Source organism: Cetorhinus maximus, chromosome 2, assembly GCF_964194155.1.
Source record: "Cetorhinus maximus chromosome 2, sCetMax3.hap1.1, whole genome shotgun sequence".
NCBI classification, from domain to species: Eukaryota; Metazoa; Chordata; class Chondrichthyes; order Lamniformes; family Cetorhinidae; genus Cetorhinus; species Cetorhinus maximus.
In genome coordinates this window covers 77,654,172-77,942,529 of record NC_135880.1, presented here as the reverse complement: position 1 = coordinate 77,942,529, position 288,358 = coordinate 77,654,172, and the positions used below count along the sequence as shown (strand labels likewise).

Here is a 288,358-nt window from a genome sequence, read left to right as displayed (position 1 = left end):
CAGCTTCTTCAGTGTTGTGGGAGCTGCAATCATCCAGGCAAGTGGGGAGTATTTCATCACACTCCTGACTTGTGCTTTGTAAATGGTGGACAGGCTTTGGGAGTCAGGAGGTGAGTTACTCATCGCAGAATTCCCAGCCTCTGACCTGCTCTTGGAGCCACAGTATTTATATGACCAGTTCGGTTCAGTTTCTGGTCAATGGTAACCCCTAGGATGTTGATAGTGGGGATTCAGTGATGGGAATGCCATTGAACATCAAGGGTTGATGGTTGGGTTCTCTCTTGTTGGAGATGGTCATTGCCTGACACTTGTGTGGCGCGAATGTTACCTGCCACTGGATATTGTCCAGGTCTTGCTGCATTTGGACATGGACTGCTTCAGTATCTGAGGAGTCGCGAATGGTGCTGAACATTGTGCAATCATCAGCAAACATCCCCACTTCTGACCTTATGATGGACGGAAGGTCATTAATCAAGCAGCTGAAGATGGTTGGGCCAAGGACACTACCCTGAGGAACTCCTGCAGTGATGTCCTGGAGTTGAGATGACTGACCTCCAACAACTACAGCCATCTTCCTTTGTGCTAGGTATGACTCCAACCAGTGGAGAGCTTTCCACCTGATTCCCATTGACTCCACTGTGCCATAACAGATGCCTGCATGAGAGCAAGGTGGAAAATTAAAATGACAAGCAATCAGAAGCTCTAGGCCTTGCTTCTAGACTGACCAGAGGTGATCCACAAAGCAGTCACACAATCTGCATTTGGTCTCCCCAAAGTAGAGGAGACCGCGCCTCTATATTACACAGCAAATACTGTATACGAGATTGAAAGAAATACACGTAAACCACTGCTTCACCCAAAAGGAGTATCTGGGGCCTTGAACAGTGAGGGGAGAGGAGGTAAAAGGGCGGATGTTACATCTCCTGTGTTTGCAAGGGATGATGCCTTGGGAAGGGCACAAGGTGTTGTGGGTGATTGAAGAATGGACCGTGGTGTCGGAGAGGAAGTGGTCCCTTCAGAATGCTGACAGGAGAGGGGAAGATGTGCTTACTGGAAGCATCATGTTGGAGGTGGTGGAAATGGGAGAGGATGATCCGTTGGATGCAGAAGCTGGTGGGGCAGAAGGTAAGCCCAAGAGGAATCCTGTCGTGGTTCTGGGAGGGAAGAGAAATGGTACGAGCAGACATGTGGGAAATGGGTCAGACATGGTTGAGGGCCATAGGTAGCCATGGGAGTCAGGGAGCTCATAATGAATATTAGTTGATAGCCTATCACCAAAAATGACTACAGAGAAGTTGAGGAAAGGAAGGGCAAACTTGGAGATGGACAATGTGAATGTGAGGGAAAGGTGGAAAGTAGCTGAAATTTTTGAGTTCTGGGAAACTGGAAGTAGCTCTGGCCAATTAGGAAGCCACCTCCGGGAGACCCATTCAATGAGGAGGTGTGCAGACCAAGGAAGTGAGAGCCCACAGCAATGTCCAACAGAGAGCCCCACCAGGAGAGATTGGTGCTGCTGAGGCAGGTTGATGAGCAGAATAATGCATCAACATGTGTGCGCTCCCTGCTGCCATCTCCAAATGTTAGACTGAAGAGGCCCACAGCAGGCAGGGCCATTGGTGTGGAGGGAGAGCCCCCCAGAAGGCTGCTTCTGGAGAGCTGGTGGGCTCTGCACACGGTGGGGTGGAGGTTGAGGGGTGTACTCCAACTACAGAAAGATCCTGTCTCATCGGAAAATGGCCCCTAATTGGATCTTCATGTGTCGTAATTGGCTGCCAGCCTCACTGCAGCAAGCTGCCAATTTTCACACCCGTCCATCTCAGGGACATTCCCATGGAGGTGGGAATGTTTGGGGAAGCCATCCACACGCGGTTCCCATATTTTCTCAGCCCCCTGCTTCCAGCCCCATCTCCACAGGGCAGAGAAAATTCATCCTTTTTTTATTCATTTACGGGATGTGGACTTCGCTGGCTAGGCTATCATTTGTTGCTCATCCCTAATTGCCCTTGAGAAGCTGGTGGTGAGCTGTCTTCTTGAACCGCTGCAGTCCCCTTGTGTAGGTACACCCACAGTGCTGTCAGGGAGGGAGTTACAGGATTTTGACCCAGCGACAGTGAAGGAACGGTGATATATTTCCAAGTCAGGATGGTGAATGGCTTGAAGGGGAACTTCCAGGTGGTAGTGTTCCCATACACCTGCTGCCCTTGTTCTTCGAGATGGTCGCAGACATGGGTGGAAGGTGCTGCCTTAAGGAGCCTTGGTGAGTTTCTGCAGTGAATCTTGCTCATCCCTAACTGCCCTTGAGAAGCTGGTGGTGAGCTGTCTTCTTGAACCGCTGCAGTCCCCTTGTGTAGGTACACCCACAGTGCTGTCAGGGAGGGAGTTACAGGATTTTGACCCAGCGACAGTGAAGGAACGGTGATATATTTCCAAGTCAGGATGGTGAATGGCTTGAAGGGGAACTTCCAGGTGGTAGTGTTCCCATACACCTGCTGCCCTTGTTCTTCTAGATGTAGCAGACATGGGTGGAAGGTGCTGCCTTAAGGAGCCTTGGTGAGTTTCTGCAGTGAATCTTGTAGATGGTGCACACTGCTGCTACTGGTCATCGCTGATGGAGGGAGTGAATGTTTGTGGAAGGGGTGCCAATCAAGTGGACTGCTTTGTCCTGGATGGTGTCAAGCTTCTTGAGTGTTGTTGAAGCTGCACTCATCCAAGCAAGTGGAAAGCATTCCATCACACTCCTGGCTTGTGCCTTGTCGATGGTGGAAAGGCTTTGGGGAGTCAGGAGGTAAGTTACTCATCACACAATTCCTAGCCTTTGACCTGCTCTCATAGCCACAGTATTTATATGGCTAGTCCAGTTCAGTTTCTGATCAATGGTAACCGCTAGGATGTTGATAGTGGGGAATTTAGCGATGGTAATGCCATTGAACATCAAGGGTCGGTGGTTAGATTCTCTTTTGTTGGAGATGGTCATTGCCTGGCACCTGTGTGGTGTGAATGCTACTTGTCACTTGTCAGCCCAAGCCTTGATATTGTCCAGGTCTTGTTGCATTTGGATATGGATTTCTTCATTATCTGAGGATTTGCAAATGGTGCTGAACATTGTGCAATCATCATCGAACATCCCCACTTCTGACCTTATGATGGAAGGAAGGTCATTGCTGAAGCAGCTGAAGATGGTTGGGCCTAGGACACTGCCCTGGGGAACTCCTGCAGTGATGTCCTGGAACTGAGGTGATTGACCTCCACCCACCACAACCATCTTCCTTTGTGCTAGGTATGACTCCAACCAGCGGAGAGTTTTTCCCCTGATACCCATTGACTGCAGTTTTGCTAGGGCTCCTTGATGACACACTTGGTCAAATGCTGAAACAAAAACAGAAAATACTGAAAAAACTCAGCAGGTCTGACAGCATCAGTGGAGAGAGAAAAACAAATTTAACGTTTCGAGTCCGTATGACCCTTCTTCAGTCAAGTGCTGCTTTGATCCTGTTAACTCTGCTTCTCTCTTCAATGATGCTATGTGACCTGCTGTGTATTTCCAGCATTTTCTGTTTTTATTTTACAATTTCTCTTACATCTGTATTTCTTTCAAAAAATCCACGTTATTGATGAAAAATTTGTCTGCAGATCAAATAATAGTTTATATACTTATCTAATATATACACTTAACGCTATCACCTAACAGTAAAGAATGGGACCTAATTGTCCCACGTACAGATTGCAAACTTGATAAAAAATCAACCATAACAAGACTTGCTGTTCTGTTGCTGTATAATGCACATTCCAGTTCATCCACTATATGAAGTGAATTTGGTATACTGCAGTGTATTATATTACAATTGTAACTGTCTTTTAACAAATATCAGATTGGTATCTGCCAGCCAGACCTGACAAGCAAATCTGAGTACACATTGTAGTATAAAGTGTTAATATTATATATGTAAATATATAGTCAACATCATCAGTGATGTAAGATCACATGACAACAGAGCATGAAGAGAGATAGTTCTATGTAGAGCCTCGTGCTGAGGCTATATTGCATATTGTTAGTAACATGTTCAATAAAAGGTAGAGTTTACCAACAGTATTTCCTTGAGCACTATCTGTAAGTCCAAACCCATGACCACTGCATCTAAGACCCACCACAAAAATGACAGACACATCATTTCTAAAAGCTGTGACAACATTACATGAGTGATGACTTGCTCAGTGATACAATCATTTCCTATAATATCCAGGGAATATAGTTATGCCAAACATTACACTGAAATGGGTATTGTTTGGCATAACTATATTCCCTGGATATTATTGGACATGTTTGACCTATGAGCAAACCAAATGTGTGAGCCATCATGATACTTGCTGTGGACAAAAAACAATTCATGGTTGAATAATTTCAACAGTATATCTATTATATTAATGAAAATACATGTTGGTACCCTTTAGTCTCTAAGCATTCAATGTCACGTCCTCCTGTAATTTACAAGGCAAAATAACTAATCATCCTTCAAGTGCTTAGAGCAAAGCATGATATCCCACCAGGACCTACACCATGGTCTGATATTCTGCAAAGTCATGACCATAAGTGGCAGATGAGAATAACTATTTTTAATATTAAAGCAGTGTTCATCCAAGTATAGCACCAAAGAACACTAGCAAAACTGAGATCAATGGAGGACAAAAGAGAAAATAACCCAGCAGCAGGAGTTGTTGCAGCAACACATGAGTGTAATGGATCCCAGGAATTGAATCTCTGAGCCATTGTACACAGTGAGTTTGGCAATGGTTACTTGAACCATCACTTGCCACATCTGTGGGTACATATATTTCAGGGTACAAAACGGAAGGATGGTTGCACCTGCAGCGGTATCCAGTTTTGCATATAGATTATGCTGACCCTGCATCTGTGGGAATATAATCTGAACAGTGGCAAAGGCTCCTGTTGGTACCACTGTGATGTTCACCATGCTGAATGTCTACTCAATTCATGTGTCCATGGTTTGGTCATCTTCAACAGTTGACTGCATAGCTTGGCTAGACATTTCATGGATCTTGTCCTGACAGAGTTTGGTATGCACTCTTGATTGTTTAGAATGATGTACCTGTCTGGCCTCTAGTTGTGGCTTCTCATGATGTTGAACCATTTGTTTTGACCTTTGCTGTCTGCATTGATTGTTCCAATGTTCTCTGTTGCCACAGGTCTTGCATACAACGTTACAAGCTGGACAATTTCTGGGTGCACGCGTGAGGACGCACCACCCGCATTGCTTACTGGGCTTGTCTGCATTGCCAATGGTTGTCAAATTACACATAGCCTGTAGGCTCTGTCTACCCATTAGTATGGCTTTGTACTTGCATCTGCTTTGTAGTAGTGCTTCCATGGTGTAACCCTTGGGTTGGTCCAAGAGGTCTTTTTGGATAGTTTCTGTCAGGGTAGATGCTATCACAAGCTCAATTATCCAGTCAGTTAGCTCTGCTGCCACAAAGTCACAATTAGGCCCTTTATATCTGCATCTACTTATGGTCAATAGTCCCTGTCGACTGTTGCCTGAAAGACATAAATTCCAGATGATGTATTCAGGAGTTGCACTTCACTCATAACTAATCTTCAAATATTGGCCATATTTTATCTGGATTTTTAAGATGGTCATTGAACAGACCTGACATGTTCAGTCAGTGGAGGTCTTTGTTGCCTGTAGCAATTTTAATTTTTATGGCTTGTTTAACTGGTTCAGGAATATTGAGGTCCAGAAAGCATAAATCTGTGTGTTGTCGGAACAAACTAAATCCAGTTAGAAGGTCTGTTGCCTTCCAATTGAGTGTTGAAAACTTTATGGTCATCATTTAGATTTTTGCAGGATTTTTAATGCTATCTGGAACTGTAGACAGCAATTCAGGCTGTTTTGATAACTCTTTGAAAGCTTATTTAGCTCTGAGTTGTAATACCTTTAGTGCCCACTGCCTTAGATGGTCATAGGTTACTGCTTGACTGCAGTGCTGGTGCTGTTGAGCACTTCCTGATTTTTCCCGGGTTTACTGAAGCTCCCCCTACAAAACAGTGATTTTTGGCACAGATTTGTACTGCAGGCTTTTAGAAGTAAAATTAAACAAAGAGATAAGACTTTTACAGGCTTCTTTTAGCAGTAAGGAGCTGTTACTGGATGGACTTTTTCTTCCCAGCCTAGTCTGCAGTGTTTTAACTCCTCTGACCTCATGTAGGGACAGTAGGCAGGAATAATGCAGCAGGTAGGCTTATACTGATTAAGCTGTCCCAAATTTGGACACTCTGGCAGGGACCCAATGCCTGCTGGCTGGAGCAAGCTGTGGAAGAATTTGCTGTTGCCTGTCAGCCAGACAGCCCAGTCTGCTACCACCCATGATGTAGTGCAGCAATCTGAAGCTGGGCTTCTGAAGGCCAAAACTGCTCAAGGTTATCCTGCAAGACTGTCTGCAGTCTCCTCCAATGAAAGTCAGGAGCCTTCTACCAACCAGTCTGAAAGGAGCCTGACACAATGACATTCACCGCCACGGTCACCTTCACAGTCACTGATGCTACCAACCTTGCCCTTCTCTGAGGCTGATCTCAGCAGATTTCAGTAAGGACTCCCTTAATGAAGCACAGGATGTGATTGCACTGGAGAGGGTGCAGAGGAGATTTATCAGGATGAATGTCGCTCGAGCATTGGATGACATTGGGACGCTTGCCCAATGTCATCTCGCATGATTTTGCATCCAATTGGGTCACAAATGGCCCAGGATTTTGCCAGGCCAATGGGGGTCTTGCCCACTGGTTGGAGAACCAGCGGGGAACTCACAACAGCCCCTCCATCGGGCCTTCCCTGCGATTGAGGACCCCCGCGGTGGAAGTCCTATCCACCCAGAGCTGCTGGCCAGTCAGAGGCTAGCAACTCATCATTGCCACCAACATCAGTGGGGGCGGTGGCTGCTGGCGTCACTGCACTCACCCAAGGCCCAGAATCGTGGAGGGACCCGAGGCCAAGAGTAAGTGAAGGTGCGATGGGGAGGGGGTTCTCAGGGAGACGAGGGAAGAGGGGCTGGAGGCAAGGGCAGGGGATGTCTTTCAACAGCCAAATCCACTGCCTGATGTCATGTCCCTCGATCAGGCACAGCGTGTCTGTAGTGGGGGGCAGTCCCAGAAGGTTACTGGCAAGCCTGACAAGTTTTGCTGGGTGATCCAAGGGTGCAGAAGACCCGTGCAGCCTCCATTTAATCCCTGAGCCACTGCTAAATTGTGGTGGGCTCAGGGATAATGGGTGTCAACTGACTCATTAATTAGCCTAATTGACTTGCCACTGCCAGCAGCCAGGAATCTACTTCCACCCTTTGACTTAAGCGTATGAGATTTCCCTGCCACCGGGAGACTGACGCGGGGCTTCTCCCACAATTATATAGGGCCAGCCATGTTTCCTGCCATGCCAGGCTGCATAAAATCCAAACCCATTATTCTTCACTGTGGTTCAGGGAGACAAGTTGCTCCCTGGACACTTTGGGCAAATATGGCCTCCTGCTGAGAGCCCTTTTCCCTTTCCTCCTGTTCTGTGCTGCCTCTACTTATTCTCCCTGTTTTGCTGTAGCCCAAGGGAAATGCATAATACTGCACCTGTATCTGGGCACAAGTCGTTTGAGTAGAATCCTCAAAGTCAGGACAAAGTCCTTCAGGATATTCCATACTACTCCCTGTGGAATTTATAATGACAGCAACAATCAGTAGAAATGGCCAGCAAAGAATCTAAAAGTAGTTGATGACCTCTTTAAATAGCACAGGAGGGAGGGTTCCTTCCTGCTTTGGAATGCATGTGCAGTCATGGCAGATTAAGAGAGTCCATTAGTTGGAACACTGAGCTCCAAAATAGAAGCACTGGTGTCAAATCAGTACTATACGCTGGTTGATGTCATGATCTGCCTACTCTGTATATTTCAGGAGCTCACACTTGTACCCTCATCAAAATGACGTCTGACACAGCCCAGAAGTGCACATGTGTGCCTCAGATACCACTTTGAGAGAAAAACAGCACTGAAAGTGCTGAGAAACAGAATGCTGAGGAGAGAAATGTTGTAACCACTCTGTCTAATCCTACAGTTCTGTCCTGTCTCTGTATCCTTTACTGTTCCTCTACTTCAAGGGCAGAATTTTTAGATTGGCGTGAGGGTGCACGCCCAACCCAATTGGACGTGAAATCACGTGTGATGACATTGGGCGAGCGTCCCAACGTCATCCCACGCTCGTGCAACCTTCATCCTAGTAAATCTCCTCTGCACCTTCTCCAGTGCAATCACATCCTCCCTCTAATTTGGTGACCACAACTGCACACAGTACTCCAGTTGTGGCCTAACCAGTGTTTTACACAGTTCCAGCATAACCTCCCTGCACTTGTATTCTGTACCTCAGCTAAGAAAGGCAATATCCCACATGCCTTCTTAACCACCTTATCTACCTGCCCTGCTGCCTTCAGGGATCTGTGGGTATGCATGTCAAGGTCCCTCTGATCTTCAGTGCTTTCCAGGGTCCTACCATTCATAGTGTAATCACTTGCCTTGTTAGCTCTCCCCAAGTGCATTACCTCACACTTTTCTGGGTTGAATTCCATTTGCCACTGCTCTGCCCACCTGACCAGTCCATTGATATCCTCCTGCAGTTTACAGCTATCCTCCTTGATATTTATCACCCTACCAATTTTTGTGTCATCTGCGAACTTCTTGATCATAACCCCTACATTTAAGTCCAAATCACGTATGTGCACCACAAACAGCAAGGGCCCCAGCACCAAGCCCTGCGGAACCCCATTGGAAACAGGCTTCTAGTCACAGAAATATCCCTCTACCATCACCCTCTGCTTCCTCCCTCTCAGCCAATTTTGGAACCAACATGCCAATTTGCCTTGGATCCCATGGGCTCTTACTTTCTTGACCAGTCTGCCATAAGGGACCTTATCAAAAGCCTTGCTAAAGCCTTTCCATGTAGACCACATCAAATGCATCACCCTCATCAACACTCCTGGTTAGCTCCTCAAAAAATTCAATCAAATTTGTCAAACACAACCTCCCCTTAACAAATCCATGCTGACTATCCCTGATCAATCTGTGTCTCTCCAAGTACAGATATATTTTGTCCCTCAGAATTCTTTCTAGTAACTTCCCCACCACTGAGGTTAGACTGACTGGCCTGTAATTTCCTGGTCTATCCCTTCCTTCCTTTTTTAATAATGGGCCAACATTAGCAGTCCTCCAGTCCTCTGGCACCTCACCTGTGGCCAGAGAGGATTTAAAAATTACTGCCAGGGTCTCTGATACCTCTTCCCTTGCCTCCTTCAACAACCTGGGATACATCTCATCCTGTGGGGCTGGAGGATTTATCCACTTTTAAGGCCGCTAAACCCACTTAAACCCTCCTCTCTTTCTATGTAAGTTTCTTCTAATATTTCACAGTCCTCCACCCTGATGTCATCCTTTTCCATTGTGAAGATCAACACAAAGCATTCATTGAGGACTGTACCCACGTCTTCCGGGTCCACACACAGATTACCTCTATGGTCCCTAATTCTATTTCCCTAGTTATTCTCTTGCTCTTTATATATTTTTTTTAAAACCCCTTTGGGTTTTCCTTTATTCTTACCACCAATGCTTTCTCATTATTCCTCTAGGGACTCTGTCATAAGCTTCTCTTTTTTTCTTAATCCTAACCTTTATGTCCCTTGACACCCAGGGTTCTCCAGACTTGGTCCCCCCTCCACCCTTTGTCTTTATGGGAATCTAATTGCCCTGTACTCTCAGTATTACCTCCTTGAATGCCTCCCACTGCTCTGATACAGTTTTGTCTGCAAGTAGCGGCTCCCAGTCCACTTGGGCTAAATTGTATCTCATCTTAGTAAAGTTAGCCTTTCCCCAGTTTAGAACTTTTATACCTGGCCCAACCTTATCCTTTTCCATAACTATCCTAAATCTAACTGAGTTATGGTCACTAATATTTTATTTTGAGTGCACACAAGTACACTTGTCATGAATCTCATTTGTGTTTTCAAGTTGAAAATATGAATAACTAAATTATGTTGAGAATCAGCTAAAACATTGCTTACATTACAAGTAGTGACCATCAGCAGGCTAATGGCATTGAAACCTCCACTTCAACTTCAAAATTCAGATTTTGCGTAATCAGACTGTTTCCATGGTGATCTTGAAGGAAGATGATGTAATTGAGGACAGAAAGTTCCCTTTAACTGATTATCCAGTCCACATGTCCTCATGCAAACCTACATAATGTGTTCTATAACAGATAGGGTATTAAACTTTACTATAAATGTGAGATAGGTACAATGTGGTCTAGGGAGCTGGAGTGGCTCAGTTGTTATGATCTCAAGGGAGATCATTAATTTTTAAAAATAAATTTAAATGCCTAGTTTTTAAATAAAATAATCATGCCACAAGATTAAGACAAAACTTTTAGTGTACAAGGCAACAAAGCAAGTACCACTAACTTAAAGCGATATATTTTGTAAACACTTAAATTTTAAAGCTAAAAATCTCAAGAGACTGCATCCAGTTCTGTTTTTAATTCCTTCAAGAGTTTCCCTATACGGTACAGGATCTTGAGGATTCCCTCACTTCTCCTGGGATCAAACCAAGGTATGCCACAGATTTTAGACATTCACTTTGACTCTCTTCAGTTTCCCATTCTGACACTTAGACCAGAGCTCTCTCTCCCTCTGGAAGAATTCCACTGCTGATCTCTTCCACTAGCTTTACCAGGAAGATCTGACAATTTTAATTCCTCATAAATATGGGCTTTTCATTCCAAGCATGGGCCCCACTCGAAATTCCTGCTTAGTGATTCTAAACCAGGGACACCCCGGTTCCTAATGTCTTCTATGCTCCTGCCAGCAGATGCACAACTGCCTTCTCACTGTCTTCCAAGCTGAATGTTTCTGTGAGAAAAACACACAGATAAACCCAAAACAAAAGGAATTACTTCCTGTTACCTACCCCCATGGCAATATGGTACAGCTGGGATGTCCCAGATAGAGATTACAACTGATTAACTCCAATTCCTAAACATGTCCTTTGATCTGAAAAGTATATGGATATTTCAAAAATTTCTGTTGTTTATCAATTTCTTTCCAACATTTCTTTGACCTGGGGAATTACATGAATAATTTAAACCCCTTATGAAGACACCTCAACCAGCCTGACCCCAGCTCCATATTTGAGTTCAATGACAGCAGTGCCCCTGAGCAACTGAATGTAAACCAGGGAGAAATTGCCACATCACAGGTCCAAAGGGCCAGCAAGTGCCTGAAGAACAACAAGGCACTAAGGATTGACAAGGTACCAGCAAAGCTATTGAAACATGACAAGAGCACCTCCACAACAAAGCTCACGGACCTGTTCAACAAAACCTGGACTTTGGAGGACATCCCGGGTGTCTGAAGGTGAGGGGCAATTGTCAAGCTTCCAAAGAAAGGGAACCTCAGCCACTGCAACAACTGGGGGCATAACACTGGAAAGGTATTCATAATACCTGGAAAGGTATTCAGCATGGTGCTTCTCAACAGATTGAATGCAGAAGTAGATGATACCCTTTGCAAAGAACAGACAGATTTCCAGGGTGACAGATCATGCTGCAAGCAGATCTTTACACTCAGGGGCATCATAGGACAGAGCCTAGAGTATCAGAAGCCACTTGTTATCAACTTCATTGATTGCATCTTCATTGATTAGCATCCATTAGCAGTCACTCTAGTACATCACAAGATAGTACAGCATACCATATTAACATCTTCAAAGTCTTATACCGTGACTCCAGCTGCTGTGTCAAGACCAACACGGACACCACAGATTCCTTCAACATCATTACAGGAGTACGGCAAGGCTGCATACTCTCCCCATTCCTTTTCCTCTTGATTACTGATGTCATCATGAGGAAGGTGATGGTGGTGGTGCAGGCTTTAGCATCCCATGGCAACACTGCCAGTTGATGGACCTGAATTTCACAGATGACTTCACCTTTTCGCTGGCTGAAAAATTACACGTGGTCCTAGATATGACCACCAGTCTTGAGATTAGCGGTGCCAAGGTTGGTCTATGTATCAGCTGCGAGAAGACCGAGACAATAACAACTGGACAACAACAAGGCCCTCCCATCACCATCGGGCAACAGGTTATCAAGGTCATTAACCACTTCCCCTACCTAGGAAAAAATCTCTCCAGGGAGGGTGATGTAGAGATCGAAGTCCACTCAAGAATTGGCAAAGTAACTTCAGTCTTCCAGTGACCCCACAAGGTCTAGACATCCAACACCATCAACATGGTCATGAAGCTGTGTCTCTACATGTCCATGGTAGTACCAACTGCAATCTATGCCAGTGAGACATTGAAGAGAGCAGCAAAGGTGTCACATAGTTGATGCTTTTCACCAGCATTGCCTACATAATATCTTGGGCATCACATGGAGCAACAGCATCAAAAACAAATAAATTCTACAGAGGACTGGTCAGGGGCACCTGAGGGACATTGCAATGGAGAGATGACTGGGACTAGCAGGACCTGTATTTCGCCACCCAGACGTATGCTGCACCAGAGTGGCAGTAAAATGGGCATCACCAGATGGAAGAAGATGACGGAGCCAGCCAAAGAAGACCTGGTGAAGTACATTTAAGGATGACCTTCAAGAGTGGTACACCACCTGGGCTGTAGGGAAAGAGATTGCGATGGTCCGGGGCTGGTGACAGACTCTTGCTTCCCTTTGTCCTATATGGGACCAGAGGAACTCAGTCTAAATATGAAGACAACTGTCTCAAACAGGGGCCATCCATTGTTTAACCTTTTCCCACTTCTAACTCTGAACATATTGAATAAACACAGGCCACCCTTTGAATTGTAATTTCTTTAGGTCTGTTGACCAACCTCTCAAACTCAGGTTTTTCCAATTTATCTTACATTTAACACTTCAATTCCCAAAAGGAGAAGTTATATTCCTAAAACGTATGAATCATTAAATTACATAGTCATAACACAGTGGCTGCCTCTGAGCCAGAAGGGCCTGGGTTCAAGTTACACTCTAGGATTTGCATGCCATGGAAGAAGTCAGACACTGGTGCAAGCAAGCCAGTATTGGTGCCGTATCCCAGCCTGGGGAGGGTTAGTGACAGGAAGGGATCTGGCTGTAAAACCACTTGCCAAATCAAAAATAAAATTGATAGTTGATATGAAGGTCGATCAACCAGCATTGTGGCAACCTCATGTAATATGGAAAAAGCTGAAAGAGGAAGGAAGATACAACACTTTCTCTTATGGACTTCAGTGATGCATGTCACTTTTAACATGTCATAGGAGCAAATTAAAATGAATCATTGAGTTTTGAACTAAATAAAGCCAAAACAATAATGATCCGTAGACAGCTTTTCCCTAAAACCTGTGCAATGCAAGGCTGCAGCTCATGACAATACTATATGTGTGGGTGGATGAGAATCATCAGGAGGTTTCTGCTGTAGTTTGGGTTTTTGTGATTTATCCTTGAAGCTTGAATCCATTTTAAATATGAAACCTCTTTTTTCATCTTAATTCTAGTCACGTGGAATTTATTGAGTGTCTTGCCTCGAAATATGAATATCCTACTTTTCATTGCTGATTCAGATTTCCCTTGTCATTTCATCTCTTTTCCCTCTGCTACTGTGTGGGTGGTAAAATAAAAAAAGTAAAATCTTCTGCACTTTGAACCTTACAGTGAAGCTTTACCAGGAATAGCTGGAACTCAGAACCTGGTGCTTGAACCAAAATTGACGATCGTTAATTAAAAGCTGATTTGTCAGAAGTCTTACGTGGCGATAACATTTTAGTATTTGTTAAAGCTAACTCCAGAGAAGCTGGGGATCTTTGTGATAAATAAGAAAATTACTGTAATTAAGGTTTATTGGGAGTGAACATATGAACATACAAAATAGGAGCAGAAGTAGGCCATTTGGCCCCTCAAGTCTGTTCAACAAGATTCAATAAGATCATGGCTGATCTGTTTGTGTTTCGAGTTCTACATTTCCATCTACCCCCCAATAACCTTTGATTCCCTTGCCTAACAAGAATCTATTTACCTCTGCCTTAAAAATATTCAGCGACTCCGCTTCCACTGCCTTCTGAGGCAGAGTTCCAAAGCCACACAACCCTCTGAGAGAAAACATTTCTCCTCATCTCTATCCTATAAGGGTGACCCTTAATTTTAAAACAGTGCCCCATAGTTCTGGACTCACCCACAAGACTGTTCAAGGAGGTATTTTATGGAGCTATAAGCTTTGATATATAAGTGGAAAACACTGCGGAGGTGTTAGGAACTAGGCAAGCTGCCTAATGGGGCAGCCTCCAGGTGGCTTGGGGGCAGAATTCCAGGCAGGTTTTGAGGCCTCCTGTGTTAGGAAATAGAGATAATTTAAGTAAGTTATATTGGTATCTGTGGGTGCCAGGAATGAGTCTTAGCTTTAAAGTTTCAGTTTGATTTGTATTTCTGTATCTGTGTGTTAAGAAAATGTCAAGTTGACTTTTAGTTTCACTTTAAAAGGTGCCTGCATTTCTAATGAGAGTTTACGACTGTAAGAGAAGTTTAAGCAAACACAAGAGTAGAAAAACAGGGCTGTTGCTTAGCAACTGGGGTCCAGAGATGTGGGTCCCTCCCACAGACACACAGAAGAAATGAGAAACAGCAGTTTTTGAATTCAGTTTTAAAGGCAGCTGCCAGGCAGAAGCAGCCTAGAAGGCTCAGATAACCAGTTCCAGGCTAAAGTTGGTTGAAAGTAGCTGCCAGGGAGAGACTGGAGCAAAGGGGACAGATAGCCAGTCCCAAGCTAAAGAAGAAAGTCCCCAAGTCCAGCGGAGTGGAACCGGAGAACATCCCAACCAGAACTTCTAGTCAAAGGAAGGACAGGAACCTGGAAAAGGTTCTGTTACGTGAAGTTAAGAGTGAAGAGCAAAGAAAGGCTCTAAGCTTCAAGCTTAAAGAGATGAAAGCTGCCAGAAGTCGAGGCTCGTGAGAAGTCAAAAGGTCCAAAGAGACAACTGAAGGTCTGTAACTCTTTGCTATGGGCATGTGAAGCAGTGATGTACTGTTGACAGCTAAGCCAGTGAGAGAGAGTGTGTAGAGGAAAGCTTGAATGCATATGGTGAACCAGGGGAGAGGAACATCAGAAGGAGAGTTCAAAACCCTGGAGGTGAACCCTTGTGGAAGGTGTCTGAGAGAAAGCATTGTTTTTGGAGAAGATTCCAAGGCGAGTTCTTGGAAAGCAGAGATTGGAAAACCTCATGTGAAAGACGTATTTCAGTGAGACTGGTTGGCTCACAGTGTAACAAACATCTGGGGGGAGTTGAGGAGAGATCCATAGCATCTGTCTGGGGCGGCATCTGTCACTTGGTTTCGGAGTGTGGTGTGCCTGATCACACGTCACCTATTGGTTTATATGGACAATGTACTTACTGTGAATATTAGAGTATAAAATAGGTTTTGTAACTTGTGTTATCCTTACAAATCTGTATATATCTGTTAAGGTATAGTTGTGGGTGAAGAAGTACTGTAATATAGTTCATCTTTTCTTGTAGAATAAATGCTTTACTCTTTTGTTAAAAGTCCTTCTGTAACTGTTCAGTAGCCACTCTCCATGTATCTAAACAAACAAAATGAAAGTTAGGATCTGTCCAGCCGGGTTCCAACCTGGGATTGGGTTTGTCCAGTAGTAACACCAGCTGGGATCATAACAGCTGGGCCACAGCTGCAACTGGAAGCCTCCTGTGTAAAGTATGCTCCTTCACAATGGTGGCCCAGGTGCTGAGGGCATTTTTAGTTAACAGTTTAAAAAGTTAGAGAGAGAACTTTTTCAGCTTGAGGCACCCTTACCTGAAAAGTCAGCCTGTTTCTTGTTCCGAGCTGGAGGGCTTCCTATTGGTCCTCTAGCTTTGAGAGCCTGCTCGCCATCCTAATTGGATGGTGAGCCTGCCCTCTGATGGCTATTTGGCCAATTTGGGGATAATCACTGCCAGGCGTCTGTTCCCCACATGGTGCATGGTTCTGCATGGTTTAATCCCAATGTCAAAATCCCAGCCCAAGGGAAAAATCCTGCCATAAGCAACTGGAATGGTCTTCCCAATTGCCATTGAGTTACCCCAACAGAAAAGTCAGGATGCACTAATGACAGCTGTCTTCCCCCTCCATCAATGATGATCCTCTGCAATCTTACCTGTCAACATTAACACTTCAAAAAGTGTGGAACACAAAAAGAAAGCTCAAACCCTTTCCTTACAAAAATCACCGACAGCCTTCACTGAAATATAAACCCCAACCATACCATTTAAACTCATGGGAAAGTTCTGCCCAAGCTTCTCTTTGCTCCCCCCTCAAAAACATCAATTTCTTCCGAGTAATATGAATAGAAATACAGCAAGTATTCAGAAGGTATATCAGAAACCATGAAGAGAAAAGTTTGCTCTGTACCAAAAACAATGGCAGAATCTAATCCAGCCCACAGGAGTGGGTAGCGAGGCTGCAGTGCCGGGTGAGAAGTGTGGTGGGTACTGTAGAATCAAGAGGGAAAGACATGGATAGAGTGGCCATCACCATCCTGACTCCATTCAATTCAATCAAAGATCAGGTGGCCACTGACCGTGCTCACGAATACCAGACACTTTGCTGCTAACTCCCAAGCACACATACAAATATGAAAAGTCTCTCTCATATTTTCCTGCCATGCCTGGTGTTAATTGTTTCAGTTTGCTATTCACTGCAAGCACAAGAAACTAATCCCACAACCTTCTCTCCAGTTTCCTATTCATGTCACTCATCAGCTCATTCACCGAGAGGACTCTGAACTACTTGAGTTCTAAAGTTTCAAAACAATCCATGCATAGTTTCACAGCACTGCTGAGATAAAGAACGTAAAGTTCAGCCACATCACTGAAAACCCCTCATACCCAAAGCATCTCCATAATATTTTGGAGCACTCTTCCTCACCTAGACTCTGAAAGTAGTTTGTCGTAAGTTACCAATATTTCAACAATCTGTCAATAGGCAGCAATAGAGAAACCACCTGGTCACAATGTGCCATAATAATCACAATCTGCACTCCTCCATTTCAACAAAATCACAAAACTCCCTCAAGTGCACTGTTCTGCTCACAGAAATGCTAGAGTGAGCATATACCTTGAGAATGGTATTTTCTACACCATCATCAAGGTTTCCAGCAGCTTACCTTGTTGTGTTGTGCAAAATTTGAACCAAACAGTTGGCTACAACAATGTGCTTTGAGTGCCTTTCAGTTTTTGGTGAAACAGTTTTGTGTCATCATAATTAACACTTGCATTGTCAACTTTTTTTTGTCTTCGTTCATGGGATGTGGGTGTCGCTGGCTGGGCCAGCATTTATTGCCCATCAATAATTGCCCTTGAGAAGGTGGTGGTGAGCTGCCTTCTTGAACCGCTGTGGTCCACAGTGCTGCTAGGAAGGGAGTTCCAGGATTTTGACCCAGCGACAGTGAAGAAATAGCAAGATGGTGAATGGCTTGGAGGGGAACTTCCAGATGGTGGTGCTCCCATCTGTATAATGCCCTTGTCTTCTAGATGGTAGCAGTCATGGGTTTGGAAGGTGCCGTCTAAGGAGCCTTAGGATATCCTGCAGTGCATCTTATAGATTGTACACACTGCTGCCCATATGCATCGGTACTGGAGGGAGTGAATGCTTGTGGATGGTGTGCCAATCAAGTGTCCTGGATGGTATCAAGCTTCTTGAGTGTTGTCAGAGCTGCACTCATCCAGGCAATTGGAGAGTATTCCATCACACTCTTGACTTATGTCTTGCAGATGGTTGACAGGCTTTGGGGAGTCAGGAGGTTAGTTATCACCACAGGATTCCTAGCCTCTGACCTGCTCTTGTAGCCACAGTATTTATATGGCTAGTCCAGTTCAGTTTCAGGTCAATGGTAACCCCAGGATGTTGATAGTGGGGGATTCACGATGGTAATGCCATTGAATGTCAAGGAGCAATGGTTGGATTCTCTCTTACTGGAGATGGTCATTGCCTGGCACATGTGTGGCGTGAATGTTACTTGCCACTTGTCAGCCCAAACCTGTCCATATCTTGCTGCATTTGGACATGGACTGTTTCAGTATCTGAGGAGTCGCAAATGGTGCTGAACATTGTGCAATCATCAGCAAACATCTCCACTTCTGACCTTATGATGGAGGGAATGTCATTGGTGAAGTAGCTGAAGATGGTTGGGCTGAGGACACCACTCTGAGGAACTCCTGCAGTGATGTCCTGGAACTGAGATGATTGCCCTCCAACAACCACAACCATCTTCCCTTGTGCTTGGTATGAATGCATGGAAAGTTTCTCTCAGCTGAGGTCAAAGGCACAGAGTTGGGATAATATTTCTGTTGCGAATGTTTCTGAGGATTCCTGGCTATCACTATAGAAATCAAAAAGTGAAGAAGGATCACAAGGGTGCAGCAAAATGTTTCCCTTTAGTTTCGAGATATTTTAATTTTGAAAAGGGGATCCTTCGAGTAAGCTTATATTTCACCTCTCTTCTATTTTTACTTAGCTCTGTTGAAGAGTCATACGCACTCGAAACGTTAACTGTGTTCCTCTGTGCAGATGCTGCCAGACCTGCTGAGTTTTTCCAGGTATTGTTATTTTTGTTTTGGATTTCCAGCATCCGCAGTTTTTTGCTTTTATCCAAAACTCTACCTCACTGACCTCCATTTTTAAAAATTCATTCATGGGATGTGGCTAGGCTAGTGTTTATTGCCCATCCCTAATTGCCCTTGTTCAGAGGGCATTTAAGAGTCAACCACACTGCTGTGGGTCTGGAGTCACACATAGGCCAGACCAGCAGGTTTCCATCCCTAAAGGACATTAGCGAACCAGATGGGTTTTTACAACAATCAGCAATGCTTTCATGGTCATCATTAGACTTTTAACTCCAGATTTTTATTGGATTCAGATTTCACCATCTACCATGATGGGATTCAAACCTGGAACCCCAGAACATTACCCTGGGTCTCTGGAAAACTATTTCAGTGACAACACCACTATGCCACCGCCTCCCCCTTCCTATCCTCTAATGCATTCCATTTAAAATCGTCATCTTCATTTATAAATCCCTGCCCATGGATAAGTCTCCCCCTACTTCTGTAACCTACGTTCCATTGCATAGCCTTTGTGCCTATTGAACCCAGTGCCTTTGGTTTGTTGGAACTAAAGGATCCGGGTTGCATGCTTTATTTGGGGTGACCAAGTTGGTACAGAGACAGAGAACATCAGGAGGTCGTTGTTAGAATAAACACATGCTGTTTATTTACAAACTAACTCTACAACTACACTTGTGTGTTCACAACATAAAACTCTGTCTTCACTCCTCAGTGGCCAACTCAAGACTTTCTCATATAGAGGTATCCCACGCTATTCTGCTATTGGACAATAAGATCATGTGACCTTACATTAGCATACTTGTCTTAAAGGCATATTACATCTCAGATTACTACATCTAACCCCCTTTAATGAAAAATACATTTTACAATTTTTCAATACATCAAGTTATTTACACAGCTCACGTATTTACAAAGTCAGTCTCTCTGGGGGTTTCCTTATGCATGTAGAACATTTCAGCTCTACAGCTTCTGAAGTTTGCTTTGGAGTCTCCCTTATTGAAATCATCCAAGCGTCATTTTCTACACTAGGTACCTGTAAATTTGTTTCTTCGACTTTTTCAGGTACAGTCGACCCTTCAAATACACTTGTACTTGGTTGAGTTCTTTCAACAGGTAATGTTGATTCAGTCTCAAGCACTGGTGGAATCACTTCTGGATATATGGCTTCTCCAACTCCTATGTGATCCACATGTCTTCTTATTATTTGATCTTCAACTTTCACATGGTAGGAAAGAGATCCCGATACAGCACTTATTTCACCAAACAGCCATGCTGGTCCTTCTCTAAAACTTTTCACAAATACCTTCTCTCCTACGTTAAATGTTCTGTCCCGACTCTGACAATCATGTCCCATTTTCTGATTTTCCTGCCTTCTTTCTACCTTCCCCCCAAGTTTGGCAAAATTAGGCTCAGTCTAGATCGGAGGAGGCACTTCATCAACAGTTCAACAGGTGTGACACCTGTTGTTGAATGAGGGGTGGTTCTACAATGGAAAAGAAAACATGCTAATTTAGTCGCTAAAAAATCTCCAGACAATTTCTTTGTACCAGATTTGAATGTCTGAACTGCTCTCTCGGCCAGTCCATTGGAAGAAGGATGGATGAATGCTTTTGCGTGAACAATATCATTGAGGCTTGTAAATCGGTTAAATTCAGCACTTGTGAATACTATTCTATTATCTGATACTAGCACTTCAGGTAATCCATTTATAGCGAAGCTTTGTCGCAGCTTGTCCAATGTTGCTGAAGATGTGGGTGACAATACTTCATATATATCCATCCATTTTGAATGCACGTTTATGATAAGGAGAAACATTGTTCCCATAAAAGGTCCCATATAGTCAATGTGTACTCGTACCCATGGCCTTCCTGGCCACTCCCATGGGCGTAATGGTGCTGTTGCAGGTAATTTTTGTACTTGTTGATACTGCATACAACTTTTTTTATTCATTCATGGTGAAGAGGGTATTTCCTCCTATCCAGCAACTACCACATAGGCCAGTTGAAGAGGAGAAACTACAATCCCCGATCACACAGCGACCACAGAGACTCAGGCTTCCTTTCACCGGTTTATTCAAGCATATGCAAGGGAGCCACAATCATTCCTGAAAATGATCCGGCTCCCAGATTGATTACATTTCACTACTTTCGTACTTTTTCTTATCGCAATACATTTGAGTACATTTGAATACATTCAATCGGTAACCGACACACAGGTATCATGTTAAAATTATCCTATTGAGTACATAAACATGTGATTTTGCTAGCCAATTATTCTAAAGGGTGTATACATAATTATATTATCCAATCAAAATTAAAACATTACGCAAAGACCTTGATTCTCATAACTCAGGACTGTTCGTGTTTCATCAAAGCCCCCTCTTTGTCTTTGTATGTCCTCCCATATCTAAGCTAAACCATCTGCCCTGTCCCTATCTGAGAGAGGAGTATATCTAATCTAACTTTATGTTATGTTTTATCTCCAGTCCAGCTCTCAAGGCTTCAACACACCATTGCACCACTTGAATGGTTCTGCCTGTGACTGGACATTAGCTCATCTCTTGAAACTGTGTAAATCACACAAACTCAAGGCCCCTTTGTGCGCAATATACATCTGCTTACCCTCAGCTGTCAATAGGTTTAGCATCAATAGCTGTCTGGAGATTTTAAGTGTTCTTCAGTAAATACTTAGAGTGTTCTATTTTAGCATTTTTAATTTTCCCCTAACAATGGGAAGTGGGCTTCACTGCTGGGCCAGCATTTATTGCCCATCCCTAATTGCTCTTGAGAAGGTGGTGGTGAGCTGCCCTCTTGTACCACTGCGATGCATGTGGTGTAGGTACACCCACAGTATTGTTAGGAAGGGAGTTCCAGGAATTTGACTGAGTGACAGTGAAGGGATAGTGATATGTTTCCAAGTCAGGATGGTGAGTGACTTGGAGGGGAACTTCCAGGTGATGGTGTTCCCATCTAACTGCTACCCTTGTCCTTCTAGATGGTAGTGGTCATGGGTTTGGAAGGTGCTGTCGAAGGAGCCTTGGTGAATTCCTGCAGTGCACCTTGTAGATGGTACACACTGCTGTTACTGTGAGTCAGTGGCAGAGGGAGTGAAAGTTTGTGGATGTGGTGCCAATCAAGCAGGCTGCTTTGTCCTGGATGGTGTCAAGCTTCTTGAGTGTTATGGAAACTGCACAAATCCAGGCAAGTGGGGAGTATTCCATCACATTCCTGACTTGTGCCTTGTAGATGGTGGACAGGCTTTGGGGATTCAGGGAGGTGAGTTACTCGTCTCACGATTCCTAGCCTCTGACCTGCTCTTGTAGCCACAGTATTTATATGGCTAGTCCAGTTCAGTTTCTGGTCAATAGAAACCTCCAGGATGTTGATAGTGGGGGATTCAGTGATGGTAATGCCATTGAACATCAAGGGGTGATGGTTGGATTCTCTCTTGTTGGAGATGGTCATTGCCTGACACTTGTGTGGTGCGAATGTTATTTGCCACTTGTCAGCCCAAGCCTGGATATTGTCCAGGTCTTGCTGCATTTGGACATAGACTGCTTCAGTATCTGAGGAGTCATGAATGGTACTGAACATTGTGCAATCATCAACGAACATCCCCACTTCTAACTTTATGATGGAAGGAAAGTCATTGATGAAGCAGCTGAAGATGTTTTGGTCGAGAACACTACCCTGAGGAACTCCTGCTCCTGGTGCTGAAATAACTGACCTCCAACAACCACAACCATCTTCCTTTGTGCTAGGTATGACTCCAACCAGCAGAGAGTTTTCCCCTTGATTCCCATTGACTCCAGTTTTGCTAGGGCTCCTTGATGCCACACTTTGTCAAATTGATGTCAAGAGCAGTCACTCTGCCCTCACCTCAAGAGTTCAGCTCTTTTGTCCATGTTTGAACCAAGGCTGTAATGAGGTCAGGAGCTGAGTGGCCCTGGTGGAACCCAAACTGGGCGTCAGTGAGCAGGTTATTGCTAAGCAAGTGCCACTTGATAGCACTGTTGATGACCCCTTCCATTACTGTACTAATGATGAAGAGTAGACTAATGGGGCAGGAATTGGCTGGGTTGGATTTGTCCTGCTTTTTGTGTGCAGGACATACCTGGGCAATTTCCCACATATCCGGGTTGATGCCAGTGTTGTAGCTGTACTGGAACAGCTTGGCTAGGGGCACTAGGTTTTCTATTTCTCCATCCATTCCTGGCTACCACACATAGCTACATGCTATTGCCTTCATTTTGGAAATTCCAGGATGTGCACTGTGAAGTTCAGATAACAATGGCTTTCGTCCTTTTAGAGGAACAATTACACCAAGCTCCACACAATGATATATCTCCTTGGCTGGTTATCTCATATCTTGCCTGGAAATACGATCTCACTTCATCGGATTCTTGTGTTTTTGACCAATCAGAGAGAACTTGATTTTTCACTTTGGATAAGATTGGGTCTTGATTCGTCCAATCTTTAACTTGCTTAGCACATTTCAGTGATGAGTCCAAGAAGTTCAATAACAAAATGAATTCCTGAGGAATTGGAACATCCTCATCTTTTACTTGTTAGGTAAATGACTGAGTGTATCTGCATTTGCAATTTGACTTCCAGGTCTATGAATAAAAATGTACTCATACACTGCTAAAGCCAATGACCGTCTTTGTACTCTTGTTGAGGCTATAGTGGGTACAGCCTTGTCTTCACCGAATAATCCTATTAATGGCTTGTGATTCGTTATGATAGTAAAATGATGACCATGTACATATTGATGAAACTTCTTAACACCTAAAATGAATGCCAGGCTTTCTTTTTCAATTTGTGAGTACTTTTTCTCTGCAGTACTGAGTGTTCTCGACACACATCCTATAGGTTGTTCTGATCCATCATGCATTTGATGAGAAAGCACTGCTCCAACACCATAAGCTGATGCATCACACATTAATATCAACTCTTTCTTTGGATCAAAATGTACTAGAAGTGTAGATCACTGTAACAACTTTTTCACTTTTGTGAAAGCTTGTCCTTGCAGTGTTTGCCATGACCATCTCAGATTTTTCTTGAGCAAACAATATAATGGTGCCAGTTCTGTCGGTAAACTGGGCAAGAAGTGTCCATAGTAGTTAATCATCCTCAAAAATGATTTCAAACGAATGTATTCTTTGGTTCTGGGGCTTCTTTAATGGCTTTCACTTTTTCTTCAACTGGGTGTAGGCCTTGTGAATCTACTTCGTGACTTAGGTAAGTTACCTCTTCTGCCTGGAATGTGCATTTTTCCTTTCTCAATCTCACCCAAACTTGCGGAAAATGTTTCAGAACTTCTTCCAGGTTCATCAAATTTTCCTTTCCCGTGAGTTCGGTCACAAGAACATCATCCAAATAAACTACAACATGGGGCAATCCCTGTAACAAACTTTCCATGCATCTTTGGAATATGGCGCAAGCAGAAGATACGCCAAATGGTAAACAGGTGTATTGATACAAACCCTAATGGGTTTGCCCTCATCGGGCAGGCTGGGCGTAAGTGAGCGGGAGCGGTCGGGAAGCCGACTGCTGCCTGCGATTGGGCCGCAACTGTGATCTCACGCTGGTGGGACAATTGAGGCCTGCCCAGCGTGAAACGCACACTGCAGCGCTGCCTGTGTCGGGGGGGAGGAAGGCGAGGAGAGAACTTCGCACATGCGCGCAGGTGCACGCAGGAAAAGCCTCCTGAGGCACAGAACTGCCTCAGGGAGATGAAGAGCTTTGAAATTTAAAAATAAAGAATTTTAAAATGTTAAAAAACATGTCCCTGCTCATGTGACTCTGTCACATGTTATTAATGAAATGTCAAAATTTTTATTTTTATTTTAATTGCTGTCAGAAACTTCATACCAAATGTGGATGAGGTTTCCTAAAAAATGCAAAGGCCACTTTGGCCTTTTTGCCTGCCCACCAACCGTAAGGTTGGACAGGCAGCAAAGAATTTCATTTAATTGGTACTCTGATGGCCTTAATAGGCCTGTTAATTGTCGACGGTTGCACTGCCAACTCCCGCAGGCGCCCGCCAACCGAAATATCGCACGTGTGTGTGATGACATCAGAACACTCGCCCAACGTCATCGCGCATGATTTTATGTTCATTTGGGTCGGGCCCGTGCCCACCCAATGAGCGCAATATTCTGGTCTATGTGTATTTACGGTGACTAACTTTTGGGATGCCTGCTCTAATTCAAACTGCTGGTAGGCATGACTCAAATCTAACTTCACGGAAGCCTTTTCACCTGCCAATTTAGTGTATAAATCTTCTTTAGGCATGGGCTATCTATCCAATTTTGCCACTTAGCTAACTGTTAATTTGTAGTCCCCCACATGTTCTAATGCTTCGTTCAAGTTTGAGAAGTTACAATTGGTGCTGCCCACTCTGAAAATTGCAATAGTTGTATCACTCCCAGCTTTTCTAATCCGTCTAGTTCTGTGCCTACCTTATCCCACATTGCATAAGGTACTGGCCTTGCCTTCATGAAATTTGGTGTTTCCTTGGGATCTACATGAATATTTGCTTGTTGCCCTTCAATTTTTTCAAGTTCTTCTTTGAAAACTGAGGCATATTTCTGTAGTAGCTGTGAAAGTCCATTAGGTCTTAGTTGGAAGATTTCATTCCATTCCAATTTAATTTCTTTCAGCCGGTTTCGCCTTAGGAGACTAGATTTCCCACACGCTACTACCATCAAGGGTAATCTCACTGTTTGACCTTCATAGTTTACTGTGGCTTTACATATGCCCTTGACTTGTATGTTTTCTCCTGTGTAAGTCTTTAATTTTTCAAGTTTCTTCTAAATTCAGCTTACGTTCTCCATCATTCAAGTATTGAAAAGTATGCTCTCCGATCACCATAGTAGCTGCACCAGTATCCACCTCTAGTCCGACAAGCTTCTCATTCACTCTCATGGTTACATAGATATGTTCTGTTCTTCCTATCTTTAAATTATATAGTGAATAGATATCAGGATCTATTACTTCCGGCTTTTCAATGCTGTTTATCTCATTGGGTTTTTGCCTTTGTCTGAAAGTCTGCCTGATTCTAACTTCATGAGGTGTCCATATCAATGGCAGAAGCAATATTCAGTCTTTTTAAATTGTGTTCCATTACAGGGCTGTCTACTTCCATCTCTGTTATTATGATGCCATGCTTTTGCTGCTGAGTTTTCCTTTTTAACTTGTCTACTAGTGGTGGCTGCTTCCCGTTTCGGAACAAAGCCCTCTGCACTTTTGCGCTCCTTTTGGCTGAAGTTCCCCGCCCAACATGGAGGACGGCGCCATTTTGCACTTCTTGAATGGTTGCAGAGTCTCGCACTGCACCTTCCATTGCAAGAGCGATTTCCAACGCCTTTGGAAAATCTAGATTTGTTTCAGCCAACAATCTCCTCTGAATAGCATTTTCATTTATACCGCACAGCAACTGATCTCTAAGCATATCGCTGATTGAAGTGATTGACTGAACTTGCAATATTCAGTTAATTGCTTCAGACTCACTACATAACAAGCAACTGTCTCCCCTGCAGCTCCAATGTTTGAGTTGAATTTAAACCATTGCATCGTCACCGACTGCTTGGGCTGGTAATGATTCTTTACAATGTTCACTAAATCATCAAAACTTTTGGAGTCTGGGGCACTGGGCGCCAACAGATTTCGAATTAATCCGTATGTCTTACCCCCACACGTAGACAGAAGGATCGTGGGCCTCTTCTCTCCCCTGCAATGTCATTTGCCTGGAAGAAGAACGCGAGGCGTTCAACATAGTGAGACCAGTCGTCCGAGATTGGATCGAATGGCTCTACTCTTCCAAATTGCGGCATCTCTTAGGGCATTAATTCAACCCTTAGAAGGAAATTTTCTTTAAATTACAACTACCATGCGAGGTACGGCCCGATTTTGGTTCTTCTGGTTTCTTTCGTTTTTCTCACGTTTTACTCTGTTTTTTACTGTGGTTTTTTGTGCTTTTACTCTCGTTGCCAGTTGTTGGATCCAGCACCCTTGGCCCTTGGTTTATTGGGGCTAAAGGATCTGGGTTACGCACTTTGTTCGGGGTGACCGAGTTGGCACAGAGACAGAGAAAATCAGGAGGTCGTTATTAGAATAAATACATGCTGTTCATTTACAAACTAACCCTACAACTCTACTTGTGCTCACAACATAAAACTCTGTCTTCACTCATCAGTGACTAACTCAAGACTCTCTCACATCGAGGTAGCCCACTCTGCTATTGGACAATAAGGTCATGTCAACTTACATTACATTTAATTAAATTTAATATTAAGATTTAGCATTCAATAGGATACATGTAACAGTTTTGAATAAGTTTTACCTTAATGAAAAGTGGAGGATAGGAATCTATGAAGGGGAACTTTTGTGTATTTGTATCTGGAGGTGAAGCATGCTTAAAGGTTTCAGTAGTGAAGGAGCTGAGGTGGGAAAATCTGCGGATGGGAAGTAAGTAGTCTTGGTGTTGGATACATTATGGGGTTTAAATGTCAGCTCAGAGCCAAACAAAATGCCAAAGCTGCAAACAATCTGATTCAGCCTTACAGAGTGGCTGGAAAGGGGGATGGAGTCAGTAGTAAGAGATTAGAGCATTTAGTGGAGTTCAAAGATAATGGCTTCAGTCTTCCTGATGTTGAGTTGAAGGAAATTGTGATTTATGCAACTTGATGTTGGACAAGAAAGCTTACATCATGGAGGTAGACAAGGGATCAGGATGGAAAAGTAGAACTGGGTATCAACAATGTACTTGTGAAAGCCAATCCCATGATTGCAGATGATGCACCCTGGGACATGGTGTAGATAAAGAACAGGAGGTGGCTAAAGGGTCCTGAGATGATGGTGTGGTGGATGGATGGGGACAGACAACATTGCTGGAGATACACTGGCAATATTGGGATAAGAATAGAAGTGTATAAGGGTGGCCCCACTGAAGGAGTTAGTCATCTGTGTCAAATGCTGTGGAAAGGTGGAGGAGGCCGAGAAGGGGTGATATACCTCATTCGCAATCATAGAGGTTATCATTTATGATTTTAGCAAGTCTGTTTCAATGCAGCAAGAGGTGGGTTAACGATTTTTTTTTGAGGCACACGGGGTGATTAAAACAATATCCATTTGGAACCAAAGTTCATCAGTTCCTTAATCTAAAATACTACTTGTCTCTTAAAGGTATGACGTTGAGCCAATACAAATTCTATGTTGCAGGTCTCTGATTAACCTACAATCTGTGCTTATTTTCAAAAACAAAATGACTTGTTGGTATTGACAGCTACAAGGCAAAAGGCTGTCAGTTCTTAACTTTGAGTGGAATCATATGCACTTAGTTTCTGACAGAGCATTAGGAACATATCTGGGTCAGCAATTCAACCCTATGAGTAACGGGCCTTCTGGGTGAATGCTCTGGGAGTCAACCAATTTTGAGGGCTTCTCCAGGATTGGCATCCAATTTTGCACAGCAAAGCTGCAGAAGCAAATGGTGGAGCAAGATGGTTGCCAGAAGGGGAAGGGCAATTGCATGATTTATGGACATGGCACTTGAGGTGAAGTTGGAAACTGTGAGGACACGGAGACAGGTGCTCTTTCCGAAGGGTGGCAGGGGGAGATCAGCCAGCCTAAAAGAGCAGGCATGGCTGGAGATGGCAGAGGAGGTGCCAAAAGGTGATAAAGAGGACATGCATCCAATGCAGGAAAAGCTTCAATGACTTCTTGAGGTCCGGCAAGGTGAGTGGAATTCAAGTGTCAGACAGCAGCCATCACACTCTCGCCTCTGCAGACTTCTCCAGCACACATATCCTTTGAAGTTCTCTCTTTGCAACCACACATAAGAATGTCAAAGCTGCAGCTTAACTCTATATCTCCATAGATAGCGATAACATTCTCCCTCAATGTACAGGCCTAGCACTCCTAACCCCATGGTGAGTCCCCTCAAATATCTGACCTACATCTCAAGCAAAGATTGGTCTGATTAGACTCCTAACTCTGTGTCTTTGCTCCTTGAAGGAGAACAGAGCATAAAACTCTTAGGAGAAGTGCAGAAATGGCAGTGGAGTGACATCCTTGACCATAGTTACAGCAATGGAGAAGGGTGCTCTGGAAATTGGCAAGTTGGCATCAGTGCAAGCTGTCTCCGATGGAGAGATGGGGGTGCTGCAACGAGCTGGTAAAAGCATTACTTATGATACTTGTAGCTGCCTCTGACATGTGACTTATGTGAAATCTTATTCGTCGATAGAAATATTATGACACACAAAATGCAAGACCCTCATCTTCTCTGGCAACTATGTGCTGCATTAACAATTGTCTTTTATCTCCCGAAGGTGCATCCGTAAGGTGCAGTGAGATATTGCAGAATTGTTATGATGCAGAAGGAGGCCATTCGGCCCATTGTATCTGCACCAGCTCCCCGAATGAACAACTCACCCTGTACCATTCACCCGCCTTCTTCCCATAATCCTGCACATTCTTCCTTTTCAGATAACAATCTAATTCCCTTTATAATGCTTCAGTCGAACCTGCCTCCACCACACTCTCAGGCCAAACCCTAACCACTCGCTGTGTAAAAAAGTTTTTCCTCATATCATTTCTGCTTCTTTCACCAATTACTTTAAATCCGTGCCTTCTCGTTCTCAATCCTTTCATGAGTGGGACAGTTTCTCCCTATCTACTCTGTCCAGACCCCTCACAGTTTTGAATACCTCTATCAAATCTTCTTTCAGCCTTCTCTTTAAGGAAAACAGTCCCAACTTCAATCTATCTTCATAGGTGAAGTTCTTCATGCCTGGAATCATTCTCATGGGCCTCTTATACACCCTCTCTAGTGGAGGTGGTGGTATTGTCACTAAACTAGTATTCCAGAAGACCCAGGGTAGTTCTCAGGGGTACCGGGTTCAAATTCCACCACAGCAGATAGTAAAACTTTAATTCAATAAAAATCTGGAATTAAAAGTCTGATGATAACCACAAAACCATTGCCGATTCTCATAAAAACCCATCTGGTTCATTAATGTCATATAGGGAAGGAGATCTGTGCCCCTTACCTGGTCTGGCCTACATGTGACTCCAGACCCACAGCAATGTGGTTGTCTTTTAAATGCCCCCTGAATAGGGCAGTTAGGGATGGGCAATAAATGCTGGCCTAGTCAGTGATACCCACATCCCATGAACAAATTTAAAAAATGCCTGAGGAAACATGCTCATATAGATGCACATACTGAGCCTAGGGGATCATACACTAAGTAGATACTTGTAGAAAAGCATAGGGAAATGTGTGGTCATCTATCAGAGTTCCCAGGGGCAGTGCAGAACCTAATACCGAAGGCGGAGAATTCCATCATGGCCATGAGTGCTGTTATGTCTCAGGTATATGAGCACATGACAACCTTCATTGAAAGGGCGACCGACCTCATCAGGCATGAAAGATCAATGAGTGGATGCTGGCTCACAACAATGGCCTCCATACAATGCTGATTACAATGAAAAACATTGAGCAAACAGTCATCTTGATGGCTGGACATTACATTCATATCCATGCAAGTGCACACCCGTATGGTTAGTAGGGAGGTGCAGGCCCTCTGTTGAAGTGTGCCTGGATGAGGGCAACACAGGCTTCGCTGGCATGCAGGTTTACACCATGAGGCTTCATAGACAACTCTGAATGGTCATCCTCCTCTGAAGAAGAAGCCTGCCTGCCCCAAGTTCTACTGATGCTAGTTTGGCTCCTCGTTGAAGTGCCAGGTTGTGCCTGGTGCAGCACTTCACCATTATGCATGAGGCCCTTGTTGGAACATTTTGAAGGGCACCTCCAGAGCGGTCAAGGCATCTGAACTGCACTTTGAGCTATCCAGTGGCTTTGTCCATCATAGCCCAAGTAGACAGAAGGCACCTCTTGAAACTCTCGTGTGCCTCTGTGTTGGGGTGATGCACTAGTGTCAGCAGCCATGTCTTCAGTGGGTATCCCTCGTCATCCATGAGTCTGTGTGGAGGTGTGAAGAACTGCTGTACCTGAGTCTGTCGGATAATAAAGGCATCATGACACTGCCCAGAAGCTTTGCACACATCTGCAGGATCCTCTTGCAGTGGTCACATACCAGTTGCATATTGAATGAGGAGAAGGCCTTACAATTACCAGCTGCACCTGGCTGGTCCAATGGAGCCTTGATAGCCACATGGGGTAGCCTATTATGCCCCAAAGCTGAGGAAAGCCTGCCATCGAGCCAAATCTTATAGCCCTTTGGGCTCAACTGGTGCATCATTTTCAAACTTTATGTGCTGCGATGCCCTCCGATACAAAGCAGTCTTCGCCTGGTTAACATATTTGTGGGCTTCAGACTGCGAAATCCTGCAGAAGTCTGTGACTGCGCCCTGAAATGAGCTGGACTCACTACAGTTCAAAGCTGTGGTCACCTTGACCGCCACAAGTGATGTGTGGCCTCCTGCTCCTAATGGGGCATTAGGTAGACCTCCATCAGGGCCACAGGTCAGCAACCAGGTGATGGCAAGTGCAGCCTTCAGATGCACTACTGTTCTGACAGGTGGAGGAAGCCGACCCTTGGCATATAGATCCTGTGCACATCGGACTTCTTCTGGGTGCTGCCCTTTGGCCATGGAGAACCCATGTCCTTGTGTTAGGGCACAACGTTAATGGTCAATGCCGCCCCTTTATCTCTCCAACTGGCCTCAGTACTATGATGCCAATTTCCTCTTGCTGCCAACTCTCCAAAGTACATGCTTCAAGAGTGGATCCCATTAGCACAAGCCTTACACTATGGTTGGCCCATTGAATGCTGTTTCACCCTTTATAATTTCACCCTTTATAGGGGAGATGGTGGTGCAGTTGTAATTCACTGGGCTAGTAATCCAGAGACTGAATCTAATACTCTGGCTCAAATCCCACCATGGCAGCTGGTGGAATTTGAATTCAATAAATAAATCTAGAATATAAAGCTATTCTCAGTACTGGTGGCCATGACTACAATCATTGATTTTCACAAAAACCCATCTGGCCTTTAGAGAAGGAAATCTACCATCCTTACTCAGCCTGGCTTACATGTGACTCCTGACTCACAGCAATGCGGTTGACACATTGGCCTAGTAAGCTACCCAGTTCAAAGGCAATTCGGGATGGACAACAAATTCTGGCCTTGCCAATGATGCCCACATCCCATGAAAGAATAAAAATACTGCTGCAATGATGGCTGTTTTGAGCATTTTGTTGTGTAATTGCCATTCTTAATTTGCCGCATTGCAGACATGGCTTGTGACCTGTGCACCATTGGGAAAGAACCACTGCGTGTGTAAAATGGCTCTTTATCTTTTTTTAATTGACATAATTAGCTGCGTGTTTTACCCATGGGAGTTCCTGATCACACGGTCAACTCAATCCTGGGAAATCTGGAGGGAAAGGGAAATACATCTTTTTCCACAATCTTCCCAGGTGGCTGACACCGATCCTACTTCCAACTTCTGAATAAGAGTTATATTGGACTCAAAACGTTAACTCTGTTTCTCTCTCTACAGATGCTGAGAGGCCTGCTGCATTTTTCCAGCACTTTCTATTTTGTTTCAGATTCTCAGCATCCATAGTATTTTACTTTTACCTTCCTGTCTCCTGTTCTCTCAGAAGCTTTTTTAGAGGATACAAGGGACATTCCTGGAGGAGTCTTTTGCATTTTAATGACTCTTCATAGCCAGCTCAGATGTGGGACTGACAAGGTTTAAATAAACACAAAAAGGTGTCATGTTGTCTGCCCATACTTCCATTTTGAAAAGGGCTTCCACTCAATATAAAGGTTTGAAAACAGAAATGTACCTTTAAAACAGTTATCCTCAAAATCTGTAATATCATAATTGCACATTCCTAACAAAGTGGAAACAACAATTTATACTGCATGAGAAATAGGGTGCTGATTGGTTGGCAAGTCATCTCAGATTGCTTCAGGCATTGCATTGTGAATGCACCAGGGAGCTATTGTCCCCCATGCTTTTCTTCATTCAAAAAAGGTGCAATGTTGGACATATTCCTTTTGTCTGCAGAGGACAGGTTCCTGATATGAATATATGAGCTTCTAGCAAGCATGAGTGAGCTACATTGCGAGCCTTAAATTGGTTGTTAGTGTAATTCTTAGTACACTTGGGATTGTTCAGCAAGTGCTGCCCAATCACAGAATCATATCTAACATTAGACATCATGTTCTGAGTTCTGTAAGCACAGGTTGATTGAGTACGGTCAGTACTCTGCCCTTTGCGAACAACTGAAGGCATGTGCTGTTTACTATGATCCACCAGTCATTGGGACATACAGTCTACATACCTGGCATCACACTGGCACTGAAATTCATATGCCACATTTCTGAATTGTGTAGTAGGCAGAACGTCCTTTTGGTTTGATGGATGCATCCTGTTAGTGGAAAACCCCACCATGTTGCCACTGCATAGTAGAAGCATGAAACATTAGCTTCACCTGTTACTCAAATTTTTGAGAGACTTTATCTTTCCAAGGTAATTTGAAACAAACTGGGCACTTTTCAGATCCAAAGGTGATGCCTTTCAGCCCATTCATAAATATGCGCAATACAGAACGAGCAATGATCTGATCAGGGTAGTCATTATCCTGCAGGATAGCTTTTATGAGCCTTATTTTGGCGTCAAGCTTGCATAGTGACCAAATGGATCCAGCTCTATTTATGAGATTGCTGATAAGGCCAACCTTGTAGCATGTAGCTGTAGGAATCCCAACACATATAGTGACCAGTGAAGGCTTGTGACAGACAGTAGTAGAGAATACATTAGCGGATTTTTCAACTAGCGCATCAAGGTAGCTTGTTAGACTGCTCCATTTCAAAGATGAATTTATGTGCAGGATAGAGAACACTAAAGCGTGTAAGGAAATTCTTACATGCAACTGTAGATTCAAATATAGCAAATGTGTCAACTATGTATCGGAAATATACAAAGGGACGGAGGTTAGGGGTCATTCCATCGAAAACACGTTTCTCATGGAAACCGACAAAAATGTTAGTGAGACATGGCCCTAGAGGAGAAGCCATGGCAACACCATCTATTTGGATATATATAGTGCTATTAAAGCTGAATTCAACTGTGCAAGTTGCTAAATTCGTAAGTTCAATGAATACAGATTCAGAATCTGGCAGCATGTCTAGATTGCCTTGATATAGTGCCTATATAGTTCCCTTTAGCAACACATTAGTGAATAGGCTCGCAATGTCGAATGGGCACATATTCACATGTCATGAAGATGTGCTTTATGCCAAATAATGATTTTTGGTGCATCGTTTATTATTTATTTGGAATGGTTTAAGTGTAATGAAGCCAACCTCTTTCTTTGTTAAGCTCAAGAAAACCTGTACTATTGGTTATTTTATGATCACAGCATGTAAGTAGTTAAGCATTCACTGAACTGACAAGCATATCCTTTTCAAACAAAAAGACTTGTTGCAATCAAACAAGGAGAGGGCAAAGAAGGGATCTATTTGACCCTTCCTCTCCTGATCATAACACACAGCATAGCTGTCAATATGAAGGTCGTGTATAGTCTTCACACAAGTGATAGGGCCCTTCAACGTGTATGTGGAATTCTCACTCAGAACTGATCAGCAACTCACTTAACTATTCAGCCAAAGTTCCTCTCCAAGCCACTCATCATCCTGACTTGGAAATGTATCATCATTTCTTCACTGTCACTTGGTCAAAATCCTGGAACTCCTTCCCTAACAGCACTGCGGTTGTACCTTCACCACATGGACTACAGTGGTTCAAGAAGGCAGCTCACCACCACCTTCTCAAGGCCAATTAGGCATGGGCAATAAATGCTGGCCTAGCTAGCAATGCCCACATCCCCTGAAAGAATTTTTAAAAATTCGTGTTGTGCAGAGCCAGTCAGAGGTAAGATAGGGTATAATGGGGCAGCACTTTGGTGTGCCTTGGGCAGCCCGTACATACATCAATGTAGTGAACCATGAGGATTAAGCCATGTACACCACATGGTAGCTTGTTACTCTTACAGAAGTCTAACAAACAATTTTGGAACTTACTTTCGAGCAGGGCTATGCAGTCATGCATGGTGGAGGGTCAAATGGATATGAATTTGGATCCATTATTAAGAACAGTGTGCATTTTGTCAATATAGTCATGTTTGTTAAGGATGGCTATTCCAGTCCCTCTGCCCAGCTTATAAATATATATGTCTGGGTTGGCCTTGAAGCCTCATACCACCACCGGGCATTCACGCTGCATGTGAAAATCAGAAAAGTCATTGGGTATCCCGCAATAGGTCAGCTAGGTGAGCTTTCAAGGACTCAGAGTTTTCATTGGACACTGGTTTGTAGTGGGATAGCTGAGATAGTGATTGGGTAGCATTTGCTGAACAACCCCGAGTATGCTAAAAATTACACTAACAACCAATTTAAGATTATCAGTCGAGCTCACAATGCAGCTCACTTATGCCCACTAGAAGCTAGATATGCTTATATGCAGGGACCTATTCTCTGCAGACAAAAGGAATATATCTAGACACTGCACCTTTTTTGAATAAACAAAAGCATGGGGGACAATAACTCCCTAGTGCATTCACCATGACAGCCTCTCAACTAATCAGAGGTGACTTGCCAACCAATCAGCAGCCCTTTTCTCAAGCAGTACAAATTGTTGTTCTCTTTGAACTTTGGCATTCCTGTGTTGGTCCTGATGAGTACAAATTGAAAATCTTCGACAGCATGTCTCTTTTTATCAACAATACTCAAACTCCCTGTACTGCCAAGTGACCAATTGACAATTCCTTTTCTTCAAAATATAAAGCCACTGCAAAGTATATTAAAATGAACACAATTTAATCAACTTTAGTACATGCGGTGTTCAAGTGCAAATGGTGATTGAGTTTAGTCTAAGAACGAGTTATACCACAGTTGCCCTTTAACTCTGCAGCCTGGCACTTCTTAATGGTCAGTTTTATTAATTATCCTTCTTAAAATTATCAAGTTTTTGCTTTGACATTGAAGTTTTTGTTTGAAAGTCATGTTTAATGTTATGCTAAATCTTATACCTTGCCCCTTGAGTGAGAAAAAAATTGAAATGTCTTCCCACCACCCCCCCACCCGCACCCGAGCAGCATGCAAAAGGTTGAACAAGTCTGCTTCAATAAGAACTAATCAAATATATATTTTACTATACTTTTCATAAAATATAACAACATCAGCATGAAGGCAGCAGGGCATGGCACCAAGTCAGGGAAAAAGACCACAGAACTTCACTGATTCATAGCTCCAAGCCATCCTGAATTATATAGAAAGAGGAAGCACAGTCTCTTGGCCGTGAATGCCACCAAACCTCCTTCACAATCTGGAGGGATATAGCACTGGCGCTGACTGCCAAATTCCTCACCCCCAGATGGTAGAACAGTGCCACAAATGACTGGCAAAATAACACCGGACATTCTCTCCCTTTCCTTTCTTGTCCATCTTGAACACCAGAAAACTTTTCGTCCTCTTCAATTGATCATCTGTCAAACTAACTCTTCACATTGTTCTCTGATTAAGGGTGCTTCAACTTGACACTTTGCATTATGTCAACTACTCCCTGTACAGCAATTACTTGCCTTGAACAACCTTAAAACACCTTCCCCCACTTAAAAGACACCCCCACCCACCCAAGTTTTACTTTGTCTCTCCCATGCCACTTGGTACACACTCCACAGCCACTAGTCTTATTCTCATTTATTAATTTATCTTCATGATAGTGAACTAAATGCAGAATATCCATTCCATGCTGGAGGCTGAAGAAGGATTCCCAATCTTAAATACCTCGCCCCCTTCAAGGCAAGTCCTTGGATCTTATTAAGAGGCACTCAGCTCTAGTTATGAGAAAGGGCAAGTTTGACAAAATGTTGTCAGCAAGCAACTAACTGGCAGAGCACCTAGACTGTCTCCTTGGCACTCAGATGAAGCATGCAAAGGGCAGCCATTTGATTGGATTTTGTATCATGAAGAGGTAAGGAAGGAAGAATTACAAAGGATGAAGGAATCATGCACATAGTGCAGGACCCTCTGATTGTTGCATGCCATCTGAACATAGGGAGAGTGGAAGCCCTTCCTGTTTAGTGTGTGTCCTCAAAGTATTCTGGGTGCCTTCGACTGGACACTGAATATTAGGGAAAATAGCAAAGCTATAAAACTGAATGTGCATCTCTTGCTGCTGCCCTGTTGTAATGTTAAAGGTGACAAACTGGCCTGCTCTGCTGTGAAGAGTGTCAGTGACCTGACAAAGACGTGTTTGTACTGTACCTTGGTTAATGTGATTTTGATCGTATTTTTTTTATTCATTCACGGGATGTGGGCTTCGCTAGCTGGACCAGCCCATCCGAAACTCTGGACTTACCGTGAAGTCTGGGCTCCATCACCAGTTCTTCATGGGGACTGCCTAAAGTGCCAGCCTGGCCACCGCTCAAACCTGGCGCTGCTGGGACTACAGAGCTGCCAATCAGATTAGCCAGAAGCTCTCGAAGGTGGGAATTCCTCCTTGGTAGGAGGTGGGAGTCTCTCCCTGAAGCAATTAAGGCTGCTCCCAACATAAACTGGCTCCAGCGCAGCCAGCTTTTGGGTGGGCATGCTGACGACTGACATTTCAGTGGGTGGGGTGGGGGAATATGGCAGCCCGTAATATCCAGCCCCAGGTCCCTCTTCTCCTGCACTCCTTTAAAAATTCTAGCATCTGGTTTACTACAACAACATCTTATATTTAACATAACAAAATGTCTCAAGGCAACTCACAGGAGCATTATAAAAGAACATATCACACCAAGGCACAGAAGGAGATTTTAGGTCAGCTGACCAAAAAGTTGGTCAAAGAGCTTTAAGGTGCATCTTAAAGGAAGAAAGTGAGGTTGAAAGGTGGACAGATGTAGGGAGGGTATTCCAGAGCTTAGGACCTAGTCAGCTGAAGACACGACCATCAGAGATGGAGCGATTAAAATCGGGGATGCTCAAGAAGGCCTGAATTAAAGGAGCACAGAAATCTTGGAGGGTTATGGGTCTGGAAGAGATTGCAGAGGTGGGAAGGAGAGAGGCCATGGAGGGATTTGAAAACAAGAATGGGAATTTTAAAATTAAGACATTGCTTTATCAGGAGCCAATGCGAGTCACCGAGCACAGCAGTGATAGGTGAACAGGACTTGGTGCGGGTTAAGACGCAGACAGCTGAGTTTTGGATGACCTCATGTTTATGGAGGGTAGAATGTGGAGGCCAGCCAGGAGTAGCTGGAATAGTATAGAGGTAACAAAAGCATGAATGAGGGTTTTATTTTGATGTTTCTCCTCACTCATTCATTCTTCCAAAATGCATCCAAGTTTTGTGGCGTTTGCAAACTTTGAAAGTATGCCCCCTAAGACCTGATCATTAATAGCAGTGGTCCTAATATCACACCCTAGGGGATGCCACTATATACTTTCATCCAGTCTGAAAAACAATCAGTCATTCGCCATTGCTTTCTTCTTTCTGTCTCTTCAACAATTTTGTTTCCATGCTGCCATTCTGCCTTTAATTTCAGGGCTTCAATTTTGTTAGAGATTTAAATTCATAGTTAACTATGCTATCGCTGAATTTATCTCCTATCTGTGATTTGTTTATGCTGGGGATGGAATCTCGAAGCTTCCTGTCACTCAAACTCATCTATTTGCAACAAGTTTACCTGCTACCGTTGAGAGTAAATCGCTGGGCTGTTTGTCATGTGAGCTTACCTGCCATTGACAATGAGTTATCTTTCATTAAGGCTCAAATTCATTTGCTACAATTCAATAGTATGACATTGTTTCTGTTATTTGGCCTTGACTCCTATCTGTTGCCTTAACTAGTCTACTGGCAGGTGATCTGTCATCTGTTGATACACAAGCTACAGGATGACAAAGAAACTGACTACCATTCAAACTCAACTAATGAGAGTGAATCCCCAGAGTATCTAGCTGACATAGTCTATTTGAAAGTGAGTACCTAGCTATATATCATTCCAACTCAAATCTTCCCAATCAATGTCACATAGTATCTTCAGAACTGAAATTTGTCAATTATACAATCAATGAGCAGAACAAACAAACCTAGAGCTCCTCTTGTTCTGGACTTACCCACAAGAAAAAACATTCTTTCCATATCCACCCTGTTGAGACCGTTCAGGATCTTACATACTTCAATCAAGTCACCCCTCATTCTTCGAAACTCCAATGGAAATAAGCCCAGTCTGTCCAACCTTTCTTCATAAGGCAACCCACTCATTCCAGGTATCAATCTAGTAAGTCTCCTCTGAACCGCCTCTTATGCATTTACATCTTTCCTTAAATAAGGAGACCAAGACTGCACACAGTATTTGAGATGTGGTCTCACCAATGCCCTGTATAACTGAAGCATAACAACTTTACTTTTGTGTTCAATTTCTCCCATAATAAAGGATAGCATTCCATTAGCCTTCTTAATTATTTGCTGAGATAAAAAGGGGTACTCCATCTTCCAGATTTTTGCCCACTCACTCAACCTTTCTATATCCATCTACAACCTCCTCATGTCCTCTTCACAACATACTTTCCTACCTACCTTTGTGTCATCTGCAAATTTAGCTACCATGTCTTCACTCCCCTCACCTAAGTCATTGAAAGAAATTGTAAAAAGTTGAGGACCCAGCATACACCCCTGCAGGACTCAGCTCGTTATATCCTGTCAATCAGAAAATTACCCATTTATGCATACCTTCTGTTTTCTCCCAGCTAGCCCATCTTCTATCCATGCTAATATGGTACCCCCTACACCAAGAGCTTTTATTTTCTGCAATAACCTTTGATGTGGCATTTTATCAAATGCCTTCTAGAAATCCAAGCACAATACATATACAGGCTCCCCTTTATCCATTAATTGGCCTCCTGTAAAATTGGAGACAGGTCAGAGGCAGGTGGGTAGGTGGCAGACAGACTATGCACTGCATTTTACAAGTCGTCTGCCTTCAAACCCATCAGCAGGGAGCTGTAAAATTCCATCCATGCATTTTAAGCCAAACTCTCCAATTTGCCAATTCCAGATGACTGCTGGTCCACAGGCCTGTATGTTCCACTATCAGAGGCTAATCTTAAATTTTATGCACTGTAATGGGATGTTACTGTATAACAAAAAAAATAGCAGTGGCCAATTCAGAAAGCATAGGCCAACTGGACATAAATTATGCATCTAAAGGCTAGACATATGGTTCTTCACTTGCTAGGGCATGATTTTCCATCATTAAAATGAATGGTTGGAAAATTTAAGGCTGTCAAATGCAAAAGAGGAAAAATCTGACTGTATTACATAAATAATTATTGATGAGTATACATTCTAGGCACACTAGAGAATCATTTGCCTAGCATATGAACTTTCAAAACGTATTAATGAAGTGCCACATATTAGACCTATTAGCAAAATTGAATCCCATGGAACAAAAGAGGCACTGGCAGCATGGATACAAAATGGCTGAGGAATAGAAAACAGAGTTGTGGTGAATGGCTGGTTTTCAGACTGGAAGGAGGTATACAGTGGAGTTCCTCAATGTTCAGTACTAGAACCACTGCTGTTATTGATATACATTAATGACTTGGACTTGGGGATACAAGACACAATTTTGAATTACAGATGACATAAAGTGTACCAAACAGTGTACTAAAAAGTGAGCAAGATGGTAATAGACTTCAAGAGAGCATAGGTAGGCTGGTAGAATGGATGGACAGATAGCAGATGAAATTTAATGCAGAAAAGTATGAGGTGTTGGATTTAAGTGGGAAAAATTAGGAGAAAAACTACATGCGAAATGATGCAATTTTAAAGAGGGTGCAAGAAAAAAAAAGACCTAGTGTTTGTGCACAAATCTTTGCAAATGGCAGGACAGGTTAACAAAGCAGTTAATAATGCATATGGGGTCCTGAGCTTTATAAAGAGAGGCATAGAATACAAAAATCAGGAAGTTATGCTAAATCTATATAAATGATTAATTCAGCCTCAGCTGGAGTATTGTGTCCAATCCTGGGCACCAAGAAGGTATTGGAGAGGGTACGGAAGGGATTTGCCAGAATGGTTCCAGAGATGAGGGATTACAGTTACATAGGCAGGAGAAGGTGGGATTGTTCTTCTTAGAGCAGAGAAGGCCAAGAGGAGACTTGATATAGGTGTTTAAAATCATGGATGATTTGCATGGAATAAATAAAAAGAATATTTCCAATGGCTGAAGGAGAAAAAAATTGCAGGGATATGGGAAATGAGCAGGGGACTGGAACTTATATTTTTCTCATTGATAGAGCCAATGTAGACTCGATGGTCCAAATGGCCTCTTTCTGTAAGGTATCGTTCTATGATTCTATGGTTCTAAGATATGTCATTTAATAGAATATTACTGTCATATGTTTAAAGAATTATTCTGTAAAAAATTAATCTGAAAAGTACTAAACAAACTACAACAGTTTACTTTGTCAGAAACCTCCACCTTGGTTATTCAAGTATTCAGCAGGAAGTATTTTTGGTCTCACTGGCACAAGGTGCACATGCGTTAACGAAGATGAGCTCAATATCAATGGATTGAATTTTGAAATGGGCAGTTTGATTACCACCCAATTTTCTGAACTCATATCTGTGCTTACCACATGCTGGTAATAACTTATGTTTATTGCCCCCTAAATCTCTGGACTGTGGCTCTCAACAGCGTAAAATTTCAGCGAGGTACACCCACAACGCTGTTAAGTAGGGAGTTCCAGGATTTTGACCCAGGATAGTGTATGACTTGGAGAGGAACTTGGCCATGCTGGTGTTCCCATGAGCCTGCTGCCCTTGTCTTTCTAGTTGGGGAGGTCTTGAATTAAGGATTTGTTATCAAGAAGCCGTGGCAAGTTGTTATATCTTACAGATGGTACACATTGCGGCCATGGTGCATCAGTGGTGGAGACAGTGAATGCTAAGGTATTGGATGGTATATCTCCTCTATACCCTCCCCTATGCCATGAAACCCTTCCTAAAGTGTGGTGCCTAGATTGTACAGAATACCATCTAAGGGTTAATCAGAGTTCTGTAAAGGTTTAGCATGATTTCCTTGTTTTTGCATTCAATGCCCTATTTAGAAAGACCAGTATCTGTGCACTTACTCAACTGCCTTGCCTGACTTAGGGGCTGTGCTTGATTTCTCCCTTGTTATTGTTAACTTAGTTAATTGTTTTAACTCTACAAGAGAGTTACTCAACTGCCTTATTAGCATACTCTGCTTCAAAGATTTGTAAATCAGCATTACCAGGTCACACTGCTCTTGCACCCTTCCCTGTCATAGTAGTACAATTTAGATTATACTTCTCCCCAAAGTGCTTCGCACTTACCTGTATTAAATTATATCTGCCATGTGTCTACCTATTATGAACAACATGTATTTTTTAAGTTGAATTGGTATATTTGTGTGTTAAGAAAGGTAAAAACGATTGCACTTTCATTTAAGATCTGTTTATGAACCTTGGTGCCTGGGTGGTCTTGTGAGCGAAAGGTTTCAGGTCTTTTGGGTTTGTTTGCTTATATACATTTTTAATGAGGTCTTACAATCCCTGAAGTTAAAGAGATGGGTTAAAAGGGGTTGAAAGTTCAGTGATTAAAAACTTTACTGCTGCCTAGTGACAGTGATCCAGGGACATAGGAAAGACAGGAGTTGGGAGAGGGGCAGTTCAGCGCATGTGTCAGAGAGAAAAGACGGGGTTTAAGCTCTTGTAAGAAGAAAAACTGCAAGGCTATGGGACAGTAGTTAATTGAATAATCAGTAAAAGGGCTCAGTAAAGTGATCAGTTTAGCAGAGGTCCTACTGGAAGATTGAGTTTAAGGAACTCATTTATTTGCTTTGCAGTTGAAGAAACAGTGAAGTTAGATTGCAGCTTTTGGGTGTCTCTGGGAGAGATACGAGTTGGGTGAGAAGCATCAAGTGAATGTTCAGGAATTCACCAGAAGAAAACCATTTACATCTGTGCCAATCCCAAGCGAGAAGCCTTTGTGTCAAGCTAGTGGTCATACAGACTCCAAACGTTAACTGTGTTCCTCTCCACAGATGCTGTCAGACCTGCTGAGTTTTTCCAGGTATTTTTATTTTTGTTTTGGATTTCCAGCATCCGCAGTTTTTTGCTTTTATCTTAGTGGTAACTCTTCACTGGTTTATGTGCCTGTAAAGATATTGCTGGGGTAAAGGAATAGTGGGGATTGAATTGTCTTCTTGTGTTTGTATTGGGATCTTTCCAACCTTCTGTCTGGTGCAATATAGTTATTTTTTATTGTTTTAATAAATATTTTTGTCTTTGTATTAAAAGTTCTCAAACTGCTTATTTCAAAATTCAACCTATTGATATTGAGCTCATCTTATTTAATGCATTTGCACCTTGTGACAGTGAGAACAAAAATACTTCCTGCTGAATATTTGAATAACCAAGGTGGAGGTTTCTGACAAAGTAAACTGTTGTAGTTTTGTTTAGTACTTTTCAGATTAATGTTATACAGAATAATTCATTAAATATATGACAGTAATATTCTATTAAATCACATATCTTAGAATCAAAGAGGCAGACTCCTGTGAATTTGTTCAGTGACTTTCCTCCATGGTTTCTAAACAAAAAGTTAGGATCTATAAAGCCAGGTTTCACACTGGGATCTGACTTGCCCAGTATTAACAGCAGCTGGGATCACAACACTACCCATTTCATTTAAGTGATCCCATTAGCACCTCCTTTCTATTTAGTTTTATCCTATCCAACAACTCTACCTCTCCCTCCACTACTGGCATTAAATTCCTCCTTCTTCTGTACATACAGACATAAGCTACTCATTCAATAGTTCAGTCATTCCCGTTTTGTCCATAATTGGCCCAACCATTTCTTTAACTATCATATTATCTTTCATGTTTCTAAAATATTTTTGGGTTCCCTTTTAAGTTGTCCACTAATGATGTTAAGAATTCAAGGTTTATAAGGTAGTTATGTTTTAAACTACCTCTTTTCGTTCAAGGTAAAAAGGGAGCATGTAGCCTCCTGCTCATTCTGCTCAGTGATTAGGTTCATGTGACCTGGTTACCTTGGGGACTGGGTGCCCAGGTCAAGTTCTGTTGAGTCCCAAGTGTCAATTCTCACACCTGAACACAAAGGTGGTTTTGGGCAGATTTACTAGGGTGAATTTTATGCTGCTCAGCAGTTGACTCGAGTCCGACCGGGAAGTGGATGGATCACTGACTCCCTCCCCCACCTTTGAAAGATGTCTATTAATGCAACTTTCATCCAATTAACAACCACACAGTGGGACCCCAGCCAACAGCAGCAAGCAATGGTGGGCAGCCACCCATTTGGGAATGGAAAGTGGGATGTGCTAGGGACAGAAGGGGGCAGGCTGTGAACTGGAAGTCAGTCACGGCCACCCATTTAAAGGCATCCCTGGCATGGGACTGTGGCAGCTGCACCACAAATCATACTTTGGAGGCTGACAAGAAGGTTTTTTAATCTTTTGAAGTGTTGCAGCAGATAAGAGCTTGGTTTCACATGTAGGTGACTTTTGTGCTAGTAGTGAATCATTCAGGACCCTTGGCAGGGAAGATAGGACATTTGATTAAATGTGATCCATTCCAAATTTGAATAAGAAGTGTTTGTGAGAAGATTCACATTCAACCTTTTAATTATCTGTCTCTCCACAGATGGAGGACAGAATAGAGCGACCAGCTGGTTGGGGCTCCAGACCCAGGACAGCCCCACAATATGATGATGTCTCCCTGCGAATCCACCTCCAGGCTGATTGTAATAGGTGAGAGGTCCTCATGCCAGAAGATGGGAAGAGGAGACCTCATAGACAGATGGAAGCAGCCTGGACAGAGGTCACAGCAGAAGCCATGGGGTCATTCAGAGAACCTGGTTGCAGTGCCGGAAAAGACTCAATAACCTCTTCAGATCTGCAAGGGTGAGTGCAAAACCATTTTGATGAAGGACCTATAAAGAAGGGTGTGAGAGTATGAAGTGGCTTGAATCTGGGGTTGCCTACTGCATTGCCCAAGTGTAGAACGCAGCATGACACAACTGCGCTGCATGACAATGGGCGTTTAAGGGGGGGGGGAAGGGGGTTGTACTGTCGCACCTGTCAGCTGGTAAGGAGCATTGAGAAATATTGGTCCCTAACTAGTTACATTCTGGCCACACATTTGAAGGCATATTGCAGCACAACATTGTCATTACAATGTCCTTTTTCATTTCCAGGAAATGAAATGCATAGGGAAAGACAGGGAAAAGGCCAGAAACTGGAGATAGTCAACCCAGCCTGACTATCCTCAGCCCACTAGAGGAGATGGTCCTGGAGCTAAAGGTCCATCGCTGGAGCCAATCCATTGGCTGAGGTGAGGTTGGAGGAAGGCCCCAATGCAGTGAGATTCCAAGGGTGCATAGCTCTCTCCTGCAAATGGTGATTAGGGAATGGTGGGGGCAACTGTCTTGGGTAGGGGAGGCTGTTGGGAAGGTAGTATTGATGGCTTTTGACTGTGGAAGCTTGCAGAATTTGGAGAGGATAATGTGTCTCAATGTTGAAGGGGCTAAGGTTCAAACACTGTCTACCATCTCCTAATAGTGTCAGTGTCTCTCTGAACTCACCCCAATGATGGTGTCGTTCATTTTCCCTTTTTGTTGTTTCCGCCACGGGACGAATGTCAGCAGCAGAAGCCAAATGCAAGGACCCTCACTAACCTCTGAGGAGGAGGCTGGAGCCTCAGATGGTGCAATGTCACATCCTTATGCAGATACACATACCTTGGGTATGTGCAACTTGGCTGTAGGGGATCCACACAATGGTGAGAACACATCACAGTCATAAGACCAGCTGTCGGAGATTGAGGTACAGCAGGCCCCTGACACTCAGGAGTGCTGGGAGTGACCAAGATGCTGAGCCCCAGTCTGATGACGAGCCTCTGGAGTCGTCCATCAGACAGCGGATGCTGGACGTACAGCGTGTGGTGCGTGGAGATGTGGCAGGCCTTCCAGAGGGGTTGCACACCTGGCACAGACAGTGGAGGAGCCAATCCAGCCCATGAGCGCTGCAATCACCCACTCTTCAGAATGCATGGCTTCCTCCATTTGAGAGACTGGTGACTGTCATGGAGGCCAAGCCCAGCAGCTCACTGATGCAATGCTGGGTATGTGTTCTGACCTGCACTCCATTGCCTTGTCTCTGAGCTCTGATGCCCAGAGCCAGGGCAAGAAAGGGAGGAGGAGCCTGTAGTCATATGTAGGTCCTGGTTCCTCTCAGGAAAGCAGGGAGGGCCAAATGCACCTCACGGTGGCGGATGAGCAGCTGCCGCTACATTCGGGGGCACTTCTGATGGGGTCAGCCTCTCCTCCGCCCATCTACCATTGACACAGATGCCTTCAAGTGCTATGGCAACTGGTGAGCCTCCTGCCACTGTGAAGGAGGCGCCCATCATGTAGGGCCCCTCACAGCTTCAGGCGACTAGAGGATATGCACCAAAGTCACAAGGATCAGCAGCCTGTCTCTGGCACAGCTAGCAGTGAGGTGTAGCACCTGGAAACAAGTCAAGAAATCACATTAAACACATTTGGTTCACACTGGTGATTTTTATTTTTGATTTTTGATTAATGCTAAAAATACCACACCTGCAGAACAGAAGGAACCTTTCCTCCTCCCTGCAAACCCTGATGCTACCTACTAAGTTCACCTGTTAAAGTAACCTCCAGCAGTTCAACAGTGGAAGCCATCACAGTTACAGGGACAACTCTACAACTTCAAGACCTTCAGTTCAGACAACGCAACACCTCGCCTTCAAAACGTATCAAGCCTGCACTGAATATGGACTAATCTTATTTACACTTATGAATATTGTTTTATCCTCATTTTTAACTAATATTTGTGTGTGTATGTGTTAGTAGCTTTATCTTTCCTGCGGTAACTTCCAGAGCAAGAGAGCGAAATAAACTAACCTTTTCTTTTTTAAGTATAAAGGCTTTGCTGCTGGGTTATTTTTAATTGAATTTCTCACTTCAAGGCTAAGAAGATACATACACACACACACACACACACACACACTTCATGGGGGATTTTTGGAAAACATCTTTAAAGCATCTGTGACTAAGGGAAGGGAGCTTCAACAGTCATTGGACACTACGTCTCAGCAAAACAGGGAGTGGTGAGCCCATTGGAATCTGTGAGTAAATTTGAACTGGCTCCTGTAAAGACAGAAAATCTGCAGGTGGGGTTTTCAAACATGTTGAAAAGCTGATAAGGGATGTCTTTTTTGTAGTTTAGTGTATTAGTTGCCTACTAAGTAATGTTTATTCATTTTAGTTTGTTTGTTGCAGTAAAAGTCTAAAAACTTGAAATCCTGCTGTGTGATTCCTTTAAGTCGGTCACTGGGAATTCAAATATATTTTTTAAAAGTTATTAGTCTCTGTGGGTATCATAACAAATTGTGGGCTCTTGTGGGATGTCAATCCAGAGATTGGGATCATGTGCAATGGAATTTGCCAGAGTTTAAAGGAACAAGGTTTCACCTTGCCTTTGCTGTATTCATTTGACAGTTAACATGGCTACTTCTATTGCTCAAGCATTTCTGGAAAGAGATGACCCATCTGTGAATGCCTGGCCACAGTTAACAGAGGTTAATTTGAAGGTGGCAGCAAAGGAGTTAGGAGTAGAATGAAAAGTAGAGGCCAAAAGGGCAGTGATTGTTGAAGTGTTAACTTTATGCCTGAACCTTGAGGAAGAGTAATCCCAATAGCACAGACTTCAAATACAAATGAAGTAACTTAAATTTGAGAAAGAGAGAGGAATGAAAAACTTGAGCTGGAATGAAAGGAAAAAGGGGAATGTGAAAACTTTGTTCCAAGTTTCAAAGAGAAGGACAAAGAAAATCTAGAAAGGAAAACCTTGAATTCCAGAGAGAAAAAGAAGAAAGGAAATTTAATCTTGACAAAGAAAAGCTTTAATTTTGCAAAAAAACAGAGCAGGAAAACTTGACGATGACTCAGATTTAGCTCCTGGTTTTCAAATAGCAAGGAAACACTCATTTCAAGTGAAGCAGCATTTCACTTGCATTTCCCCCAACTTAGTCTACTGCATTCGTTGCTCCCAATGCGGTTTCCTCTACATTGGAGAGACCAAACGCAGACTGGGTGACCACTTTGCAGAACACCTTCGGTCTATCCGCAAGCATTACCCAGACCTCCCTGTTGCTTGCCATTTCAACACTCCACCCTGCTCTCATGCCCACATGTCCGTCCTTGGCTTGCTGCATTGTTCCAGTGAAGCTCAACACAAACTGGAGGAACAGCACCTCATCTTCCGACTAGGCACTTTACAGCCTTCCGGACTGAATATGGAGTTCAACAATTTTAGATCATGAACTCACTCCTCCATCCCCACCCCCTTTCTGATTTTCCCCCTCCTTTTTGTTTTTTCCAATAATTTATATAGATTTTTCTTTTCCCACCTATTTCCATTATTTTTAAATGTATTTCCATCCATTGTTTTATCTCTACCGTTTAGCCTTTTTTGATTTCTTCACCCCACCCCCACTAGGGCTATCTGTACCTTGCTCGTCCTGCTTTCTACCCTTAATTAGCACATTCCTTTAGATAATATCACCACCTTCAACACCTCTTTGTTCTTTTGTCTGTGACATCTTTTGGTTATCTCCACCTATCACTGGCCCTCTATCCAGCTTTTCTTGTCCCAACCCTCCACCCCCACCCCCTTAAACCAGCTTATATTTCACCCCTTTTCTATTTTTCCTTAGTTCTGTTGAAGAGTCATGCGGACTCGAAACATTAACTGTGCTCCTCTCCACAGATGCTGCCAGACCTGCTGAGTTTTTCCAGGTATTTTTATTTTTGTTTAGGAATTTAGGCCTAATGTCTAAGTTCATTGAGGAAGGAGTTAAAATTTACTTTGCATTGTTTGAGAAATTACCATTAAGTTGCAATGGAAAGTTGGACAGTTTTATTGCAAAGCATATTTGTGGGGAAAGCATTAGAATTATACTCATCTTTTTCAGATATATAATTTATTGATTATGATACAGTGAAGTCTGCAGTTCTCAATGCCTGAGTTAGTTCCAGAAGCTTACAGACATAAGTTTAGAAATTTGAGGAAGAAATAGAATCAGGCTTTTATAGAATTTTCTCAAGAAAAATAAATGATTTTTGATAGGTGGAATGGGGTTGTAAAGGTTGAACTAGATTTTGAAAACCCTAGGGAGATAATGATAATGGAAGAATTTAAAAGTAGTGTCCCTCTAAGAATAAGGTCCCATCTAGAAAACCATAAAGTTTCTAAGATAATGGCAGTTGCTGTAATGGCCAATGATTATGAATTGTCTCACAAGCTTGTGAGTAGCACATTTGTTTGCTAACCCACATAGAAAATGGAGAAATAAGAGATCTGATAATTAACTAGTTACAGTGAGGAAGAGAGCAGAAATGAAAAGAGAGAAACTCCGCAGATTAGTAAAAGAAGGCAGTATGGAGGACAAGTATATTTCAAGGGAACCAACATGTTATTTTTGTAATGAGTGAGGACATGCGAAGGCAGACTGTTGAAAATTAGAGGCAAAACTGTAGCATATGCTGTAGTGCATAGTGTCACTTCAAGAAACCAGTAGGTGGAGCTTGTGCAAAACCAGTGGCTTTGAATGTATTTACTGTTGCAATGTATCAGAGTATAGAAGATTATAAACATTTTGTGTTCAAAGTGCAGTATCCTAATTTTTATCCAATTAAACAGGCAAACAAATTACTATTCTTTGAGATATGGGAACAGCTCGATCATTGATGATGGCAGGTGAAGGGGATTTCCCTCTAGAAAGTTTGCTATATGGAAATGTGTAGATGCAGGGTAGTAATGGAGATTGCTTAACCACTCCATGTTAATTTAAAATGTGGTTTAATTTGCGGGTTGTAGTTATGGGAATTATGTCTAAGTTACTTATTAAAGATGTTGATTTTATATTAGAAAATGACCTGGCTGGAGATAAGGCATCACCATCACCAATGGTTCCAGAAAAGACCAGTGAAGTTGTTCAAACTGAAAATCTATAAGAGAAATCAAATGATGCACAGAAATCCATGACTTTCTGAAATCCTGCTGTGAAAACTATTGTTTTAACTAAAGATTTGTCAAAAGAGTCAAAAGCTTGGACTGCTGATCTTAAAGGAACATTGTAATATCAGACTGACAACAAAGGGTTAAGAACACCTGGAGAAGAATTGAAGCTATCTGAATTAAACCACAGGCAGAACCCGAATACTTGGGTATCAAGGCAGATAAAAGTAACAATCAAAGCTAATATAGAACAAAGGAAAGCATTCTTTTGAAACCAAAAGGCTCAGCTACAGTCATGGAGGTACAAGAAAGGATGCATGTTCTTGAAGGTAAATTAAAACTTCAAAATGATGAAGCAGTTACTCTTGCGAGATAAGAATCAGCCAAAGCTCCTACTGTGTAGACAAATGGAAAAAAATTAAAATAACTTGTGAATTAAATTTTTAAAAGTATCAAGATCGTTTTCTTTGATCATTGATGTAACCTTAACTGAAGGTCTTAAAGTGATAAGGAGGATTTTACTTAACAGAAGAACAAACTGCTTGCACAGGAGACAGTGTTAAACTTGTGTCCCTTGGAAAATAACACTGAAAGTTTAAGTCATATTAAAGATGAAAGTAATCCTGCATTTAAACAGGGAGAGGACAAATCAGTTGTTTGGCTGGTTGAGGCTTCCTTTATAGACTTGGAAAGTTTTTTTAAAATCCTGCAACCACGGAAGAGAACGGTGCTCAGAAATTAAAACCTGAGCAGGGTGGTACAAAGACTGTGTTAATGGGTCAACCCCATGATGTTAAAGTATTGTCATTGTCTGAAGATAAACAAAGAGAATTAGTGAGTCCAGAGGGTAAGAAGTATAATGACAGAAAATTTCTTCTGGGTTTATGATTCACACCTGTGTCACGAAAAATAATAATTTTCATAATACTATTGTGATTTGTTGTAAAAGTGGGTTAATAGTGGGATTTAGATTAGTTTATCTGTGTGTGTGTGTGTGTGTGTGGGGGGGATTTAATTGAATGGGAGACAGCTGGTCTGGAGGCTGCATTATCAATAAGAAGTTAGGTTTGAAATACTAAATACGTAAACATAGCTAAAGTTTTAGAATGTGAGGTGTGAGGAAAATTTGCATTTATAGATAAATTAGGGTAGTTTGAATTTCACCTAGCCAGAAGAAGCCAAGCCAAATAGTCTGTTTGTTTTTCCCAAAGGTTACTGATAAAATTAGTACTATGAAAGATTTATATTATGAGAAAAGTAAAGTTGCAAAAACATATGGGAACAATGGAATTTGCATTAAAAGGGAGAAACATGTATAAAGGAGATGAGGATATGTGTCAAGGAAAAAAAAGCATTCTAAGATCCAACACAAGTGTGGAAAGCCTCCAGCCTCTGTGCACCAAGTTGCTGTCCACAGGAACCGAAGCTGAGGAAACTCACTTTGAAACTCATTGTCCAGGGTATCATGGTGCTTTGCCTGGGTCTGTTTAAACCTATTTGTTTTTACTGTTGCCTTAACGGAGGTGTAGCTGGGAGTCAGATTAATTAGGGGTTTTAGGAGTTATTATAGTAGTAACTTCTAGACCTATGTGTGTGCTTGAAATCTTTTCATTTGTTAATAAATGTTTAGTTTAGTTTTCTAAAAACCTCTGAAATCGTGGTAGTCTTATTCCTTCCGAATTCAAGGCATGAAATAAAATACAAAGTTTCCCTTGTGGATTTGATCCACCTGGCACACATCATCTGCCACATCATAACACCTGCCAGTACCCGAAAACCCAAGGGGTATTAAAAATCAGTAAGTTAACCAGACCAAACCAAGTATACAATTTTCCAACCCAGAACATGGAAAAGCTGTGAAGACTATGTGAAATGAGAAAGGATATTTGCTGTGACAGGTGATAAAAAGTGAAGCCACCAATAACAAAGTGAACTCTTTTTCGCAAAAGAGTTGGAATTCTAAAAACCTATACAAACTGAACTTTAAATCCTAATTGACACATGAGATTGGGTGTGACAGGTAAAGCCTTATAATGCTGCGAAGACTGACTGTTTAATGGTGAAATATGACAGGAGGGGAGCGAATACATTTCTACTGTATATAGTAAATTAATAATAAATTGTTTGCAATGTTATATTTTGGTAGTGTTGTAGAAAAATCATCACTAAAGTAATAATTATTCATTTTGTAGGGGGGCGGCATTAAGAATTCAAAGTTTTATAGGATGGTAATGTTTTAAACTGTCTCCTTTAATTCAAAGTAAAAAGTGAACATGTGACCTCCTGCTAGTTCTGCCTGGTGACAAGACAATGTGACTTGCTTACCATGGGTGCCCAAGCTGAGTTTTCTGTTGAAACCCAAGTGACAATATTCACACCTGAACACAAAGGCAGAAGCAGGTAGAATGGTTATGGGCAGGCTTACTGACCGGGATTTTCCATGCCCACTGGCATTGGGCATGAGCAGGCAATATGGCAAGAAGGCCAAAAAGCGGTTTCATACGTCATGAAACCATCTGCAAACGTCAGCTCAGCCTGTCGATGATGGACCTCATTGTAATACATCAGCATACCATTATAAGGCCAGCCCGCTGGACTCATCCTACTCTCCACCCTCCAACCCTCCAACCCTCCCCACCCCCCACTGCTGGATTGTCCACCCACGTCGGCGGAAAAACACGCCGGTGCAGAACACATCTTGACAACTTTGGCCTGCAAAAGTCGGACTTACTGCCAAGGCCTTGCTCACATCGTGGACATCCGAGGAGCAGAGGATGCTGGAGGCCGACAGCAGCGGGATCCTGGAGGAATGCCCATGGCATGCTGGATGGATTCTCATGGACATGGCTCTGCTGGAAAGCAGCTCACGGAAGGTGGAAAGTCACCGGTGATGCTCACAATGGATGATGGTCGAGGGGGTGGGAGAGGAAGGTCCAGGATCGACTGGGAGAGGATGAGATGTTTGGGGTTGAGGTTGGGAGGGGGGAATGAAGGTGTTGGGGGTTGAGGTTGGGAGGGGGGAATGGTGTCATGGGGATGAGTCTCGGAGGGGGGAGTGAGTAAGGAGGAGGAGGGGGTAATGGGGGAGAAGATGGCAACTGGGGAGTTGGGTGGAAGGGATTCAGAGGGAGAAGGAGTGCGGAGAGGGGAAGGAGTACAGGGGGAGGAAGTAGCGCGGAGAGGAGAGGGAGTCCAGGGGAGGAAGGAGTGCAGGGAGGGGAGGGAGTCAGGGGGAAGGAAGGAGAATGGAGAGGGAAGGGAGTAAGGGTGGAGGAATGGTTCGGGAAGGGGGAAGAAGTAAAGCTGGAAGGAGAAGTGAGGGTGTCTGAGGGAGTCAGGAAGGGGGAAGAAGTGATACTAGAGGAAGGGGTAAGGCTGGGAGAAGGAGTCGGGGTGTAGAAGGACTAAAGTTGGCAGAAGAAGTAAGGGTGTCTGAGGGATTCATGAAGGGGGAGGGACTAAGCGGGAGGGGTGCCCTGGGGGGTGGGAGGGCTAAGTGGGGGGAAGTGGTTCCCGGGGGAAGAGGTTCCAGGATAGGAGTCCAGAGGGGGCAAGGGGTCCAGAGGGGGGAAGGGGTCCAGAGGGGGAAACAGATTCCAGGGGGAAGGGGGTCTAGAGTGGAGAAGGGGTTCTGGGAGGGGAGGGGAGGGGGAGGGGAGGGGAAGGGGTCCAGAAGGGGGATGTCCAGGTGAATGTGCAAGGGAGGGGGTCTGATGGGTCCATGACTACCTCCTGGGGTGAACTGAGGGTGGGTATGGTTTGAGGGAATGGTGAGAATGACCGAGGGCAGAGTGAGACAGTAGGGTGGGAGGGTGAGAATTTGATGGTCATGGTCGAAGGAATGGCAAGGGTGGTTGATGGGGACTCGGAGGCAGATGCGGACCCTAGGGGTGGGAAGGAGGAGGTTGGGGAGATGAATGTGGATGGCGGTGAGATTTTTGGGAAGGAAGGGAATGTGCACGTTCACCTGGACATCCCCGGAGGAAAAGGATTGTAGCTGGTAAGTCACAGAGGGGAGGTGGAAGGTGATGCTGGTAGGAGGGGGTCAATTGTGATGGAGGAGAGGAAATGGGTGACTGGGGGAGAGGAAAAGACGGGGAGCGCAAGAAAGACCGAATTCAGACCATGATGTCCAAATCAAAAGTGAAACGACAGTTGTGGTTGGTGAGATCAGGTGCTGTATGGGAGTGTGATCATAGAGTGGTGGGAGATGCAGGTCAGCCCAAATGGACAACTGAAAGAGAACCCCAGCACGCAGCATTCAAAATGCTCAGGACATAGAAGTGAATATGTTACATGAAGGACCTACGTGCGTGAAAAAGTGCTTGCACGAGGCTCTGATAGGTCCTGCTATACACACACTTCTCCCTCCAGACTCACTCATTGGCCAGATGCTCCTTCTGCAGTGACAGAGGATGAGGTTGAGGGGGTCACAGGCAAAGAGGAGTCAGAGGGAGAGGACAGCCTCTGAGATTCCTGAGTGGAAGACCCAGGGGTGTCCATCTGATGCTCCTGCTCCCTTCGGGTGCCCGGGGGGCCCCAGCCTAACTCCTTAAGGTGAAGGAGCACATGGAGGGATGTCAAGGTGTCCCATTTCCCTCTCATGTTGCCAATGCAGGAACTCACCCATGGCTCCCGTGATGGAGTGCAGGTCTGCACACACCTCCGCGTTCTGCTGGACCAGGGTCTCCATGGCGTCTGCCAACCTCCCCATGAAGACCTCTATACATGCACATGTGGGCACCACTTCATCAAAGAGCAGGTGGACGCACTCCTCTGACTCACGTGCCACTCTGCTGAGGGCTTCCAACGGCTCTGCATAATGGACCCACGCCTTCTACTGCCTCTCCAGGATGAGTTGGAAGGCCATAACTAGAGGCTCGTCATCTGACTCGGACCTCACAGATGCCTGATCTCCAGCAGTCCTCTGAGTGCCGGGGAGCTTGACTGAAACTGCTTTCTGCTGCTGCAGACATGTGTCCATGCGGCGACCACCAGATTGTGAACCTGAGCCTGTTCTAGATCGAGGTCCCACCAAGATGCGTGTCTCTGCACTGGTGGAGGGTGTGGGTAAACACTGTGACGGGTCTTCCAGGCTGCTTATTTCCAGCTCTTCAATGGTGGAGGTGTCCTCTTGGCTGGAGATGAGGACGTGAATGGAGCTGAGGAGCTGGCTCGCTGAGGATGTCAGTCACTTGGCAGAGCTCCCTGTGAACTAAAGTAGAGCTAAGTAGTGCATGGCAGCAGAGTCAAAAGCAGGGGAGAGAGCACTCACAGTTACGTTGAGAGAGGGATGATGTGGTGCAGGATCTTTACGAGGGTGTTCGCTGCCAACCTCACCATCATCGCAGGCACAGTCCATGTCCTCAGCATTCAGTGCAATGGTACACTCCTCAAAGTGAGTGAGGGGCCTAATGTGGGCCACTCCACCCCCGGTCTGGGACGTCTTCCTGCTGATGTGAGCCAGCTTTTCCTGCATGTAAACAGATGGAGGGAGCGTGAGCAGGACACATGGCACTGCATGGAATGTTTGTGTGGTGAGCAGAACCATGGACAGGATGAGGACGTGAGCTCCAGAGGGTATGAGACTGATGGAGATGTGAGGGTGTGTGTGAGAGTTAGTGGTGTTGTCCCTTGAGGTGTGAGATCACTGTGGATGTGTGATGCATTTGTGAGTGTGAGAGTGTGAGAGTGATGAGAGGAGTGACTTACCCTGGAGGAACAAATGAGACCATTCATCCTGTAGTGGCACTGAGTGGTTGTCATCTTTTGCAGGGCTTTGATGCTGACCACTGCTGCCACTGCCTCCCAAGCCAAATTAGTGAGGTTACTGCCCATCCTGCAGCCAGAGGGGAGGTAGGGGCATCACAGCCAGCCTCCACTTCTTCAAGGCTGTTTCACACACTCCTGTTAGATCTTACATGCCCCCCAACATAGCCTTTCATTCTCCTTTATATATGTTTCTCTTTCTTTAATGTGTAAATTACATTGCTCCATATATCTTTGGAACTGTATTCCCATTTCCCATTATATAAAAACTTTCACGTTGCCAATATTGTCAGTAACCTTTGGGCAAAATAAACACACTCCTTAGTCTTGCTTATCTGGATAGTTTTAAACAGACTGACAAAATTTTGAAATCCAAACAATCCTTTCACTTATCGAAAAATGCAAGCTCCTTTCACACCTTACATGGTAAGGCAGCATCCAAATTTACTCATTAGCATTTCAAGTACATTTCTATACCTAGCTTCTTTTGATGATTTTAAACTTGCAGTCTACCTGACTCCAAATATAGTGAAATCACAGAGACAGAACCAATACACTCACACCCATTAACCTACTTAACAACAAACCAGAAAAATATTATGAAAATTATAATATTTTTGTAACCACGGGCTGCCCAAGACACACAAAAGTGATGTCCATTTATATCTTATCTTACCTATGACCAGTTCTGAATTGGCCAAATGGTTAGGCAAATTGTTACAACCAGTTTTGACCAAGTTTTTCACATACACATTGAAGGACTCCTTCACATTTGTGAAGACCATATGGGACTTGCATATTGATAGCAATGCTGTGCCCATGTGCTCATTTGACATTGCTAGCCTATTCACCAATGTTCCATTTAAGGAAGCCATAAATATTTGCGCTACAGCATTATATCATGGCAACCTAAACTCGCCACCATTGCGTGAATCAGTATTCATTGAACATATGAACTTGGCAACTCACACAGTTGAGTTAAGTTTTAATGACACTACGCATGCCCATATAGATGGTTTTGACATGGGATCCCCTCTAGGCCCAGCTCTCACAAACACCTTTGTTGGGTTCCACAAGAAATATGTCTTCGATGGAATGACACCTAACCTCCTACCCCTCGCGTATTTCCGAAAGGTGGATGACACGTTTGCTACATTTAAATCCATAGCTGTGAGTAATAATTTCTTTACCTGTCTTAATGGGCTCCATCCTGCACTGAAATTCACCTTTGAAATGGAGCGGTCAAATAAACTCCCTTCCTTGACGTACTAGTTGAGAAATCTGCCAGGGGGTTCTCTACTACGGCCTACTGCAAGCCTACCTTCACTGGTCAATTTATGGGCTGGGATTCTTACAGTTCCACACGCTATACAATTGGTCTTATTGGCAACCTTGTCAGTTGGGCTCGCTGCATGGCACATTGCGTGTACTGGAAGCTACATATATGAATACACAGAGCCCTGTTCTTTGCAGACAGAAAGAACATGTACACACATTGCGCCTGTTTCAACTTAACAAAATTAGTGACAGTCATTTACTGACTCATTCCTCAGGGCAATGCTTTGACCAGTCAGGGTCAAGCTGCCTAGTTTAAATTGCACAGAATACTTGTTAGTTAACTGTTAATCACCATCACTGGTGCATTCTCCATGGCAATGCTTTTCCCAATCAATCAGCACTCTCTTCACATACAGTATAAATTGTTGTTTTACCCTTATATTGGTATTCCTGTGAAGTGTCCTAATGAATGCAAGACAAATGGCTTTCACATGTCTCTTTATCAGCAATACTCAAGTTCTGTACTACCAAATGACTATATCTAAATATGTCATCTTTGCGGCAACTCCTGCAACCCACATTGGTGCAAAACATAGTGCTTTGCATTCGTTTGGACTCAACCAGAGAGGTTAAGAGGGGGACACTGATGCTTGAGCAGCCCAGGGTCTCCATAAACTGGCAGGCACTCGAGTTTTGCTGCAAAGTGTGAACACAACACAAAGACAGCAGTTATGAGCAATAAGCCCAACTCAATTGTCATACAGAACGGGTGTTATGAGCTGTCTACAGTGGTGGGAGGTACCATTGTGTCCCATTGATCACCTCAAGTTGGGAATTTCCCAACTAGTAAGGTGCTGACCCATCATAGTCCATCTGTTTCAATGGATGCTTGGAGCTTAGGGTCTCTGCTCAACAAGTGGATGGAATCCATCACACCAGGCAAACAAACAAATCAAATCAAATTAAAGAAGATGCCAACTCTTCCATTGACAAGCAAGAACATGAGAATCATGTGCATGGGACTAACAGGCGACTTGCAGCTAGTCTATAATGCTTGCAAGACAGCTGTGATTGGCATGGAGCTTGACAGGCTGAATATTATCATAGCTTCCTACAAGAGACCAGGCTCGCCAAGAATGGATCATAAAAAAAGAAACATTCCATGTTCATCTAGCAAGGGAACAGTTCAGAGAAAACGCATGAACAAATGCAGGCTTCACTATAAATAGCTCACAATTCTCACTGATAGAATCTCCCACAAATAGTTCCTAATGTGTTCTCTCCATCCACCTCTCAATCAAAGAGGGCCAGTTAACCTCATGAGTATTTATGTTCCAATGCTATGCTCCACTACAAAGGCAAAAGACCAGTTCTATGAGGAGCTTGAATTGCTATCAGCAGAATCCCTAAGTCACAACATCTTTACCTACTGGGGAATTTCAACCCAAGAGTGGGCATGAACCACGAGGCATGGCCCTTCTGCCTCAGTCATCATGACTTGGGAAAGATAAATGACAACAAATAGAGATTATTTGAGCTTTGCTACCACCATGAGCTTTTTGTAATGAACATTGTCTTTCCGAACAAACCATGTCACAAGGTGACCTGGAGACATCCAAGATCAGGGCATTGGCACCAGCTGGATCTGATCATTACCAGACAGAATCACAGAATCACAGGATCACAGGCAGAAGAGGCCCTTCGGCCCATCGAGTCTGCACCGACACATGAGAAACACCTGAACTACCTACCTAATCCCATTTACCAGCACTTGGCCCATAGCCTTTAATGTTATGACATGCCAAATGCTCATCCAGGTACTTTTTAAAGGATGTGAGGCAACCCGCCTCCACCACCCTCCCAGGCAGTGCATACCAGACCGTCACCACCCTCTGGGTAAAAAAATCTTTTCCTCACATCCCCCCTAAACCTCCTGCCCTTCACCTTGAACTTATGCCCCCTTGTGACTGACCCTTCAACTAAGGGGAATAGCTGCTCCCTATCCACCCTGTCCATGCCCCTCATAATCTTGTACACCTCGATCAAGTCACCCCTCAGTCTTCTTTGCTCCAACGTAAACAACCCAAATCTATCCAACCTCTCTTCATAACTTAAATGTTTCATCCCAGGCAACATCCTGGTGAATCTCCTCTGCATCCCCTCCAGTGCAATCACATCCTTCCTATAATGTGGCGACCAGAACTGCACACAGTACTCCAGCTGTGGCCTCACCAAGGTTCTATGCAACTCCAACATGACCTCCCTACTTTTGTAATCTATGCCTCGATTGATAAAGGTAAGTGTCCCATATGCCTTTTTCACCACCCCACTAACATGCTCCTCTGCCTTCAGAGATCTATGGACACACACGCCAAGGTCCCTTTGTTCCTCAGAACTTCCTGGTGTCATGCCATTCATTGAATACTTCCTTGTCAAATGACTCCTTCCAAAGTGTATCACCTCACACGTCTCAGGGTTAAATTCCATCTGCCACTTATCTGCCCATTTGGCCATCCCATCTATATCTTCAGTGACTCTCTGAACAGCATTCTCAACATACTCAGCTATCACGTGCTGAGTGTGATACAGATCACTCCCTCGCATGCACCAGGGTTAGGATGCAACCCTTGAAGTTTCCCATTCAAAGCAGAAATGACATCTTAGTATCAACATCAGCCATGCTACCTACCAGGATAAAAACCAACAGTTCCTCAACTTGATAGAACAGTCACTCTCTGGCATTCCCACAAAGAGTGCTGGAGCAAAATGGACCACGCTTTAAGACATCATCCACAAGCCTACATCTCAACACATGGGAAGCAAGAATGGAAAAATGCTGACCAGTTTGAAGCAACCTGCCATTGAAACCAAGTGATCCACTCTCACTAATTACAAGAGAGATCAGAGCAAAAAGACTAAGAGCCGTTCGAAGTAAAGTCCAATATACTACTAGGCGATGCACCAATGACTACTGGTTACAAATCTGCCAGAATATCCAGATGTCCTTTGACATAGGAAATGCTAGGGACAAGTATAAAGGGATCAAAAAGGCAACAGGTCCATTAGCAAAGAAAATGGCAACATTGAAAACAAAGGCAGGGGAGATCATCACTGACTGCAATAAACAGTTGGAGAGATGGGTGGATCACTATCTTGAACAGAACACTTCCTGGGTGACAGAGCACTGTCACCCAGGAAGCTCAAGACACCATAAAAAGCCTGCCAGTCATGGCAGAGCTGGATATCAAACCCACAGCGGAGGAGCTTAGCAAAGTTAGTGACTTGGCTGCCATGAGCAAAGCTCCAGGTGCTGATGCTATACCACCTGAAGTCATCAAGCACAGGAAACTGGCACTCCTGCAGCATCTGCATGATCTCCACTGTCTCTGCTGGAGGGAGTGGGCAATGCCCAGGATATACATGATGCAAAGATTGTGACCCTCAATAAGGACAAGGGTGACTGCAACAATTGCAACAACAATTAATGCATCTCCCTGCTAAGCTTTAAGAAAAAAATATTTGTCATGTTGCTCTTGTCAGAATGCAAATCCTGGCTGAATGCATCTACCCAGAATCCCAGTATGGTTTCAGAACTGGAAAATCTTCAATTGGCATGATCTTCTCAATCCAACAGCTGCAAGGGAAATGCCGTGAACAAAGGAGACTGCTATATATTGCCTTCATCGATCTCACCAAGGCATTCGACAATGTGAGCAGAGGCTGTCTATTTAATGTTATCTTCTCTTTCCATGACAACATGATGGGTAAGGTCAGCTACGGCGGTGCAACATTGGGACCCTTTGAGATCTGCAGTGGGTCAAACGGAGTTGTGTTCTGGCAACAACACATTTTGGCACAACCTTTTCTTTGCTGCTATCATCAGACTTGATGTCTTGATCTTCCCGAGTCTAGAGTACAACTCAAGGTAATGACCTTCAGGTCATCAACAGAAGGCATCTACATCCATACCAGAACTAACAGAAAGCTGTTCAGCCTTGCTCACCTGAGATCCAAGACAAAGATACACCAAGTCCTCCTCAGAGAGTTGCGCTATGCTCATGATGCTGCACCTGTATTCCATACTGAGGAACACCTTCAGTGACAAATGGACAAACTCTCTCAAGCCTGTAAAGAGTTTGGTTTGACCATCAATATTGGGGAACAAATGTCATGGTCCAGGATTTTGTCATACCACCATCTATGAGCATTGATGTGATACTTAAGGTTGTTGACAGCTCCACATTCACCAGCAATCTGTCACTTAATGCTGAAATTAACAAATGCATCGCACAAGCTGCAACAGTTATATCCAAGCTGAGTAAAAGAGTAACAATCAGCAACCTGACTGAGAACACCAAACTGCGAGTCTACCAAGCCTGCATCCTCAGTGCACTCCTTTACAATGGTGAAACCTAGACAAAGTATGTTAGGCAGGTGTTCTGGACAGGGATGGGAGAGAACTGAAACCCTAATTCCCTTTCCTTACTTTCCATAATCAGTGTGGTTTTGAAAAGTAAGATGGGTATGTTCATTAACCCCTGAGTGTGTGGTCAATTTGAATAGCTAGCTGCAAGCTCTTGTGGGTTTAAATAAAGAGAATTATTTATGCACTCATTTACCCCAAAAGTCCAAAGGTAGTCATTCACTCAGCATTCACTCAGTACACACACCCACACACACACACACAAACACACATCTACACACAATACAGTCACTTTTTCAAGTTGCCATATATTAGGATTATTGCAGGATTCCCCCAAAGAGTTGGATTTTCAACAGGTCACAAAGTTAGTTACATGTCGCCTTTTTACCAGGTAGTCAGGTTTTTGCACTGGTGGGCTTGAAAAGGAACAAGCCAGGAGACCTTACAATGTTACAATCTCCAACTTTAAGGCATTGATGTTGCTGCCTTTGCTGCTGCTGTTTCTTTCTGCTCTTTTACAGACTGATTGGTTTCTCCCTGGTGCTTGGAGTAAGTAAGATTGGTTATCTAAAGACATTTTCAATTGGGTGGCCACCTGGTCAACACTTCTATTGTCCACCCAGAACAATTTGAGATTCAAAGCCATTGCTACACAATGTGAGATGGATGGTGGCCATTCACACCTACTTGTGATTAACTGGTTTCGACAGCTTTCTTTTGTTAAGTATCAATTAAGAGACAATGGGTCTGAGAGTCCATAGATTTTGAGTTTGGGGTAAGTCAACAAACAATGGGAGGTATGAATTCTACAAATGGTTTCATCTTGGTATGTTAATTCAAGAGTGACATTCCACCCACGGTCATTCAATTAAGAACTTTCCAGAGATTTGAGATACTTCTGAGTCAATGCAGAAATTGCAAAAGCCACCTGACCCTCAAAAGCCATCTTAGCAGCCTTTTAGTGTGCATTTATAAAATAAAAGGCAGTTCCAGAAAATTCCATACTAAATACAGTCCATGTTTAAAGTTATGAACGTTATATGCCTTTACTGGGCATGATACAGGAGAAAGGCTGAACAGTTTCAACCCTTGCTGTCTCAGGCATGTACTTTGCAATTCTTGGCAGGACAAGGTCACTAATTCAGAGGTCCTAGAACATGCTAATTCTCTCAGCATACACTCATTGCTACACCAACAAGGTCTGCACTGACTTGGTCACATTCATTGGATGGATACATGAAGGCCTTCTGTACAATGAACTGGCCACCGGGCGATGACCTACCAGGCGCCCATAACTCCACTACAAGGACACCTGCAAGTGAGATATGAAGAGATAGGCATTGACACTGACAACTGGGATACAGTCGCTTATAACTGTGACCTCTGAAGGCTGATTTTTTTGGGAGGGCATTGGAAGAGGTGAGCAGAAATGAAAAGCTCAGTTGGCTAAGAATGTGCAGAAAAAACAGAGGCTGTTGAATCCTGCAACTTCACAGCCCATTTTCTTTCTCTGCAGCAAATGCAGCAGAGACTGCCATGGCAGAATGGGCTCCTGAGCAACACCAAGAAAAGCTTAACACAGAGTTGAACACTATGGCGCAAACCATTGTCTTATGAGATGGAAGGCTGCCACACCTTCTTTCTGTTTTATTATATTTATATTCTACTTCCTTTGTCATCTATGTAGCATTAGCTTTAGATGCTCCATCTCTGCTCCTAATGGCAATATGCTTGGATTCTACCAGGATGATCTCCTACTTGAAGCCTGCCTTTGCTCATCTATTGCTTCCTTGGCCAATCTTTGTTTCCTGTCCACCTGTGTTAGATCTCTTCTCAAATTATTCAAGTTACCTCTCTTGTAGTTGAATATTTTTATCTTTGTCCTTTTACACACTGGGTAACTACCTTAAACCTAGTTATATGATGATCACTATTACCCAGATGCTCTCCCACTTCAATATACCCTATTGCGGTTTATGCCTTGGAGATAAGCCAAAATGATACATGCCAGCTTATATGCCTGAACAGGAGTTTTATTCAATGCTTTAAAATATCTGCTCTCATGCTTCTAGCTGCTTGTCTAACCGTTTAATTTCTCTTACCCAGTCACCACACCCTTAACTAAGGCTTAACTAATCACACACAGTGAGCAGTCAACACTTGGTTCTTAGGTACTGGCCTAATTTCTGCAGTATGCTATCTATTGCCAATTCTGCCTTCAACTCCTCTCGCATTGCAAGATTCACTGTTGCATGCAAAATCACTATAATCATGTGGTCTTCAATGTTGCAAGTCAATTCACCATCACTCACGCTGCCTGCAATAGTAGTAGGGCTAAGCAAGTCAGCTACACGATTGCATGAACATGTGAGATACTCAACCTCAAAGTTGTACTATTGAAGGTGATCTGACCATTTGTAGACGCGTAGAGGTCGATGATCAAATCCTAATGTGGCTAACAATGTAATCAGCATTTCGTGATTGATGTAGAGAGTGAACTTTCTACCATAGAGACGCATATGTCAATATTCACAAATGTAGATACAGGTCAGAGACTCCCCTTTCCAGTAGAGTATTTACATTCAGTTCCTCCATAAACAATTGGTTGTTCACTGCCTTCAATTTACTGTGAGAACAGCACCAATTGCATTTCCCAATGTTTCTGTTGTGACATACGTTTTTGCATGTGGGTTGAAATACGCGAGGACTGGTGAAGGTGCTATCTTTGCCTTTAATGTTTCAAATGCTGTTTGCTGTGTGATTGTCCATTCCCATTGTGCATCTTTGCACAATGGCTTCTGAAGAGGCTCCATGATCTATACATACTTAGGAATGAATTTGTGATAATTTGTGGTAGTTCCAAAGAATGATGCCAACTCTTTCACATTAGATGGGGTCAGAAGAGCATGAATGGCTTTGACGTTGTTATGTGTAGGCTTTACTCCAGCTGCTGTCACTTTGTACCCTAGAAAATCAATCTTAGGTGCTGTGAATGTTCATTTGTCCTTGTTGAGCATCAAATTGTGTTGTGCTAGTCGCTGGAGCACCACTGATAACCACTGATCATGTTCTGCTTTGTCCCTTCCATGGACAATGACATCATCAAGTAGGTTGAGCAACCTGATGAAATTATCTTTTGTATTGAACTTAGTCCATAGGGCATTCTGTGGTACTGAAACATACCTTCATGAGTAACAAAAGCTGTAAGACAGTGGCTTTACTCCGCTAATGTATCTGGAGATAGCTCCACCACATGTCAAGCTTCGTGAAGACTGTGGAGTCATGAAATGATACCGATAGTTCTTAGATCATAGGAAGTGGATACTTGCCTGGACTGTTAGCTTTGTTGACTGCCTTTAAGGTCAACGCATTGTCTAAGTTCACCAATTTTGTATCACACAATGACTAGGTTCGATATCCATGGCATCGCTCTATCGTACCAACTGCTTCAAGTCATTTCAGCTCCTGTGACACTTTGGCACAGATCGCAAACAGCAACCATTTCAAATTTTGCAAAACTGGAAAAATTGATGTGTCGATGTGAGGAACATGAGTGTACCCATTATCTCCCCAAATCCAATAAATAAGGAAGGATACCATTGTATATAGTCTATGTCATTGATCACATTAATATGCGGTCCAGTGGGATCTGCAAGTTTAAAGCCAAGTTATCAAAAAGGTTTACTCCTATAAGGCTTCTCCCTTTGGCTATGTAGACCATGAACCTGTCTAGGGTGGTGTTTTTGTAGTGCACTAGAAATGTGATTGTTCCCAAAACCAGAATAATCAAGTCATCATAAGCTTGAAGATTGTCTGTCACAGGAGTGAGAGAAAGTTGCAAAAAATATCAATGGTAGAGTTAATCGCTCAATTTAGATTCTTTAGCGTCAACATCGATGAGAAATGACATCAATATGATCCCAACTGAGCATTCCTTAAAATGATCTGGTGCTTTACTGTCCATGATGATAAACACATGTAGTACCTCACTCTCAGGAAGAGACTCGTCCACATGTCGAACAGACAAAGTCCTCGTTTTTGATAAGCTGCACACTTTTGTGAAGTGACTCCACTTTAAGCATGAGTTACACTTTTCCCCTCGAGCTGCATGTGGCATTGTGAATTGATGACCACTTCCACAATTCAGGCATATGTTTGAGGGTACCTGACCATGATGGAGCACATGTTGATGAGTCTGTTTGTCCGTAAACTTTGCACTTAAGCTGGTTGGGCTAGCTGTGTATGCAACCCTGAGTCTAAGGGTGCATTTCTGTGCAACCTCTTTGAATCTAACATGGCAGATTCGATTTGGACTGTCAAGGTCATGACTTTTTCCAGGATTAAATCATCCTCCCCCAAGTGGAAGTGTTCCCTCTTTTGTGGAATTGAATTATTTTCAATTAATTGGTCACTGACTTAGTTCATAGGTTAGTGTGCCAAATTTACATGTAGAAGCCAACTGCTGCAATGCTGCCACGTATTGTTTTATGAGCTCACCATCCCCCTGGCACCTCTGGCAGAATATATATCGTTCGATCATTACACGTTTCTTTGGCCCAAAGTATTTTCAAGTGTACTTGTTACTATATCAAATGTTAGGCGTGTCTTCTGTGAGTTGCTCTAATACTTGCTGGTCTTCAGCTCTGAGGCAATGGACGAATATTGTCTTCTTGTGGGTCTCTGTTACTTGCAAATCTTCTATTCCCATTGCAACAAAGAAGGTCTTAAACTCTAAAATCCATTGATCCCACAGCATTGGTGGATCTCCTGGTGAAGGAAAGGAAAAATGCAGGAGCCAGTGAATTTAACTATTCTGCATCTTCCTCATTGCCAGTTGTTGTGTTTTATGTCTTGGAGATATGTAGAGATTATACACTTCACATTCTATGTCTGAACAGGAGTTTTATTCATTGCTTTAAAATATCTGCACTCATGCTTCCAGCTTCTTGCCTGCAAGAGAGATTCTCTTTCTCAGTCACCATTCCCAGGATTAACTTAATCACACAGTGAGCAATGAACAGTCAACAGACACACATAATCAAACAATGAAAAACTGAACACTAATTACTCTATTTGCCCAGTTCATTTCTCAGAACTAGCACTGCTTTCTTCCTCATTGGATTAGAAACATACTGAGAAAGAAAGTTCTCCGATACATATTTTAGGAATGCTTCATCATTCACTCTGTTTTTCGCCAATCTATTTTAGGGTATTTGAAGTCCCCTACTATTAGTGCTTTATTATTTTTACATTTCTTCACAACTCCTTGAAGGTGGCAGGACAAGTTTTTGGAGTGGCTATGAAAGCATATTGGATATTTGGCTTTGTAAATTTGAGCACAAATACAAAAACAAGGAAGTCATGCCAAACCTTTACAAATCACTGGTTAAGCCTCAGCTGGACTATTGTGAAAAATAAACCACACTTTAAGAAAAACTTCAGATCTTTAGAGGGGGTAAAGAGGTGGTTTGCCAGGGCAATAGAACAAAGAACAAAGAAAAGTACAGCACAGGAACAGGCCCTTCGGCCCTCCAAGCCTGCGCCGATCATATTGCCCGTCAACTAAAACATTTTGCACTTCCGGGGTCCGTATCCCTCTATTCCCATCCTATTCATGTATTTGTCAAGCTGCCTCTTAAACACTACTATCATACCTGCTTCCACCACCTCCTCTGGCAGCGAATTCCAGACACTCACTACCCTCTGCGTAAAAAGCTTGCCCCACACATCTCCTTTATAGTTTTCTCCTCTCACCTTAAATCTATGTCCCCTAGTAATTGACTCTTCCACCCTGGGAAAAAGCTTCTGACTATCTACTCTGTCCATGCCACTCATAATTTTGTAAACTTCTATCAAGTCGCCCCTCAATCTCCGTCGCTCTAGTGAGAACAATCCGAGTTTCTCCAACCTCTCCTCATAGTTAATAACCTCCAGACCAGGCAGCATCCTGGTAAACCTCCTCTGCACCCTCTCCAATGCCTCCATATCCTCCTGGTAATGTGGTGACCAGAATTGCATGCAATATTCCAAGTGAGGCCTAACCAAGGTTCTATACAGCTGCAGCATGACTTCCCAGCTTTTATACTCATACCCCTACCAATGAAGGCAAGCATGCCATATGCCTTCCTGACTACCTTATCCACCTGCGTTGCCACTTTCAGTGACCTGTGGACCTGTACACCCAGATCCCTCTGCCCATCGATGCACTTAAGGGTTCTGCCATTTACTGTGTAATTCCTGCCTGCATTAGTCCTTCCAAAATGCATTACCTCGCATTTGTCCGGATTAAACTCCATCTGCCATTTCTCCACCCAAGTCTCCAACCGATCCATATCCCGTTGTATCCTTTGACAATCCTCTTCACTTTCTGCAACTCCTCCAACCTTGGTGTCGTTTGCAAACTTACTAATTAGCCCAGTTACATTTTCCTCCAAATTATTTATGTATACCACAAACAGCAAAGGTCCCAGCACTGATCCCTGCGGAAATCCACTAGTCACAGCTCTCCATTCAGAAAAGCACCCTTCCACTGCTACCCTCTGTCTTCTATGACCAAGCCAATTCTGTATCCATCCTGCCAGCTCACCACTGATCCCATGCGACTTTACCTTCTGTACCAGTCTGCCATGAGGGACCTTGTCAAAGGCCTTACTGAAATCCATGTATATAACATCCAATGCCCTTCCATCGTCGATCATCTTTGTCACTTCCTCGAAAAACTCAGTCAAGTTAGTGAGACACGACCTCCCCTTCACAAAACCATGCTGCCTCTCACTAATATGCCCATTTGCTTCCAAATGGTAGTAAATCCTGTCACGAAGAATCTTCTCCAATAATTTCCCTACCACTGACGTAAGGCACACTGGCCTGTAATTTCCTGGATTATCCCTGCTACTCTTCTTAAACAATGGAACAACATTGGCCATTCTCCAGTCCTCTGGGACCTCACCCGTAGCCAGTGAGGATACAAAGATGTGATGTCAATCCAATATGGCAACCCGGCCTGTAGTTCATTGATATGGGCTGACAAGTGACAAGTCAACTTGGGCTGACAAGCACCACACAAGTGTCAGGCAATGATCATCTCCAACAAGAGAAAATCCAACCATCACCCCATGATGTTCAATGGCATTAACATCACTGAATCCCCACTATCAACTTCCTGGGGGTTACCATTGACCAGAAATTGAACTGGACTAGCCATATAAATACTGTGGCTATGAGAGCAGGTCAGTGGCTAGGAATCGTGTGATGAGTAACCCACCTCCTGACTCCCCAAAGCCTGTCCACCATCTACAAGGCACAAGCCAGGAGTGTGATGGCATACTCCCCACATGCCTGGATGAGTGCACAACACTCAAGAAGCTTGACACCGTCCAAGATAAAGCAGCCTGCTTGATTGACATCACATCCACAAACATTCACTTCCTCCACCACCGACGCGCAGTAGCAACAGTGTGTACCATCTACAAGATGCACTGCAAGGATTCACCAAGGCTCCTTCGACAGCACCTTCCAAACCCATGACCACTACCAGGTAGAAGGACAAGGACAGCAGATACATGAGAACACCATCACCTGGATGTTCCCCTTCAAGTCAATCACCATCCTGACTTGGAAATATCATCTTCTCAAGGGCAACTAGGAATGGGCAATAAATGCTGGCCCAGCCAGCGAAGCCCACATCCTATGAATGAATAATAAAAAAAACATATACATACATCAAATTCCTGTTCTTTTATACTATTCTTTGTTCTCATGTTGTTTGTCCCTCTTAGTTTTCTTTCCACTTTGTCCCTCATCTCTGCAACTGCATCTTGGTGCCCCTTCACCACAGCACTAGTTAACTTCTCCGCGAGGATATTGGTCCCAGTCCTATTCAGGTGCAATCTGTCCAGCTTGTACAGGTTCCACCTGTCCCAGAGCTGGTCCAAGTGCCTCAGGAATCTGAATCCTTCCCTCCTGCACCAGGTCTCAAGGCACATGTTCACCTGCACTAGCTTCCTGTTGCTGTATCCACTAACAGAGTAATTCAGAGATTAGCACCTGTAAAGTCCTGTTCGTTAATCTTTATCCTAGCTCATGAAATTCTGCCTGCGCAAGTCTAACCCTTTTCCTCTCTATGTCATTGGTTCCAACATGGATCATGAATTCTGTATGCTCCCTTTCCCTCACAGATTATCCTGCACCTATTCAGTGAAACCCTTTACCTTAACAGCAGGGAGACAACATACTATTCGGGACCCAGCTCTACGGTTGTAAAAATATCTGTCTATTCCTGACTATCAAATCTTCTATAAGAAGGGCTTTTCTAAACTTTCTCGTGCCCTCCCTCCAACCCCAGTGAAGCCAAGTCTCTCATGGTGCCATGGATTTGCTTCCAACTGCACTCCACTCAGGTGTTATCAGCCTCACTGGTATTCAACACTACCAAGGTATTCCAGCACTGATGCCTATTCTTCCTAATCTGCCTGCTGGTCAGTGACTCTCCTCTTCAACTCTCTGTAACTGCAGGTAATGTTCCCTTTAAAATGTTGTTGTGCAAGGCCAATATTTTCTTATTGCACAATCCATATGAATTTATTTGCATGGCCACACGATGCATTATTTATCACAGAATAAAGCCTGCGTGGTAACTTTCAGGCTGCTGTGTGCTGTGCGCCCACACAGCTTAGCAGGAACATTGGCAGCAGGGTGACCACCTCCTGAAACATGCCATCCGTGATACTCCTGGATGCACAGTAATGATGCCAGCTGGCCCTTAAGCTCTGAGACTCTAAGCTCAAGCTCAAGCATTTGGTGGCATTTCTTGCATATGTCGTTTTCCTGGACACACAATGTTCTGGAGTTCCCACATGGTACAGGATGTTCATGTGACAGGCCCCAGCTGTCCTGCCATTTAGCTAACAGTGTTTTTTTTAGCTTTAATAGCTATTTAACTGTTTAGCTAACGCTAATTAGCTGGGCACTTGAAGGAAATTAACTTGCAGGGCTCTGCGGATTGAGCGATGGGGGTGGGGGGTGGGGTTGCAGTGGGACTGGCTGCATTGCTACTTGGGGAGCTGGCATGGACTTGATGGGCTGAATGGCCTCCTTCTGTGGCATAAATGACTCTATGACTAAAACTTCACTCACTAAAAAGCATTAACCAATAAATTAAATACTTACACTAACTTAATACCAACCACCAATACTCTAATTAATTGTCTATAACTTCCCCCCTGCTGCTTCTCCTTGTGTTGTGGCTTTACTTTTTGATTTTTCTGTTAAAGACAATCATGGCTTTTTTGCCATGTTAATAAGAACTTCTAACCTTTGCTTTACCACTAAACCAATTACACAACATGGTCAATGTACTGGTTTAGAACCATTGAATAATTACAAAACAGAAGGAGGCCATTTGTCCAGTCATGTCCACACTGCCTCCCCACAAGAGCAGCTGAGTTTGTCCCACTTTCCCATCCTTTCCCCATAGCAATTTTTTCTCTTCCGGTGAATATCCAACCTTTTGAAAGCCATAGTGAATCTGCTTCCTCCACACTCTCAGGCAGTGCATTCCAGGTCCTAACCACCCACTGCATAAAAAAGCTTTTCCTTATGCCACCGTTGATTCTTTTGCCTTTGACCATATATCAGTGCCCTCTGGTTCTCTTCTGCCAATGGGGATAGTTTCTCTTTATTTATCCTATCCAGACCCCTCATCATTTTGAGCACTACTATCAAAGTCTCCTCTCAACCTCCTCTTCTCCAATCTATCCACAAAACAGAAGTCCCTCATCCCTGGAACCATTTTTGTAAATCGTTTCTACACCCTCTCTAAAGCCATCACATCCCTCCTCAAGTGAGGTGTCCAGATTTGGACACAATACACCAGTTGAGGCCAAACCAACGTTTTATAAAGGTTTAACATAACCTCCTTGCTTTTGTACTTTATGCCTAAAGCCCAAGATCCTGCTTGCCTTTTGAACCTCTTTCTCAACATGCTCTGCCACCTTCAACAATTTGTGCACATATGCCCCCTGGTGTCTCTGTTCCTGCACCACTTTAGAATTCCACCTTTTATTTTATATTGTCTCTCCACCTTCCTCCAACCAAAATGTATCATTTCACATTTCTCTACGTTAAATTGCATCTACCATGTGTCCATCCATTGCACCAACCTGTCAATGTCCTCTTGAAGTCTAACAATATCCTCCTCACTGTTCACAATGCTTCTAAGTTTTATGGAATCTACAAATTTTGATATTGTGCCCTGCACACACAAGTATAGGTCATTAATATATACCAAGGAAAGCAGTGATCTTAGTATTGGCCCCTGAGGAACTCTACTCTTCCTCCAGTCCAAAAAACAACTATTCATCGCTACTCTCTGTTTCCTGTCATTCAGCCAGCTTCATATCAATGCTGTTGCTGTCCCTTTCATTCCATGAGCTTCAAATTTGCTTGAAAAATTTGCAAAATGTGACACTTTATCAAAAGCATTTTGGAAGTCCACATAGACTACATCAACCATGTTACCCACATCAAAAAACTCAATCAAGTTAGTTCAACACAAATAAAAACAGAAAGTACTAGAAATACTCAGCAGTTCTGGCAGCATCTGCAGAGAGGGAAACAGAGTTAATGTTTCAAATCAAATACAACTCTTCTTCAGAACTGGAGGAAGGTAGAGGTGTGATGAGATTTGTGCCATTGAAAAGGGGAAAAAGGAGGAAGAACAAAAGGGAAACTCTGGGATGGAATAGAAGGTGGAAAGATTAAATGACAAAGTTGTCAAGGAACAAAAGGCAAAGGGAGACGTAATGGTTGCGGTAAAGAAACAAAGCATTTGTCCATGCAGAATGAGTGTGGAAGGCAAAATAATGAACAGCTCTGACCGAAAGCAAAAACATGAAAAACAAGATTCAGATCAGCACATGGCAAGAAAAGCAGAATCAAAATGGGAGATAGAGTTCATGGTCTGAAACTATTGAATTCAATGTTGAGTCTAGAAGGCTGTAAAGTGCCTAAGCAAAAGTTAAGGTGCTGTTCCTCAAGCTTGCGTTGAGCTTCAATAGAACACCTCAGCAGGTCAAGGACAGGAATGTGAGTGTGAGAGCAAGGTGGTGAATTAAAACAGCAAGCAACCAGAATCTCAGAGTCATGCTTGCGGACTGAGCAGAGGTGATCAGCAAAGTGGTCATCCAATATGCATTTGATCTCCCCAACATAGAGACCGCGTCGTGAGTAGTGAATACAGTATGTTAATTGAAAGACATACAAATAAATTACTGCTTCACCTGGAAGAAGTGTTTGGGGCCTTGGATGATGTGGAGAGAGGATGTAAAAGGCCAGGTGTTACACCCCCTGTGTTTGCATGGGAAGGTGCAGTGAGAAGGGGATGAGGTAATGGGGGTGACTGAGGAGTGGAGTAGGGTGTCACAGGGGGGAACTTAGGAGTGCTGACAGGGGAGGGGAAGATATGTTTTGTGGTGGCATCATGTTGGAGGTGGTGGAAATGGCAAGGATGACCTTCTGAATGTGGAGGCTGGTGGGGTGGAAAGCGAGGACAAGGGGAACCCAACTCTATTGTAGTTCTGGGAGGAACGGGTGAGAGCAGAACTGGAGGAGGAGTACTGAAGGCTTGTGCTCCAGAATTAACCGTGGTCCTAGCCGAGCTGTTACAGGTATGCCCTGTCCACAAAATGCCAATTACCACCCCATTAGTCTACTCTCGATCATCAGCAAAGGGATGGAAGGTGTCATTGACAGTGCTAATAAGCGACACTTACACAACAAAACCTTAACTGGACCATTCATATAAATACTGTGGCTACAAGAATAGGTCAGAGGCTGGAAATTTTGCAGCACGTAGCTCACATTCTAAGTCCCCAAAGTCTGTTCACCATCTGAAAGGCACAAGTCAGGAGCGTGATGGAATCCTCTCCACTTGCCTGGTTGAGTGAGGCTCCAACTACACTCAAGGCACTCGATGCAATCCAGGACAAAGCAGCCTTCTTGATTGGCACCCCATCCACCACCTTCAACATTCACTCAATCCACCATTGACACACTGTGGCAGCAGTATGCACCATATACAAGATGCACTGCAGCAACTGACCAAAGCTCCTTCGATAGCACCTTCAAAACCCATGATTTCTACTACATTGAAGGACAGGGGCAGCAGATGCATGGGAACACACCACCACCTGCAAGTTCCAAGCCACACACCATCCTGACTTGGAAATTTATTGATATTCCTTCACAATGGCTCGGTCAACATCGTGGAACTTCCTCCCTAACAGCACAGTGGGTGTACCTACACCACATGGATTCAAGAAAGTGGCTCACTACCACATTGTCAAGGGCAATTAGGGATGAGCGATAAATACTGGACTTGCCAGCAAAGTCCACATCCTGTGAAAAAATAAAACAAAAATTGTTAGGTTTATCTTTATATCCTTTTTTGAACAAGAATGAAACAATTCTTCAGTCCTCTGGTGTCACCACTCTATCTAAGGAGAATTGGAAGAATTTTTTTTATTCATTCATGGGACGTGACTAGGCCAGCATTTATTGCCCAAACCTAATTGCCCTTGTTCAGTGTGCATTTGAGAGTCAACCACATTGCTGTGGACCTGGAGTCACATGTAGGCCAGACCAGGTAAAGACAGCAGATTTCCTTCCCTAAAGGACATTAAACAATCATTCCATGGTCATCATTAGACTTTTAATTCCAGATTTTTATTGAATTCAAATTCCACCATCTGCCATGGCGGGATTCAAACCCAGGTCCCCAAAGCATTACCCTGGATCTCTAGTCCAGCTAGACAATACCACTATGCCATCACTTCCCCCTGTACCAGTGCCTCTGCAATTTCTTCCCTTAATTCCTTCAGTATCTTCATTTGCATCCCATCAGAACGTGATGACTTGCCAACTTTGAGTGGAGCCAGCCTTTCCATTACCTTCTTTTTATTAATTTTTAGTCCATCAAGTGTTTCAACTACCTCTTCTTTCACTATGACTTTGGCAGCATCTTCTTCCTTGGTAAAGACACTTGCAGCATACTTTTTTAAAACCTGAGCTATGCCCTCTGCCTCTGTGCAAAGACTGTCTTTTGATCCTTAATTGGCCCCAACTCCCCTCTTACGACCCTTTTACTATTTATATGCTTATAGAATATTGTTGAACTCGCTTTTATGTTAGCTGCTAATCTCTTCTCATACTCTCTCTTTTGTCCCCCTTAGGTCCTTTTTCACTGTTCCTCTAATCTTTCTATATTCAGCCTGGTCCTCAGTTGTACTATCCTCCTGACATCTGTCATAGGCACCCTTTTTCTGCTTCATCTTATTCTCTCTCACTTTTGTGTCCAGTGAGCTCTGGCTTTTTTTGTCCTATCTTTGCCCTTTTGGGAATACACTTCGACTGTATCTGCACCATCACCTCTTTAAAGCCCATTCATTGTTCTGTTGCACTTTTGCCTGCCAATTGTTGATTCCAATTTAATAAAAATATAATATTGCGCATGCAGGAGATCTGAAATAAAAAGAGAAGCTGCTGGAAAAACTCAGCAGGTCTGGCTGCATCTGTGGCGAGAAACAATGGAGAGAGTTAATGTTTCGAGTCCAATATGATTCTTCTTTGGAACTCAGTTGATTCCAATTTACCGGGCCAGACCCCATTGAAATTAGGAGAAACTCCAGATTGCCCTTGTCCTTTTCATGGCTAATCTAAACCTTATGATACTATGATCACTGGTCCCCAAAAGTTCCCCAACTGTCATCTGATCCACTGATGCACCTCATTCCCCAGAAGCAGATCCAGCCATAGGCCCTTCCTTGTTAGACTGGACATATACTGAGCAAGAAAATTCTCCTGAAGACAACTTCAGAAACTCTTCCTCCTCTGTAAACTATTAATATCCCACTCTGTATTATGATAATTAAGTTCCTCATTATCACTTCTCTATAGTTTACACCCCTCTCTGTAAGTTCCCTGAAAACTAGTTCTTCTATATCTTTCCCATTAGTTTGTGGCCTATAGAAAACACCCAGTAGTTTGATGGTACCTCTATTGATTCTTAACTCTAACCAATAAAACATTGATCCCATTAGGACATCCTATCCTTCTCTCTCCAGTATAATAATATTCTGCTTAATCAAAACTGCCATCCCTCTTGTTTTCTCTTCTGTCTTTCCTGAATAACTTGAACATAGAAATATTTCATACCCAACCCTGCCCTTGTCTGAACCAGGTCTCCATTATCATAACATCATACACCCATGTGGTTATCTATGCATGCAGCTCACCAACCTTATTTACCACACTTTGTGCAATTACATACATGCAATGTAAGCCTAATTTAGACTTTGCATTCCCTCTTACTCTGACCTTATCTAATACCTTACTGTTTCTTACTCTAGCACTATCTGTCTCTCCCAATTCTTTGTGTACCTTTTTTTCTCTTTTCTAATGCTGCATCCTGGTACCCATCCCCCTGCCAAGTTAGTCTATTCCCTCTCCCACAGAACTAGCAAACTACCCTGCAAGGACATTGGTCCCAGCTTTGTTGAGATGCGACATGTCTGGCCTGTACAAGTTCCACCTCCCTCAGAACCAGTCCAATATCACAGGAATTTAAAGCCCTCCCTCCTGCACCATCTCGCCAGCCACACACTCATTTGCACTATCCTCCTATTTCTATACTCACTAGCACAAGGCACTGGGAGTAATCCAGAGACCTACTTATTGGTCTTCTTCCTAGCTCCCTAAGATCTGCCTGCAGGACCTTGCCTCACTTTCTACCAATGTCATTGCTACAAATATGGACCACAACTTCTAGCTGTTCACCTTCTGCCCTCAGGGTACTCTGCAGCTGCTCAGTGACATCCTTGACCCTGGAATTAGGAAAGCAATGTACCATCCTGGATTCACGTCTGTGGCTGCAGAAACATGTGTCTGTCCCTCTAACCATAGAATCCACTTTTTTTCATTCATTCATGGGATGTGGGTATTGCTGACTAGGCTAGCATTCATTGCCCATCGCTAGTTGCCCTCAAGAAGGTGGTGGTGAGCAGCCTTCTTATACCTCTGCAGTCTCTGTGGTGTAAGTACACCCACAATGCTGTTAGAAAGGGAGTTCCAGGATTTTGGCCCAGTGGCAGTGAAGGAACGACAATGTATTTCCAAGTTAGGATGGTGAGCGGCTTGGAAGGGAACTTCCAGGTGGTGGTGTTCCCATATGTCTGCTGCCTTTGTCCTTCTAGATGGTAGCAGCTGTGGGTTTGGAAGGTGCTGCCTAAGTAACCTTGGTGAGTTCCTGCAATGCACCTTGTAGATGGTACACACTGATGCTACTGTGTAACGGTATTGGGGGAGGGAGTGAATGTTTGTGGAAGGGGTGTCAATCAAGAGGGCTGCTTTGTCCTGGATGCTGTTGATCTACTTGCATGTTTTGGGAGCTGCACTCATCCAGGCAAGCGGAGACTATTCCATTACACTCCTGACTTGTGCCTTGTAAATGGTGGACAGGCTTTAGAAAGTCCAGAGGTGAATTACTCTCCACAGGATTCCTAGCCTCTGACCTGCTTTTGTAGCCACAGTATTTATATGGCTAGTCCAGTTCAGTTTCTGGTCAATGGTAACCCCAGGATTTTGATAGCATGAAGGGACATGGAGGGATATGGGCGAAGGTCATTGATGAAGCAGCTGAAGATAGGCGGGCCTAGGACACCACCCTGAGGAACTCCTGCAGTGATGTCCTAGAGCTGAGATGATTGACCTCCAACAGCCACAACCACTTTCCTTTGTGTTAGGTATGACTCCAACAAGAAGAGTTTTTTCCCCCTGATTTCCATTGATTCCAGTTTTGCTGAGGTTCCTTGATGTCACACTCGGCCAAATGCTGCCTTGATGTCAAGGGCAGTCACTCTCACCTCTGGAGTTCAGCTTTTTTGTCCATGTTTGAACCAAGGCTTTAATGACATCAGGAGCTGAGTGGCCTTGGTAAAACCCAACCTGGCCATCAGTGAGCAGTTTATTGCTAAGGAGGTGCCGCTTGATAGCACTGTTGATGACCGCTTCCGTCACTTTACTGATGATCAAGAGTAGACTGATGGGGCGGGAATTGGCTGGGTTGGATTTGTCCTGCTTTTGTGTACAGGACATGCCCAGGCAATTTTCTACATTGCGGGTAGATGACAGTGTTGCAGCTGTACTGGAACAGCTTGGCTAGGGGCGCGGCAAGTTCTGGAGTGCAAGTCTTCAGCACTATTGCCGGAATACTGTCAAGGCCCATAGCCTTCGCAGTATCCAATGCCTTTAGCCGTTTCTTGATGCCACCTGGAGTGAGTCGAATTGGCTGAAGACTGGCATCTGTGATGCTGGTGACCTCCGGAGGAGGCTGAGATGGATCGTCCACTCGGCACTTCTGGGTGAAGATCGTTGCAAATGCATCAGCCTTATCTTTTACACTGATTTGCTGGGCTCCCCCATCATTGAGGATGGGGATATTTGTGGAGCCTCCTCCTCCAGTGAGTTGTTTAATTGTCCAGCACTATTCACGAGTGGATGTGACAGGACTGCAGAGTTTAGATCTGATCCATTGGCTGTGGAATCGCTTAGATCTGTCTATCGCTTGCTGCTTATGCTGTTTGGCACACAGGTAGTCCTGTCTTGTAGCTTCATCAGGTTGACACTTCATTTTTAGATATGCCTGGTGCTGCTCCTTGCATGCCTTCCTGCACTCTTCATTGAACTAGGGTTGATCCCCTGGCTTAGTGTTAGTGGTAGAGTGGAGGATATGCAGGGCCATGAGGTTACAGATTGTGGTTCAGTACAATTCTGCTGCTGCTGATGGCCCACAGTGTCTCATGGATGCCCAGTCTTGAGTTGCTAGATCTGTTCAAAATCAATCCCATTTAGCGTGGTAGTAGTGCCACACAACACGATGGAAGGTAGCCTCGATATGAAGAGGGGGCTCCGTCTCCACAAAGACTGCAATGGTCACTCCTACCAATACTGTCATGAACAGATGGCCCCTTTAGAGATGAGGTGGGGGGAGGGGGTGGTGGGGAAAAAAAGGGCCATCTGTTACTTGTTCCATGTTGTTCTTTCACACAATGGTACCCTTGTTCTGCTATTATCACATTCTGCTTTCTTACCTTTACCCCACTCTCAGCACCTTTTTTCGCTCTCACCATGACAATTAACACTCCATTTTGTCCTTTAGTTCATGACATCTTTGTCAATCTCTCCTTTGTCCCCACCTATCACTGGCCTTCTATTCAGCTCCAGCTGCTCCACCCCCTTTAAACAGTATAAATTTCATCACATTTCCACTTCTCTTCAGCTCTGAAGAAGGGTCGTCCGGGCTCGAACGTTAGCTCCGTTTCTCTCTCCACAGATTCTGCCAGCTCTGCTAAGTTTTTCCAGCATTTTCTGTTTTTGTTTCAGATTTCCAGCATCCACAGTATTTTGCTTTTATCTAGATATTTTGTGTCAGTCTTCACTGTGAAAGACACAAGTAACATCCCAGAAATACTTTTAAATCAAGAGGTGAAAAGGAGGGAGGAACTTAAAAAATTACTATCGCCAGGGAAAGGGTATTGAAAAAAAACTATTAGAATTAAAGGCTGGCAAGTTATTAGGATCTGATAGACTTCATCCTAGGGACCTGAAAGTGGCTGCTGAGATAATAGATGCATTGCTTTTAACTTTCCAAAATTCCTTTGATTTTGGAAAGTTCACATCAGATTGGAAAATAGCAAATGTAACTCCTCTATTCAAGAAAGGAAAGAGCAGAAAGCAGGTAACCACAGGTCAGTTGGTCTAACATCTGTCATAGGAAAAATAATAGAATTTATTCTTAAGGAGGTTATAGCAAGGCACTTAGAAAATCTCAACGCAATTAGGTAAAGTCAACATGGTTTTAGTGAAAGGGAAATCATGTTTGACTAACTTATTAGAATTATTTGAGGAATTAACAAGTAACATGGACAAAGGGGAACCTGTTGATGTGTTGTACTTAGGTTTCCAAAAGGTGTTTGATAAAGTGCCACATCAAGGGTTACTATGCAAAAGAAGAGCTCATGGCAAAGGAGATAACATGTTATGGATGGAGGATTGGTTGGCTAACAGGAAGCAGAGGCTAGGGGTTGAATTTTCCCTCCATCGGCGGGGGGGGGGGTTGTGCGGGAACAGGCGGGAGCAAGCGTGAACCCAATCAGCACCCCCGATCGGGTGCGCGCCGCCATTTTACGTGGGTAGGTCAATTAAGGCCCGCCCAGCGTGACACTCGCCTGGAAGCACTGAGCACTCCCTGTGCGGGCAGGGGGGAATTCCCTGAGTCTGGACCTGCGCTCTTTCGTGCATGCGCACAAAAGGATGCAGAAATCTCCCTGAGGCACAGAGGTGCGTGCCTCAGGGAGATTTGTTAAAGTTTCTAAAAGCTAAGTACAGAAAAGAAAATATTATAAAACATGTCCCCTCATGTGACAGTGTCACATGAGCTGGGACATGTCAATGAAATTTTTTTTTAAATTTTATTGAATTTTCAAACACTTCATGAAACCTCATCCCGCCTGTGGACGAAGTTTCATGAAAAATGCGAAGGACACCTGGGCTCTTCACCTGCCCGCCAATCTTAAGGTTGGACAGGCAGCTCATTTAACTCTTTTAATTAGTTTTTAACAAGCTATAATAGGCCTTTGACAGTTTGGCAGGCGCGCAGCCGACTCAGCTGCGCGTCCGCCGAACTGAAAATCTAAATGACGCACGGTAATGTCAGGACACCCGCCTGACGTCACCACACGTCATTTGATGCAGCATTGAGCGGGCCCCACTCCTGCTCGCCAACCAGAAAATTCTTCCCTAGAGATAAATGGGTTTGCCGGCTGTAACTAATGGAGTGTCTCAAGGACCAGCGCTAGGGCCTCAACTATTTACAATCTATATAAATGACTTGGATGAAGGGACTGAATGGATAGTTGCTAAATTTGCTGATCACAAAAAGATAGATAGGAAAGTAAATTGCGAGGAGGACATAAAGAGTTTACAAAGGGATTTAGATAGATTAAGAAAGTGGGCAAAAATTTGGCAGATGGTGTACAATGTGGGAAAATATGATCTCATCCAATTTGGCAGGAAGAATAAAAAAGCAGCACATTATTTAGATGGAGAAAGATTGCAAACCTCAATGATACAGAGGGATCTGGTGTTCAAGTACATTAATCACAAAAAGGTCGTATGCAGGTACGGCAAATGATTAGGAAGGTAAATGGAATGTTGTTTGTTGCAAGAGGAATGAAATATAAAAATAGGCAAGTTTTGTGGCAGTTAGTGAGACCACTTTTGGAGGACTGTGTACAGTTTTGGTCTCCTTACTTGAGAAAGGGCATTATTGCATTAGAAGCAGTTCAGAGAAGGTTCACTCGACTCTTTCATAAAATGATGGGATTATCCTATGAGGTAAGGTTGGACAGGTTGGGCCTGTATCCATTGGAATTTAGAAGAATAAGAGGTGATCTTATTGAAACATATAAGATTCTGAGGGGAACTAACAGCGTGGATGCTGAGAGGATGTTTCCCCTTGTGGGACAGTCTAGAACTCGGGGGTCATGGTTATTATGACTTAATCATGTAAAAAATCTCATCAGCTACTCACCAACCAGTTCCTTCCCTTATACTTCTATCACTTGTATTCTTTTAACTCGCCCCCTGATTCTCTCTCTCCCTCCAATCTGCTGTTCGATCCTGGAACTCTATCAGGACAACGACTTACCTCCATTCACTTTCCTGCTGTCTTTGATCTTTCTTGTTGATTTGTGCTCACAACGAACTCTCTATTCACCATTCCTTTTATCTCTGATATGCTCTTGGGCCTTGCAATTCTCATTCATTCCACCACTAATAAACTAAAACATCTGAAGGTGACTTTACTGCCCAATGTACACGTCACTGTACTAGTTTTGTTTCTGCATACAATAAGGTCTTATGCTTGTCTATCTGTAAATAGAGCTTAATCTGGCTTGTATTTAAGGGGAAGACAGTACATTGCAGTGTATAAATACAAGATGCTTCCAGTAACAGAGAATAAGTACATAAAAATAACCATCAGTGAAATATAATGTATTTTACAGGTTTGACAAAAAACTAGCTTTACTTTAACCAAAGCCATTTTAGTGTTGGAACAAACTCTAAGGTCAGGGAAATGGGAAAAAGAGAGCATAAATAGTACACACTTCTGGTTACAAGATCAGGAACAGCACACTGTTGACAAAATCTCAGCCTTAGACTCTAATTTAGAATTAATTGTGCTAAATCACACTTCTTCAATTGATTTTTTTTCTTTTTAAATTCAGATAGTCATTATAGAGCATAAATGCTTATTTGTTAATAAGGAGGGGGGTGCGGGGTGGAGGGGGGTGCGGGGTGGAGGGTGGGGGATGGGGGTTGCTAAATTGGATTGTGTACCACCCGGTTTTCTGGCTCTACGTGGCCAACTAAGGCTTGAAAATGCGTTCTGTTTAAGTAAAGGGGTTTGCGTGCCCATGGCTAACAGCTCCTGGTAAAATGTAGTGCAGCAAAATAATGACCAAAATTAGTGTGCAATTCTAATTTGAAGTCACAGTTGCCATTTTCCAGCTCCATACTTCAGCCAACGCCCTGTGTCTTACCCTCACACAGCTGAAGATAACATTAAACAGAGTGAAGGATTCCCCCTCCAGCACTATTTAAAGGGATCATGAAGTATTTAAAGGATTATTTCTTCTGGCTTCTAGTGCAAGTGTACGCATTTTCGGAGGTTTCCTACACTTGGCTAAAGTTTGTGTAGCCTCCAGAGAGTGGTCTGGTTGGTTTTCAAGTATATTTTTATCATAAATATTGTGCTGAAAGAAGTTACTTCCAGGCATGGGTGGCCTAGTGGGACTACCTCTGAGAATTGAATATTACTGAGAGAATGAAGCGAGATCATGCAATGCAGGATACATTCTTAGGTGAGGAAAGAGGAAGAGGGGGAAATGGCTTTCACAAAGGCCACAAGGATCTACAGAGAGCAACTCTCTTAGATCAACTCCAGTGAGGATCAATGCTTGGCATGTCTTCACTTCACAAGAGATGGTGACTGAAATCTGACTACTATAGGCACAGCCACAACCTCAAAGCAAGGTGACTGTGATTCTTAATTTTTATCCATCTGGCTTCTTTTAGACTGCTGCTGGAGATATAAGCAACAACTGAAATGGCATTGCTGTATAAGGGAGGTCACTGAGACTCTCTATACAAAGAGAAACACATTCATCTAATTCCCTCATGCCAGACACAAGCAGGAGGAGCAGTGAACATGAGGTTTTTCATGGATTGAAGACTCCTGTTTCATAGAGCCGCTGCCAGTCTCCAGGTTGGCCCCTCAGCAATCTTAGTAATCTGTTGGAGATGCTCTGGAACTCCCTTTGAATAATGATATCCAGGACCACAGTGGCAGCAGTCAAAGCTTGTAAGGTAACAGTCTGAGTTTCCAATACAGTAGTCTGAGCCTTGTGGAAGCTGCTTGGGTTGCAATGCAAACTGATATCAGCTATCAGACACAGCAACATAGTGGCTTCTGCAGGTATGTAGATGGAGGTGACCATCCATCCCATGTTTAAAGGGTGCACTCCAAGCTCTGCATGCAGCCTTTTACTGTGTACGCTAGACTCCTCCATGCACTGTGCAGAGACTTTCCAATGCACTAAGCATTTGGATGTGTAGCTCTATCAATCTTCTTCTGTAGCCTGGCTCACTGGAGTTCTCTTCTGATTCCACTACAGCAGAACTAGCGTTGGTCATTGCTCATCAATAAGTTGGCACCTGCTTTATGATTTCCTGCCCTGTCTCCTGCACATTTGTGTCTGGTGTCATACCACCTACAGACCCCTCCTCTACCCTGCCTCTAAAGTGCACAGTATTATCCAAGCTGGTGACTGCAGGTATAAGATTGAGTGATGGTATTTCTTCAGCTTCATTGTCTTCTCCCTCTTCCTCCTCTGACTGAGAAGATCCTAGCTTTTGGTTTTTGTGGTAACCTGAGGTGCAATACACTTTTAAGAGAATGTGAGCAGATTGACCACATGACTATATTACCCAATTGCTGTGTAGCACAGGCTACAATGTTAATCAATTTTTTGAATAGGGTCTGGTTGGAGAAGCACATATGTGTTAGTGCTCTGCTGCTTGTGTAAATAAACAGCATGTGCTTCATCTTACATTGGTCTCTGCATCTGCAGTATCTTGTTTACCAATTTACTCAGCAGTAGATAGGCATTCAACCATGTTCGTTGAGCAAAGCGACCATTCAGAAGAAACACAAAAACTGGCGATGAGGCAAAACATAACCAGTCAACAACACCAAAGAAAGCCGCAAAAATTAAACAGAAGTAAATCAGCCGTACCTTGCAAGGTGATTGTAAGTACAGCCATCATCATAGTCGTTGAAGTTATCTCCCTCCAGTATACCACAGTTTGGCCGTATCAAACCGTTTAATCAGACCATCGATGACTGGTCACATTATATTGAATGACTTGCGTTCTTCTTTTTGGCCAATGACATATTGGGGAGGAGAAGAAGCGAGCGATTCTCTTATCGACATGTGGCAGTAAAACATACGGCCTAATTCGTAGTCTAATGGCACCCAATGCCCCATGATTCCAAGAGCTTTGATGAGTTGATAAATCTTGTGAAAAGCCACTTTCAACTGAAACCCTCGGTAACTACATAGCGTTTTAAATTTAATTCAAGGTGTCGTGCCCCTGGAGAGACAGCCGCTTGCTATGTAGCAGCCTTAAAACAACTGACAGCACTGAGAGCTCGGGATGTCGATTAATGACATGCTAAGGGACTGATTAGTCTGTGGGAAGAGGCCATTTAAAAAATGTTGTTGTCAGAAGCTAATTTAGACTTAAGCAAGGTTCTGAAGTTGGCGCTAGCAATGGAGAGCACAGTCAGGGATTCAGAAGCAACCAAGGGAGCACAAAATGGCACCGTCCTTCACGTCAGGAGGGAAGCACCGGTTCAAAATGGCGCGGAAGCACAGGGCTCCGCAGAAAGGCTGGAAACAGCCACCATTAACAGACCAGCAAAAAGCAATGGCTTAACAGAGAAAACCGACAATAAAAATGACAGAAATGGAACCAGACAGCCTGCAAGCGAATGACAATTTAAAAGAACTGAGTGTTTCTACTGCCATCGTAATGGGCACATTATACAATATTGTAAAGACAGATTAAGACAAAACTTTAACCAAAAAGGTAGAAATCATGAAGTCCACATAATAGAGGAACCAGAAGAAACAGAGTCAGATATTTACTCACTACACAACTTAAAAATGGGTAAAACAGGGCCAATCTACGATACTGTGGAAGTCAGTGGGAAACCCATCCAAATGGAGGTGGATACAGGGGCATCCACGACGGTTATAGGGGAACATATGTTCAAATATCTGAATGAAGGAGACCACTCATTAAATATGGAAAATTCAGATGCTAAATTGAAGACATATACTGGTGAGGACATATGAGTAAGAGGTATATGCAAGGTTCCAGTACAGCATGGAAATCAGTCTGTTAATCTACCCCTAATAGTGATAGCAGACAGACAACTGAGTCTCCTCGGAAGAAACTGGTCAAGAGAGATTAATCTTGAGAAACTACTGAGATCTCAATCAGCAGCAGGAAATGTTACTGTTTGGAAAAAGGAGCATGTAAAGACTCAACAAAAGGAACTGGTAGAGCTGACACTTTAGGACAGAGTTTGGGTTGAAATCAGTAACCTCCAAAAAGAAAAAGAAAACTTGGTGTAGGGCTTTCACATATTACAAGATTCCCTCAGATCCCAATTTGTACCACGAGAAAGGTATGAGGAAGAACAGAAAAAATCAGCATATTCTGGCCGAGATGAAGAATAAATTAGCAGAGAAAAGACAACAATGCTTAATTCTCCTGGAAATGACAAACAGACATAAAAAAGAATTGGAAGAGCTGAAAAATCAGATATGTGAAAGCCAAGAAGCTTTAAAAATAAAGACCCTTGAGTTTTCAAAGGAGCTGACAGATGAGGAAATGCTGGAAGACTCAATCACTGAGTTCATTCAAGTTGAGCTTATACCTAAGGCTAGTCTGGCCAATAGGGAAATTGAAAAGAAAGCTGAGATTGAAGTCAGCGTTGCCAAGAAGAAAACCTATCAAAAGAAGACACGTAGGAAGAAAAAGCAGAATTCCTAACAAGGCCCCAAATTTTTTTTACACAACAGGAAGCTGATCATACTGTGTTGAATTCGGCCTTGCCCAACATCCTGATTTTGAGAACCTTCCATACAGTTGCCTTCCATATTGTTGAACTAAGAGGGGAGGGGTAGCAGGAGTGCATGCGATTGGGCCTGAAAGAGGGTGAAAGCATTCCCGTTTTGAGTCTACACCACGTGTAGAAGGCACTCCACTTGGCTTGGAAGTGCCTGTAGGATCCGTTGAGCCTGAGGGAGTCGAAGAGACAAGCTTACAGGTTCCTGCTGGAGAGCCTAGTGGACAGATTAATCCTGAGAGGGAGGCCTTGGATAAACCATCCAAAGTCGTAGAACTATGACGTTCGGCACATTTGAAGAAACCTCCAGAGAGACTAAATTTGTAAGTAGCTTATTTATGTAAATAATTGATATGTTGTAAAGATTGTAAATTGTACCTTCGAGTAAAGGGGGAGGGATGTGGTAATCTGAGGTGCAATACACGTTTAAGAGAATGTGAGCAGATTAACCATGTGACTGTATTACCCAATTGCTGTGTAGTGTGGGCTACAACGTTAATCGGTAGTTTAGAACAGGGTCTGGTTGGAGAAGCACACATCGTGTTAGTGCTCTGTAACTTGTGTTAATAAACAGCTTGTGCTTCATTTTACATTAGTCTCTGCATCTGCAGTATCTTGTTTACCAACTCATTCACTATAGGCATGCAACCATGTTCACTGAGCTAAGCAACCCAATGGAAGAAACTTAACGGTATTTGAAATTAAAAAGGGCTAAGAGCTACACTGTGGTGAGGGAAGAGGAGAAAGTAAGGGGTGCATGCTTATAACATCTGCAGCTCATCAGAAGAGATTGTGGGAGCAGGGGGGAGTGGACAGTGGGGAGGAGGATTTGGCACTGAAACCCTCATTATTGATCCCTCCAGCACTGCCAGTAGCCATTTTCTCATACCCTCATTATATTCCCTTCCCATGAACACTAGCAGTGTCTCCTCCATGAGAGTTAAATCATCCAGACACATTTGTCTTGCCCCCAGTTCTTTCCTGCTGCCTCCTGCTATGTTCCATGTTCTCATGCAAAAAAGACAGAAATGTCATGGTGTATTAATTGCTAATGTGTGGAAGCTGTGAATTGTGAACCTGAGGCTGGCATTATTGCTAAGTGTGTGAAGGCAAGGTGAACCAAATGTATGAAAGGGTTGATAGATTAATGGAAATGAGGGTGTAGTGAATTGATTATCGGATGAGGCAAGTGGTGCAGCTGATAGGAGATGCCATCCCGCCATGGCAGCTGGTCGAATTTCAATTCAATTAATAAAGTCTGGAATTGAAAATTAGGCTCAACAATGCTGACCATGAAACTATCATCAAATGTCATAAAAACCCAACTGGTTCACTAATGTCCTTTAGGGAAGGAAATCTGCCATCCTTACCTGGTCTGGCCTACATGTGACTCCAGATCCACAGTAATGTGATAGACTCTTAACTGCGATCTGAAATAGCCTAGCAAACCTAGCAAGGGTAATTAGTGATGGGCGACAAATGCTGGTCTTGTTGGTGACTTGCCAGTTCATTAAAGTTTTTCCTACACTATACTCATTCTCTTGGAGCAACACACCTGGCATTGGCCTTTGCCTCTACTTCTTCCCATTGAGATGGACTCAGGTCTCTGGAGTAGGACTTGAACCCACAGCTTCATACTCAGAAACAAAAGTGTTATCAATAAGCTAAGGCTGACATTTATCGTTTCAGTACAATAGTTGGATAAGCTGAAATTATTTAGCAAAGTAGTCAGCCAATGTGAAAAAGAACTATTGATCTCACAGTGACATCCTGTGAATAAAATCAGCAATAACAGGAAGCACAAGATCACATTGCAATGGTTTTGCCATTGAGAAAAGTGATCCTGACCTTTTTACATTTTAGTTATATCTCTGAAATTTGTGAAACAGCAGTATGCCTGCAGTAAATAGAATTTTTATTTAATAAGTACAACCTGGATTCTTGGAAAGTAATTCTATGAAATAGATAGCTATTGCTAGTTAGGATAAATTAAACCAAAGGAAGTGAAGGAATTTGTGCTGTGGCACTGAATTTCCTGGTGTGGCCTATAGTCACATAAGGACCAATTTCATGGAGGTGTAAAGATGAAATCGGGAAACACCTGTCTCTTTTAAAAGGGTCTCTGTCGACCATATTTTCATCCTGGCGGCGGGATGGATTCAAACCTACCACCTCTGGAGGCAGCAATGGCAATGTCAGAGGTGGCAATGGGGGATGAGTACTGACACGGGCTGGTTAGAAGGTCCCCTCCATACTCTGGGAATTCAGTTGAGTCGTATTAAAGGCTGTTAGGCACTTCAGCTCTCATCTGTCACACCCCATCGTCCCCCACCCACCCTCCCATGCCCCATCATGCACCCATGTCCCCTCCATGCTACATCATACTCCCATGCCCCCTCATATTCTCATGACACCTTCATGCCCCCGCTATTTCCCCATGCTCCCTCCATGCCCTCATGCTACCCATACTGTTCTGTGCCCTTTCATGCCCCCATGTCCCCTCCATGCCCCTTCATACAATTAATATCCTAGGAGTTGCCATTGACCAGGAACTAAACTGGACCAACCGTATAAATACTGTGGCTACAAGAGCACATCCCTAGGGCTTGATCATCTACAGCCCAGGGTACTAAAGGAGGTGGCCATAGAAATAATGGATGTGTTGGTTGTCATCTTCCAAAATTCTATAGGTTCTGGAGTAGTCCCAGCAGATTGGAGGGTGGCACATGTAGCCCCACTATATAAAAAAGGAGGGAGGGAGAAAACAGGGAATTATAGACCGGTTGATCTAACATCAGTAGCTGGGAAAATGCCCCTCATATGCCCCATATCTCCTCCATAGGCTCTCATATACCCCATGCTCCCTCCATGCCCCATCACACTGCCCATACCCATCCATGCCCCATCATGCCTTGCAGGCCCTCTCATATCCCTCATGCTCCCTCCATGCACCCTCTTTCTGCCCATACCTCTCCATGCCCCTTCATAACCCATGCACCTTCATACCCCATGCCACCTCCATGTCCCCTAAAACCCTCTATGCCTCCATATACTCCATGCCCACTTATATTCCCCATGCCCTCTACCCCCATGCCATCTCAGATCTCAGGAGTTCTGACTCATGCACACTTGATGCTATAAAACTCGCATTCATGAAACCCATCCAGAAATTTAAATCTTAACAAGTAGTCAATCTATTGCAAAAACAACCAAACATCTATTTCACTAACCATATCAAAGACAGTCAATCCTTTAATATAACCTTTTAAAACTGTCAATCAAAATGTCTAGACAGACCCTTGCTGGGATAAGTGGTTCTGGACTTTTTGAAACTCAGCCAAGCTTTCACAATGGCCTCAGCTTTACTACAAACCTTGGAAAATCCAAACAATGATGTTCATTGAAATTGCAGAACCAGGTGGCTAATTGTATTTGAAAGCTACACCAGATGGCCCGTTGATCAATGCACCCCAACAGCCAATGTCTTTTTTATTCTAAATGAAATCTGCAGATTTTTTTTTAAATTTTAAAGGCCTGGTGATTTAAATCACTTCGAATCTTGAAACTTTAATAGACCTTAAATCCGCCCTTCACAAGCGTTTATGTCTCCCACACTGCAGGAGCAAGAAAAATTGAGTGTGTTTGTACTCAGCACGCAAATCAAATGGTTTTACTGAGTTCAGGTTTCCTAGCTGTGTGGTTCATGCTCTGACCCTTGCCCCTTCTGACAAAAATAGATCTACCAGAAATGGACACGGGAATTCAGCATCTGCCATTTGTAAAATTGTCCCAAGTTGTCCCAATCGGTGAAAGCCCAAGCCATAGACTGAGTGATGAACTGACTAGCATATAAAATTTTTATTTTGAATATGAAAGGTGGGAATAATCATGATGTAATAAAATTCTATTTGGTTTTAACATTTTAAAAGTGATACATAACTCATGTACTTCCTGTACACAGTCACTTTATCTCGTCATAATTTTTCAGTCACACTTTTCACGGTCATATTTTCTTAATTAGTTCAGCAAATCATAACTTAGGAATAAAGAATGGACAAATTAAATTCATCCATTGAATTGCCTTTCTTGTCTTTTAATGGCCTGACTACCCCCCTGATCTTCCAACTAACACCCTGACCCACCCCAACTACCACCCTTACCCCCAATCACTTCCCAGAACCAACTACCACCTCACCCACCTGCCATTTCACTCACCTACCACCTTACCCACTTGCCACCTCACCCACCTGCCACCTCACTCCCCTACTGCCTCACCCACCTACCACCTCACCCACATTCCACCTTACCCACCTGCCATCCTAGCCACCTGTCATCCTACCCACCTACCACCCTACCCATCCTACCCACCCACCAGCTCACCCATCTGTCACCCTACCCACCTGCCATCTCACTCACCTTACCCACCTGCCATCTCACCCACCTGCCACCCTACCCAGCTACCACCTACCACTTCTATGTTGCCTAGTTGACATACCTGGGTATAACTTTAATCAACAACAGACTGCAAGGCAAATATACATTTAACTTTCAGTCCTCCCTGTGCTAGATAATACTACTTCTCTGAATATCATCTCCTAAGTGTCATGAAGCTATTAATGTATGTAATATTTTGGAAAACATTTTTCTTTTAAAATAGAGGTTTAGTCTGTGGGTGTGTCTTAATTGGATTAAAGACAGCTAGTCTAAGTGCTTTGATATGTGCTATATTTGATATGTAAGAGAGATAGCATGCATTTGCATTTTTGGAATAGAGCATTCAAGAAGTGGGGTGAAAATTGTTGCCTTTCTAGCAGCTACCAAGCAATATGAATATATTAATAATAAAATTGGTATTATGAAAGGGGTTTCATTGTTAAAATGTGAAGTTCAAAGAGGTTATTGATACAATGAGAATTAACATTCAATGGGGCTGGTAGGTATAACTTCAGTAGTTTTCGGGTGTGCAGGCAGAGGCAATGTAAGATCAAAAGGCAGCTGCAAGCGTCCAACTGGTTCCACAGTGAAAAGGACCTAATTTTTAATTCATAAGGTGAAAATGCTTTGCCTGGTGTTAAGTCTATGGGTTGCTATTGCCTTAATGGAGATTAGTTTGGGAATTTGTTAAAAGTTAGTAATTTAGTAATAATTTGTAGCCATGTGTACATATATTTTAACCTGTGTAAATTAATAAAATGTTTCATTTAGTTTAATGTAAAACCTCGAAAACTAGTGGTCTGACTCCTGAGTTTAGAGTCGCATCTCAAACATGACACTTGAAATTATTGGTCATGACAGTTGTTTCTCTCTGGGATTTAAAAAAAATAACTCCACTTTACCAACTGCATTGGTCATAACACAAGACTGTTCCTTTAAGTAGCAATGGATGTTAATTTTATGTCCAAAGTACTTATTTTAATATAGTAATGAGGAACACAAACACAGAGAGGTTTTAAGTTTAAATTTATTAAATACTTCACATTTCTGTAACTTATACTTCCCACTGCCATCTGGTAAATCACATCTTAAATTTAGTTTTATTTTAAATTGATTGATATTCTTGTTGCCAAACAGACTTTTCCTGTTCCCACCTGATTCCTTTGGACATCACAGGACCACTGGACTCAAGTTGCTAGATCCATGCCATCAGGGTTGACCTCTTGCCTCTCGCCAAGCTTGTCTGTCCTTGCCGTTGTTGGGCAGCCCCTCACAAATCAGACTTCTCCTGAGCCCTTGGCTTTCTTGTGCTTCGTATTGCTTTCCATCCTCACTGGCAAAAGAGGTAAACAGTGGAGTAGCGGTAATGTTACTGAACTAGTAATCTAGAGGCCTAAGCTAATGTTCTGGGGACATGGATTCAGATCCCACGATGACAGCAGGTGGAATTTAAATTCATTTCATAAAAAAACATAGAATATCTCAATAATGGTGACTAAGACCATTGATTTTTGTAAAAAAAACATCTGGTTCACTAATGAAGTCTGCTCCAGGTCCACAGCAATGTGGTTGACTCTTAACTGCCCTCTGAAATGGCCTAACAAGCTACCCACCCATTATGTATTGTGCCTGTGCCAGCTGTAAAAAAGCTATGCAGTCTAATACTACTTTCTTCCTCTTTGGCTGTAGGTTAACTAATTTTTAAATACAATGAGAATTTTTGCCTCAACCACCCCCATCAGGCACTGAGTTCAGACCACACCACTCTCTGGGTGAAAGTTTTGCTTCAACTATCCATAGAACCATAGAAAGGTTACAGCACAGAAAGAGGCCATTCGGCCCATCTTGTCCATGCCAGCCCGAGGACACCCATGTGCCCTTTCTAATCCCACATTCCTGCACCCAGCCCATAGCCCTGCAGCTTACAGCACTTAAGGTGCAGATCCAGGTATTTTTTAAAAGAGTTTAGAGTTTCTGCCTCTACCACCAACTCGGGCAGCGAATTCCAAACACCCACTACCCTCTGCGCAAAAATGTTCTTCCTCATGTCCCCCCTACACCTTCTGCCACTTATCTTGAATCTATGTCCCCTGGTTCTAGAATTCTCCACCAAGGGAAACAATTTTATCCTGTCCACTCTATTTATTCCCCTCATAATTTTGTACACCTCAATCAAGTCATCTTTCAGCCTTCTTTGTTCTAAGGAAAATAACCCCAACCTATCCAATCTCTCCTCGTAGCTACACTTTTCTAACCCTGGCAACATTCTTGTAAACCTCCTCTGCACTCTCTCCAGAGCTATCCTTTAATCCTTCTACCATTTATATTAAATCTATGCCCCTGGTTGTTGACCTCTTTGTTAAGAGAAATAGGTCCTTCCTATCCTCATGATCTAGACTCCTTATTTTATGCACCTCAATTAAATCTCCATTTAACCTCATCTGTTCCTAAAAAGCAACCCAAGTCTATTCAATCTTTGCTCATAGCTAAAATTTTCCACTTCTAATAACTTCTTTGTAAATCTCTGTATGCTCTCTAGTGCCATAGCATCCTTCCTCTTATGCTATGACCAGAACTGTATACAGTATTGTAATTGTAACCTAATTAGTGTTTTATATAGTTCTAGTATAACCTCCTTGCTCTTATATTCTGTACCTCGGCCAATAAAGGAAAGCATCCCATTGCCGCCTTAACCACTTTATCTACATACACTCCAAGGTCCCACTGTTCCTCTACGCCTCTCAGTATCCTACTATTTATTGTGTATTCCCTTGCCTTGCTTGCCCTCCCCAAGTGCATTACTTCACACTTCTCTGGACTGAACTCTACCATGCGCTTTTCTGCCCACCTGAGCAGTCCATTGATACCTTCCTGCATTCAACAGCTTTCTAACTCACTATCAAGGGTGGAGCTAATTGTTGTATCATTTGCAAACTTTTTAATAATGCCCCCTAAACTTAAGTCTAAATCATTGGTATATACAATGAAAAGCAAGGAACCTAGTCCTGAGCCCTACAGAACCCCACTGGAAACAACCTTCCAGTTACAAAAACACCTGTTAACCATTACCCTTCACTTCCTGCCACTGAGTTGATGCTGGATCTAACTTGCCGCTTGCCCTTGGATCCCATGGGCTTTTAGTTTTTTTGACCAGTCTATCATGTGGGGCCTAGTCAAAGGCCTTGTCTACATCAGCCCTCCTCAAAAAAGTCAATTATGTTAGTCAGGCACATGTTCCCTTAACAAATCCATGCTGACTATTCTTGATTAATTCATTCCTCTCTTCATGGTGATTAATATTGTCTGTCAGAATTTTTTTCTGATATTTTGTCCACCACTGAGGCTGGACTGACTTAGACCTGTAATTCATCAGTCAATCTCTTTCTCCATTTTTAAACATGGTCAATGTTAGCAGGCCTCCAGTCCTCTGACACTATGCCTGTGGCTAGAGAGGGTTGCAAAGTGATGCTCAGATCTTTGTTATTTTCTCACTTGCTGATGTAAGAATCTGGGATCCATTTCATCTAAGTCTGGGGATTTATCTATTTTCAAAGATGCTAAACCACATTATTTCTTCTCTAGGTTTATCCCATTCAATATTTCACACCCTTCCTCCTTAATTACAATATCTGCATTGTCCCCCCTCTTTTGTGAAGATAGGCACCATGCACCATATAAACCATGTTATGCCTTCAATCTCCACACACTGGTCACCTTTTTGGTCTCTAATAGGCCCTACTCTTTCCTTAGTTAGCCTCTGTATGTATTTATGAAACATGTTTGGGTTTTCCTTGATTTTAAATGCCAATATTTCTCATGTAATCCCTTTACTTTTATAATTTCCTTATTAACTTCACCCTGCATTTTCTATACTTCTCTAGGCTTTCTGCCTAACATCTGACTTCTAGAATCTGACTAAGCTTCCCTTTTTTGCCTTATGCTACTCTATATGTTCCCTAACATCCAAGGAGTTCTAGGTTCACCTATCAAGCCTGAAAGAAAGAGACTTGCATTTATATAACATTATCCATGACCACCAGACACCTCAATGCACTTTACAGCCAAAGAAGTACTTCTGAAGTGTGGCAGCCAATATGCACACAGCAAGCTCCTACAAGCAGCAATGTGATAATGATCAGATCATTTGTTTATTTTTGTAATGTTGCTTGAAGGATAAATATTGGACAGGAGACCAGGGATAACACCACTGCTCTTCTTCAAAATAGTGTCATAGGTTATTTTATATCTACCTGACAGGGCAGACAAGGCCTTGGTTTAACAGCACATCTGAAAGACAGCACCTCTGCCAGTGCAGCACTCCCTCAAGGCAACACTGGAGTGTCAGCCTAGATTTTTGTGCTCAAGCCCTGGAATGTGACTTGAACCTGCAGCCTTCTAACTCAGGAGCAAAAGTGCTACCAAACTGAGCCACAACAGACAATATTGTTTTGCATGTCCTCTTTGCTTTCCTAATTTCCTTTTAAATTTCATCCTGACAATTGCTATCCTCCTGTCTTGCAATCCATTGGGAAGCAACTTATGCACATATTATTTCAACCCACATTTCCACATTTGCCAGCCATGGAATTGTCTGGGAGAGTAGACGATGGAATGGTAGATGTGAGATGAGGGTGTGGTGCATTGAGCAGTGTGTGAGGCTGATACCACCATCTGCACTATGTGGCATTTGAAGATGAACTCATTGACCTTGACCATTCACGTGGTCATTAAACCTTTTGCTACACTGCATCCAGACCCTCGAGGCTTGACTGCTGACATTCACTGCCATGGCTATCTGCTCCAGAGTTTTGCACTGATGTCCGGTGGGCCACCTGGACTCCAATGGATAGAGGCATCTCTCCTCCTCCCCAGCCAAGGTGTCCAGTGCAGCATCATAGAACCTTGCAGCATGCCCTCTCCACTATTGTGCCACAATTCATTCTCCAATATCAGTTCCAGTCCCTACTCCAACCAGAATGCACCTTCTCAGCTTTAAGTGGCACTAGCTTCATAAACTTGGGCCCCCATTGAGGCAATGGTGACGGTTGGGTCTCAATTCTCAAAATGTGTGTAGACCCCAGTGTCAAGAATAGGGCATTCATCCCCTGCCTGATGGTGTGATGAGCTGCCATCTGCAGCTGATTCCTGGGACAACACAGGTACATTAAAAAATCAGGGTGATGGTGACAGAGATGGCTGTAGGTAGGGGACTCCCATGGGGCCTGAGACACCTCAGGTCATTGTGGACCAGGCTTCCAATGTCCGAGATCAACTGCCTGGATAGATGCAATCTTCTACGCACTGGTGCTCTGTCATTTGCAAGTAGCTACCTGTTGGATGGTACACCTGATGTCTTCGATGGCACGTTCTGCCCCTTGCAGCCTCCCTCTGTTCCCCTCTGGCCTCCTTACAACCAGGAGGGTACCTCTGCTGAAATTCCTCCTCATTACTCTGTTCAACATCAGAGTAATGTGCTCCCATCTCAAATCCCTCAGCTGGCACTTGTTTGTTCACTAAGGTTTCCTCTGCCAATATTTGTTGCCGAAGTAATGTCAGCAGCCTCAGAAGTCCCACCTCTTACTGTTGACAAATACAAGCCTCTCAGCCTCAGCGGTGGCAACTCTGTATCACTGGTTGTGTAGCTGAGTGTTATTCTCCCCCTTTTAAATGACTCAACCAGCGTATCATTAAGCCCCGATGGTTCCCCACTGTGTTCATCCCTGCTGCATCCTGAAGTGTCCCAGACACTGCATGTTCCCATTTTTTAAGAGTTGAAAATTTGGGACTGCTCATCGGAGGCCTGTTCCTGAGCTCAACAAGCAGTTAATTGGAGATGTGCAGCCTTCAGGATGCCCCCAACCCCTGCCTTTTGTTTGAAAATCAGTGTTTGGAAGGCTGTGGGTGTGAGTGCCACCCTCTGGGAATGCAATTTTCAAACTGCACCTGTCTCCACTGGCAATTGAAAATCCAGTCCATGGTATTGCACCTTGGGAATCAAGGGCAAAGGTCAAGCATGGTGAGAGGGCAGGAGGTCATTAGTCCTAGGGAAAATGGCACAGATTTCGTGGTCAGCGGTGAAGGGACAATCACCATTCACTTCACTGACAAAGTTGCTTACAAAGATTTTGTGGGCTTTTGAGGATAGACTGAATCAAATCTGGTGTCGAAGATGGCACTTGGCATAGGACATCAATGATGTCCATGAGTCAGGCAAGAAACCGTGAGCTCTTCAACCAATCAGGTTGAAGAATCCTCACTGAGCCACACAATGTCTAAAGCAGGAAGTATAAAACAGAAAATGTTAGGTTTGAATCATGTACAGAAAGTGTAATAACGATTGAGAAAGATTGAATTAAACAATAAGAGACAAACAAAGTCTCCAATGCTAACTTCTGAAGTACTGAGATTCCAGACTTGGAATATTACATTTTCAAGGCCAGAGAGGTTCTTTGGCAGTAATGGCGACTGATCATGCCATTAAAAATGAACTTACTTCTGAATGCACAAGCCCTAACTTCTTCTGGCATCTTTAGTTGTGAGCGAGTAGGCAAGTACCTCAACTTCACACTATTGCATTGATTTCAATGCTGAATATACCCTGTGATCTCTGACAGATAATTTTGGATTTCAACAACTTAGCTGCACATGTGCAGAAGCTGCTGTTCAATTTACTCCATTATAATGTGAACGCTGACAGTCTCTCCATTATTCCTATTGCAAAATCTGGGCTAGTGCAGTGCAGGCAGAGGAGCTGAGAGCCAATACTGAGCCCCGCTGGAGGTTAGGTGTAATTACAACTTGTCCGGATTATGTGGACAAGATCCCATTATCAATCTAGACAAAAAGAATTTATAATAAGAAAATCTGCAGATGTAACAAAGGAATAAAGGTTTTATAGGAAAGAGGTATGTACAGGTGCAAGATTATCAACAAATCAAACAGATGAGGCTGAGGTATATGTGAGAAATCCATATTTTTTTAAGAAAAATATGAAATTGTTTCCAAAATTTTTGAGGTGGTAATTCATTGGTTATAAATATAAATGGGCATACAAATGATTCTGATTAAACCCATTTAAAAAGGAATCTAGTGTTTTGTGGGAATTTATACAAGAAGTTCATTTCATTAGACGGCGTAGTGGTAATGTCACTGGAACAGCAGTTCAGTGGCCCAAGCTAATGCTCTGGGGACATGGGTTCAAGTTCCACCACAGCTGCTGGTGGAATTTGAATTCAATTAATAATGGTAACCATGAAACGACCATCGGCTCACTAATGCCCTTGAGGGAAGGAAATCTGCCATCCTTACCAGGTCTGGCCTACATGTGATTCTAGACCCACAGCAACATGATTGACTCTGAACTGCCCTCTGAAATGGCCTCACAAGCCACTCAGATCAAGAGCAATTAGGGATGGACAACAAATGCAGGCCTCGTCATTGATGCCCACATCCCATGAAAGAATAAAACATTTCAAATGCTATGTTTGTATTATGAAGCGTCTGATTAGAAATTTCAACAAAACAGATCAGCCATTATGTATGAACAAATTAGTTTATTCTTTGAATTATACTCCTTCATTTAAAAAAAATCATCGTCAAACTTCAAAAATAAAAACTTAACTGCACACTGCAAAGGTACATTTTGTACTGGAAACAACATCCGTTTTCTTTTACTACCCCAAGTGTAAATGTTAATTAGCTGAAGTTAGAATGCATGCTATGCAGCTAAATCTTTGGGCATAAATCATTTATAATGTTACACTCTAAGGTCAACTACTGGTGGGAACTTTGTTTTAGAATTTTTTTTAAAATTGTCATTTGATAGACAAGAACAACACTGCAAACAGGTGGATCAAGAATCACAGCATTTTTACAGAAATTACTTTGTAATTTTCATACATACCAATGACTGACCGCTACTAAAATGGAAGAATGTTCTTCTGAACAGAGTGACAGCGTCAAGTACTCTGATTAAATGCAATCCTAATATCAAGGATGAAGCATGACTGAGCTTAAGTGCATTTTCTACTGCAATTGACATTTCTATTCCCCATTCCACCTGTAAATGAACAGTGCTGACGATGCATCTGTCTTCAATTCATTTGATTAAGACTGCCCAATCTCATTTTGCTTTACGACCTTTAATAGCCATCACAAAAGAGATGAGTTTTCTATTTGTATAAACCATATTGTTTACTTCTGCAATGTCAGACTGATGAACTGCTTTTAAAGTTTCTGTCAATGCCAAATAAAAAAATTAGGTGTGCGAGCTATGAAAAATGAAAGTAAGTTGCCGTAGTCCCAGAGAACCAGAGGCTGCTCTATCATTAGAGAGAGACAACTGACAGTGAGTTTAACCCAAGGGTCGCCATACCTCAGGCCAGGGGTGAGGTTGAGAAGGCGGGGCATTCATGGATGACCTCAGCGGGTATGGGAATTAAATCTGTGCTGTTGGTGTCACTTTGCATCACAAACCAGCCATCTAGCCATCTGAGTTAACTGTCCCCAAGGAAGGAGCAGTGAGCAGCGCAGTCAGCAGGAGTCAAACCTGCATATGGAGACCTCGGTGGATTTCGGATCCATCGACTTAACCACCCAGCCACGACTACAGCTATGAGAGTAACTGTGAGCTGAGAGTAGATATTTGCTCCTTCCCTGTGTGGCATGTACCTCCATTCAGCAACAACTAATGAAGTTGAGAGCTTGTTGCTGCATTTCTTGATGCAAAGTTATATTCTACAAGTCAATGGTGAAGCCATTATTGGTGAATCGAACTCTAGGGTTAGTAAATCAACCCAAAGCATCACCAGGCTGCCTTCTTTGTTGCTTAGACTCAAGTATCAAGAGTCAAAAGTATAATTTTTATCCACAATTATGATTATACAAATGAGGCACATCAAATCAAAGCAGCTCATTCTTGGAATGGCTGTTTGTCTACAATTAAACTCATGTTGACTTTGGTTCTTCACAAGGGCTTGGCTACGGCTTGAGTACATCTATTGATTATGATGAAATTTTAGGTGAGATCATGCAATTAACCCATTATAAGAAATATTTTAATGAAAAGATTTGACTTGCAGGGATTTGCCACAAAACAATGAAAGATGTTTCTATTAACATTGATATGCGAAAAGCCATCTAATTCATTTCCCACCAAAAAATACATTGCATTGTGTGCAACATAATAAATAGGTTACTACAGTAGTTTATATTTGAATTTTGACTATATGCCTCAAAGTGCTGAGTAGTTCACAGTCTACCAGATGTAGATGCAAACTTAAAAGGTTTAAAATGAGGCTAATAACCATTAAACTAAATCGCATTATGACCAACAATAAACTTCAGACAACATAATGGATCAACACTACTGCCGTTTTTACAGTTTCTCGCAAGTTTATCAAAGCTTTTGAGACTGAAGAGCAAGTTTCTTTCTGTGCAAAGCTTAAATTTTCAAAGATTAAACTCAATCTATTTAACAGCTATACAAGTTTCAGTTTGGCCACCATCTTAACCAATAATGCTCTTATACTTTTGAACTGATAACTAAGAATTCTCATCCACTTATTATTGGCTCCTTGGGACATAGTAAACCAGTAAAACAAGTGATGTACCATCTTGGCACAATTGTTTGAAAATATTTTCTGTTTGTAATATAACTTTAAATATTTTATTCACAGACAGAATCTTCCCAAACGGCTATGAACTGTGAATGTATTACAATCAGATTAAACAATATTTATCTAATTAAACAATACTTTCTACTTGGTACAATTTTTACTGGAAAATCTAGTCACAATAAGGTGAACCCTCAATTGGGAAGGTGAAGATAAGTTGCAATATTGTAAAGGCAACATAACAGACAATTCAAACTTGTCAAAATATTCAATTTGACTACTATAGTATAGACATGTTTGATTTTTTTCCCCAAATACGTTGAGTTGCATTTTAAATATGAGGTCAAATGTAAAATTAAAATAAGCTTGATCCCCACGTTGAAAAGAAAACCTGTAGAACTGCAAAGAATCTTACGTCTAATCTTTAAACCCTCTAACAAAATACTTCTGGTAGAGGGAAGATTACTTACAAATGTAAGCTTAAGGCAGTCTAATGAAAAAGTACACAATCTCTTTCATATACTCTTAAATTTAATGCTGTGGAAACTATTTCTTCACAATTCAGAAACAGCAACATAACAGAGTTGAACAAGACATAACTGCTTTTCTTATCAGACAAGTTCACAAACATTAAACACATTCCCTTTCCATCTCCCTCTCATATCAAGAATCAATCCTTCGTCAGTTTTTAAGCATAACTTGGTCTTAATGAGTTCACTAAGTTTACAAAGTTCTATGGAGAGTAAGCAGGTTTTGCACTCCTGTGCATCTTTCACTTTTGCAAAATAAAAGTAGTCAGAAAATGCAGTTTCCAGGCTTGAACTCTAGGACTGAAGGAAGAAAAAATACATTAGTCATTGCAGTTCACATTGGCAAAGATAATCCAAATTCACTCTTAGTGGTTAGCTACAGCAGGTCAGAGACAAAAATTCAATCTCAGGAGAGATGTTTATTTTTAAACTCAAGTTCAATTATTTTTCAGATCTCATTAACCCCCTTGCTGCATTAAAAAAAAATTAAAATGAGTGAACATAATGTACAGTACACTGGATTACAAAAATCTTGAACTGCTTCCATTTTTTAAGTAAAAAGGGCAAATTTCAGAGCATCAAAAGGAAATAATTATTATGACTAGGATTCAATTGTGAACCATGCAAGGTTTATTATATAATACACAGATTTTACTAAAATGTTGTGAGGGCTTCAATTCATGTGTCAGTTGAGGATAATAGGTACTGGAAGTTAGGGCTAGATTGCAGGCCACAGTGAGACCAAAAAATAATTTACACGAGTAATAGGTTGCATATTTAGATCAGTTCAGCACTCAAAACCCACACATTCATTCCTGTCTGTGCTTATAGTTCATGTTTGCTTGTTTGGTATGATTTTGTGGGCCAGTAATTTGGATTATTAGCAATCTTGTCTTATTATTGGATAAATGCTAAATCAGAATATCCAAGGTGTGTTAGTATTAGCAAACTTGTGATAAAAGTGAACAAATAAGATCATGAATTTAAACTTTACATATGTCCAATGAGGCTATATGGAACAAACCTATGTGGCCCACATGTAAACAACTTGAACACTTGTGGTAAGAGCCAAGCTGGGTAGAAATATTCTAAAAGTAAAATCAAATTATGATTTATTTTAGTATTTCCAACCCCCACCTTCACTCATGTGCGCATTCTTCTTCACAAGATGATTAACAATAAGGGAAGCATTTGGTCCGTCTTAACGCAACCATTCAGAAAGACCCTAAAGTTATATCCCACTGCTGCACTGAACTGTTTCAATTCCATCATTTTCACCTTACTACTCCATCCATGAGTCAATTGTTCTTGTGCAAATACTAATTTCCTGGCTGTCTCAAATTTACACTTATTAATCAGAATCCATATTCCCCATGTCCTACTCATTTTAAATAATAAGATTTACTTTTTCCATCTCTCTGTACCTCTATAAGAGCACTTCTCAGATACCTCATTTCCACATTGAAGTCTTTCCTAACAAATCAGGCCTTTGACACAAGACTTCTGGCTTTTCTCTATGCTGCTTCCATTGCTTAAATGTCTCCCTTTTGCCTTGGTGACAAGAATGGAGCACTATACTCAGGATGCACGTAGCCTTGAAAATTAGTGTCATCAGGTATTACAGCAAACCTGATGCTGACTTCATGACGCATCCAGAGTGGACTTACTTGCCTTGGAAATTGGATAATTTGGAGTGGAAGCCTAATATTTTTCAACTAGGGACACTGAGGTCAACTCTACTATTGCTTGGCTGAAGTCAGCTAAGAGCATAGCGATCTCCTGATCTGCATGGTTTAATACTACACTGCAGTGCTTTTTTTTCAAAAATACACTATGACTGTGAAATGTTAAATAGATTTTTTTCAGTTCTTACATTCACAAATAAAAAATGTGAACACTATCTAAATCCAGTCAATTTGAATTGGAGCCTACTGTAATCAATAAAGCAGCTCATCAAAAAATACAAAGAATATCTATAATTCATTTAACCCAGTTTGGATATACTCAAAAATTCTCAATTAAATGAGTGAGAAAATTGGTAAAACTTTGTTTAATGTTTTATTAGCTCCATAAATACTGGAGCAAAATACTGTATTAGTGCCTGAAGACAAGAAAATAATGGTCAGATTTCAAGTAGTAATGATGGCAAAACTGTCCACACTCATCATCAGTACTGCTCTGAGCCTGTCAGCAATTTTGGAGTTTGCATATGTGCAAAAATTCAGAAGTTGCTGTCAGTAATTCTGCAGAGGCTGTGCTGTAGAGGATCCCAGAATGCAATCAATTAAAAATCAGTGTACTGATGAGAACTTCTCTTACACTTAGTCTCACTCTAAAAACCCTTGAAAAGATTAGAACTTGTTGAATGAGGTGTAACTGGGTTTTTAATAGAATTCTAAGTTCATAATTACCACTAAACAATCTCACTGGCCCGGAAAGAATAATTTTATATTTGTTCATTGTTAAATTTCTCAATTATAAGAAATTATACATTTTAAGAATAATTTTTGTTTAAGTTTGTTTTTAGTATTTTAGCTTGCATCTTAATATCATGTGTACGTCTCAATTATTTATTTTGCCATTCGTGTAATTTAAAATTACAAGATGGGTTTTTAGTTCCTAGTTTGCTGCCTGTGAGAATACTTCAATGTTGTTTACTCTGCTTGATGGTATCACTGTTGCTGGATACCTGAATATGTCCTTGACTTGGCATCAGATTCAAGCCAACATCAGGAAAAGAGAAATCCATGTCATGGAGAGTGCTAGATCTTTGTGGGCAGCTTTCTTTGTGGACAACCATGAGTGCCATTGCTTCTCTGCTGACCATAAAATCCAGCCCATTGAATATTGTGCTAAAAATCAGTTGGCATGGGAGCAGTGCACAAAAGTATAATATGCATTTCAATGTTCACATAAGAGAAAATGCGTAAGGGTTTAGAAGCAAAATGTTAGCGCCTCAGAAATCCTTCGTAAGATGCCAAAAACTGATTTGTGGTTTGCAGAAGGTGTCTGACAAAGTTCCCTGCAGATATTTTTATCTAAAATAGTCAAGCCAGTTGTAAATAATGGCAACTTAGTTAGCAAGATTGAAAAAGGGCTTGGCAACAAGAATCAAGTGGTGATTATAAATGGGAAACAAAAAAACTGCAAAATTCTATAGGGATTTCATTGTGGGTGTCACGCCAATCACACTATTCATGAGCATGGAAGAAAATGCTTCTATCAATACATTTGCTAATGTCAGCAAGCTATGTGATCAAGCAACAAGAATGGGAAATTAATGGCAGAGATGGACAAACTAAGCAGATGAAGTAAGAAAGACCTTGACATGGAAAGGTAGCTATTAAGCTTTCCTGGTGGCTCGTCAAGTTTCTTCGTGGGTAGTGGAATTATCTTAAATTCAATCTCCACTGGGTGAAGAGGTTACAGATTTCAATCAAAGCAGTAGCAGGGTCACCACAATACTTATCCTATATTGACCATAAAGCAAAAGCAAGCTTAAATCTGCCTTTTGCAAATCCTAGTGGGACAATTTAATGTGAATTGGTGCCCTGATTTACCCTTTTTATTCACCTCTATCAAACTCCTTCTCTGTTGCTTAACTGAATAGCTTAGAAGCCCAAATTTCTTCAATTTTTTCTTCACAACTTAGTTCACAGAAGAGCCACAGGAGAGATCACTAGTGTCAGAGGACTACCTTATTGGAATGTGTCCTTTGTGTGTCAGTGATCAGAAATTGATACAGTAATCAAGGTGTGGTCTGACCAGGGCATTGTACATAGAGCACAACTTTCGCTAATTTGTATACTGCCATTTTATACAGCTTAGCTTTATATTTTCTTTGCTGATTGCTGTTCCTCAGTGTCTGGACATGTTATGCTCCACCACAATTGACCTGGGAGTACCTAGGAGAGGGAAGTGAAAAATTAGCCAGGGCCAAGGTTCCTGTAGCTGATCACTATCCAGAGACTCCTGGTACAAGCTATGTGTGGACAATAAAAATAGAAAATGCTGGAAAAACTCAGCAGGTCTTGCAACATCTGTGGAGAGAGAAAAAGAATTTTTTTCTCTCTCCACAGATGCTGCCAGACCTGCTGAGTTTTTCCAGCATTTTCTGTTTTTATTTCATATTTCCAGCATCCGCAGTGTGTGGATCCACGTGTGGATAACAGTTAAGTTCAGGGTCAGGTTTGGCAAGGAAACAGTCTATCATTCAAATCACCTGCTGGTTCTCATGAAAATCGATCACTTGAGGAAGGCAATGAAAGGTTGCCATAATCCAAAACTCCCAAAGGTCAACACCTTTGGGAGAGATGGGGAAAAGTATTTAATTTACAAAACTGTTGTGGTGTATTGCATTTTATAAGTGACAGTTTTCCAATTATTTTATCTGTTGCTGATTTCATATCAGCACATTGTACCTGCAGGTGATACATGAGCTGTATTGGAAAATATTGGTACAATATTGTTCTGTTATATGTTGTGTTCCAAATGGAAATTTAAAATCAGGAATGGCGGGAAAGTGTGGATTTTAAGTGAAATAACTGATATCTCACCACAAATGGTGTTTCTATTCTTTTACAAGTGAATTATGAAGGCATTTTTCACAGGAAATAATTGAAACAGATTGCCGAATGCAATATGCTATTTTTAACAGGAATTTTTAATCGTTGTGGAACACATCATGTAGTTTAAAATATATTTTAAATTGTGCAAAAAAAACTTCATTAGTGCTGTCATGACCACGGATCCTATCCCCAAATTACTTATGGTCATATTGAACTTTTAAATAAGACATGTGTTTTTTAAAAAAGGACATAGAAGCAAAAGCTGGCAGAGACTGTAAGGTAACCACTCGCTGTAAAATTCCTATGTGTATTACTTGACCAACTACTTCAGAGAGAACGGAATGTTACATCTTAAAGGGGCGACACGGTCTACTTCAGACAGGCACTTCAAAGGAAAAGATACAATGCAAACTGAACTGTAGTCTTCCCTAGTTGCGGCAATAATGGAAAATGATTACCATATCAGCCGAAACTACCTCCTGTTGAGTTATATCCCAGGTTGTGAACATGAACTGAGTTGAAATGAAAACAGATCTAGGCAAAAGTCAGTTTGTTTTTTTCCCTTCCAGGAATACACGAGGAAAGGGGCTTAAAAAAGCCAACTGCAACCCTAGTTGTATGTGCTCGTTCTGTTCTGGTGTGTGTGCGCTGTAAAGGTCACAACTGAAGAATACTAGCTAGGTATCCATGCACTTGCAGGTAAAATGAATCCCTCTCTCTCTCTGATTGCTGGAAGTCACAAGTCAGCAAAGCCACAGTTAAAAAGAAAACAGGGCAACTCCTTTCTGCCAACCTGCAGAACCAAAGGCAGAATTTTTCAGTTGGTGGGTGGGCTTGGTGGGAGTGGGCGAGGGCAGTCATGGAGCTGATGGCCACCTGCAATCGGCTCTGCATCGCCATTTTATGCGGACAGGCCAATTAAGGCCCACTCAGCGTAAGACACAAGCGGTAGCACTCATCGCTACCTGTGCAGGCGGGGCAAGGAAGGAGAGTCGGGGCCACCTCGAGCACTTCAATCTCCCTGAGACACAGGGCTGCCTTAGGAAGATTGAATTGATGTTCAAATAATTAAATAAAAGGTTTAAAAATTTATTTAAACATGTCACATGAGATGGGACATATTTTTATTTATATGAGAAATTTTTAATTTATTGAATAAAAGCTTTTGGAAACCTTATCCCCCTCTTGGAGGAGGTTTCCTAAGAAATGCAAAGGCCACTTGGCCTTTTCGCCTGCCCGCCAACCGTAAGGTTGGACGGGCAGCGTTAACAAATACTTTAATTAATTTCTTAATGGCCTTAATAGGCCATTTACATATCGGCAGGCGTGCAGCTGACTCCAGCGCGTGCCCGCCGAACGAAACATTGTAGCTCAGTGCGATGACTTTGGGACACACGCACAACGTCATCGTGCATCATTTTACTCGTTGGCATGTCGGCAACCCCCCCCCCCCCCCCCACCCCCGCCCACCACCACCCCCAACGTCAACTTAAAAACTATGCCCCAAGAATCTCCAAACCAACTGCTCAATTACCAAAGTCAGCGCTACCGGAATCACCCCAACTTAACGGCTGCAACATTTCACCATCTGCTCCTCATGGACAAGCCAAAGGACTGATTCGAACATCTTTTTAATATTTATTTTTGGACTCAATTTTTCATTTCTAATCTGTGTGTATGTGTGTTGCGTTTTTATTTTTTCTCATGTTTAGTAACTAATAAACTCTCTCTTTCTTTGACTCAAGGCAGCCTGGTTAAATTGGCTCCTTTTAAAACATAGATACATTTGGACTGGGAAAAGGCATCCACAACGGAAGGGGTACTTTTTAAATTAATCTTGTTGCGACCAATTAAGGGGGCTGAATAAAGAAAGGGAGCCACTTCATCCCTCCTCACCCGGAAGTATAACAATTTTGGGTACCTTGCCTGGGGACCGGTCGTAACAGAGAGAGAGATATCCATATACCGGATGTCACAGAATCAGTGATTGTAATAAGGTACATCATCTATTCCAGTAGAATAAGAACATAATTTTTGATCAACTAACAACATTACCTCCCCAAATATGCCAAGTCTGCTATCAGTCTGTGGTAGCTTCCCTCCTACTGGAATTCGCTCCCAAAGCTGCAGCAACTGTTCTCCAACCTGTGGCTCCAGCTCCTGTACATGTACATAAAGCAAAAGCAAGTCTGTTCTTTTGATGTTTTCAAACTTAAGCAGTTATCTTAAGCAGCAGATAAAGTAATTTGAAAAAAGTACCATAGGAAAGATAAAAAGAACACTTAGGTAGTATGATCAGCACCACCACCACCACAACCATCCCAAACCCTGTAAACACTGACCTGCCCGAGTTACACGGTGTACTAGTATGTTGAGAAACAGGTCACTCTCATGCTTGGGGACTTTCTAAGTGTGAAAACGTAGCTAATAGGCTGTGAACTGAGTTCAAAAACAGAATTAACATTTCAGGTCAAAAATCTTTCATCAAAAGATGGCGGTGGCATTGTCATTGGACTGGTAACCCAGGGTAATGCTCAGGGGCCTGGGTTCGAATCCCACCACGGTAGATAATGGAATTTGAATTCAATAAAAATCTGGATTTAAAAGTCTAACCTGGACCATGAAACCCAGCAGTGTGGGCCATCAGCAGCAGCAGAATTGAACTCATGGCCTGGCATATCCCCTAGTCTACCATTACCAGTGAAGGAGTGCATGCCAGGAGCAGCACTAGACATAAAGTGTCAATCTGGTGAAGCTACGACACAGCACTACTTGCATGCCAAACCTCATAAGCAACAAGTGATAGACAGAGCTAAGTGATTCCACAACCAAAGGATCAGATCTAAGCTCTGCAGTCCTGCCAAATCCAGTCGTGAATGGTGGTGGAAAATTAAACAACTGGAGGAGGTGGCTCCACAAATACCCCCATCCACAGGACAGCACATCAATGCAAAAGACAAGGTTGAAGTATTTGCAATAAACATCAGCCAGAAGTGTTGAGTAGATGATCCATCCCAGTAAATGATCCATCCTGGAGGTCCCCAGCATCACAGATGCCAGTCTTCAGCCAATTCAAATCACTCCACGTGATATGAAGAAATGGCTCAAGGCACTAGATACTGCAAAAGCTTTGCGCCCTGACAATCTTCTGGCAATAGTACTGAAGACTTGTGCTCCAGAACTTGCTGTGCCACTAGCCAAGCTGTTCCAGTACAGCTACAGCACTGGCATCTACCCAGCTATGTGGAAAACTGCCCAGGTAATATCTGTACACAAAAAGCAGGGCAAATCCAACCCAGCCAATTACCACCTCATCAGTCTATGCTCAATCATCAGTAAAGTGATAGAAGGGGTTATCAACAGTGCTGTCAAGTGGCACTTGCTTAGCAATAATCTGCTCACTGAAATTCAGTTTGAGTTCCGCCAGGGTCAGTTAGCTTCTGACCTCATTGCAGCCTTGGTTCAAACATGGACAAAAGAGCTGAATTCCAGAGGTGAGACGAAAGCGACTGCCCTTGACATCAAGGCAACATTTGACTGAGTATGGCATCAAGGAGCCCTAGCAAAACTGGAGTCAATGGAAATCAGGGGGAAAAACTCTCCGCTGGTTGGAGCCATACAAAGGAAGGTGGTTGTGGTTGTTGGAGGTCAATCATCTCAGTTCCAGGACATCACTGCAGGAGTTCCTCAGGGTAGTATCCTAGCCAAACCATCTTCAGTTGTTTCATCAATGACGTTTCTTCCATCACAAGGTCAGAAGCGGCAATGTTCACTGATGATTGCACAATGTTCAGCACCATTCGCAGCTCCTCAGAATATGAAACAGTTCATGTCCACATGCAGCAAGACCTGGACCACATCCAGGCTTGGGCTGGCAAGAGGTAAGTAACATTTGCACCATGCAAGTGCCAGGTAATGGCTATCTCCAACAAGAGACAATCTAAATTGACTGACCCCTTGACATTCAATGGCATTACCATCACTGAATACCCCATCATCAATATCCTGGGAGTTACCATTGACCAGAAACTAAACTGGACTAGCCATATAAATACTGTGGCTACAAGAGCAGGTCAGAAGCTAGATGAGTAACTCACCTCCTGACTCCCCAAAGTCTGTCCACTTTCTACAAGGCACAAGTGAGGAGTGTGATGGAATACTCTACAGTTGACAGGTGAGTGTAGCTCCAACAACACTCAAGAAGCTTGACACCATCCAGGACAAAGCAGCCTGCTTGATTGGCATCCCTTCCACAAACATTCATTCTCTCCACCACTGATAAACAGTGCCAGCAGTGTGTATCATCTACAAGACGCACTGCTGGAACTTACCAAGGCTCCTTAGACAGCACCTTCCAAACCCACAACCACTACCATCTAGAAGGACAAGGGCAGCAGACGCATGGGAACATCACCACCTGGAAGTTCCCCTCCAAGTCGCTCACCATCCTGGCATGGAAACATATCACCGTTCCTTCACAATCGCTGGGTCAAAATCCTAGAACTCCCTCCCTAGCAGCACTGTGGATGTACCTACACCACAGAGACCGCAGCATTTTTAGAAGGCAGCTCATCACCACCTTCTCAAGGGCAATTGGGGATGGGCAATAAATGCTGGCCTAACCTGCGAAGCCAACATCTCATAAATGAATTTTTAAAAACTGGGAAAAGTTAGCAATGTAATAAGTTTTAAGCAGTTGAAATGGGGGAGATTGAAAAAAAGCAAAAAAGGGGAGGTCTATGATTGGGTGGAAGACAAGAGAGTTTAAATGACAGATGAGTTGCTGGCGCAAGTGGATGGTAATGGGACCAGTAAAGAAACCAAAGCTGGGTCCATGGGAGGTGTGAATGGCAAAATGATGATCCTCACATCATGCTTCCTATAAGGACTCTATTTCATTCGCCCAATTTCTCTATCTTCATTGCAATTGTTCTGATGTAACCTTCCATACCACCATTTCTGATATGCCTATCTTTTCCAAAGTTAACAGGGCCCTCTGCTATGTCAGTCCTATTTCCTGCACTTCTGCTCTCATACCCGCCCCCCCTCCCTCGAAGGACAACAATGGGGTTCCCCTGTTCTTCACCTTCTCACCAGCCGCTGTATTAAATGGACCATCCTCCATTTCCATCACCTTCAGTGTGATGCCACCACTAAATACATCGTTCCCTCCCCTCCCAGCATCCTAAAGGGACTGGTCTGTCCAGGACAGCCTGGTCAGCTCCTCTACCATCCCAACACCTCGTCGGTTTTCCACAGCACCTTTCTATGTAAGCACAGCAGATGCAATCCTGTCCTTTTACTTCTTCTCTCCTCATGGTCCAAAGCCCCAAACACTCCTTCCAGGTGAAACAGTGATTTACGTGTACTTCTTTCAATTTAGTATATACTGTATCTGCTGCTCACAATATGGTCTGCTCTACATCAGGAAGCCCAAATGCAGATTGGGAGAGTGCTTTGTGGAAGACCTGTGTTCAATCAGCAAGTATGAACCTAAGCTTCTGAGCTGCCTAACATTTTAATTCTCCACCTTGCTCTCAAGCTAACCTCTCTGCTCTTGGGCTACTGCAGTGTTCCAATGAAACTCAACATAAGCTTGAGGAACAGCACCTCATTTCTTGATCAGGCATTTTACAGCTTTCTGGACTCAACACTGAGTTCAATAATTTCAGACTGTAATCTCTGCTCCCATTTGTTTCATCTGCTTTGCGTGTTTTGGCCTTACTCTCGTTTTACTCTTCTTTTTGTTTTTGGATAGAAGCTGTCCATCATTCTGCCATTCACACCTCCACTAGACACATCTTTTGTATCTTTACTGGTCCCAGTACCACCCCCTTTAGCTCTACACCTCCAACACTTCTGTTAATCTCCCATCTTCCATTCGGTCACAGACCTCTTTTGCTCTTTCTCCACCCTTCCCCATTTCACTTGGTTAAAATCTATTGCATTTCTAACTTTTCCCAGTTTTGATGAAATGCTTTTGAACTGAAATGTTAACTGTTTCCTTGTCCCCAGATGTTGCCTAATCTGAATATTCCAGCATTTTCTGTTTTTATGTCAAATTTTCAGTATTTTGTCTCCAGTATCCACAGTATTTTTATTCCAAAGTGAGTTAACTGTTCTGGAGTTAGCATAACATGAGGTTTAACATAATCACATGACATTTCTCCGTGAAGTTCGAGAAATATCCCAGTTTAGTTAATTGGATAATTTGGATAACTGGTTGCATTCAAATCCAGCATGGCAACGTCAAAAGTTTATGTATATTGTAATGGAATATTTCCACATTTAATAGGTGATCATATCATATTGCTGAAAAGAGAGACACGTTGCTGAAGCTTTTTGTCTTGCACTCATCAGGATAAATGCAAGAATGCCAAATTCTAAATGATCACAAAAATTTATATGACAGGAGAAAAGGGCACTGACTGTTGATAAGTTGACTCTGATTGGCCGAGGCGTTGCCATGGAGAAAGCTCCCAGGTAATTCAAAAAATGCACATGCCCTGAACATATTCATTTGTTTGCAGAAAATGTGTCACTTCTAACAAGCATAAATAAGTCATTTTACAAACTTGGTTGTCAGTGTAGCTATTCATGCACTCAGGATTGTTCAGCGAGTGCTGCCAAGTCACGGAATCACATCCAACAATTAGATCTAACATCTAACAGGCTACACGAGGGTTATTTTCCACAACAGGATGCTGCCTTCAGTCCAAAAGACTTTCTGTCCACTACACAATTGAGCAACTTTGTGCATGAATTTCCGAGCCGGTACGATGCCAGTTATGTAGGTCAGATGTCCCAACAATTGGCTGATTGAAGCAATGTACCTTTAGGCAGAGTACAGACCATAACCTCAATCAGTTTACGCTTGCAAAACCCTAAACATCTACTGTTAGGTCTTATTCCGAGGCTGGGCAGCACCTGCTGAACAATCCCAAGTAAGCTAATAGCGACACTATCTAATTTAAGATGATCAGTTGAACTGGTAACATGGCTCATTTATACTTACTAGAAGCGACATACATTCATACACAAGGATAAGTTCTCTGCAAGCAAAATGACTATATGAACACACGAATTAGGTACAGGAGTAGGTCACTTGGCCCCTTCAGCCGCCTTAGCCACTCAATAAGATCATGGCTGATCTGAATGTAACCTCAACCCCACATTCCTGCCCCACCCCCGATAACCTTTCACCCCCCTGTTAATCAAGAATCTATCTAGCCATGTCTTAAAAATATTCAAAGACTCTGCTTCCACCGTTTTTTGAGGAAGAGAGTTCCAAAGTCTTTCAACCCTCAGAGAAAAAAATTCTCCTTGTCTGTAATAAATGAGCGATCCCTGATTTTTAAACAGAGACCTAGTTCTAGGTTCTACCACAAGAGGAAACATTCTCTCCCCATCCACCTTGTCAAAACCCCTCAGGATCTTAAAGGTTTCAATTAAGTCACCACTTACTCTTCTCAATTCCAGTGGGTACAAGCCTAGCCTGGCCAGCCTTTCCTCATAAGACAACCCGCCCATTGCTGGTATTAGTCTAGTAAACCTTCTCTGAGCTGCTTCTAATGCATTTACATCTTTCTTTAAATAAGGAGACCAGCACTGTACACAATACTCCAGATGTGGTCTCACCAGTGCCCTGTATAACTGAAGTATAACCTCCCTACATTTGTAATTAATTCCCCTCACAATAAATCATAACATTCTATTAGCTTTCCTAATTACCTAGTGTACCTGCATACTAACCTTTTGTGATTCATGTACTTGGACACCCAGGTCTCTCAATCTCAGCCCACAGCCCCAACAATTTGCTTAATACCACTTCCCTGGTGATTGTAATTTTCCCGAGTTCCTCCCTCTTTCATTTCCTGATTTACAGCTATTTCCGGGATGTTAATTGTGTCCTCTATTGTGAGGACAGAGGCAAAATACCTGTTTAGTTCGCCTGCCATCTCACTACTTTCCAGTATCAATTCCCCAAACACACTCTCAATAGGACCAACGCTCAATTTGTTAACTCTTTTCTTATTTAAAAATCTATAGAAACTCTTACTGTCCATCTTTATATTACTAGCTGGCTTTCTCTCATACTCTAATTTTTCCCTCCTTACTAATCTTTTTGTCATTCTTTGCTGTTCTTTATGTTCTTTCCAATCTTCTGGCCTGCCACCTGTCTTTGTGTAATTCTATGCTTTTTTTTAAAAAGTCTGATACCTTTTTGGTGAACGACGGATGGTGGGCCCTCCCCCAGGAATTTTTCTTTATCAATGAAAAGTATATATTCTGTATATTCTGAAATATTCCTTTAAATGTCTGCCACTGAACTTCTACTAACATATCCCTTAACCTCATTTGCCAGTTCACTTGAGCTAGCTCTGATTTCATGCCCTCATAATTGCCCTTATTTAAGTTTAAAATACTAGTCTTGGACACATTTGTTTCTCACCATTAATTAACAGAGCCACCCCTCCACCTTTTCCTAACTTTCTTTCCTTCCCAAATGTAACATACCCTTCCATATTCAGGTCCCAATCTATTTCATCCTTTAGCCATGTCTCTGTAATGGCTATCAAATCCATTCTGACTATGTTCAAGCCCTACCTCTTTTTTGAATTACTCAGGAGCTAGGGGAGCCTATTGTTCCCTGTTGCTTTCGCCATGGCGATGCCTCGGCCAACCAGAGTCAGCCAATTGGCACCCTTTTCTCCTACTGTATAAATTTTTGTGATCATTTGAAATTTGGCATTCTTACATTTGCCCTGATGAGTGCAAGACGAAAAACTTGCAACATGTCTCTCTTTTCAGCAATACTCAAGTTCTGTACTACCAAGTGACTATTTATAGGCAATCTATCTTGTTTTGCTAGTCAATTTAAGTATGTAGCAACTGGATAATTAGCTTCCCAATGTGCAATTAAAGTGAAAATATTTTTATCCCTTAGGTTAAGGTTAGTGACAAGTTTAGTTAGCATGAACTTTTGCCAACTGTATTCAAAAGAACTTAACTGTTTAGGCAAAGTCATCTGTGATCCAACAGTGCTTTATACTATATTCTATAGTTATACATGCTTTCATGATTTCCAAACAATTATTTCATACTTTAAAAGATAAAAATTTCTGCAGAAAACAAGTCTTTTACTGTAACTCTTATAGAGAGGTAGTGGGCTTTAGATTAGAAGTAATCCTCCCCTCAGTACTATAATCCAGTAAAGGTTCCAGCACATCACAGTAAAATATAAAAATCTAGTTATCAAAATATCATCATATTGGGATATATTATAGAAGAAATACTTCAATGATTAGAATCCCTGCAGGCATTATACACTTCAAGTTCAGATCTATTTTCTAAAATGTCACTTCAAAAAAGATTGAAGTTACACAACAATCTTAAAAAAAGTTTAAGATCATGTTATGAAATGCAAACTAAATGCCACGAATAGCTACATAAACCATAGCAGCATACTCAATCATGCTGTGCAGTTGGACCAAAATATTGACAGCCACATCAGAAAGGGTAATACAGCATCATAGTTAGAATGAAGCCAACCTGAAATTGAAGTGTGCAGTTCAGCTCTGCTCATTTATACAACTGCAAAATGGCAATGCTCCAGTACATGAAAATTCAAAGGCAAATTTAATATTATGAAATGCAAGGAACAAGCAAGCTAAAGGGAAATACTGCAGTGCACCAACATGACGGGCATTCTGGTCATGCCTATTCATGTGCAACGCCAGTGAATAAGACATTTTGTTTAGAAATGAGTTAAGCAACTTCTCAAAGCCACTATATTGTGCAGCCAGCTGAAAACAAAAAAAAAGGTAGCACAGATCAGAGGAAATGTTTCAAGGATAACCTGAAACACACTAAAGCAATGTGATACCATTCATTAAGAAATGCAGCCAAAGATTGTGCAATCTGGAAATCTATCCTGCAGCATAGCACAAGACATGGAGAACCCAACAATATTAGCAACAAAAATGTGCATCGTCACAGACAGGCTGACCAGACCACCAACAGTTAACAAATGAGTGTAAATAATTTGGCCATTATTGTGGTATCACACAGAGGGCTACGACAACATTCCCATAAACACCAATGCTTTTTACCGATGGTTGCATGTTGTGGTTATCACTACATCTTGAAACGTATCTCAAATCAGCCTGCATCATATTACAGCATATAGGTGCTCAAAAATGAAGTGCATGAACAGCTGAGTAATTACAACCAGCTCAGTTCTTAAAGTTCTTTTGTAGACTTCAAGCCCAAATAACTGATCAAATTAAACTATTTGCCCTCATAGGTAACTGACAGATATGAAGGTTTATATGTAAAAATTTTTTAAAAATATCTTATAAATCAAAAAATCATCCTAATGGCACAAAATTAAAGTGAGACAGAAGTACTACTGTTTTCTGTAGGAAAAAATATCGTACATATACTGAATGTTAAATCATACCTGTCCATCTCTACTTATCTGCACTTTCTTATTATCATTCCATGGGTTCAACAGATGGTGGGCATATTGGAAAGGAAGGCTTTCCTTTCTAATCCATTCCACTCGGAAGACTCCTCCTAGCCCAGCAGAACCCCACTCCTGGCTTCTCTCCCGCCCTATCTCGGAGATCATTCTGGCAAAGCCCTAAAGAAAACAGAGTGATTTTTAATTATATACAAATTATTTTAAATTTACAAATTATTCCCCTCTTTAGTTGATCCATCTCATTCATTAGCTAACAGTTGAGCGATGCTTAGAATGTTTTAGTTGATGAATTTTCTCTCACTCCTCGTGGAGTAAGCACATGGGCTGCATTCAGCGAATATCTAATGACCACTTCTTACCTTTCATTCCTTCAGTCTTAGTTCTTCTTCATCATTCTACTTAATGGCCTCACCATCTCCTATGATCTCAGAATGAACTCTCAGATCACAGAATCACACAGTGCAAAAGAGGCCCTTTGGCCCATCGAGTCTGCACCAACACATGAGAAACACCTAATCCCATTTACCAGCACTTGACCCATAGCCTTGAATGTTATGACGTGCCAAGTGCTCATCCAGGTACTTTTTAAAGGATGTGAGGCAACCTGCCTCCACCACCTTCCCAGTCAGCGCATTCCAGACCGTCACCACCATATGGGTAGAAAAGTTTTTACTCACATCCCTCCTAACCGTCTTGCCCCTCACCTTGAACTTATGCCCCCTCGTGACTGACCCTTCAACTAAGGGGAACAGCTGCTCTCTATCCAACATGTCCATGCCCCTCAATCTTGTACACCTCGTTCAGGTCACCCCTCAGTCTTCTCTGCTCCAACGAAAACAACCCAAGTCTATCCAACCTCTCTTCATAACTTAAATATTTCATCCCAGGCAACATCCTGATGAATCTCCTCTGCAACCCCTCCAGTGCAATCACATCCTTCCTATAATGTGGCGACCAGAACTGCACACAGTACTCCAGCTGTGGCCTCACCAAGGTTCTATACAACTCCAACATGACCTCCCTACTTTTGTAATCTATGTCTCAATTGATAAAGGCAAGTGTCCCATATGCCTTTTTCACCACCCCACTAACATGCCCCTCTGCCTTCAGAGATCTATGGACACACATGCCAAGGTCGCTTTGTTCCTCAGAACTTCCTAGTGTCATGCCGTTCATTGAATACTTCCTTGTCAAATGACTCCTTCCAAAGTGTATCACCTCACACTTTTCAGGGTTAAATTCCATCTGCCACTTATCTGCCCATTTGACCATCCCGTCTATATCTTCCTGTAGCCCAAGACACTCAACCTCACTGTTAACCACCCGGCCAATCTTTGTGTCATCCGCAAACTTACTAATCCTACCCCCCACATAGTCATCTATGTCGTTTATATAAATGACGAATAATAGGGGACCCAGCACAGATCCCTGTGGTACGCCACTGGACAACGGCTTCCAGTCACTAAAGCATCCTTCTGTCATCACCCTCTGTCTCCTACAACTAAGCCAATTTTGAATCCACCTTATCATTGCTAAATTAAGAAGGCAGCTCACCACCACCTTCTCGCAGGCAACTAGAGATGGGCAATAAATCCCAGCCTAGCCAGTGATGTCCATATTCCGTAAATGAATAAATAAAAACTCCTGGATCACTGCAGGTCAGTGAACTCTGCTGCATCAAATGATTTATTTGAGTCTGTTTCTTGGGCAACTAAACCAAAATAATATTTGAACTTATTGGGCAGAACTTTGAATCGTTTGTCCCATGCACAGCAGGACTGGTTGGGAACCCAAATGCTGATGCATAGGGCTATGCCATGGCTCTTAACTGAGCCATGGTATTAGCATCCCGATTCTGGATTTCCTGACCAACCAGAGAGAATAACCTGCTGAATCTGTCAAAGGAAGAATCTCTAATTTAAGGGGCCTCGGTAGGGGTCAGAAAGGCTCAACTGTACATGGATTCCTGAAGCTGAAACAACCACAGAAATGGAGAAGAGGTATGAGAAGGTGGTTTTCTCTGTGTCTCTCACTCTTACCTGGATATTCTGCTGTGGGATCTGAAGGACTACAGTGAGGTAAGCTTTCCCAAAAACAGGAAAAAGAGGTCAGCCTCTGAAACCAAGTAGGCATAGAAGCAAGCTAAAAGCAAAATACTGCAGATGTTGGAAATCTGAAAGAAGAACAGAACATGCTGGTAAAACTCAGCAGGTCTGGCAGCACTTGTGGAGAGAGAAACAGAGTTAACATTTCAAGCCCATATGACTCTTCTTCAGAGCTAAAGAGAAGCAGAAATGTGATGTAATGGATTTTATACTGTTTAAGGGTGGGGTGGAGCAGGATAGGAGGTCAGGGATAGGTGACAGCTAAGGAGAGACTGAAAAAGATGTCATGGACACAAAACAAAGGGAGTGTTAATGGCAGCGGTAAAGATTAAAGGAGGTACTGATAGTGGCATAAAATTAAGATCACAGAAGGTGTTAATAACAGAACAAGGGTCAGTGCTCTGTGAAAGCACAATATAGAAATAAGTGACAGATGGCCTGTGGGGAGAGGGGGGGTTGGAGTAAAAAGGATTAAAAAAATGAGCAAGTAAATAAAAGAATAAAATAATTTTTAAAATAAATAAATTTTTTAAAATTGTATTCGAAAAGGGATCATGACGGAGGAGAGAATTCATGGTTTGAAGTTGTTGAATTCAATGTTAAGTCCGGGAGGCTTTAAAGTGCCTAATCGGAAGATGAGGTGCTGTTCCTCCAGTTTGCACTGGGCTTCACTAGAACATTGAACCAGGCCAAGGACGGACACGAGGGCATGAGAGCAGAATGGTGTGCTGCAAGGGTCATGCTTGTGGACTGAGCAAAGGTGTTCCGCAAAGCAGTCAGCCAGTCTGCATTTCTGTCTCCCCAACGTAGAGGAGACCGCATTGGGAGCAGCGAATACAGTAGACCAAACTGAAGGAGGTGCAAGTAAGGTGCTGCTTCACCTGAAAGGAGTGTTTGGGGCCTTAGACAGTGAGGAGGGAGGAGGCAAAGGGGCAGCTGTTGCACCTTCTGCAATTGCATGGGAAGGTGCCATAGGAAGGGGATGAGAAGTTGGGGGTGATGGGTGATGGAGGAGTGGGCCACGGTATCATGGAGGGAACGGGCCCTAGGGAATGCTGATGGGGGGGTGGGATATGTGTTTGGTGGTTGCATCATGCCTGAGTTGGCGGAAATGGCGCAGGGTGAACCCTTGAATGTGAGGCTGGTGGGGAGAAAAGTGAAGTTCTGTACTCAGCAAGTTCTGTTTCATCCCCTTACATCCTCACCTCAATGAATTTCATGCCATTCCCATGACACCTTTGTCAATCTCTCCTTAGCTGTCATTTATCCCTGACCATCTATCTTGCTCCGCCTACTCTAATCCCTTAAACAGTATAAAATCCATCACATCATTCTACATCTCTTTAGCTCTGAAGAAGTCATATAGACTCAAAACGCTAACTTTGTTTCTCTCTCCACAGATGCTGCCAGACCTGCTGAGTTTTACCAGCATTTTCTGTTTTATTTATTTTAGGTATAGATGCACATGGCTGAGGAAGTTAGTAGAAGAAATGTGGTACCTCAAGCCTGGACAGCCAAAGCTCATACCGATCCTATTGTCCTCTTCCACCCATGCTTCACAATAACACTCCACAAATATTATCCTTCCCTCCTCTCCACACAAGCCACTTCTAACACTCATAACCTTGCTTTCTCTCCTTGAAGGAGAAAAGAGTGCACAATCTTGTGGAAGTGCAGAGACACGGTCATTGGCAATGCATGCCCACCTGGTCCACTGAGAAGGTTATCTTGTTCCACAAGACTGCAGATGTCAGCAGCAACCTGCTGCAAAAGCCTGAGTCTCCTGAGGCAGTGGCATTCAGATATGTCAAGAGAGTTGATCCTCTGCCTGTACATCTAGTTGGGAATCTTACTTCATTTGAGCTGTGTCTGTGTCCAATTGTGGAGTGGCATGTGGCTGAGGGGAAGGCAGCTACTGCTACTGATGTTGCTCCTGCTCCTCTTGTTTATCACCAGAAAAGGTAGAGTTATACAAGCTGCTCCCATGCTATTGTGAAGGGAAGTGCAGCTCAAGGTGGCTAAATGCAAGACAGGTGACACGACTTCCAAAAAGTTGGCAATCTCCTGTCAAGCAGTGGAAACACTCACTCAGAAGTAGTACTGTTAGGACCAGCCTCTCACTTTGGGCATGGCTTTAATATCCCCGTTGAAGGCTTACCAGGACTGTCAGTTTCCCTGAAGGAACACTCCCAACTGTGTACTCGCCTGGTTGACCCTGGCGAGTTATTGACAGCTAGGGAAGTAAGTGTTAAAGCCAGAATAGTTGGTTAAAACAGCAATTAATTACCTATTTGCATATGACAATTACTTATTGACAGCTCAAAGGGAGTTCCCTGCTTGCCTGCAAACCCATCTGGGTGAAACATAGAATGGGCAGGGTGATATTGGGATTCTGACCCAAGGTCACTTTTAGAAGCTTTAACTCCCTGCATGCACCCAAACCTCTTTCTTCTATGTTAACTCACTATTCATTGAGTGTTTAATTCAGGTGGTGGGCTATATCTACCTATCATACTAAAACCGGTCATTGGCTTGGAGGTGCATGTTGTTTGCAATGTGTCTCTCTGTAAATAATAGCTTATAAAGTGTGTAAAGATTAGGCTCCAGTTATAGCCTTCACTGACTGGTCATCTGAATTAGAACACCCTTTGCAGTTAAGATTCTGCCCATTAAATCAGAAACAGCGTAAATGAAATGTAAATAAAAATGGTAAAAATGTTCTGCTTAAACTGTATCCAACCTGTTGAAATCAAAAATGAAACTGCAAGGATGCATTGCTAACTAACATTATTTTATGTTTTCATTGTGATACAGGAGGAACGAATAACAATGCAGCTTATATTGCATAGGTTTTTAAAGTAAAGTGCAATACGTAACAATTTAAGTTTTTCTGGTTATCTTTATCGAAGAATAAACATGGACATTAATTATGTTAAGTTTGTTCAGCTTGCTGAAAAAGGATTAGCTTCCCAAAATGACTCCATGTTGAATTGTGGGTCAAAATGCAGATGAGAGATAGGGCCGGCTAATGCATTTACCAAATATAGGACAGTGGATCACAACCTCTGCAAGAAGCGAGTGACTAGACGACTTAAGAGAGCTGGCGAAGCCACTTAAACTAAATAGACATTTGTAGCTGACCAGAATTCTTAACAATTGCTGGTAGCTAGTTACCTGGGATAGTGAGTGAAGCAAAAAAAAATTCAAAACATTTAAATTTCTCAAGAGAATTAAAGCAGCAACAATTAAAAAGTTAACTAGATCAAGGAGCAGAAATTAAAATGGCACGTATAGCAGTGGAAGCAAAAGTGAGAGAATTTCATCTAAAAAGCAAATTTTAGTTGAGGAGAAATCATACTGGATCTTGTTCTTCTAAGATCGTAAAGATCACATGTTTGGAAGGTGCTGTAGAAGATGCCTTGATGAGCTCATGCAGAGCATCTTGTAAATGGTGCATACTGCAGCCACGGTGCGCCAGTGGTTGAGTAAATAAATTTATAAGGTGGTGGATGGGAGGCCAATCAAGTAGGCTGTTTTGTCTTGGATAATGATGTGCTTCTTGAGTGTCGTTGGAGCTGTTGTCATCCAGGTAATTTGAGGATGTTCCATCAAACTCCTGACTTGCAGATTATGGAAAGGTTTTGGGATGTCAGTCGTTACTTGCCGCAGAATATCCAACCTCTGACTTACTCTTATAGGCGGCACAGTATTTATTTGGTTGGTCCAGTTAAGATTCTGATCAATGGTGGCCCTCCAAGATGTTAATGGTGGGGGATTCAACAATGCTGAACATCAAGGGGAGGTGTTTAGAATCTCTTGCTAGGGATAGTCATCACCTGACACTTGTGTGGTGAAAACGTTACTTGCCACTTATCAATCCAAGCCTAATTACTGTTTAGGTCTTGCTACATGAGTGAACAGACTGCTTTATTTCTTGAGGAGCTGCGAATGGAACTGAACATTGCAATCATCAGGGGAGAGCCCCAATTTGGAGAGTGCAAAAGGACCACCCTGAGACAGGCAGTCAGCAGCAGCGTGAGGAGCGTGCAAGAGGAGGACCCTGGGACAGACAGTCAGCAGCACCGAGAGGAGCGTGCAAGAGGTGGACCCTGGGACAGACAGTCAGCAGCACCGAGAGGAGAGTGTGAGAGGAGGACCCCAGCCAGGCAGCCAGCGGCACCTAGAGGAGAGTGTGAGTGGAAGACCCTTGAACTTGAGCACACGGAGGGCAGACCTGCGTGAGAAGGGCAGCAGCGGCGGGAGATAAAAACCAGTGGCAGAGAGCCCTTTCAACTTGTTTCTACCTGTCAGAGCCGAAGTGTGACATCACAGGAAAACAGGTAGGGTGATTGGTAAGTATCGCTTCCGTGTCTCTTTTGGTTGGCCAAGTGGTTTAAAACAGGAGACGTTATTACAGCTGAAGAGTACAGTTAAGAAATTCACAAAATATTTAACATCCAAATTAATTAATTAGAATAGAAAAGAGATGGCTGGGCAGGCAATGTGTTGCAGCTGTAGTACATGGGACCTGATGGATGCTGGTGCGATCCACAGTGACATCTGCAACAAGTGTTGGCTGCTTAAGGAACTTCAGCTTAGAGTTGACATGTTGGAGTCCAAGCTGCAGGCACTGCAACACATCAGGGAGGGGAAGAGTTACCTGGACACTGTTTCAGGAGACAGTCACACCCCTTATATTAGTTACATTAAATTTGGACCATGGTCAGGGACAGCTGGGTGTGACTGCAAGTGAGGCAGGTATGGGGATCCAGAATTTAGCTTTGGAGGAGCCTCAGCCAGTGCCCTTGTCCAATAGATAAGAGGTTCATGCTCCCGGTGTGGACGAGGGCACAGTCTGCAGGGAGGATAGCGAACTGACCACAGCACTGTGGTGCAGAGCACCATTCAAGTGGGAGGAGAAAAGGGAAATGTGGTAGTAATAGGGGATAGCATAATTAGGGGAATAGATACTGTTCTCTGGAGCAAAGACAGAGAGCCCGAAGGCTGTGTTGCCTACCTGGTGCCAAGGTTAAGGAGATCTCTTCTGGGCTGGAGAGGGACTTGGAGTGGGAGGGGAAGGGTCCAGTTGTCGTGGTCCATGGAGGTACCAACAACATATATAGGACTAGGAAACAAGTTCTGCTGAGGGACTACGAGTGGCTCGGGGCTCAATAAAAAGCAGAGCCACAAAGGTGGTAATCTCCGGATTACTACCTGAGCCATGTGCAAATTGGTATAGGATAAATAAGATTAGAGAGGTAATTGTGTGGCTCAAAGTTGGTGTGGGAGAAATGGGTTCCGATTCATAGGGCACTGGCATCAGTACTAGGGAAGGAGAGAGCTGTTCCATTGGTAAGGGCTTCATTTGAACCATCATGGGACCAGTGTCCTGGCAAATTGTATAACTAGGGTTGTAGATAGGACTTTAAACTAATCAGTGTGGGGGGAGGGTTCAATTGAAGGGAAGTTTAAAAAATCAAAGAGAAACGAGAGAGCAGAGGTGCAGGATAGTGAAGAGGCGAACGATAATCAAAGTGTGACAAGAAGGGGCAGACAATATAAGCAGAAGAGTGCAGCCGAAATTAGAACCAGAATGAATAATAATGGTAAAAAGTCAAAGCTTAAGGCTCTTTTTCTGAATGCATGCAGCATTTGTAACAAGATAGATGAGTTGATGGCACAAGTAGAAATAAATGAATATGACTTGATAGCTATTACAGAGACTTGGTTGCAGGGTGACTAAGACTGGGAACTCAATATTCAAGGATATTCAACGTTCCAGAAAAATGGGCAAAAAGGAAAAGGAGGTGGGGTAGCATTGTTAATAAAGGAAGGTATCAGTGTGGCGGTGAATAGTGATATAGGTGCAATAGATTGTGATGTGGAATCAGTTTAGGTGGAAATAAGGAATAGCAAGAGGTGGGAGTCATCTATTGGCCTCTGAAGAGTTCCTCACTGCAGGACAAAGTATAAATTGAGAAATAATGGAAGCGTGTAAGAAGAGCGCTACAACTGCCATGGGTGATTTCAATCTGTATACTGACTAGACAAATCAGATTGGCAGGAGTAACATGGAAGACTAATTTGTAGAGTGCATCAGGGATCGTTTCTTAGAGCAATACGTTGTAGAACTTACCTGGAAACAAGCTATTTTAGATCTAGTAATGCGTAATGAGGTGGGATTAATAAGAGATACCGTTAAGGATCATCTAGGGGGAGGCGATCACAACACGCTAGAATTTCAAATTCAGTTTGAGAGCGAGCAACTCGGATCTCAAACCAGTGTCCTCAGCTTAAATAAGGGCAATTACAGAGCTATGAAGAGAGAGTTGTCTAAAGCGGGCTGGGGAAATAGACTAAGGGGAAGGTCCGTGGATGGGCAGTGGCAGACATTTAAGCAGATATTTCATAACACTCAGCAAAAATTTATCCTGGTCAAAAAGGACTCAATTAGAAGGATGAACATACGTGGTGAACAAAAGCAGTCAAGGAGAGTATCCAATCAAAAACTAAGGCATACAAAACAGCGAAAGCTAATGGTAGACCAGAGGATTGGGAATTTTTTTTTTTTAAGGAACCAGCAGCGTATGACTAAAAAGCTAATAAGGGGCAAATTAATTATGAAAGTAAATTGGCAAGAAATACAAAAACAGCAAGAGCTTCTTCGGCTATATAAAGAGAAAAAGAGTAGCTAAAGTGAGCTTGGGACCCTTGGAGGATGCAAATGGAGAATTGATAACAGGGAACAGGGAAATGGCAGATTACTTAAACCAATATTTTGCATCGGTCTTCACGTTGGAAGACACTATAAACATCCCAAAGATATCAGAAAAGCAAAGAGCTAATGGGAGGAAAGATCTTGTAACAGTCGCTATCACGAGGGACAAAGTATTTGACAAACTAATGGAACTAAAGGCAGACAAGTCATCACAACCTGATGGCCTGCATCCAAAAGTTTTAAAGCAGGTGGCAGCAGAGATAGTGGAGACATTGGTCAAAATATTCCAGAATGCACTGGATTCCTGAAGGGTCCCAGCGGATTGAAAAACCGCTAACATGACGCCCCTGTTCAAGAAGGGAGAGAGACAAAAAGCAGGAAGCTATAGGCCAGTGAGTCTAACATCTGTCGTTGGGAAAATGCTAGAGTCCATTGTTAAGGAAGAAATAACAGGACATTTAGAAAATCTTAATGCAATCAGAGTCAAGATGGTTTTGTGAAAAGGAAACCATGTTTGACAAATTTGCTAGAGTTCTTTAAGGATATAACAAGCAGAGTTAATAAAGGGGAACCGGTAGATGTAGTGTATTTGGATTTCCAGAAGGCATTTGATAAGGTGCCACATAAAAGGTTATTGCACAAAATAGGAGCTCATGGTATTGGGGGTAATGTATTTGCATGGATTGAGGATTAGTTAACACACAGAAGACAGAAAGTCAGGATTAATGAGTCTTTTTCAAGGAGGAAAGGCGTAACTAGTGGAGTGCCACGAGGATCAGTCCTTGGGCCTCAATTATTTACTATCTATATTAATGGCTTGGAGGAGAGGGCACAGTATAATGGCGTAGAGACGATGGCACAGTGGTACTGTCGCTGGACTAGTACTCCAGAGACCCAGGGTAATGCTCTGGAGTCAAATCCCACCATGGCAGATGGTGGAATTTGAATTCAATAAAAATCTGGAATTAAAAGTCTAATGATGATCATGAAACCATTGTCGATTGTTGTAAGAACCCATCTGGTTCACGAATGTTCTTTAGGAAGGAAATCTGTTGTCCTTACCTAGTCTGGCCTACATGTGACTCTGAAAAGCCACTCAGTTGCAACAAACCGCTACAAAGTCACAAAAAAAAAATGAAACTGGACGCACCACCTGGCATCGACCTAGGCACCGGAAACGACAACAGCAATAGCAGCCCTGTTGACCCTGCAAAGTCCTCTGGGGGCTAGTGCCAAAATTAGGAGAGCTATTTCACAGGCTAGTCAGGCAACAGCCTGACATAGTCATCCTCACTGAACCATACCTTACAGACAATGTCCCAGACACCACCATCACCATCCCTGGGTATGTCCAGTCTCACTGGCAGGACAGACCCAACAGAGGTGGCCGCACTGTGGTATACAATCGGGAGTGAGTTGCCCTGGGAGTCTTCAACATCAACTCCGGACCCCATGAAGTCTCATGGCATCAGGTCAAATGTGGGTAAGGAAACCTCCTATTGATTACCGCGTACCGCCCTCCCTCATCTGATGAATCAGTGCTCCTCCATGTTGAATATCACTTGGAGGAAGCAGAGGGTGGCAAGGGCGCAGAATGTACTCTGGGTGGGGGACTTCAATGTCCATCACCAAGAGTGGCTTGGTAGCACCACTACTGACCAAGCAGGCCGAGTCCTAAATACCACAGCTGCTAGACTGGGTCTGCGGCAGGTGATGAGGGAACCAACAAGAGGGGAAAACATACTTGACTTCATCCTCACCAACCTGCCTGCCGCAGATGCATCTGTCCAAGTCAGTAGGAGTGGCCTCCGCACAGTCATTGTGGAGATTAAGTCCTGCCTTCACACTGAGGATACACTCCATCATGTTGTGTGGCACTACCACCGTGCTAAATGGGATAGATTTTGAACAGATCTAGCAACTCAAAACTGGGCATCTATGAGGCTCCTTGGGCCATCAGCAGTAGCAGAATTGTACTTGAACCCGATCTGGAACCTCATGGCCCAGCATATCACCCACTCTACCATTACCATCAAGCCAGGGGATCAACCCTGGTTCAATGAAGAGTGCAGGAGGGCATGCCAGGAGGAGCACCAGGCATACCTAAAAGTGAGGTGTCAACCTGGTGAAGCTACAACACAGGACTATTTGTGTGCCAAACAGCACAGGCAGCAAGTGATAGACAGAGCTAAGCAATCCCACAACAGGTCAGATCTAAGCTCTACCGTCCTGCCACATCCAGTCATGAATGGTGGTGAACAATTAAACAACTCACTGGAGGAGAAGGCTCCACAAATATCCCCATCTTCAAAGAAGAAGGAGGAGCCCAGCACAGCAGTGCAAAAGATAAGGCTGAAGCATTCGCAACAATCTTTAGCCAGATGGATAATCCATCTCGGCCCCCTCTGGAGGGCCCCAGCATTACAGATGCTAGTCTTCAGCCAATTCGATTCACTCAACGTGATATCAAGAAATGACTGAAGGCATTGGATACTGCAAAGGCAATGGACCCTGACAATATTCCGGCAATAGTGCTGAAGACTTGTGCTCCAGATCTTGCCGCGCCCCTAGCCAAGCTGTTCCAGCACAGCTACAACATTGGCATCTACCCGGCTATGTGGAAAATTGACCAGGTGTGTCCTGTACACAAAAAGCAGGACAAATCCAACCCTGCCAACTACCGTCCCATCAGTCCACTCTCGGTCATCAGTAAAGTAATGGAAGGGGTCATCAACAGTGCTATCAAGTGGCACTTGCTTAGCAATAACCTGCTCACTGATGCCCAGTTTGGGTACTGCCAGGGCCACTCAGCTCCTGACCTCATTACAGCCTTGGCTCAAACATGAACAAAAGCGCTGAACTCCGGAGATGAGGTGAGAGTGATTGCCTTTGACATCAAGGCCGCATTTGACTGAGCATGGCATCAAGGAGACCGAATAAAACTGGAGTCAATCAGAATAAGAGGGAAACTCTCCACTGGTTGGAGTCATACCTAGTGCAAAGGAAGATGGTTGTGGTTGTTGGAGGTCAGTCATCTCAGCTCCAAGACATCACTGCAGGAGTTCCTCAGGGTAGTGTCCTCAGCCCAACCATATTCAGCTGCTTCATCAATGACTTTCCTTCCATCATAAGGTCAGAAGTGGGGATGTTCGTTGATGATTGCGCAACGTTCAGCACCATTCGCGACTCCTCAGATACTGAAGCAGTCCATGTCCAAATGCAGCAAGACATGGACAATATCCAGGCTTGGGCTGACAAGTGGCAAGTAACATTCACGCAGCACAAGTGTCAGGCAATGACCATCTCCAACAAGAGAGAATCCAACCATCTTCCCTTGATGTTCAATGGCATTACCATCACTGAATCCCCCACTATCAACATCTTGAGGATTACCATGGACCAGAAACTGAACTGGACTAGCCATATAAATACTGTGGCTACAAATGCAGATCAAAGGCTCGGAACCATGCGACGAGTAACTTACCTCCTGACTCCCCAAAGCCTGTCCGCCATCTACAAGGCACAAGTCAGGAATGTAATGGAATACTCCCCACTTGCCTGGATGAGTGCAGCTCCCACAACACTCAAGAAGCTGGTCACTGCCCAGGACAAAGCAGTCCATTTCATTGGCACCAAATCCACAAACATTCACGTTCTCCACCACCAACGTACAGTAGCAGCAGTGTGTACCATCTACAAGATGCACTGCAGGAATTCACCAAGGCTCCTTCGACAGGACCTTCTAAACCCATGACCACTACCACTTAGAAGGGCAAGGGCAGCAGATAGATGGGAACACCATCACCTGGAAGTTCTCCTCTAAGTCACTCACCATCCTGACTTGGAAATATATCACCGTTCCTTCACCGCCGCTGGGTCATAATCCTGGAATTCCCTTCCTTACAACACTGTGGGTGTACTTACACAACATGGACTGCAGCGGTTCAAAAAGGAAGCACACCACCACCATCGCAAGGGCAACTAGGGGTGGGCAATAAATGCTGGCCCAGCCAGCGAAGCCCACATCTCGTGAATGAAGAATAAAAAAAAATTTGTTGGCGATGCAAAAATAGGTGGGAGGGCATGTTGTGATGAGGGCATAAGGAATCTGCAAGGGGGTATAGATAGGTTGAGTGAGTGGGCAAAAACTGGGCAGATGGAGTTTAACGTAGGAGAGTGTGAGGTCATGCACTTTGGTTGGAAGAATCAAAGGGCAGACTATTATTTAAATGGAGAGACTCCAAAAAAGTGCAGCACAGAGGGATCTGGGTGTTCTTGTGCATGAAACACAGAAAGTTAGCATGCGGGTACAGCAAGAAGTTACGAATGCAAATGGAATTTTGGCCCGTATTGCTAGGGTTGTTACAACTGTTGGTGAGGCCGCACCTGGAGTACTATGTACAGTTTTGGTCCCCGTATTTAAGAAAGGATACACTGGCATTGGAGGCAGTTCAAAAGAGATTCACTAGACTGAGTCCTGGGATGAAGGGGTTGACTTATCAGGAACAGCTAAACAGGTTAGACCTTTATTCATTAGAGTTTAGAAGAATGGGGGGTGATCTTATTGAAACGCACAAGATTCTGAGGAACTTGACAGGGTAGATGTTGATAAAATGTTTCTACTAGTAGGGGAATCTTGAACTAAGGGACCATAGGGCAGGATTTTTCGTTCGGCAGGCAGGTATGCGCCTGACCCGCTTGAGCGTGAAATAATGTATGGTGACGTCGGCTGAGCGTCCCAATGTCAAGGCGCACTCTCGCAATATTTTGCACAGCAGGAGACAGAGGAACGCCTGCCATTAATTAAGAGGCCAGTTAAGGCCCTTGACACACCAATTGTCACCGATTTTACGTAGCCCATGCGATTTTTCGACCATCGCACAGGTAAAACAGATAGACAGGCGGGCAGGCCACAATTTGCAAAAGCTCATCCACGGGCGGGATAAGGAGGGTTGACAGCATTGTCAACGTTAGCTATGAGGAGTTTTAGAGATCGTGTGCTGCTGGTTGTTTAACTGGACAGCTTCATCTCGCTTCAGAGCTGCATTGAGCATTTCTAAGCTTCATTTCAGGGCTCATTGTTGCCTTCCAGGCCCCTGGAGGATTCAGACTGTGTGGGCCCTTCTAGGTGTCAGACAGCCTTCCATAGCCCTTGGTAATGGGATTGTGGTCTTTGCTGGAGGCATCTCCTCTGAAGAGGAAGAGAGGGGCAGAAGTGAGATGAGGTCAGGTGTCCCAATGCAGATTCCACAGGAGCGACCTGTGAGAGGAGAGGCGCAGGCACAGGGGGGACAGGGCCAGCAGAACCACGGTGAGGTTGGGGTGTCAGACGAAGGTAAGAGTGCAATGCAGAGATGAGAATTTCGGATAGTGCAACCATCCTAGTGTAGTCTCTTCATTGATGTGAGCCTTGAACCTGGAGTCCCCATTGATAATCGAAAGACGAGGGCACCATGAAGCAGATCTCCGTTGTCTCACCAGGGTGCCTGGCATGCACAGTGACAGTGTAATAGCTTTCACTAATGACATGTTCTCCTTCTCCCTTTAAGGTTCACCAGCAGGCGTTCGCACTGAGGACCCTGAAGGGCCACCCCTGACCCCAGAGGACCACCAAGCTCAGCATGCACCTGCATCACATCCTCTCTGTCAAGTAGGCAACAGGGCAGATACCAGCACTTCAGTGAGCATTAGATAGCCGTCTAGTATCTCGGTGCACATTGGCGAGGGCACTTCACACTTGCTTGAGGTGCAGATGGAGGCAGAGTGTGCCCCGGGCACCGTCAGTCGGAGGCCTGCTGGAGACCAGGACAATGCTCAGTTGAAGGCTGATGATGGGCCTCTGGAGTTGTCCATTAGGCAGCAGATGCTGGAAGTCCAGCAGGGTATGTGGGAGGATCTGGTGGAGATACATGAGGGTATGCATGCCATTGTCTCCATTTTGGAGGAGTCCCTGTGGAGCATGACCACTGTGTTGACCCTCATGGCCGAGCGCAATGCCTCCTCCATGGAGAGAAAGGTGACTCTCATGGAGAGGCTGCTCCAGGAACAGAATCAGGGGTCCCTGGGGATGCACTCGGACCTGTAAGGGCACACACTGGCAATGACCTCAGGCGGTCAGTGTCCTTATGGGAGATGAATGGGGCACCCAGTATCCCAGCCACGTGCCCGTCCATAAATGGTGAGCAGGGAGGTCCAGAGCGACCTCATATTAGCGCACGAGCTGCCTGTCGTCTCTGCAGGCTCCTCTCAGGGCTTTCTGGATGGCGGCAGGTTGACCGCGGCCGGCTGATCGAGGTGCATGCCACCTCTCGAGCTCCAAGGCCTCCTGCCCATAGCGGGTGAGGATAAGATAGCCTCCCTGGGGCTGCCTCCGCTTTTGAATCGCCCGTCTGGTTGCCATTGGACCCGGCGGAGAACATGCCCCCACCCCCGCCTACTTTTCTTGGAGCTTCCCCAGCCGCCTTTCACACTGGGTGGGCCTTAATTCACCTTCCGGCCCTGATCGCGGACGGCAGTCAGCTTCCCAACCACCTCTGCCCGCCCCCGCCAAGGGCAAAATTCTGTCCATAGTTACAGAATAAGGAGACACTTATTTAAAACTGAGATGCGAAGTAATTTCTTCTCTCAGAGAGTAGTGAATGTCTGGAATTCTCTACCCCAGAGAGTTGTGGAGGCTAGATCACTGAAAGTATTTAAAAAGGAGGTAGGCAGATTTTTGAAATATCGGGGAGTTCAGGGCTATGAGGAGCTGGCATGAAAGGGGAGTTGAGGCCTGGGTAAATCAGCCATGATCTTATTGAATGGCAGGGCATGCTTGAGGGGCCAAATGGTTTACTCCTGCTCCTATTTCTTATGTTCTAATTTTGACCCTATGATGAATGGAAGGCCATTGATGAAGCATCTGAAGATAGTTGGCCTAGGGCACTGCCCTGAGGAACTCCTACAGTGATGTCCTGTGTCGAAGGTGATTGGCCTTCAACAACCACACCCACCTTTTGTGTGAGATATGTATGACTCCAGCTATTGGAGAATTATCTCCCGATTCCCATTGAGACCTATAAAACAAGGGCACCTTGATACCACTTTCGATCAAATGCTGCCTTAGTGTCAGCTGAATTCCACCTCACCTCTGGAATTCAGCTCTTTTTCCCATGTTTGGACCAAGGCTGCAAAGAGTTCTGGAGTCAAGCATTATCCAGACCTCCCTGTCGCTTGCCATTTCAACATTCCACACTGCTCTCATGCCTACATGTCCGTCCTTGGCTTGCTGCATTGTTCCAGTGAAGCTCAACGGAAACTGGAGGAACAGCACCTCATCTTCCCACTAGGCACTTTACAGCCTTCCGGACTGAATATTGAGTTCAACAATTTTAGATCATGAACTCTCTTCTCCATCCCCACCCCCTTTTAGATTCCCCCCTTTTGTTTCCAATAATTTATATAGATTTTTCTTTTCCCACCTACTTCCATTATTTTTAAATGTATTTCCATCCATTGTTTATCTCTACCTTTTAGCCTTTTTTGATTCCTTCACCTCACCCCCACTAGGGCTATCTGTACCTTAGATAAAAACAAAAAACTACTGCGGATGATGGAAATCCAAAACAAAAACAGAATTACCTGGAAAAACTCAGCAGGTCTGGCAGCATATGCAGAGAAGAAAAGAGTTGACGTTTTGAGTCCTCATGACCCTTTAACAGAACTGAGTAAAATTAGGACAGGGGCCCCCCCACCTTAAACCAGCTTATATTTCACCCCTCTCCTATCTGTACCTTGCTTGTCCTGCTTTCTACCCTTAATTAGCACATTCCTCAGATAATATCACCGCCTTCAACACCTCTTTGTCCTTTTGTCTGTGACATCTTTTGGTTATCTCCATCACTGGCCCTCTATCCAGCTCTACTTATCCCACCCCCCCTTAAACCAGCTTATATTTCACCTCTCTTCTATTTTTACTTAGTTCTGTTGAAGAGTCATTTGGACTCGAAACGTTAACTGTGCTCCTCTCCGCAGATGCTGCCAGACCTGCTGAGTTTTTCCAGGTATTTTTGTTTTAGTTTTGGAGTCAAGTTGTCCTGGCGAAACCCAAACTGAGTATTGGTGAGCATATTCTGCCTAATAGGACTGTCAACTACACCTTTCACAACTTTGAGAGTAGACTGATGGGGCAATAATGCAACAAATTATTGCACAAAACAGCCTTTTTACAGGTACTATGAAATAAAGTGTTGTTTCTCAGAAGCTGAAGAAGCAATGCACTTAATCTATTGAAAATTCAACCCAAGGAATAATGAATGAAACACAGATAACTCACAATTTGCTTATTTGTTAAATCAAGTACCAAATGAGAAGCTACTTAAGAAATTAAGTTTAAAGAAAACTTTTGAAAAAATATTATGGATAATTCATAACGTTCATTCATTAGCAATCTAATTGAAGAGAATAAATACACAGCTGTTAAATACATTTTTATAATATAATTTTTCACCTGGAAGTGCCCTGATCCTTGCACAGAAAATACTAGATACACAATGCTGCTTTCCCAAAATGCACGGTTTAGTTTTCGTTCATTGCTGGGTGTAGTGGACCAGATTCCCTTTTGTTGAGAAATCTCAAGATTACGAAGGTTGCTACTCTTCAAAATGAAAAAGCGAACTGGTACATTTGGCCTCGGTGACGGAGATTTAGAGCCCTAAAGACAAATTAGATGATTCTGTTACTTTTTAAATTCTTTTTCATCTTGTTCCAAAGTCTCTTTATATCGTGTGGCAGGAGATGGCCTGAATCACATTTCAGAACTTTCCTTCGATGTTGATAATGCACTACACCTAATAAGTATGGCGGACAACAGACAAAATTTCTTCACCCCAGGCAATTTTGATCCCAAGACTCAAGATTTTTTATACTAGTTGCCAGTTAGTACTCAACTACTTTAGCTGCAAAGCTGTCTGAAACTAGGCTGCAACACAAGTTGATATTTGAGATATACCATTAAATAAATAGAATTGTACTTTGAGTATATTAAATATGCAAAAAACAGTGCTCCTAAAAAAGAATTACAACCTACAATCAAAAACTCTGCTATTTTGTAATCTGAAGATAATTTAAATCAAGTATGACTACAGACCGTAATTCATTCTAATGAAATCCACTTCAATAAAGCAGATTCATGACAACTTATACTTATATAGCATGTTTAATGTTATGAAACGTCCAAAGGCACTTCAGAGGAGCATTATAAAACAAAATGTAATACCAAGTCACATAAGGAGATATTAAGTCAGGTGACCAGGTGGGGTAGGTTTTAAGGGGTGTCTTAAAAGGAGCAGAGCGAGGTAGCGAGGTGGAGAGATGTAGGGGGGGAATTCTAGAGGTTGGGGAATAGGCAACTGAAGGCATGCCCATCAATGGCAAAGCAATTAAAATTAGAAATGCACAAGAGGTCAGAATTAGAGGAACACATATAGAAAATAAGAGGAGTAGGCCATTTGGCCCCTTGACCCTAGTTGGCCATTCAATATGATCATGGCTGATCCTCTATCTCAATGCCGTACTCCCGAGCTTTCCCCATACCCCTTGATGCCTTTAGTGTCTAGAAATCTATTTCCTTCGTAAATATATTCAGTGACTTCAAATATATTCAGTGACAGCCTTATGTGGTAGAGAATTCCACAGATTCACCATCCACTGAGTGAAGAGATTTCTCTCATCTCAGTCCTAAATGGCCTACCTCATATCCTGAGACTGTGGCCCCTTATTCTAGATCCCCCCCCCAGCCAGGAGAAACATCATCCCTGCATCTAAACTGTCCAGCCTTGTCAAGAGTTTATACGTTTCAATGAGATCCCCTCATTCTTCTGAACTCCACTGAATACTGGCCCTAGTCAACCTAATCTCTCCTCATATGACACTCCTGCCATCAGTCTGCTGAATTTTCACTGCACTACTTCTCATGGCAAGTATATCCTTCCTTAGGCAAGGAGGCCAAAACTGCACCTAATACTCCAGGTGTAGTCTCACTAAGGCCTGTGCAGCTGCAGTAAGATATCCTTGCTCCTGTACTCAAGTCCTCTTGCAATGACTGCCAACATAACAATTGCCTCCCTAACTGCTTGTTGCACCTGCTTGCTTGCTTTCAGTGATTGGTGTACAAGAACACCAAGATCCCTTTGTACATCAACATTCCCCAATCTATCACCATTTAAATAATACTCTGCCATTCTGTTATTCCTACTGAAGTGGATAACTTCACATTTATCCATGTTATACTACATCTGTCATGTATTTGCCCACTCACTCAACTTGTCTAAATTACCTTAAAGCCCCTTAATATCCTCCTCACCACTCTCATTCCCACCAAGTTTCGTGTCTTCAGCAAACTTGGAAATATTACATTTGGTTCCCTCATCCAAATCATTGATATATATTGTGAATAGCTGGGGCCCATACACTGATCGTGCAGTACCCCACTAGTCACTGCCTACCACTCCGAAAAAGACCCATTTATTCCTACTCTCCGTTCGCTGATAACCAATTCTCAATCCATGCCAAATATATTACCCCCAATCCCATGTGCTTTAATTTTGTGGGACTTTATCAAAAGCTTTCTGAAAATCCAAATACACTACATCCACCAGTTCACCCTTATCTATTCTGCCAGTTACGTCCTCAAAAAACTTCAGTAGGTTTGTCAACCATGATTTCCTTTCTATAAATCCATGTTGACTTTGTTTAATCCCGTTGCTTTTTCTAAATGTCCTGTCATCACATCCTTTATAATAGACCCTAGCATTTTCCCGACTACTGAGGTTAGGCCAATCCATCTGTGGTTCCCTGTTTTCTCCCTCCCTCCTTTTTTAAATAGTGGAGTTACATTTGCCACCTCCAATCTGTCGGGACTGTTCCAGAATCTACAGAAGTTTGGAAGATGACAACCAACGTATCCACTATTTCTATGGCCATCTCCTTTAGTACCCTGGGATGTACATTATCAGGCCCTGGGGATTTATCGGCTTTCAGTCCCATTAATTTCTCCAGCACAATTTTTTAGAAATACTAATTTCCTTCAATCTCCTTCTCACGAGATCCTTGGTTCTCTAGCATTTCTGGGAAGTTAGCTGTCTCTTCTTTCGCGAAGACAGAACTAAAGTAGCTGTTTAATTGCTCTGCCACTTCCTTGTTCGGCATTATAAATTATCCCATTGCGGACTGTAAGGGACCTACATTTGTCTTCACTAATCTTTTCTCTTTTTGCATACATATAGAAGCTTTTACAGTCCACTTCTATATTCCTTGCAAGTTTACTTTCATACTCTCTTTTTCCCCCTCTTGCTCAATCTCTTGGTCCTCCTTTGCTGAATACTCAGCTGCTCCCGATCCTCAGGCTTGCTACCTTATGTAGCAACTTTATATGTCTCCTTTTTGGATCTAATGCTATCCTTAATTTCTTTTGTTAGCCATTTTTCCTGTTGTATTTTTGTGCCCAGAAAGGAATGTATAATGTATAACTGTTGCAACTGCCTGCATTCATTTCTTAAAATATTAGCCATTGCCTATCCACCGTCGTGCCTTTTAATGAAGTTCCCCAATCTATCGTAGCCATCTCACTCCTCATACCTTTGCAGTTTCCCGCAGTTTAAATTTAGGACCCTAGTTTCGGATTGGACTACTTCACTTTCCACCCTAATGAAGAATTCTATTATATCATAGTCACTGTTCGCTAAAGGACCCTGCATAGCATGATTATTGATTAACCCCTTTTCATTGCACAACGCCAAATCCAGGATACCTGTTCCCTCGTTGGTTCTTTGAAGTACTGGTCCAAAAAACCATCTCGTACACACTCCAGGAATTCATCCGCCACAGTTTTACTGCTAATTTTGTTTGCCCAGTCTATATGTAGACTAAAGTTGCCCATGACTACTGTGGCACCCTTGTTACATGCATCTCTAATTTCCCGTTTAATGCCATCCTCCACCTTATCACTACTGTTTAGAGGCCTATAGACAACCCCCACCAATATTTTCAGCCCCTTGTTGCTCCTCAGCTCCACCCAGGCTGATTCCACATCTTGGTTTTCTGAGCCAATATCCTCTCGCACTATTGCACAGATGTCATCCTTTACCAACACTGCCACCCCCACCTCCTTTTCCTTTTGCCTGCTCTTCCCAGATATTGAATACCCTTGGATATTCAGTTTCCAGCCTTGGTCATCCTTCAGCCATGTCTCCGTAATCACAATCATTTTGTACTCGTTTACATCTATTTGCACTGCTAATTCGTCTACCTTATTGTGAATGCTCCATGCATTCAGATACGGTACCTTTAGACTTGTCTTTTTAACATTTTTACACATTTTTTTGTACTATGGCCCTATTTGCTGCTCGTCCTTGTTTTCTGTGCCTTCCACTTTTGCTTTTTAAATTTTTATCTTTCATTTCCATCTTTGTTTCCCTCTTGTGTCTCCCCATTCAGGTTCCCATGTCCCTGCCACTCGAGTTTAAACCCTCTCCCACAGTACTAGCAAATACCCCTCACTCCAAATACCCACCCAGCTGGACGACACTGGAAAAGCACTGGGGTAGGATGGTGTAGTCAACTGTGTCAAAGGCTGCAAGTTGAGGAGAATGAGGGAAAGTTTACCTTTGTCATATATGATGCCATTTTTGACTTTGATAAGAGCTGTTTTGGTCCTGTGGCTGTGGGATTCAAATATGGAGCTCCAAAAAAGATGGGAAAGATTTGGGAGGTGACAAGTACAAGAAAGAAGAAAGAGAGGTTGGGGATGGGACAGTAGTTTGGAAGAATGGTGGAACCAAGGGTTGTTTTTTTTTCAAGACAGGGATGATGATAGCAGGTTTAAAAGGAGAAGGGGACAATACCTGAAGAGAGAACATTCCATATGCCTAAGTGGCAGGGCTATAAGATATAATCTCCACAAAAAATGCAATCTATCCTACTCCTTAGTGATTTGGCAGCAGGTTTAAAGCGAGATGGATCCTGATGGTTTTTCATCATTCCACATAGCCAACAAAGATTGAAGACTCCATGAGAGTCAGAAATGTGAACGTTAATACTGGGAATTAAGTTCAAGCCTACTATTTCGAAATCGGGCTCTTCAGCAAAGTGAGAAATGTTTTATCAGAAACTTAGATCTCTGATCTATAATTAATGAAATGATGTATCAACATCAAGAGGCTTTTCTGTTTGTGGGACCTTATTTCAGAAAAAAATTGACTGCCATTTCTTGTACATTGCTATGACAACAGGGGGAGATTTACTTACTTTACCCATAGGCAGCAGGTCGGTCAGAAGGTCATGAGGACCCGCAGTTGGGCATTTTGCCTCATGCTGTGGAGTTTCAACCCCTCAGCGTGTGCATGATATCACCGATTGGTTTTCTGCCCAGATGTCGGCTTGACTGACAAGCTGGATTCCAGCTGAGTGGGGGAGCCAGTGAAGGCTGCAGGAACAGGTAAGTCCAAGATGAAGGGTGGAGAAAGTCGATCAGAAGGAATGATCAATTGGGTGTGGGATGGAGGGGTTGATTTGGGGGGGGGGGGGGGTGGGGGGGGTGATCAGGTGGGCTGCTGATCCAAGGGGTTGCGAAGAGGTCAGTGGTTCCATTGTGGGTTGGTGTTATATTCCAGAAGGCCAGTTGGTATAAGATATAAATGGGCCCTATCTTTATGCACTGTTATAGGTATTTATTTACAGATTACAATCAAGCACCTCCTAACTCAACGGCATTGTTTAAGTTAGCGTTTATAGGGGCACAAGGGAACCCCAGTTAATGCTCACTGCCTGCCTACATTTAAACACAATTAATATACAATTAACAAGGAGGGACAATGAGGCCTCGGGGGAAATTGGGGGCCTAGTGGTGGCGGGTGAGGTTGGAAATCCTGTAGCGGAACTAGAAGCCTTAGGGAGGGCCTGGGAATGGGACACTGCCCAATCTCAGAAGTTTGTCAGGCAGACACCTGGATAGAGGAGGCAGGTATAAAGGCACTCATCTCCTGAATTCACCAAGTCCTGGCCTTGATGAAGCTGCCGGTCGACAGCAGTGAAATTTTAAACGTAGAATGACAATTAAAAGTTAAAATGAAATGATATCTTGACAAAAGTCTTAAGAATTATCAAGGATTATAAATTGAGTAAATGATTAATTATTTAAACAATGTTGAGACAATGGAAGGACACAGATGTAAGATATTTATAAAAATAATTAAAGGGGAGGACTATAAAAAATTTTTATTTTAATAAGAAATTCATTGTTTGAAAGAGATAAATGTTAAATCATAAAGGGAACAAAGTTTGGAATAAAAAAAATACCAGCACTGACACGATGGACTGAATTTTCCCTACTTTTGAAAATATTTGGGACAATTTCAGGGTCCCATCTCTGCTCACTGCCACAGCGGATTCATCCTCTTAACTTTACAGGAGGTGGCCAATCAGCAGGATGCCTCCACATTTGCCATCCAATTAGGGATGGTGGGCAGCCAAGGGACATGGGAGAGCCTGAGTACCTGAAGTGAAGGGCTGCTGGCAGGGCTCTGAAGGTTGTGTGATGCTGAACTGCATAGAGCAGGATAGGGCAACACAAGGTGGAGGCGCGATATTGAAGATGGGGCTGGCAACCAACCCCTCATGCCCAGCACTATCTGCTGGATCTGTCTGCAGGTGAAACACAGACTTGCAAGCCTTCCTAGGTGGATGGCCTGAGGTTTGCCATTTTGGACCTTCAAAGTGAACGTTGCATATGCACCTTATGGCTCCAATTTCTCACTGTACTCTTGACTCCTGAGTGGGAGAGAAGCAAAACCATGCACCACCAGGAAAATTCAAATTCCTTCTAAAAATGGTCACGAATTGGCTCATTAACACTTTCATTGGCTTCCTATTTCAGTTGCAGGGCAAGTCATTTTCTTGAATCTGCCTCCAGAAAAATTGCGAGAGGTGGTAACAACGTTAGAGGGCCATCCCAATGCCTTTTCCCCTAAATTTCCTGGTACCCTGCCTTCAAAGCCACCTCCATGCAGCTGGGAACATTCTGCTCGATATGTTGCATAGCTTATTTCTGCACCACCACATTCAATGATTCTGAGAGAGCATTTCAAAAGACATACTTACTTTGCCTGAAGGTGGTGGAGATGGGCTGGCACAGGGGCTGGGATAGTTGCTGCTGTCTGTCGATTTTACAGATGACTGATCTGACCGGTCATCAGAACTCCTCTTAGGATGGAGGAAGCCCCTCTCCTTGTACCTTTGCTGCTGCTGCTGCTGCGACTTTAATTGAACCCTATAAAAAGGAAAATGCTGGTTTATACCATTAAAGGCAGGGTAAAGGAGTACAAGTGGAAAGCTCTTTGAGAGACACAACACAATAGTAATGGGCCAATGATCTACCCCGTGCCGCAAAATTCTAATCCCATCGTCTTTCGAGGCAATGTTCATTTATTTTTTATATTTTATAGCTCAGTTACCATCATCTTACATTCATACATTGACATCATGGTGGTTAGTGCTTTTCATTTTTTAAAAATTCATTAATGGGGTGTGGGCATCACTGACTAGGCCAGCATTTATTGCCCATCCCTAATGGCTCTTGAGAAGGTAGTGGTGAGCTGCCTTCTTGAACCGCTGCAGTCCATGTGGTGTAGGTACACCCAACGTGATGTTAGGGGAGTACCAGGATTTTGACCCAGCAACAATGAAGGAACGACGATATATTTCCAAGTCAGAATAGTGAGTGGCTTGGAAGGGAACTTCCAGGCGGCATGTTCCCATGTAACTGCTGCCCTTATCCTTCTGGTAGCGGTCATGGGTTTGGAAGGTGGTTCATCCAAACCAGCACAGGGATAGTAACACAAAAGCAAAATATTGCAGAATCTGGAAATCAGAAATAAAAACAGAAATTGCTTTTTAAAAATTCTTTCATTGGATGTGGGTGTCGCTGATGGCCAGCATTTGTTGCCCATCCTTAATTGTCCTTGAACTGAGCAGCTTGCTAAGCCATTTCAGAGGGCAGTTAAGAATCAACCACATGGGTGGGTCTGGTTCACATGTAGGCCTGACCAGATAAGGATGGCAGATTTCTTTACGACAATCAATGATAGTTTAACTGTCACCATTACATTCCAGATTTGTAATTGAATTTAAATTCCACCAGTTGCATAGGTGGGATCTGAACCAATGCCCCCAGAGTTTTAGTCTCTGGATTACTAGTCCAGTAACATTACCACCATGCCACTGTCTCCCCTTAATGCTAAATGCTGGAAATATTCAGCAGGTCAAGAAGCATCTGTGCAGAGAGAAACAGAGTTAATGTATCGGGTTGATGATTTTTCACCACAGATAATAAGCTATCCATTTAACAAACACCAATTCCAACTTTAAAAAAAAATTTCCTGTAAGAGGTAAATTCTGTTGCATTCTGAGGTTTTGAATAGTAGATTTCGACGTGCTCACATCCCTAGAAATATCATAAAAATAAATATCTTTGTATTCAAGGTGCAGCCCCTACAGATCAGTGTGCTACCAGCCCAATATCTAGGTAAAGCTACCATGATCTGGAGTATAACAGAGAACCCTTACCACTGTATTCTGACTTGCTAGAAAATACGTGACGCCATATGAACTCATTCAGTAGGTGGACAAAAATACATTATTATTGCCCAGGCAATAAATCAAATTTAATTACAATCTTCACAATTCTCCTCTGCTTTTTCCCAACATAAAATTGATCTTTTAAACAGGTTTGCTCACTTTTTCCATGGTAAACTACTTCACAAAGTCATTGATTTAGTTCAGATTCTGCCATCTGCAAATTAATCATTGATTTGAGTGTAAATAGCCAAATAAGCAAAAGAAATTGGAAACACTTGGCCACAGAACCATCTGTCAAGAGAAATATAAAGTCACTGGTTCTCTCTTCCTGAGGCACAACACACATCTTCACCACAATGCAGCTGTCAATAAAGACCACCAACACAAGAACCCAAGAACATGAATCACATTGGATATCTGAAAATGATTGGATGGCTTGATTCAATGATATGCCAAATACTTGGATTGACATGTTAGATGGTGAGACAAAAATAAAGCCTTTTAGTATACATTAAATTATCAGATTTTTTTCTTGCTGAATGCAGTATTTGCAGGGTTAAGATCACTGCTTCTGCAAATTATACAGGTAAACATTACAGTCTAGCTAATTTTCACCCCTCAGAACAAGGTGAAGCCATGTGTGACTTAAATGTCATCGTATGCGGATAGAAACCCATCTTACTTAATTATGTTAATATGTTTAAATGGTCAATCTGTTCAACTCAAATCTACTGACCATAGGAAGTTTAGATTTGGAGCACATCACTCAGACTTTCTTACTGTACTGCAGACCCTCTTAAAGACCACCAGTTAGCTCAAACTCAGCAGTGGAATTTTGGAGGCACACTCTATGGGCAGAATATTACGGCCCCGTTTTGGCGGGGACGAGGCCGTAAAATGCGGCGGGCCGTTATAAATCCCATTGACGACAGCAGGAAAGTAAAATCCCGCTGTCGCAAAAATCTTCCCTATGCTTCCAGGGATCCCAGAAAAAGTGGCAACACATGCTACGCTATTAAAGAAGCAGGAAAACAAATATCGATGCAGAGCCACAAGTGGAATAGGGAAATAGTTCTGTTACTCCTTGATGTAACTCTTTGCCTGACCATGCATTAGCCTTGTAGTTTTCCTGTCCCCTTCCTCTCCTGCACCAAATGTTGCAGCTGAAAGGTGAGTCTGCATGGGTTCCTCTTGACTAATCTAATTGGATTTTTTAAAGAGGCATATGGGGGAGTGTCTATGGATGTTGTCCATATGGACTTCCAGAAGGCATTTGATGAGATGCCACACAAGAGATGAGCACAGAGAATGCGCCGAATTGTAGGTAACCTTGTGATATGGGTCAGTATTTGGCCATTTGGCAGGAAGTAGGGTTAAAGGATTCATATTCTTTGTTTGGCATGATGTGAGAAGTGATATTTCCACAGCGATCTGTACTTGGACAGCAAGTTTTCACCATATGTATTAATGACTTAGTTGAAGAAAAAGAAAGCAAGAAAGGAAGAAAGTAAGACCTTGCATTTATACAGCACCTTTCATGGCCTTGTGACATGCTAACATGTATTTTTTCAAGTGTAGTCACTACTGTAACATAGAAAACGCAGCAGCCAAATTGTGCAAAGCAAGGTCCCACAAATAGCACTGAGATAATATCCAGATAATCAGTTTTAGTGATGTTGGTTGAAAGATAAGTATTGGCGAGGAGAAGAATTCCCCTGCCCTTTTATGAAATAGTGTTGTGAGATATTTTACATCTACATGAGAAGGACACAAGGCCTCCTTTAACATCTTATCAGAAAGGTTTGCACCACCATGAGAATGAAACTGGGGCTTAATGAAGAGATATGGAACAATGATCAGTAAATGGCATTGAGGTACAGACCAGCCATGATCTAATCAAATGGCCGAACAGGCTCGAGGGGCCGCGAGGCCGAACAGGCTCGAGGGGCCGCGAGGCTGAACAGGCTCGAGGGGCCGCGAGGCCGAACAGGCTCGAGGGGCCGCGAGGCCGAACAGGCTCGAGGGGCCGCGAGGCCGAACAGGCTCGAGGGGCTGCAAGGCCTACTCCTGGTCCTATGTTAACAGCAAACGTATGCAGCATATAGTTTATGCAAATGATTTTGTCTATTTAATTATATCTGTAGAGAAAAACCTCATTTGATCTATCCAAAAAAGAGCAACTGGCTGATGTTAATATCCAGGATAGGAAGGGATCCCCATAGGCACACAGTTAATTAGTTGGTAGCTACGTTTTAAAGGTAATATATAACTTAAAATCCATAAAATGTGCAATCTAAATCAACAGATGTTTGTCGGCAGTTTATGTAAAATTACACTTAAATCTGATTCTTTTAATGAATCCTTGCTGAGAATTAACGTCACTGCCTCACTAGTCACAAGAGGAGGAGTCTGGTCATTCATCTTCCCTCCTTTTTAAAATCTGAATTTCCATGTGTTCAAAATAGCGGAAAAGATCAGGTATGCGAAACTTCCATGCATGTTGCTGTAAGGTTTGTGAATATTTGACGTGATTATAGAATCTTTTCAACCAGGTCACAGTCAACTAAAATAAGGCTAAAGAAGAAGTGGGTTCCATTCTACTGACACATTTTATGGGCGCTTCTATATTTTATTTGTTTTATAGAAACAGAACTTTTAAAACTTTAGCAAAATACACCAAAGCCAATTCCCATGTTATATCAAAGGAATCTTTAACAATCGCAACCAAGTTAAAATGTTGCATTTTACCACCATGACAAATAACAGCAGGATAGCTGTATTGGCCATTGCTTGTGCCACAAATGATTCACTGTTCTGTTTGATTCAGTGAATTATAATTAGAAATGCAGGAAAATACAGAGGAAGTTATCGCTGGTGAGATCGGCACACAAGATTTTGAAACTTACAACATGCATCACCGACTTTACTGTTGCAGGTAAATCTGGGCCCTTAGCTTGAAAAGGAACAGTGTCTTTCAGAAAGATGATGTAATTAATTATTTAATTACTGTTATTAAGAAGTGCATTCACAAGGGTTCAAACTTCTACCACCAGCTGTTGATTTATTTTCATTTATGTCACTGTTCTTCCTTCATTTGTTCTATTAAATGTGCTAGGTACACAAAGATCATTACATAATCTAGAGATCACCTAGTAATTTAATGGAGTGATCCAGAGGTCATCAGACAATACATGACACAGGATATGGTGTTATTCCATGTAAATTTTGTTTTAGTAACATCTAAGATTAGATGCTAAAAGTAAAGCTTCTTCACATTTGGAGATATTTTGCAAATAAATTACTGTTCAATTTGTAGTATTATCATAGCTCTACCTTTCCCTATATTCAGTACTGGAAGAATCATCTGAAAACTCTGTTTCTGCCGAGCTCTTCCTACTGTTCGACCTCCAAGATGAGGAGACTGGAAGCTCTTCCGAAGACATAGGCCTTGGTCTTTGTCCAATTCCAGAAGGTTGTTGTAGCCCTGCTGCTTGCTCCTCACTGCTAAGGACTCCAATGATTGCTCTGATGGTTGCTTCATCTACCTGAGTCCAAGGTTTTGATGGAGCGCGCATACGTCTCAGGAACAGACTATGCCATTTCTGTCGCAACTGTAAGATAAGACTAGCTGCCTGTAACAAAGCAGGTTATGAAAGTTCATTAGTAAAGAAGAAAACAAGCAGGCACAAACTAATGAACTTGCATTTTTATAGTTCTGCGTTATGTCCTCAGATCATCTCAAAGCACTTTACAACCAATGTGTTATTTATGTAGGCGTATATGACAGCTAACAGCAAATGAATGAATGGCCAATTATTCTGTCCTAATGGTCTTGTCAAAGATGAAATCGGGAAAATTTGTTGAGTGGGCATCTCCGGTAAACCTAGGATTGAGTCATTTAATTAGCATCCTAATAATTAAAAATCTAGTTTTTTCTAACAATTATTTATTACAATAATTTATGAAAAATGTAATTCTATACTTTAATCTGAGAAAGAGGATTAGGGTCTGTGACAAACGTCTAGTTCATGGTTCATGCTAATGTTTTAGAGGTAATGTTTAGTTTTTTTTTATTCATTCACAGGATGTGGGCTTCGTTGGCTGGACCAGCATTTATTGCCCATCCCTAACTGCCCTTGAGAAGGTGGTGGTAAGCTACAAGTTCTGTAAAGATTATTGTTGTGAAGTTAAGGTAATTAAAATGATGGGCATTAGAGATTGCCAGAGCACCTAAAAGAAAATAGCAGTTCAGAAAGTTATCCAAGTATGTTTAATAGAGTTAGGATAGAAGAGGTAGAGCCATAAAACAGCAGGTGGGCTTATTTAGCTGGAGAAATGGAGAAGTGATGTCTACACTGCCTGCAAAGAAGTTCAAAAACAAAAGCAAAATACTGCGGATGCTGGAAACCTGAAACAAACACAGAAAATGCTTCACCTGAAAGGAGTGTTTGGGCCCTTGGACGGTGAGGAGGGAGGAGGGAAAGGGACAGGTGTTGCACCTTCTGCGATTGTATGGTAAGGTGCCGTGGGAGGGGGATGAGGTGTTGGGGGTGATGGAGGAATGGACCAGGGTGTCCCGAAGGGAATGGTTCCTATAGAATGCTGACAGAGTGGGATGAGGGGGAAGATGTGTTTGGCGGTGGCATCATGTGAGAGTTGGGTGAAATGGCGGAGGGTCTCTCTGCACAGATGCTGTCAGACCTGCTGAGTTCTTCAAACATTTTCTGTGTTTGTCTCAGTCCAGAGAGATGTTTTGTTTTGGGAGTTGGAGCTAAATTAGTTTAAATCCTGAAATGCTACATCATCCTAGAGATGGATGGAGCTTAAGAAGGTTCTCCGGTTGCAATTCGTCAGTGTGTTTGCTGGGAGAGGGTGTTGGATGCAACTCGGACCTCATGTGGTTTGCAGCTCACAGAGAAGTCCTGGGAGCTGTTAGCAGGCTCAAGGCTCAGGAGTCCTGGAGTGCTGGGCATCCATGTGGTGCTGTGGGCCATCAGAATTGTACTCAACCACAATCAGTAACTTCATGGCACAGCATATCCCCCACTCCATCATTACCACCAAGCCAGGGGATCAAACACGGTTCAATGAAGAGTGCAGGAGGGCATGTCAGGAGCAGCACCAGGCATACGCAAAAGTGAGGTATCAACCTGGTGAAACCATAACGCAGGACTACTTGCATGCCAAACAACAAGCGATAGACAGAGCTAAGCAATTCCACACCCAACAGATCAGATCTAAGCTCTGCAGTCCTGCCACATCATAGAAAATAGGAGTAGTCCATTCGGCCCTTCAAGCCTGCTCCGCCATTCATTGTGATCATGGCTGATCATCCAACTTAATAGCCTGCTCCCGCTTTCTCCCCATATCCTTTGATCCCTTTCACCCCAAGAGCTATATCTAACTCCTTCTTCAAAACATACAATGTTTTGGTCTCAACTACTTTGTGGTAGCAAATTCCACGGGCTCACCACTCTCTGGGTGAAGAAATTTCTCCTCATCTCAGTCCTAAATGGTCTATCCCGTATCCTTAGACTGTGACCCCTATTTTGGACTCTCCCACCATTGTGAACATCCTTCCTGCATCTACCCTGTCTAGTCTTGTTAGAATTTTATAGATTTCTATGAGATCCCTTCCCATTCTTCTGAACTCCAGCAAATATAATCCTAACCAACTCAATCTCTCTTCATATGTCGTCCTGCCATCCCAGGAATCAGTCGGGTAAACCTTCGCTGCAATCCCTCTATAGCAAGAACATCCTTCCTCAGATAAGGAGACCAAAACTGCACACAATATTCCAACTGTGGTCTCACCAAGGCTCTGTATAATTGCAGCAAGACATCCCTGCTCCTGTACTCGAATCCTCTCGCTATGAAGGCCAACATACTATTTGCCTTCTTTACCGCCTGCTGCACCTGCATGCTTACCTTCAACGACTGGTATACAAGGACACCCAGGTCTCGTTGCACATTCCCCTCTCTCAATTTATAGCCATTCAGATAATAATCTGCCTTCCTGCTTTTGCTACCAAAGTGGATAACCTCACATTTATCCATATTATACTGCATCTGCCATGCATTTGCCCACTCACTCAGCTTGTCCAAATCACAATGAAGCACCTCTGCATCCTCCTCACAGCTCACCCTCCCACCCAGCTTTGTGTCATCTGCAAATCTGGAGATATTACATTTAGTTCCCTCATCTAAATCATTAATATATATTGTGAATAACTGGGGTCTCAGCACCGATCCCTGTGGTACCCCACTAGTCACTGCCTGCCATTCGGAAAAAGACCCGTTTATTCCAACTCTAGTTTCCTGCCTGCCAACCAGTTTTCTGTCCATCTCAATACACTACCCCCAGTCCCATGCGCTTTAATTTTACACGCTAATCTCTTATGTGGGACTTTATCGAAAGCCTTCTGAAAGTCCAAATAAACTACATGAACTGGCTCCCCCTCATCAACTCTACTCGTTACATTCTCGAAAAATTCCAGTAGATTTGTCAAGCATAATTTCGCTTTCGTAAATCCATGCTAACTCTGTCCGATTCTGCCACCGTTTTCCAAGTGCTCAGCTATTAAATCTTTTATAATGGACTCTAGAATTTTCCCCACTACCGACGTCAGGCTGACTGGTCTATAATTCTGTTTTCTCTCTAATTCCCTTTTTAAATAGCGGGGTTACATTAGCTACCCTCCAATCTGTAGGAACTGTGCCAGAGTCTATAGAATCTTAGAAGATAACGACCAATGCATTCACTATTTCTAGGGCCACTTCCTTAAATACTCTGGGATGTAGATTATCAGGCCCCGGGGATTTATCGGCCTTCAATCCCATCAATTTCTCCAACACCATTTCCCTACTAATACTGATTTCTTTCAGTTCCTCCCTCTCACTAAACCCTGTGTTCCCCAACATTTCTGGTATGTTATTTCTGTCCTTTGTGGAGACAGAACCAAAGTATGTATTTAGTTGGTCAGCCATTTCTTTGTTCTCCATTATAAATTCCCCTGTTTCAGACTGTAAGGGACTTACACCAATTGTCTTCACCAATCTTTATCTCTTCACATACCTATAGAAACTTTTACAGTCAGTTTTTATGTTCCCCGCAAGCTTACTCTTGTACTCTATTTTCCCCTTCTTAATCAATCCCTTGGTCCTCCTTTGCTGAATTCTAAACTACTCCCAATCCTCAGGTCTGTTGTTTTTTCTAGCCAATTTGTATGCCTCTTCTTTGGATCTAATACTATCTCTAATTTCCCTTGTAAGCCATGGTTTGGTCGCCTTTCCTATTTTACTTTTGCGCCAGACAGGAATAAACAATTGTTGCAGTTCACCCATGCGCTCTTTGAACGTTTGCCATTGCCTATCCACCTTCATCCCTTTAAGTAACGTTTCTCAATCCATCATAGCCAACTCGCATCTCTTACCATCGTAGTTTCCTTTATTAAGATTCAGGACCCTAGTCTCAGAATCAACTACGTCACTCTCCATCTTGATGAAGAATTCTATCATATTATGGTCGCTCATCCCCAAGGGGCCTCGCACAACTAGATTGCCAATTATTCCTTTCTCATTATACAATACCTAGTCTAGGATGGCCTGTTCTCTAGTTGATTCCTTAAAGTATTGGTCCAGAAAACCATCCCGTATACACTCCAGGAATTCCTCCTCTACGGTATTGTTACTAATTTGATTTGCCCAATCTATATGCAGATTAAAGTCACCCATAATTACAGATGTTCCTTTATTACATGCGTCTCTAATTTCCTGTTTAATGCCATTCCCAACATCACCACTACAGTTTGGGGGTCTATATACAACCCCCACTAATGTTTTTTGCCCTTTAGGAGTGTTTCTCAGCTCTACCCATACAGATTCCACATCGTCGGAGCTAATATCTTTCCTCACTATTGCGTTAATTTCCTCTTTAACCACCAATGCAACTCCACCGCCTTTTCCTTTTTGTCTGTCCTTCCTAAATACTGAATACCCCTGGATGTTCAGTTCCCATCCCTGGTCACCCTGCAGTCATGTCTCCATAATCCTGACTATATCATAAGTGTTTACATCTATTTGTGCGGTTAATTCATCCACTTTATTGTGAATGTTCCTCGTGTTAAGGCACAAAGCTTTAAGGCTTGTCTTTTTAAAATTACTTGTCACGTTCCCACTATTTTTCATTGAGGCCCTGTTTGATTCTTGCCCTTGATATCTCTGCCTATCACTTTTCTTATTCCCCTTTGTCTTTTGTTCTCGTCCTTGATTCCCCCTCCTCTGACGCCTTGCATGGGTTCCCATCCCCCTGCCATTTTAGTTTAAACCCTTCCCAACCACTCCAGCAAATATTCCCCCTAGGACATCAGTCCCGGTCCTGCCCAGGTGTAACCTGTCCAGTTTGTACTGGTCCCACCTCCCCCAGAACCAGTCCCAATGTCCCAGGAATCTGAAACCCTCCCCCCTCACACCATCTCTTCAGCCACGTATTCATCCGATATATCCTGCTATTTCTACTCTGACTAGCACGTGGCACTGGTAGTAATCCTGAGATCACTACCTTTGCGGTCCTACTTTTCAACTTACTTCCTAACTCCCTATATTCTGCTTTTAGAGCCTCGTCCCTTTTTTTTTAACCTATATTATTTGTACCAATATGTACCACTGCCACTGGCTGTTCACCCTCCCCCTTCAGAATGTCCTGTAGCCGCTCTGAGACATCCTTGACCCTAGCACCAGGGAGGCAACATACCATCCTGGTGTCTCATTTGCAGCCAAAGAAATGCCTATCTATTCCCCTTACAATTGAATCCCCTATAACTGTTGCATTCCCACACTTCCTACTCCTCCCCAGGAGGAGTGTGGGAATGCAATAGTTACATCCAGTCATGAATGGTGGTGGATAATTAAGCAACTCGCTAGATGGGGTGGTGTCACAAATATCCCCATCCTCAATGATGAAGGAGCCCAGAACATCAGTGCAAAAGATAAAGCTGAAGCATTTGCAACAATCTTCAGCCAGAAGTGCCAAGTGGGTGATCCATCTTAGCCTCTTTCGGAGGTCCCCAGCATTACAGATGCCAGTCTCCAACCAATTCAATTAACTCCATGTGATATCAAGAAACGGCTGAAGGCACTGCTTACTGCAAAGGCTATGTACACTTACATTATTCTGACTTGTGCTCCAGAACTTGCCGCGGCCCTAGCCAAGCTGTTCTTCTACAGCTGCAAAGCTGACATCTCCTCAGCAATGTGGAAAATTGTCCAGGCATATCCTGTCCACAAAAAGGAGGGCAAATCCAACCTGGCCAATTACTGGCTACATTCAATCAGTAGTAAAACGGCACTTGCTAACAATGACCTGCTCGCTGATGCTCAGTTTGGGTTCTGCCAGAGTCTCCTGTCTCCTGACTTTATGACAGCCTTTTCTCAAACATGGGCAAAAGAGCTGAACTCCAGAGGTGAGATGAGAGTGGCTGCCCTTGACACCAAGGCAGCATTTGATCAGGTGTGGCATCAAGAAGCCCTAGCAAAACTGGAGTCAATGGGAATCAGAGGGAAGCCTCTTCAGTGGTTAGAGTTATACCTACCACAGAAGAAGATGGTTGTGGTTGTTGGACGTCAATCATCTCAGTTCCAGGACATCACTACAGGAATTCATCAGGGTATGTCCTCAGCCCAACCAGCTTCAGCTACTTCAATGACCTTCCCCACTTCATAAGGTCAGAAGTGGGGATGTTCGCTGACGATTGCACAATGTTCAGCACCATTCGCGACTCCTCAGATACTAAAACAGTCCATGTCTAAATGCAGCAAGAACTGGACAATATCCAGGCTTGGGCTGACAAGTGGCGAGTAACATTCACGCCACACAGGTGCCAGGCAATGACCATCTCCAACAAGAGCGAATTTAACCATCTTCCATTCAATGGCATTACCATTGCTGAATCCCCCACTATCAACATCATGGCGGGGTTACCATTGACCAGAAACTGAACTGAAGTAATCATATAAATACATGAACCATGAACTAGATATTCACAACAAGATGTTTCTCAAGAAATCTAATTAAAGGCATAGTTGTTACTTTTTCTGTTCTGTATTTTGTACAGTAGATGGTGTCACCAATGACAGCAGCGATAGTGAAATGGAAGACAAATCAACTTCTAAGATGGCAACTTTGAAGCTAGAAGAGTGGCTGAATTTTAGAACTGACCCTGAAGTAAGCAATTTTTGAATTGGCTACAAGAACAGGTCAGAGGCTAGGGGCAGGATTTTGACCTTGGTGTGCAGGCGCGGTCGGCGGTCTTGCCAGGTCAAAACAGCTGTGTAGTATGTCAAATTCTCTTCATAGCTATTGACATCAAGTTAAATCCTTCCATAACAGAGTTCATGCACAAAGGAAGGCCCTTGAGCAATTTTTCTAGAATTAAAACTAACCTTAGATTATGCAGGAACTTTGAATTGACTGGCACTTCAGTCAAGATGCTGTTCAGTCACAACAAGCTTCAGATCATCCATACAATCTCCAATGGTACTTCTTGCACATGTACATCAACCATGTCATTAAATTGACATGAGCCAAATGTATGCTTGGATCAGTAAATACATGTTTTGCAGCCAGATACCATGTGCCAGCAGTGTAAGGCTGGTCAAAACATGACTGGGGAGTGGGGTGGGGTGGGTTGGGTTGGGTTGGAGATGGGACACCATCTTCATCCTTGCCAGAAGTGGTTTTGAGTAATTGTTCAACATCATGAAGCACCAAAAGTTCCAGTTGACAAAGATGTTTCACAGCCAAGCTGGAAAAAGATTGCCAGATAAACAACATGATCACATGGTACAATACAAAATATGTCTTTGACCATTACCCCTGAACTCCTGGATCCCCATGCTCCATGTAAATGCAGAGTCAGGGATGAACCTGAATCTGAAGGATCACAGATAAATCTACCTCATTTAGCAACATGACAGCTGTTATATAAATGCAGCTTTCAACTGTTTAATTCTTGATTTGAAATACAGCTCCAAATCTGCCACCTGATGATTGGAGCAGTGTTCAAAATACAAAGGGGTGGCAGGCAAATTCACCCTCGAAAGCCCCAAAAGGGCCCTTGAAAAATCAAAGATGGAAATGAAAAAATGAGAGAAAAATCATCCCTGTACGTATTATTTTGTATTTTAGTTCCTCTGTTGTCGAAAAGGGGCTGAACACGTGAAAGCACAAGTATCCCTGGGAGCAGGGAAATAATGTACAGTTCTGTTTGGAGGATTAGTGAGCATGGGGAGACAGAATCTGTGAGGAGCTGCTCCTGCAATCTCAGGTTCTGTCTCTCCCATGCTGGTGACTCCAGCTCTTCCTATCACAGGTTCCCTCCCTCCAGCTTTTGCTGCTCTGCCAGAGACAGAATCCACAAATGGGGGAGCAGCAAGGTCAAGAGGGAGGGAACTTCTGATCGTAGGACCTGGAGCAGTTATTCTGGTCAGTCCTATTGCTACCATGCGGGAGATTTTCAGGTGTACTGAAGGGGGTTGGGTGGGGAAGCCCAGTAAAGAGACTGGAAGCAGGGCTTGAGGAGCCGCCACTCAGCCTTGCACCATCCTGGACCTGGCTGTCATTCACACAGGGCTCTTAGCTGATCTTTCACCTTTTCGAAGTGACAGTCTGAATGAGCTTTCAGATGTTGCTTTGAAGGCAGGTGAGAAATTTATGTATCCACATGCACACAAAATGAGAGGGTTGGGGATTCAGGTCAGGGTCTGCTGCCATTCATTATCTGATGGTTAACTTGGCACTACAGAATTAATTTGTGTATTCTTATTGCACGGTTGGACCCTTGGAAGTCAGTATCCTGACACGTTCATCAGTACTCACTTTAAACAGAAGTACTGAGGGGAATGTTGCCAGGGTTAGAAAAGTGTAGCTACGAGGAGAGATTGGATAGGTTGGGGTTATTTTCCTTAGAACAAAGAAGGCCGAGAGATGACTTGATTAGGGTGTACAAAATTATGAGGAGAATAGATAGAGTGGACAGGATAAAATTGTTTCCCTTGGTGGAGAATTCTAGAACCAGGAGACATAGATTCAAGATAAGTGGCAGAAGGTGTAGGGGGGACATGAGGAAGAATTTTTTTACGCAGAGGGTAGTGGGTGTCTGGAATTCACTGCCCAAGTTGGTGGTAGAGGCAGAAACTCTTTAAAACTCTTTTAAAAAGTACCTGGATCTGCAGCTTAAGTGTTGTAAGCTGCAGGGCTATGGGCTGGGTGCAAGAAGGTGGGATTAGAAAGGGCACCTGGGTGTCCTCGGGCTGGTATGGACAAGACAGGCCGAATGGCCTCCTTCTGTGCTGTTACTTTTCTATGGTTCTATGGAAAGAAGGCTGAAATTCCCAGAACAAAACTGTAGAATGTAGGAGTGTGTTAATTGTTTGCAAATAATTTTTTTTTAAAGGCTGCAGATGTGTGTGTCTGTGTATCTGTGTATACTTTGTTTCCAAAATAACAATTTAACTACTTGGCACAAGGTAGCAGATACACACCCACACATACAAAACTCAAAAGGTAACCCTTGAGAAAATCTCAAAAAGAGCTCTCAGGAAAATAAATATTTTAACCCCTGGACTGGAGCCATCTAGTCTTGAAAGAAACAAACTTCAACAGAATGCAATTTTTCAAGGAGTTAGAGTATTTCAATTGGAATAAAAACCATTAAAATGAGAAAGAGTTTGCAGATAATATTGGTTTTGTGATGAAATGCCAAATCTGTAAAATCTTTGTTTTATTTTCAAAAATTTCAGCAAATATAGATTGAGATTAAATATTTTTCATTGAAATTGTGAAATTAGCATAACATCTTGAAAAGCCGACCATTTTAAGTATTACTGTTGTAGCCATAGTAGGTTTGATTAAAGGTTAGCTTGCTTACATGCCAATCATCAGTCTAAAATAGAACAAGGACATATATTCAAAAATTGCTTACTTCAGGGTCAATTCTAAAATTCAGCCATTCTTCTAGCTTCAAAGTTGCCATCTTAGAAGTGGATTTGTCCTCCATTTCACTATCGCTGCTGTCATTGGTGACACCGTCTACTGTACAAAACACAGAACAGAAGAAGTGACAAGTATGCCTTTAATTAGATTTTCTGAGAAACATCTTGTTGTGAATATTTAGTTCATGGTTCATGTGTTTTAGTATATAGATTTTAGTCTTAGGAATTAAAGTTTAATGGTAGAAAATTGGACAATGCAATTAAATCAGCTTGGAGTCTATGGCACATAAAAGATAAGGGCCATGTTACTTTAAGAGGTTAACAACTGGAAATGCTAGATCATAAAACAGCAGATGGGCTTACTTAGTTGGAGAACTAGAGATGTGATGTCTACACTGCTAGCAAACAAGTGCAGTTCAGAGAGATGTTTTTGTTGTGGGAATTAAAGCCAAATTAGTTTATAAGCATGCAGCAAATCCTGAAAGGTTATAAAATCCATTTACTTCACCAGATCAAAAAGGACATTGTAAATGAGGGATAATTAACTTAAAATTAGCTTTGAGGTCAGCTCATGTCATCATGGAGATGGGCGGAGCTTAGGAAGGTCCTCTGGTCTGAATTTATCTGGGTATTTGCTCAGAGTTGGTTGCAGGCTGGACCTCATGTGGTTTGCAGCTAACAGAGATAAAATAACTAAAGTAAATGACAGTTAAACAGACCTGCACCATAAGCAAAGTAAAACACTAACTTCACCACTGACTGCGTGGGACGCAAGTGAGACTTAATCTCAGTTTGAATTTTGTGAGGAAACAGAAGCTTGAAGATCACCTGATTTGAAACTAGTGGGAGAATCTACAGTGGTCCCTACCAGATTAACTTGGAAATATTGAAAAGTAACCAAGGGACTGAGGCCTCGACAGTCAAGATGGGGGTAAATGAAAGTTTTACCTCTGAGGATAGCTGCAGCTAAGGAAAATTCTCCAGAGGACTGTGGCATACTTATGGGTGGTCCCTACAGAAGTAAATAACTTTAAGATCAATGTGTCTTATAAGAGATTTCTTGGGGGAAGAAATAAGTAAACCTGAGTGCTGTTATGCTGTTGGTGTTATGGCTGGTCAAGTCAGATACCAGGGTGGAACCTGGCTAGATAGATCCTAACTTTTTTTTTGTTTAGAAGCATGGAGGGTGGCTACTGAACAGAGTCACAGGAGTTGGATGAACTTTTAACAACAGAATAAAACATTTATTAAATAAGAAAAGATTAGCCTCAGCCCAACCATCTTCAGCTGCTTCATCAATGACCTTCCTTCCATTATAAGTTCAGAAGCGGGATGTTCGCTGACGATTGCACAATGTTCAGCACTATTCGTGACTCCTCAGATACTGAAGCAGTCCATGTTCAAATGCAGCAAGACTTGGACAATGTCCAGGCTTGGGCTGACAAGTGGCAAGTAACATTCATACCACACAAGTGACAGGTAATGACCATCTCCAAAAATAGAGAATCTAGCCATCGCCCCTTGACATTCAATGGCATTACCATCACTGAATCCCCCACGATCAACATCCTGGGGGTTACCATTGACCAGAAACTGGACTGGACTAGTCATATAAATACTGTGGCTGCAAAAGCAGGTCAGAGGCTGGGAATTCTGCAACGAGTAACTCACCTCATGACTCCCCAAAGCCTGTCCGCCATCTACAGGGCACAAGTCAGGAATGTAATGGAATACTCCTCATTTGCCTGGATGAGTGCAGCTCCCACAACACTCAAGAAGCTTGACACCATCCAGGACAAAGCAGCCCTCTTGATTGGCACCACATCCACAAACATTCACTCCCTCCACCACCGACGCACAGTAGCAGCAGTGTGTACCATCTACAAATGCACCCCAGGAATTCACCAAGGCTCCTTAGACAGCACTTTCCAAACCCATGGCCATTACCATCCAGCAGGATAAGGGTAGCAGATAGGTGGGAACATCACTACCTGGAAGTTCTCCTCCAAGTTACTCATATCGCCATTCCTTCACTGTCACTGGGTCAAAGTCCCGCAATTCCCTCCCTAACAGCACTGTGGGGGTACCTACACTACATGGACTGCAGCGGTTCATGGCAGCAGCTCACCACCACCTTCTCAAGTGCAACTAGGGATGGGCAATAAGTGCTAGCCCAACCAGCGAAGCCCACATCCTGTGAATGAATTTAAAAAACTACTCCTTCACCTTAACTATACCTTTACAGATATATGCAAATTTGTAAAGATAACACAAGTTACAGAATCTATCTTATACCCCATTGTTCAAAGTATATAGTCCATGTCAACTAATAGGCGAACTGCAGTCGGACACCACACACCAAAACCAGGTTTCTATGGATTTCTCATCAACTCCCCTGGCACCGAACTCCCCTCACCCAGACACTTGTCACACCATAAGCCAGCCGGTCTCACTGAAACTCTGTCTTTCTCATGAGGGTTTCCAACCTCCACGCTCGAAGAACTCGCTTTTGGATTCTCTCCCAAAAGACGCTTCCATTCGGAAATCTTCCACAAGGATCCAACTCCAAGGCTTAAAAAGTCTCCTTCTGATGTTCCTTTTTCCTGGATTTCCACCTGCATTCAGGCTTTACCTTCCAAGCACACACTCAGATATTTCGCAGTGTCAACCAGGACACCACTGCTCCAAAGCCCATTGCAAGGAGTAACCAACCTTCGGTTGTCTCCTCAGATCTTCTGGCTTCTCGTAAGCCTGCTTTGTTCCAAGGCTGCTCCCTGCAGCTCTGCCTCTTTAATTCAGACCTTTTCCTCTGCTCCTAACTTCACTTAACAGGACCTGTTTCCGATTCCTGTCCTTGTTCCTTGACTTAACTGTCTTCCTGGGACTGTTTTCTGTTCGACTCCCTGGTTTTTGGGACTTTCTTTTCTTTGGGATTTGTTCCCTGCAACTCCCAACTTGCCTCTTCCGGCAACGCTATAGCGTTTTCTTCTGGGTCACCCGACGCTCTTTTTTCACTGTTTCACTTTTTTTTTTCTCCTCTTTTGCGCAAGAGCAGACCTGGCTTCCAAACATCAAAAAAAATGTCAAAACTGCACATGTGCACAGGGCCGTTTACTGGCTTGAAGATGTGAATATGCACACATCGCGCATGTACAGCTCTTCTCCAGCCAGCACATGCACAGAAGCCGAAAAACAAAAAAGAACAATCTACACATGTGTGGCCATTCTAGGGCTGGTGCATGCACAGAGACCGCTGAAGTCCGATGGGAATTGTAGCTCCCAAACTCTGAGGCCCAATCTCCGATTTTAAAAGGTAAGTTTTATTTCCTTTCCCTTTCTTTTTGGGGTTTGACAGTGCGTAAAATAGTGTTAACTTACTCGCATTTGCTCTGTTTAATTTGTTTTATATACAATCAAGTTTGTGTTTTGTTCTAAAAAATGTGAAATCCTGTGCCATAGTTCTATTGGTTAAAATGAAGTGTTTATATTTCTATTTAAATGTTATAATCTAGGCTGACATTTTAGTATAGTGTACTGAGAAAGTGCTGCATTATTGGCAGTACCGTCTTTCAGATCACACATTAAACTGTTGGCTCCATCTGTTCTCTCAGATGGGTGGCATTATTCGAAGCAAAGCATTGGAGTTTCTTCCAGTGTCCTGGCCAATATCCCCAACTGGCATTACAAAAATTGATGTTCTGGTCATTGCTTTTTGTGAAACCTAGCAGTATACAAATTGGCTTCCACTTTTTCTACTACAATGGTAATCTCATTTCCAGGCTACTTCATTGCTGTCAAACATTTTGGCATATCCTGAAGCTTTTGATCATGGGATGGTGGCATCGCTGGTTAGGCCAGCATTTATTGCCCATCCCTATTTGCCCTTGAGAACTGAGTGGCTTGCTAAGAGTCAACCACATTGCTGCAGGTATGGAGTCACATGTAAGCCAGCAAATGTCGTTCCCTAAAGGGCATTAGTGAACCTGAAGGGTTTTTACGACAATTGGCAATGGTTTAATGGTCATCACTGTACTTTTAATTCCAGTTTCTTTTACTGAATTCAAATTTCACCATCTGCCATGGTGGGATTTGAACCCAGGTCCCCAGAGTATTACCCTGAGTCTCTCGATTCCTCGTCCAGCGACAATACCACTACACCACCGCCTCCCACAAGCTGTGAAAGGTGTTATATAAATATAATCATGCAATGACTTTAGTACTTTTCTTTTAAAAGTCTGAAATGCAAAATTAGGAACAGAATATTCAATGCCTCCCAATAAAGCAATTTTTTATTCCCATTCTAGATCAAGTGGATTCCAGAAAGATGTACAATATCTTTACATTAATGGATAAGCAAGAGTCAACTTGGCTAAAAACAGTTTTAAAATATAACACGTAGTTGTGGAATTATGAAGAGGGAAACATGTAATTCATAAAATGCTTAAAAAACAAAATCTATCTACTTGCGCAATAATAATTTTCATTCTGTACATTTATTGCTATAATACAAACATATCAACTATGGCAAGCAAACTAAACATGCAAAGATCCACAGCAAATGTCTGACACTTTACTGAATATGAGCTGGATATGATTCAGGAGAGTTACAATGGAATCATAGAATGGTTACAGCATAGGTGGTCATTCAGCCTTGTTTCTCTGCCAGTTCTCTACAAGTGCAATTCAGCTGAAACACATCTACTTCCATAGGCTATTGTATTATCCAGTATTGTAGCAAACTGAAGTCCGTACCATGCCACAAAGTGGGTTTGTACTTTTGAATTCCTATATAATGCATTCCTGCTCTCAGCTGTGCCATTGAGCAAATATAGGCCTTTCACTTTTTAAAAAAAATAGCAAGGGTAGGAACAAAAGTGACAAAGTAATTATGGACAAAGAAGAACATTCAATCCATATTAGCTTAATCCACCCAGAAGTTTTCTATAGTAGCTCCCCTTGCAGCATCCTATTGTTTGCTTAATGCCTGCAGGGTTTTTAGTTCAACCATTCTACTGAAAAGCACCACATCAAGTATTCATCAATCTCTGCAAGAAGAATTTTATGGTGTCAGTCATAATTATTTTTCAAGAGCTTGAACCATATATCCTTGCACTACTCTCAACTCAATTTATAGTAATATTTCAGATATACCTTTTCCATACAATTCATTATTCTAAAGCTATAGAATACACTAAATTCTGCAGCTAGTTAATTAGATAACTGGCTCAAATAGGATTTCAGAAGCTAGATTCAGAGCATAAAAGCAGCCCACCTACAGTGCTGCCTTGTCTGCACTGGAGTGCTGCTTTGGGCTGCATTCAAGTGCTACAGTTGGAATTTGGTGAATGAAGGGGCTCTGTGATGAGGGAAGGTGGTAATTTTTTCATTTTCTACCTTTCCTCAGTAAGAAGAATGGTGGCCTTGGTAAGTATGACCTGGTGAGTATTTCTACTGTCCATAATATTCCCTAAACTAGAGGAAGTAAAAATAAAGAGAGTAATTTAAGGGTAAGTCATGCCAGGGCAGCTCGGCCACATGGAATGCTCCTCCTGTTTGATGTGGGAAGTCAGGGACACTCCCAGTGTTCAGGGCGAGCACGTGTGCAAGAAGTGTCTCCAGCTGCAGCTACTCGAAATCCATGTTTTGGAGCTGGAGTTGCAGTTGCAGTCACTGTGAAGCATCAGCAAGGGTGAGATCTTCGTGGATAGCACATACAATATGAGGTGGTCACGCTGCAGATAAAGAGTGCACAGGCAGGAAGGGAATGGGTGACTGCCAGACACAGTAAAAGCACTAAGCAGGTAGTGCAGGAGTCCCCTGGATCCACTTCCCTCTCTAACAGATTTTCAGTTTTGGATACTGCTCGGGAGATGGTTACTCAGGGGAATGCAGCAAGAGACAAGTCTGTGACACCACAAGTGGCTCAGCTGCAAGGGGGTGGGGGGGAGAATGGACAAAAAAAATGAATGGGAGAGCAATATTGACGGGATTCCAACATAACGGGAACAGATAGACGTTTCTGTAGTTGGAGATGTGACACCAGGATGGTCTGTTGCCTCCCTGCTGCCAGGGTCAAGAATGTCACTGAGTGGCTGCAGGACATTCTGAAGGGGGAGGGTGAACAGCCAGAGGTCGTGGTCCATATCGGTACCAATGACATAGGTAAAAAGAGGGATGAGGTCCTGAAAGCAGAATGTGGGAGCCAGGAAATAAATTAAAAAGGACCTCAAAAGGTAGTAATCTCAGGATTACTCCCAGTGCCACATGCTAGCGAGATCAGGAATAGAAGAATAGACCAGATGAATGCGTGGTTGGAGAGATCGTGTAGGAGGGAGGGATTTAGATTCTTGAGGCATTGGGATCAATTCTGGGGAAGATGGGGCCTGTACAAGCTGGACGGGTTGCGCCCCAGCAGGACCTGGACCAATATCCTTGCAGAGGTATTCACTAGTACTGTAAGGGAGGGCTTAAATTAGAGTGGCAGGGGGATGGGGACCTGAGTGGGGAGGCACAAGACAGGGAAACAATGATAGGAATGAAAGACAGAAAAGTAGAAAGCAAAAGTGGAAAGCAAAGGAAACAAGGGCTAGCAGCAAATAGGGCCATAGTGCAACAAAAGATGTGTAAAAAGGTTAAAAAGACAAGTCTAAAGGCACTGTACCTGAATGCACAGAGCATTCGCAATAAGGTAGATGAATTAATAGCGCAAACAGATGTAAATGGGTATGATATGATTGCGATTACGGAGACATAGCTGCAGGATAACCGAGGCTGGGAACTGAATATCCAAGGGTACTCGATATTTAGGAAGGACAGACAAAAAGGAAAAGGAAGTGGGGTGGTGTTGTTAGTTAAGGGTGAAATCAGTACAATGGTGAGAGAAAATATTGGCTCAGAAAATCTAGATGTAGAATCAGTCTGGGTGGAGCTAAGAAGCAACAAGGGGTGGAAAACATTAGTGGGCGTTGTCTATAGGCCTCTAAACAGTAGTGGTAAGGTAGGGTACGGCAGTAAACAAGAAATTAGAGATGCATGTAATAAGGGTGCTACAGTACTCATGGGTGACTTTAATCTACATATAGACTGGGCAAACCAAATTAGCAATAATATTGTGGCGGATGAATTCCTGGAGTATATACGAGATAGTTTCTTAGACCAGTACATCGAGGAACCAATTAGGGAACAGGCTTTCCTAAATTTGGAATTGCGCAATGAGAAGGGGTTAATTAATAATCTTGTTGTGTGGGGTCCTTTAGGGAACAGTGACCATAACAGGATATAATTCTCCATTAGGATGGAAAGTGAAGTCAACCAGTCTGAAACTAGGATCCTAAATCTAAACAAAGGAAACTATGAAGGTATGAGGCGTGAGTTGGCTAAGATAGATTAGAGAGTTCATTAAAAGGCATGGCAGTGGAAGGGCAATGGCTGATATTTAAGAAATTAATGTATGCATTGCAACAGTTATTCATTCTTATCTGGCACAAAAACACGACAGGTAAAGCAGCCCAACTATGGCTCACAAAAGAAATTAAGGATAGTATTAGATTCAAAGCGGAGTCATATAAAGATGCTAGAAAAAGTCAGAAGCCTGAGGATTGGGAGCAGTTTAGAATTTGTCAAAGGAAGGCTGACAGATTGATTAAGAGGGGAAAAATAGAGTATGAGAGTAAAACTGCAAGGAACATAAAAGCAGGCTGTAAAAGGCTCCATAAGTATGTAAAAAGAAAAAGATTAGTGAAAACAAATATAGGTCCCTTACAGTCCGAAACGGGAGAATTCATAATAGAAAATAAAGAAGTGGCAGAGTAATTAAACAACTACTTTAGTTCTGTCTTCATGGAGGAAGACACAAATAACTTGCCAGAAATGCTTTCCAGGACCAAGGATCTAGTGAGGAAGAGGAATTGAAGGAAATCAGTATTGCTAAAACAATAGTGCTGGAGAAATTAATGGGAGTGAAAGCTGATAAATCCCCAGGGCCTAAAAATCTACATCCCAGGGTACTAAAGGAGGTGACCATGGAAATACCAGATGCATTGGTTATCACCTTCCAAGCTTCTGTAGATTCTGGAACAGTCCCAGCAGATTGGAGGATGGCAAATGTAACCCCACTATTTAAAAAAACGGAGGGAGAAAACATGGACTTAAAGACCAGTTGGCCTAACATCAGTAGTCAGGAAAATGCTAGAGTCTATTAAAAGGATGTGATAACAGGACACTTAGAAAATAGCAATGGGATTAGACAAAGTAACATGGATTTATGATGGGGAAATCATGTTTGACAAACCTACTGGAGTTTTTTTGAGGGTGTAACTTGCAGAATAAATAAGGGCGAACAAGTGGATGTGGTGCATTTGGATTTTCAGAAAGCTTTTGATAAAGTCCCACATAAGAGGTTAGTGTGCAAAATTAAGGCACATGGGATTGAGGGTAATATATTGGCATGGGCTGAGAATTGGTTATCAGACAAGAAACAGGGAGTAGGAATAAATGGGTCTTTTTTGGAATGGCAGGCAGTGACTCGTGGGGTACCACACGATCAGTGCTTGGGTCCAGCTATTCACAATATATATCAATGATTTGGATGAGGGAACCAAAAGTAATATTTCCAAGTTTGCTGACAACACAAAACTTGGTGGGAATGTGAGTGGTGAGGAAGATGTTAAGAGGCTTCAAGGTGATTTTAGACAAGTTGAATGAGTGGGCAAATACATGGCAGATGCAGTATAACGTGGATAAATGTGAAGTTATCGACTTTGGTAGGAAAAACAGAATGACAGAGCATTATTTAAATGGTGATAGATTGGGGAATGTTGATGCACGAAGGGGCCTTGTAGATGAATCACTGAAAGCAAGCATGCAGATGCAGCAAGCAGTTAAGAAAGCAAATGATATGTTGGCCTTCATTGCAAGGGGACTTGAGTACAAGAGCAAGGAAATCTTACAGCAGCTGGACAGGGCCTTGGTGAGACTACGCCAGCAGTAGTATGTGCATTTTTGGTCTCCTCACCTAAGGAAGGATGTACTTGCCAAAGAGGGAGTGCAGTGAAGGTTCATTAGACTGATTCCTGGGATGGCAGGATTGTCGTATGAGGAGAGATTGGGTTGACTAAGCCTGCATTCACTGGAGTTCAGAAGAATGAAAGGGGATCTCAATGAAACATAGAAAATTCTGACAGGGCTGGACAGACTAGATGCAGGGATGATGTTTTCTCCGGCTGTGGTGGGGGTGAGGTTCGAGAACAAGGGGTCACATGTGGTGAACCTGTGGAATTCTCTACCACCGATGGCTGATTATATTTAAAAGGAAATAGATCGATTTCTAGACTCTAAAGGCATCAAGGGGTATGGGGAGAGAGCAGGAGTGTGGTGTTGAGATAGAGCATCAGCTATGATCATATTGAATGGCAGACCAGGCTTGAAGGGCCAAATGACCTATTCCTGCTCCTATTTTCTATACATCTCTATAAGATCATCTCGAAAATGCCACTTTCTCAGGCTGCATAGCCCATGCCTCTCCAATCATTCATCACAACTCAGTCTTCTAACACTAGAGCTTTGGTTCTTCCCTGCACTGTCTGCAGTACTTGAATGCCTGCCAATTATCGGAAACCAGAACTTGATGCAGTACTCTGTGTAATCTAACCAGAGAACTACAAAAGTTGAGCACAATTTCTGCCAAGTTATATTTCTATTCTTTTGTCTGTAACATTTAACATGCTATTGGCTTTGTTGACATCTGGTTGTACATGTTAAATGTTGAGTCCACCAAGACAGGCAGGTGTCTTTCCAGTTCATCTATAGCTATTTCAATGCCATTCTTTGAATAATTTTATTGCTTTTTTTCCCCATCCTATGTGCAGTGGTATGCACCTATCTACATTAGATTTTGTCTACCATTAATCAGCCCATATTCATGTTTAATCCAACTCATTGAAACTTGTGTACTGATTTCTTGATTCCACTGCCTCATAGTTCAGCACCATAATCAAATTTTACCACTTCTGAGCCCCTGCCGATCGACAATGGACTTGGGAATGTGGATTTAGAAACAAGGAAAAAAATAAAACACTTCTTTGGGCTGGGTAAAGGAGTAATGTACATCTAACGTTTATTGAGCAGTTTTTAATTTGTTTGGTCATTTGATAAAACTGAAGAATAATGAAAACATTAATGTTCTAATTATTTTTGGGAAATGGAAAATGATCATGCAAATGCAATTTTTAATCTACGGAATACATTTCAAAGGCCACTTAAAGCTGGCTTCAAACTATTTTTCTTTGATCTCTAACTTATACTCATTAGTACAAAAAATATTTATTTAGATTCTGAAATGAGTGAAATTTAACTAAACAACACACTGCTGCTTTCAGTAGGTACTCCTACCAGAAGATCTGCTGTTATGGTATGTCACACTCGTCTGTCTTGCGCCATTCCTCACATATCCACTGTAGCTCATCTGCAACCGCTCTGTGACATCCATCATCCAACTACACCTAGGTCGACACCTCTTTCTGCTACCCTCGAGAATAGATCTCTGCAGCTTTTCAGCTCTGATCAAATGGCCAAAAATACTGATGTTTTCTTTTCTGGGTGTCACTTTTTAGTTTTGTTTTGCTCTTGCAATTTCAAACACGTCTTTATTTATCCTGTGGTCTGTATATGGAACCTTAAGCATATGTCTTAGTTTCCACAGATTTGTCCAGGTTTCTGAAGCATACAGGAAACTGGATAGAATGTAGCATCTTGTGAGTTTCTTCCTTGTTGCAAGTTTGAGTTTTGTTATTAACACATTCTTCACTTTCACAGAAGTACTTCTGGCTATCTCTAAGCTTCTGTTACGAAAGTATAATAATTTTCATTATATTTTTCTGGTTTATTGTAAAGTAGGTTTAAGGGTGTGAGTGTGTATGATTCTGTCTGTGTGATTTAATACCTTGGAGTCAGGTAGACTGCAAGCTTGAAATTATCAAAAGCAGATGGCTGTAGAAATGTACTTGAAATGCTAATGAGTAAACAGGGATGCTGTCTTACCATGTAAGGTGTGAAGCGAATTTGCATTTGTAGATAAGTGAAGGGATTGTCTGGATTTCAAAGGGATGGTAGTCTGTTTTCAACTAGCCAGATAAGTAAGGCTAAGGAGTGCGTTTATTTTTCCCAAAGGTTACTGACAATATTGACATGAAAGTTTTTATATTATGGTCATGGTACGGTTCCAAAAGGTATATGGAACAATGGGATTTACATATTAAAGGGAGAGAAACATATATGAAGGAAAATGGAAGACTATGTTGAAGCCCATATAAGATCGAACAGAAGTGTGAGAAAACAGGCTTGAAGAAGCCTCCAGCCATTTGTGTGTACGTCTGCTATGTCCAGTAACTGAAGCTGGAGAAAACTATATGGAATTCCACTGTCAAGTGGGTATTATGTTAACTTGCTGACTTGTTTTTTTAAATCTAAAATCTATTTTGGGCTGTTGCCTTAAGAGGGTATGTAACTGGGAGTCAGGTTAATTAGGAATTTTTAAGAGTTATTTAGTATTAACTAATTGTAGTCTTATGTATGTGCTTGAAATCTTTTATTTTATTAATGAGCATTTTGTGGACTCATTACTTCTGAATTCAGTGCACAAATCTTCTCGTAATAAATACAAATTGCAAAATCATTGTGATAGCATGGCCAAGTTTCCCTTGTAGATTTGGTCTACCTGGCAAACATCATCTGCCACGTCATAACACTTCTTCTGACTTTGGCATCACATCTGCCATCTTCTATTATCATTTGCCCTAAATAAACAAACGTATCTATTTGTTCCATTGTGACACCATCCACTTCAACCTTCACTATAATTTCTTCTAATGCATTCCTTCTATCATTTTTTTTTGCGTTTTTGGTGTTCATATGTAATCGTATTCTAAACTTCTAATTTTACTTTATCTATGATATTTTGTAAGACCTCTCTCTGATTCTGCAAGTAGCACTGTATCGTCAGTGTACTGCAAGTTTGTTACGTTCTTGCCTCCAATTTTTACCCCTGCAAGTACATGTAATTCTCTGAATATTTGTCCTGGGGACAGATTGAATAATTTTTGCAACAGCTTTGTCGTACTCCTCTCTTCTCTTGAGCATATCTGATTCTGGCCTGATGCTCACTATTTAATCCCAAAATATTCCAGAGCCGGATAAATCTCTCATATTTACTGCCAATGTCGCATTTCAGTTACACGTCTATTAGCTTTTGGTGATAAACACGATTGAATGCTTTTGTCAACAAAAACATATTATAGTTTATGAAGAAATAATTTTGACTCACTGTATGTGTTACCTCGAGGAGAAGAGGGCTCCTGTAATGCACTGCTTGATAGTCTAGCTGGACCACCAAATAAGGCCACGGAGATTGGTGTTACGGCAGAACAGCAGCATATATTAGCAATTCGGTGTGCTCTTGTCATTTCATCATAAATAAGCCAGTCAGTGGGCAATGCTTGAACAGCCACAGCTTGTCCATTTGCTGGGGGTATCTAATACAAAATTAAGATTGTACATTAGAGATTAATACACACTTTCACAAAAAATAACCTAGCTATGAAAGTTTTATCAGATGCTGAAAAGGATTCCAGCCTAATCTTCTAATGGCAGAAAGCACAAGTCCTACCTTCTTATACTGTGGTTGGCTGAGAACTGAGGTAGGGTGAAATCTGACTTTCTTTTCTTTAGACCCAGTCAACATTAAATTCTCTCGGTCAACGTGGATAAGATTTGGGTACATGCCTGCAACTAATGCAGCTTTCACCACAGCCCAATTCTCAGAGTTTGTGTTCACATCTCGAATATCACCTCCACCTCGTGCCCTCACAAAACCTATGAGGCAATTTTAAACAAAGGAAAACAATAAGGATGCAAAGCAATCAAGTCAAACTGGTCTTCAATATACTTACACAAATAAAAATAAATCAAAGAGAATTACAGATAAAATTAACTACAGTTATATTACGAGTGTTTTACAATGTTCACTTAAAGCTAATCAGCTCTTATGGAATTCTGAAAGGTCTTGTTCCCCAAGTGTCAACTTACAGAAAAAAATTCAGATGTAGTTTTTTTTATAAACTATTTGTAAGTTGAAAGCATTTATAACTCGTTTAATGCTTATGAACTAATGAATGAACAACAAATCTTTAGCTGAAACTAGATAGTGAGACATGATAAATATATCCCGAGTCTGCCTCCAAGAAACCTTCACTTGTAAAAGCAGCAGTAAGCAAGTGATGCTGGTAAATAGGATACACGTTTCAGCCTGCTACATCTGATCCTGAGCCACAAATAGCAGGCACATTTAAAATTCTTGTACCTTAATTCTAAAATCCCCACCACTTATAGCAGGAATTCCACAGCGCGGTCCCCTATTATTTGTCATTTATATAAACGACATAGATGACTATGTGGGGGTAGGATTAGTAAGTTTGCGGATGACACAAAGATTGGCCAGGTGGTTAACAGTGAGGTTGAGTGTCTTGGGCTGCAGGAAGATATAGACGGGATGGTCAAATGGGCAGAGTAGTGGCAGATGGAATTTAACCCTGAAAAGTGTGAGGTGATACACTTTGGAAGGAGTAATTTGACAAGGAAGTATTCAATGAACGGCATGACACTAGGAAGTTCTGAGGAACAAAGGGACCTTGGCGTGTGTGTCCATAGATCTCTGAAGGCAGAGGAGCATGTTAGTGGGGTGGTGAAAAAGGCATATGGGACACTTGCCTTTATCAATTGAAGCATAGATTACAAAAGTAGGGAGGTCATGTTGGAGCTGTATAGAACCTTGGTGAGGCCACAGCTGGAGTACTGTGTGTAGTTCTGGTCGCCATATTATAGGAAGGATGCGATTGCGCTGGAGGCGGTGCAGAGGAGATTCACCAGGATGTTGCCTGGGATGAAACATTTAAGTTAAGAAGAGAGGTTGGATAGACTTGGGTTGTTTTCATTGGAGCAGAGAAGACTGAGGGGCGACCTGATCGAGGTGTACAAGATTATGAGGGGCATGGACAGGGTGGATAGGGAGCAGCTGTTCCCCTTAGTTGAAGGGTCAGTCACGAGGGGACATAAGTTCAACGTGAGGGGCAGGAGGTTTAGGGGGGATGTGAGTAAAAAATTTTTTACCCAGAGGGTGGTGACGGTTTGGAATGCACTGCCTGGGAGGGTGGTGGAGGCGGGTTGCCTCACATCCTTTAAAAAGTACCTGGATGAGCACTTGGCACGTCATAATATTCAAGGCTATGGGCCAAGTGCTGGTAAATAGGATTAGGTAGGTAGGTCAGGTGTTTCTCACGTGTTGGTGCAGACTCGATGGGCCGAAGGGCCTCTTCTGCACTGTGATTCTGTGACTTTGAGTGGAAGGTTTCTCATCCAGAAGCCAGCCTGAATGACAGGCTTGGCTTCCAATCAGGGACACGTTGGAGCTGTGGTATTTTCACTGGATAGTAATCCAGAGACCCAGGGTAATGCTCTGGGGGCCCACTCACTCAACCTATCTATATCCATCTGCAACCTCATGTCCTCTTCACAACATACTTTCCTACCTATCTTTGTGTCATCTGTAAATTTAGCTACCATGTCTTCACTCCCCTCATCTAAGTCATTGATGTAAATCGTAAAAAGTTGAGGCCCCAGTACAGATCCCTGTGGGACGCCACTTGTCACATCCTGCCAATCAGAAAAAGACCCATTTATGCATACTCTCTGCTTTCTGCCAGCCAGCCAATCTTCTATCCATGCTAATATGTTACCCACTACACCATGCGTTTATTTTCTGTAATAATCTTTGATGTGGCACCTTATTCAAATGCCTTCTGGAAATCCAAGAACAGTACGTCTACAGGCTCCTCTTTATCCAATGCGCATGTTACTCCTTCAAAAGACTCCAAGAAATTGGTTAAACGTGATTTTCCTTTCACAAAACCATGCAGACTCTTCCCAATTGCCTTGAGCTCTTCTAAGTGCCCAGCTATTACCTCCTTAACTGGCCTATAGTTTCCTTATTCTGCCTCCTTCCCTTCTTGAATAGAGTGGTTATATTTGCTATTTTCGAATCTGATGGAACCTTTCCAGAATCTAGCAAATTTTGGAAAATTAACAGCAGCGCATCGACTAACTCTTTAGCCACCTCTTTTAAACCCTAGGATGTAGTCCATCAGGATCCGGCCTGCAGCTTCATCAATTTGCTCGGTACCGTTTCCCTAGTGATTTCAATTTCACCAAGTTCCTTTCTTCCGTTCACCTCCCCCTGCTCTACCATTACCACTAAGCCAGGGGATCAACCCTGGTTCAAAGAAGTGTGCAGGTGCAGCACCAGGCATACTTAAAAATGAGGTGTCAACCTGGTGCAGCTACAGTACAAGACTACCTGCATGCCAAACAGCATAACCAGCAAGTGGTAGGCAGAGCTAAGTGATTCCACAACCAATGGATCAGATCCAAGCTCTGCAGTCCTGCCACATCCAGTCATGAATGGTGGTGGACAATTAAACAACTCACTGGAGGAGGAGGCACCACAAGTATCCCCACATCCTCAAATATGGGACAGCCCAGCACATCAGTGCAAAGGTAAGACTGAAGCATTCGCAACCATCTTCAGCCAGAAGTGCCGAGTGGATCTCTGCCTCCTCCAGAGGTCACCAGTATGACAGATGCCAGTCTTAAGCCAATTCAATTCACTTCATGTGATATCAAGAAACGGCTCAAGGCACTAGATACTGCAAAGGCCATGGGCCCTGACAATATTCCGGCAATAGTACTGAAGACTTGTGCTCCAGAACTTGCTGTGCCCCAAGCCAAACTGTTCCAGTATAGCTACATCACCGACATCTATCCGGCAAAATGGAAAACTGCCCAGGTATGTCCTGTACACAAAAAAAAAGGGCAAATCTAACCCGGCCAATTACTGCGCCATCAGTCTACTCTTGGTCATCAGTAAAGTGATGGAAGGGGTCATAAACAGTGCTATCAAGCGGCCACTGCTTAGCAATAACTTGCTCAGTGACGCCCAGTTTTGGTTACGCCAGTGTCACTCTGCTTCTGGCCTCATTACAGCCTTGGTTCAAACATGGACAAAAGAGCTGAACTCCCAAAGTGAAGTGAGAGTGATTGCCCATGACATCAAGGCAGCATTTGACCGGGTGTGGCATCAAGGAGCCCTAGCAAAACTGGAATCAATGGGAATCAGGGGAAAAACTCTCGGCTGGTTGGAATCATATCTAGCACAAATGAAGATGGTTGTGCATCAATCATCCCAGTTCCAGGACAACACTGCACGAGTTCCTCAGCCCAATTACCTTTAGCTGCTTTATTAAGGACCTTCCTTCCATCATGAGGTCAGAAAAGGGGATGTTCGCTGATTCTTGCACAATGTTCAGCACCATTTGCAACTCCTCAAATACTGAAGCAGTCCATGTCCAAACACAGCTAGACCTGGACAATATCCAGGCTTGGGCTGACAAGTGACAAGTAACATTCGTGCCACACAAGTGCCAGGCAATGACCATCTCCAACAAGAGAGGATCTACCCATTGCTCTTTGACATTCAATGGCAATACCATCACTGAATCCCCCACTATCAACATCCTGGGCGTTACCATTGACCAGAAACTGAACTGGACTAGCCATATAAATGCTGCAGCTATGAGGGCCCAAGCCTGTCCAGTATCTACAAGGCACAAGTCAGGAGTGTGATGGAATAGTCTCCACTTGCCTGGATAAGTGCAGCTCCAACAACACTCAAGAAGCTTGACACCATCTAGGACAAAGCAGCCCACTTGATTGGCACCACAACCACAAACATTCACGCCCTCCAGCTCCGACGCACAGTGGCAGCAGTGTGTTCCAATCTACAAGATGCATTGCAGAAACTCATCAAGGCTCCTTAGGCAGCACCTTCAAAACCTATGACTGCTACTACTTAGAAGGGCATGGGCAGCAGATATATGGGAACACTGTGACAAACGTATAATAATTTTCATAATATTTTTCTGGTTAATTGTGAAGTAGGTTTATGGGGGTAAGTATAGCTGGGTCTGTCTGTGTGATTTAATTACATTTGGAGTCAAGTAGACTGCAAGCTCGAAATCATCAAGGTGCTTGACATGCTAATGAGTAAATATTGATCAAAAACAGAAAATGCTGGAAAAATTCAGCAGGACTGACAGCATCTGGGGAGAGAGAAACAGAGTTGATGTTTCGAGTCCATATGACTTCTTTGTGATCGAGAGAAGGATGTATCTCAGAAATGAAAGCCGCCACCACCAGTAAGAATTGATACAGAGGTTATCTTCCTACAAGTTATGATGCTTCAATGGTGATTCATTTTTGACGGTAGTACTGGGTGTCCTTTTTGTTTGGCTGGCCGCAGAGACTCCAGTATGCATGAAACTGACTTACCTTTCTTTCAGGGTGGAGGGGTGGGGTGGTGATGAGTGATGTTCCTGGGTGGAGGCTGTGGACTATGACCCCAGCAGGCTGAGAGTTTCAGCATATGCACATTGTGTAGCATACTGTCTGGTTGTGCATGCTCTGTTCTGGGTTTCTCCTCCTGCAGCTAAACAGCTCGGCCATCCTGACATCAGTGCGCCTGCATGGAAAAACGGTGCGGGAATTTGATCATGGGACCAAGTATGGCATCATAAAACGACAGAGTCTTGAGACAGCGGAGAGCCACCACTGGAAGAACCACCGAAGAAACCAGCAGAGGGGTCATGAGAGGTCCCAAAGAAGAATCCCAGGCAGAGAACAGGGAAAGATCCCAAAAGAGGAGTCCCAGGCAAGGGCCAGGGAGAGGTCCCAGTTAACAAGAAAGAGAGAGGAGCAGAGAAAGAGGCTCCAAGCAGAAAAAGAACAGCGGCTGGTAGACTTTAAGTAATGGGTGCTCCGGAGAAGCCCTGAAGAGCCAAGAAGGTAGCACAAGATAACCCTTGAAGTAAGGGAATCAAGCATTATGGGGAAAAGGTATGAAAGTGGAGTTGAGGATTATCAGATCAGCCATGATCTTATTGACTGGCGCAGCAGACTTGATGGGTCCAATGGCCTACTTCTGCTCCTATGTCTTATGGTCTAAGGCTGGTGACTCCGTGCTGCGGGCCACTGGCTGAAGGTAACCTTGGGAGCGGTAGTATTCTGATTGGAGTGGCCGAAGAGCTCAAGTTGTTCTTCTGAGTTGCTGCTGGTGTGCAGACTTGGGAATCCAGGAGACCAGATCAAAACCCTGCGAGATGCGCAGTCATTGATGTAGTCCCAATCAAAGCGACTTCTGGAGAGAATTCCAAGGCTGAATCTTCGAAGGAGGAGTTTGGAATCCCTTGTGAGAAAGACAAAGTTTCAACGACACTGGCTGACTCAATGTTTATTGACGTCTGGGTAGGTTGCTGAGAAATCCGTGGAATCTGTCTTGGTCGCATCTGCCTTTATTTCTTATTCGTTCATGGGATGTGGTCATCGCTGACTAGGCCAGCATTTACTGTCCATCGCTAATTGCCCTTGCTCAGAGGGCAATTAAAGTTAGCCACATTGCTGGTGGGTCTGGAGTCACATGTAGGCCAGAGCAGGTAAGGACAGTAGAATTCCTTCCCTAAAGGGCATTAGTGAACCAGACGGGTTTTTACAACAATCGACAATGTTTCATGGTCATCATTAGACTTTTAATTCCAGCTTTTTTTATTGAATTCAAATTTCACCATCTGCCATGGTGGGATTCAAACCCAGGTCCCCAGAGCATTACCCTGGGTCACTGGATTACCAACCTAGTGACATTACCACTACGCCAGTGTGGTGTGTTCGACCACAGTTTGCCTGTTAATTCACATGTACCTCATATTAGTCCTGAACGTTAGAATATAAGATAGATATTGTAAATTGTTTTATCTTTCTGACCTTGTATTATAAAACTTATTTTTGTTTGTTAAAAACCTGTGGAATCATATGGCTTTATTCTCTTAGCCAGTGTATCAAATCTCAAACTTTGTCCACTTTAAACAAATAGTTACCGGTCCCAAACCGGATTGTACCAAGAACTTGGGGTCTGGTCCAGGATCATAACACCAGTTAATAAATTTCAGTTTGCATTATGTTCTCTTTGACATACCTGAAGCTCTGAGCTGTCCCAACAATTGGGTCCTCATGCCGATAATGATTTCCATTGTAGCTTGAGAAAGAAAATTTTTTTCACAGAATGCTCTCTCCCAACCATCACTGCGAGCCTTTTGCCAAGCCTGAAAGAAAAGAAAATAGTTCAAAGCAAATCGAATATCTAAAATCACAAATAAAATAGATCAAACTGTCACGTGTTTTAATGCAAAGTTAAACGTATTGTTTCTCAATTCAGCAGCAACTTTTGATGGACTTCCTGAGTATCACCCAATATTGCTGCTGCACATGTGTTCTGACCACATTGAGCACAAACACAATACAACCAAAAAATAGTTCATTTCTCATTGCTATCATACTTGGCATGGTACTTAGTATAGAAACGTTCCTTATAGCAATTTAAGTGACACAAAATATGAGGTACAGTAGTAATCCAGCAGCAGAGACTAATAATCCAGGAAATTTGAATTCAAATCCCATGACAATTTGAAAATTTGAATTCCTTTAAAAGAAAAATCTGGTAATAAAGACCAAGTATCAGATTTTTAAAAAAGTGACCACAGAGAATTCTGATTGTGGTAGAAACACAACTGATTCATCAATATTCCAAAGGGTAAGAAACTTATTGCCCTTACATGGTATGAGCAATATGTGACCAGTCCCACAGCAACGTGGTTAGGTCAAAATCCTGGAACTCCTTCCCTAACAGCACTTGGGTGTACTACACCACATGGACATTCTTTTCATTCATTCACAGGATGTGGGCTTCGCTGCCTAGGTCAGCATTTATTACCCATCCCTAATTTCCCTTGAGAAGGTGGTGGTGAGCTGCCTTCTTGAACTGCTGCAGTCCACGTGGTGGAGGTACACCCACAATGCTGTTAGGAAGGGAGCTCCAGGATTTTGACCCTACAGTAAAGAAAAGGCGATATATTTCCAAGTCAGGATGGTGAGTGATTTGGAGGGGAAATTCCAGGTGGTGATGTTCCCATGTGTCTGCTGCTCTTGTCTTTCTAGATGGTAGTGCCTGTGGGTTTGGAAGGTGCTGTCTAAGGAGACTTGGTGAGTTCCTGCAGTGCATCTTGTAGATGGCACACACTGCTGCCACTGTGCGTCAGCAGTGGAAGGAGTGAATATTTGTGGATGGGGTGCAAATCAAGCAGGCTGCTTTGTCCTGGATGGAGTCAAGCTTCTCGAATATTGTTGGAACTGCACTCATCTAGGCGAGTGGAGTCCATCACATATTCCATCACACTCCTGACTTGTGCTTTGTCGATGGTGGATAGGTTTTGGGGAGTCAGGAGGTGAGTTGTCACAGGATTCCTAGCATCTGCTCTTGTAGCCACAGTATTTATGTGGCTAGCCCAGTTCAGTTTCTGGTCAATGGTAACCCCCAGGATGTTCATAGTGGGGGATTCAGCAATGGTAATGCCATTGAATGTCAGGGGGAAATAGTCAGATTCTCTCTTGTTGGATATGATCATTGCCTAGCACTTCTGTGGCATGAATGTTACTTGCCACTTGTCAGCCCAGGCCAGGATATTGTCCAGGTCTTGCTGCATTTGGACGTGGGCTACTTCAGTGCTTGAGAAGTTGTGAGTGGTGCTGAACATTGTTCAATCAGAGAACATCCCACTTCTGACCTTATGATGGAAGGAAGGTCATTGATGAAGCAGTTGAAGATGGCTAGGCCTAGGACACTACCCTGAGGAACTCCTGCAGTGATGTCCTGCAGTTGAGATGACTGGCCTCCAACAACCACAACCATCTTCCTTTGTGCTAGGCATGACTCCAACCAGCAGAGTGTTTTCCCCCTTATTTCCACTGACTCGTTTTGCTAGGGCTCCTTGATGCCACATTCCGTCAAATGCTGCCTTAATGTCAAGGGCAGTCATTCTCATCTCACCTTGGGAGTTCAGCTCTTTCGTCCATGTTGTAACCAAGGCTGCAATGAGGTCAGGAGCTGAGTGACCCTGGCGGAACCCAAACTGAATTTCAGTGAGCAGGGTATTGCTAAACGGGTGCCGCTTGATAGCACTATTAATGACTCCTTCCATCAGTGCAGTGGTTCAAGATGGCAGCCCTCCACCACCTTCAAGGGCAATTAGGAATGGGCACTACAAATGCTGGCCTAGCCTGCCACACCCAGGTCCCATGAAAGGATAGAAAAAAACTTTGAACCTCTCTTTGAAGTACCAGGCACACCTAGAATATAAGAAACAGGAGCATTAGTAAACCATTTGGCCCCTCCAGCCAGTTCCACCGTTCAATAAGATGATACTTGATCTCATTATGGCCTCAGCTCCACTTTCCTGCCTGCCCCTGCATCATTCTCAACTCCCTTGTCGATAGAAATCTAGCTCAGCCATGTATATTTTCAATGACTCAGCCTACACTGGTCTCCGGGATAGAAAATCCCAAAGCGTAACGACAATCAGAGGAGAAATTGCTCCTCATCTCGGTCTTAAACGGGAGACTCCTTATTTTTAAACTGCGCCTCCTAGTTCTATATTCCTGAATGAGGCTCAGCATCTACCCTGTGATAAAGAACGGCAGAGAATGACTTAAAGATTATTCAGGAGAAAGAAATTAAGAGTATGAGAGGAAGCTAGCTAGAAATGTGAAAACAGATAGCAAGAGTTTCTACAGGTACTTAAAAAGGAAAAGAATAAGTAAAGTGAGTATCGGTCCTCTAGAGAGTGACAGTGGGGAGTTAATGGTAGATAATAAGGAAATGGCGGAAGAAATTAACAAATATTTTGCTTCTCTGTTCACTTTAGAGGATACAAAAATATTCCAGGCAAATCAAGAGGTGAATGACAGAAAGGAACTTGGTGAAATTGAAATCACTAGAGAAACGATACTGAGCAAATTGATGGAGCTGCAGGCTGGCAAGTGTCCGGGTCCCAATGGGTCTTAAAAGAGGTGGCTAATGAGGCAGTTGATGCACTGGTGTTAATTTTCCAAAATTCGCTAGATTCTTGAAAAGTTCCATCAGATTGGAAAGTAGCTAATATAACCCCTCTATTCAAGAAGGGAGGGAGGCAGAAAACAGGAAACTATAGGCCAGTTAGCTTGAAGTTATTAGAATCTATCATTAAGGAGGTTATAGCTGGGCACTTAGAAGAGCTCAAGGCAATTAGGAAGAGTCAGCATGGTTTTGTGAAAGGAAAATCATGTTTAACCAATTTATTGGAATTTTTTTTGAAGGAGTAACATGACCAGTGGTTAAAGGGGAGCCTGCAGATGTACTGTACTTGGATTTCCAGAAAGCATCTGATAAGGTGCCACATCAAAGATTATTACAGAAAATAAAAGTGCATGGTGTAGTGGGTAACATATTAGCACGGATAGAAGATTGGCTGGCTGGCAGAAAGCAGAGAGTATGCATAAACGAGTCTTTTTCTGATTGGCAGGATGTGACAAGTGGCATCCCACAGGGATCTGTACTGGGGCCTCAACTTTTTATGATTTACATCAATGACTTAGATGAGGGGAGTGAAGACATGGTAGCTAAATTTGCGGATGACACAAAGATAGGTAGGAAAGTATGTTGTGAAGAGGGCATGAGGAGGTTGCAGATGGATATAGATAGGTTGAGTGAGTGGGCATAAATCGGGCAAATTGAATTTAATGTGAGAAAATGTGAAGTTGTTCACTTTGGTAGGAAGAACAAAAAAAGCAGTGTTACTTAAATGGACAACGGCTGCATAATTCTGAAGTGTAGAGGGATCTAGGTGTTCTAGTACATGAGTCACAAAAAGTTAGTATGCAGGTACAAGTAATTAAGGCGGCTAATGGAATGCTATCCTTTATTACGAGAAGGGTTGAACATAAAAGTAAGGATGCTATGCTTCAATTATAGAGGGCATTGGTGAGACCGCACCTCAAATACTGTGTGCAGTTTGTCTCCTTTTTTTCAGGAAGGATGTAAATGCATTGGAGGCAGTTCAAAGGGGGTTTTTACTAGATTGATACCTGGAATGAGTGGGGTGACTTATGAGTAAAGGTTGGACAGACTGGGCTTGTTTCCACTGGAGTTCAGAAGAGTGAGAGGTGATTTGATTGAAGTATACAAGGTCCTGAACAGCCTTGACAAGGTTGAAAGGATGTTTTTACTTGTGGGTGAGTCCAGAACAAGAGGGTACTATTTTAAACTTAGGGGTTGCCCTTTTAGGACAAATATGAGAATTTTTTTCTCTCAGGGGTAGTGAGACTTTGGAACTGTCTGCCTCAGAAGGTGGTGGAGGTGGGGTCATTGAATATTTTTAAGGTAAAGGTAGATAGTTTCTTGTTAGGCAAGGGAATCAAAGGTTATCGGGGTTGAATGGGATTGTGGAAATTGAAACACAAGATGATCGGTCAAGATCTTATTGAATGGCGGAGCATGCTCGAGGGGCCAAATGGTCTACTGTTCCTATTTCTTATGTTCTTATATCCTCAAAGAACTCTCATGAATGAGAGCACAGTCGAGGGAAATGAGAGCAAGGTCGAAGGTGAGAGGGAATCTAACAGCGCGACATTCAGATTCTTCAAAAATACTGGAGTTAAGAGTCAGTGCATTCAGATCAAGGGGAATCTTGATGGAAGGATTTACTGTTGGGAGCTGCAAATTCATAATGCCACCAAAATTAATACTGTCAACATGGTGGAGACTCTCAGTTCTAAAGCTATGTGAAGATGACAGCATTTTCTTCCTCTCCTTCTGATTTACCTGAGGAGCAACTTAGTGACTGGAATGGACCTTGAAGGGATCAGGAGCACCTGGGAGAGGATAAATTGAGGCCTAGACCCAGGCTCTACCATTTACCAGAGGAGAGACTTGGCAGCAGAAGTGGACAGGAGTTTGCTCAAGTTTGAAAAAGTAAGCACAAAAAAAGGTCAAACTCACATCACAACAAGGTTGCAAGTTGATTGGCTGCTGAGTCTTATAGCTATGCTTCCCTATCTCCGAAATTATGGTGCTAGTCTAAGGAGCTGGGAAATTAAAGATTTTGTTTTTTTTTTGAATAAGTAAAACATTCAGTTAACTTTCCTATATTGAAGTTACATCAACAGAAGGGAAGTGAATATCTGGTAAGTCATAAGGTTTATTATTGAAAAGATAGGTGAATGGCAGGACAGCTGCAACCTTAGAGTAGGATGTTCACTCAAATGTGGGAACTCCGGGATGCTTCCGGTGTCCTGGATAACCACGTGCAGTAAGTGTTGTCAGCTGCAGCAGTTCAAGCTCTGGGTTTCGGAGCTTGAGCAGCAGCTGTTACCGTAGCGCATCTGTGAGATTGAGAGCTTTGTGGATAGCACGTTCTTGGATGTGATCACCCCACAGATTAAGAGCATGCAGGGAGAGGAGGAAATGGGTGACAACTAGGCAATCGAGAAAAAACAGGCAGGAGTTTCTGTGCAGGAGTGCCCTGAATGGATCTCACTCTCCAACCAGTATTCAGTTCTGAATACTGATTGAAGTGATGGTTCATCTGGGAAGTGCAGTCATAGCCAAGTCCACAGGATCACAGTTGGCTCAGCTATACAAGAGGGAAGAGGATTGGAAGAGCAATAGTGTTTACAGATTCAATAGTTAAAGGAACAAACAGACATTTCTGCAGCTGCAGGCGCGAATCCAGGATGGAAAGTTGCTTCCCTGGTGCCAGGTTCAAGGATGTCACTGAATGGCTGTAGAACACCGCGGGGGCAGGATGAACAACCAGCAGTCGTGGTCCACGTTGGTACAACAGCATAGGCAGAAAGAGGGATGCTGCCCTGCAGTCAGAGTTCAGGGAGCTGGTAGGAAATTCACAAACAGGACCTCAAAAGTAGTAATTTCCAGATTACACTGGGTACCATGCACAAGTATAGAAATAGGAGGATAAAGCATTTGCATGCCTGATTGTAAAGATGATTCAGGACGGAGGGCTTTAGATTCCTGGGACATTGGGACCACTGGGAGAGATTGGACCTGTACAGGCTGTACCTAAACAGAGCTGGGACAAATTTATTTGTGCGGCAATTTACTAGTGCTATTGGGCAGTGTTTAAACTAACTTGGTTGGAGTGTGGGAACCAGAAGGTAAAGTAGAGAGGAATACCAAGGTGCACAGAATACTGGGAGAGACATTTAGCAATAGAGTAGGAAATGGTAAGTTATCAGGTGTGTTCATAGTGTTCTCCAAAAGAGAAAGTAATAAAGTCTAAATTAGAGTTACAGTGCATACATGTAAATACGCGGAGTGTGGCAAATAAAATTGGTGAGTTGCATGTGCAAATAATCACGTGGAAATATCTTGTTGTGGCTATAACAGAGACCTGGCTCAAAGAAGGGCAGGACTGGGTATTAAATATTCTTGGATAGAAAATGTTGAGGAAAGATAGGAAAGGAAAGAAAGGGGAGGAGTGGCAGTATTGATTAAGGAGAACATTATAGTGTAGATACAATTTCCTAGAGCAGTTGAGGACAGAATCTATTTGGCTGGAGCTATGGAACAAAGGAGGTGCAATTACATTGCTCGGTGCAGTCTATCGGCCAACAACTAGTGGAAAAGATGTTAAAGAACAAATTTGCAAGTAATTTACAGAGAGGTGCAAGAATTATGGAGAGTATAATGGGGTCCTTTGCCCTTTCCACTACTACTATCCCAGTCTATATTCAGATAATCAGAGAGGGCCAAGAGTTTCTAGAGTGCGTACAGGAGAATTTTCCAAAGCAGTATTTTTTTTTTATTCATTCACAGGATGGGGGCTTCGCTGGCTGGGCCAGCATTCATTGCACATCCCCAGTTGCCCTCGAGAAGGTGGCGGTGAGCTGCCTTCTTGAACCGCTGCAGTCCATTTAGTGTAGGTACACCCACAGTGCTGTTAGGAAGTGAGTTCCAGGATTTTGTCCCAGCAGCAGTGAAGAAATGGCAATATATTTCCAAGTCAGGATGGTGAGTGACTTGGGGAGGGGAACTTTCAGGAGGTGTTGTTCCCATCTATCCGCTGCCCTTGTCCTTCTAGATGGTAGTGGTCATGGATTTGGAAGATGTTGTTGAAGGAGCCTTGGTGAGTTCCTGCAGTGCATCGTGTAGATGGTACACACTGCTGCTACTGTGCATCAATGGTGGAGGAAGTGAATATTTGTGGATGTGGTGCCAATCAAGCGGGCTGCTTTGCCCTGGATGGTGTCAAGCTTCTTGAGTGTTGTGGGAGCTGCACTCATCCAGGCAAGTGGGGAGTATTCCATCACACTCCTGACTTGTGCCTTGTAGATGGTGGACAGGCTTTGGGGAGTCAGGAGGTGGGTTACTCGTCGCATGATTCCTAGCCTCTGACCTGCTTGTGTAGCCACAGTATTTATATGGCTAGTCCAGTTCAGTTTCTGGTTAATGATAACCCCCCAGGATGTTGACTGTGGGGGATTCAGCGATGGTAATGCCATTGCACATCTGAGATCACTTTTTCAACTTCCAGCCTTCTAAGCTGGTGTTCCCTTTCTCGTTCCTTCATTCTCTCTTCCATTGCTAACTTTTCTCGCAGGAGATCAAAGTTTTTGCATTTCCATTTCTTTTTGAAATAGTCTCTTTTTTTCCCTTTCTTTTTCTGCTACCTCGAGTTCCAGTTTTTCATTTTCAATTCTTTTTCCTTTTCGTTTGCCTCCATTTCAAGTTTTCTCAGTTCCTTTGCTTGTTCAAATTCAAGCCTCTTCATTTCTAACTGAAGTCTCACTACCTCCAGCTGTGACTCACTAGTGTCAGGTATCACATCCAACTTTAAATGATGTACTATTATCTCAACTATGTCTACTTTCCTCGCCCCTTCGGGTAATTCTAACTCCAGCTTATCCGCCAATTCCATCAGCTTACTCTTGGTTAACTTCTGCAAGCCACTCAGAGTTATATTTTCCATCTGTAAAAAAGACTGAGTAAACTCCAACACCATTTCAAATTCCAACATCTATAATACCTCACAGCAACTCCAATTCCTATGTCCAGTACCTCTTTACCTCCACGTACTCGTTAAAAGGATTCACAGATCCCACCAATGCTCAAAGATTTCCAATCCCAGGCCAATTATTATTCCACGTCCAACCAACCGCTGTCCGTGTTTCAAAATCCTGCAAGAGCCTCCACTCTGTTACGATCTCCAGCTGAGGCTACCACTGGACAAGCCTGATCCCAGGTGGAACCCAGTTTGGTAGATCCTAACTTTTATTTGTTTGTTTAGATACATGGAGCGTGGCTACTGAACAGAATCACTGAAGTCAACTAATGAGTTTTTAAACAAAAAAACATTTATTCCACAAGAAAAGATGAATTTTTTACAATACTCCTTCACCCCAACTATACCTTTATCATTATATACAGATTTGTAAGGGTAACGCAAGTTACAAAAGCTATCTTATACTCTCATGTCCACAGTAAGTACGCAGTCCATGTAAATGTTTGGCACCCTGTGGTCAGACAAACCACACCCTGAAACCAAGTGACAGATGCCGCCTCAACCAGATGCTATGGATTTTTCCTCAGCTACCCCCAGACGTTTGTCACACCGTGAGCCAATTAGATTCACTGAACTCAGTCTTTCACACAAGGGTTTCCAATCTCCACTCTCCAAGAACTCGCTTTGAAATCTTCATCCAAACCAACGCCTTCTCTCAGATGCCTTCCGCAAGGGTTCACCTCCAGGGTTTCGAACTCACCTTCCGATGTTCCACTAGGTCACCAATGCATTCAAGCGCACACACTCTCACCGACTCAGCAGTCAACAGTACCACTGTTTCAAATGCCCATAGCAAAGAGTTACAGGCCTTCAGCCATCTCTTTGGACTTTCTTGCCTCTTGCAAACTGTTCTTGCTTTAAATCCGCTTTCTGCAGCTTTCCTCTTTAAATCTGAAGCTTGGGGACTTTCTGTCTGCCCCTCACTCCTAACTTCACTTAATCCAGGTTCCCGTCATTCCTTTGACTAGAAGGTATTCTTTGGACTTGCCCCTTTTCAACTCCCCTGGATTTTTTGGGTTTTCTTTAGCCAGGGACTGGCTATCTGTCCCCTTTGCTCCTGTTTCTCCTGGCAGCAACTTTCAAAAAATCCGACTGAACTCCACAGCTTCCAAACCAAAACTGCGGTTTCTCTTCTTGTGTGTGTGTGTGTCACTGTGGGAGGGACCTGCCTCTATGACCCCCTGTTGCTAGGCAACAGTTCAATTCTTCTTGTTTGTTTAACTTAGCTACAATAGTCGTAAAAAATCTCATTAGAAATGCAAGCGCCTTTTAAAATGAAACTAAAACTCCATTTGACCTTTCCTAACACAAACACAGAAATACAAATCAAACTTAAACTTTAAAGCTAAAACTCATTCTTAACACCTGCAAATACCAAAATAACTCACTTAAACTCTGTTTCCTAACAAATTTTAAAATTAACATGTTGCTTAACTGTGAGGCAATGTAGGTCAGCGAGCACAAAGGTGATGGGTGAACGGAATTTGATGCAAAAAAAAGAACAAGGGCAGCAGAGTTTTGAATAACCTCAAGTTTACAGCGGGTCAAATGTGGGAAGCCAGCCAGGAACTGGAGTAACAAAGGCATGGATGAGGATTTGAGCAGAAGAACCCAGTGACACTGAAGGAACAGCAATATATTTCCAAATCAGGTTGGTGAATGGCTTGGAGGGGACTTCCAGATGGTGGCGTTACCATGTATCTGCTGCCCTTATCCTTCTAGATGGTAGAGGTCGTGGGTTTGGAAGGTGCTGCCGAAGGAGCCGTGGCGAGTTTCTGCAGTGCGTCTTGTAGATGGTGCACACTGCTACCACTTTGCTTTGGTGACGGAGGGATTGAACATTTGTGGATGGGGTGCCAGTCAAGCAGGCTGCTTTGTCTGGAATGGTGTCAAGCTTCTTGAGCTTTGTTGGAGCATCACTCATCTAGACAAGTAGGCAGTATTCCATCACACTGGCCTTGTAGATGGTGGACAGACTTTGGGGAGTCAGGGGGTGAGTTACCCATTGCAGGATTCCTAGCCTCTGATTTGCTCTTGCAGCTACAGTATTTATATGGCTAGTCCAGCTCAGTTCCTGGTCAATGGTAACCCCCAGGATGTTGATAGTGGGGGATTCAGCGATGTTAATGCTATTGAACGTCAAGGGGCAATGGTTAGATTCTCTTTTGTTGGAGATGGTTATTGCCTGTCACTTGTGCGGCACGAATGTTACTTTCCACTTGTCAACCCAAGCTTGGATATTGTCCAGGTCTTGCTGCATTTGGACATGGACTGCTTTAGGTCTGAGTCATTGAGGTTAACCTTAGTCACAGTAGGATGATCAGAAAAAATATAATCACAACTGACTGGATAATGAGAATGCATACAGTTCAGAAGGTTTATAACAATAATATATGCCTTTTAGAGGAAAATGCAATAGTGTAGTAGAAAGATGATTTTGGTTAGGAAACAAGGTTAGAACAAATTGATAAATGCAAAGAACTGTGGATGCTGGAAATCCAAAACAAAAATACCTGGAAAAACTCAGCAGGTCAGAAGTACCTAAGCCGTTGGCTATAACCTCAAGAGTTTCCAAGTGTTAGTTGTATATCAATTGTGATATGCAGGTGGTGGGCATTAACTGGAGGATTCACTTGTGGTCCTACAAATAAGAACAGACTGAAACTGTGGCTGCTGGGTTAAGCAGTGCATGTTTGTAATGTGTATCTTTGTAAATAAAAGCTTACATAAGTGTGTAAAGATGAGCTTCAGTGATATCCTTCACTTTCTGGCTTTCTGGAACATCCTGGCCTCTCTCTTATTTCACAACCAAGTGCTGCCCCTCAGTGACATCATCCAAAAGCATATCAGGTTCCACATGTATGCCAACAGCACCCAGCTGTACCTCTCCGCCACCTCATCGCCATCTTCACTACCCCGATTTGTCAAATTGCTTGCCCAATATCCAGTATTGGACGAGCAGAAATTTCCTTCAACTAACTATCAGCAAGACCAAAGCCATTGTCTTCAGTCCCCATTGCAAACTTTGTGCGCTAGCCACTGACTCCATCCCTCTTCCTGGCTCTTGCCCGAGGCTAAATCAGGTCATTCACAACCTTGCTGTCCTACTTGACGAGATGAGCTTCCGGCTACATATCTGCATCGTGATCTATCAACATCCTGGGGGATTACCATTGACCAGAAACTGAACCGGACTAGCCGTATAAATACTGTGGCTACAAGAGCAGGTCAGAGGCTAGGAATTCTGCGGCAAGTAACTCACCTCCTGACTTCCCATCTCCAAGGCACAAGTCAGGAGTGTGATAGAATATTCTCCACTTGCCTGGATGAATGCAGCTCCCACAACACTGAAGAAGCTCGACACAATCTAGGACAAAGCAGCTCGCTTGATTGGCATCCCATCCACAAAGATTCACTCTCTCCACCACCGACGAACAGTGGCAACAGTGTGCATCATTTACAAGATGCATTACAGGAGCTCACCAAGGCTCATTCAATGCTGTTCCTTCACTGTCGCTCGGTCAAAATCCTGAACTCTCTTCCCAGCAGCACTGTGGTTTTACCTACACCGCATGGACTGCAGCGGCTCAAGAAGGCAGCTCAACACCACCTTCTCATGGGTAATTAGGGATGGGCAATAAGTGCTGGCCCAGCCAGCGATGCCCACAAGTCATAAGTAGGGCCCTAACCATTTGTTCATCATCCCCCAAGTTTGATGCCAAAATAGGACGCATCAAAGTTATCCTGCAGGATAATGGCTACCTTGATCAGATCATTGCCCACTGTATATCACACAAACTCATGAATGGGCCCAAGGTCGCCACTTTCAGTGCTGAGAAGTATCCAGTTACCTTCGATTACCCTGGAAGGGTAAGATGTCTCAAAAATTTGAGCAACAGGTGAAGCTAGCCGTTTCACGATGTTATCATGCAATCGCAACACGGGTGCTATTCTCCACTTAACAGGATGCTGCCATGAAGCCAAAAAGAGGTTCTGTGAACCACACAAATCAGTAATGCGCTGTATGAATTTCAGTGCCAGTGTGATGCTGGGTACATAGGTTGTACGTCCCAACGGTTGGCAGATCATATTAAGCAGTCCCTTCAACTGTTCACAACAGACATCCAGGCCGTACTTGCAAAACACAGAACATTGGGAGGAATCGTCCCAGATTTGCACAAAGTGCAGTTGCAGGCAGAAGAAAGGATGTTTTACCCACCGGCCACAATGGCTGGTTTTTGCGCCGTATCGTCCCATTCCTGGCGTGTCCCACCTTATTAATAATTCATTCCTGGGAAAAACGCTGGATCACTGACCTCTGATTCGCCCATCCCACTGTCAGCTCAAGCTTTCAGTAATCCAGGAGCCATATTTAAAGGGTGTCTCTGCACAGAGCTAGCACTCTCTAAGGGATTGGAAGCTGCTGCAAAGTCATGGCTACCAAAAGGGGGAAACATGCTACCAAAAGGAGGAAACATGCTGCCCCAAATTTAGCAACCCCCTCCCTCAGGAGCCTACTGGACACTGTGGAGTGCCATAAGTGCTCTACCCCCATTCTGAGCCAAGACCAGCAAGCAAGGTCACCAATCCAGCATGGGAGGCAGAAGCAGCTGTGGTCAGCGCCAATGCCCTGCAAAAGAGGATAGCCACCCAGTGCCGAAAGAGATCGAATGATCTCCTCTATTCTGCCAGGGTAAGTCACTCTTCTCGTCACTCTCAACTTTCACACTCTCAAACCCTTCACACATCCACGGGGATCTCACACACTGCCTGTTCAAGGGAGATTACCGCTCACTCTCTCAAACACACCTTCATCTTCCCTGCGGATAATGTCCTCATCCTGCCCATGGCACCACTCAGCACCCACACATGCCAGACATTCTTTTCATCTGGCCTGGCAGGCGCCCTGCTTACAATTCCTCCATCTGTCTTCATTCAGGACAGACTGGCACACAATAAAAGTGAGACATCGTAGACGAGTGGAGGAATGCCCAACATCAAGGTCCTCACAGATTTTGAAAATAGAGTCATCCAGCTGGCTGGCAACGATCTGGGCCGTTCCTGTGCTGACAGAGGTCAACAGTGCTCAAGGAACTGAGGATCCAGCAGTGCAACATCCATCAGACAACCATGCTGTGGGCGAATTCTGTGTTCCACAGCCCCCTGCTGTGCAATAATTTTCTTTCCATGCTTTCACAGGCACATCTGTGAAGCAGCCAAGGGGTCCATGATTCAAGTCCTCAACTCAAGCCCTGAAGACATCGCAGAAGAAGAAGAATCTGATGACACCCTAATTGAAACCCATCACAGCGCTCACCCACACTTTCCACCAATGCAAAGACACACAACTTGGTGGGACCTAGTTCTACAGTAGCCTTGGGGTCACAATCTGGTGAGCACGTCGCACTGTCTGATCCACAGCAGGCGGTGGCAGGGACTTCCCTGTTGTCCAGCACTCGAAGGGCTGCTGGAGGCCAGAAATCTGCCGAGTCCAAGTCAGATGAGGAGCCTCTGGATTCGGTCATACCTCAGTTGCTGGAGCTGCAAAAGCAAGCTCGGGAAAATCAGGAAGGGATGTCCGCTGCACTCCTCAGATTGCAAGGTACGATGGAGGATCCTGTCCGCCTTCAGGCTGAGGTGATAGCGCCAGCATGCCAATGCACTGAGGTCAACACTGGTAGGATCGCGACTGCCATAGAGGCCTTGGTCCAGGATATCAGTCCTCCACAACTGTGTGGCCTCAATTCCACCGCTGACGCCATAGTTGGCCTCCAGCAGTGTCAACACAAGAGGGGTGCGGGCAGCTCCATCTCACTCCAGCTTCCCCTTCTCCTCAAGGAGTCAGCTAGGGTTCCTCGGGCACCCGTTGGGAGGAGGATCTGCAGATGCACACCCTGAAGCCATCTATCCAGGTGACTTAGAGGGTCTGGCCCATCCGAATCCTGTCTTCCTGTGACACCAGCAGCTCCAGCTCCACAGATCGAGGAGGGTGCCACTGCCACACAGCAGGACCCCGAAAGCAGGCAGAGGTCCTCCAGAGGATGTCCACCAAGGTCATCACAGACAGGGCTACAACCACCTCAGCTGTGGATGTCAGGGGGGCACCAAGGTGTAGCAGCAGGGTTAGGAAGTTTAAAAAGATGTAGCTGCACAGCTTGGACATGGGTGTTAATCACTTGCACTTAATGTTCATTATTGTAAATAAATTCCAAAGAATGTCTCCTTGCCTACGGCTCCTTGTTGTGATGAGCAGTGTTCGTGTCGCTCAGATGTGAAACCTTCGTTCCTGCACAAGATAAAAGATAATGGCTGAATGGATATGGAGGATGCATGCAGGTTGTGGTTGGGGCCTGGGGGCATGGAGGATGTACGAGTGTGGGGGCTAGGAGGTGTAATAATCATGCAGAAAACTGGGCCAATGTCCCACTGAATGGAGGCGGACCTTCTAATCTGCCAGCCTCAGCATCTTCCTGCCTCCATTCTTGCCTCGGGCCTGCGCTGGGAGGCAGTAGCCACTATTCCAGCCTGCTCCCAACTCTGGAAGATGGGAAGTCCGAATGAATGGGCTGACTTTTGGAAGTCGAGAACCCAGCGAGTGACCTGACTCGCTTCCCAACTCAAAGGGGAAAATCCTGCTCCTGATATGATAACTGTTAACTTACAACACCGACATTCAAACACAAATTTCTGATTGGGAATCAAAAATGCACCCAACACTTGAACATCAAGGCAAAACAGGTAAATGTAAATTGAATTAAGATGACAATTAACTTTTGTAAAATTAATCTAGGAATGCCAAATTTTCACAATATGACACCAAACACATGGAGATATAGCTATTTCCTCTGTTGTTAGAGTACAATTCATAATAAGCATGCTAGTTACATTTAATTAACAAAGTAGTACATTATACACCTGTTATGTGTACATTTCCTCAGATATGTAAGGCAGGAATTTCAGAAGGGAATGACGTAAATAAATATTAATTTCATATTTAAAAAACAATTAGCATTACAATGAGGTTCTGAACTCCTGATTGCGAATGCAAGATATTCAGGGGCCATAAAGATTCCAAAAGCTCACCTGGAAAGCTCTTAAAAGAGCCATGTGATCACTGAATGTTCCTGCAGCAAAACGCTTTCTACACAACATGGAAGCACGCTTTTGTGAAGGTTGTGCTGGTAGAACAAATGGATCTCGATAGGCTAGCGTGCAGGCAATAGTGAGAATAGGGTCAAGGCACTTCAAAACTACAGCACAAAGAACCATCTTGCCCAGATGAGGTTCCACAGGAAGATCTGCTAAGTGGTAACCAAGTTCTGTTAGATCTTCCCAGCTGTCCATGGCATCTATAGTCTGGAAAGAAAATTTGTACAATAAATGGGTTCCTGATATTCCTATATTTTAAAATTTATTCCTCATTCATAAGATGATAAATGTCTCATACCTTGAGCATCTGAACAGCATTTCTAACAATAAGTGAAGGGGGAGGCTCAGGTGCTTTTGCAAGGAAGTCTGCAATTGGACAATTGATTGGAGCGAGCAGTTTGGTATGTAGGCAAAGTTCCTAAGGATATACAAACATGCAAATGCATAAATTTAACCAAAGTTTGGAATGGTCAGTTTTATGATGTCTGTTTACAGATAGTTAATTCAACAGAGTGAGAATAATGCTTTAATACTTTCACAGGCTCGTCCAATATAATACATAGTAATTGCATGAGAAAAGAACAATTTTCAGTGCCCATTTTTTCTGGCAAAAAAACATTTGTAAATAATGCTGGTGACTTAACTCAAAATTCACTCCATTTAACTCTTCGGGTACAACAAAAAAAACATTTACAGTTATACATTAGAAAAAAACATTACATGAACAATAAAGCAACCACACACCTGCAGTGGCATCCGCAGCAACTCTGGAGTCTGGAATTCTAACAGGTTTTGGAATCGTAACCTACTAAACAGGTGAAAACAAATTCCTGGTCGGCAGCGACCCGCCCTGTTATAAACAAATAGGAAAGCAGTGTGGTTAAACAAGTGAGAAGAGCCAAACTATCCTTGTCTTTGTTTTGAACAATTTAATATTCCACAAAACCTCAATTTATAAAAGACATTCAGCAAATTTTTTGGAAATCATTCAAATCAGTCAACACCTGGTTGTTCAAAGGAAAAGCAATGTTTAACTGATATTCTTCAGGGCAGTGCTATAAGTTGAAGTCTTGCTTTGATATTCTCCGAATGCTAATCACTTCCTTAAGCAGTATCGGCATATTGCGTCTAGGGGCATGGTATTATTGCCCAATATTTGACTATACCACCTTGAGTGCAACAGTAGCCCCTTCGTGATCGGAACCTAATGTTCATCTCATCCATACATGCTATTGTCAAAGGAAAAGAAAAATACTGCAGATATTGGAAATCTGAAGTACAAGTAGAAAAATGCTGGAAATGCACAGCCTGTCAGATAGCATCTCTGGTAACGAACACAGAAATTGCTGGAAATATTCTGCATCTGTGGAGAAAGAAACAGTTAGTGTTTCAGGCTAATGGCTTTTCATCAGGGCACATCTGCAACAGCATATGTGGCTCAGTGTCTCTCTCCACAGATGCAGCCTGATCTGCTAAGTGTTTCCAGAATTTTCTGTTTCATTATTGGAGGAGTTGTGAATAGATCTCAACGCTGTGGAATTATCAGTAAATATCCCCAATCCTAACCTTTTGACGAAGAGATGGGCATTGATGAAGGAGCTAAAGACTGGAGAACCGGCCTCAGCACAGCAAAGAACACTTGTACCAACGATAACCACAACAAACATCCTTTGTGTCAGCACTAAAATAAAAGCAAACATTTGGGGGCAGCCGAAATGGAGAAGGATGCTCCATAATCTTTCGCGGTTGACAGTGTCGTAGGCTTTTGAGGTCTAAGAAGGCCACGTACATGGGTTGGTGCTATAAGTTCCCTGCATTTCTCTTGCAGCTACCGGGCGGTGAAGATCATGTCCATTGTGCCCGTTAGTGGGCGGAATCGGCATTGCAACTTTGGGAGGAGCTCTTCAGCCACAGGGAGGAGGTGACCGAGGGGGATTCTTGCGATGATCTTCCCTGTGGTCGACAGCAGGGAGATTCCTCTATAGTTACTGCAGTCGGACTTCCCACCTTTCTTGAAGATGGTCACGATTACGGCGTCGCTGAGGTCTCCTGGCATGTTCTCTTCCATCCAGATAAGGGAGATGAGGCCATGTATTCGTGCCAATAGTGCTTCCCCGCCATGCTTTAGTGTTTCAACTAAATTCCATCTGTTCCTGATGCCCTGTTGTTCTTTAGCTGTCGAATGGCCCTTTTCTACCTTGTGCCTAGTTGGGGTTGTGTTGAGACGGTGGCGGATAGCATGTTGTGGCATGGAGTCAAGGGCACTCGCGTTGAAGACAGAGTCTCTATTAAGATCATCTTCGAAGTGCTCCTTCCAGCATGCACTGACTGCCTCTCTGTCCTTGGCCAGGAGTGGAGTAGGGGCTTGGATCTTGGGTCATGGGTGGTCTTGACTGCGCTAAAGAAATCTCACACATCATGGTTGTCCGCTAACTGTTGGATCTCCTACGATTTCTCCACCCACCATCTGATCTTTAGGTCGTGGGTTTTTTTGCTGTACCTCAGCCTTCAGCCGCCTGTAGAGCTGCTCATTTGCTCTTGAGCTGGGTTGCTGTTTCAGGTTCAGAAATGCCTTGCGCTTGAGACTTATCAGCTCCTGGACCTCCTGATCGTTCTCATTGAACCAGTCTTGGTGTTTCCTGGCCGAGTGACCAAGCGTCTCTACGCAGGTGCTGATTATGGAGGCCTTGAGGGCACACCAAACGCTGTGGACACTCTGTCTCTGGGACACTGGGAGTCACAAGGTTGGCAGTGAGGCACTGGCTGAATAGGGCTCTCTCATCGGGGTTCTAGAGTGCCTCAATGTTGATTTTCCTGCGGCATTGTTTCTGTTGCTGTTGCTGCTTTGGGGCTACACTGATGTTGATTACAGAGTGAATTAGGCAGTGGTCCGACCAGAAGTCGTTGGCTCCTGTCATGGCACGGGTGATACGGACATCCTTGCGGTCCCTCGCTCGGACAATGACAGAGTCGAGCAGGTGCCAGTGCTTGGAACGTGGGTATTGCCATGAGGCCTTGTACTTGTCTCTCTGACGGCACAAGGTGTCGGTTATGACAAGGCCATATTCTAGCATTTTGTCAGGAACATGATACCACTGGTGTTCAATTTCCCTACCCCCCTCTCTGCCGATTACACCTCCCCAGAGGTCTGTGTCCTTCCCAACTCTGGCGTTGAAGTCGCCAAGGAGGATCAGCTTATCGTCTGCTGGGACTCAGGCCGTTCGAGGCTGGAGTAAAATTCTTCCTTGCACTCGTCTGTAGCATCTAGTGTTGAGGCATATGCGCTGAGGACTGTAGTGCATTGGTTCTGGGCTAGGGTGAGCCGAAGGGTCACGAGGCGCTCATTTATCCCACAAGGGGTGTCTGCTCCACAATGATGTACAAGCTGTGATCCTGACCAATGGATCCGCCACACACCCAATGCACGTTCGGACTGCGGTCAAGCAAGGCTGTGTCATCGCACCAATGCTCTTCTCGATCTTCCTTGCCGCAATGCTCCATCTCACCCTCTGCAAGCTCCCTGCTGGAGTGGAGCTAAACTATAGAACAAGCGGGAATCTGTTCAACGTCCATCACCTGCAGGCCAGGTCCAAGATCCACCATCATTGAACTACAGTATGCAGGCGATGCTTGTGTCTGCGCACACTCGGAGACCGAGCGCCAAGCCATCATCAACACCTTCACCAAGGGGTACGAGAGCATGGGCCTTAAACTAAACATCCGTAAGACAAAGGTCCTCTACCAATCTGCCCCTTCCCCCTCCATGGAGCACTGTCCCCAGATTATCAAAATCCACGACGAGGCCTTGGACAACGTGGACCACTTCGCATACCTTGGGAGCCCACTGTCAACAAGGACCGGGACCACTGACGATGAGGTTCAACACCAGGGCCTCAAACCCGGCATCAAGCACATGGTCTACAGAGCAGTAGTGATACCCGCCTTCCTATATGGCTCAGAGACGTGGACTATGTACAGCAGACACCTCAAAACTCTGTAGAAGTACCACCAGCAAGGCCTCCGCAAGATCCTGCAAATCCATTGGCAGAATAGGCACACCAATGTCAGTGTTCATGTTCATACCAACATCACCAGCATCGAAGTATTGACCACACTTGATCAGCTCCACTGGGCGGACACTGCGCCCGCATACCTGACACGAGGCTTCTGAAACAAGCACTCTACCCGGAGCTTCAACATGGCAAGCGAGCCCCAGGAGGGCAGAGGAAACACTTCAAGGACACCCTCAAAGCCTCCTTGAAAAAGTGCAACATCCCCACTGACATCTGGGAATCCCTGGCCCAAGCTCGCCCGAAGCGGAGGAAAAGCATCCACAAGGAGCTGAACACCTCGAGTTTCTTCGCAATGGTTAGCTGAAGCCAAGCGTCGACAGCGAAAGGAGTGCGTGGCAACCCAGACACCCCACCTACCCGTTCCCCCTACCACCATCTGCACCACCTGTGAGAGAGACTGTAGGTCACGCATTGGACTCTTCAGTCACCTGAGAACTCATTTTTAGTGTGGAAGCAAGTCATCTTCGACCCCAAGCAATTGCCTAAGAAGAAAATAAAAGCAAAATACTGCAGATGCTGGAGATCAGAAATAAAAACAAAGTGCTGGAAAAACTCAGCAGGTCTGGCAGCATCTATGGAGAAAAACAGAGTGAGTGCTTTGAGTCCAATATGACTCTCCTTTGGGTTTCAAAATAGTGTCATATTGGACTCGAGAAGTTAACTTTTTTGTCTCTTCACAGGTGCTGTCAGACCTGCTGAGTTTTTCCAGCACTTTGTTTTTACTCTCAGCTCTTTCATCCACATCAGGATCAAGGCTACAATGACATTGAGAGGTGAGTGTTACATGTGGAACCCAAACTACGCATTAATACATTATGAGTGAATACATTTTGCTTGATGTCACCCATTTCATGACTTTTATCTTGATTGGGGGATATTTATAGGGCAGCAATTGGTTTAGATTTATCTTATTTTTTGAGGCTAAGACTTACCTGATTAGCAGGTAGATGTCAATGTCATAGATGGATAGCTTGCCTAAGGTAATTAACTCCTTACATTCTTACAAATATGTTTAAAATGGCAAAAGTAGTCATAATACCTTCCCTTCCTCTGGACAGCACTCGCTTTAGAAATCCATACCATTTTTAACATCGTGACAGAATTCAGCGCATCAAATGATTTCTGAAACAAAAACATAATTGAAACAATTAAATGTTCCTAAGTTCATAGTATTATAGATATATTTTGATGTTCGTCAATTAAAATTACCTCTTTCACTTTCCCAGAATCAATGACAAATACCACATCATTGACAGTGATACTTGTCTCTGCAATATTTGTGGAAAGAATCTGAAATAAGACAGAAGGATCAATTGTGCTTTAAGTGAATGAAAGAATAAAGCTTAATTCTGGGGTTTTATTTTAAACTCACAATTTTACGAATTCCACTAGGTAGGTTTTTTAACACTTTCTTTTGGTCAGATGTCTGCATGTTTGAATGAAGCATAAAAACTTGCAACCTGAGACAGAAAAAAGTATTGCATTGTTTAGATATTCGCCTGCATGAAATAAATTTAAACATTTTTTTCAATATACCAAGATAGCATACTAATTGATGATTGTACGACATTCAGCGCCATTCATGACTCCACGGATACTGAAGCAGCCCATGTTCAAATGCAGCAAGACCTGGACAATATCCAGGCTTGGGCTGATAAGTGGCAAGTAACATTTGCACCACACGAGTGTCAGGCAATGACCATCTCCAACAAGAGAGAATCTAACCATTGTCCCTTGATGTTCAATGACATTACCATCACTGAATCCCCCACCATCAACATCCTGGGGGTTACCATTGACCAGAAACTGAACTGGACTAACCATATAAATACTATGGCTACAAAAGCAGGTTAGAGGCTAGGAATCGTGCGCTGAGTAACCCACCTCCTGACTCCCCAAAGCCTGTCCACCATCTACAAGGCACAAGTCAGGAGTGTGATGGAATATTCCCCACTTGCCTGGGCGAGTGCAGCTTTCACAACACTCAAGAAGCCTAACACCGTCCAGGACAAAGCAACCCGCTTGATTGGCACCACATCCACAAACATTCACTCCCTCCACCAACGATGCACAGTAGCAGAATTGTGCACCATCTACAAGATGCACTGGTTCACCAAGGCTCCTCCAACAGCACCTTCCAAACCCACGACCAATACCATCTAGAAGTACAAAGGCAGCAGATAGATGGGAACACTGCCACCTGGAAGTTCCCCTCCAAGTCACTCATCATCCTGACTTGGAAATACATCGCCGTTCCTTCACTGTTGCAGGGTCAAAATCCTGGAAATCGGTTCCTAACAGCACTGTGGGTGTACTTACCCCACATGGATTGCAGCAATTCAAGAAGGCAGCTCACAACCACCTTCTCAAGGGCAATTAGAGATGGGCAATAAATGCTGGCCCAGCCAGCGAAGCCCACATCCCGTGAATGAGTTAAAAAACAATAATTCTATAAAGGTATATATTATGATTGCGCATCTGTGAAAATAATTCATTATATCAGCTTCACTGATATTTAAGAGATTATTTATCTACACACCACAGATGCTGTATGTGACTAATTCTACTATGTTCTCTATTGCTATCCTTCTAGACATATATCTGACTTCAATCTTGCCAAAGCAGCTGAATGTGTCTGATTATTTTCTGTATATTCAAAAACAACATTATAAACATAGAGATGCTGTCGTTACATATGCAATACATTTTGTGAACAATTCCAAAAGTAAGCTTATGATTAGTTTTAAGATAATTCTCAATTTAGTTGTTTGGTTTATAATGTTTAAATTTATATTTAGGAGCTCAAATAGGTCCTATATTCCATTGTTGGTAATATTTTGAAAATATCAACCAAACATTCAATACCAATAAACATACTGCAAAGTTAAATCACAAAGCCAGAGTGTTCTCTCATGTAATTCTTTCATACTGAACCTAGTGAAGGGTCAAGAATGAAGTTACATTTATTTAAAACAGTTTTGATGACACCTCCTTTGGTAGTTCAGTGGGTAAAATGTATTACCTACTGCAATACTTAGCCATTCTGACATAAGCGCCGGGATTTTCCTGCCCCGTTGTGGGTGGGACCCACCATGGGCGAGGCTGCGCCCCAGTCAGAAGTCCACTGACTTGCAGCGGGGCTGGAAGATCCCAGTGGCGGGCAGGTGCAGGGAATCCCACCCAAGTTGAGTTAGCTGATCTCATTGAGGGTGGCAGTAGAAACATTACAATTAGATTCAGTTCTTTTCCCTCGCCCAGGAGAATCAGCCAGGTTTCCTCCAGGGAGCAAAGAAAATTGTTTTATTTGTCAAAAGATCATAAAACCAGGATAAGATTCAGAGTAAATCTGTAATATGACACCCAAATCTGCAGCGTTGGAAACAAGACTTTGACTTACAATATATGTAAGAGGGAGCAACCAAGGTAACAACTTACAAGTGCCCAGCAGTTAACTGAATTAAGTAACCTGGGATCAGATGCGAGGGCCCCCAAATCCCAAGAATCCAGGATATAAAAGGGGCTTTCTAGTTGGAGAAGTCAAAATGGAGACCAAGGAGAAGCGTCTCTTAACACAGGATCATAGAGGCAATGCTGTCTATTAATTGTCTGCCTGAGTAACATCAGAGCCCCATTTACTGGGAACAGAAATTATGACTGATACCCAGCAACTGTAGCTCTAGTATATGGTAAAATGCGTTAATATAAGAATCTAATTGTTGTTTTTCCGATTCAACAATCACCTACAAAAACTTCGGGTGGAATTTTCCGAGCCCGCTGGTGGCGGGTGTGATAGGTGGCGTGCATGGAAAATACGGAGGGACCCATTTCACGATGGCATGAAAGCAGGTCGCGATCTACTGCTCAGCCCACCAACAGCGGGCTGCGTTTCTCGCCAATCGGTCGGCGGGGAGCTAATTGTAATACATTAGCACACAATTAAAAGGCCATCCCGCCAGACTCTTGGAACCCTGCTGTATCGTCCGTCCACGTCGGCGGGAAAGCACGCTGATGTGTTTCACAACAGCACGTAGGTGGCATGCACTTGGTGGCCTTCACTTTGGGGGAAGTGAGGTGAATGAGCAGCATCGTTCTCCGCAGCTCGCCCATTGTTCACAGGCCTCGGGTGCTGGGGGGTGGGGGAAACTGATGCCCAGCCCCGCAGGCGGCTACGGAGGGGTGGGGGTGCCCGGTGGCAAGTGCTGGCCAGCCTCGGAGGCGACTGCTGAGAGGTGGGGGGTGTCTGGGGGCAAGTGCTGGCCAGCCATGGAGGTGACTGCTGAGGGTTGGGGGCTGACTGATGTGCTGGCCAGCCTCGGAAGTGACTGCAAAGGTGGAGGGGGAGGTGGTCAAGTGCTGCCCTGGCGCTGCATCCCGCACACAGGCAATCGAGGTGGGGGGGCAGGGTAAGCAAGGGAAATGGCAACGCATTTGGGATACCTGTATAAACTGGCCATGCCTCTGCAACTAAGACAGATCAGGCACAGGCGCAGCCACAGTGATATGATTGGGGTCAGGCTCCAAGCCTGCCCGCCCGTGCAAGCATTGCAGGAGCACCAAAGGGCCACCAAGTGCTCCATACCTTAGCCCCCACCCCTCCCACTCCCCAGGTACAGACTTCAAGTCCGCCACCACTTTATTGGGCCGCAGAGCAGTTGGATTGTACACATAGTACAATCTCCTCACCAATGTTGGCCATGTAGGATTCACTGCTGGAGGCGCTCACAGTCCCTTGCAATCTCAGCATCCTAGATTGGACCAGTGTCCCCCATGTCACAGGTTGACAGGGCAGCCATGCAGCACACTCATCTCTGGCCATCCGAGGGGTGACCAGCACTCTCCAGGAAGCATTAAGGGGCAGTGACACAGGGCCAGGAACGGTGCTAAGTGCAGCCATGATAATCACGTCTCCCTCTCTCTTTCATGCTGCAGGAGGACCACATCAGGATCATGGATCCTGGTGACCTAGCTGTGTGTTTGATGGCCTACAGAGATGGAGAAGACGGAGGAGAGAGCGATTGAGGCACCTGGCTGTGCAAAGGCAGGAACAGCAACCTCATGAAGAAGGGGCAGCAAGGGCTCCTGCATACGCTGCCCAGGAGTGACAGCGAGCCGTGGCTGGTCGGCGCCTAGCGACATCCAGGGTCTATAGACGCCGCCTGCCATTCCTGCAGACGACTGAGAATCAGTGTCGCTGATGGCTGCGCATGTCTCGGGGCCTGGTGGCTCACATCTGCCACTTACTGCAGGACTTGCCGCCAGGGGGACATGGAGGGCATCCATTGCCAGTGGCTGTGAAAGTGACTGCGGCGCTCAATTCCTAGGCCAGTGGCTTCTTCCAGGGCTCTGCAGGTGACCTCTGTGGGATTTCACAATCCGCCACCCACAAATGTATCCACGAGGTCATGGATGCCATCTTCTCCACGGCACACAACTTTGTGCATTTCGCCCGGGACCGGGACAGCCAGGATGCAAGGGCCATTGGATTCGCCCTGATCTCGGGATTCCCACAGGTGCAGGGTGCGATTGAATGTACTCATGTGGCACTCAGGTCTCCATCGCTACACTCAGTGGACTTCATCAACCGCAAGGGCTGCCACTTATTGAATGTGCAGGCAGATATGCAACCACCAGAAACGCATCCTGCAGGTATGCGCACTGCTTCCAGGGACTGTGCACGACGCCTACATCTTGAGTCGCCAGATCCCTGCAGTCTTCCAGGGTCCACAGAGGCTGCAGGGTTGGCTCCTTGGGGACAAGGGCTACCCACAGGGGTCGTGGCTGATGACACCCATGTGGCGGCCTCAGACTGCAGCAGAGCAATGCTATAACGAGGCTCATTCAGCAGCTCGCAACTTGGTGGAGCAGACCATCGGGATGCTGAAGATGCGTTTCTGGTGCCTGGACCGGTCTGGTGGAGCCTGCAGAGGGTGTCACGCATCATCGTCGTCTGCTGCACCCTTTACAACCTGGTGCTGCAACGGGGCGAGGAGCTGGCTGAGGAGGAGATGGAGGAGCTGCAATGTCTCCTCCGATGAGAATGACACTGACGGAGATGAGGGTGAGGGGGTCCTCAGTGGTGGCGACAACAGGGATGAGGCTCTCACACTGGCTAGACAAGGCAGTGCACTCGGGAGGCCCTCATAGCTGCCAGATTTGTGGAGGATTCTGACGGCCTGCAGTGTGGTGTCACCGTAGATCCTATCACAGTTGCGAACGTTTGACTCCAATCTGCCTTATCTCGGCGCCAACACCCTCTGAGGGAATGCGCCTGTTATGGAGATGCAGGGGAGGCCCTAATAGCCGCCCGATCGCAGGAAAATGACAACAACATGCAGTGATGAGACTCCATTGATCTTCACATAGCTTCAGAGAATGTCTGACTCCTGTCTGGCTGAGGGAAGCTAGCTTGCGCTCCATGATCAGGGCCATCTCAGAGATGCAGCTATGAAACTTTAGATGCATCTGATGCTGTGTCCGCCTTCAGCACCTCAACCCTTTGGGAGCTGGGGCACAGCATCGCTAGTCGCAGGTGCTGGTGTGATGGGGGGCCAGCCCCACCTTAAAGGTGCTAAGAGAACACAAAGAGTACAAGAGAACTCTGTGGCGCCTGCCCACTACATTCTGGCAGCGAGGCCAGCACTGTCGAGGTTCAGGCATCAGTAATATTTCCAGTGAGTGTGAGGCTGAACCATCACTGTGGTCTGAAATCTGCAGAGAGCACAGGGAAGAGGCCCTGGACGGAGACACCTGCCTTTAATCTTGTGCAGAAAAGTTTCACATCTGAGTGACAAGAACACTGATCATCAGAATAAGGAGCCATAGGCAGGGAGACATTCTTGGGAGTTTATTGACAATAGTGAACAGTATGTACAAGTGATTAACATCTGTGCCCAAGCCGTGCAACTAATTCTCCTTACCTTTATGTAGGATGTTGTAGGCTACACTCCATTTTCAGTTATTTAAATAATCTTTTATTAATGTTTTGTTTGCACTTCAGTCCCACGCTCCTGATCTACGGGCGCCCGGTGCAGAGGGGGCCGGGAAGGAGGAGGGCCTCCTCATGAACCTGCTCCTGGGCCTGGCCAAGTTAACCATTGACAAGTCCAGGCAGTGGGCGATCGAGGGGGTTGTCCCACCCGACTGTTTGCCCCTCTTCCGCGGCTACGTTCACTGCCGGGTGTCCCTGGAGAAGGAGCACGCGGTGTCTGCCGGCACCATCAAAGCCTTCCGTGACCGGTGGGCACTGCGGGGACTGGGGTGCTTTATCGACCCTCTTAATCACATTTTGATTTGATGTTTGTAAGTTTCCTTTAAAGTCTGTCTTTGGTTTTAGTTACCCTAATTTAGGGGCTGTGTTTATTCTGTCTTTCATTTAGTTAATTTAGTTTATTTGGTTGACTCTGAAAGAGTAATTCTCCTTAACTGTCCTAACCCTGCCGCTACTGGCTTGGTGCCTCCCGGACATCCACAGCTGAGGTGGAGGCAGCCTGCTGACTGTGACGCCCTGTCTGCAATGACTTTGGTGGGCGTCCTCTGGAGGGCCAAGGCTTGGAGGGCCCTGGCCAGCTTTTGGGGTCCTGCTGTGTGACAGTGACACCCTCCTCGGCCTGTAAAGCTGGATCTGCAGAGGTCACAGGAAGGGGGAGAATCAGGTGGGTCGGTCACTCCCAAGGTCACCTGGGTGGATAGCCCCGGAGCGTGCACCTGCTGATCCTCCTCTCTATGGGTGCCCAAGGGCCCCTGGCTGACTCAGAGAGGAAGGGGAAGCTGGAGTGAGATCGAGCTGCCTAGCACCGCTCTCGCGTACACACTGGTGGAGGCCAACTATGGCATCAATGATGGAATTAAGCCTGCGCATCAGTGCAGGAATGACGTCCTAGACCAAGGTCTCCATGGCAGCCGCCATCCGGCCAGTGCTGACCTCAGTGCGTTGCAAAGACAGAGCTATCACCTCAGCCTGAAGACAGACAGACTCCTCCGACGTGCCTTGCAATCTGAGGAGTGCAGTGGCCATCCCTTCCTGATGTTTCTGGCTTGCCTTTGCAGATCCAGCAGCTATGCCATGGCCGAGTCCGGAGGATCATCATCTGACTGGGACCCAGCAACGTTCTGGCCTCCAGCAGTCCTCCGACTGCCGGGGACACTGTCGCTGCCTGCTGTGGATCAGAAAGTGCGACGTGCTCACCAGATTGTAATCCCGAGGCTACTCTAAAGATAGTTCCCACCGAGTGTGCGCGCTGGTAGAGGGTGTGGGTGAGCGCTGTGATGGTTCTTCAGGGAGGATGCCTTCAGATTCCTCGTCAGAGTTTTCTTTGGAGCTTGCTTGGAGGTTCTGGGTCATGGACTCCATCTGCTGCTTCCCAGATGTGCCTGCAAAAGCAAGGAGAGATAATTAGTGCATGGCAGTGGCCTGTGAAAGAGGACACATCATTCACTGCATGGTTGTCTAATGGATGTTGCATTGCTGGGTCCTCACTTGGTAGAGCAGCGCCGACCTCACCGTCAGCACAGGACTGTCCCGGTCATCGCCGGCCAGCTGGATGGCTCTGTTTTCAAATTCTGAGAGAGCTTGGAATTCCTGCATCCCTCCACTCGTCTACGACCTTTCCCTCCTGCTGTGAGCGTGTTTATCCGTCCTGCATGGACAGAGATGGGGAGAGTTTATCAGGACGCCTGCCAGGCCAGATAATATGTACGCCTGGCCTGTATGGGTGGTGAGTGGTCCCATGGACGGGATGAGGACAATGATGGTGTGTATGAAAGAGTGAATTGTGATGTCCCTTGCACAGGCAGCGAGTGAAAGCCCTGTGGGTATGTGATGGGTTTGAGTGTGAGAGAGTTGGGAGTGATGAAAAGAATGACTTACCCTGGTGGAATGGAAGAGATCGATCATCCGTTTTTGGCACTGGACGGCTGTCCTCTTCAGGAGGGCGTTGGCACTGACTAACACTGCCACCGCCTCCCAAGCCGGGTTGGTGACATTGCTATCCAGCCTGTGGCCAGGGCAGGGGTAGAGCACAACCTGGCGGGCCTCCAAGGCATCCAGCAGTCTCTTGAGGGACCCGTAGTTGAAGCGGGGTCTACGGTCTTTTTGCTTTTGCTCACCATGTCTCCCAGGCAGCGGTGGTGAGCTGGTGGCGATGAGCACTTTGCTGTCAGCTGCATTTTAAAGATGGTGGCAGGCGTGATGCAAAAGTGGGATGATGGCGAACAGCCGAATGACAGCCTGCCCACCATGGAAATGGCGTGTTTTCCGGGAGTGAATATATATTGAGGCGGGTTCTGGAAGGTATGGTGTGAAAACCTGCCATTTCCATCGACGGGCAGGACTCCATTTTAAACAAAAACAGAATTACCTGGAAAAACTCTGCAGGTCTGGCAGCATCGGCGGAGAAGAAAAGAGTTGACGTTTCGAGTCCTCATCACCCTTCAACAGAACTGAGTAAAAATAGGAGAGGGGTGAAATATAAGCTGGTTTAAGGTGGTGGTGGTGGGGGGCGGGGGGAGAGAGAGAGAGAGAAGTTTGGGGGGGGGGAAGGTGGTTGTACGGACAAGCAAGCAGTGATAGGAGCAGATAATCAAAAGATGTCACATCTAAAGGAACAAAGCGGTGTTGAAGGTGGTGATATTATCAAAGAGAATGTGCTAATTAAGAATGGATGGCAGGACACTCAAGGTACAGCTCTAGTGGGGGTGGGGTGGAAAGACTGACAGGGCATTACAGGTATAGATTTAAAAATAATAGAAATAGGTGGGAAAAGAAAAATCTATATAAATTATTGGAAAAAACAAAAGGGAGGGGGAAGAAACGGAAAGGGGGTGGGGATGGACGAGGGAGTTCAAGATCTAAAGTTGTTGAATTCAATATTCAGTCCGGAAGGCTTTAAAGTGCCTAGTCGGAAGATGAGGTGCTGTTCCTCCAGTTTGCGTTGGGCTTCACTGGAACAATGCAGCAAGCCAAGGACAGACATGTGGGCGGAGAGCAGGGTGGAGTGTTAAAATGGCAAGCGACAGGGAGGTTTGGGTCTTTCTTGCGGACAGACCGCAGGTGTTCTGCAAAGCGGTCGCCCAGTTTACGTTTGGTCTCTCCAATGTAGAGGAGACCGCATTGGGAGCAACGAATGCAGTAGACTAAGTTAGGGGAAATGCAAGTGAAATGTTGTTTCACTTGAAAGGAGTGCTTGGGCCCTTGGACGGTGAGGAGAGAGGAAGTGAAGGGGCAGGTGTTGCATCTTCTGCGTGGGCATGGGGAGGTGCCATAGGTGGGGGTTGAGGAGTAGGGGGTGATGGAGGAGTGGACTAGGGTGTCCCGGAGGGAACGATCCCTACGGAATGCCGCCGGGGGGGGGGGGGGGGGGGGGGTGAAGGGAAGATGTGTTTGGTGGTGGCATCATGCTGGAGTTGGCGGAAATGGCGGAGGATGATCCTTTGAATGCGGAGGCTGGTGGGGTGATAAGTGAGGACAAGGGGGACCCTATCATGTTTCTGGGAGGGAGGAGAAGGCGTGAGGGCGGGTGAACGGGAGATGGGCTGGACACGGTTGAGGGCCCTGTCAACGACCGTGGGTGGAAAACCTCGGTTAAGGAAGAAGGAGGACATGTCAGAGGAATTGTTTTTGAAGGTAGCATCATCAGAACAGATGCGACAGAGGTGAAGGAACTGAGAGAATGGGATGGAGTCCTTACAGGAAGCGAAGTGTGAGGAGCTGTAGTCGAGGTAGCTGTGGGAGTGGGTAGGCTTGTAATGGATATTGGTGGACAGTCTATCACCAGAAATTGAGACAGAGAAGTCAAGGAAGGGAAGGGAAGTGTCAGAGATGGACCATGTGAAAATGATGGAGGGGTGGAGATTGGAAGCAAAATTAATAAATTTTTCCAGGTCCCGACGAGAGCATGAAGCAGCACCGAAGTAATCATCGATGTACCGGAGAAAGAGTTGTGGGAGGGGGCCAGAGTAGGACTGGAATAAAGAATGTTCCACATACCCCATAAAGAGACAGGCATAGCTGGGGCCCATGCGGGTACCCATAGCCACACCTTTTATTTGGAGGAAGTGAGAGGAATTAAAGGAGAAATTGTTCAGTGTGAGAACAAGTTCAGCCAGACGGAGGAGAGTAGTGGTGGATGGGGATTGTTCGGGCCTCTGTTCGAGGAAGAAGCTGAGAGCCCTCAGACCATCCTGGTGGGGGATGGCGGTGTAAAGGGATTGGACGTCCATGGTGAAGAGGGGGCAGTTGGGGCCAGGGAACTGGAAATTGTTGATGTGACGTAAGGTGTCAGAGGAATCACGGATGTGGGAAGGGACTGGACAAGGGGAGAGAGAGGGGAGTCAAGATAACGAGAAATGAGTTCCGTGGGGCAGGAACAGGCTGACACGATCGGTCTGCCAGGACAGTCCTGTTTGTGGATTTTGGGTAGGAGGTAGAAGCGGGCCGTCCGAGGTTGGGCGACTATCAGGTTGGAAGCTGTGGGAGGAAGATCTCTAGAGGAGATGAGGTCAGTGACAGTCCTGGAAACAATGGCTTGATGTTCTGTGGTGGGGTCATGGTCCAGGGAGAGGTAGGAGAAAGTGTCTGCGAGTTGACGCTCAGCCTCCGCGAGGTAGAGGTCAGTGCTCCAGACAACAACAGCACCACCCTTGTCAGCGGGTTTGATGACAATGTCAGGGTTGGATCTGAGAGAACGGAATGCAGCAAGTTCAGAGAGAGACAGGTTAGAATGGGTGAGAGGAGCAAAGAAATTAAGACGACTAATGTCACGCCGACAGTTCTCAATGAAATGATCAAGAGAAGATAAGAATCCAGAGGGAGGGGTCCAGGTGGAGGGAGAATATTGGAGGTGGGTAAAAGGATCCGTTGAACGGGGAGAGGACTCTTGCCCAAAGAAGTGAGCACGGAGATGAAGGCGGCGGAAGAGTTCAGCGTCGTGCCGAGCCCGAAATTCATTGAGATGAGGGCGTAAGGGTATGAAACTAAGTCCTTTGCTGAGCACTGAACGTTCAGCGTCGGAGAGGGGAAGGTCAAGGGGTATAGTGAATACACGGCCGGGGCTGGGATTGGAAGATGGGATGGGGACGGAGGGACAGGCAGGGATGGAGGGTCCTAGATGGGTGTTAGTGTCGATGAGTTGTTGGAGGTTGCGTTCCTTAGCACTTGAGAGAAAGAGAAAAAGTTTCTTGTTGAGGCGTCAGATGAGACGAAGAATAAAATGAAACTGGGGGCACGTGCAGCTTTGAAAAAGGGTGCGGCGGTGCTGCTGGAGGAAGAGGTCGAGTGTGTTCATATGGCGGCGCATGGCACTGAGTGTGGATCTCAGAATGCGACGGGAACAGCAGTCCGAGAAACGTTTTATGTCCCGGAGATACCTGTAATCCTGGGTGTGTTCGAAACATGAGGGATGGAATTTCAGTTGAAATCCACGTGGGGTAAGTCGGAGACAGTCACTGAGAAAGGAAATATGGCTGTGAAAGCAGGTTTTAGTAAACACCTTGTCAAATACCAGGAGAGAAATGGAAAGCAATGAAGGTGAACAAGGCAAAAGAGAGATACGGAAATCGGAGAGAAGAGCAATACTTCTTCAAGGTAGGCATTTCTTGAAGAGTCGTGGCAGTCAATTAAACACAGAGATAAAGAGTTAAGGATGGTGACCTGTCTCTCTTGAGTGCTGGCCTGAATCAGAGTGCCAGCGTCTCTGTATTCTTCGCAATGCCGCAGGCTGCTGCTGAGGCTGCAAAGAGAAAGAAAAGGCACCTCCATGGTCAAGTGACCTCAAAGGGTCGGTAAGTGATTTATTGATGTGCTGGGCCAGGCAAGCAGGCCCTGGTGATCAGAGGGGTGGACTCTCCAGCAGCAACATCAGGGCAGTGAGGGAGGCAATTGCCACTGAGAGGCCCTTCCTTGGGCCATGGAACCTCCGGAAAGGGAGGCCAACCCGGGTAGGTGCTGGGTCTCTGTCTCGATGCCGCTGGTCGGCTCCCCACATTGCAGGCAGCTGTTACAATGTTAGTGAAATACCGGCAACCTGGTAAGATGATCATCAATAGGCCAATTAATTTGCTTAACTGGCCGCATGCCTCTAGTAGGCGGATGGCTGATCTGCTGCAATTCCTGCTGCTGGTACTGGAGGCGGCAACATATGTGGTTTCCCCCCGCCCCTCACCCCAACATCTTTTGCCAATGTTTTACCATGCCTCCCACTTCCCAGCCCATCTCCAATGTCCTAGTAAAACCCAAGCCATATTGTCCCTTAACTTCAGTGACAAAAAACAATGTTGATGTCTTGTAACAATCTAATCAAAGCGATGCTTGAAATGTATCCTGTTATATTGGATGCCTACATTGGCAATGTATTTTGTGTGCTGCAAGTACCGATATAGTGAATATTTAAGCCTCCACTGATGAATGTGCTGCTCAAATGCACTAATTCAATGTAGCACTGGCCCAGGAGACACCTGGATAGATCCCTGGGTTGCGCTCAGTTAGTTATCCTGAGTTAATAAGAGTGTCTCCAAAATCTGTTGGAAAGGTAAAGTGGAAATAGCCAGTATTCCCAATCCTGATCACCATCCAATGATCCCTGCTGGAAAGTCCAAGGCCTGAATTTTTCTCTCATTGGACATGCACGATTGGCGAGCCCGGGGGTGGTCGGGAAACGGGCCCCCAACCACGATCAGTCCCTGACCGCGATTTCACAGTGGCTGGCCAATTAACGGCCAACCAGTGTGCAATGTGCACTGAAAAGCTCAGCGCTGTCAGAGTGGGGGCGGGAAGAGGGCAAGCGACGATGTCACTGCGGGCGAGTGCTTTGAGCGAGCTCCCTGAAGGAAGACAACTGCCTCAGGGAGCTGCCGACCTCCAAATAATAAAAGAAAGCGCAAAAAAACTGAAAAAAATGTCCATGCAGCACAATCAAGCATCTGAAAGCATATCTCATAAAAATGCTGTCCCCAAATATTTCTTTTTATTTTATTTCCTAATGGGAGATTTCATCCCGACCTTGGATGAGGTCACATGAAAAATGTAAAGGCCGCCTGGCGATTGGCTCATCCGCCAACTGTAAGGTTGGACGTTTAACGGAATTTTGCATTCAATTGCACCGTTAACGGGCTTAATTGCCGGCAGGCGCACTTCCGGCTGCTGCGTGGGCCCACTGAGCGAAATATCACACAAGTGCGCTATGACGTCAGGACGCTCGCCCAACATCATCTCTCACAATTTTATGCCCAATCGGGTCAGGCGCACACCCACTCGCAGAATGTAAAATTCTGCCCCAAGTGTGCATACATCACACAAAGCAGAATTATGTCGTCTGTGATGCAACTGAATATGGCCAAATTTCCCCCTCTTTCTTCACTCAGGGATGCTAATATATTTATAATGAGGTATAATAATCTCTCCACAGATGAGACCTACTAATTCGGCACAGACTGGAGATTGAACATGGCACCTTTATCACCACCTTCAACACCTCTTTGTACTTTTGTCTGTGACATCTTTTGGTTATCTCCACCTATCACTGGCCCTTTACCTAGCTCTTCTTGTCCCAACCCCCCCACCCCCTTAAACCAGCTTATATTTCACCCCTTTCCTATTTTTACTTAGTTCTGTTGAAGGGTCATGAGGACTCGAAACGTTAACTGTGCTCTTCTCCACCGATGCTGCCAGACCTGCTGAGTTTTTCAGATATTTTTGTTTTTGTTATGTGACTTTCATAGGCTGTATGACTCAAATGATGCCTGGATAAATTCATGGGTTGGAACTGCACTTAACCACAATCTGTAACCTCATGTTTCGGCATATTCCTCACTCTACCATATCATCAAGTCAAGTGATGAACCTTGGTTCAATGAGAGGTGCAGGAGAGCATGCCAGGAGCAGCAGCAGGCACACCTAAAAACATGGTGTCAACTTGGTGAAGATACAACGTAGGACTACATGCATGCCAAACAGTGGAAGCAGGACCAAATGATCTTACAATCAATGGAGCAGAAAAAAACTCTGCAGTCTTGCCACATCCAGTTGTGAATGGTGGTGGATAATTAAATAATTACCTGGTGGAGGAGGCTCCACAGTATCCTCATCCTCAATGGTGGGGGAGCCCAGCACATCAGTGCAAAAGACAAGGCTGAAGCATTTGCAACAATCTTCAGCCAGAGGAACCGAGTGGATGATTCATCTCAGCCTCCTCCTGAGGTCCTCAGCATCACAAATGCCAGTCTTCAGCCAATTCAACTCACTCCCAAGTGATATCAAGAAATGGCTGAAGGCACTGGATACTGCAAAGGCTAAAGGCCCTGACAATATCTCGGCAGTAGTACTGAAGACTTCTACTTCAGAACCCTCCCAAGCCCCTAGTCAAGCTGTTCCAGTACAGTTACAACACTAGCATCTACCCGGCAATGTGGAAAATTGTCCACAAAATACAGGACAAAATCACTCTGTGGCTAATTACCTGCCCAGCAGTTTACTGTCAGTCTTCAACAAAGTGATGCAAGGTGTTGTCGAAAGTGTTATCGAGCGGCACTCAGTTTGGGTTATGCCAGGACCACTCAGCTCCTGATCTCATTACAGTCTTTTGTCAAAACAAGGACAAAAGATCTGAATTCCAGAGGTGAGGTGACAGTGACTGCTTCTGACAGCAAGGCAGCATTTGACCGAGTGTGGCATCAGGAACCCTAGCTGGAAAACAGGGAGAAAATTCTCCACTGCTTGAAGTCATACCTAGCACAAAGGAAGATGGTTGTGGTTGTTGGAGACAATCATTTCAGCCCTAGGACAGCACTGCAAGAGTTCTTCAGGGTAATATCCTAGGCCCAAACATCTTCAGTTACTTCATTAATGACTTTCCCTCCATCATAAGGTCAGAAGTGCAGATATTTGCTGAGGATTGCACAGTGTTCAGTACCACTTCATTTGCAAGTCCTCAGGTACTGAAGCAGTTCATGTCCATATGCAGCATGACCTGGACAACATTCAGGTTTGGGCTGATAAGTGGCAAGTAACATTCACGCTATACAAGTACCAGGCAATGAGCATCTCTAACAAAACAGAATCTAACTATCTCTCTTTGACATTCAATGGCATTACCATCAATGAATCCCTCACTATGAACATCCTGGGGGTTACTATTGACCAGAAACTTAACTGGATCAGCCATACAAATACCGTGGCTACAAGAGCAGGTCAGAGGCTGGGAATTCTGCAGCAAGTAACTCACCTCCTTACTTTCCAAAACCTGTCCACCATCTACAAGGATCAAGTCAGGAGTGTGATGGAATACTTTCCACTTACCTGGATGAATGCAGCTCTCACAACACTACAGAAACTTGACACCATCCAGGGCAAAGCAGCCTGCTTGATTGGCACCCCATCTATCACCTTAAACATCCACTGTCTCCATCATTTGCATACATTGGCAGCAATGTGTACCATCTCCACAATATAATGCAGTCACTTGCCAAGGTTGTTTCAACAGCACTTTCAAACCTGCAACTTCTATCATCTAGAAGGACAAAGGCACCAGATGCATGGGAGCAGCATCACCTGAAAGTTCCCCTCCAAGTCACACAGCATCATGACTTGGAAATATATCACTGTCCCTTCACTCTCTCTGAGTCAAGACCCTGGAACTCCCTTCCAAACAGCACTGTGGGTGTACCTACACCACACAAACTGCAGCAGTTCAAGAAGGCAGCTCACCACCACCTTTTCAAGGATAATTAGGAATGGGCAATAAATGCTGCCCTAGCCAGTGATCCTCACCTCTTATGAATGAATTAAAAACATTACCGAGAAGTGGAATTATTTTCAAAGGGTGTGGAAACAGAATTATCTGCTATTATCAATCATCCAGAAGGAGATCTGGCTCGTATATATGCAGAGACATTGATTGATAAGTGTTGTCAAGGACTAAAGTGTTGGGCAGAATTTTATACCAGTATTTTACGGTCCCGCAGAAGTCAATGGGTTTTTGAATGGCTCACTGCATTTTACGGTTCTGTCCCTTGCCACGACAGGGCTATAAAAGTCTACCCATTAACCCTGTTTCTCTCCACAGGTGCTGTCTGACCTGCTGAGTATTCCTAGTAATTTCTGCTCCTATGTCTTATGTCTTATGGCTAAACTTAAGTATAAGGGGCATGATTAGGAAGTTTGCAGATGATACAAAAATTGGCTGCGAGCTCAATAGTGAGGAAGAAAGCTGTAGACTTCAAATATACCAATGGTCTGATCAGAAAATTGGTAAATGGAATTCAATCCAGAGGAGTGAGGTACAGTAATGCATTTGGGGAGAGAATACATCAAAAATGGTCAGATGCTGAGAAGCGAGAGGAGTAGAAGGGCCTTGGAGTGCACGTTCATGGACTACTGAAGGTAGCAGGACAGGGAGATAAGATGATTAAGGTGGCAAATTCCTTTATTAGCTGAAGCACAGAATGTAGAAACAGGGAGGCTATGTAAGAACATTACTTAGGCCTATACAGTTCTGGTCACCACATTATGATAGGATAGGATTGCTCTAGAGGGAGTACTTACGAGATTTACAAGAATGTTGCTAGGACTGGAATTTTATAGCTAGGAGGAAAGGTAGGATAGACTAGAGTTATTTTCATTGAAATGGAGGAGGTTGAGGGGGAACTTAATTGAATAAAATTGTCAAGATCATTTGGATAGGAAGGGCCTATTTCCATTGGAACAAAGGTCGATAACCTGGGAATATAGATTTAAAGTAATTGGTAGAAGGATTAGAGATGTTGAGGAGAAAATATTTCATTTGGAGTGTGGTGGGGTCTGGAACTCACTGCCTGAAAAGTTTGTAGAGGCAGAAACCTTCAACAAACTTAAATAGTACTTGGATATGCCCTGAATAACCATAGAAGGCTATGGACCAAGTAACGAAAGTGTGATTGCTCTTTTTCGCCCAGCGCAGGCACAAAGGACTGAATGTTTCTGGCCCTGGGTGATGGGTTTGGTGGCAGAACTGGAACCAAAATTAGACAATCTCACATTGGTGTGGACCCCAACGCAATCCACCTCTGAGTGATCTTGCTGGAGGCAAGGTCTGACCAGCACCGGCTACTCTCCTGAAAGCTACAGGTAATTAAATGCCCACTTGGGAAGAAATCGTTGACACATTGGGATCTTCTCAACAGTGAATGACCCCCCATCCCACCACTGAGACTAAAGCCCAGCTGCTGGATGGTGGCAGCCTTCCAGTAACAGGCCACAAGACTGTGGGTATCTCCTTTAAATTCCTACCTTCCAATGCTGTAGATATCAGAGGGCCACAGTTGTGGCCCTAGTCATCAGGTGGAGGGATTCCACCCTCCTCAATTATGCCTTTGCAGCTGTAGCCAAAATTATATTTTACCATTTTATTATTCTGCAGAGGGTGCCTCAAAACGGCCAGGTCTACGGAGGGGCTACCAGCTGAACATCACTATAGGCCCTCTGACTGGACCTCCCGATTCTCTGGTCTGCCATCCACTGTCATTAATTGGACAGGCTCCCAGAGACAGCTTCTTAATTGGCCCCTCCAGGAAGATCACGACCAACATCCTACCGCACCCACTTACAGATTCCTGACCCAGAAATGAGGAAAACATTGGGATGGCAAACTAACAAAGAAAATTCATCCTGTTGGGTCAAATGGCCTCCTTCTATGCCATAAATTTCTAAGGTTCTATGATCTAGCACTGATTGATTCGTACCTACTGTATGTGAAAGACAACACATTCCAACATACAGTCTATGTAAATAAACTATTTGGAATATAAGGAAATCAATTCATATAAATTATATCATTCATTTAATTTACGATTCTAGAAGTTTTACATGATATCAGTTTTGAAAACTTACTTGTGAGAATTATCTGCAAATCTTTTATCATCATAGAGTATGCGATCTCTGAGCCCTACAATTTCATCATATCCGGGTAAAAAAATTAAAACAGCACCTGGAAATATAACCGTAAAGACGTTAAAAGTGTTTTTTTAAGCAATGGATGTTTTTTAAGATTTGAATGATGTACTATTGTACTACTAAATCCTATTGCATGATACATGGAAGTTACGTTCCTGAAATTGTGAGAAACACAGGATTTGTAACAAGATGGATGAGTTGACGGCACAAATAAATATAAATGGATTTGACCTGAGAGCTATTACAGAGACGTGGATGCAGGATGACTAAGACTGGGAACACAATGTTCAAGGGTATTCCATGTTCCAGAAAAACAGGCAAAAAGGAAAAGGAGGTGGGGTAGCTTTGTTAATTAAGGAAACTATCAGTGTGGTGGTGAGTAGTGATCTAGGTGTAATAGATCGTGATGTGGAATCAATTTGGGTGGAAATAAGGAATAGCAAGAGGAAGAAGTCATGGGTAGGAGTTGTCCACAGGCCCCCAAAGAGCTGCCTCACTATCGGACAGCGTATTAATCGGGAAATAATGGAGATGTGTAAGGGCGCTACAATTGTCATGGGTAATTTTAATCTGCATATTGACTGGACAAATCAGATTGGCAGGGGTAACATGGAAGGTAAATTTGTAGAGTACATCAGCGATTGTTTCTTAGAGCAATACGTTGCAAAACCTACCTGGGAATAGGCTATTTTAGATCTAGTGATGTGTAATGAGGTAGGATTAATAGAAATCTCATAGGTAAGGATCCTCGAGGGGGTAGTGATCACATGGTAGAATTTCAAATTCAGTTTGAGGTCGAGCAACTCGGGTCTCAAACCAGTGTCCTCAACTTAAACAAGGGCAATTACAGAGGTATAAAAAAGTGGGCTGGGAAAATAGACTAAGGGGAGGGTCAGTGGGTGAGCAGTGGCAGACATTTAAGCAGATATTTCATAATGCTCAGCAAAAATTTATCCCAGTCAAAAAGAAGGACACAATGAGAAGGAGGAACCACCTGTGGTTAACAAAGGTGGTCAAAGAGAGTATCCAATCAAAAACTAAGGCATACAAAATGGCGAAAACTAGCGGTAGGCCAGAGGATTGGGAATTTTTTTTTTAGGAACCAGCAGCAAGTGACTAAAAAGCTAATAAAGACGGAGAAAATTAATTACAAAAGTAAACTGGCAAGAAATATAAAAACAAACAGCAAGAGCTTCGATGGGCATATAAAAAGAGAGCAGCTAAAGTGAGCGTGGGACACTTCACAGAATCACAGCAGAAGAGGCACTTCGGCCCATCGAGTCTGCACCGACATGAGAAACACCTGACCTACCTGCCTAATCCCATTTACCAGCACTTGGCCCATAGCCTTGAATGTTATGACATGCCAAGTGCTCATCCAGGTACCTTTTAAAGGATGTCAGGCAATCCGCCTCCATCACCCTCCCAGGTAATGCATTCCAGACCGTCACCACCCTCTGGTTAAAAAAGTTTTTACTCACATCCTCCCTAAACCTCATGCCCCTCACCTTGAACTTATGTCCCCTCGTGACTGACCCTTCAAATAAGGGGAACAGCTGCTCCCTATCCACCCTGTCCACGCCCCTCATAATCTTGTACACCTCGATCAGGTCGCCCCTCAGTCTTCTCTGCTCAACAAAAACAATCTATCCAACCTCTCTTCATAACTTAAATGTTTCATCCCAGGCAACATCCTGGTGTATCTCCTCTGCACCCCCTCCAGTGCAATCATATCCTTCCTATAATGTGGCGACCAGAACTGCACATAGTACTCCAGCTGTGGCCTCACCAAGGTTCTATACAACTCCAACATGATCTCCCTACTTTTGTAATCTATGCCTCGATTGATAAAGGCAAGTGTCTCATATGCCTTTTTTACCATACCAGTAACGTGCCCTTCCACCTTCAGAGATCTATGGACACACATGCCAAGGTCCCTTTGTTCCTCAGAACTTCCTAGTGTCGTGCCGTTCATTGAATACTTCTTTGTCAAATTACTCTTTCCAAAGTGTATCACCTCACACTTTTCAGGGTTAAATTCCATCTGCCACTTGTCTGCCCATTTGACCATCCCGTCTATATCTTCCTGTAGCCCAAGACACTCAACCTCACTTTTAACCACCCGGCCAATCTTTGTGTCATCCTCAAACTTACTAATCCTACCCCCCGCATAGTCAACTATGTCGTTTATATAAATAACCAATAATAAGGGACCGAGCACAGATCAGTGGTATGCCACTGGACACTGGCTTCCAGTCACTAAAGCATCCTCCTGTCATCACCCTCTGTCACCCACAACTAAGCCAATTTTGAATCCACCTTATCAAATTACCCTGTATCTCATGTGCATTTGCCTTCTTTATAAGTCTCCTATGTGGGACCTTGTCAAAGGCTTTGCTGAAATCCATATAAACTACATCAACTGCACTACCCTCATCTACACACCTGGACATCTCCTCAAAAAATTCAATCAAATTTGTTAGGCATGAACTCCCTCTGACAAAGCAACGCTGACTATCCCTGATCAAACCTTGCCCCTCCAAGTGGAGATAGATTCTCTCCTTCAGAATTTTCTCCAATAGTTTCCCTACCACTGACATGAGACTCACTGGCCTGTAGTTCCCTGGCTTATCTCTACAATCCTTCTTAAATAGTGGAACCACATTAGCTGTTCTCCAGTCCTCTGGCACCTCCCCTGTGGCCAGAGAGGAATTCAAAATTTGGGTCAGAGGCCCTGCAATCTCCTCCCTTGCCTCCCTCAGCAGTCTGGGACACAAATCATTCGGACCTGGATATTTGTCCACTTTTAAGCCTGCCAACACCGCCAATACCTTGTCACTCCCTATATCAATTTGCTCAAGAACCTCGCAGACTCTCTCCCCGAGTTCGATACCTTCATCCTCATTCTCTTGGGTGAAGACGGACGTGAAGTATTCGTTCAACACTCTACCAATGTCCTCTGGCTCCACCCATAGATTGCCCACTTGGTCCCTAATGGGCCCTACTCTTTCCCTGGTTATCCTCTTCCCATTGATATACTTATAGAATATCTTGGGATTTTCCCTACTTTTACCAGCCAGAGCTTTCTCATATCCCCTCTTTGCTCTCCTAATTGCCTCCTTAAGCTTCACCCTGCACTTTTTGTACTCCACTAATGCCTCCACTGATTTGCTTCCCTTGTACCTGCTAAAAGCCTCTTTTCCTTCTCATCGTATCCTGAATATCTCTGGTCATCCATGGTTCTCTGGGCTTGTCACATCTTCCTATCACCCGAGAGGGGACATGTTGAGCCTGTACCCTCCCCATTTCCTTTTTGAACTCCCCCCCCTCCAACCCCCCCACCCTGCTCCTCTGTAGATTTCCCCACAAGTAGCTGTTCCCAGTCTATCTTGGCCAGATCCTGCCTTTTTTAGCAAAATCCGCTCTCCCCCAATCCAAAACATTTTTTTGCAACTTGTCTATTTCTTTGTCCATAACAAGCTTAAATTGTACCATGTTGTGGTCGCTATCACTAAAATGCTCCCCCACCACCACCTCAGCCACCTGTCCGGCTTCATTCCCCAGAATTAGATCCAGCACTGTGCCGTCCCTTGTTGGACCCTCTACATATTGACCTAAAAAGTTCTCCTGTACACATTTCAAGAAATCCACTCCATCCAAGCCCTTAACACGATGTCTATCCCAATTAATGTTGAGAAAGTTGAAATCACCTAATATAATTACCCTACTGTTATTATTTTCACACACTTCCGCAAAATGTGGACATATTTGCTCCACTTGGAGGATGCGACTGGAGAGCTGATAATGGGGAACAGGGAAATGACAGATAATTTATACCAATACTTTGCATCGGTCTTCACTGTGGAGGACACTATAAACATTCCGAAGATATCAGTTAAGAAAGGAACTAATGGGAGGAAAGATCTTGGAATTGTCTCTATCATGAGGGACAAAGTATTTGACAAACTAATGGGACTAGATGCAGACAAGTCGCCAGGACCTGATGGCCTGCATCCAAGGGTTTTAAAGGAAGTGGCTGCAGAGACAGTGGAGGCATTGGTTGAAATATTCCAGAACTCACTAGAATCCGGGAGGGTCCCAGCGAATTGGAAAACCACTAACGTGATGCCCCTGTTCAAGAAGGGAGGGAGACAAAAAGCAGGAAGCTATAGGACAGTGAGTCTAACATCCATCATTGGGAAAATCATAGAGTCCATTATTAAGGAAGAAATAACAGGACAATTAGAAAAGCTTAATGCAATCAAACAGAGTCAACATGGTTTTGTGAAAGGGAAATCATGTTTGACAAATTTGTTGGAGTTCTTTGAGGATATAACAAGCAGAGTTGATAAAGGAGAACTGGTAGATCTAGTGTATTTGGATTTCCAGAAGGCATTCGGTGAGGTGCCACTTAAAAAGGTTATTGCACAAGATAGAAGGTCACTGTATTCGCATGGATTGAGGATCGGTTAACACACAGAAGAGAGTCAGGATTAATGGGTCTTTTTCAGGTTGGAAAGACGTAACTAGTGGAGTGCCACAAGGATCGGTCCTAGGGCCTCAATTATTTACTAACTATATTAACTTGGAAGAGGGAGCAGAGTTTAATGTATCCAAATTTGCTGACAATACAAAAAAGGTGAGAGGGCATGTTGTAATGAGGACATAAGGAATCTGCAAGGGGATATAGACAGGTTGAGTGGGTGGGCAAAAACGTGGCAGTTGGAGTTTAATGTAGTGAAGTGTGAGGTCTTGCATTTTGGTAGAAAAAATATCAAAAGGCAGGCTGTTACTTAAATGAAGAGAGACTCCAAAAAAAGTGCAGCACAGGGGGATCTGGGTGTTGTTATGCATGAAACACAAAATGTTAGCATGCAGGTGCAGCAAGTAATTAAGAAAACAAATGGAATTTTGGCCTGTATTGCTAGGGGGGGTTGGAGTTTAAAAATAGGGAAGTCTTTTTACAACTGTCCAGGGTGTTGGTGAGGCCACACCTGAAGTACTATGTACAGTTTTGGCCCCCGTATTTAAGAAAGGATATACTGGCATTAGAGGCATTTCAAAAGAGATTCATCACTAGGCTGATTCCTGGGATGAAGGGGTTGGCTTATCAAGAACGGCTAAACAGTTTAGGCCTTTTTTCATTACAGTTTAGAAGAATGAAGGGTGATCTTATTGAAATGTACAAGATTCTGAGGGTGCTTGACAGGGTAGATGTTGAGAAGATGTTTCCACTAGTGAGGGAATATTGAACTGGGGGACATAGTTACAGAATAAGGGGACTCTCATTTAAAACTGAGATGCAAAGGAATTTCTTCTCTCAGAGGGTAGTGAATGTCTGGAATTCTCTACCCCAGGGAGTTGTGGAGGCTAGATCACTGAAAATATTTAAAAAGGAAGTATATAGATTGTTGAAATATTGGGAAGTTGAGGGTTATGAGATGGTGGCACAAAAGAGGAGTTGAGGCCTGGGGCAAATCAGCGATGATTTTATTGAATGGTGGACAGGCTAGAGGGGTAGAATGTCCTTCGCCTGCTCCTATTTCTTATGTTTTTATGTTACTCATTCTCCTGTCTATCTCCAAGTTGGTAAAATGTAGCGTGACGGACAGACTTTGTGTGTTTCCTCTAATTCCCATGATCAGTATTTTGTATGTGAGAGCTGTGTGTTTTCCTACTCTCAAATTGTCCTAATTAAATAATTCCAGCAGCAAGCTTTTTGAGAGTTTAAAAATAAAGAAGATTACTTATTGGCTCAGAACTTTCAGTCTCCGGATCACCGGAGGCTGGATGTACAACCCAAGATATGCATCCGGACCCTGTGAAAGTCCCGGTGCACTGACCTCTGTGGGAATTCCCTGGGCAATTCCCTGCTCCCGGGACGTTCCACAAAAGTCTCCGGCTCTGAGTTAGAGTCTGAGGCTTCGCACTGTTCCGCAGAACTTAGCTGAATAACTACCTAGGAAATGCTAGACAGAAAAACCTAGACTAACTCCTTAATAACGACAGAAGTAACCCCCCAAACTCCCCCTTCAACCACCCCTCCCTGACTCAGCCCAACTACACCTAGCCCAACCAACCAACCCCTGAACTGACTACCCCTTCTGACCAAACTAACCCTCAAGCTGACTACTCCTCTGATCTGATTAACCTTCCCAACACAACCTGAACACCATCAACTCGGCTACCTTTCCTGACACGGCCATCCTTGGTCCACTTGCCATCTTACTCATCTACTGTTCACTCAGCTACTTTACCCACCCTTATCACACCCACCTACACACCCTATCCATACACTCATGAATCAATTCACCCATTCACTAACATTCACACTAGACATTTTTACAGCAGTTAGTGCCATAAAAAAGGGGGCTTTTTCACTCTTTCGCTGATGCTACTCTGCTACGATGGAGTTCTCCAATGGACTGCACACTCCATATTTATGGAGAAGCCAGGCTCAGAAGACCGAGCCAAAAATGCAAAGCAGTGTGAACGCAAAAAGTATGGTTGGGATGGCAAACCCACAGTGATTGACATTTCGTGGAAGACACGGGCGAATATCACAGAATTACCTGAATTAATGCAACATTTCACTCACTCATCTCACACACAGGTGTGAAGATAATATACTGTTACAGGCTATAATTATCTCAGTCTTTTTCATGGCAGGCCTGTAGTTTCTTAGATGAAGTTGATGCTTAAGTTGAAGTCCTTGTAAAGCGAAGGGTTCTCAGCAGGCTGAGAGATTTCTGGTAGTCAAATTTCTAGGAGGTTGGTTCTGAATTGAACTTCAACCAGAACATGTTGGAGAGTCCTTCTCGTGCATGGGGTCTCCCACTTTCAATGTATTGCTGCTGGCTGCTTGGTGACTTGCGGCTAATTGAATGGCTTTTGGTGAACTCTTTGTCTGGAATGATTTAAAAGCAGCCTGCAAAATTTGTTCTCGCATCATATGATTTCCACAAGTTCAAAGTCCTTTTTCCAAATAAAAGGGTGGTGTGTATGTTGATTCCAATCATCCTGTGTTGTCATCTGACATCTTGAAATTCACCCATTTGAATTTGGATGAGGGAAACAATCATAATACAATGGAAGGTTGATAGAATCCATTCATATCCGTCTTACACACAGAGTTATGATATCCCCTTTTATCCAAGGTGAAACAGAGTCAGGTTGGCTGGAATTCTACAGTCCTTTTATGTTGATCCATCTTAAACAAAGGGGTATGTGAATTCCCCTGGTGGCTATGAATGTCCATATTTAATTAGGCATTCGCTTGAGGCATCAGGCTGTCTGAAACTCAAAACGCCAAAGGTCACATGATTTTCAGTGGTGATTTTAATAGTATGCGTCCAGTTTTAAAAGCATTGACTGAAAGTTCATAATATACTGGGACATAACACGCCTCTACCGCATAGGAAGAAAGTCATCAAGTTTCCACTTTTTTTCCCAAAAAATTGAATCTTGGCTGACTTTTTTTTTTAAACATGGCTTCTCTGTGAAGCACAAGGGAACACACACATTAATCGTCACAGATTCGGACATTCATATAGGAACCTGGCACTGCTACAGTTCTGTTTGTTGTATCCCCGTTTTCCTTATAAATCTCCAGCTACTTGTTGTCTGGTGAATGTTCATTAATATCTGTATGCAAGGTTTTGGGTACTTTAACGTCAACTGGTATATGATTCTCAATGATTTAGCAATTGCTGGGAGTTCAAGCTCCATGCTGATTTCTTGGCGGGGGGGTGGGGGGGGGGGGGGGGGGGGGGGGGGGGAAGAGTCAGATTTCATATGCCTGTTTATCCGTTTCAAAGTGTCTCGCATGCAAATATCCCTGTTTTATTGTGGTGTCTGCAAACCTCAACCTTTTCATGGCTGCTTCCAGAGCCCATTTGTGATGATTCAGGTTTTGGTCTACTCATATTTCTAAGGTGAATAGTGGAGTGTATTGGTTTTAAACACATGAGGTGCCTGGGCTCTCCCCCTGCACCTTATCCTTAGTAAGCTTGGGAGTTGAACTGCTAAGTTGGATTTAAGTTTTTGAATCTGATGGTTTTAACAGACAATTTTACATTAGCTGCAACAAAGACAGAAAATGCTGGCAAAGCTCACCAGGTCTAACAGCAAATGTTGGGAGAGAAACAGAGTCCATATGACCCTTCTTCAGAGCAGACAGACTCAAAACGTTAACTCCGTTTCTCTCCCAACAGATGCTGCTAGACCTGCTGAGTTTTTCCAGCATTTTGTTTTTGTTTCAGATTTCCAACATCCAAGGTATTTTGCTTTTATTTTACGTTAGCTGCACTTGTACTTGTGGCTTTCACAAGTGCAGTTCATATTATGGTGCATTGACTTGTCTTTTTTTGTTACTTGGGGGTTGGGTTTGTCCCCAATCTGCCCCATGTCCTTTGGGACACTATTTCCCACCAGCTTCTGCTGTACTGCCCTGTGGCACTTCATCTGGATGAGGCATCACCCTCACTGCCTGTCAGTTTGGGAACTTCGTCTGTCCCTATTTAAATCTGGGAAGAAGTTGCCTGCTAACCAGATTTCTGGTTCAGCACCTTCATTCTTTTAAATTTCTATGGGCTTTATCTTGGCCTCTTTAAACTCTACTGGCCTGGGTTTGGCATCTTGAACTTATATGGTTCCATTCTCACCCCTTTTACATTGGTAGGCCCTCTCCTGGTCTCTGGCTTTCTTACAATTTCCCTAATCCTTATTGGCTCTGTCACCCGCTGTAGGATGTTAGGGACTTCCTCAGCTCTGCAATTTAGCATAATTTTTCTGGTTCCCCTCCCTCCATGGACTATTTTTAACCCAATAGGCACAGTACATGGTACCCCACCAATACATTCATTCCCTGTATGGGCAAGCTCATAACAATCCTGGCCATCACTACACCAGTGATTCACTGCAGGTGAATTTTAACTAGGGGAACCTTTAAACATGTGCCAATAAGCCCTTTTCCTCGCACTGTAGTCTGTGTCCTGCTTTTGGGCAGCATCTCAGCAACCTTCACTGCAAGCGGTGTTTGAAAACATCCTGCATCTCTAAAAAATGGTTATTTCTCTTCTTGGAGCTTGTGATACAAAAGGAGCCACTGTCCCTTTGTGCAAGAAGCCTTAGCAAGTATTCTGTCCTAGACTGCTCCATTTAAGTCTAGGCTCGGTAACTTCCAGGCTATGGACATGGTTCCAACTCCCCTGTTGGCCTTTAGGTGAACCAACAGTTTTCTTTGATGTGTCCACGGTTTCTGGAATGGAAGAAACCAGGCAGGTTCTGGCAGGTTTACTTTCCAGGTTCTTTCTTTTTAAAGGTTGGGGACTAATCTGGCCTGCCTTCTCTACTGTCCTTTCCTCTGGAGTCTATTTCTGTTTCATCTACCTCCTTCTTGTCTCATTAGGTGCTAGGAGTTACTAGATCCAGATTTGTTTATGTTTAAAGGTTTATGGGATAAGTCATAGTCATCAGACATGATGGCTCCGTCACTAGCATTTGAAACACTTTGTTCCTGTATGAGAGTTTTAAGGCTGTATGAGAGGCAGTTTTTGAACTCCTCCAGCAATAATATTTCTCTTAACCCTTTGTAGGTGCAGTCAATTTGTAGGGCTTGGACCCACCTGTCAAATGCTAACTGTTTAGTTTGCTCAAATTCCAACAAAGTCCGTGTGGGCTTTTTACGGGAATTCTGGAATTATTGGTGGTATGCCTTGGTATGGGTTCAGAGTCACTGAGAATAGTAGCCTTTGTCTGTTTATAACTGGCACAGCTTTCAGCAGACAGCATAGAATAAATCTCACCAGCCTTTCCTATGAGCTGACCTTATAGTAGGGATGTCCAAAACTCTGTTAGCCATTGTAATTGAGCTGTCAGTTTCTTAAAGGCTGTGAAGAAAGTTTCCACATACTCCTTTTTAAATTTAGCAATGAATCTGGAATACTTTAGGAAATCAAAGCTTTTCTGTGTTAAGGGTATTTAAATTACCACCAGGTAAGGTCAAGTTCTCCCTAGCTGCTTCAATCTGTCTCGGTTCCCAACCTTTCTGTGCCTTTAATTCTCTCAGCTTTTTCTAGCTGGAAAGCACGCTCTTTCTTTCTCTCTTGGAATTCCCTCTGTTTTAGCGGAGTTTGCTCTCCTCCTTTTCTTTCTGGTCTTCTTATTCCTCTTTTCTTACCTGAAAATCTAACTCCAGCCTCCAGTCTCCTAGGAAAACTTTGGCTAAGATGGCCTGGCCTGTTTCAGGTTCTGTATCTTCTATTTGTTCCAAATCTGTGGTGAGGCCAAGATGCTCAACTAGCATCTTTAGTACCGCAGGCTTCTGTGCTTTATTACGTATATTCAATTCTGCCTGCTTAGCTATGGCTTTTAGCTGTTCTATATTTAAGAAATCAAAATTTTGCCAAGTCCTCCTCTTGCATAATTGCTTTTACATTGAAAGCACCCATCTTACTTTCTATTGATAGTATTCACAAAGCTTACTGCTGTAATCCATTCTGCTTTCACAATTTTGGCAATGTCACTTTCCCCTTCTACCTCCAATTTCCTTTTGAAAGTCAAATTTGGCTTATTTGCAATGGATTTTATTCCAGATTGCAGCTCCCAATTTTATCAAGAGCAGATTTGTGTTTCCTTTACTTGCCTGTGATCAGTATGTTTGTATGTGAGAGGTGTGTGTTTTCTTACCCTGTGTCCCCCCCCCCCCCCCCCAATTAAGTACATCAGCAACAAGCTTTTTGCGAGTTTAAAAATAAAAAAGGTTACTTATTATCACACACTTACTCGTCTCACACAAACGTTCAGACACCAAGGTTAAATACAGATGAAGGTAATATACTCTTACAGTTTATAATTATTTCAGCCTCTTTCGTGGCAGGCCTGTAGTTTCTTAGGTGAAGTTGATGCTCAAGTTGAAGTGAACGTCCAGTAAAGCGAAAGATTTTCAGCAGGCTGAGAGGTTTCTGATAGCTGAATTTCTAGGAGGTTGGTTCTCTGGTGAACTTTAACCAGAACATGTTGGGGAATCCTTCTCTTGCATGGGGTCTTCCACTTTCGATGTATTGCTGTTAATTACCTTGGATACTTGATGACTTGCAGCTAATTCAATGGCTTTTGGTGGAACTCTGTCTGCAAGCAGCTTCTTGCTGATTCAAAAGCAGACTACGAAATGGTTTCCTCATCATGTGCTTTCCACAAGTTCAGTCCTTTTTCCAATCATCCTGTGTTGTCGTTTGATATCTTGGGATTCACCCAGTTTAGTTTCGATGAGGGAAACTATTATAATACAATTGAAGGGTGACAGGATCTATTCACATCCGCCTTACACACAGTTATGATGTCCCTTTTGTCCAAGGTGAAAGAGTCAGGTAGGCTGGAATTCTATAGTCCTCTTGTGTTGATCAACCCTTAAACAAAGGGATGTGTGAATTCCCCTGACAGCTGTGAATGTCCACATTTAATTATGCATTTGCTTAAGACTTAGGGCTGTCTGAAACTCAAAATGCCAAAAGGTCACGTGATTTGCAGTGGCAATTTTAATAGTCTGTGTGTGTCCATTTTTAAAAGTATTGATTGAAAGTTCATAATATACTGGGACACGACAGTGGGTTCAGTCTGTTCAGGATCAAGTATAGATCAAAATGTATCGGTTTTTCTTTTTATTCGGCCACTGTCTCCTTGATAGGTCTTGCCTCCATTTCCACCGTGGTACCTCCCATATATGCCATGACAAATCATTAGCAGTCACATCTCAGGCCTTAAAATCAATACCCAGGTCAAAGGTACACAAGACAAGGGCACATAGAATAGGGAGTAATATATTAGAATGGATGGGGGTGGGGGGGGGCATTGGTTAACGGATAGGAAGCAAAGAATGGGGATAATTGAGCATTCTTCAATTGGCAGGTTGTAGCTAGTGGAGCATCGCAAGAATCAATGCTGAGGTCTCATTTATTTACAATCTATATTAATGGCTTATACAAAGAGACTGAAAGTAATGTATCCAAGTTTGCTGAAGGTACAAGGCTAAGTGGGAATGTAAGCTGCGAGAACACAAAAGAGCCTGCAAAGAGATATCAGCAGGTTCAATGAGTGGGCAATAAGGCGGCAGACAGAGTATAATTTGGGAAAGAGTGAGGTGATTCACTGTGGCAGGAAGAGTAGAAAAGCAGAACTTTTATTTTAAGTCATGAAATTTTTGAATACTGATATTCAGAAAGTCTTGCATATACTCATGCAAGTAAAAATGTTAGCCTGCAGGTACCGGAAAGCAATTGGGAATTTAAATGACATGTCAGCCTTTATTGCAAGATTAGAAAGTCTTTTTTTATTCATTCAGGGGATGTGGGCTTCGCTGTCTGGGCCAGCATTTTTTGCCCATCCCTAGTTGCCTCTGAGGAGCTGGTGGTGAGCTGCCTTCTTGAACCGCTGCAGGCCATGTGGTGCAGGGTGCACCCACTGCTGTTAGGGAGTTCTAGGATTTTGACCCAGCAACAGTGAAGGAGCAGCGATGTATTTCCAAGTCATGATGATGAGTGGCTTGGAGGGGAATTTGCAGGTAGTGGTGGTCCCATCTATCTGCTGCCCTTGTCCTTCTAGATGGAGTGGTCGTGAGTTTGGGAGGTGCTGTCAAGCGAGCCTTGGTGAATTCCTGCAGTGCATCTTTGTAGATGATACACATTGCTGCTACTGTGCGTTTGTAGTGGAGTGGGTGAATGTTTGCGGATGTGGTGCCAATCAAGTGGGCTGCTTTGTCCTGGTTGGTGTCAAGCTTCTTGAGTGTTGTGGGGGCTGCACTCATCCAGACAAGTGGGAGTGCTCCATTCACCTGGCTTGTGGCTTGTAGATAGAGGGCAGGCTTTGGGGAATCAGAAGGTGAATTACTCATCGCAGGATTCCTAGGCTCTGACTGTACAGGGCTTGGTGAGACCACACCTGGAATACTGTATCTGAGGAAGGATATACTTGCCCTAAAGATGGTACAGCAAAGGCTCACTAGATTGGTTTCTGGGATGAGAGGGTAGTCCTATGACGAGAGATTGTGTACATTGTGCCCATTCTCTCTGAAGTTTACAAGAATGAGAGATGATCTCATTGAAACAGTATGGGGATGCACAGAGAGAGACAGAGAGTGTAGTTGGACATTGTTGCTGAGGGGCAATGAAGCTCTCCTTTTCATACTTTTTTTTTCAAGCCTTCAGTAGTTGGTGAGATTTCTTCCTTTGTCTCCAAGCTAGGTGAGTGAAACTTTCTATTATTTTATCAGTGCATGTTATTAACTAATTAACTAATTAAATAAGTACAGTTGAATAAGATAGAAAGGGCAGGGCTGGTGGTATGCCGTGACTGCAGCATGTGGGATTCTGTGGAATGCACGACACTCTGGAAAACCATATCTGCAGTAGATGGCTGCTTAGGCAACTTCAGTTTACAGTTGCTGAGTCTGAGTTATGGAGGGGAAGAGTTGCCTTGAAACTGTCACGCCCCTTTGGTTAGTCAGAACTTTATAGAGTTAGTCAATGGTTAGGGACAGCAAGGTATGATTGCAAGTCAGGGAGTTATGGAATGGGATGTGGGATGTGGGCGTTGCTGGCTCGGCCAACATTTATTGTTCATCCCTAATTGCCCTTGCTGTAGGTCTTGAGTCAGCATGTAGGCCAGGTAAAGATGGCAGATTTTTACGACAATCAGCAATGGTTTCATGGTCATCATCAGGCTTAATTCCAGATTTTTATTGAATTCAAATTTCACCATCTGCCATGGTGGGATTCAAACCCGGGTTCCCCAGAGCATTACCCTGGGTCTCTGGAATACTAGTCAGTGACAATACCACTATGCCGCCGCTGAAGTGATGGAGGAGCCTCAGTTCTTGACTTTGTCCAACAGGTATGAGGTCCTTGCTACCTGTGTGGATGAGGAGAATGACTGCAAGGTGGATGAGGCGACAAGCCATGGCACCATGGTGAAGGATGCAGTTCAAGTGGGGGGAGTGAAGAGGAATGTGGTAGTGATAAGAGACAGTATAGTTAGGGGGATAGATACTGTTCTCTGCAGCCATGATCGGGAGCTCCGTAGGTTGCCTGCCTGGTACCAGAGGTCAAGAACATTTCCTTGTGACTGGAGAGGAGCTTGGAATGGGAGAGGGAGGATCCAGTTGTCATGATGCATGTGGGAACCAACAACATAGCAGCACGCCATTCCTGGTTCTGCCCAAGAGAATATGAGGAGCTATGGTCCAAACTAAAACGCTGAACATCAAAGGTAACCTTCTCTGGATTGTTACCTGAGCCATGTGCCAACTGGCATGTGGTCAAGCAGATTAGAGAATTAAACACGTGGCTCAAAGAGTGGTGTGGGAAGAAGGGGTTTCAATTCTTGGGGCACTGGCACCAGTACTCAGGGAAGAGTGAGCTACTACATTAGGATAGGCTCCACTTGAACTGCACTGGGACCAATGTCCTGACCAATGTATAGCTGGAGCTGTGCACAAGGCGTGACAATAACAGAGGGGGTGGGGGAGGGTTTCGGTGAAGCGTGATATAGAAATCCAAGAGAAAGTTTGAGGCATCAGAACAGTATAGCAATTTGGGTAAAGACAAGCAGAGTGGGGCAGGAAGGGACAGAGGTTCAACAAAAATTGTACATCAGCAAATAAGGTAACTGCAGAGAATAGAAGTAGAAAAAAATTAAATTAAAGGTTTTTTTTATCTGAATGCACAATGCATCTGCAATAAGGCAAATGAACTAGTGGCACAAGTAGGGGTAAATGATTTGGATCTAACCACCAATACAGAGACATGGTTACAAGGTGATCAAGGTTGGGAAATAAATATTCCAGGGTAAACAATATTTCAGACAGAATGGCAAAGGAGGGGTAGCCCTAGTACGAACATATGAATTAAGAGGAGTAGGCCACTTGGCCCCTCAAGCCTGCTCTGCCCTTCAATAAGATCACATCTGCCCTACAATAAGATTGTAACGTCAACTCCACATTCCTGCCTACACCAATAACCTTTCACTCCCTTGCTCATCAAGGATCTATCCAGCCCTTGAAAATATTCAAAGACTCTGCTTCCACCACTTTTTGAGGAAACGTGTTCCAAAGACTCACAACCCTCAGAGAAAAAAATTCTCATCTCTGTATTAAATGGGGAAGCCCTTATTTTTAAACAGTAATCCCTGGTTCTAGATTACCCCATAATAGGAAACATTCTTTCCACAACCAACCTATCAAGACCCCTCAGGATCTTATATGTTTCACCAAGTCGCCCCTTACTCTTCTAAACTCCAGCAGATACAAGCTTAGCCTGTCCAGCCTTTCCTCATAAGACACCCCGCCCATTCCAGACATTAGTCTAGTAAACCTTCTTTGAACTGCTTCCAACGCATTTACATCCTTCCTTAAATAAGACCACCAATACTGTACACAGTACTCTAGAAGTGGTCTTACCAATGCCCTGTATAACTGAAGCATAACCTCCACTTTTGTATTCAATTCACCTTGCAATAAATGATAACATTCTATTAGCTTTCCTAATTACTTGCTGTACCTGCATACTAACCTTTTGTGATTCATCCAATAGGACACTCAGATCCCTCTGCATCCAAGAGCTCTGCAATCTCTCACCACTCAGATAACATGCTTCTTTTTTATTCTTCCTGCCAAAATGGACAATTTCACATTTTCCAATGTTATACTCCATTTGCCAGGTCTTTGCCCATTCACTTAACCTATTCATAGCCGTTTGTAGCTTCCTTATGTCCTCTTCACTACTTACTTTTCTACCTATCCTTGTGAGATCAGAAAATTTAGCAAACATTCCTTTGGTCCCTTCATCCAAGTCACTTATATAAATTGTAAAATGTCGAGGCCCCAACACTGACCCCTGTGGCACACATCCTGCCAACCAGAAAATGACCCATTTATGCCAACTGTTTCCTGTTAGCTAGCCAATCTTCTATCCATGCCAATATGTTACCCCCTACACCATGAGCTTTTATTTTCCTGCAATAGCCTTTGGTGTGGCACCTTATCAAATGCCATCTGGAAATCTAAGTACAGTACATTCGCCGGTTTCCCTTTATGCACAGCACGTTGCTTCTTCAAAGAACGTCAATAAATTGTTTAAACATGATTTCCCTCCCGCAAAATCATGTTGACTCTGCCTGATTACTGTCAATTTATCTAAATGTCCTGCTAGAGCATCTTTAATAATAGCTTCTAACATTTTCCCTATGACAGATGTTAAGCTAACTGGCCTGTAGTTTCCTGTTTTCTGTCTCCTTCCCTTTTGAATAAAGGAGGTACATTCGCTGTTTTCCAATCTAATGGAACTTTCCCCAAATCTTGGGAATTTTGGAAAATTAAAACCAACGCATCGAATATATCACTAGTCACTTCTTTTAAGACCCTAGGATGAAATTCGTTAGGACCCAGGGGATTATCAGCCCACAGCTCCAACAATTTGCTAAGTACTACTTCCCTGATGATTGCAATTTTCTCATGTTCTCCCCTCCCTTCCATTTCCTGATTTACAGCTATTTCTGGGAAGTTACTTGCATCCTCTATAGTTAAGACTGATGTAAAACACCTGTTAAATTCAACTGCCACCTCATTATTTTCCATTATTAATTCCCCAGACTCACTTTCTATAAGATCAATGCTCACTTTGTTAACTCTTTTTTAAATATCGAAACTCTTACTATCCGTCTTTACATTTCTAGCTTGCTTTCTCTCATACTCTCAACTCTCATACAAGAATCAGAAAACACTGGTGGGAGTAGTTTATAGGCCCCCTAACAGTGGTTATATCATTGGGCACAGCATTAAACAAAAAAAAATGGTGCTTGTAAAAAGGAAATGTAATAATTGAGGGGGACTTTAATCTTCATATAGACTGGGACATTCAAATTGGCAAGAGTGGTCTCGAAGATGAGTTCATAGAATGTTTTCATGGTGTTTTCCTGGAGCAATACATTAGGGAACATCTAAGGATAAAGATATCTTAGGTCTAGTAGTGTAATGAAGCAGAGTTGATTAGTAATGTCGTAGTAAAAGATACGCTGGGAAATAGTGATCATAATACCATTGAATTCCATGTTAAGTTTGAAAGTGACATACTCCAATCACAAACAAGAATCTTAAACTTAAACAAAGCCATTTACAGGGGTATGAGGGGAGAACTGGCTAAGGTTAATTGTGTAAATAGACTTAAAGATATGGAGGGTAAATGAACAGTGGGAAACATTTAAAGAAACAATTTAAAATGCTCAACAAAATACATTCCATTGAAAAACAAAATTCAGCAAGGCAGACCAATCTGTGCTTTACACAGGGCATAAAGGATAGTATTAGATTAAAAGCAGCTTACATTGTTGTAAAAAAAAAAACAGTAGCAAGTCTGAGGATTGGGAGTGTTTTAGAATAGAGGGACAACAAAAGATTGCTAAAAAGGGGAAAGAAGAGAATTTGAGAGCAAACCAGCCAGAAATATAAAAGCTCATATATACTTATAAAAACAGTTTGTAAGTATATTAAAAAAAAGAGTAACTGAAGTAAACATTGGTCTCTTAGAAGTAGTGACAGGAGAAATTATCAGGAATGAGGAAATGGCAGAGTCTTTGAACAAACATTTTGTGTCTGCCTTCACAGAAGACGACACAAGTTTCATACCAGAAATAGACGATAACCTAGCGTTAGGAACTAGATATAGTTTTAAGCAAGTTATATTTGTAATTAAGGGTGTTAGGAACAAGATAGCTTTAAGTTTAATTTATACTTTTTTATTTGTGTATGTTAAGAAATGTGAAACCTGGAACAAAAACAGAATTACCTGGAAAAACTCAGCAGGTCTGGCAGCATCGGCGGAGAAGAGTTGACGTTTCGAGTCCTCATGACCCTTCAACAGAACTGGTGAAACCTGGGTTTGGTTTCATTTTAGAGGGCTTTTTTGATGGAGAAGGAAATTTCCAGGCCTTGTTTGCATACATGCATTTTTAATTAGGTTTTACGAATCTTAAAGTGAAGAGATGGGTTCCAAGGGGTTACTAAGTTAGGGAAGTTAAAACAAACACAAAAAGTGGGGAGAAAAACTGTGCTGTTGCCTAGCAACAGGGGGACAGAGACAGGAAGGCAGATTTTAGTTCAATTGGAAAGTGCATATCACAGAGTGAAGATGGAAAAGGTCTAAGGCTCTCTTCAGCTGAAAATGCCACCAGATTGCTGAGGAAATGAGTTTAAGGAACTCATATCTATTGCTCTAAAGTTAAAGTAATAGTGAATGAGAGTTTTCTGGATATCAATAGAAATACCAATTGTGAAAGGATTTCTAGTGAATGTTCAGAAGTCTACTGGAAAAGAAATCTCTTTGCAACTGAGCCAGTTCTAACCTTGGTGTGGAAATAGTGGTACCTCTTCACTGGAGTGTTGGGTCTGTAAGGGCATTGCTGAGATAAAAGGGATAATGCAAGGTTGAATAATTTTCTCCTTGGTGTCTGTGTTGAAATCTTTCCAACTTTTTTGTTGTCTAGCGTAATATGGTCAATGTTTCTTGTTTATTAAATGTTTTATCTTTTTGTTAAAAAGTCAACAGCAGGCTCCTGTAAGTCTGTTTCAGTAAGTACCCTCCACGGTTTTAAAAAATAAATAAATATTATAGTCCATCAAGCCAGATTCACTTCTGGGATCTGACTTGCCCAGTAATAACATCGGCTGGGATCATACCACCAGGTGCTAAAAAGTGAGGGAATTAGATAATTACTATCAGCAGAGAAAAAGTATTGGAGAAACTTAAGGGACTAAAATCCGACAAAACCCTGGAACCTGATGACTTACACCCTTGGGTTCTAGAAGAAATTGCTACAGAGATAGTGGATGTGCTGACTATGATTTTCCAAAGTTCCTTAGATTCGGGAACAGTCCCATCAGATTGGAAGTTGGCAAATGTTACACTGCTGTTCAAGAGAGGAGGGAGAGAGAAAACAATAACTGCAGGCCAGTTAGCCTAACATCAGTTGTTGGGAAAATGCTGGAAAGTATTAAGTAAGTCTTAAGAATGCACTTGGAAAAGCATGGTATGATTAGAACAAGTCAACATGGTTTTACTAAAGGGGAAACCCTGTTTGACAAATTTACTAGTTTTTTGAGGATGTAACTAATACAGTAGACAAAGGGGAACCAGATGTAGTATACCTGTATTCCCAAAATCGGTAAGGTGCCACACAAAAGGTTAATTGGTGAGATAGGGGCTCATAGAGTTGGGGGTAATATATAAGCATGGAAGGGGATCAGTTAATGGATAGAAAGCAGAGAGTGGGCATAAACAGGGCTTTTTCATGTTGGTAGGCAGGGAATAGAGGAGTGCCGCAAGGATCAGCGCTGGGGCTTCAGCTATTTACAATCTATATTAATGACTTAGATGAAGATTCTGAGAGTAATATATCAAGGTTTGCTGATGATACCAAGTTATGTGGAAAGTAAGCTGTAGGGAGGACACAGAGGCTGCAAAGAGATATAGACAGGTTAAGTGCCAAGAAGATGGCAGATGGAGTATGTAGGAAGTCTGAGGTTATTCACTTTGTTCGTAAGAAAAGCAGAATATGTTTTAAAAGGTGAGAAACTTGCAAGTGCTGACGTTCAAAGTGACTTGGATGTGTTCATATAAGGAACACAAAGTTGTCATGCGGGTGCAGCAGGCAATTAGGAAGGGAAATGACATGTTGGCCTTTATTGCAAGGAGATTGGAATACAAGAACGAAGGGTTTTGGTGAGACCACATCTAGAATACTGCGTGCCGTTTTGGTCTCCACATTTAACAAGGATATACTTGCATTGGAGGCAATACAACAAAAGATTCACTAAATTGATCCCTCGGATGAGGGGTTGTCTTATGATAAGAGGCTAAGTAGATTGGGCTTATTCTCTGGAGTTTAGAAGAATGAGAGGCAATCTCATTGAAACCTACAAAATTCTGAAGGGGCTTGTTAGGGTAAACACAGATTGTTTCTGCTGGTGGAGGAGTCTAAAACACGGGGACACAGTATCAGGATAAGGGGCCAATCATTTAAGACTGAGATGAGGAGAAATTACTTCACTCAAAAGGCTGTGAATCTTTGGAATTCTCCACCCGAGGGGACTTTGGATGCTCCGTCGTTGAATACATTTAAAACTGGGGTAGACATATTTTTGATCTTAGAGATTAAAGGGATATGGGGAGCAGGTGGGAAAATGGAGTTGAAGCCCAATGACAGCTATGGTCATATCGAATGGTGGAGCAGGCTTGACAGGCCATTATGGTTTACTCCTGCTCCAATTCTTGTGTTCTTGAAACATACAAGATCCTGAAAGGAATTGATAGAGAAGGCCCAGGAGGCTGTTTTCCTCTGGCTGAGGAATCTAGAACATGGGTGCACAATCTCAGGATAAGGGATGATTATTTAGGATAGATGAGGAGAAATTTCTTCACTGAAGGCTGTGAATCTTTAGAATATCGATGCACCATCATTGAGTACATTCAAGGTTGATATAGACTTTTGGTTTCTCAGGAAATCAAGAGAAATTCGATGCAGGCAGCAGAGTGGAGTTCAGGCAAAAGATGAGCTATGATCATATTTTTTGGTAGAGCAGGCACAAGAGGCTTCTGGTCGATTCCTGCTCCTGTTTCTTGTATTCTCATGGAGCTTGTTCATCCAGCCACACCTGAGGACCACTCAACTATAGCCTGCAAACTTTTGAGAATGAAGTCTCACTGGCAAAATTTCTCCGTGCTCTTATGCATTTACTATAGTTTAATGCATTTCCAACCTACACATCCAAAACATGATTTTTATTTAAAAGAAGTCTATGATCTCTTCATTTTACCTGAATAATTGAGGGAAGCTGTTTTTATAGAAAGAGGGAGTTAAACAGATCATAAAAGTGTATACCTTGCATTTTTTTAATAAAATGAGGCCATGTCGACTTGCAACAGTTTAATAAACCACCTCGTGGTCTGGATTACCAAAGGCCTAGGAATAGTTCACCTTCCCACCCTCTGAAGTAGTAAATGCTGTGAGATGGATTGGAGATGTGGAACATTTTAATGCTAAGTCAAAACTCTGCATACCTTTTAAAAGACAACATGTGATTCTGAGCAAATTTTATACTTAAATGTGAACAGAATAGGCAAATAGATAACAGATATATTCCAAAACAAGGGGCTATAAATATAAGATAGTCACTAATAAATACAACAAAAAATTGAGGAATTTCTTTACACAGAAAGTAGTTAGAATTTAGTAATTGCTACCACAATATGTCAGTGGCATAAATAGCATTGATGCATTTAAGGGAAATCTAGATAAACACATTACAGAGAAATTAATATAAGGCTATGCTAATTGAGTTAAAAGAGAGATGGAGAAGGCTTATCTGGAGCATAAAAATCAAAATTTGCCTGTTGGGCCAAATGGTCTGTTTCTGAGCTATAAATTCTATGCGTTGTTCAGATATTTCTAAATTTTCTCCATCCCAATTGAACATAGGAAACGAGATGTAATGCATGTAGTAGCTGAAATTAAATTATGTGAAAAGAACTTCAGCATGGTGAACAGTCAGTTTGAAAAGAACTCTAAGCGATGCTCAAACAAATGTCTTACCATCATCAGAACTCTGAAAGATGTTATAAAGAAGATGCATAATTAGATCCAGGTCAACTTTTTCATCGTCAAAGCTGTGGTGGTAGACGCTTAAAATTTCTTTATCTTCTTGACTTAGCTCTCCACCATTTGATTGCACCAGGACACATTCATCCAAATTTCCTAATTCCACTGAAGAACTTGTGCACAAAAATAGAAATGTTAGCACTATTCAATATTAGCAACTTGCATAAATTATTAAGCTACTTAAGAACAGTTTCACCATCTGTAGTTTGAACTCCAATACAATTATGATTTCACACAATGCCAGAAATACATTAAAAATACATGGGCTTTATTTAAATACTAAGATAATGACTGAATAAAGGACAATGAACCAGCACAGAACTGGACCTAATATGATATTGGCATGAGGTCATTAGACCTCTTGTCACCCTACTGCTAAATCCTCCTGTCCAGGAGGCGACCTTCCTGGCCACCTGCTCCCACTCCCTTCTAAGAATAGTCATTGAGGGTCTCCTGGGTCCCCATAGGATCACGATGTCTCTCCTCATGCCCACCTGCACCACTAACGCCTGCAGCGTCACATATGTCACAGTGAGTCCCTTTGTCCGCCCTGGTAGAATTTCCATTGCAGCAATCATTTTGTGTAGCTTCCCTCTAAAAGGCAGCCTGCCTTTAAGAAAAGCAGGCCTGTACTACAGTATCAGCAAATAACACTGCCAGGACTTCCTACTGTGTGCGAAGCTCACCGGCAGCATTAACAAGCAAAGGCCAGTTTTGCAGGCACATCAACTAGTGCCACAATAACTTAGATGAGGTGGGAACCTGAATTTTGTGTGGTCCACCTCGATCTGATTGGGCGCTTGCATGGTACAAATCACAACCCCAAGAATCAAGGCAGATGCATTATTAACCTTCAGTATAGGAAACAGAGCTGTTTCATTCCAGCACTATAAGTTATTACCTTTTTGCATGTGCACATCCTCTAAGACTGAAAAGGGGTTACTTTAATGCAACACTTTTTTTATTGAATTGGTTTCTCCTACTTTTAACGTGTGATTAATAGATTCAGTATTATGCGGCAAATAATGCTAAATATCATTTATGTACCTACTTGAAAGATTCTAGAAGATCTACAATGTCAGTTTGACCAAATCGTTTAGCCCAGTCCAAAGCTATCCTGGAAATAATGAAAAAAAAATTATAATTCTGAAGTACCGTATCACACCATAGAGATAGCTTCAAGGTCCGCTCTCACCTCGTTCCCGAAATGAGTAAAACATTTAAAAGGAAAGTAAAATGCCTCTGATGCTGGAACCTAAAATAAGAACAAAAAAAGCTGGAAAAAAATCAGGTCAGGTGACATCTGTGGGCAGAAACAGAGTTAACGTTTCAGGCCAATGATCTTTCATCAGAACTGAAGATAGAAAGAAATGTAAGAACTCTTAAGCCAGCGGATAGGGGCAGTGGGTGGGTTGCTGGTTGGGGGCGGGGGTGGTGGTAGGAAGAACAAAGGAGATCTGTAATTGGGCAAGATTTCATGATTTCAGCCAGAGTGGTAATGGACATAGTAATGAAACAAAGATTGTAGCCAAATAAGGTATGAATTCCTAATAAAACACATCTTAACGCAACATGAAGGGATAAAGAAGGAAACAAGACAAAGACCGAGCCAGCAAAACATAAAAAGAGAAAAAAAAACACAGGACAAGATGAAGGCAGAGGTAATGACCTAAAGTTGCTGAACTCAATGTTGAGTCCAGAAGGCTGCCGAGTGCCACATCGAAAGATAAGGTGCTGTTCCTCGAGCTTGCGTTGAGCTTCACTGGAACACTGTAGCAAGCCATGGACAGAAAGGTCAGAGTGGGAGTCAAGGTGGAGAATTAAAATGACAAGCAATCAGAAACTTGGGATCATCTTGTGGACTGAATGAAGGCATTCTGCAAAGCAGTCACCCAGTGTAGGTTTGGTCTCCCCAACCAAATGATCTTTCAACCAACTGATAAACCTGTCACATTAGGCTGGTAGACTTTTCTATGTGCCCAATACTTAGTCGTGCAATCTCCCGATTATAACCAGAAGCATTTGTTTTCTGCTTAGCTGTCAGCTTTCAGTTTATTAAAATACTAACCACAGTATAATTATCTCCACCAGTCTAGAAAAAGTGTGCAAACAGAATCCATATTCAGATCATCTCTAATTCAGGAACAATCAAATTAATCTATTAACAAAAACAATGTTTGCTTAATTTAATTGACTAAGTCACACATTTTTAATCAAATATACAATTGTAAAGGAAGAAACTAATTTCCTTACCAGCCATTAGAAGCCTTAACACTGACATTTGCTCCCATGCTGAGTAGCTGTTCCACTTGACTGAGGAAGCCCCGGCCTGCAGCTATCATTAATGGAGTAGCACTGGTTTCACTATGCCTGTAGTCAACTAAAAATAGTAACTTGTTTAGAGAGTGATTGATATATAATGGATTATAGAATAAACAATCCAAATGCCAGCCATGAAATATATCTTTGTGCTCTAATAAAATGTATTAAGCACAAGGCCACTCAGCTCCTGATCTCATTACAGCCTTGAACCAGACATGGACAAAAGAGCTTAACACCAGAGGTAAGGTGAGTATGACTGCCCTTGACATCAAGGCCGCATTTGACTGAGTGTGACATCAAGGAGTTCCAGCAAAACTGAAGTCGATGGGAATCAGGGGCAAAGCTATCCACAGGTCCCAGGACATCACTACAGGAGTTAAATCAGTGTAATCTTCAGCTTCAGCTGCTTCATCAGTCACCTTCCCTCCATCATAAGGTCAGGAGTGGGGATGTGCAACATCAGTGAACAATGTTCAGCACCATTCGTGAATCCTTAGATACTGGTGCAGTCTATGTCCAAATGCAGCTACATCTGGACAACATTCAAACTTGCACTGATAAGTTTATGCAGAGATGTTACTACTACTGGCACCTCCCCTTAGCTATCAACACATTATTTTTTTTAAAAATAAAGTCATGTCAAATGGAAGGCTGATGCAATGGAGAACCTCCTGCCCACATGGATGCAAAATCTGACCTTTTGTAACCGCTGATCACCCCAAGTACAGAGGAGCAGAGGAAAAGAAACAGATCTACAGTGGTCAGCTGCCTTCTTGAACCACTGCAGTCCATGTTGTGTAGGTACACCCACAGTGCTGTTAGCAGGAGTTTCAAGATTTTGACCCACCGACAGTGAGGAAAAGGCAACATAGTTTTAAATCAGCTTGCTGAAAGACTTGGAGGGGAACTTGCAGGTGGTTGTGTTCCTATGTGTCTCCTGCCCTTATTCTTCTCAGTGGTAGACATCGCGAGTTTGTAAGGTACTGTCAAAAGGGTTTAAGTTACTCCAGTGCACCTTGTAGATGGTACACACGGCAGCCACTGTGCACCAGTGGTGGAGGGGGTGAATGTTTAAGGTGGTGGATGGGATGCCAATGAAGTTAGCTGCTTTGTCCTGGATGGTATCAAGCTTCTTGAGTTTGTTGGGCCTGCACCAATCCAGACAAGTAGAGAGTATTCTATCACAATCCTGACTTGTGCCTTGTAAATGGTGGTAGACTTTGAGAATCAAGACATGATTCACTCACTGCATAACCCTTGACAAGTATCTGTCTATTTCATCCTTGAATATATTCAATGGTTCAGCCTCCACAGTTCTCTGGGATAAAGAATTCCAAAGATTCACGATCTTCAGAGGATAAATTCTTTCTTATCTCAGTCTTAAATGAATGACCTCTTCCGAAACTATGCCTAGTTCTAGATTCCACCCATGAGGGGAATATCCTCCCAGAATCAACCCTACTAAGCCCCTCCAGAATCGTATATATTTCAATAAGATCACCTCCCATAAGATCACCTCCTATTCTTCTAAACTCCAATGAGTAGAGGCCCAACCTTACTTAATAAGACAACGCCTTCATCCCACTCATCAACATAGCAAAACATCTTTGAACCGCTTCCAATCAACTATCTTTGAACTGCTTCCAATGCAAGTATAATCCTCCTTAAGTAAAGAAACCAAAATGGTACTCAGTACTCTGGTGTGGTCTCACCAATATCCTGTACAGCTGTACTGAGTATTATCAATTCAACTTACAACACAGGTCCAGTGGAAAAAAAAATAGACAGGAGTTGAGAGGGAGAGTTCAGTGTGTATGTATGAGAGACAGGGGGGACAGGGATCTGAAACTCTCAGAGAAGAAAAACTGCAAGGCTATTGGGACAGTACTTGATTGAATAACCAGTTATGGGACTCAGTCAAGTGATCAGTTTACTGGAAGACTGAGTTTAAGGAGCTCATTTGTTTGCTCTGCAGTTGAGGGCACAGTGAGTTGAGAGTGCGGTTTTTGGGTGTCTTGTGGAGAGATACGAGTTGGGTGAGAAGCATCATGTGAATGCTCAGGAAGTCACCGGAAGAAAACCGTTTGCAACTGTGCCAGTCCCAAGCGAGAAGCCTTTGTCTAGCTAGTGACAACTCTTCACTGGCTTGCGTCTGTAAAGATATTGCTGGAGTAAAGGAATAGCAGGAACTTGAATCATCGTCTTGTGGTGGTATTGAGATCTTTCCAACCTTTATGTCTGATGTAAAATAGTTCACTTTTCTTGTTTTGATAAATATTTTATTCTTTGTATTAAAAGTTCATCAGCATCCTGTGAACTTGTTCAGTAACTCACCTCCTCATTCATAAAATAAAGAGTTAGGATCTATCAAGCCAGGTTTAACGTTGGGATCTAACTTGTCCAGTTTGACATCAGCTGGGATCGTAACAGTCTTCCCTACTTTTGTACAATACCCTGGCAATAAAGGCCAAACATTCCATTTGCTCTTCTAATTACTTGCTTTACCTGGATACTAACTTTTTATGTTTCATGTTCAAGGAAACCCAGATCCCTCAGCACCGTAATATTCTGCAGTCTCTGTCCATTTAAATGATACTTTGCTTTTATATTTTTTCTACCAAAGTGGATAAGCTCACATTTTCCCATATTACACTCCATCTGCCAAATTTTAGCCCACTCACTCAGTCTATCTTTATCTCTATGCAGATTTTCTGTGTCCTCCTCAACTTGCTTTCCCACACTGACTCTACTTGATTTATTATTTTCTAAATGTCCTGCTACTACTTCATTAATCATGATGGATTCCAGCATTTTTCCAATGACAGGCTAACTGGCCCACAGCTTCCTGCTTTTTTTTTTGCATAGAGCCAATGACATGTGGTTTTATAACCCACTGGGACTTCTCTAGATTCTAGAGAATTTTGGAAGATTACAACTAACTTCTTTTAAGATCCTCGGATGCAAACCATCAGATCCGGGGACTTGTCAACCTTTAATCCCATTGGTTTGCCTGGTACGTTTTCTCCAGTGATAATGATTGCTTCAAGTTCCTCACCCTTCGCCCCCACCCCCCGATTTTCTACTTTTATTGGGATGCATTTTGTGTCTTCTATAGTGAAGGCAGATACAAAATATTTGTGCAAAGTCTTTGCCATTTCCTCATTTCCCATTATTAATTCCCCAGTCTCATCCTCTAAGGATGAGACTTAAACTATTTGTACTTTAGCTATTCTCTTTCTGTTTATATACTTGTAGAAGCTTTTATTGTCTGTTTTTATATTTCTTGCTAGTTTGCTATCATAATCTATTTTCTCCCTTTTGTTTGAAGTCATCCTTTGCTGGTTTCTAAAATTTTTCTAATCTTCTTGCCTACCACTAAACTTCACAGCAATGTATGCCTTTGCTTTCAATTTGATACCACTCTTAACTTTCTTAGTTAGCTATGCATGTTGCATCCTTCTCAGTGTCTTCCTTTCTCAATGGAATATATCTGTTGAGAATTATGAAATACCTCTTTAAATGTGTGCCACTGCTTATTACCGTCTTACCTTTTAATCTATTTTCTCAGTCCACTTTAGCCAACTCTTGCTTCATATCTTTAGTAACTGCCTTTACTCAAGATTAAGGCGCTAATTTCAGACTCAAGTTTCTCATCCTCAAACAGGATGTTAGATTCTATCATGTTATGATCATTCTTCCATAGAGGATTCTTTACTATGATCATTAATTAATCCAGTCACATTACCAGATCAAAAATAGCCTGTTCACTGGTTGGCTCCACAACATGTTCTAGGAAACTGTCTCAAATGCACTATGAACTTGTCCTCAAAGCTACCTATGCCAATTTGATTTATCCAATCTCGAGGAAGATTGAAGTTGCATACAATTATCGCAGTAGCTTTCATTAGAATCCCCATCATTTCTCGTTTCATACTTTATCCCACAGTGTAGCTGTTGTTAGGAATTTGACTGACTTCCTATTTCTTATGTCCACGCATACAGATTCCATATCTTAATCTTCTGAGCCAAGATCATTTTACAATATTGTATTGATTGTATATTAACAGAGCTACCCTATCTCCTTTTCCTTTCTACCAATGCTCTCAGCCTTGGTCACTTTGCAACCACATTGCCCATATTCTATCCTGTACTATTGCCTGGTCTGTTCTTTAACTTTTGAATTTTTTCTTACTTATACCCTTCCCCTAACTATTTAGTTTATAGTCCTATCTACCGCCCTAGGCATGCAATTCGCCAGGTCACTAATACCCACCACAGTTCAAGTGAAGCCCATCCCAACCAAACAGCTTCCTCTTTCCTCAGTACTGGTGCCAGTGCCCCATGAATTAAAACCCATTTTTCCCCACTAACCTTTAAGTCATGCATTCAACTCTCTAGTTCTCAATGACTCTATGACAATCTGCCAATCATCAGCGAACATTCTCACTTTTGACCATATTATGGAGCGAAGGTCATCGATGAACCAGTTGAAGATGATTGTGCCTAGGGCATGATCCTGACGAAACCATGCATCAATGTGGCTTATAATAATTATAACTCCAACAATAGAAGAGTTTTCCCCGATTCCCACTGGCTTCAATTTTGCTAGAGCTCCTTGATGCTACACTCAGTCAAGTACTGCCTTGGTGTCAAAAGGCAGTTACGCTCACCTCACCTTTGGAGATCACTCTTTAGTTTGGACCAATGCCGTACTGAGGTCAGGAGCTGAGAGGCCCTGGCAGAATCCAAAATGAGCATCTCAAGCAGGTTATTGCTTAGTAAGTGCTACTTGATAGCAGAGAGAGTAGGCTAATTGGGGCAATAATTGGCTGGATTGGTATTCTCCTGCTTTTTGCAGACAGGACATAGGCTGGATGATTTTCCACATCATCAGGTGTCGTAGCTGAACTGTTGTAGTCTGTTGCAGTTGAACTAAACTGTTTGCTTAGGAGTGCAGCCAGTTATGGGGGACAGGTTTTCAGGTCTACAGCCAGTTGCTGTCAGAACCCATAGCCGTTGCAGTATCCAGCGCCTTCAGCTTATTTTTGATATCACATGGAGTGAATCAAATTGGCTGAAGACTGGCGTCTGTGATGCCGGGAACTTCAGGAGGGGGCCTGAAGATGGATCAGACATTCGGCACTTTTGGATGAAGATGGTTGCCAGTGCTTCAGGCTCGTCTGAGCAGGATAGATAAAGGGGAACCAGTAGATGTAATATATTTGGATTTCCAAAAGGCGTTTGATAAGGTATCGCACATAAGGCTACTTAATAAGATAAGAGCCCATGGTGTTAGGGGTAGTATATTGGCATGGATAGAGGATTGGCTAACTAATAGAAGACAGAGTTGGGATAAGGGGGGCATTTTCAAGATGGCAAACTTTAACTAGTGGAGTGCCATAGGGAACAGTACTGGGGCCTCAATTATTTACAATATATATTGACTTAGATGAGGGAAGTGAATGTTCTATCGCCAAGTTTGTGGGTGACAAAAATGGGTGGGAAGGCAAGTGGTGAAGATGACAGTCTACAGAGGGATATAGACAGGTTAAGTGAGTGGGCAAAAGCTTGGGAGATGGAATATAATGTCGGAAAATGTGAGATTATGCACTTTGACAGGGAGTATGGAGGAGCTGATTATTATTTTTTAAATGGAGAAAGACTGCAGAAAGCTGCAGCACAGAGGGATTTGGGAGTCCCCGTGCATGAATCACAAAAAGCTAACATACAAGTTCAAAATAATAGGAAAGGCAAATGGAATGTTGGCCTTTATCTCAAAGGGAATGGAGTATAAAAAGAGAAGTCTTGAAAAACAATACAAGGCAGTAGTTAGACCACACCTAGAATACTGTGAACAATTTTGGTCCCCTTATCTAAGGAAAGATATACTGGCATTGGAGGCAGTCCAGAGAAGATTCAGAAAGCTGATCCCCGGGTATGGAGGGATTTTCTTATGAGAGGTTGAGTAGGTTGTGCCTGTACTCATTGGAGTTTGGAAGAATGAGAGGCGACCTTATTGAAACATAGAAGGTTCTTAGGGGGCTTGACAGGGTAGATGCTGAGAGGTTGCTTTCCCTTGTGGGAGAGTCTAGGACCAGGGGGCATAATCTCAGAGTAAGAGAGCGCCCACTTAAAACAGAGATGAGGCGGAATTTCTTCTCTCAGGGGGTAGTCAATCTGAGGAATTCTTTACCGCAGAGGGCTGTAGAGGCTGGGTCATTAATTATATTCAAAGCGGAGATGGACAGATTTTTAATCAGTAAGGGAATCAAGGGTTATGGGGAAAAGGCAGGAAAGTGGAGTTGAGGATTATAAGATCAGCCATGATCTCACTGAATGGCGGAGCAGACGCGATGTGCTGAATGGCCTGCTTCTGCTCCTACGTCTTATAGTCTTATGGTTTTTTATACTGATGTGCTGGGCTTCACCATCATTGAGAATGAGGATATTTTTGGAGCCTCCTTCTCCGGTTAGTTATTCAATTATCCATCAATGTTAACCACTGAGCTTTGATCTGATCCACTGGTTGTGGGATCGCTTGGCTCTGTCTGCAACATGCTGCTTCAACTGTTTAGCATGTATTTAGCCCTGTGATGTAGCATCACCAGGTTGTCACCTCAGATAATCCTGGTGCTGATCCCAGCATGCTCTCCTGTACTATTTATTGAACCAGGGTTGATCCCCTGGCTTGACAGTTACGGTAGAGTGAGATATATACTGGCCCATGAGGTTACAGGTTGTAGCGGAATACAATTCTGCTACTGCAGATGGTCCTCAGCACCTCATGGATGCCTAATTTTGAGCTCTTAGATCTGTCCCAAATGTACCCCATTTACTATGGTGGTACTGCCCCAGAAGGTAATAGAGGATGCTCTCAGTGTGAAGACAGGATTGTGTATCTACTCATACTATTGAAATTCTTGTATATGCACACACTTCCTGAATCACATTTGGTTCTTAAATTCACCTTTTCACCATCATACATCTCTGTCACATTAAATCCATTGGATCAAATTTTTAGCCTTTTTCGTTCCTTCACCCCACCCCACCCCCACTAGGGCTATCTGTACCTTGCTTGTCCTGCTTTCTACCCTTAATTAGCACATTCCTTAGATAATATCACCACCTTCAACACCTCTTTGTCCTTTTGTCTGTGACATCTTTTGGTTATTTCCACCTATCACTGGCCCTCTATCCAGCTCTACTTGTCCCACCCCTTTAAACCAGCTTATGTTTCACCTCTCTTCTATTTTTACTTAGTTCTGTTGAAGGGTCATTCGGACTCAAAACATTAACTGTGTTCCTCTCCGCAGATGCTGCCAGACCTGCTGAGTTTTTCCAGGTATTTTTGTTTTTGTTTTGGATCAAAATGAAAGATCAGCAAATGAAAACTTAAGATGTAGGCCATGTATAAATAAAAGCAAGTGGCTAGAAAACTGTGACAAACTAAGAACTTATGATAATATCAATCCTGAAAGAACAGTCACAAAAGTCTACCAATTAAAGAAAGCTCCTCCAATAAAATCAAAATTCTTTAGAAAATTTTTTACCTGCTACATTTTCTTCATTAACTGAAATCTACGATGGACAAAATTAACGTTGGTGACATTGGAAAAATTCGTATTTCACAATATTATGGCTCTCTCTGTTTTGGACACAACCTCAGGAAAGGTATATTGGCCTTCAAAGAGGTACAGCACAGATTCACCAGAGTGATACTGGGTCTTAAAGGGTTTAATTATGAAAACAGTTCGCATATTCCTTTGAGTTCATAAGATCTAATAGTCATGTATAAAATGATAAAGGGATTTGGCAGGGTAGATAGAGAGAAACTCAGATCGAAATTGTTCATCAAGCTAATAAAAAAATTCAATTAAAATTTTAACTGAACATCTATTTCACTTTAATTTTATGCACAAATGGAATGTGCATCTAAATGTTCTGTACGCTACCCTGATGCATTATTACATCCATTTTAAACATATATATGAAAATTTTTCTGCACCGATTGTTCTTTACAGTGATTCCTTAGATGAAGCTGAGCTAAGTTTGTGCTTTTAGAAAAATAGTACATGAAATAGAAAACATGACAACATATCTTACAAATAAATCATGGCAAAAACATAGCAATAAAAAAAAATCAATGAAAAAAATATATAATTTAAAGAGTAATAGTTTAAGACCTGAGCCTAAGTTTTAGCAAATGGCTACAGTTTGGTACTACACCATCACCTATGTGGATTGGAGGCTCACGGGCGCACTGCCCACAATTTTCTAATCGACATTGGAGACTGGTGAGGTAGCTTGCTACTGGCATATACTCAGAAAACTAGCCCTGTAAGAAAACTCACCACTGACATTTTCACTTAAAATAAGATGAAAGAGTTGGGCAAAAGCATCAACATCTTTGTGCAGCCAAATATCTGAGAGGCAGGCATCCATTTCCTTTATAAGCCAAGGCTCAAGAGAATTAAAATCTTTTTCATTCTGTGAAGTATAGAAAAGGGGAAGAAAATTGAGACAAGAGAAGCACAACTGTACATCTCGGGCAATAATTCAAATAATAGACAATCTTTATCCTTTCAGAAAGTCACTTCATTAGCAAGTCTGAACAGCATCATCAGTTTGTCATAGGTGTGCAACATAACTCATTACAAGTATAAATTATCAGATCTAACAGCATCTGTGGAGTGAAAAAGAGAGTTAACATTTCGGGTCCGTATGTCTCTTCTTCAGAGCTAAAGAGAAGTAAAACTGTGATGAAATTTATACTGTTTAAGGGGAGGTGGAGCAAGTGAAGCTGGATAGACCAGCGATAGTTGGGGACAAAGGAGAGATTGACAAAGATGTCATGAACAAAAGGACAAAGGGGGTGTTAATGGTAGTGGTACTGGCTAAAGGAGGTGCTGATGGTGGCATTAAGGTAAGAATGCAGGATGTGTTAACAGCAGGACAAAGGTATGCACTCTGGAAAGAACAACATGAACAAGTGACAGATGGCCCTTGTGGGGATGGGGTAGGGGGAGGGGACGGTGGTGGGGAAAAAAGATCAAAAATAGGATAAAAGGTGGGGATAGAACAATGAATAAAAATGAAAATAAATAAATATAAAAATAAGTGGATAAAAAAAAATTTAAAAATAAAAATGAATATTGAAAAAAGGGATAAAAAATGGCGAGGATGGAGGAGAGAGTTCATGGTCTGAAGTTGTTGAACTCAATGTTAAGTCTGGATGGCTGTAAAGTGCCTAATTGGAAGATGAGGTGCTGTCCCTCCAGTTTGCGTTGGGCTTCACTGGAATATTGCAACAGGCCAAGGATGGACATGTGGGCATGAGAGCAGGTGGTGTGTTGAAATGGCAGGCGACAGGAAGGTCTGGGTCATGCTTGCGGACAGACCGAAGGTATTCCGCAAAGTGGTCACCCAGTCTGCGTACGGTCTCTCCAATGTAGAGGAGACCACATTGGGAACAGCGAATGCAGTAGACCAAATTGAAGGAGGTGCAAGTGAAGCGCTACTTCACCTGAAAGGAATGTTTGGGCCCTTGGACGGTGAGGAGGGAGGAGGTAAAGGGGCAGGTGATGCACCTTCTGCGATTGCATGGAAAGGTGCCGTGGATGAGGTGTTGGGGGTGGAGGAGTGGACCAGGGTGTCCCGAAGGGAACAGTCCCTACGGAATGCCGACAGGGGAGGAGAAGAGAAGATGCATTTGATGGTGGCATCATGCTAGAGTTGGCGGAAATAGCGGAGGATGATCCTTTGAATGCGGAGGCTGGTGGGGTGAAAAGTGAGGACAAGGGGGACCCTATCATGGTTCTGAAATGGGAAAGGTGTGAAGGCAGAGGCGTGGGAGATGGGTAGGCACAGTTGAGAGCCCTGCCAACCACAGTGGGTAGGAAACCTCGGCTAAGGAACGAGGAAGACATGTCAGAAACGCCGTTTTGGAAAGTGGCATCATCGGAACGGAGGCGAAGGAACTGAGAGAACGGGGTGGAGTCCTTACAGGAAGCAGGGTGTGAGGGGCTGTAATCGAGGTAGCTGTGGGAGTCAATGGGCTTGTAATGAATATTGGTGGACAGTTTATCGCCAGAAATCGAGAGAGAGAGGTCAAGGAAGGGAAGGGAAGTGTCGGAGATGGACCATGTGAAGATAATGGAGGGGTGGAAATTGGAAACAAAATTGATAATTTTTTCCAGGTCCAGACGAGAGCATGAAGCGGCACCGAAACAAGTCATCGATGTACCAAGGGAAGAGTTATGGGAGGGGGCCTGATTAAGACTGGAACAAGGAATGTTCCACATACCCCATAAAGAGACAGGCATAAGTGGGGCCCATGCAGGTACACACAGTCACACGATTTATTTGGAGGAAGCTCTTAAGAAGAGTCATGCAGACATGAAACGTTAACTCTGTTTTTCTCTCCACAGAGGCACTCTCGGTCTCATCTCATTGAAATCAATCTTACCTAATTGCTATGGAATCAGCCTTACATAAATCTATATTAGGAGCTGCAGGACGGCCAACCAGAGCATGGGTGGGCTCCACCCCCAACCTTTTAGCTGGGGGAGCCAGGGCCACGGCAGCCTGTTAAATCCAGCCATTGTTGCAGAAAACTAAATGTTATGCACAGAAAGGAAAAATTGGATACAAAACAGTAAAAGGCAAAGAGAATTGGTAAAGGGAAATAGAGAAAAATAGAAGAGGACGAATCCCAGCAAAGTGAAAGCAAGTAAGTTCTAATTTAAATGAAAATGATCTTTTTATAGTTTTGGGTTATATAGCATAAAAGCTATTTCTGACACAAATGGTTTTGCTACTGCATCATTTGCCTTTTCCTTCAGCACTACTTTTCAGTTCTTTAATAGTGAACTTCACAAGGAAATTCCACGAGAAAAGAGAGCAATTTCCAAGAGGTAAACTATAAATTGACTTGGATTAACAGCAGATAAAGGCTACCTCAGCCACGTGGGCGGGATCCAGTGCCAAATGGAGGTTGCAATCCTGCACTTTGTGGGGAACAGTCATCTGGCAGTGTTTTTCCTTGAATTGGCCAATTCGAGAGCAGAGGGCAGGCATGCTGTTCAATTCAGGATGGCAGGCAGGCTCTGGAAGGGCATAGGCCTTCAGGCCAGGTAAGGGAATGCAGCTCCATTATCAGGTGCCCTCACACCGACTTTTTAACCCATTAAATTATAAAGTTTCCTCAGCGCTGGGCCACCATTGTGGAGGAGGACCCTTCCAAAGGCAGTCTGTGGCTACAGCTGTGGCCAGACAGGCAAAAAGGGCCTCAAAGCCCGCCAGGAGCACTAGCCACCCTGGTCTGCTGTGAGGAGGCTGCCTCCAGGTAGCTAGCTGGCTTAGTCCCAGATGTCTTGGAGGACCTGCAGGCTGACTGAAAAATTCCAGTTGGCCTGTAATAATAGGCCTTAACAGACCTTTAAATGCCCTTAATTGGATATCCACCACTTGGAGTGGGTAACCCTGTCTCAGGAAAGTGGTCTAGAGGCAGGATGCTGCCGGCAAACCAGCACCCCAGCCCAGCAGCAGTAATTTTCTCACCCACCTCCCTCCGTACTCGCCCTCACCCCAGTTGGGGTCTAGGTGCAAAAATCCTGCTCATGGGACCTTGTTTGATGACTTAGGGAGTCAACAAGCAACTTCCTAGAGCATTTCCTGAATTGGCGACAGTTTTCTCCTGCTTCTCCCAGACAATTCATGGTGGGTCAATGGTTACACTGGTAGGGTGGGTTTGAAGGCTATTTCCATCCTTTTTGTGTGTTTTTTACTTATCCTTTCCGTTTTGATTAAAATGGTCAAAATAGAACTGACCAAGTACATACCAACTGTTATGATGCAAAAGCAGTGGATGCTCAACTAGAAAGCCTGAGCAAATTACAATCTCTATTCATGGTGTAGGATGTTTGGTTTCAACCATGGCAGCTTTGGAAGAAAAAAAATATGCTGGCCATCCCCTCCTACAGGAGCATACATTGTTATATGACTGCAAATCTATAGAAATTGGACCATAGATTGAACTGTATGCCCTTGGAACCAATAACGTTAAATGGTCAACTTGGACAGAACAGCAGGAAAATAGGAAGAAAAGTCATAAGACACTCATTTAAAATTTTGTCAAATTACCAATTGACTGAATACACTGTCTCCACCATCATCGAGCAAATCATTTTCTGCTGTCAGGCTTGGGATAAATCTTTGTCTTTGATACTCCGATCTACTGGCATTACTTGTCTCCTTAGCTTTATACCATTCACTTAAGTTTGTTTGTTGCTTTTCCTCTGAGAAGATAAAATGTAATTATTATAACCATAGAACCATACAAACGGCACAGAAAGAGGCCTTTAAGACCATCGTGCCTGCATCCGCCAAAAGAAAGAGAAAAAAAGAAACTAGCTGCTTATTTTTAATCCCACTTTCCAGCACCTGGTCCGTAGCCTTGCAGGTTACAGCACTTCAGGTTCTGATCCAGGTACCTTTTAAGTGAGTTGAGCATTTCAGCCTCAACCACCAATTTAGGCAGGGAATTCCAGATGCCCACTACCCTCTGGGTGAAAAAGTTTTTCCTCCTGTTCTACCAATCACCTTAAATCTATGCTCCCTGGCATTCTCAGCAGTTAACATAATTAATTATGAGTGTGTTTAATGTTAACAAGGTATTACTGGGTCACATTACATTATACAATCAGGTTAAAATCTTACCAGAACAGGACTGTTGCTCAAACCTGCTGGTTCAATATCAGTTCTTTTTGTTGGAATCAAGCGGTCAGGTAGTAATGTTGATATACATGCATTTGAACTTACCTCGCTGTTTCTCTTTTTTATATTTCAACATTTCTTTGTTTGTATACCCAGTCGTACGCAAGATGTCTTCTAAAAAAAGTTCTTTCACTTCAAATGGTCTCCCTTGAACTTGAAAGAAAGCCACCAATGATTAAAATCTGAACTTGAATCTGCCTTGTTGCACTCTTGATCTCATAAAATTGAAAATTGTATACTATGACCACAAATTTAAAAAATATTTATCAATTCTATTACACATTTCAGAATTATTGTCATTTCCAAGTCCTTGTTATGCCATTCACTATTCTCCCAAACAACAGAGCAGGTGGCTAACTCCAAAGATGCAAGAAACTTTGGTAAGTTGGCACCTCAGTTGGAATTTTACTGCCATGCCATGGAAACCGCCACTGGGACCACGTGCAGCTCCTGAGGCCAAGCAGACCAATGGCAGGACAGTGGAGGGGATTTTACCAGCAACAGCCAAATAAGAGGCCACCACCATCCAATTAAGGAGAAGGGCCTGAGTCTTCCAAACAGAGGGCAGGCAGCTCTGCAGTGCCATTGTTAGAGGTGGTCATTGCTGAGGCTGCAAGCAGAATAAGAGGGCCTGTTCTTGTTGAGGCACCCTTGAAGGGCAGGTCAGAGTTTTTTTTAAATGTACCAGGGCCAGGCAGGCAGGTCCTGGCAATTGAAGTGGTGAACCCTCCAGCAGCAACAATGGATACACAGGGGTAGTCACTGCCATCAGTGGGCCCCTCCACAGGATGTGGAGCCTCTGGGAAGAAAGCCACCACCCCCCCACCACCGCAGGAAGTCACCTCAGTCTAGCTGGTGGCCCTCCCATGGAGCGGGGAGGCCGTTCTGACACTGATAAAATGCCAAATAAAACAGCCGTTAATAGCTGGATTAGTTGGTCAATTGCCTCCGATCGGTTAGCAGCCAAGCCGCTGTCATTCCGGCCTTGCACCGCCATTTTACCAATCCTCCCTCCTCCCAGCCAATCTACAGGGGGCTAACAAATTCCAGGCCCTCATCTTTATTTTCTGATCCTGCTTCGAGCTTGCTGTTCCACAGTCATCAGTGAACCAGGATTGGTCACCTGGCTCGATGGTAACGATGGAGTAATGGATATGCAGGCCATGAGGTTATAGACTGTAGTGGAATACAGTTCTGCTGCTGCTCGATCTGAATCATTTAACACATGTGTAGTGCCACACAATACAATGAAGGGCATCCTCAGAGTGAAGACAGAAAGTCAACTCCATAGACTATGCAGTGGTCACTTCTACCAAGATTGCCTTGGACAGGTAGACGAGCAAGGACGAGGTCAAGTAGTTCCTTCCCAAGTGCTGGTCCCAAGCCCAGTCTGGTAACTATGTTCTTCAGGACATAGCTTGCTCAGTCAGCAGCAGTGCAACAGAGCCACTCTTGGTGATGGACACTGAGATTTCCCCCAGCCTGAGTACATTGTTGCTTTCCAAGTGTGACAACTAGGTGTGGTGAAACTGAAGAGCTTTGATCTGATCCATTGGTTGTGGAATTGCTTAGCTCTGTCTATAGCCTGCTGTTTCCACTATTTAACATGCAAGCATGGTGCATCTTCACCAGGTTGGCACCTCAATTTTAACTATGCCTGGTGCTGTACACACTCATTGATTTGAGGTTGGTCCCAGGCTTGATGGTAAAAGTGGAATGAGGAATATGCCAAGCTACAAGGTTTATAGATTGTGATGGAATATAAGTCTGCTGCTGCTGATAGCCTACACCGCCTTGTGGTTGCCGAGTTTGGAGCTGCTAGTTCTGTTTTGAATATCTGTCATGGAGAGTACCCTCAGTGTGAACACTGAACTTCATCCCACAAAGACTGTGCACTTAACACTCCTACCAATACAGTAATGGGCAGATGCATCTGCAACAGGTAGATTGGTGAGAACAAGGGCAAGTAGGGTTTTCCCCACTGTTGATTCCCTCACCACCTACCTGAAGGAGCAAAGGTTAATATTTGACAAACTATCTTTAGTTTAAAGAAGTCTAATTTTGTGGCAACATCAAATATTGTTTAACTGAACTTTTTGAGACTTTAAAAAAAAGCCAATAGCATTTTGAGGCCTTGGCCAAACAAATAGCACAAATTTATTTCAGAATACTAAGTAACATAAAATGTTATGCACCAGCTTTTACTTACTGTAAATTACAGGACAGCCAGTAAAGTATCTGATGAAGAGATTAACATCCAGAGCTGCACTAGAAAGTATAAGTCTTAGAGATGGATGTTTTTGCATCAGATCCCTCAGTTTAGTTAGTAAGAAATCACTAAACCGATCTCGCTCATGCACTTCATCCTGTCACACAAAAAAGGGAAATGAAAGAATGTGCATCTATTTTTAACCATTAATCGTGCACTTAGTGAAACAGGGATAATGCAATATCCATTTTTAATCTGCATAACATCCACTCTTTTCAGTTAGCTGGTTAGTAGTTGCATCGCATATACCCCTACTGCCCTTCTCACCACCCACCCCTTTACATTTATCACCAATGTAATTAATTCACTTCACGTGGTAAATTGCCAATGCATTTGTGGGATGAATTCAATCAAGGTCAGCACATTAGTGCTCAAATGTTCAGTGGTACTTATTAGGAATGTTTTCAAGTCTTGCTCCACAAGTCCGACCTGAGCTTCAAGGAAACAGAAGCATTTTGCTAAGCTGTTAAGTTCTTGAATAACTAAACCATAGTTTTCATTTATTATCTAAGCATGCCAGTAAGCCATAGCTTTCATTTATCATTTATTTTCAACCCATTGTGCCAGCATTTAACAAGAAAAAATTTTCTCCCATTGCAATTGGAGAATGTCAATATGAACCAATTACATCAGTTGGAAGGCTACGAGAAGTTATGAGATCAGCTGAAAGGAAAACGGATAAAAACAATTTTCACCTCACTATTGATCGTGTACAAACTTAGAGCAGCAAAGTTTCAAGATGAGGTTTTGGTTCTGAGAATTGTTTCGACAATTGCTTTTATTTAGCATTTATCCCTAATTTAGATTGAAGAAATAAGCTGCTAGAAATATTGCTATTAAATTATTTTATTAAATTATTTTAATTTCCTCAAATAAACCTTCTAGGGCATGCCCATCTTCTGTCTTTAATGAAAGTTTATTTTCTCAGGATGTTTAGCAACACTACGTAGTTACTTCCAGTCTGGGCTACATAGCTGCTTCAAACCTCTGACAATATCCACTTTCTCACCCTTATCTTGTTTAAGGTTAGTTGCAGCTACTTTTTTGAGATAAGGAGAATATTTTCTGGATTATCTGACTTTATTGAGCATACCTGCCACTGGACGAGGTTAAGAACATAAGAACGCAAGAAATAGCAGGAGTTCAGCACCATTTGCGACTCCTCAGATACTGAAGCAGTCCATGTCCAAATGCAGCATGACCTGGACAATATCTAGGCTTAGGCTGACAAGTAGCAAGTAACACTCACCCCACACAAGTGTCCGGCAATGACCATATCCAACAAGAGAAAATCCAACTATCGCCTTGATGCTCAATGGTATTACCATCACCGAATTTCCCACTATCAACATCCTGGGGGTTACCACTGACCAGAAACGAAACTGGTCTAGCCATATAAATCCTGTGGCTACAAGAGCAGGTCAGAGGCTAGGAATCCGAGTAACTCACCTCCTGACTCCCCAAAGCCTGTCCACCATCTACAAGGCACAAGTCAGGAATGTGATGGAATACTCCCCACTTGCCTGGATTAGTACAGTTCCCACAACACTCAAGCTTGACGCCGTCCAGGACAAAGCAGCCCGCTTGATTGGCACCACATCCACATTCATTCCCTCCATCATCAACACAGAGTAGCAGCAGTGTGTACCATCTACAAGATGCACTGCAGGGATTCACCAAGGCTCCTTGGAGTGCACCTTCCAAACCCACGACCACGACCATCTAGAAGGACTAGGGCAGCAGATAGATGGGAACACCACCACCTGGAAGTTCCCCTCCAAGTCACTCACCATCCTGACTTGGAAATATATCGCCGTTCCTTCGCTGTCAAAATCTTGGAACTGCCTTCCTAACAGCACTGTGGGTGTACGTACGCCTCATGGACTGCAACGGTTCAAGAAAGCAGCACGCCCACCACTTTCTCAAGAGCAAGTAGGAATGGGCAATAAATGGTGGCCCAGCCATCAAAGCCCACATCCCATGAATGAATAAAAAAAGGCTATGCTATTTAACAAGGTCATGGCTAATTTTCTATGCCAACTCCACCTTCCCACACTACCCATTTATCATTTAATTCCCTTAAATCCCAAAAGTCTACTGTCCTGTCTTGGTTTGGAAACAGTATCAGAAAAACCATGAAGATCTTCATTTAAACAAATTATACTGAAATTTTCACATTTAGGAATTAATAGTGTGATGCGTGATGCAAACTGTTGGCCTGTTTGTATGTGAATGCTCATTTAGGTTCTATAATTTAACTATTTTAAGTTTATAAACAAATGGTTGAGATCCCTTAGTTGCCATAAAGAAACTGGAGAAAATAGTCCATACCACTTATATTGAAGTAGCGAACGTGCACAGGAAATATCAGGAATTAATAATAATTAGACTATAATAGCTCCTGCTGGACTGGGGACATTCAGACCACACAATTCAGTTCCTCATGCCTGTTCCTGGAAAGTGCGTTCCTATGCATTTTACTTTATGAATGATCACAATGTGAGATGAGTTTTGTTTTCAGAAAAGATTGGTTCTTGTTGACACGCTCAAAATAGCATAACAGGCCAAAGATTACTGTTGGCGATAATAGTGGACAAATGTTATCTATTGTTTTAATGTAAATATTAATACATTTATTTTGACTTCATCCTATAAATTTACACTGAAGTCCATACAATAAGGCTTTCTTCATGTTTATTAAACCCTCCAAGAGAAATTATTTTTGCCTTGAAAGATAACATTATATGGGCCTCCAAAATGCCAAAAAATGAAGTGTCAAAACTTATGCCTTTCTGGGGGCGTGTCCAAGGTTCCCATTAAACAAAAAACTCACACCTTCAGTAAATTCAAAAATTCACTACTGCCCTGAATTACACTTGTGTGTGCATAGGATATTTCCCCACTATAGGTGATAAAATGTTGCGTGAGCCTGAAGCTCAAATTCCCTTGCATTTACACCACATCTCATCTTCACAGGGAGAAAATTCAGGGTTATTTTATAATTGCCATCTTTTCTGGGCTGTTATGCTGGACAGTATTTACCGGGTTGGTATGTACCCCTTTTTCCATTGTTCTTTCTTCTCCCACCAGCTTCTTGTGCAGTAAGCATTTAATTACAGAAGAAATCATCTCAATAGGCCAGAATAAACCAAGACTCTGCAGTATACACCTACCAAAAATTATTGGCTATTGCCATTTCACATTCTGTTCCCCAGTGTGTTAAGTACTGTATTGTAACTGTAAAACATATATATACACACAAAAAAAAAAGGGGGAGGCGGTGGCATGGTGGCATTGTCACTGACTAGTGTTCCAGAGACCCAGGGTAATGCTCTGGGGACCCAGGTTCTCCACCATGGCAGGTGGTAAAATTTGAATTCGATTAAAAAAAATCTGGAATTATAAAGGTCTGATGACGGCCATGAAACCATTGCCGATTGTTGTAAAAACCCATCTAGTTCACTAATGTCCCTTAGGGAAGGAAATCTGCTGTCCTTACCTGGTCTGGCCTACACATGATTCCAGGCTCACAGCAATGTGGTTGACTCTTAAATGCCCTCTGAACAGGGGCAATTAGGAATGGGCAATAAATGCGGGTCTAGCCAGTGATGCACACATCCCATGAACGAATAAAAAGTAAAAATTGTGATGATTCAATGCTGGATCATCAATCAAAGGATCATAAATTTAAACTCCAGCTTTGAAATGTTCTCACTAAAAAAAATACTTGCTGCTGTCTGCAGCACAAAGTAGCAGAAAGCAGGCATCCCTGGAGATTTCAAAGTAGAAACATTGCAGATACAACAATAGGAAAAGGGTGCAATAAATGAACTGAAAATATAGCTAAATCCAAACTTGCTGAGGTAGCTAAGGTTAGCTTCCTTAGGTCAAACTTACTACTATTTAATCAACTGCAACTGCAGTACTCTGACAATAGAGAGAGCTAATGTGCTTTACAAACTACGCAAGCCATCCATTGGCGGTTTTACTGGTGCCATTTATCTGAAGTAGGGCACTCACAGCAAATATAGTGGTACTGTCACAAAAATAACTAATCCTTTAAACCATTATCAAAAATTCATCGGAAATTTTCAGTGGTGCGGGATGATCTCTGCTGACGTCTTGCTTGCAGGCCTGGCATCTGCTTTGGAGCTCCTGAAACCACATGTCGTTGTGATGGCAAATTCCTGCCCAAACTAAGAAAAAGAATACATGAATGATTCTGAAAAACTTACTACTATCACATGTGTGACAGCTGCTAAGGTGCCATCTCCTGCCATTAGTGTTCGAAGAAGTACTCCATTTGTACAAAATGTCAGCAATGTTTTTGGCGAAACCCTGTAACAAAAATAGTTTTGCATTAGAAAACATAAACATCAAGAGAACTTTTTGTTTACCAGCTTCTTCCATTATACCTGCTCTCCAGTCGAATCTGATAACCAATAGTCTGCCCAATCTTTTCACCCCTCTCTGCAGCAACCCTTTCTGCCACAGCAATAGCCGCAAGTCGCCTGGGCTGAGTACAGAATATACGGCAGGGTATTCCATTCTTGTAACAGTCATCCAGAAGGAACTGGGGGATCTGAAAAATAGTGCAATGAAGAGTGATAATAGACAAAATCAAAATAAATTAACAGCACTGCGGCAAAAGTATTTGGAAATTTCAAGAATACTGCGCCCTCAGCTTTGTATTGTGAACACATGCTCTTCAATAAACGATTTACTACACTTTCCAAAAAGGTAAAGATCAAACCAACATTAAAACAAACAGATAAAAGCAAAACAAACCCATTACCTAACAGCAACTATCAAAACTTTTGACTTAAAATCATGGAAGCAAATGCAACAGAAGTGACTAAAAGTAAGAAAATACCAAAGGGTTAATGATTTAGAATAGTAAATGAATTATTGGCAAAATCTCATCTACATACAGTTCTACTGAAATCAGCACATTTAAAAACACTATCACTTGAACATTTTCTTATTTATTACGTTTTCAGAATCTTAGGCGAAGGCAAATTTTAAAAAGCTCTCAAGGAGTAACATTTATATTTTTCAGAAAGAGTGAATAGGAACATATGACTTAGGAGCAGGTGTAGACCTTCAGCCCTTCAAGCCTGCTCCACCATTCAATAAGATTATGGCTGATCTGGTTGTGGTCAAAACTCCACTTTGCTGTCTGCCCGCCACAATACCTGACTCCCTTATCTATCAAAAATCTGCATAACTCTGCCTTGAATAAATTCACTGACACAGTTTTTTTTTTAAAAATTCATTCACAGGATGTGGGCTTCGCTGGCTGGGCCGCCATTTATTGCCCATCGCTACTTGCCCTTGAGAAGGTGGTGGCGATCTGCTTCTTGAACTGCTGCAGTCCATGTGATGTAGGTACACCCATAGTGCTGTTGGGAAGGGAGTGCCAGGATTTTGACCAAGCGACAATGAAGGAACGGCAATATATTTGCTTTCTGGGGAAGAGAATTCCACATACGAACAACCCTCAGAAAAAAATTCTCATCTCCGTCTTAAATGGTAGACCTCTTATTCTAAAACTGTGTCCCCTAATTCTCATCTCTTCCAAAAGTGGAAGCGTCCTCCCAGTATTTACCCTATCAAATCCCCTCAGAATCTTGAATGTTTCAATAAGATAACCTCTTATTCTTCTAAACGCCAATGAGTATAGGCCCAATCCCTTCAATCTTTCTTCATAAGATAAGTCATCCTTCATTCCAGGAATGAGTTGGGTAAACCTTCTCCATACTGATCCTAACACAATTATATCTTTTTTCAAACGAGGAGACCAAAACTGTACACAGTATTCTGATGTAATCTCACCAAGCCTCTACAGCTGCAGTAAAACTTCTCTACTTTTACATTCCAATCCCCTTGCAATAAATGGCAACATTCCAATTTGCCTTCCAGAGCACTTGTTGTACCTGCTGATTAACATTTTGTGTTTCATGTTACCAGGACACCCAGGTCCCTCTGTAGCAGCAAGTTCTGCAATCTCTCTCTATTTAAATAGTAGGCTGCTTTTCTATTCCTTCTCTCAAAGTGGACAAGTTCACATTTTCCCACATTTTGCTCCATCTGCTAAATTTTTGCTCACTCACTTACTCTGTCTATATCCCTTTGCAGACTCTCCACCTCTTTTTGACACTTTCTACCTATCATGGTGTTATGATATGGCAAGTGGTATTTGTCAGGCTGACCAAAGCCCGAAGGGAAACTTGGCTATGCCATCACAACAATTTTGCAATTTGTATTTATTATGAGAAGGTTTGTGCACTGAAGTCAGAAGTATTTAGTCCACTACCATCTTTTAGGGATTTTAAAGATTAAATTAAAACATATATTAGAAAAGAAAACTTAAACACACAAGGCTACAGTTACATTTAGTTTTATAATAGTTCTCATGATTCCTACTTAAATAGATTCCCAACTACACGCTCCTTTCAGGCAACAGTCCAAATAGATTCTTAATCTATAAAACATCCATCAATATTACCACAAGCACCCACTGTTGCTAGAAGGGAGGTATTTCACAGCTTTTCTCTCCCTCAACAACAGAACTCCAAAGGCTTTTAACACAACCTTGCTTACTGGAACAGTAAACTTCTCCAGGCTTTTTCCCACAAGTCTGTTTCACAAAGTGCACCTTTCAAGCTCTCACACGGCCACACCTCATACAACATTCCATCTATCTTTAAATATATTTTCTCCCTTTTGATATGTAAATCCCATTGTTTCACCTTTGCTTTGGAAGTTACTTTTCCCAGAAAATAAAAATCTTTCTTGTTGTCATTATGGCCAGCGCTTCTGGGAAAAATAAACTGAATAACTTTGCCTTATTTATCTTGCCAGTTGTAAACATCTTATCATGTCCCTTTGAAAATCAAACAATCGCTCAAGTTATCTCAAAATGTAAATTCCATTCACACCATATCTGCTGTGACTTTACCCTAACTTACCCATCTCCATTTCAAATGCCTGTTTTACACCTAACCCCTTTTGATGATTCAAACCTTACAGTCGGATTGTCTGCAATTTAATTAAACTATTAGATTATTACCTTTGGGGTTCTGCTTCTTAATTTGGGGCTTGAAAAAGGCCCATTATCTCTGCTTCCTGTTAGCTAACCAATTCTTTATCCATGCTCAGTAAGGGGCACACAAGGAAACTGGAGGCTACGTCTGAGTGAGACAAGAGTCTGAGCGAGGAGGGAATTAGGCTCACATGGGAATTTGGTGCACGGGGGAAAAAAAAGGTGTAGCATACATAGGAATTAATCTAAGTTAATTAAGGAGGTAACTAAATTAAGTTGACTAAAAAACATAATTAACAATGGCAGGACAGGTGTTGTGTTGCAGCTGTGGAATGTGGACACTTTTGGATGCCAAGGCAATCCAGGACAAACACATTTGCAGAAAGTGTAAGCAGCTAGAGGAATTCCGGATCAGGATTAGTAATCTGGAAGCCGAACTGCAGACACTGGGCAACATAAGGGAGGGGGAGAAATACCTGGACACCTTGTTCCAGAAGACAGTCACACCCCTTAGAATAGGGTCGTCTGTTTTGGTCAGCAGTGAGGGACAGGAGGCTGTGACTGTGAGTGAGGCAGATAATGGGACCGAGCAGACAGTAGTGGAGGAGCCTCAGGCTTTACAATTATCAAACAGGTTTGAAGTGCTCACAAACTGTGTGGACGAAAGCAAGGTCTGCAAGGTGGTTGAACAGGCTGGCCATGGCACCATAGTACAGGAAGCCATTCAGGTGGTGAGATCAAACAGAAATCTGGTGCTGGTAGGGGCCAATATAGTAAGGGAGGTTGACACTGTTCTCTGCAGAAAAGAGCAAGGGTCCAGAAGGCTGCATTGCCTACCTGGTGCCAGGGTTCTGTACATTTGCTCAGGGCTGGAGAGGAACCTGGAGGGAGGGAGGGAGGGGGGGGGGAGAGATCCAGCTGTTGAGGTCCATGTAGGTACCAGCAACATAGGTAGGACAAGGAAAGAAGCAGTGCATAGTCAGTATGAGGGGCTAGGCTCCAAATTAAGCAGCAGAACCCCAAAGGTCATAATCTCTGGATTATTACCTGATCCATGTGCAAATTGACATAGGGCAAATAAGATTAGAGAGATGAATGCGTGGCATATAGACGGAAGAAGTGGGTTCCGGTTTGTGGGGCACTGGCACCAATACTGGAGAAAGCGGGGGCTATACCATGCTGGGACCAGTGCCCTTGCGAGCCGCATAACTAGGGAAGTAGAGAGGATTTTAAACTAAATAGTGGCGGCAACAAATCAAATTTGGGAAGATGGGGTAGAGTACAGACAAGGCAAGAGAGGAAGGTATCAATGTGTAAAATGATTATAGGAAGGGACAGAGAGTACCAATGTAACAATAAATCAGCAGATAATGCTAGAGGTTACTTAAATAATAAAAGGGACAAAACTTAAGGCACTGTATCTGAATGCACATAGTATGCGAAATAAAACAGATGAACTGATAGTGCAAATTAGGTAAATACATTGCAGATGCAGTAAAGCCATTGCAGAGACATGGCTGCAGGACGACATAGATTAGGACCTGAATATTGAAGGGTATGTGACATTTAGGAAGGACAAGAAGCTAGGAAAAAGTGGAAGGGTGGCTCTGTTAATTAAAGATGGGGTTAGCACAATAGAGATGGATGACCTCAGTTCAAGAAACCAGGATATAGAAGAAATTTGGGTAGAGATGAGGATTGATAAAGGCAAGAAGTCATCTGCGGAAGTGGTGTACAGGTCACCTGACAATAACCACACGGTAGGGCAGGGTATCAAAGAAGAAATAATGGGAGCATGTCAAAAGGGTATCATGGAGGATTTTAATCTACATATAAACTGAAAAAATCAGATGGGCAAAAGGTAACCTGGATGAGGAGTTCATAGAATGTTTTCGGGATAGTTTCTGAGAACAGCATGTTCTGGCACCAACCAAAGAGCAGGTTATACTAGACCATGTATTGACTGAGGAGGCAGGATTAACTAATGACCTCATAGGGAAGGTGACCCTAGGCAACAGTGATTGAATATTACATTCAGTTTGAGGGAGAGAAGTGTGGGTCTAAGACTAGTACTTTAAACTTAACTAAATGCAATTTTAAGGGCATGAAAGCAGAGCTGGCAAAAGTGAACTGGCAATTTAGATTAAGGGATAGGTCAATAGAAATGCAACCTGACATACCTGCTCTTTCCTATCTTCTTCCCTACGATGGTATCGTTTTAACATGTTGATAGGGCACAGTTGATTCTTTTTCCTACAATCTGGAGTATTTTTCAAACAATTTACTTTACTAACCCTCTTAATTACTTTGCATGGAACACTGAACCATGCTTTCAGAGGTACCCCCTGTAATGGCAATGACACTAACATTTCATCCCTTGGTTGTAATGTTTGGGTCATAGCTTGCTTATCTAACCATTTTTTCATCATTGTGAGAAACTTTAAGGAGTTCTTAAGCCATTTTGCAGGCTCCCGTGAGTGGTTCTTGGAAGACGGACACATAATCTAACATAGGGGATCCATCCCTCTGTCCTAAAACTTTTCTTTGATTAATTTCAGAGGACCTCTTATCTCATGTCCAAAAATTAATTCAAAAGGACTAAAACCAGTAGATTAATTTGGTGAATCTTGGCTAGCAAATAAAAGTAAATCCAGTCCTTTGTCGCAATCATGGGGATATTTATGACAATATGCTTTAATCATTGTTTTGAGAGTTTGATGGTGCCTCTCTAAAGATCCTTGTGTTTGTGGATGATATGCTGTGGATTTTAACTGTTTTATACCCAAACTACTCTAAGTTCTGAAAGGTTTTCACAAAATTGGAACCTTGATCCGACTGAATCTCTACTGGTAATGTAGATCAAGTAAAAAATTGGGTTTACTTCTCTACCACTATTACAGCCATCATTGTCCTTAAAGGAATGACATCTGGAAATCAAGTTGTTATATCCACAATAGTAAGGATACTGGTATCCTGCTTTCATTTTTTGGTAACGGTCCCACATAGTGCATTAACACTCTACTGAATGGTTCCTCAAAAATTGGTATGGGAATTAAGGGAGTACATGTTGTGGCTTGCCTACCATCTGGCACGTATGTCACATTTTACAAAACTGCACTACGTCCTTACGAAGACCTGAACAGTAAAACTACTGGTTTATCCACACCTGAGTTTTCCATGTCCGTACATGTCCTGCCATAGGAATTTCATGCTATCGATAATATCTTTTTACGATATTGGGGCAGTACAACTGCCTGACGAACAACCGTCCATTCCTCATCTGCAGGTCTCCGAGGAAGTGTCCACTTCCTCAGTAGAATTCCATTTTTAATACAATGACATCCTCGAACTTCCTTAGCTTCAGCTTGGGCTGATTGTGCTATGTTACTTAACTGTGGACCAACTTGTTGAGCCTCAACTAAAGAAGATTTGTTAAACATCTCTTTCAGATTATCTAAGTCTTCAGCCAGCCAAATATCTGTCTGTGGTATCACTTTGACCTTCGATGACGGACTTTGCTTAGCCATTGCTCGGGTCATCACACACGAAGGAAAAATTCCTGGAACCTTTCCCAGTAACTTCCCGTCTCTTTAACCTCATTTGGGCTTTCCTTAATTATGGGAGAAGCTACCACCTTTACTCCGGCTAGATAATTTCCCAGGAGCAAATCAACTCCATCTACAGGTAACTTCTGAACAACCCCTACCGTCACTCTTTCAGACACAAGGCACACTCCTGGTCACCTAGTATAAAGGTACAGGTATATACTCCCCATCAATACCACTGACTAAAACCTTGGCTTGTAATACATTCTCTGGTGGAAAAGTTATGCCTTTTCCCAGCAAAAATGTTTGGGTGGCTCCCATTTCTCTTAGTATGAATATAGGTTTAGCTGTCTTATTTGAGTGATACTTTTCCCCTCGACAAAAATTCTTTATAGCTCTCATGTATGTCATTCACCTCTCCAGAGCTCTCAGCAGTGTTCACACTCGGATACGTAGCTGCAGTCAATGCTACAACTTGATCTGTTGTACTTCAGGGTTCCTTTTCCTGAATCACCCTCATGTACCCCAATAAGTCCCATGGATTTCCCACTCAACTTCCAGCAATCTGCATGAACATGTCCCACCTTTGAATATCACTTCACCCTCAGCATCTTCCTTTCTGGCCTGAGGAGGAGTTTCCAGGATACTCCCAGCTGTCCCTTCTCTTCACTGGCTACTTACCTTTCTTTCACCTTCCCACCTTCTATCCTTCTCGGGTTTCTCGGGGCGGGGTGACGGAAAAAGGATTTGGATTTATGGACCAGCTCAGTCATCACCATCACCGCTCCCTATCTGGCTGTTGCGACCCTCTGGTATTCAACATGGGTTTTAACTACAGAAGATAATAAGATAAAAGCTCATGGTGTTGGGGGTAGCATATTAGCATGGATTGAGGATTGGCTAACTAACAGAAGTCAAAGTCGGGATAAGGGGGGCATTTTCAGGATGGTAACCTGTAACTAGTGGAGTGCCATAGGGATCAGTGCTGGGGCCTCAATTACAATATATATTAATGACTTAGATGAGGGAAGTGAATGTACTATCAAGTTTGCGGATGACAAAAATAGGTGGGAAGGCAAGTGGTGAGGATGACACTCTACAGAGGGATATAGACAGGTTAAGTGAGTGGGCAAAAACTTGGGAGATGGAATACAATATCAGAAAATGTGAGGTTATGTACTTAAGCAGGAAGAATAGAGGAGCTGAATATTATTTAAATAGAGAAAGACTGCAAAAGGCTGCAGCACAGAGGGATTTGGGAATTCTTGTGCATGAACCACAAAAAGCTAACAGGTTCAATAGGTAATGGGGAAGGCATTTGGAATGTTGGCATTTATTTCAAAGGAAATAGAGTAGAAAAATAGGGGAGTCTTGCTAAAACTATACAAGGCACTTGTTAGACCACATCTAGAATACTATGAACAATTTTGGTCCCCTTATCTAAGGAAAGATATACTGGCATTGGAGGTAGTCCAGAGAAGGTTCACTAGGTTGATCCCAGGTATGGAGGGGTTTTCTTTTGAGGAGAGGTTGAGCCCGTACTCATTCAAGTTTAGATGACTCTTAGGGGGCTTGACAGGGTAGATATTGAGAGGTTGTTTCCCCTTGTGGGAGAGTCTAGGACCAGAAGGCATAATCTCAGAGTAAGGGGTTGCCCATTTAAGACAGATGAGGAAGAATTTCTTCTCTCAGAGGGTAGTCAATCTGTGGAATTCTTTACCATAGAGGGCTGTAGAGGCTGGGTCGTTAAGTATACTCAAGGCTGAGATACACAGATTTTTAATCAGTAAGGGAATCTTACCTTTCTCTCTCCTGCCTTTCTGCTTACTCCCTTTGAATTGCTCTCCTTCCTTTTCTTTTGCATCTAGCCTTTTCAATTCCAATTCTATTTCTTTTTGTTTTGTCTCCAATTCAAGTTTTTTCATTTGCAACTGGATCTTAGCCAATTCAATTGACTCGCCCCATGGAGAACGTGGCCTCTCTGGTATCCTTTCCAATTTCAAATGCTACAGTATCATCTCAACCATGTCTGCTTTCCTCACCCCTACAGGTAATACTATCTCCCAACCTATCTGCCAATTCCGTTAGCTGAGTCTCAGTGGTTACTTTTTGTAAACCAGTCAGTGTTACATCTTCCATCTGTAGAAAAGTCTTAGCCACTTCCAACGTCATTTCAGTTTACCAATATATAACCTGGTCTCCATCCTTTTAGCCCTTACCAATTATTATTGCACGAACAACCATCTGCTGTCCGCATTTCAAATCCCACAAGAGGCCCCAATTTATGTTACAATCAGGATGGGATTAGTGCACAAATTATCAAGCCCCACTACTCTGCAGGCCGTACCATTAATTTACATGTTTAATTTTCACACCGAAATGGCCAATTGTATACCTATACTTATAGTACCCAGGAGAAAAGAGACTCTGACCATGCTTCTTTCATAACAATCAATGATTAATTTATTTTAAAACAAAACTTCTTTTAACAAGTTGCAAGTACCAGTTAACAAACAGTTGTAATCAGAAAGTATAACTATCTATCACTTCCTAAAGACACAGACAAACAAATGACAAACAAAAAGTATCTCTCTGTAGAGATAGGCTTTGGCATTATAAAATAAAAGATAAAGTCCACAGGGTCTCAACGCTGTTGTCGGAGTTCCCTCTTGTGGCCGCTGGTCCTGTGGATGTGTGGAAATTCTCACCAACTAGTCTCTGCTTTGCAGGTCCAAATGCAGACTGGTAAACAACCAGATGAGGGCTGTCTGGCTACAAGTTCATAGCCACACACAATTTTAGGCAAGGTAGAGAGGGGGAGCCAGCTAGGATAGTCTTCCCTCCTCAGTTTGTTCCCCAAGACTGAAAGCAAAACCACAGGTTCAAACTTAAGGTTTGCCTCTGCCATGTGATTGCCTTTTTGACTTCCAGCTTTTCATTAATTAAAGTGCTTTGCAGTTCAAAACAAACAAATAGCTCCTTCTCAAGTACCATATAGGTCAGGTGACTTCTTGGAAGAGGCCTGCTTGTTGACAGTTCCAAGGTGAACTTATGACATTTTTAAAAAAATCCCAGGTTGGCATCCACATGCCCAAATCCTTCCATTTTGTAAAAGAAAACTTCAGTCTTGAGAGATATGATTCTAACAAATGTTATCATTTATTGCGAGGGGAATTGAATGCAATAGTAGGGAGGTTATGCTCCATATTTATTGGAGAGAGCTTTGGTCTTCTTATTCAAGGTTGTAAATTCGTTGGAAGTTCAGAGAAGGTTTACTAGAATAATACATGGAATGGGCAGTTTGTTTTGAGGAAAGGTTGGACACATTAGGCTCGTATCTGCTGGAGTTTAAAAGAATAAGAGGCAACTTGATTGAAACAAAAGATCCTGAAGGGACTTGACAGGATGGATGTAGAAAGGATGTTTCCTCCTGTGGGAGAATCTAGAGCTAGGAGGTCACTGTTTAAAAATAATGGGTCGCCCATTTGAGAGAAGAGGAGAAAATTTTTCTCTCAGAAGGTAGTGAGTCTTTGGAACTCTTGCTCAAAAGGCAGTGGAGGCAGAATCTTTGATTATTTTTAAGGCAGAGGTAAATACATTCTCGATAAACATGAGGGGAAAGGTTATTGGGGGTGGATAGGAGTGTGGAATTGAGATTAAAATCAGATCAGCCATGATCTAATTGAATAGCAAAGCAGGCTCAAAGGGTCGAGTCACAGAATCTTTACAGTGCAGGAGGCCTTTCGGCCCATCGAGTCTGCACTGGCTCTCTGAAAGAGCATTCCACCTAGTCCCACTCCCCTGCCTTATCCCCGTAACCATACACATTCTCTCTTTTCAGATAGCAATCCACTTCCCTTTTGAATACCTCGATCGAACATGCCTCCACCACCTTTTCAGGAAGTTCATTCCAGACTCCAACCACCCTCTGGGTGAAAACATTTTTCTTCACATCACATTTACTCCTTTTGCAAATTATTTTGAATTTGTGCCCTTTAGTTCTTGATGCTCTCTTGAGTGGGAAAAGTTTCTCATTACTTACTCTGTCTATACCCCTCAGGATCTTGAATAGCTCTATTAAGTCCTCTCTCAGCCTCCTTTTCGCCAAGGAAAAGAGTCCCAACTTCTCCAACCTATCCTCATAGTTACAGTTCTTCATACCGGGAATCATTCTTATGAATCTCTCTGTACTCTCCCCAATGAGTTCACATCCTTTCTCAAGCATAACGCACAGAACTGGATGCAGTACTCCAGATGAAGCCTAACTAGTATCTTATACAAGTTCAACATGACCTCATTACTCTTGTATTCAATGTCCCTATTAATAAAGCTTAAGATACTATATGCTTATTAACTGCTCTCTCAATATGCCCTGCCATCTTCAATGACCTATGTACATGTACACCAAGGTCTCTGTTCCTGCACCTCCTTTAGAGTCTCTCCCTTTATTTTACGCTGTCTCACCATATTTATCCTGCCAAAATGGATCACCTCACTTGTCTGCACAGAATTTCATTTGCCACTTGTCTGCCCAATCCACCAACATGCCTACGTCCTTTTGAAGTTCAAGACTATCCTCATCATAGTTGACAACATTTCCAGTCTGTATCCCCTCTGCAAATTTTGAAATCATGCCCTGCAGACCACAGTCTAGGTCATTAATTATAATCAGGAAGAGCAAAGATCCGAACACTGACCCCTGGGGAACTCCACTATAAACCTTCCTCTTATCTGAAAAACAACCATTTATCACTACTCTCGGTTTCCTGTCACTCAGCCAATTTCTTATCCAAGTAAAAACTCAGCAGGTCTGGCAGCATCGGCGGAGAAGAAAAGAGTTGACATTTCGAGTCCTCATGACCCTTCCGCAGGACTGAGTAAAGTTAGGAGAGGGGTGAAATATAAGCTAGTTTAAGGTGGGTTGTGGGGGGGGGGAGGTGGTTGTACGGACAAGCAAGCAGTGATAGGAGCAGATAATCAAAAGATGTCACAGACAAAAGGAACAAAGACTTGTTAAAGTTGGTGATATTATCTAAGAGAATGTGCTAATTAAGAATGGATGGCAGGACACTCAAGGTACAGCTCTAGTGGGGGTGGGGTGGAAGGACTGACAAGGTATTAGTTGTAGATTTAAAAATAATGGAAATAAGTGGGAAAAGAAAAATCTATATAAATTATTGAAAAAAACAAAAGGGAGGGGGAAGAAACGGGGTGGGGATGGAGGGAGGGAGTTTAAGATCTAAAGTTGTTGAATTCAATATTCAGCCCGGAAGGCTGTAAAGTGCCTAGTCGGAAGGTGAGGTGCTGTTCCTCCAGTTTGCGTTGGGCTTCACTGGAACAATGCAGCAAGCCAAGGACAGACATGTGGGCAAGAGAGCAGGGTGGAGTGTTAAAATGGCAAGCGACAGGGAGGTTTAGGTCTTTCTTGCGGACAGACCGCAACTGGAGGAACAGCACCTCATCTTCCGACTAGGCACTTTACAGCCTTCCGGGCTGAATATTGAATTCAACAACTTTAGATCTTAAACTCCCTCCACCCATCCCCACCCCGTTTCTTCCCCCTCCCTTTTGTTTTTTTCAATAATTTATATAGATTTTTCTTTTCCCACCTATTTCCATTATTTTTAAATCTACAATACCTTGTCAGTCTTTCCACACCACCCCCACTAGAGCTGTATCTTGAGTGTCCTGCCATCCATTCTTAATTAGCACATTCTTAGATAATATCACCAACTTTAACACGTCTTTGTACCTTATGTCTTTGACATCTTTTGATTATCTGCTCCTATCACTGCTTGCTTGTCCGTACAACCACCACACCCCCCCACCCTCCACCCACCTTAAACCAGCTTATATTTCACCCCTCTCCTAACTTTATTCAGTTCTGCGGAAGGGTCATGAGGACTCGAAACATCAACTCTTTTCTTCTCCGCCGATGCTGCCAGACCTGCTGAGTTTTTCCAGGTAATTCTGTTTTTGTTTTGGATTTCCAGCATCCGCAGTAGTTTTTTGTTTTTATTCTTATCCAAGTGCCCACTTTCCCTTTTATTCAATGACCTAGAATTTTGCTCAAGTCTGTTGTGTGGCACTGTATCAAATGCCTTTTGAAAATCCATATACACATCAACAGCATCTCCCTTATCAGCCTTCTCTGTTACCTACTCAAAAAGCTCCAGCAAGTTAGTTAAACAAGGCTTCCCCTTAATGAATCCATGCTGGTTTTCCTTAATTATCATGCACTTGTCTAAGTAACATGATTTTACCCCAAACTACGGTTTCCAGACATTTCCCTGCCACTGAGGTCAAATTGACGGGTCTGTAATTGGCAGCTTTATCCTTGCACCCCTTTTTGAACAAGGGTGTAACATTCGCAATTGTCCAGTCCTCTGGCACCTCCCCTGTGTTTAAGGGAGACTGGAAGATTATCACTAGTGCCTGTACAATTTCCAGTCTCACTTCCTTCAGTAGCCTTGGATAAATCTCATCAGTCCTGGTACCTCATCTAGTTTAAGTAAAGATAGCTTTTCTAACACCTCCTCCTTCTCAATTGTAAATCCATCTAGTTACCAGTTACCCCCTCTCTCACCTCAGCCTGGATAGCATCTTCTTCCTTTGTAAAGACAGATGCAAAGTGCTCATTCAATGCTTCCACTCTGAAGAAGGGTCATATGGACGCGAAACAACTCTGTTTCTTTCTCCACAGATGCCGTCAGACCTACTGAGTTTTTTCAGCATTTTGTTTTTATTTTCAGATTTCCTGCATCTGCAATACTTTGCTTTTACCTCCACTATTTCTCTAGCCTCCACAGGCATGTCTCCTTTTTTGTCCCTAATCTTTCTTTTACCACCCTTTTATTATTTACATGCTTATAGAAACCTTGGGATTCCCTTTTATGTTAGCTGCCAGCCTCTTTTAATGCTCTCTCCTTGCTTTTCATTAGTTTCTTCGCTTTCCCTCTGTTTCTTCTATATTCAGCTTGATTCTCCATTGTCTTTTCTACCTGACATCCGTCGTACGTGCATCTCCCACTGATTTTTGATCCACTTGAGCCAACTCATTCCCCAGAACCATTTCCAAAAGTACATGTCTTCTTGTTGAACCATAAACATACTGCTGCAGAAAATTATCTTGAACACATTCCAGGAACTCTCGCCCCTCTTGTCCCTTTGTTATATTCCTATCCCAGTCTATATTTGGATTCCCTAAGATCTGTTTTCAGAACCTCATCCCTTTTCCGACATAGGTCACTGGTCCCAATATGTGCCATGACCTCTGACTACTCACCCTCCCCCAAAAGAATGTCCTGCAACTGCTCTGAGATATCTGTGACCCTGGCACCAGGGAGGCTACATACCATCCTGGGGTCACGTCTACAGCCACAGAGACACCTGTCTGCTCCCCTAACTATGGAATCCCCTACTACTATAGCACCTCCACTCTTCCTTCCCCCCCTCCCTGTGCAGCTGAGCCATCTGTGGTGCCACAAACTTGGCTCTTGCTACAGTCCACTGAGGAACCGTCTCGCTCATCAGCATTGAAAAATGGAAAAGCGGTTAGAGAGCAAAATAGCCTCAGGGAATTCCCTGCACTACCTGGCTGTTTTTCTTAGATATTCTGGCTGTCACCCATTCCCTCTCTGCATGTGTACTCCTTAGCTGTGGTGCGAACACCTCTCCAAATGTGCTATCCACATAATCCTCACCACAATGCCTCCAGCCACTGCTTGAACTCCGCAACTCAAAGCTCAAGTTTCTGCAGCTGGTGACACTTCCTGCAGGTGTAGTCATCGAGGGCACTTTGTGCCTCCGTGACTTCTCACATCCCACAGGATGCACATCCCACATGGCCAAGCTGCACTGACATACATTAAAAACTTTATATAAAGCTTTACTACAGAATTAATTTACTTATTTATTTTAAATTATTTTCTTAATTTAGAATAACTCATGTATACTAAGTTATTCATTTAAATACACAGGTATGTTTTAGGACTCGCGCAGTTTTCAACCCCTCGACTGCCTCTCCTCTCACGCAGTTTTCAACCCCTCGACTGCTTCCCCTCTCGCGCAGTTTTCAACCCCTCGGCTGCCTCCCCTCTCGCGCAGTTTTCAACCCCTCGGCTGCCCCCCCCTCGCGCAGTTTTCAATCTCCCCCTGCTCCTAATTTGTATGTTAGCATGTATCAAAATATCAAATACCCTTCAATATTTAGGTCAAAGCCTTTGTCACCCTGCAACCATGTCTGTGTAATGGCTATCAGGTCATACATATTTGTTTCTGTGCTAACAATTCATCCATTTTTTTAATAATGCTACACACATTCAGATACAGAGCTTTTAACTTTTTTTAAACCATTTTTGTACTTTGTCCCTTCCTGCCACATTCTGGTTATCATTGCCTACATTGCTACTCTGCTCTATTACGTCGTTGTTTCCCTTTGATTTACTACATATCTTGCATGATCCCTTCCCCCCACTATTTAGTTTAAAGCCCTCTCCACCACCTTAGTTATAAAACTTACCAGAACACTGGCCCCAGCACTGTTCAGGTGAAGACCATTCCAATGGTACAGCTCACACTTTCCCCAGTACTAGTGCTAGTGCCCCACAAATCGAAACCCATTTCTCCCAAACCAGTCTCTAAGCCATGCATTCATCTCTCTAATCTTATTTACCTTATGCCAATTTGCTCGCAGCTCAGGTAATAATCCATATTGAGGTTCTTTTATTTAATTTGGCCCAAAGCTGTTCATAATCCCCAAGAAGAATCTCTTTCCTAGTCCTTTCCATGTCACTGGTATCAATGTGGGCGACAACCACTGGATCCTCCACTTCCCACTGCAAGTTCCTCTCCAACCCCGAACGGATGCCCCAAACCCTGGCACCAGGCAGGCAACACAGCCATCATGCTCTTGGCTGCAGAGAACTGTGTCAATGCCCCTAACTATACAGTCCCCAACTACCCCTACATCCCCCAGTTGAATGGCTTCCTGTACCATGGTCAGTTCACTCACTCACCACTTTCATCCATACAGGCTACAAGAACCTCAAACCTGTTGGGCAACTACAAAGGCTGAGGCTCCTCCACTTCTACCTTCTGGGTCCTCATACCTACCTCATTTGAAGTCACACCTTCCTGTCCCTGACCAAATCAGAAAACTGTATCCTAAGGCGTGTCACTGCCTTCTAGTGCAAAACGTCCAGATAACTTTCCCCCTCCCTGGTGCACCACAGTGTCTACAGCTCTGTCTCCAACTCAATGACTCTGAGCCAAAGCTCCTCATGCTGCAGACACTTACTGCAGACCCATTTGCCCTGGAACACACTGGTGCCCATGTGCTCCCAAATTCTGCAATCGCAACACACAACCTGCCCTGCCAGTTAATTTATTTTCTAAATTACTTTATAATATAGCCAACTACTCCCAACAAGCTTTAATACTTCTAGAGAACCTTACAATTACTAATAAATTACACAAGCTTTCAAAGAAAAACAAGCAAAATACTCACCAACCACTTATCTGTTTCCCTGTGACGTTACACTTTGATTTTTCATCGAACATGGTCAGTCCACAAACTGAGCTCCCCACAACAACCAGCCTAGCTATTTAAGCCTCTCCAAAGTTTCACTGTGCTCTCCCCCCTTCTATTCATGCCTCTGAAGTCTTGCCCATATGACACTGACATAACTTGACATTTCAATCCTCTTTTAGGAATCTATACTTTAAGTTTAGGAAATATATGCTCAAGTTAGATATAATTCAGTTCAAAAAACAAGTTACTCTTAATTTATGTTAAGTGGTTACTACATCATAGCCATTTTAAAGATTGCACATGAAATTTGGATGTCCATTTTTAATCAGCAAAAAAAAAAAAAATCAATTTTAACCATACTAAAATAAGCTAAAGACCTCATAGGAGACCTTTGGAAGGACAGGGAAAAAGAAAAGAAGGTGGTGTTGCACTTATAATAAGGGATGGGATTAGTACATTAGTAATCTCAAATGTGGAATCTGTTTAGGTGGAGCTAAGAAACAGCAAGAGGCAGCAAACATTGGTAGGAGTTGTTTATGGGTCACCAAACAGTAGTTGTAGTGCGGGGCATGGTATTAATCAGGAGATTAGAGAAGCATGTAGCATGGGTAATACAGTAAACATGGTTGACTTCAATCTACATATAGGCTCGGTGAACCTAATGAGCAATAATGTTGTGGAGGGTGAGTTTTTAAAGAGTGCATTAGGGATGGCTTTCTAGAACATTATGTTGAGGGATGGACTAGAGAACAGGCTATTTTAGATCTAGTAACGAAAAAGGGCTAATTAATAATCTTGTTGCAGAAGAACCTTTAGGAATGAGTGACCATAATATGATAGAATTTTACATTATGTTTGAAAGTGAGGTAGTTCAATCTGAAGCCAGGATGCTAAATTTGAACAAAGGAAATTATGAAAATATGACAGGCAACTGGCTGAGGTGAATTGGGAAAATACATTAAAAAAGGTATGACGGTACACAGTCCATGGATAGTCTTTAAAGAAATATTACATAATTTACATCAATTATACACAAAAACTCTAAGGCACAAAAACTCTAAGAAAAGTCAGTCAACCATGGCTAACAAAGGAAGTTAAGGATTGTATAAGATTAAAAGGCCTATAAAGTTGCCAGAAATAGTACTAATTGGGATTGGGAGCATTTTAGAATACAGCAAAGGAGGGCGAAGAAACGGATAAAGAAAGAAGAATAGAATATGAGTGTAAGCTGGCAAAAAATATAAAAATAGACTGTAAAAGCTTCTATACACATGTAAAATGGAAATATTTGGCTAAGACAAGCTTGGGTCCATTGCAGTCAGGAGAATTTATAATGGGGAATAGGGAAATAGCAAGGAAGCAAAATGTTTGTCTTCACTGAGGAAGATACACGAAATCTCCCAAAATTAGAGATCTAAGGGGCTAGGGAGAATGAAGAATTGAAGGAAATTAGTATTAGTAAGAAGGATGTGTTGGAGAAATTAATGGGACTGAAGATTGATAAATCCTCAGGACCTGATATTCTACATCCCAGAGCATTAAAAAGAGGTAGCTATGAAGATAGTGGATGTATTGGAAAGCATTTTCCAAAATTCTATAGGTTCTGGAATCGTTCCTGCACATTGGAAGGTAGCACATGTCACCCCGCTATTTAAAAGGAGGGAGGGAGGGAGAGAGAAAACTGGGAACTACAGAGCTATTAGCCATACATCAGTAGCAGGGAAAATGCGGAAATATGTTATAAAGGATATGATAAATGGGCACTTAGATAATAATGACCTGATTGGGCATAGTCAACATGGATTTACGAATAGGAAATCATGTTTGATAAGCCTGGAATTTCCTGAGAATGTTACAAACAGAATTGCTAAAGGGGAGTCGGTGGATGTAGTGTACTTGGATTTTCAGAATGTTTTCGATAAAGTCCCCCACAGGAGGTTGGTTAGCAGAATTAAAGCACATGGGATAGGAGGTAATATACTGGCATGGATTAAGTTTTGGTTAACAAGTAGAAAACAGAGTCAGAATAATGGGTCATTTTTACATTGGCAGGCGGAGACTCGTGGGGTGCCCACAAGGATCAGTATTTGGGCCCACAATTTATATCAATGATTTGGATGTGGGGACCAAATGTAATATTTCAAGGTTCGCAGGTGACGCAAAGCTAGGTGGGAATGTGTGTTGTGAGGAAGATGCAAAGTGGCTTCAAGGAGATTTGGACAGACTTAGTGAATGGTCAAGAACATGGCAGATGGAACAGTGTGTGGAAAAATGTGAGGTTATCCACTTTGGTAGGAGGAACAGATGTGCAGAGTATTTCTTAAATGGTCAGAGACTAGAAAGCATAGATGTACAAAAGGGACCTAGGTGTCCTCATCAAGAAGTCACCGAAAGCTAACAGGAAAGATAATGGTATGTTAGCTTTCATGGCAAGGGGATTCGAGTACAGGAGTAGCACAGTCTTGCTTCAATTGTATAGAACCTTGGTCAGCCGCACCTGGAGTAGTGTGCAATTTTGGTCCCCTTCCGTTAGGAAGGGTATTATTGCCATGGAGGGAGTGCAACAAAGGTTCACCAGACTTGTTCCTGGGCCGGCGGGACTGTCCTGTGAAGAGAGATTGGGGAAACTGGGCCTGTATTCTCTACAGTATCGAAGAAAGGTGGTCTCATTGAAACCGACAAAATACTTAAAAAGGGATCGATAAGGTAGATGCAGGTAAGATGTTTCCCCTGGTTGGGGAGTCCAGAACCAGAGGACACAATAACTCAAAATAAAGGGGAAGTTACTTAGGATGAGGAGACTTTTTTTTTTTACTCAGAGGGTTGTAAATCTTTGGAATTCTCTACCCCAGAGGGCAGTGGAAGCTCAGTCATCGAATACCTTTAAAGCAGGGGTTGACAGATTTCTGAATACCAAATGATGTAAAACGATGTGGGCATAGTGTGAGAGGTATTGAAGTGGATGATCAGCCATGATTGTATTGAATGGCGGTATAAGCTCAATGGGCTGAATGGGCTACTATGTTCCTATGCTTCTGTTAAAATACAAAGATGATACATTTATGCACAAAAAGAACTTCAAAGGTCAATTTCTTTCAAATTAACCATTAATGATACAATTGCAATGCTTAGTCTATAAACCATTAAGAAATCCACATAGCTGAAGTTTTGGTGTGCCAAAAATAGAGCGCACAATGCCACTGTACAAAATCTAGAGAACTGAAGCACAGTTTTAGAAAATCCAAAGCACAGTAGCTTAAGTCAGCCAGTTATCAATTTGCAAAAAGTGAACATAAAATGGGGATTTGTACTTCATCAAAAAATAAACACAAGTAGCCTAAAGCCATAAAATGCACAAGCTTCTCCTGAAAAATTCCCAAGTACCTACAAAATTTCCCAACTTATAAAGCTAGTATATAAAACCAAGTACTGGTGGATTTATGTTTTCCCCATATAATAGTCATTGCACTCGCTATGTGAATTGCTTTGGAGGCATTCTGATAATAACAAGCCAACATAAAAACAAGTACTAACTAATTTAGGGGACACACCTGTGTAGTTTTTCCAGATCCTGTTTCTCCAACTATTAAAATCACTCTGTTCTCTTTTATGATTTTCACTATTTCATCTCGCTTTTCAAAAACAGGCAGGGACTGTCGAAAGGCATCTAACTCAGAATCTCCACGCTTTGGTGGAACTTGAGGAATGCCATTGTTGAGTCTACCACTGGTCTTATTCATCTCTCGGTTGTTTTCTAGGAGGGCAAAAATACGGAACCAACTAAAGCACAGATTGAAAATCAACATGAGAAACCAAAAATAGCACATCACAAAGTAACAGACTTGTGCAAAATGAACCTGAAAGAATGATAAATACATATTAAGTAATAAAAACAGAAAATGATAGAAATACTCAGTAGATCTGGAGGGAGAAAGTGTTAACATTTCAGGTCAATACCTTAGGCCTGTTCCTTTCTCCACAAATGCTGCCAGACAAGCTGAATATTTTCAGCATTTTAATTTTTTATTTCAGGTTCTCAGCATCTAAACAGTTATGCTTTTACATATATTTCTAATTCCTGGGCCAATAACGTAGAAATTACTAATTATTAGAGCCTTACACACAAGCTTCTCTTCAGGCTTTGGTGAGCTACATTTCCAATGATTAGTATTAGTTGCTAGATTTCAATAATATTAGAACTGTTACCATTATAAAGAGCTTTCATTAATAGTTTATTAAATTTAAATCTACAAAATGCCTATTTAAATGCTAGTTGACAAAATACATTTTCACTCCCTTCCAAAGTCCATTCCACTTTTTTTTTTAAAACGCAACTTGCCTGAATACAGTGTGCATCACCTAATGTTTTGAAAATTAAATGCACTGGAGAATGGATTGTCAGTAAATTTCTAAAATATAAACAAAATTCCAAAAATTTTTTTTTTTAAATAGAAATGGGTTTTTCTAATTTCCAATCAGGAATATTTGTAACAGCAGTAACCTGTTTATTTTGAATAATGGCAATTAGAAAATCTAAGTAATTAAAAGTTATAGCCATTGATGAATTTTCAACAACATAAACATCAGAATGCTAACCCTGTAAGTAACCCCGTCTCCACCTGCTAGTTTTGGACACTGCAAAACGTGACCAACCTAACATTAGTTTTAATGTTTTTAAAAATCCTGAGATAAACCTGCCTAAATGTATATTTCCTCCCTCCAAAATGAACAGTAACACATACCTGCTTCAACAGTTAATGCATTCCCTCGTTCAGTTTTGGGTAAAAGATCTGTGCGCTCTTTATTAGTCACAGGAAACCTCTGAATTAGATTGCGTATAGCATGCTTCATACTGTGAGTTAGTGTGCAGGTCATGACAGCCTGAGCCATCTCGGAGCCATCTTTCTTCTTTATTGTAAGAAACCTGTGTGCCCCTTTACTGAAATGAAAGGATCAATGACTATTTCTCAAACAACTGTAAAAGGCAAAGCACTGTAAACATAAAAGAAAAGGGAACTTTGATGCATGAAAAGTAGTTTTTTCACTGTAGTATGGCTCTCATGAAATGTGGACTAAAATAGTCATTAATGGAAAAATGTTAAACCAAAAATAAAAATTGCTCATAACATATGAAACAAATCATTTTGTGCAGCTAAACCACAGTACTGTAATACTTGTGGAAATGTCCTGCACTTTGTTCTAGCCAATGAGATAGGAAACCTCTGATCCATCCACAACTTGATATCAGACAAGCAGCTGGATAGATCGAAGGGATGACAGCGAAGTACAGTTGAAATGTGAAATGTGACCAGTATGGAAGCTGATTCCATGCTTAAAGATAACATTGACAAAGGGCAAACTAAAAAATAGTTGTGACACTCGAGGATGGAGGCCTCAGCAAACCCAAAATGACTGGCAGGCAGGAGAACTCTGCAGAATACTAATGATATATAGTGGCAAGTAGAACGGAACCATATGGCAGTGGTATATTAAGGTGAATAGAGAAATTGCAGAGGAGAACGGAATGGTCAATCATAATGAAAGCCTTGAAAAGGTCACAACCCAAGGCAGAGTAACTATGCTATCTTCACCAAGGACTTAGTCGGTGGCTTTAACTGAAGAGTTATTTCCTACGCACAGAGACAAAGGTGACTAACTCCCACAAAAATAGCAGTTTTGTTGTGGAATGTTGGGGTATGGTAGTGAGTTCTTCAGTGCGGAGTAACTAATCCATTTGTTTTTTTGCTGACAGATGTTTGATTTACAAGTTGGAAATTGGCCATTTTGGTTGAGTTAATTTTGGAGGATTTATTCAGCTTGTTGGAGCTATTAAATTGCAACAATCTTTCCATTTCTTTTATACATCAAACAGTATTTTTTTTTAAAACAGTAATTGATCTATTTTCACATGTATTTTCCATTTTTGGTCTAAAATAGTGGAAAAGATTGAAAATGATTAAATGTGTAAATTTGAATGCAAAAATATTAAAACATTTAAATATAAAAGCATCTCAACTGTGCTCTGCTCAGGTTCCAAGACTGCATCATTTATCCTGTACAATGTATTCTGTAAAACTACTAGAGATATACGATAGCATGTAAGCATCAAACATGTGCCAATTCTTTGCAACTCACCCTTTGCTTTTAGAGATCAGGCCAAGGGACTGAGCAAGGCGATGGATAAATGCCCTTTCTGTACTTGTCAAGGAAGATGGAAATTCCATTTCTAGAAGAAAAAAAACTGATCAGTTGTAACTGGTGCAATTGTCAGTTATGTAATATTTTATCTACCTTTCACAATTTGAAATTCTTTCAGTACACAATCACAGCAAGAGACACTACTGCATATTATTAAAACTCCAAACTTTCAATTAATGGTGAAACTCCTCAGTCTTTTTCATTAATTCATCCTGGCTTTTAAGTAGCAAAGGACCTTCCCTAAAAAGAAAGTTTACTATACAAGAGCAATAGCCTCCACAAACAGGACACCTGTTGTCAATAAAAGAAATGGAAGCAAAGCAAAACTTAAAATCAATTCCAAGTTGGTAATCTTATCTTGAGATTCAGATGATGAACTGCTAGAACTTTGGCCTTCCAGACCTTGAGGATATCTTAACCATTAAATAGGATTATTGCCCAAGCATTAATTTTCCTTTCTACACTCATTCCAAAGTTTTTTCACCTTTCTAGTATTTACTTTTAGGTTCTTTTGTTGTGCACCATTCCCCCGTCAAGAGCTTTGGCTGCCAACCTGCACTTGTTGCATATCAACACTGCCCTGTAATAGGCCCTCATCCTCCACTTCCAATAATGCATGCAGATGAGATGCCCCAGACGGATTCATAGCGATTTTCTATTTCTTCCTGTAGACTTGTGGTTCTCCTGTCCTGTGACCTGGCTGCAATCAAAACTTGCTGTATCAGAAAAACAAAGCAACATTTCCTGGAAAACCAATGTATGCAAGATATAGTACAAATGTACTATATGTCATGTACAAGTGTCAAATATAAACTTGACAAGAGACTAAAAATAAAAACTTCGAAAACTCCCTCAGTTTTCACAGACTGGTAGGAATAAAAAGATAAGAATGTGTAGTAATTAGAAAAGATAATTATAAATAACAAAAAAATACTGAGGGAAACCAAGACAGTGCATCTGACCACGATCTTTCAAACATCTCTAGATATTGAAATTGTGTCAGAGGAATGTACGTTCCAGCAGAGTCATGTGTAGCCATAGACTGGTCATTTCATTCATTGGATATGTACGTCGCTGGCTAGGCTAGCATGTTTTGCCCACCCTTAATTGCCCTTGTTCAGAGGCTGTGGCTCTGGAGTCACATATAGGCCAGTCCAGGTAAGGACAGCAGATTTCCTGAACGACATTAGTGAACCAGGTGGGTTTTTAATGACAATCAGCATTGGTTTTGTAGTCATCATTAGGCTTCTAATTCCAGGTTTTTATTGGATTCAAATTTCACCATCTGCTGTGGTGAGATTCGAACCCAGGCCCCCAGAACATTGCCCTGAGTCTCTGGAATATTAGTCCAATGACAATACCACTATGCCACCACCTCCCCTAATATCAGTAATAAGCAAGCTTCCAAAAGCATAATACAGGTTAAAATTAATACTCACAATATGGATTAATCAAGAACAGCTAGTGCTGATATTTAAAAGGTAAGGCATGTGACAAGTTGACAGAACAAAAGTGGGGAGTTTCTGATGAAAGATCATGACCTGAAACATTAACTGTTTTTCTCTCTGATGCTGCCAGACTTGAGTGTTTCCAGCATTTTCTGTTTTATTTCAAAAATAGGGAGCATGGTCTACTGCAAAAACTGATCAATGAATTAATTGGAATTCATAAGTTTAAGGTAATCACAAAGAGAAATGGTGAGAAGAATTTCTTTTGCACGATTGTTAGGACATGGAATCTTCTACCAGTATCAGTACTGGAAGAAAAATTTAGTAAATATGTATTTGCAAAGGTGCAGGACAGGTTGATTTTTTTTTTAAAATAAAACCAGTGCTGAAAGCAGAATTCATAATAACTTCCAATCTAAAGTTGATATTTTGTAAACATCTTAAAAGGAAAAAGATAAGGAATAGATCTAAGTGGATAGTTCTTTCAGAAAAGCAGCACAGGCCAAAAGGTTGCATGCTTACATGTAAGCTTGGCTCAGCTGGCAACACTCATCTAACTCAAATGGGTGTGTTTAAGCCCAAAAGGTTTGAACACATAATTTAAGGCTGATGCTTCAGTGTAGCATGGAAGGAATGTTTCAGTGCAGGATTGAAGGTGGTTTTATACCTTAGGTGAGATTTTAAACTGAGGAACTGACTGCCAGCTCAGAGTGGAGCGAGCTTATAATTATAACACCTTTTTTAATAATGTTTTGCTAATGTCACACATCACTGAAATGAAATGGTGCAAATTAATCCTTTTGAGTATCAAATGTCTTGAAATTTACATGTTTGTTAACTGCCAAAATGCTATACAGCCAATAAAGTACTTCTAAAGTGTAGTCATCGCTGCAGTGTAAGAAACTCTCAATGCTTACATGCTCTGCGCACAGTGTGGTCTCCTCTACATTGGGGGAGACCAAATGCAGACTGGGTGGCTGCTTTGAGGAACACCTTCGCTCAGTCTGCAAGCGTGACCCTAACTTTCTGGTCGCTAGCGATTTCAATTTGCCATCTTGCTCTCATGCTCACATTTCTGTCCTTGGCCTGCTACAATGTTCCAGTGAATCCCAACACAAGGAGGAACAGCACCTCATCTTCCAATTAGACACTTCACAGCCTTCTGGCTTCAACATTGAGTTCAACAACAAAAGGCCATGAACCCTGTCCTCCATTTTGAATTTTCCCACAGCAAGGCCCCACAAACATCAGTAAAACAGATTATCTGGTCACTATTGATGTTGATTGAGACAAATATTGGTCATCAGGGAAAATTCCATTGTGCTTTGAATAGTCCACTTGACAGGGTGAAAAGGGTCTTGTTTAGCACCTCATCCAAAAAACAGCACCTTCAACAGTGCAGTACTCTGTCAGTATTGTACTGAGGTGTTAGTCCACATTATGTGTTTTAGTCTCGAGTGGGACTTGAACCCACAATTTTCAGACTCAGAGGCAAGGATGCTGCAACTGAACCAAAGATAGACACAAGAGATCCTACAGCAATATTCAAATGGCAAGGAATTTCCCTGGTACACTGACGAACGTTCCTCTCTCAAATCAACACAAGAACAGATTAAATGGCTATTCATTAACATTGTGCACTGCTAGGTCCCACAAACAAACTAGCTGCCATGTTTGTCCATCTAATAACACTAACTGCATCATGAATCCATTGATTATAAAGCACCATCTTGACTTGGGAACATATTGCTATTCCTTCACTGTCACTGGGTCAAAATCTTGGAACTCCCCTCCTAACAGCACTGTGGGTGTATCTACACAAAATGGACTGCAGGAGTTCAAGGCAGCAACTCACCACCACCTTCTCAAGGGCAATTAGGAATGGGCAATAAGTGCCAGCCTAGCCAGCAACGCCCACATCCCATGAATGAATAAAAACTTGGGATGCCCTGAGGTCGTGTTAAGGGACTAAATAAATTCAAGCTCCTTCCTTTAATAATAGTTCCAAGAAAGCAATAAGGAAATTTAATTTGTGACGCACATGGTTTAAGCAAAATATTTGACAGTAACTTAAATATAGAATTTAGCTTACAAATGATTTAATTTTGTTTTAATCAGACAATATGAAATTAAAAACATTATTGAACAGCTATTTCAAACCTATCAAGTTTCATTATACAAATATTAACACCAAAGAAAATCAGAATTTAAGAATGGTTATAGTGGAGAAGGCGGTCATTAAGTCTTTCATGTCCATGCCAGGTCTGTGCAAGAACTCAGCTAGTCCCATTCCCCCATCCTTTCCTCAGAACACTGCTACATGTATGCCCATTCCATCAGCCTGTCTATGTCCTCTTGAAGTTTCTAATCTTTCTCATAGTTCACAATACTTCCAAGTTTTGTGCCATCTGGAAACTTTGAACACCCAAGTCTAGATCATTAATATAGATCAAGAAATGCAGTGGTCCTATTACCGACACCCAGGGAACCTCAGTGTATACTTACTCCAGTCTGAAAAGTAACGTACCGCTCCTATGTTTCCTATCACTCAGCCCATCTTTGTATCCATGCTGCCACTGTCCCTTTTATTCCATGGGCTTCAACTTTGCTGGCAAATTATGTGACACTTTATCAAATGCCTTTTGGAAGTCCATGTACAACACAACAACGACATTACCCTCATGAACACTCTCTGTTACCTCATCAAAAAACACAATCAAGTTAGTTAAACACAATTTGCATTTAACAAATCCATGCTGTCTTTCCTTCATTAATCCACACTTGTCCAAGTGAAAGTTAAAAAAAAGAATTTCAGCAATAAATGCACTGTTACTGCATCCACCTTTTTGATCACTGTAACGGAACCTCTCTAAGGCGATGTTCACTGCAATTTTAACTTCTTCATCAATCCGGATATCCTTAAATCCTTTGGCTTTAGATGAAGCTTGGCTTGACTGGGCACTCCCAGGTCGTGGGGATACACTTGTAGGCCTTGACATATTAGGTCTAAGGAAACAAGAATGATGTTGAAATTTTCTCAAGAAAAAAGTATCTTTAATTCTACACAATATGAAATAACACAACTGATTTAAAAACTACGAATCCTACCTGTGCAATTGGGCTGAGTTTTACTGTTCAAAATTAAATTTAATTGATAATTCACAATTTTGGACCAACATGTTTCATCATTTTTAGCATATACAATGTTTCCTAATTTCACATTTCTTATATTATAAAAAAATCACCAGTAGCACATTAAATATGTTCAGCAGTACACAAAGCAAAACTTACCTTAAATGCTCAAACACAGTTTTCCCTGGCTAGAGAATCTAGAACTAGAGGGCATTTTTTTTTATTCTTTCATGGAATGTGGGTGTCACTAGCAAGGCAGCATTTGTTCCCATCTCTAATTGCCCTTAAAGGTGGTGGTGACCTGCCTTCTTGAATCGCAGCAGTCCATCTGGTGCAGGTACACTCCCAGTGCTATTAGGAAGGGAGTTCTCAGTCTAGTAGGTTTTTTTCAACTTGGTCGTTCCCTCATCCCCTACCACAGGCCTAATCAGGCAGATATGCCCCTCAAGACTCCACCAGCTTAGTCAGTAATGGTACTACCAAGTAACTCTTCGTGTTGGACATTGTAATCCCCCACCCAGAGTATATTATGTGCCCTTGCTACCCTCAGTGCTTCTTCCAAGAGGTGTTCAATATGGAGGAGTACTGATTCATCAACTGAGGGAAGGCAGGGAAGGAAGGAGGTGGCAACTAACAGGTTCCCTTGCCCACGTTTGACCTGATGCCATGAGACTTCATGAGGTCGGGAGTCAATGTTGAGGACTTCCAGGGTAACTCCCTCCCTATCGCATACTAATGTGCTATCACCTCTGGTGGGTCTGTCCTGCCAGTGGAACTTGACCAACCCAGGGATGGTGGTGCCTGAGACATTGGTTGCAAGGTATGACTAAGTCAAGCTATTGCTTGACTGTTCTGTGGGACAGCTCTCCCAATTTTGGCACAAGCCCCCAGATGTTAGTAAGGGAGGACTTTCCATAGTCGCTTGTTAGTACAGAACTTGATTATTACTGAAAAGAGACATATGCTGTCGCAGCTTTTGATATTGCATTCATCAGGACAAACGCAAGAATGTCAAATTTCAAAGGGAGCAACAATTTCTACTGCATAAGAAAAGTGCTGCTCATTTGGCAAGTCAACTCTGGTCAAGTGGCTGCCATGGCAGATTCTCCATCACAACACCTTGACAGTGAGCATCGTCTTACCAACAAATCACCCTTTCCTCATGCAGTCTAAATTGTTTCTCCCTTTGAAATTTGGCATTCTTGTATCTGTGCTAATAAGTGCAATATGAAACGCTTCGACAGCATACATCTCTTTTTCAGTAATACTTTGCATAGTTTCAGGATAAAAAATGATGGCTAGTTTGGATTCAAATGAAGAGAAATTTCTTCACTCGGGGGTGGTGAATCTTTGAAATTCTCTACCTGAGGGCTTTGGATGCTCAATTGTTCAGTATATTCAAGTTAGAGATCAATAGATTTTTGAACTCTTAAGGGAATCAAAGGATATGGGGATAGTGCAGGAAAGTATAATCAGGTTGAGGATCTGCCATCAATTTTATTAAATGGCAGAACAGGGTCAGGGGCCCATATGGCCGACTTCTTGCTCCTAAGCCAAACATTTTCCCTACAACCCTTACCCCCAAATGAAGTCTTCAGCAGTTGATGACTATTTTCTTCACCACACTATGGATACCATCCAAATGAAAAAAAAGGAGGAAAGAGATAAACAAAATTGAAGAGAGAGGAGAAAGAGACTGAGAGACAGAAAATGAAGAACAAGGGCAAAGAAAAAAATACAATCAGAACAGGTAACAGAGTGACCATATTCTCTGGCTTACGTAATAGCACAGTAAATCAATCAGTATTATTATTTTTTTTTTTAAAAAGGTGTAGGGTACACACTTCTCCTTGCTACCAGTTGTCACAATTTTTGGTCATGCTTTTTTGTCACTATTTCCCATTCAATTTTGCTACGTCAACCATCACAATGTGACTGCAAGCTCTGACCATTTGATGACTTAGGAGTAAGTTTCTAAAGTCTCTCTCCCAAGTCAGTTGCCATTTTCAATATCATTCTATCAATTGATTGTGGATAACACCACAGCAAATGTATAATGTCAGCTTTTGTCTATCCAGACTATTTTGATTTGTCAGTTCAAGGGGTTGTTGGGGTTATTTGTGGGCATTGCCTCGTGCACACACAGGCACGTGGAGTACTGGAGCATGCGCCACAAATGCGACTGCCAATGTTTGGTGGTGGCCCAACTGCAAAGTTACCCTGGCTAGAGAGATTGTTTCCATGAGGGATGGAATGGGATTGACGGAAAGGATGGGGAAGGCAAGGGAAAGATGGAAGGAATGGGATGGGGATGGCATGGGAAGGTTGGAATAGCATGGGATGGCGATGGCATGAGAGGGGTGGATGAGATGATGGAACTCATTAAGTGTAGCAAAATGGCAGGAACAATTATTTGAAGTTATTATTTGTTTGAAAGCTATTGGGCGCTAAAAATGAAGATTCACTGGATTTGAATGTAAAGTTTTAGAAAAGCTGTCAGGTGATTCAAAAGAATACATCAGCGTTGATTCTATAGAGGAAGAACATGATAATAGTCTATACCCTCCAGTTTCTATACAGTCTAACTCCAACGGGCATGCCACCACACAATCCTAGGCTCAAGGAAGGAGCAGTTATAATGTTGCTACAAAACTTGAATCCTAAACAAGGACCACAAGATTGCCAGTTAGGAAGCTGTTTTCTTTGATGACAAATGCTGAAATTATAACAGGCAGATTTCACGGAAATAGAATGTTTATTCCCCGAATAATATTGAGCCCATGAGATGTCAACCTGCCCTTTCAACTCACGAGTAAACGGCTCCCAATTGGGTTTTCAAATTCTATGACTACAAACAATTCAAGGCCAGACTCTTGACAAAATTTGAATTTCTATTCTCAGATCTGTTTTTACACATGGACAGCTTTATGTAGCTTCCCCCCCAACCCGAGTAAAGGTTTTGGTTTTGTTGAAGCCTTAGGTGAAAGAATCACTAGAAATCCTGTATTTAAGTAGTGCTGTTGCAATAAAGATATTAATTCACTGCAAATGTTTCGTGGTTTACCAGACTGATTCCTGGGATGGTAGGACTGACATAGGAGGAGAGATTGAATCGATTAGGTTTATATTCGCTGGAGTTCAGAAGAACGAGGGGGGATCTCATAGGAACTATAAAATTCTAACAAGACTAGACAGGGTAGATGCAGGAAGGATGTTCCCGATGGTTGGGGAGTCCAGAACCAGGGGTCACAGTCTGAGGATACGAGGTGGGCCATTTAGGACTGAGATGAGGAGAAATTTCTTCACCCTGAGTGTGGTGAGCCTGTGGAATTCGCTGCCACAGAAAGTAGTTGAGGCCAAAACATTGTATGTTTTCAAGAAGGAGTTAGATACAGCTCTTGGGGCGAAAGGGATCAAAGGAGATGGGGAGAAAGTGGGAGCAGGCTATTGAGTTGAATGATCAGCCACAATCATTATGAATGATGGAGCAGGCTCGAAGGGCCAAATGGCCTACTCCTGCTCCTATTTTCTATGTTTCTATGGGTCTCTGCTAACTTATATTAGTCTCTCCACTTATGGAGACAAGCCTCCTTAAAACCTACCTTTGAAACTAGTCACATCCACTTGCTCATTTTGCTGCTTAGAAATGTCTAAATGTGAAGCACTTTGCCCTTTGGTTTCAAACAACTTTCAATAAATATCCTTAGCACAGTTTAGAGCCTAGTCTCTGCACCGTAACCGGAAGGGCTTTCAAAAGTCTAACCAACGGCCTGCCAAACTAGATGAATTCATAGAACAGTGTGAGGGGTATAGACAGAGTAAATGCGAGTAGGCTCTTTCCATTTAGATTAGGAGAAATAAACACGAGAGGACATGGCTTTAGGGTGAAAGGGGAAAGGTTTAGGGGGAACATTAGGGGGAACTTCTTCACTCAGAGTGGTGAGAGTGTGGAACGAGCTACCATCTGACGTGGTAAATGCGGGCTCACTCTTAAGTTTTAAGAATAAATTAGATAGATACATGGATGGGAGAGGTCTGGAGGGTTATGGACTAGGTGCAGGTCAATGGGACTAGCGGAATAATACTTCGTCACAGACTAGAAGGGCCGAATGGCCTGTTTTCTGTGCTGTAGTGTTCTATGGTTCTAGTTACAGCATAGAAGGGAGGCCATTCAGCCCATCATGTCCATGCTGGTTCCCTGCAAGTGCAACTCAACAATTCCCACTCTTCTGTCTCTTACCTGTAGCCCTACAATTTTTCTATTTCAGATAATTATCCAATTCCCTTATGAAGCCACAATTGTATCTGCCACCACAGTCATGGGCATTCTAGATCCTAACCACTCACTGCCTAAAACAGTTTTCCCTCATGTTGCATTGCTTCCTTTACCAATCAACTTAGAATCAGTACACCTTAGTTCTCGATCCTCTGCCAGAGCTACACATGGTAACAACTTCAGGTGGCATTAATAAACCATAAAAAGACATGCATACTGAGCCAAATTATCACATGCAAGGAAGGACCACTAAGTTATTTGGCAAAACACAAAAGAGAATGCGATACCAGAGGCCGATCTCAAATCTTTCATTTCAAATGGTTCAGATAATGTCATAAACCACAGCAGCAAAACCTTAGTGATTTTGTAGCTGCTACTTCAACCACTGACATATTTTAAATAACTCCAGAATACCTTTGGGGACATAGGAAACAAAGAGCAATGCACTTAATTAGAAAAGCAAGGACAAGACGCCAATTTGTATTGGCACTCCAAAAACACTTACTATCTGGAATTCTTAATTTGGTATTTTGCACCATTCACATTGGTCAATACAATGAAGTCATGATGCTGCATATGTAATGGGAGCTGGAGACTCGAAACGTCAAAAGAAGAAATTTACACATCTGGTGAGGAACCTACCTGCCCCCCTGTTGGAGATTTCTCTTAAAGGACATTGACCTTAGTTATGCAATTATATCCTAACTGTGGCGTCACATCAGAAACTGCTCTGTTGTGGTGAAACAAATATATATGTTCTCAACTATTTATACTGAAATGAGATCACTTCAAACCCAAATGATGATCAATCAGAACAGGACAAACCTAGTCTGAAGCCAGTAGATACGTTACTACTGCATTCAAAATCAACCTGTTTGAGATGTTGGGTATTGCCAGTCATGTAAAAAGGTGTCACATTTCATGGCGTCCCATGTACAATATTATGCAATATCCAACACTCTTGCAATATCCAGGTGCAAGAGTACAAAAACCGTGCCTCTCCAACCTCCATTCTTCCCGCCACTCCCCCCAACATTTTACCCTTAAGGGGTAGGCGAGGTCACGGGTTAGGGGTCAAAGCCTTGCAGGTGAGAACTCGATAAGAAAACCAGAAGCGGCTGGAAAAGACTCGCCACTACCGGAGGCCGCACCACTCGCCTGTTCTTCAGCGGAGTCCAGAGAGACGACAGTCGGCATTACCGACTGAACACAGACAGGCCGGCGAGGCATCAGCCGCGAATATATAAACCAATTTGTCTCGTTCAAAGAGAAAAGAGATCAGGTGGTCTCCGTCCGCTCACCTGTCGCTTTCGCACTCGCACGGCCGCGGCCCGCCCGCCCGCTCGCTCCCACCGACCTGCGCGAGATCGCACCGCCCACTCACGTGATCGAAGGAAGTTTACTGGCTGCCGGCTCGAGCTTGCCTGCTTTTTGAACCCCTCCTTCGAGCTTCACTTCTGATGGAGGAAAGATATGGTAAGATATACAGTGGGGGGGGAAAATGAAAATCCTAAAGAAACAACAGAGCAAAAGCAAAATACTGCAGATATTGGAAATCTAAAATAAAAGCGGAAATACTCAACAGGTCAAGCAGCATCTGTGGAGAGTGAGTTAAAGTCTCAGGTTGACCTTTCATCGTAACTGAGAAAAGATAGAGGAGTTGGGGATAAACAAAATGCCTGTGATAGTTAGGGTTGCCAACTCTGGCTGGACAGATTCTGGGAGATGTTACATACCTTTAACTGCCCGTCCCTCAGACTCCTGCCATTGGTCTCTCAGCCAGGTTGAGAGCAGCAGATCCTGGGGCTGCCCCAGGCCCTCACTCACTATATTTCAGGTTGACCCCTGCTTCTGCCTTGCCTGGGAATGAGTGACCTTTCGGCAAAAACGAACCGGGCAGCACTCCCCATCTGCACTCCTCCCATCTCAGAAGAGAATTCCTAAATGCGCCTGATCCTCAGGCATACTACTATTTTTGGCAACTTTAAAAGCCTCTTCCTTTGATCTAATATAATCTTTAGCTTCTTTGTTAGCCACAGTTGACCCACTCTGTTGAGTTTTTGTGCCTTAAAGGAATGTATATTTGTTGTAAACCATGTATTAATTCTTTAAATACTAGACATTGCCTGTCTACCATCATACCTTGTCATGTATTTTCCCAATCCTCCACAGCCAACTTGCCCTCATACCTTCATAGTTTCCTTTGTTTAGATTTAAGACCCTAGTTTCAGATTGAGCTACATAGAATTTTCCATTAAGTTTGAAATCTTTCATATTATGGTCACTCTTCCCCAAAGGTTCTTATACAAAATTATTAATTAGTCCCTTCTCATTGCATAATACTGGATCTAAAATAGCCTGTTCCCTCATTCATCCCTCAACATACAGCTTGAGAAAACCAACTCGTATACATTCCAGGAATTTGTCCTCCACAGTATTAATGCTCATTAAATTTACCCAGTCTATAAGTAGATTGAAGTCACCCACGATTGCTGACTTACCATTGTTACATGCACCTCTAATTTCCTGATTTATATCATGTCATACATTACCACTACTGTTTGGTGGCCTGTAAACAACTCTACCAATGTTTGCTGCCCCTTGCTGTTCTTAGCTCCATCCAAACAGATTCCACATCTTGTTCTTCCAGTCTAAGATCCTTTCTCACTAACATACTGGTCTCATCTCATTATCAGCACTACTCCAGCTCCTTTTCCTTTTTGCCTGTCCTTCCTAAACGTCAAATATCCTTGAATATTCAGTTCTCAACCTTGGTCACTCCGCACCCACGTCTCCATAATGGTAATTAGATCATACCTGTTTACTTCTATTTCTGCCATCAATTCACCTACCTTGTTGAAAATGCTGCCTGCATTTAGATAGAGTGCCTTTTTAACATTATTCCGTATTTTGACTCTATTTGATGCTGGCATTTGTTTCTGCTGCCTTCCACTTTTTTTTTACTACTTTCTACTTCCCCTTATCAGTTTTTTTCCCTATCTGAATTCCCTCTCAGGTTCTCATCCTCCTGACAAGCTAATTTAAACCGGCCCAACAGCACCAGCAAATCTCTCTGTGGAGAAATTAGTCCCGGTCCTGTTAAAGTGTAATCCTTGTATAGGTCCCTATGCCCCAGAAATCTGAAGCCCTCCCTCCGACACTATTTCTCCAGCCTCGTGTTCATTCGCTCAATCCTGCTATTTCTATA

General features: G+C 43.0%; 1 protein-coding gene across 3 annotated transcripts; it reads right to left on the bottom strand.

The window, feature by feature from the left end:
• Positions 1 to 97,573: 97,573 nt before the first annotated feature.
• On the bottom strand, positions 97,574 to 286,530 carry ythdc2 (YTH domain containing 2). 3 transcript variants are annotated; one of them, XM_078566322.1, is made up of 31 exons: positions 286,452 to 286,530; positions 280,585 to 280,748; positions 276,232 to 276,322; positions 274,839 to 275,035; positions 273,648 to 273,850; positions 254,390 to 254,556; positions 254,210 to 254,312; positions 249,915 to 250,071; positions 247,751 to 247,858; positions 247,073 to 247,227; positions 243,283 to 243,418; positions 234,863 to 234,989; positions 233,661 to 233,726; positions 232,544 to 232,722; positions 210,845 to 210,941; positions 193,361 to 193,448; positions 193,198 to 193,278; positions 193,028 to 193,110; positions 188,660 to 188,765; positions 188,214 to 188,333; positions 187,850 to 188,122; positions 172,792 to 172,918; positions 166,324 to 166,529; positions 165,994 to 166,189; positions 153,653 to 153,762; positions 144,006 to 144,304; positions 139,197 to 139,365; positions 132,550 to 132,753; positions 115,215 to 115,397; positions 106,808 to 106,912; positions 97,574 to 100,484 (listed from the first exon to the last, which is right to left on the bottom strand). In XM_078566322.1, exons 2-31 carry the CDS (start codon positions 280,739 to 280,741, stop codon positions 100,479 to 100,481), a joined length of 4,299 nt encoding a protein of 1,432 aa, XP_078422448.1. In that variant the 5' UTR covers positions 280,742 to 280,748; positions 286,452 to 286,530; the 3' UTR covers positions 97,574 to 100,478. The 3 variants fall into 3 exon arrangements, with proteins under 3 accessions (XP_078422448.1, XP_078422453.1, XP_078422461.1); XM_078566327.1 differs by lacking the exon at positions 286,452 to 286,530 and adding an exon at positions 276,854 to 277,010 and having other exon boundaries at positions 165,982 to 166,189; positions 280,585 to 280,719; XM_078566335.1 differs by lacking the exons at positions 274,839 to 275,035; positions 286,452 to 286,530 and having other exon boundaries at positions 165,982 to 166,189; positions 280,585 to 280,632.
• Between the last annotated feature and the right edge of the window lie 1,828 nt (positions 286,531 to 288,358).

Bases quoted from the DNA above. Each gene is read 5' to 3' on its own strand.
- ythdc2 (XM_078566322.1), bottom strand. From the start codon at position 280,741: ATGTCAAGGCCTACAAGTGTATCCCCACGACCTGGGAGTGCCCAGTCA. The intron at 275,036-276,231 runs GTGAGTTGCAAA...CTTTCATTTCAG, and splicing joins CTGATCTCTAAAAGCAAAGG to TAAAGGGGCACACAGGTTTC. The intron at 254,557-273,647 runs GTGTGTCCCCTA...ACTATTTTTCAG, and splicing joins GATCTGGAAAAACTACACAG to ATCCCCCAGTTCCTTCTGGA.